Raw genomic sequence first — 288,358 nt, 5'->3', positions numbered from 1 at the left:
GACAGCTCTTTCAAACTTTCAAACTTTACTTAAAATGTTTTTTTGGGAATTGTTACAAATGTTGTATTATTATTATTTTATTATTATTTGTATGTGTGATGATGTTTAATGCCACAACCAGGGCTGCCAAGTCCTCATTTTTTGCACAGAACTGGGCTACTTTACTGTTGTTTACTGTATTGTTGAGCTGTTTTTTATGTCCGTGGGTTGAAGTGACCACAATAATGTGATACCCTGGAATGCGAAATTTAGCAGAATAACATTTCCATAAATGCAAGAATTTACACCCAGAATGCTGTTTTTTTTAAATCCATCTGTAGTCCCAACTAGCCAACTGTTAGCAGCTACTTTTCTCTTAACACATAAGCTTTAAAAAATCAAAAGTGAGATATTACTGATGTTACTCATGTAAAACGTAAAAAAATGTCGTGCTTGTGTTAACCACAGACCTTATTTTAGGCATTAAACCAAAACACATTCAAAACACCAATTGACTTCAGGATGAGGGAACTGGAAGTGCTAAAAATGCTAAGTTGTTTCCAAGTTTTGGTCTATAAAAGTACGTCATGTCTGTAGTACTTAATAGAAATCTATCTGTCTCTCTTTTTCTATTCTGTCTCTCACTTCTGTCTGTCACCCTGTTAACCCATTATTAGGTTAATTGATATGGGTTGGGTTAATTATTAAAGACAGGTGATGCATATTACCGAGAAGCTTTAAATCCCTTCAGTAAAGCACAAGCCAGTTTGCATGACTCTGAATTGTGTTGTGTGTGTGACTGTGTTGAAGGAATGAGTGTGTCAAATGTGAGCATGTGGTTTTCGAGAAAAGAGGGAAAGAAGAAAAATGGGGAACAAAAGGGGGGATACATCGTGCATGGAGAAAAAGCAAAAAAATCTGGTTGGGAAGAAAAATGAGAACGAAAAGAGAATAAAATGATACTGCTAAAATGAAAAGATTTTTTATCAATTTCTAGTTTTTCAAGAGTTAAAGAGGAAACCAACACCATCTTATAGTTTGTTCTTTTTATTTTGTTTTTGTATCTTTGTTCTCTTTAGTGTCTAAAGGGCTTTAACCTGAAGGAAAGTTATGTTTATCTTCAGGTCATTACGTAATGGAGATTTGAGCTTTTTGGCTCTCAAGCCTTGTTATTAAATCTTTTATTTATGATTCCCAAACTTCATTTAGTCCCTTAACACACACACACACATGCATGCACATTCTACCCAGCCAGTAACCTATATATCCATCTCATTCACTTTAAAATGTTGAATTTATAGCAAAATCGTTAAAAGCTACTTCTAATAAAAGGTCAGACATAATTTGTTACCAAACTTAACCTGGTTTGATATTTTGTCTAATGCAGTGGCATTTATATCTGTATGACTTATGTGTGATGTGTCTAAAAGTGTCTAGATCCGTTTTGGCGACACTGTTACTATGATGCACATAGTTTGGGGTACACAGTGTTCCTGCAATGCTATGTACCTGGAAACATCTCAATAAGTGGGTGAGATTCTTCTGGTATTTATGTTGAGAGGTTCTATTACCGTAAATATAACTATTTCGAGTGTCTGTTAAGGCCATCAGAGTTGGTGACTGAAGCCAGCTGTAGACCAGCTGTTCCAACACTTTACTCGGTGTTGTCAAACTATAAGCTCTGCATTGTACCACCCGACGACTCAGCCAATCCCGATCTGCCTCTGTCTCGGCACAGATGGATTTGAGATTTGTGATGTGTTTTGAAGAGTTTTAGCTCTTTGAGCCGTTCGAAAAGACTTTCCAAAACACCTTTCCAAGTGTCACCCCCAGTTAAAATAATACAAATAGTTATTTCTCCTACGTGGTAGTAAAGAAAAACCAGGAATTGATGCAGGATGTGTGATCATAAAACAGTGTGAGGTTGTATCATGCATTGCCTGTGAGCATCACAATGTGTTGTAATACCACTATACCACCAAGTAAAAAGCCCCAATGTTTAAATAAAGAAAAGAAAGGGTCTCTTATTCTCTTGAAAAACGATTGCGAAATTAAGAAACTGAAGATACAATGTTCATTGTTTAAACACAGTATTAACACTGTTTATCACTGGCTAGAATCCAGTTTAAGAGAATGTATCAACATAGGAATTATGGAACCAAAACATATCATGTTGTGTTGATACATCGAGACAAAACCGTTTTGTTATTTCTTCTCTTCTGCCGTTACTATAATATTCATCAAAAAACTTTATTTATTCTGGCAACTAAAGTTGGCATTGATCTTGTGCCAATGCCCTTCCAGTTTTAAGCAAACCCCAAACAGTTCTTCATATGCCAAAATGTTGCTCTCATTAAACCACAGAGGTTCCTCTTCACTTAAGATTCATTAGTTATTAATGGATTTCACTTCCTCCATTGTCTTTTTTCTTTTTTTCTTTGTCTGTTAACCATGTTACTTCTATGCTGACAAGCTTCAAACAAAACAACTTGAACTTTTTTTAATTATCGCTAACTGAAGACACAAAGTTCTTTGATATATAAAGTCCACATACAGCAATAATTTCAAGTGCCATTTCTTGTTTTATTTGTTTTCTTTCATCTTCAGCCACAAGGAAAACATTTGTGGTTGGTCTGTGAAACTTGGCCCATGGCTTTACTATGTAACGTCACTCAGTGGTGGTTTCCACCTCCTTGAAGATATTAAATCTGCAAAGGAAAAGCTGAGATTTTCAGATTGTTTAATCTTTTAAGAAAGGCTTTGTTGGGTCAACATAAATTCTGTAGTCAAGTTTTCTCACAGTTCGCTTTGTTATTCGCCATCGCAGCTTAGCAGTAAAGCAGATGCCCGGCTCTGTGTTTCTTCTGATTGTTTCAACAGCTGAACTTGAAGCCCCTTGAGTTACCAGCGGCGAAGAAGAAAGGGACACCAGGACCAAAGACCCACTATCACCCACCCCCAGAAACCTTCATCAGTATATTTCAGGGGGTTTTGAGTGAGGGGCCCATGATGTATTGTACTGAACCCCAGAATTTTTTTTGAAGATTCACACATTTTACTTTATACATGCTTTATGACGGTTCTCCCAGTAGCCCATCTGTCCGTCATGAAAAGCGACGTTTGTCGGCTGTGGTGGATTGCCGCTTGTATGTTCGTTCAGTTCGCTGCGGTTTTAAGCCTTATAGTTTTATGCGTTTGTCATTTGTAAAGGCAGCTGTTGGACAGTTCGGTACCTTCCGTGGGCTCTCAGAGGGCTCAAAAGTCTAAGTCCCCTTATCTCTTCTAAACCCTAGCAATGCCCCCAGTTGTGTCCGTGTTTGCAGAAGTTTATCCTATATATAGAAGATCAAATTGAAAGATGTTTACATTCTGCGTGAAATCTAAACAACATACAACCCCAAATCAGAAAAAGTTGGGACACTGTAGAAATTGTGAATAAAAAAAGAATTAAATAATTTACAAATCTCATAAACTTATATTTTATTCACCATAGAATATAGATAATAATTAAAATATTAAAAGTGATACATTTTGAAATGTCATTCCAAATATGGCTCATTTTGGATTTAATGGGAGCTACACATTCCAAAAAAAGTTGGGACAGATAGCAATAAGAGGCCAGAAAAGTTAAATGTACATATAAGGAACAGCTGGAGGAGGACCAATGTTTAGGAATAGGAATGTTGTCCCATTCTTGTATAAAACAGGCTTCTAGTTGCTCAACTGTCTTAGGTCTTCTTTGTCGCATCTTCCTCTTTATGGTGCACCAAATGTTTTCTATGGGTGAAAGATCTGGACTGCAGGCTGGCCATTTCTGTACTCAGATCCTTCTTCTACGCAGCCATGATGTTGTAATTAATGCAGTCTGTGGTCTGGCATTGTCATGTTGGGAAATGCAAGGTTTTCCCTGAAAGAGACGACGTCTAAATGGGATCATATGTATCTAGAACTTGGATAAACCTTTCAGCATTGATGGTGCCCTTCCAGATGTGTAAGCTGCCCATGACACACGTACTCATGCCAGCCTATATCATCAGATATGCAGGCTTCTGAACTGAGCTCTAATAACAACTTGGGTTGTCATTGTCCTCTTTAGTCCGGATGAAATGGCGTCCCAGTTTTCCAAAAAGAACTTCAAGTTTTGATTCGTCTGACCACAGAACAGTTTTTCACTTTGCCACAGTCCATTTTAAATGAGCCTTTCCCAGGAAAAATGCCTGTGCTTCTGGATCATGTTTAGATATGGCTTCTTTTTTGACCTATAGAGTTTTAGCTGGCAACACGGTGGATTGTTTTCACCGACAATGTTTTCTGGAAGTATTCCTGAGCCCAGGTTGTGATTTCCATTACAGTAGCATTCCTGTATGTGATGCAGTGCTGTCTTAGGGCCCGAAGATCACGGGCATCAAGTATGGTTTTCCGGTCTTGACCCTTACGCACAGAGATTGTTCCAGATTCTCTAAATCTTTGGATGATATTATGCACTGTAGATGATGATAACTTCAATCTCTTTGCAATTTGTCTCTGAGAAACTCAGAAAACTATTTTTTGCTGCAGCATTGGGGGAATTGGTGATTCTCTGCCCATCTTGACTTATGAGAGACACTGACACTCTGAGAGGCTCTTTTTATACCCAATCATGTTGCCAATTGAGTCTGCGCAGTAGCAATTTCGGGACCAGTCCTGCGCAGTAGTGAGCAGGAAGTAAAGCCGCGAAAGCAAGGCCCCGCTCCACTCTCGCAGAATGCGCATATTACAGCTGTCAATCATGACGTGACACCACCGTTTTTATAGCATTAAATAACTAACTAAAACAAACTTATTTTAAAAACAAACACTTGAATTTACATCAACATGATAAAAACTACAGTAAATGACAGAAACCAGCTTCGGAAAAAAGATAATTGAAGTGTAAATAAATTGTTTAGTTGGTCTCAAGTCCTATTGAATAACATGGGGAGGTGGGTTTATGACCTATACTGGGACCAGTACCTGGGGGAATCGAGACATTTTGCCTTCACTTTACAGGGCTTCTGCGGCACGCTTGATGTTAATGATATGTAAAAGGTACAAAACCTAAAATAAATGATGACGCAAGTTACGTCTCCAACTCAAATCTTGTTTCTTGGACTACAAAACACACGGATTGTAGGCAACAGTTTACTTCCTGGGATTGGTGACGTAGAGAAGACCAACATTATCATAATTCCTCCCGTTTGGACTCACAGCCTGTAAGTTAACTCCTGTTAGCATTGCATTGTGAGCAAATCTTTCAAACATGGTAAGGAGCGGCACATTTCCTGCTCATGTCAAAGGTATTCAGGCCAATCACAACGTACAAATTAGCTGGCCAATCACGGACACATAGCTTTTCAAATCCATGCGTTTCAGGAAAACAGCTACAAAAATGTACGGTATGTGGTAAATGTTTTTTAACCATAAACCACACAAACGTATTATACCAAACACACAAAATACCATTGTTTTTAGCAATGAAATAGGTGTTCTGTAAGTATGCTGTAAAAATCATATCAACATAAGTTTTTGTTTTACTTTAACTTGTTTATAAGTTATGAGGTTCAATAGACTAGCCTAACCAATTAGAATGCAATTTAAAGTTGGACTTAGCGCTGCAGTATTTTTACAGTGAGTTAAATAATAAATCTCAAACTAGGCAAAAAAAAATGTTTATGTCTAGAAACACTTTGTTTCCCCATCCTTGCCTCACAGTGTTTTGGTCCACTGCCTGCTTTCTCTCTTTACCTCATCCACACACACACACAACACTCCAATGTTCTTTTGCATGAGTCTGCTATGTTAGCGGTTATAAATCTAGCTAACAGTCATTGCGTTTAAAGTCCCCCTGTGGTGAAAATCAAGTTTTAATTGTTGTTTATATGTCTATGTGGTGTTTTCAATATGCTTTTAGACAAACCATATACAAATTCATCAAACCATTGCTGAGTATTTTTTCCATGAAATTTGAGTTTTCTACCTACTGTCTCCTGAACAGTTATCACCTCTAAAATTGCTTAAACTTCTCATATTTTTGCTCCAATAAGATTAAGAATTACTTTGCTTTGTTCACTGCATGCTTAAAAGGAATAGTCTACTCATTTTCAATATTAAAATATGTTATTACCTTACCTAAGAATTGTTAATATATCCCTCTATCATCTGTGTGCGTGCACGTAAGCGCTGGAGCGCGCTGCGACGCTTCGATAGCATTTAGCTTAGCCCCATTCATTCAATTGTACCATTTATAGATAAAGTTAGAAGTGACCAAACACATCAACGTTTTTCCTATTTAAGACGAGTAGTTATACGAGCAAGTTTGGTGGTACAAAATAAAACGTAGCACTTTCTAAGCGGATTTAAAAGAGGAACTATATTTTATGGCGTAATAGCACTTTTGGGAGTACTTCGACTCGGCGCAGTAACACCCTCCCTCTCCCATTATGAGAGTGAGAAGGGAAGCGGACTTTTTAGGCGAGTCGAAGTACCCCCAAAAGTGCCATTACGCCATAAAACATAGTTCCTCTTTTAAATCCGCTTAGAAAAGCGCTACGTTTTATTTTGTACCACCAAACTTGCTCGTATGTGTGTGTTTGGTCACTTCTAACTTTATCTCTAAATGGTACAATTGAATGAATGGGGCTAAGCTAAATGCTATCGAAGCGTCGCAGCGCGCTCCAGCGCTTACGTGCACGCACACAGATGATAGAGGGATGTATCAACAATTCTTAGTTAAGGTAATAACATATATATATGTACATAATAACAGATATACTGTATGGTAAGAGAGCCATATTTATATTTTTTGTGTAATCAAGCTTATAAAGTTATATAATTGGTTTGCTAAAATTTCAGCACAGAACCAACAGCATAATTTTTCCACAAGACATACAGGTACATCAACATATGAGACACCTTTAAATCTCTTTGTAAATAACTATCATAATCAATAAAATCTTCCTTGATGGGGCTGCAAATAGCTTCACAGGCACATATCCAACTACTTCATTGCTTCATTGAGGACTCGCCTCATTTAAAACGGGAAATCACCTAATTCATTCTGACATCACTTGTAGCTTTAGGCTCTTTTTCACTGATAGTTGAGTGCTTTGTTTGTTAAAATCTGTGTGATTACGAACAGTGATTCAATCATGCAAACATGTTCAGTTTGATTTGCCAAATGGCGTGTTATTTTGGACAAGCGTAATGTCATCTAGGATATTGTTTTGTTAAACCACCTCCACTCTACTGTAAGCTGTAGAAGAGTACATAAAGGATTAATGGATTATTGAAGAGTTATACAGAACATGTCTGTGGATCAGGGAGTGGTTGAGTTTGTGCCACGCTCTACTTGTTGTTTTTCATGAGTTTAAGAATGATTTACAAGACATTTGACTTTAGTGAATGTCTTGCCGACAGGCTTGATCTGATCGTCCCTGTCGTGTTTTAAAACCACTAAACTCACTGTCAACACATTATGAATTAATATTTACAGGAGCAAATTCAGTAATCAGCTGTTTAATATTTGTAACTAGAGATGCACTGATGAATTTACTTTGTATAAACCTATGCAATGACAATAAAGACTTAACAAACAAAATTTCTGGGACAATACCTTAACGCGTTTACAGGTACTTGGAATGACATCTTACACTGATTGTTTCGCTTTTACTCTTTGTTTCAAATTACGCAGTGAAATCCGAGCGTACTATTCTTTTGTTCCCATTTCATAATAATCATGCAGAATGAGTTTTTGTGTGTTTTCATCATTGGCTGTTTTTAAAGTGCACCTATTTCATTGCTAAAAACAACGTTATTTTGTGTATTTGGTATAATACAATGTGTTCACGTGGTTTATGGTTAAAAAAACATACCGTACATTTTTTGTAGCTCCAGATATACTGCTTTCCTCTAGGGCTGTCACTTTTGTGAAAAAATCATTTTCGATTTTTAATATATAAGTGTTCATTGAATCGATTGTAAAATCGATTTTCCATATCTAAAAAGACGTTTCCATTTTCAACGCCAAATAACGGACAAACGTGAACAGAGCGCTGGAAACGCACAAGTCAGCAATATTTCTTATTTTTGTCATTAAGCTTCGTGCAGAATAACAAACAGCAACAGTAGTGCAACATTCTCGAAAAAAATATGCAGAGTGGACTGATGCCATAACATAAATAAAAAACATTACTGCCGGCTGCATTTATGATTTAGGCAATTCAAAAATTATTTTAAATAATGATTCAATCCATTTCAAACAATTGTTCAAAAACGAAACTTTAAATAGACTTACTTGAAGTTGAGAACAGGCTGTGTGTTTTTTTATTAAACGTAACAGACACTTGGCGGCACTAGGCAGGCATAATGAAATGCGCAAAAAGGCTAGGGCCATTACAAATTATTGGTCAGGAAAACAAGTTGATCATGAACATTTTCGGGGTCCAGAGCGTTTTTTATTCATGTCCATCTGTTGAGAAGACGCGCTCCGACCGCACTGATGTCCCAGGGAAACTCGGGTACTTCGTTGCCAGCTGCGCAAGGTGGGGATATGTCGTACTGTCAATCTTCCACCACAAAAGCGGTTCGCTGTCAGCTGGCAATGGTGGCTCATGTAAGGTCTGTTTCGTTGCTCTCTCGTGTTGCGCAGGTTCATTGACGTTGTCCTCCATTTTCTTTGAAAAACACTAGATGCAGGGATTGAAAGCGTGAAACTATAGGTGCGTAAAATTGCTGGGTATTTTCTGTCTAGCTTTCGCAACGCCTACTGCACTTTCGGAATTCTTCATTTTATTTTTCTGCTTGTTTGTGAGTTTCATTACGTCTATATTTTTAATTGTTTAATTCTTTAAAAATTAATAGTGTACATATTTGGTAAAATCGATTACCTATTTTCGTTTTCGAAACTTTTTTTCGTTGGTCCGATCGATTGTGCAATCGATTTTCGAACGAAAAGTGACAGCCCTACTTTCCTCAAACACTTTTTTGTACAAAGCTCATTGATCTGAAAAGTGCTGTGTCCCTGATTGGCCAGCTAATCTGTGCGTTGTGATTGGCCTGAATTAGGGCTGTCACAATGATTAAATAATCATCTCATCGCAATTGTTTGACCTCATGGCGATGATTTCAGATCACCACAATGATTGCACATCTCTCTAAAAAACACAAGGGGGAGCTGCAGCATCTGTATAAACGAGACAGTATCGGTTTACTTTTAATGTTGTGTATTAATATTTACTGCCAGATAAACCTTGCAAAAGAGTTAATTTAAATAATCACAACAATGTGTGAAAATTATTTCATAAACAAACAAAAATTATGAGGATTAAATGTCATAGCAATAAAACAGACAATTAATCGTCATAATCATCAAAGCCCTAAAACAGGCAATTAATCGCCATAAACGTCACAATTTATAAGACAATCAACTGTCACCCAAATTTCATAATCGTGACAGCCCTAGCCTGAATACCTCTGACGTCAGCCGGAAATGTGATGCTCTTTACCAGGTTTCTGCCGATACCGATTATAGGCCGATGCATTGGTGTATCCCTATTTGTAACCCTCAGTCATTTGTGACCCTCTAAAATTTCCCTCAAAGTTAAGGCTATATTTTTACAGAATGTTATTTATTAATTTTATATTAAATTATAATTAGATTTCATATCTTCAAACATATTTACAACATGTTTACATTTACAACAGTAAATCCTAAAAATTACACAATTTTACATTAAAGTAAATTCAGCATGCATAAAAATGACATAAAATACATACAGAAGCTCTATGCAAAAATGAATACTTGCCGTTTAAATGGTCTGTGTGTGGTGTATGCTAAATAATGTTTTACTTTCCAAGTGTGTTCTCATTGTCATTTCATTGTATAGAGGTGACAGATAATCTGTCTTTGTCTCTGGGCTTGCAAATGTATTCATAAGGTTCCATTTAAATATTTCCCCAGAGATAATGACATCAGCCACGCAGCTTTCCTCCCTTAAGACTGAATATTTAGTGTTCAGAGAGCATATGAGTGCATATACAGTACTTACTTTGAATGCCAGCATAAAATCGTGTTCTTTTGCCACCCCTTTAATGATTTGATTACCTCATCAAAAATCTGACCACTGGATGGAGAAATGGACTATTGGTTAAACCGGTGGTTTTTAAACTTGTTTGTGAGCCAAACCCTCTTGACCTAAATTGTTTACTTGAAGTACCCACTGAGATCTTAAGTAAATATTTCAATGATCTCATAGCACATTTGCATGTTTAACTTTAAAAACGTTCATTTTAACCCCCCGCCAACCTAAACAATTCACTTTTTAATGTGTTTCTAGCAGAAAATGAGTCACCAGAAACATCCTGTTATTATACAAATCCATCTATTTTTCATTGTGTAATCTCTTTTAAACCACTACCCAGTCTCACGAAATTTCGTGTCACGTTAATGTTTTATTATTTTTTGTGATATTGTCACAAGTTTTTTTGTGATCGCATCACGAATTTCTGTTTACGTGTCATTGTCACATATTGGTTACTCAACTGCTTTTTCCTATTTTCAAACCATTGTCGCTTCGATTTAGGGTTAGATTTGGTGTTTGCATTAGGATGTCACTTTAAAGGAACAGTATGTAGGATTGTGGCCAAAACTGGTATTGCAATCACAAAACGTGTGGCTAAAACTGGTACTGCAATCACACAGCTGGTGGCCAATATACCAAACGACAACATAAACATCAGTTGAGGGCTGCAACTCCACTCTTTAAATGACAATATCCTGGCCGGACTGCTGTTGTCAGTGATATAAGTATTTTAAATTAAAATGATTTCTTAATGTCTAGTGACATTTCAGGGCCATTTAATGATTAATTTATATAAATTTCTTACATACTGTTCCTTTAAGTATTGATTTATTAAAAAATTCAGTTTTTCTATATTTTCTGATTTTTAAACCATTGTCGTCTGGCGTAAGGGTTAGAGTTTGGTTTGGGTAAGAATGTCATTATATGTAAATTTAACCCTAAACCGAAGCGATAATGGTAAGAAAATTGAACAAAACAGTTAAGTAACCAATACGTGACAATGACACTAAACAGAAATTCATGATATGATCACGTGGAAATTACAAAAAAAGAATTACAAATTTACGTGACTTTTTGTGTGAGCATGTCAGTGAACACCCCTTCAAGTCTTTGTAAACGAAAGTTTAATGCATTTTAGGAAGGATTGTTTCAGTGCACCTATGCAGTCATTGTAGAGGTGGGAGGTGAAACAACAAACACCCGAAAATTCTCGGGGCAGCCGCACATGTCGAAATTTCAGTCAAAACCGTTCTATTTCATCATAAACAATCTGAAAACAGGGCTTTAAGTGTAAAATACCGAACTTGTTCTTTAAAGTTGTATTTTCCATAGTTATTACCTGTTATTGGACCTGTATTTCCCGACGGTTAAACTATCAATAAACAACCATCAAACCATAAGACAGCTTTCTGCCAAAGTCATAAGTTTGAGAAGGTTTGTGTTAGCGGAGTAATTTATGAATGCAATTCTGTATTGTACCACATGTGTCAGTAAATCACTCACACCAGATTTAAAGTATCACTTCACTGCGAAATTACAGCACAAAAGACTTGCCATAAAGTTAACAACCTTTCGACTCAATCTACACAGGCAACATCGAGTACTTAATGAGTTCGAACGGATCTCATAAATTCCCAATTATAAACCTTTTCAAGGGGCGATAAGCTGCACTGTGCTCGGCTGTAAGGCATTTTTCCAATGCACAGAGAACCAGCATTGTGTGCTTGCCTTGCAGTAAACACTGTGGTGAAAAATGACTGACAGGGAGTTTTGGTTAAACCCATTTTCATGTGATTTTTAACTACTTTTTTGCTTTCAAGATCCTCTGTTCTCATGACTCTGCTGTGGTGAAAATAAATATTTCTTCCCCTGCACCAATCAGCATCTCTCTTTAAACAGTCACGTTTGCCGCACATGATTTGTGTGGCTCACCCCAACCTCTTATGTCGAGACATTCACGTTTCTGTGGGTACCAAAAACCTTACCAGGAACATGCTGAAAACATCCCATTTGCACTTGCGTGAGTTCAGTTGTTTAGTGTGCACACAGGCATGCATGCCATCCAAGCAAATGATTTATCAGCTGTTATTCTTCTCACTCGGAGATTAGGGTCCCCTCCTCCATTTTAGTTCATAGATAAGGCTGCCACACACAAGGCTCCAGCAGTAAATCATTACGGCCTGGTGGCGGATGGTGGTCTCACTGATGTTAAGAGATGAATCACTTCAAAAAGCAACACTCGGAGGGATCAATACAGTAGCATTGATCATTCTTAATGTTTGATTACATCAGTGTCAAAGTTGTTTTCATGACTGAAGCGTTAGAAAATGACTTCAAACACGTGTCTGAATTCCAAGCTACTTTCTTTAAGACAACAGTACACTTTACACATGCAGAATGAGATTATGATAATGATCAAATATTCTGTACGTATTATGTTTATCAAATACTTTAGCTTCAAATCTGTTTAATCCTGGCCTCAAGCCATTCAGAAATATTGCTTGGTTGGCAGAATCTGTTAAAGGAAAACACCACCATAATATTTAACTATGTTCTTACCTCAACTTAGACAAATTAATACATACCTATCTTTTTTCAATGCGTGCACTTTTAATCTTTGTACAGCGCCTTGTGAATGTGTTAGCATTTAGCCTAGCCCCATTCATTCCTATGGCTCCAAACAGGGATGAATTTAGAACCCACCAAACACTTCAATGTTTTCCCTATTTAAAGACTGTGCATGAGTAGCTACACGAGTAAGTATGGTGGCACAAAATAAAACTTTTGTTTGGAGCCATAGGAATGAATGGGGTTAGCTAAATGCTAACACTTTTAAAAAGCGCTGTACCAAGATCAAAAATGTATGCATTGAAAAAACATAGTTATGTATTAATTCATCTAAGTTGGGGTAAGAACATAGTAAAACATTGAAAAACAGTGGTGTTTTCCTTTAAATGCCACAATATTTTAGTAAAGTCCTCAAGTACAAAGGAGATGAATGTGAAACAACCGTGGGTCACATTCAAACTTGTTTCACTTTTGAGTACTTGGACTTGAATACAACCAGAAAGTGGCAGCCACATGCAACGCTGCACCCCCTAATGTGTTGTTTCGTTTCTTCATTATAACCTTTTAAATTTTGACTTTCATCATTTGCAATGTTTCTAGTGACATCTTTAGTGATTTTGCAACGGTTTACTGTCTTGTCCAAAGAACTGATTTTCTTTTTTTGTAGAAGTAGGAAGTTTTTGCCAAAACAGCCTATATGCACTTAGAGGGTTTTGCAGTAAAAGACAGTGACATTTGCTAAATACTGTACCAATGAAATGACTAAAGTGACATTGGCATTTCAATTACTGACCAATAACATTTTATTGCCATTAAATTACCGAACCTAAACATAAGAGCTTGATAAAAAATGCTCAGTTACAAGAAAACATGTCAGATGCACTTAGAGGGGTTTGTATCTGAAATCATTGAAATTGAATTTAAATGAATTAATTTCATTGTCTATGCAATTACTTTCCATCTTATAGACAAACATGGAAGAACACTGTGTTTTCCAGAATATTCCCAGGCTCATGAGCTGTTATCTGTTCTTGCCCATGTTATTGAATTGAAAGGGAGCCGCCTTAAATCTGTGTGACCCTGATAACCATGTTGATAAATTACTTTAATAACTGCAAGATTTTCTTTAAATAGTATGTTCAGGATCTGACCTAATAAAAAATGCCTGCCCTACTGAAAAATCCTGCTAAGACCAGCATAAGCTAGTAGCTGGTTTTTGCTGGTTTAAGGTGGCAGTAGCTGGTCTTAGCTTGATTTTTCAGGAGAGTGGTTATTACAATTTGCACACTAACGCCCATGATGCAGTCTTGCTACAACTTTAACAATGCAATGTGCAGTATTGACATTATGAATTGTACATGCATTCTGAAATCAAGCTTGTGTATTTCAATATAAGATTTCTCTATCTCCACCATCAGCAGGCCCTGTAATCATATCTTTGCTGTTTTTAGGATGGATAACATCTACTCCTCAATCTATGCAGTTGCTTTCATCCACTAATTACAGACTTACCCCTCATTCTGGATCTTGAGCCTGCCAGACCCCAAACCCAAGCAGCCGCATCTTCCACCCAAATCAAGTAGATGTTGTGGGCAAGCAGAGATGCTTGGGGGCCTAGTTTAATGCAGCCCACTACATCTCAGCTATGCTGTCTGGAATCTACTCTAGAAATGGGGTTCAACCACCAGCTCCATCATTTTATAAACTGCATCTAAAACAATGTGCCTCGTTCATAAAACCTTCATATGAGTAAATTCAGAGTAATTTCCGCATAAAACGGATCTTCCTGAAACCTTTTCTCTGGATTCACAAATACTTCGTAAACATTAGATTTGATAATGAAATGTGTGTATGTTAGTGAATTGCAATCATTCGTAAACGCATGCACACTCAATTAGCATAATCCCTGTGAATGCACTACATATAAGCAAATTACATATCTAGAAATGCTAGGAAGGTTGCCCCTCATTTTTTCCCAAAGTTAAGAGTAAAAATCGAGAGGCAACCTTACGATTTCTTAAATTAAGCCAATACGAAAGTGACTTAAATTCCTTGACAGGCCGCTATGGCTGGCTCCAAAAGGGAATAAATTCCCATAGACCTCCATGTCAAAATGCTCAACTTTACAGTAGAAAAAAATATGTTTACAGCCTGGAACAAAAAGTGTTTTTGGTCTATATAGCTAATTTTGCCCTTCATGACTACTGGGAGGGGTCCTCCGTTTAAATTATGTTAAGCCTTAAATTTCTGTATAATTAAGGGCGTGGCCACTTGAGTGACGGGTGAACTGACACTGCTGGCAATACCGTCGAGCTAGGCAGGGGTGATTTCTGTAACCAGTCAACTTAACCCACGTCCCGCCTCTTTACCTATTTTCGGTTATCCGCGAGTGGTGTACGGTGACGCGATGCCAACATGGCAACGCAAGCCCCACCAACTATTGGCTTCAAAAAAGCTCTTCACAAACTTATGGGTGACGTCACAGACACTACGTTCATATTTTTTACAGTCTATGGTAAACATTTTAAAAAGACAGGGCAAAAGAACTTATAGAATATTCATAGTGCATCAAAATGCATCAGTTTGTCTAAAAAATACAGAACGTTTGAAGGTTTTGCGCACCATTTTCACGTGGTAGGGAGCTGGTGTAAAAAAAGGTTATACCAACTAACATTTTGAAAATACAAACCATTTCATAAATCCAAAAATGTACGTCAGAATGACTTTACGAACCATCTAATCATTCTGCGTGTGTTTCATAAATGAGGCCCATTGTTTCCATGGATCTGAATTGGCTTTGCATCTACTGCAAGAGGAGCTATAAAACTGCAGTGTCCGAAACTTGACATTTTTTGCTTACATAGTTACCTAGAAATAATTTATTAATTATAAAAAAGTTAATAATAAAAAATTGAACAGTAACAAAAGTAAAATATTTGCATGTTTGTTGTAAAATATTTGCATGTTTTCACTAAAGGTCACTTAGGGATGATGTTTTGGTTCCATGAAAGTCTTTCCTTCAACAAACAAACATGCTTCCTTTTCTTACTAACTGGGCAGCAAGGTAGATACTGAAGATCTCATGTCCTATCTCTCTTAGGAAGTAGATACCGTATCTTCATACCCTCATCATGACAAAACGGTTCAGGTCTTGTGCAAATACTGTTTGAAAGTAAAAGTCAGAAGATGCAGGAATCCTTTTTAGCAGCAGAAGGTGGAGAGACCCTGCTTCCTGTTTTCCCATCAGCGACATTCCAAGCAGCATTCCAGGCCTCCAAAGTGCTTACTTTTTGAAAAAGCACTCTCCTGCCCGCAGCAGGGATCATAGAGGGGTGACAGCGTGTATGTAGAAGAGTGAAAAATAGGACAGGAAGAGGGCGAGAAAACAGTAAACCAGTAAGGGGAGAGTTTGGGGCTTAACAAACAAAACCACACACACACTCTTTCTCCTTGTGTATATTTCACGCAAGGAATCTTCTGACTTCTGGCCTCTGTGCTTGAGTTCACTGAAGACAATGGTTTGGATCTGGGAAGGCAGGGAAAATCTTTGTGATACCGCTGTGTGTGACAATTCATTTCCTTTTCCTCTTTCCCCATAAACTCTCCCACAATTCATCTGCATCTGACATATGACATGGTACTGCCACCTCTCCCTTTAACATATTACTATGTTCTGCCACTTTTCAAATTAGTGCTTTTGTTTCGTTGTGGTTATGTATAAAATTGTTGGTCAGGGGGGATGTAGTTATGGGGAGATGGGGGAGGAAACCCTTCAATAATCTAGCAATCATAAGCCTCCAATATTTATGATTAATGAAAACATGTGCAGTTGACTTGAACCTTCCAAATCTACGCCCTTGTTTTGACTTCCTGTATTTAGCAAGTGATTTTTAGCTTTTCATGTGGTTGCTAGTTTTATTTGTGAGTAACCGCTGGTTTATATTGTTAATTAGCCGTAAACCAGAAGCATTGTGTGAACAAGGATGCAGGGCTTTTGAAGTGGGTAGAAAAGGGAAAGTCAAAAGAAGATTTACATAAAATCATCCTACTGTAATATAAATAACATTCTGAAAATATAACTTTGATATCTTTAATATTGATTGGGTGAATTAATGTCAGAGATTTAAAGGGGAGATATCATGAAAATCTGACGTTTTCCATGTTTAAGTGCTATAATTGGGTCACCAGTGCTTCTGTCAACCTAGAAAATGTAAAAGGACAACCCAGTAACTTCGTTTTGGTAAGCCATTTTCTGCAAGCATGTGAAAAAATAAGTCAATGAAAATTGGCTCCCCTTGTGATGTCAGAAGGGGATAATCTGCACTATCCAGCGCCATTTAGTGCAGAGATCAGCTCATTTGCATTAAAAGGGCACACCCAAAACAGCAAATTTTTCATCAAACCTACATAAATTAACTATACGGTATTTTGAGCTAAAACTTCACATATGTACTCTGGGGACACCAAAGATTTATTTTGTATCTTAGAAACGTCTTGTGAAATGTCTCTTTAAATTAATGAGTAAAATCAAATTTGGATTCTCCAAATCTCAATAGATCCTGAGACTTTACCCTGCATTTCACAGACAAGGTCACATTTCACAATTCATACAGCGGGGAAAATAAGTATTTGACACATCAGCATTTTTATCAGTAAGGGGATTTCTAAGTGGGCTACAAAGTTTCCACCAGATGTAGCCATCAAGCCAAATATTGAATTCATACAAAGAAATCAGAACATTTAAAGGCGCTCTAAGCGAATCTGTGTGACGTCACTTTTTGTTGATGTTTGAACTGTTTTCAAACAAATGGAGCGTAGCTAACTCCTCCCCCTCCCTTCCGTGCTTTCATGAACGCGCCTAACCCCCACCCCCAAATCCTTCTTGTCGTTTATTGGCTGGAATACTTTGTTATCGTTTCTGATGGTAGGTTTGGCCACTTTGTTGTTATTGCAGTTTGTGGAGCCTAGGCTGTCTACAGAGATCGCATTTTTTTACAGTTTGATCAGCGGACAGGCAGCAAGCAGATAGTGAGGAGATGTTTGCTGTACGTAACAAAAAATGTTTTATGGTTTAAAACGTGTGAATTCGCTTAGAGCACCTTTAAGTGTACAAGTTGAGTCATAATAAATAAAATGAAATGACACAGGGAATAAGTATTAAACACATGAAGAGAACAAGGTGCAAAATGCATGGAAAGCCAGGAGATCACCTTTAAAATCTGTCAGTATTGAGAGAGAAACCCTGCCCCTATCAGTACTAATTGATATCAGCTGCGTTAGTCCTAATGATGGAGTATAAAGGCTTCTCATTACCCGTTGTAGCTGTCAATCCACACCACCCACTGTGAATGTGTTCTCCTGTAAATGTCCTTTGAACACTGATGCAATTCTTGAATAAAGACTTGAATAAAAATGTGTGGACTAACTGCAAAGGACTCATTTCTGATCAGATCAGATTTTGTCTGTAAGCATGTGTATGTGCATACACTGCACATTCATACACAAGCCCAAGCATGTTCATAACTGAAGTCATGTGAGTGATTAAATCAACAAATATGTCTTTTACTCAGTTCCATGTGTCGCTAGATGTAGGAAATGTCGTGTAACAGCTGGCAAATAGACAGAGTGGTCGCTCGGTCCCTTCTGAAAGGATTAAGACCACAGGAAATGCTTAGACACATTTAGCCCCGAAGCCATGGACTGACTCTACGCACTGACTCAGTGTAATTCACTCCAAACGGACTTCCCATAAGCTATTGAGGATTTCATCCAGGCCTTTGAAAGCTGTTGGGGTACCTTTCAGAAGTGATTTATGTTGGGTGACCAAGCAGAGAGTTTTGCTGCAAACGTTCTCGCTTGCCAATGGTGACTCACGTCCTGTTTTCATAAACATTATACATTGAGTTATTGTATCTTTGGAGCATGTTTAAACATGAAGGATTTAAAAGTGAGTGCTTGCCATGTGCATGACTTCGGTGCTTTATACTTGGTCGGTTTGTATATTGTACCGTGTGAACTGTATTTTAGTGCATTTTAGTTTGAGGCGTAAATATTCTCAGGGATCCGCCCTGTTAAAAGGTCATGCGTTGCTTGTCACCTTGAGTTTAGGCGGTATCTTGTTTGCTGGTATGTTAATGTCTTTAGGCTTTTAACTAGTTTAACTTGTTTCATCAGACGAATAATTCTTTTTAGTGTGTTTGTCCACCACTTACTGTAGACCAGCACTGAAGAAGCACCAGTCATCATTCTTTGTGGTTTAAACTAGTCTTTTCAGAATGGCTCTAATGTTGGCCATTGTGTGCTCCAAAACCACAAAAACGTTATCTAGAGACTTTCTAACAAATAATCTTATAAATCTCTATTTTATGATCTACTATGGTGTAAACACAGCTAGATTTGTCTGTAGTGTATTTAAAAGCTTGCTCAGACCCTCTTTCGATTGATTTTATTCTTTTCAAGCGCATTTGTGTACTAGTCTGCACATCCCTGCAAGCTCAAGGACAATGGCCTGATGTGCGAGGTATGACTTATGAGATTTGCTTGAAGCATTTTGCTGTGAGTCATTGGACATAGAGAGGTGTGGTGTTTAAAATCCTCTCAGAGGCCCAAAGAGGGAATGAATTCACTTCCAGTATTTTGACTTAATTTATTCCTTTTATGTTTTACAACATGTTGCCTTTTGTTATTTATTTAAATTGTACTTAATTTCTAACACAAAGTTGATTTCAAGTTTAAATCAATGCACATCTAACACAAGGAATGTTAAATGCTTTAGACCTCAGATAAACTATATAAAGAAAGATTTCAATAACACAAAGCCCTGTATCTTGCAAACTTGCACCCTTATGCAAGAAACCCTTTTATAGCATACAGTGCTGATCTGATTAAAATCAAGTTACACATATTGAAAGTTCTGTGGTGAGTTTAGCGGCTTACTCACTTCATCACATCAGCTTTCCTAGCCTCATTTAAATATCTTAAAGGGGTCATGACTTGTTTTTTTGTGTTATGTTCCCTGAAGTGTACTTATAATATTACTAAAGTTTTTTGCCAAAAAAACATATGCATTTAAGTAATATCAACGCTATCTTACAAGAATTCGCACATATTTTACGAGTTGGCTAATTCGTATCAATTTGTACCACCACATACATAAGTTGTGTTCAATAACACTAAATGTATCTTGCAACCTTGCACGCTTATGCAAGAAATCCTTTATAGCATACAAAACAGTGCTGATCTGATTAAAATCAAGTTACACATATTGAAAGTCATGTGGTCAGCTTTGCTCGCCTCATTTAAATATCTTAAAGGGGTCATGACGTGTTTTTTGTTATGTTCCCTGAAGTGAAGTTATAATATTACCAGTGGGGGCTTGTAACTGCTTATCAAAAGGGGTGCAAATTCAAAATATGTGTTTGTTGTGTCATGTGAACCATGTGCATCACGTGTTTTGTCAAAATAGGGCCTGCTGCAAACGCGTCAAAATCGTTTATGATAAAAGAGATGCTCACGTTCACAAAATAAAAGCAAGACACTCCCTTAACAGTAAACTCTGATTACGCATGAGATTGTGCGAGTATCTGGCAAACCCGAGCGTCTCTTTTATCATAAACCCTGCAGCAGGCACTTATTTTGACAAGACACGTGATGCACATAGGATCACTCAATGCGCAGAACACATATTTTGAAATTACGAACCACACACATGACGGGCTACATACATGTTGTGACGGACTTCACATCAAGCGCCCTCAAAAAAAGAAGTCACCGGCCACCACTGAATATCGCTAACGTTTTTTGCCGGAAAACATAAAATTTAAGTAATATCAATGCTTTCTCACGAGAATTCGTACATATTTTACGAGTTGGCTAATTCGTATCAATTCATACAGCCACATTCGTAAGTTTTGGTACTATTTGCTTTGACCCCTGTGACGTTGGGGTTAAGTGCGGGGTTAGGGGTTCAGTTTCGTTGTGTTTTTTTCATGAGAATCGTACGATTAACTTCGTATGAATTGATACGAATTAGCCAACTCGTAAAATATGTACGATTTCTCGTAAGATCAGGCTGGTAATATATGACCATTTCCCCCTTTTTTATCCTCTCATTGAAAAATTGTGATTTGTGTGCTTTCCCTTTATGAGCATTCGGCCTGGCTCGGTGTCCCGCCCACTTCTATGTTGACAGGCTGCATGCTATTGCTAAAACTGCAGTTTCACTACAGAAACAGCTTCTGAAAGTGTCTTTTTAAGCACATTGTGTGTTTATTCATGTCACAGACACTCAAACAATGTCACCAGCACACTTATCCAGCCATTTATATCTTTTTTTTCCTGGAGAATGATTACATAAATTATTTTGTCATTGAAAAGGAGTAAATTTTAAGCTATGAAATTAGCAGGATATATTAATGATACTAAGACATGTTACATGTCAAAAGATCAAGATACATTTGACTTCAAATGTCAAATTGCCATTCTGTCAACTTTATGCATAAGACCTACTATTGCATCCACAATATGGCATTTTCTTTAGTTTCCACAGAAAAATTGGTTCAGGTGACAGGGGAGTGGAGATACATAACATGTCTGTCATAGCACGCATGCCAGCAGAAACCCAACTCCTCTCAGCTTTTGTGTGCTCAGAATGAAGCCGACAAGACATGTGACACGCTTAAGTGCTTGGATATAAAAGATGAATCTACCACAGTAAAGTTTTGATTGTGTTTATGGCTTCGGGCATGCGGTGGAGTTGACTGTGTCAGAGCAGATGTTTCACCTGTTTTTGAGGAGGGCATTTAACCACACACCTGTCAACTGTGAAACGTTAGATTATTGCCATAGTGATGGATGATGCCAACAGGCCTGTGTGTAAAGCTCAAGGAAGTGTGGTGTATTTGTAAAAGTTTTGTGGATCTTGGAAGCTATCTGTACTTTCTGTTTAAAGTTCTTTAGGTGCACTTTTTTACCTCTAGTGTTTAGATGCAGAATTTTCCAAAATCTCCTAATGCAGGTATTTTTGTCACCCATTAGGGAGTTTTAATTGCATGTAAGTGCACATTTGTTAAAATGTTGCCTCCATAAGATGAATTGCTTATTGTTTTCCTTGCTTTTGTAAGTCCCTTTTGATAAATAGGACGATCATTGGTTCTTGTGACAAAACACGCAGAGCCAGGATATTATTTAATAACCCTAAATGTGTTTGGCTGTTAAGTCATATACACCTGGGATGGCATTAAGGTGAGTAAATTATGGGCTGATTTTTTTTTTTTTTGGGGGGGGTGAAATATTACTTTTAACGCTTAGTTCACCCCAAAATGAAAATTCTGTCATAATTTACTCACTGTCATGTTGTTACTAACCTGTATACATTTCTGTGTTTTGAAGAACACAAAGGAAGATATTTTGAGAAATGTTTGTAACCAAACGGTTCGAGACCCCCATTCACTTCCATAGTATTTTTTTCTATTATGGAAGTGAATAGGGCCCATTAAATACATCTAAATATCTTCTTCAAAATGTCTTTGTGTATAAAGAAATTTATACAAGTTTGTAACCAGTGTTGGGAGAAATTACTTTTAAAAGTAATGCTTTGCAATATTAAGTTACTCCCCAAAAAAGTAACAAATTGCATTACTTAGTTACTTTCCATGGAAAGTAATACTTACGTTACTTTTAAGTTACTTTTAAGTTACTTTTTCTTCCTTGGCTGAGGATTCATCTCTTTCAGGCCCTGCGCGTGTTTTTTATGACTGAGAAGTTCTGTATTCAGAAATTGCGTATTTCCATCGCAAAAATGTCGAGCTCTGGCCCCCCCTTTCGTTTCTGACTTAAACTGTTCCAGCTCAGGCACGCACGTGTAATTCTACATTAATATGTTCAGTTTAAATCCAGCTCAGTTTCACGACATTTCGTTATATAGTCACATAATTTTTTTATCTTTTTTCGTGATCGTTCATGAATTTCCGTGTTTTTTTGTGATCATATAACGAATTCCTGTTTTTGTGTGATTATCACATATTGGTTACTCAACTGTTTTGTCCTATTTTCTTACCATTGTCGGTTTGGTTTAGGGTTAGATTTACATAAAATGACATCCCTACCCAAACCCAACTCTAACCTTAAAGGCAGGTGACATATAAAAAAGAAATCAGAAAAAATAGTATAAACCAATATATAAAATGCAAGCAAAAATCTAATCCTAAAACGAAGCGACAATGGTTTAAAAATTGGAAAAAGCAGATGAGTGATAATATGTGATAATCACATGAAAACAGGAATTCGTTGTACGGTCGCGAAGAAGCATGGAAATTCGTTATAATATCACGAAAAATAATCAAAAAAATATCACGAAACCTCGTGAGACTGGGTAGTTTAAATCAGTATACTATTTTTATAAAACTAATTAATTAAGCTGAAAAGTAACTCACATTACTTTTAAAAAATTGTTTACATTTGTAATGCGTTACTTTACTCGTTACTTCAGAAACGTAATATTATTACGTAATGCATGTTACTTGTAATGTGTTACCCCCAACACTATTTGTAACAACGTGAGAGTCAGAAGATGGTGACAGAGTTTTCATTTTTGGGTGAACTATCTCCCAAAAATGTTTTCTCCCTCTCTTCTGTTACTCTCTTGTGCATTATCTATGGGCTCTCATCTGCATTTTGTAAGCCACACTTAAGCAACATGTCCATAATCTTTCATCACTCTTCCAACAGGATGTTCTGAATTCTGACCTCCTGAGATATTCATGATAACTCACCATGGGCTTTTTTTGGAGGGGGAGGATCTGACTCGTTCACATCCATGAGGTTTATATTCCGATTAAAATTTACTTTTTATGGAATCTGACTGATTTCACGTAGTTTTCTTCTCATTTGTGATGAATGGCATACAAAGTGTCCAGCTGTGCAAATATTTGCTGACAGTTTGCTTATTTAATGAACAGCAAATAGTGCCTAGTCAATGATTGAATGGGTTAGTAGTTGTTGTAGCTGATCCATTTGCATGAAAATGTAAATACAGAAATGCTTCAGCTGCTTATGTCCTCTTATTTAACACTGTAGTGAGATGGGCGTGGGGATTTATATGTAGTGTGAACAAAGACTCGTGCATGAAGGTCTAACTTTAGATGTGCAAAGTAAGAGAGGTGACAACATTGACGGAGCAGATAAAGTTTCCTGGTATGCAGGCGCTTAGTACTGTTATATAAATGTATGGAAGCATTTCAACGTGATCATATGGACACAGTAATCAATCACCTGCAGATGTTGGCATGCTGCGAATGTTATGTTAATGTACAGTACCACCACTCCCAGCATTATGTATGCTAGCTTTATGGTTTCATTCCAAGTAGATCTCTCCAGTTCTCCTCTAGTCTCAGCCTTGTACGTCACGCCCATGTTTTTTGGCCAGTTTAAAGAACCAGACCTTTTGCAGTCAACGCTCTTCACAGATTTCTATGTATCTGCTGGGGTAGGCTGTGAGCGTGTTCAAGCCTGTCTCTCTTCCCTGTCCAACAAACATGCCTCAGGTTTGCTTAACCAAAATAGAAAAGAAGACATCGCATTGTTCCATCTTTTATTAGCTGTCTCAATCATAAATAAAAACTTAAAGAGATAATTGTAGCAATTAGAGTTAGAGACAGCCTACTGTATGTATGTTTGAAATACATTCAGAGACAGCTGTGTTCTAACTTGGTAGGGTTTAAACTTGATGCCTGACAAGGCTAATGATCGCTTAGGTTATTCATCTACTGTATAAGCAGTGCTGTGGTATAATGATTACAGGGAAGCAACTGTTATGTAGAACAGAAGGCACAGAGGGCAAAACACTGATTTTTTTCTGTATTAGTGAGGACAACTTAGATTTCCTTTAATAGACTGAAGACATTGTCTGTTTTAGATTTAAAGTAGAACACGCTTTGGCTGATGACTGAGCATTTTTTGCGGGTGAAGAGAGGGAGGATGGTTTTTAAAATTTGGTAAACAAGTAAAGCTGAACCTGTAAAACAAAATGCAAGTAATGGTTATGTTGGGAACTGTACTGGTTTTAAAGGGACATTCCACTTTTTTTTGAAAATATGCTCCTTTTCCAGCTCCCCTAGAGTTAAACATTTGATTTTTACCGTTTTGGAATCCATTCAGCTGATCTCCGGGTCTGGCGCTACCACTTTTAGCATAGCTTAGCACAATCTATTGAATCTGATTAGACCATTAGCATCACGCTAAAAAATAACCAAAGAGTTCGCTATTTTTCCTATTTAAAACTCTTCTGTAGTTACATCGTGTACTAAGACCGACATAAAATTTAAAGTTCCTATTTTCTTAAAAGTTGCGATATGGTTAAGACTATACTCTCCTTCTGGCGTAATAATCAAGGACTTTGCTTGATGTAACATGGCTGCAGCAGGCGTAGTGATATTACGCACTGCCCGAAAATAGTCCCCTGCCATTGAAAGTAACCAAGTGGACTATTTTCAGGCAGTGCATAATATCACTAAAATCGCAGCTTTTAATTTTCTGTCGGTCTTAGTACACAATGTAACTAAAGAAGAGTCAAGTTTTAAATAGGAAAAATATCAAAACTCTTTGGTTGTTTTTAGCGCAATGCTAATGGTCTAATCAGATTCAATGGATTGTGCTAAGCTATGCTAAAAGTGCTAGGGCCACACCCGGAGATCAGCTGAATGGATTCCAAACCGGTAAAAATCAAATGTTTAACTCTAGGGGAGCTGGAAAATTAGCGCATTTTCCAAAAAAGTGGAATGTCACTTTAACGGAAACCGTAATTGTCTCTGTTGGTCTTTACTGGTAATGTGTTGGGATGTTGTCTGGTAGATAAACACCAATAACTCCTACTGGTATAAGGCCTGAAACACACTACATAAAGGAAGTGTATGTTTTAATAGTAAACAGCTAAAGGTAATTATGGTACTTGTAATTGAAATCCTTGGAATTTGTTTGAATTTCAGTTTTGTTGTCTCAAAATGGTACAGACTCTGTTTGGTTACACACCATAAACATCTCCTACTGACTTTTTTGCTCCTAAATGTTTCTATTATGACATTAGGTCCCCATTTTTAAGAGTGCCTTAAAATGCGCCACTGTGTTGATGTAATTTCCACTGAAACAGGAAGTTGGAGCAGGGCATAATAAGTGGCTCCTCCCCCTTTATAAAATAGCCAAAAGCATTAGTTTCTCTCACAGCCTGGAATCTGATGAGAAGCTCAAAGAATAGACTTGTTCGACTTCATATGTCACCGAAAGAACTGACAGGCAAATGACATCAAAGTATGGCCGAGTCGAAATTAAACTTGATTTCACGAATCTCTTCAAGAAATCTTCGATTTCGATTTCTCCACTTTGATGCCATCCGCCTGTCAGTTCTTTCGAACAAGTCTAATGTTGTCATACAATTTTCCTATGTATTGGCAGAAGTTAGAAAATGTAAGTTTTAAATGCTTATGCGAATTTTGTCAATATTTTGGGGCACACTAGTTCCTTAAAGGGATAGTTAATAATTATAATAATTAAAATTAAATGAATTAAAATTAAATAAAAATTCTGTCATAATTTACTCACTCTTATGTTGTTACAAACCTGTATACATTTCTTTGTTATGCTAAACGCAAAGTAAGATATTTTGAAAAATATTTGAAACCAAACCGATCATGAGCCCCATTCACTTCCAATGTGTCCTTGTTTCCTACGATGGAAGTCAATAGGGTTCAGGATCGGTTTTGGTTTTAAACATTTCTTAAAATATCTTACTTTGTGTTCAGCATAACAAAGAAATGTATATAGTTTTGTAACAACATGAGAGTGTGTAAATTGACACAATTTTCAATTTTGAGTAAACTATCCCTTTAAGTCTAACAGATTCCTTGCTGATAAAAACAATAAAACCATTACAGAAATGGTTAAAATATCTATAGGAACCATTAGCTTTTATCATTAAAATCACTACACTGTAGTGTGTTTTGGGCCATATTCCATTAGAACCAATACATATTCCATTAGAACCAATACAGAGAACCAATACATACCACTAGAGAAGAACAAAAACCAATACACTGCAGTGTGTTTTGGGCCATATTCCATTAGAACCAATAAAATTCAATGGTTTTATTGTTTTTTCAGCAGGGTTAACTTTATTGTGACTTTAAATATGCTATTTTGTTAAAAAGAACCTTACAGATGCTTACAGATAGGCAACAACTCATGAAACAAAGTACACTCACGGATATTTTCACATTAACCGCTTTAAAATTCAATAAGTAACCGCATCATAAGTGAGAGCGGGCTGAAAGCGTCTTTAAACGACACGAATCCCGTGATAACATTGTCAACGTGTCATTTAAAGTCTTATACAATAAAATTAGACGTGAAGGCATACATAATGACAGAGTGGAGTAAAACTGCGCTGTAAAAGAAACGTCCTGCCCTTTCTGCAAGACGTGAGGTGTGTTTGACTTCACGAGGCGAGCGCTGCGCAGACCGATCGGCGTGTGATGTCAGAGTACAACGATAACCATTCGAAAGCACGGCTCTCTCGCGGTACTGTGACGTAATACGCCGATCAGTTTGCGCAGCCCTGCATGAAGTTGAACATACCTTTCCTGTTTCACTAGAGCAGACTGTAGTGACTCAACGCCAGTGACTGACTGACTCTCGAGCAGCGACTGTTCACTTTACCAGCATGATATCTATGCGGATTACAGCCTAAATCTAATCAAACACATCACTTAATATTAACGCGGGGTTTAGGATCACGTTTGTAATGGAGCAACATCGACTTTACGTACTATGTTTAGGAACATTTGTCATTTTTACGGTGGTGATGGATCGATGCGGAGTCGGTAAGTTTCTTGACACATTCTTACACACTCCTCGAGCTGGCAGGTATCTGCACGTCTTCAGATCAGACAGCCATATATATCATATAACTTGTGCGAATGGAGGAAGATTTGTTGTTTTGCTTTTAAACGCTTGCAACAGGTGATCAACTTTAACGCAAATGTTGTCTTTCCTTTATCAGTTTTCAGCAGTTTTCGGTACTTTCGTAAGAGCGCGTTAAGAAAAAAAAATTTGCTCAGGTGTTTTAACGTAATAAAGTTTTATTGTGGCTTATCGACTTTGCACGTCTTGTTTATCGAGTGACTCGAAGGCGTAACAAACCGTTATTTTTACGTCTTACGTTACATAAACTATTTGATACAATGCGTTGCCATAAAAAAAATAACGTTACTTCAAATGTCGTAACGATGCTTTTTAACGTAATTGACAGTTAGTTACATTGTTTAACCATAATTTTTGTACGTTATAAAAATTTGTTATACAAATGGCAATAAATCCGCCCAAAGTAACTTCACTTTTACTATAATAAACCTCAGTTAACGTTACTTCCTTTTTACTATAATCAAACCATGCTTACTTTACTTTTTACTAAAATAATTGTCCTATGGGTTCTGAAGTGGCGTTTTACAGAAAGCAAACAAACAAACAAACAAAGTTTGCTTGAATTGCACGCCCACTTGTTTGTTTTCACAGGACCTGTAATAATCATTTTTATTGTGAATTTAAGTTGATACGCATTCGGCCTATAAGTTAGTTTAATACTGAACTCACATATTTGAAGTAATATGAAAAGTAATGGTTTTGTCATATTTTTTTCAATATCATGTTAAAGATGTAAATTTGTGTTTACTACGGTTTCACTACAAATACAAAAAACTACTACTATAGTTACTATAATATATAGTTATAGTTTATAAAAGTGCTATCAGCTGGTTACTTTATGGTACCAACAGCTGCATATCATAATATTAAATGATTATATGCAACTATGTTTTAGGTTTTCTATGTGATATCACAATACTTTGATAGTGCATGAGAAAAACTGTGGTGGTTATTTTGTTGTGATGTTTTTTGGCTCAGTAATCATTGGAATTTACATTGCATTAATTAAAAGTTACAATTTGTGTAATAATTTGCATGACTTTTTAGCCCTTTAGGCTCAAAATCTGTTATTCACCTAAATTTGTGCACAAGGATACGCCCCTATAGACTCATGAGTGCTAAAAAATCGAGTTTGTCTATTAATCTTCATTGGAAGTGTTTCATAGTGTTTTTTTGTTTTTTAACCCAACCCTGTATCTTCTATCCCACTGGTGTAAATAGTTTATCTCTGTCAGTCCTGTCATTAATTTCAGCCTCTTTGATTACAGGTTACTTTACACTAATTACCCTCACTGAACTCCTCCTATCCTCACGCCTGTGATTATCCAGCAGTCTGTACGCAGGATACGTTTATCACATAGAGCTGGCAGAACTAACACTTAGATATTTCTTGCAGAAATCATATTTTCCAGAGGTCAGGCTACATCTTTGCCACTTCCTGTTTCCAGCCTCACTTGGCTGCAAGCTGCATTGCACACTCCACTGCTGAAACACACTAGGGTTGTGTATGCAAAAGTTTAGTACACGTGCATGAGTTATGTCCTGCTACTTTGAGCATTACAAATAACATCAGATGCAAGTATTGCCCTCGCCTTCCTGTTTTTACTCATAATGTTGCTTTTTTATGCTCATCTGCCCACATAGGTCATTTTGAGTGGTGACATCCCCCACACACACTTAGTAATGAATACTGTCATCTATTCTTGCATCATACTTGCACACGCTTCTTTCTGTTTTTAGTGGATGCACTCCAATTTAAAACTGAAAGTTTTTATTTCCTGTATGAATTTGTATCGTGCCCGAGCATAGATATCAAAGTTTGCCAGAGAGGCGCAGATGGAGGCCAGCGTCCGTTCTGCTTATCTAGGGTTGCATGCTTCTTATCGTAAAGTACAGGGTCTTGAAAGACGTGTTTTCATGTTTGCAAAAGCCTTGTTTAAATCTGATACACTTCAAAGCCCCAAACTGCTGTAGGTAATTTCTCCTGGTCCAAAATGACCTCTTTAAGTAAAAAAATACCTCCACTAGCGATGTGAATACTGAAGTGTGCTTTAGCTGATTTGAACGCTGTTCAAAGAAAATGACTAGGGTAATGACTTTTCGGAATGTTGTCCAGTCAAGCCGGACTGTAGATAGGGAGCGAGCGAGCAGTGCTCAGGAGTGAAAAGCTTCTTTGTAAACCCTAAAGCTGTGTACGACCCAGGCTAATGGCAGGAGGTTGCGAATCTGCTCTTGTGTTTACCAAAGCCTCAGTGGGCCTCTGAGCCGAGAACTCAGAAATAGCCTTCTGGAGATGAGAAGAGGGGTTGCGTAACCTCAAAATGGCTGCATCTGATTTGACCATATTAGTCTTTCTATCCTCGTGGCAGACACAATCCCCTCTTGGCTCACTCCAGTGATTTAGAAACTCAGCTTGACTCCATTTTTCTTTAGCTTTAGTACACCCAATGCATTTGTTATTGCCACAATCTGGTGTATATACCAGCATTGATTATGGATATACTCATTTACATTTATGCATTTTAGATGCTTTTATTTAAAGTAAATGAAAATGAATTCACTATACACATTGTATACATATTTAGTAGTAGGTGTGCTCCCTAGGATTCAAACTCATGACCTTTGAAGAAAAGAACACATACTCAATTTTGTTGTTTTATGATGGTTTTCTGCTTTAGCGACACTTGTACAGATTCAGTCTATTTTATTAGAGGTGTCACAGTAGAAATATACTGGCTGTCTTTATTGCCATGGAGGGAAAGCCACACATCCTCCCTATCTGTGCTTCCTTCCTTAGCCGGGTCACCTGTTCCATATGAGGCGTGCAGATAGAGTCCCGTAAAGGGAAAGCTGGGGTCAGAGGTCTTGCCATAGCGTCTCCATAGTGTCTGCCATGCTTCACCGTCTTTGTGTCTCAGAAATGATTCTGCAGAATTCAGATTTATTTAAGACCTAAACATGATAGATTTGGGCTGCTGGACTGACTGTGGATTCAGTCTTAAATGCCGTTCACACTGACAATTATTTGTGCAATCATATTGACACAGATAAACATTGCCGTTAGTGAAGTTATTTATCCAGTGTTTGTAATATGCAAATAACACAATGTGCCAATAACCAATGGGAGTGCAGGCAGTGGAGTTTGCATGACTTGATTTGATTTGTACTTATTTGAGTTAAAAAGTGTATTGTGACCTTTGACAATTTAAACCAGTTCAGTGTGAACCAGAGGATTCTTCTGGTTAGGCATGGCCCACTTAGCATCTGCTGGTAGATGTCATAACTAGTCAACATTCTTCTCTGATGATGCAAATTAAAAGTTTCCGGGTATTCTGACGAACACATTTTTTTGGAGACAGCATTTATACAGAGTAGAGATTGCCAGTGGCTCTAAAAAGTGTTAAATAGATTTATTTTCGCCTGTCTGCAGTTTAAGATAGTTGTTAGTGATGGGGTATGGGACTTTGCTTGTCTTTGATGATCAGTCAGTCAGCATTATTACATTTTTCCTTTCTTCAGTTTGACATTTACAACTCTGGTTATTGGCTCAAAAACATGGCAGCTGTTGAGATTAATGTTAAATGCAGACAATTTTTCATTGAAAATCTGACAGTGGTTACCATTTACCAGGGCCCACAAGAAAGAGTAATGAATCCTTGTTGTCAAATAAACTTTAATTATTTAGTTTAGTTTAGTTTCGGGGCTCAACAACAATAAGGTAGCCCGATGGCCCAGGGCCAGTGTGGACGATGCTTGGGCCAGTTGACAGATCTATCACTATGCGGCACAACCACAAAGAATATAATTTGCACGTGTTTGGCGGCCTTGCCAATTTACATATTCAAGCATAGAAGAAGATAAAAGAGATTTCAATGCACTACACGCACACTGTTTAAGAAGTTTTGTGTGTGCGCACAATCAACAATAACAATATTTGAAATTTATATGAGGTAGGCTTGTAGTTTTTGGTGTCATAATCTTGTTTATTAAGGTTATATGGGTCAAAAATCAGGCTTTTTTATTTTATTGTTGTTGTTTTTTGTGGTGGGACTAGTGAAAATCTTGTCAGGGCAAGTAAACATCTGAACCACTGGCTTAACCAGGGGTGTCATTTCTAAAGCGTGCGCCAGTTTCCACGCAAAGGTTATGATCTATAAAAATACAAACTTGACAGGAGAATGGACTTGCAAGGTGGGATCTAAGAATGATTCATGTACGCACACTTGCGGTTACCTGTGATTTATAAAGGGAACATTGCTTTGTCTTATAAGTCTTAATATTTTTTGTCCTATGCCATTTTTGGCTTGCGTAGACTTTTAGTAAGGATCCTACGCACCGTTTTATAAATGAGACCCCAGGTCAGTAAAAAAAGTCCTTGGTATTTGGCCCTGGTTTTAGTTCTTGATTAGTTTGCTAGTGGGTTTATTATGTGTTTAAATATTACTCGTCCATATCCAACTTTCCAGTTCTCCATGGACAGACTTTGAATCTGGTCCAGCTGAAAGCTTTTTAGTTAGTTTAGTTTTAATTCTTTAGCCTTGGCTGTATATGGTTGCTCCAATGTTATGCACTGTCTGTGTTTGACGAATATCCCACTCGCTCCCAGAGAGCCATTGTGGCACTTTATCACAGGAAAGGGTTACTATAGAAGGTGTGTGGTACGCTAAAGGCCAGCTAAACTAACAAATTACGTAATGCAGTTTAATGACTTCATGTGGCTAAAACAGTCACTCACACATACGCACACGGCAATTGAGAAACCATACATGCATGACTTGCGTAACACCAAACTAATAACAAACGTGTAAACTTTTCTTGGTTTTTTACAGTTATAGTCTAAACTATTGGTAGAAAAATATAACTTCCTGTCACTAACCTGAAGCTATAAATTATATGCAAATGAAGTTGATGGCTTGTTTGGTCTCTTGGTTTGTGATCACATCAGCGCATTCAGGTCGGAGTCTCTGGAAACTGACGGATGCCGCAGACGAATGCACGTTTAAACAGGGCAGTGCACAATAGATAATAACAGATTCATATCGGAAGCAGCCAGCATTTAATCTTTGTCTTTTGTGATTCCTCAGAGTAGGGCTGCACGATTCGGAGAAAAAATCTAATTGCGATTTTTCTGATCAAAATTGCGATTCGCGATTTAAAGTGCGATTCATTAGTATATAATAAAAGAGGTACATCCAGGTTTGTTGTGGTGGTTTTAATAGCACCAAAGAAAGATGCTGTGCTACTGTTTATTTAAAACCTCTTAAACATTGTACCAAGTTGTCTGCAGGACTTTGCTATTCTGCAGACAAACTTTTTTTTAATCTAAGAACATTAAAAAAAATACAATTTAACAAAAATGTATTAAAAGTTTTATTTAAAATAACATATAGGCCAATGTATTTTGGCTGTCACTACAACAATGCTTCTGACAAGCAAATGTTTAGTTTTTTCTTTTAATCATAAGACTATACTCATCTTGTTTTACTTTTCAGGCATCTGTAATAAATGTAAATATATTAGTTATTAGAATCTATGATTTAACATAAGCAAAAAATACAAATAAAACACTGCACAGTCCTCACTGTAGGATTTTAAATGTGGAGCTGCAGAAGCTTGTTCAGTTAAGAGTAAGGAGTGATTTTAATTTTTGGTGTGTAATAAACATTTCTGACACAGAAAGCACCAGGTTACTGTCACTTTAAGACACAAGACAGCTAAACTGCTCTGCTTTAATACTGATAAACATCCAGCTGTTTATATTCACTTAGACAAGAAAGAAAACTTAAGTTTAGTGATCACGCGTGTGCTGACTGCTCTCTGTGTGCGCGCTTCATGAACCCTCATGCCTGTAAATATTCAAAGCGGTGCAGATGTGCCCGTGCAAGAAAGTATAATGTACCTGTTTCGTCTGCTGTGTTCCGGGCTTTAATGAAACCTGCTTATAGTCTGATGAGGCGCTTGTCATTGTTTGCGATGCATGACGAGAAACGGACACCTTTCTTTAAGTCCAACATTACACAAAAGGGAAATGTTTTCGCGCATTTCTGTCCTTTCATTTGCCGGTTAATGAGTTATAATGCGTTTTTAAAATGACTGAATCCAAAATCTGCCAACTTCATGACATTCCGCGTTGTGCAGTTAATTCCATTTGTATGCATTTCGCGATTCTGTCCGTGTTTTCCGCATCGCGGAAATCATATGGCCGTACACTTTGTTGAGGAGTTGAACTGCTGCTCGCGCTCATGTTTTCCAAATGGTGTGATGACGTGTAGTCAGCACCTCAGTGTTCATGCACTCTATTGGTCTAAACTGCATCAAACGTAAAATGCGCATGAAGCGAACTGTCAAAAACTGCGTACTAGATGATTGCTATATTTAATAGTTTTGAATCGAAATAATCGCATTTCTTGCGATTCGAAAATCGCATCCATTCACATCGCGATTTCGGTTCAAAAACGATTAATCGTGCAGCCCTACCTCAGAGTGATTCCCAAACCTTTGTTGAAGCAGTAAAACAATAGTTTTAAAATGTTTATGCATTTCCTGTATACAGGGAATGCAGAATTATTAGGCAAATTAGTATTTTGACCACATCATCCTCTTTATGCATGTTGTCTTACGCCAAGCTGTATAGGCTGGAAAGCCTATCTGTGTAATGAGAAGTGGTGTGGTCTAATGACATCAACATCCTATATCAGGTGTGCATAATTATTAGGCAACTTCCTTTCCTTTGGCAAAATGGGTCAAAAGAAGGACTTGACCGGTTCAGAAAAGTCAAAAATAGTGAGATATCTTGCAGAGGGATGCAGCAGTCTTAAAATTGCAAAGCTTCTGAAGCGTGATCATCGAACAATCAAGCGTTTCATTCAAAATAGTCAACAGGGTCGCAAGAAGCGCGTGGAAAAACCAAGGCGCAAAATAACTGCCCGTGAACTGAGAAAAGTCAAGCGTGCAGCTGCCAAGATGCCACTTGCCACCAGTTTGGCCGTATTTCAGAGCTGCAACATCACTGGAGTGCCCAAAAGCACAAGGTGTGCAATACTCAGAGACATGGCCAAGGTAAGAAAGGCAGAAAGTCGACCACCACTGAACAAGACACACAAGCTGAAACATCAAGACTGGGCCAAGAAATATCTCAAGACTGATTTTTCTAAGGTTTTATGGACTGATGAAATGAGAGTGAGTCTTGATGGGCCAGATGGATGAGCCAGTGGCTGGATTGGTAATGGGCAGAGAGCTCCAGTCCGACTCAGACGCCAGCAAGGTGGAGGTGGAGTACTGGTTTGGGCTGGTATCATCAAAGATGAGCTTGTGGGGCCTTTTCGGGTTGAGGATGGAGTCAAGCTCAACTCCCAGTCCTACTGCCAGTTTCTGGAAGACACCTTCTTCAAGCAGTGGTAAAGGAAGAAGTCTGCATCCTTCAAGAAAAACATGATTTTCATGCAGGACAATGCTCCATCACACGCGTCCAAGTACTCCACAGCGTGGCTGGCAAAAAAGGGTATAAAAGAAGAAAATCTAATGATATGGCCTCCTTGTTCACCTGATCTGAACCCCATTGAGAACCTGTGGTCCATCATCAAATGTGAGATTTACAAGGAGGGAAAGCAGTACACCTCTCTGAACAGTGTCTGGGAGGCTGTGGTTGCTGCTGCACGCAATGTTGATGGTGAACAGATCAAAACACTGACAGAATCCATGGATGGCAGGCTTTTGAGTGTCCTTGCAAAGAAAGGTGGCTATATTGGTCACTGATTTGTTTTTGTTTGGTTTTTGAATGTCAGAAATGTATATTTGTGAATGTTGAGATGTTATATTGGTTTCACTGCTAAAAATAAATAATTGAAATGGGTATATATTTGTTTTTTGTTAAGTTGCCTAATAATTACGCACAGTAATAGTCACCTGCACACACAGATATCCCCCTAAAATAGCTAAAACTAAAAACAACTTCCAAGAATATTCAGCTTTGATATTAATGAGTTTTTTTGGGTTCATTGAGAACATGGTTGTTGTTCAATAATAAAATTAATCCTCAAAAATACAACTTGCCTAATAATTCTGCACTCCCTGTATTGCATGCATTAACAAAATATTGCAGATTTGCACAGTGCAATATAGATATTTCTATAGTTTCAACTTTCAATTATTTAAATATTTCTGTTTTAATGTTTCTTATATGATTTTCAGTTTTTAAATATTTTAATAAAGATCAAATTTATTTTAACTTAAAGCATATTGCATATTTATTATTGCATTATTTTATTTAAGGTAAATCAATTTCATTTTCTGCTTTGTCTGTTTTGTCCTAGGTGCAATGCATTCTTTACATAACCCGTTTCGAATCAATCAGCTGTGTAAGTTTTGTGACGAGGAACCATCCACCTGCAATGGTACAGACATCTGTGAAAGCAAGTGCATCATCACGTCTATCTGTGATCAGCCGAATGAGATCTGTGTGGCTATCTGGTATGTCAATACTGAAACTTGGACTTCTCCAACCTCATATCAATTGAAACGTCTGCTATACACAACTGCTTGAAACAAGTGTGTTTTAAATGGCAAATCATCAAAAAATCCTCACAGATGTAGCAACAAACTTAATGTATTTTAAAGAGAATATGTGTTTATTTAGGGTTGCAACCTTGAGGCTGCTGGGATGATAGATAGTGTGTCTTACATATAGAATATGAAAAGAAAGTGTTTCTAATCCCTGTGTTGTTTGTTCTAATATCTGGAGGAAGCGAGAAGGCAATAACTCTATTGAAACAGTGTGTCATGACCCCTCTGAACCCCTGCATGGCATCATGTTGGAGGGCTACAACACCAGCAAGTGTGAGATGAAGAAGAAGATGTCAAACAGCGGCCCCATCCACATCTGCTCCTGCAGCGAGGAAGAGTGCAATGACGTCCTGGTGTTCACAACCCGTTAGTTTCCCTCTTCTACTTCTTCAACTATAGCTCACTTATGACTTACTGATGAAAACGGGTGGTTTAGTGGCTTCAGACCAGGGTTGGAACCAAAGGTTCTTTGCCTATAAGCAAGGCTCTTCTATGCTCTTATACTTAGCTAACACTGGTTGCAAGAGTAAAGTTATAAATGTATGTATTAATCAGTGTTGTTTTTGGCAGCCCTTTTAGTTTTAGTCTTAATCTTTTGGACGAAAATGCTTTTTAGTTTTAGTCACATTTTAGTCACTTATTAACTTGATAGTTTTAGTCAAGTTTTAGTCGACAAAAACACAAAAAGGTTTTAGTCAAGTTTTAGTCGATGAAAACACAAAAAGTTTGAAGTCAATTTTAGTAAAGTAGTCTGAAAAGTTTGCCCCCCTTCTCCCTCTCATAATGGGAGAGGGAGGGTGTTACTGCGCCGAGTCGAAGTACTCCCAAAAGTGCTATTACGCCATAAAATATAGTTCCTCTTTTAAATCCGCTTAGAAAAGCACTACGTTTTATTTCGTACCACCATACTTGCTCGTATAACTACTTGTCTTAAATAGGAAAAACGTTGATGTGTTTGGTCACTTTTAACTTTATCTCTGATTGGCACCACCGAACGAATGGGGCCAAGCCAAACGCCACCAAAGTGTCGCAGCGCGCCCCAGCGCCCACGCGCACGCACACAGATAATAGAGGGATGTATCAACTCTTCTTAGTTAAGGTAATAACATAGTTTAATATTGAAAATGAGTAGACTATTCCTTTAATAGTATTTTAAGGTTGGATGATAGAGATTTTATGTGCCACCCCAGAGTAACTGCTGGCCCTTCCTGGCCACCCCTATGAAAAATATGTTAAAAAAATATTAGCGTGATGAGCCTTCAGGTGCCTCTTGAGCTTGGTGGTATTCTTCCCACCTCGTTTGTGGCCACATTTACCGTCGTCCCCCAATATGCATTCCGTTTTTCTTTCTGATGGATTATACTGAAAGTATGTCCATAAATCATCTCGTCGTTTCCGTTTATTGGCGTCACTGCAACGGTCCTTCGAACTGGCCACAGCTGCAGGTGTGTTGTTGTTGTGTGAAATCTGGGGCGCAGCATGGTGGCAGCGGGCGTACCCAAAACAAGGAAAGGAAGCGGCAGCATTGCTGTTACTTTTTAGCTAAAAACAGACAGATTTCATGCAAAATAGGCAGAAATTACATGCATTGTGAACGTCAGACTTATAATCATTTTCGGTCCGTCTCGTCTCGTCAACGAAAAATTGAAAGCGTCTCGTCATGTTTTTGTCACTTTAGAGTCATTTTAAGCTAGTCATCATCACGTTAGCATCATAAAAAATAGGTGCATCAATGAAATCATTTCGTTATCATCATCGTTGACGAAAACAACACTGGTATTAATATACATATACATGACAAGCCAACCCCACAGGATAACAAACAACGACCACAACTGCAGTGATGACATTTTTCCTTATACCTATATATACCACTTTGTGGTTGTCAGGTTTTTATTGTTTTGCACATTTGTGTTATAATGAGAATAATGAGCATATCTACAGTATATGCTATGGGTGAAAGTATAGCGGTCTCGTAAAAGGGGCAACCAAAACCAGAACAGCTGTCTCCACCCTCCTATGCTTTCCACATGACTACATATCACCGCTCTGTGGTTTTCCATGGACCTATGGAAATATTGTTGTCTGACTGATTGAACAATGAATTGTGTTTGAAAGGCTTACATACTGCTACACAAAGCACTACACTAGATAAATAGCACTTCAATCCTGTTGAACACATGCTGGAACGCTCCTACTGGGCGACTGCATTAGCATACAATGCTAACTATTTATCACTGGCTCGTAGAGCATGCAGCACGCACTGGTATGTGAGCTAAGGTTGTGTAAAACTCAAAATGACATGTTGTCGTGAAGGTCTAAAGCAGCTGCGCTGTTGCCGTCCAGGCCATTCTGTCTAGGGCAGCGTTTCTACTGGCTTTGGTTGTGAGGACGGCTGTGGATTTCAGACATGTGGTTTCCTGTCTGTGTAACTTGAAGCAGAGACATCATACCCATATGGCAATACAGCTGTGTGCACTATGAACGCTCTGAAATAATCTTATTTAGCACTATTTGGACAGATTTTGAAAAGCCACATGTTCGTTTTTACAACAGGAATATGCAAAATATTCAACTTGGTACATTTGTTTAGTTTTATTAATCACAGGGATTTCTGAGGTGAGGGTACTTTCTTTTTTAGTTTAAAGCCATGTTTGTGGATACACTTGATGGAGGGCGTTGATGGCAAACGTTGCTGATATTTAATTGTTTATATACACATAGAGGCCGTCTTTCTGTGATGTATACATGTGAGCAGGTGTTGGGTACGTTGGAGCCGTTCAGCGAGGCTGTAATTCCATCTGGTGGAGGAGGCCTCATTCCCTGCCTGACTGAGGAAGTATTGCAGGAAGTTGATGTTTACTTGTTGGAACGACTCCAATGGCATATTTCTCCAGAAATGCCAGGCATTGTTTTCCCGGACTGTACCATTTTAATGACATTAACTGTGGCTGAAAGCTTGCGCATTTACAGTGATAAGCTTCTTGTTTTGTATTCGAGTCGAGTCACTGATATTTATTATGATTCTAATATGGCAGCTGCAGGGTGAACTCATAATTAAACACTGCACAGCAGGGCTTTGCCATACACACATTTTTGTTAAATCAAGAAGTTTCCCTTGAAATATTATGGGTTTTTGTGGGCTTTAAGATGGAAAGTACACAGCTAAAACACAGTTTCCCAAAAATATCCTCTACGGTAAATTTTAGTCTTTTTGTTTGGTTACTTGAACTCTACTCGAAAGTTCAGAAAAAACTTTACATTAGCTGTCACTGCTAAGGTACCCTTTAAAAAGGTCCTAATTTGTGACCCTGGACCACAAAATCAGTCAAAAGGGTAAATTTCTTGAAACTGAGATTTATATATCATCTTAAAGTGGAATAAAATCCAAATTAAGTCCTTAGCAGCACATTTAACTTATGATAAATAAATTTTTGATATATTTACGATAGGAAATTTACTAATTATCTTCATAGAACATGATCCATACTTAATATCGCAATGATTTTTGGCATAAAAATTGATAATTTGACAAGTACAATATATTGTTGGATATTGTTACAAATATACCCGTGCGACTTATGACTAGTTTTCTGGTCCAGAGTCACATTAAGGGACAGATATGTACCATATATATATACCATTTAGGTACAGCTATGTATACATTTGGTCATTGTTGGGGGTAACGCATTACAAGTAACATGCATTACGTAAAAATATTACTTTTCTGAAGTAACGAGTAAAGTAACGCATTACTTTTTAAAAGTACACATTAATATTTGAGTTACTTTTTAAAAAAAGGAATGCAAGTTACTTTTTTAGTTTAATTAATTCGATTAAAAAAAGATTATGTACTGAATTAAAATAAAACGTAGTCACATTATGCACTCTACGTGTACACGGCTGTGTGGGAACAGTTTGAGTCAGAAACTAAGATGGCAGGCCAGAGCTTGAAATTTTTGTGATGAAATATGCAATTTCTGAATGCAGAACTTTTCAGGTATAAAAAACACCTGCAAGGCATGAAAGAGATAAAGTCTCAGCCAAGAAAAAGTAACGCAAAAGTAACTAAAAAGTAACGTAAGCATTACTTTCCATGAAAAGTAACTAAGTAATGCAATTAGTTACTTTTTTGGGAGTAACTTAATATTGTAATGCATTACTTTTAAAAGTAACTTTCCCCAACACGGTACAAAGTTCTTGATTATTTAGTAAACTGCCTCTGAATGTTCTTTAAAAATTAACAGAAGCTCTTTCTTTCAAAGCATCTGAATGTCTTTCAGACAAATGTAGAGTAAACAAGAGAAACTTGAAATATGAACATGAAATATGGTGTTATACATCATCTGTAATTTATGTTTCTGCCCTGAAGAATATTTGTGCAGTTTATCAAAATGTGGTTTGAGCGGAAATTCCAGTAAGCATCCCCTCCACACAAGTGCAAACCAAAGAAAAGGTTAATATCTTCATTTGAACCCTTGTGTTGTGGACAGTAAATGTATTTTTAATTTGTGATGATTGCGAGATATGAAGACAAACTGTTGTCAGAGAAATGTGTTCAACTTTTCTGTGATAGCTGTTATTGAGTGTTCTTGCAAATGTACATTTGTTTCTAATAAGCAAACTCATAAAGCTTGTCAAGAGGAGCGTGTTGCACTTTTCAGTGTGGTTTGCACACATGGTTTTCTGTTGTTAGCTTGATTGGCCCAATAGGAAGGAACATGAATGTGGAATCTTGCAGTCTTGATTTAGATGTCTTGGAAACCTCTCGTGAATTTATCTAGGGATGGGCATTTTTCAGTAATATGATATTCGAATATTTGAGCTCATAAAAATGAAAATTCGAATATTTGTTTTTTTAAATTACGTTAATCAAGACATGCGTTTTTAAATGTTACATTTTTTTATTTTGTCACAATTTCAAAGAAGGCTTATAATTAGGAAATATCCTCATATTCTGTATATATATGTATTTTTTAAGTTAAAAACATTGTAAAAAAAAAGACACACGGAGCGAAGGCCGAGTTTAAATCCCTGGTGTTTCAAGTTGATAGTTGTTTGTACGAATTCAGTACTGGTCAACCTTACAGAAATTATATTTGATCAAATATTATACCCTAACTCCAACACCAAGTACCAAGTTTAAAGTTTGAGGACTTGATAAAATTAGAATTCAATATTATTTTACAAATAACATAAGCTGACTTTATACCTTATTGCTGATTGTGCAAAGTTACGATCTTAATTTAACAGCACTTTGCAAAGATGAAGCTATTGCTACTGTTTCTAGTTAATATCACGTTCATTTTCCACAGAGCACCGCATATAATACATGTTCTTCGTTTCGCTTTGTTCTCAGTGTTTGTCTTGTTTTGCTCTGTATTTTCAAAATAAATTAGGCTGCTATATAACAGGAATCTTTTGTGATGTGCTGATGTGGCGGAGCCGGTGGACAAAAACAAGGAGGTGTGCACACCAAAGCTTTTAAACGCCAGCTGCTGGCTTTTTTGAAAAACGCAGTGCTTCCATTGGAAACAAATGAAAACATATGCTGGCCACCGGTGCAAAAGCTTTGGTGTGAAAACTATTAATACTTAAATTAGTCTGCAATCTGCAATCATAAATACATTTTCTTGTATATTTTGTATATGGTATATCGTCGCTGCCCGATGAAACTCACGTATGTCCAAAACGGTTACTTTTCAGGAAGTGAAAAAAACACCGTATTTCAAAAGCAGTTAAATGTAGCGTTGTCATACTTGGTATGGCATCTTTAGATGTAACCATATTCTTGCCAGTGTAATGATATAATCCACATTTGACCAAAATTGAGTTTAAATGGACATACGTGCATATTTAAGAGTAACGGTGGTCGATACGCTTTCTTCCGATCATTAATTAGAATGGCCAAGTCACGTTTCATATTGACAGATGAATACGCTCAGTTTATTAAATAGCCCACGTCTTAGTTTATTAAATACGCTTAGTTTATTTAATATTAATTATAAATTTATTAAATGTCCCTATGAAGGGACAATGAATCAATACACTGACATGGTAATGCTAGACAGATACTTTGTTTGCACAGTCCTACCGTAATTTTGTCACTCCTAGACTCTGTAAACATTTACCTCGATGAAGGAAAGTCATTGTCTCACCAGGCTATGTTTATTCGGCTATCCAGTGGTGAGCTTCGATGAAACTTCACGAGACCTGCGAGATGCTTCCACAGGACGGGAGATACGCTGCGTGATTGACAGCTTTGACACCAAATGGATATATGTGAAAATCAGATGAAATGATTTCACAACTTTTCATTGGCCATTTAGATATGTGACGCATACTGTATACGGAAATGAACCTGAACATTCAATCCATCAAAAAAATCAGCAAAATGGACATACGTGGTTTTCATCGGACAGCAACGATATTTTACATTAAAGTCTTAACCCTGTGGTGGCGTATTAAAAGCAAACAAACATTCAAATAGCATTTTTTAAATTATTATTGCAGATCGAATATTCGGCCATTCGTGCACATCCCTAATTTTATCATGGCAGTACTGCACAAACTGACGGTCACATTAAACTACACTGTAAAAAATGCAGCATGAAGTTAAAACTACTTGGCTTCCAAGTCAAAAATGCTTTGTATTTTTACAGTGTAGTTGTTATTTGCTGTTGCTGTAGTTTCATTTTGTCTCATTTCCTGTTTATAGTTTGTGACACTTTGTATTTTTGCACATGTGGTTGCATGTGTTGGGGCAGTGTTAGTGTTAAAAAGTGTTACAATATTGCATCACTTATAAAAAAAGAAATAAATTCAATAAAGTATTGAGCCATAACTAAAAGCTTTGACATTATGATGGAGAATGGCTGCCTTCCTGGAAAGTAACCCGATAACCAACACTATTGCTTTATCTGTGTGCTATGAATATTTTGACAGAAGTCATTTACAGGCCTTTTATGAGGATGTCCTACTTGGTATATCAGTATCTTACTGTACTACCAACATGAAGTGATAGATCCTAAAATACTCTTTCTCTGATCTTGTGAATGACGGATCAAATGAGTGAAAGCATGTGTCCATCTCACTGGAGCATTTCCAGTCTGACAATATGTTTCTGCTCAGTTGATCTTTCATCATAGCTTATTTTGATGGAAAGAAGAACACAAGGAAGAACAATGAGTTTCTGTCTGTTTGGATTTTATTATTAACCCCCGACTGACCAGCTCATGAAGTTCTGATTATAACTTTAATTAATCTTATTTTTGTTAAGTTATCATTCTCATATAAGATCATCGGGGGTAAAACTAACAATCAAAATGTAAAATTTGATAAACCCTATTTATTTTCAAACCGTAAATATCTTGTACAGTGGATACATAAACTGATGAGCAGATCTGTATGTGCAAACACACCCACATTCACATACTGAAGAATCTTGGCCTCTGGTTATAGAGCTGATACTTAAAGAGGTCTGAGTCACAACGAGAAAATGAGCTAGAGACCGAGACGGTGCTAGTGGAAAAAAAGAAACGTAGACTTGTTTGCGGCATGAGCCGTGCTATAAAACAAAGTCGTAGCCATAACAAATAAACAGTAACGGGCCTGTCTTTCTCATGTAGAGCATGTTACAAATCTTAATCTGGCAGTAATCTTGGGTGCTCTGAACCCACATGGGTACATGGATCTAAAAGGCAGTAATTTTTACATCTGGGAATCGCCACTTTAAATTCTGACATTTCGAAATGGAAACACACAACATGTTCAGCCAGAAAATTAAAGCAGGCTGAAGCTGGTTCCCCATTGATCATTTGTACACGAGAGGGTGGAGAGAACTGGCTTGTCTACGATGTTAAAACCAGCGGGAAATGACAGTGCTCAGTCCCATGTGTTGCAGTTGTACTGTGGGAATCGAAATAAAGCAAGATCTACATTTCTTTTATATCACGTGTATTTCCGTTTTATGAGAAACTTAGCAAGTTGCCAAGGTGTTGCTATGCAATTGCTATGATGTTGCTAAAGGTCGATTTATACTTTTGACGTGCACCTCTCCAAAAATGTAACGACGTGTCAATTTTATGCGTACCGCAAGCACTGTGATTGGTTTGGTAAAACCCCTCCTTCAGGTCTGTGTTATATTTCCTTTTAAAGGGGACAGAGAATGAAAAACATTTTTACCTTGTCTCTGTTGAATAATGGTAGTCTACCCACATTCCTAAACATTCTAGACATGCTACAAGTGCTAGACATGCTAAACATCTCAGTCTCATAGAAATTCCTCTTTTAGAAATGTAAGCCAGAAAACAGCCCAATCTGAAAAACTGATGCTTATGACATCACAGGCATCTAACTGCCCCTCCACTTTAAAATAATTGGCTACATTTTTTGAGTGGCAGCAAAGTCAGCCAATCAGTAATAAGATTGCAAGTTAAGCCAGTAGGGGGAGCCAAATAGGTGCAAAACCACTTGTTTAAAATCCCCCACCCTAATAAAGCTATCTGAGAGAGGTTTTTAAGAAGCTTCTAAGGCATTACAGACCCAAACAAAAACTTTTTTGTCTACATGTCACATCACAGAACAAGGATAAATACTCCGTTCAATCATTCTATGTCACCTTTAAGCATTTCCGCTTGCGACTGGTAAAAAACAAAGAGCAATATTTAAAGGTGCAATATGTAACTTTTAGATCTTACAAAATTAGCTGTATTGTTTTTATAACCTTAAAATCAGCCGTTTTTATCTGCATACACCGTGGGTCTCCCGTCATGTTTCTACAGGAGCCCTAAATCAGGGGTCTCTTCTTGAAATCCTTGAAAGTTTGTAAATCTGGGGGAGAAATTCAAGGCCTGGGAAATTTTTGATACATAGATAAAGGTCATTGAAAGTGCTTGAATCTATTTTATGCAAGAAGTTTTCTGGAAAAAAATCCATATTATTCCCTGTGTAGTGTTAAACTGTTAAAATGCTTATATCTTCTGTATGCGAATGTTGATTCATACCAAAATGCTTTTTTGCATAGTTGTGTTTGACAAATGAAAACGTCTCGGGTTACGTATGTAACTGTTGTTCCCTAAGAAGGGACCGAGACGCTGCGTCTCCCTTGCCATACACTATTTCAGATAGTGATATACTTCCTGGCTCCCATGTCACCCTGTCTGTGTCAGTAAGCCTCACCAGTGGTTGAATTTGATATACATATTTAGACGCACTTACCCTTGGAGGCGTCCCCAAAGTGTCACCGCAGTGACGCAGCGCGAGTTCCTTTGAAAGGGAACTGTAACAATGTATCTTAAAAGGGAACACAATGTAACCTTGCTCTCACTTGAAATGTGTCCCCACATTTAGTCCTTGACTTTGAGGTTATTCGACCTGGAAAGTCCTTGAAAGGTCCTTGAATTTGAAGTTAACTAAGGTGTGGGAACCCTGCTAAAGGACAAACGATTCTACACATCTTACACATGTTTCTCCTTTGGCAGCTGACGTAGCTTCTCATTGCGTTTCGAAATTGAGGTTTACTGCAATTCCCAATCTCAATATTAGATGCCGCTAAAAACACACATATTACACCTTTAACAACTCAGGTTGCAACAAAAGCCTTCAGAGAGAGTCAGTTTTGGAGAAAAGATGTTTGGCATTGAAAATGTAAAGCAGCAGGTAATTTATATCCATTTTTGTGACTGCAAAACACTGCAGCACGTAAGTTTAGAAATAACATAACGTTATCATCCATTATGTGGATGCTAATATAGTTATTGTTATAATTATCATCATAGTGTGAATGCCCCATTACACACCAAAGTGTATTACTTTATGCTGTGGGGCTTGTACAACTCCATTAATTTTAAGTATGAACAAACACTACTAATAAAAAACCTGTCTACTGATTTATCCACCAACTTGAGAAGCAATTAAATTCACATCACACTAAAACCAAATATGTGAGGTTGATATATGAGAGGTTGATAATGTCATGGCTTGCGACGGTGTGGCTGGCACCCGGTTTTATGTGTCTGGAAACGGCAGGTGATTTCATGCATGTTTATATTGGTTGTTTGGCTCAAGTAGATGTTTCTGTCTCTTGAGTGTCTGTTAAAGCAGTTTAGTGTTCCCAGCAGCTACTCTATGCGTTTGCATGTGTTTACTGGTTGCTCAGTTTGCCATACAGTTTGGCAGTGTTGTGTATCCATTTCTGTCTGTCTCGATGATAAGGCGTGCCTGTGTGATGGAAAAATGCAGACGAGCTACACGCTGACTCCAGTCTCTGCCCACGTTGCTGGCAGGTCTCGGTTGTCTCCAGAATGAACCTGCTTTACTACGGTTTCCAAGCCAGTCCAAAGGTTGGCAAGCACGTACAGCAGCCGGGTAACTTTTCTTGGAAGGACAGAGTGAATAAACAGCCTCGCTGTCTGAGCTTTGCACACGCTCCCTTGTGTCAGACAACATGTCTCACACTTATATTATATATTGTAGTATGTATGCAGGCAGTTATTGGTGATATTTAACTCTTTCCCTGACAGCATTTTTTTTTTTTAAGTTGCCAGTGCCAGCATTTGCGTTTGCGATCCTCAAAACTTACATGGACATACAGCTGTTTGCCTTGGGGCGATACTTCCGGGTTTTATAACGGAAGCATTTTCTCTTAATTGAGAGTTAACTCGTCAATGCCAGGGAAAGAGTTAAAATGCTTTTTTTTTTTGCAGATTGTCCTTTAGCAGGTAATATAAAGTAATTTAGCTTAATAGAAACAACCTGAAGCAACCTAAGGGGAAATATTTTGCTCAATGCTGATACATCATGGCTCATTTTTGTGGAAACCAAGCCAGACATCTTTAGTTACCAGCCCTGAGCTTTAACCAATTAACCACATCATCCCTACATCTCTTAAAGGGACACTCCACTTTTTTTGAAATAATGCTCATTTTCCAGCACCCTTAGAGTTAAACATTTGAGTTTTGCCGTTTTGGGGTCCGTTCAGCCGATCTCCGGGTCTGCGGGTAAAATTTTGGCATGGCTTAGCGTGGTCCATTGAGTCTGATTGGACCATTAGCATCACGCTTAAAAATGACCAAAGAGTTTCGATGTTTTTCTTATTTAAAACTTGATTCTTCTGTAGTTACATCGTGTACTAAGACAGACGGAAAATTAAAAGTTGCGATTTTCTAGGCAGATATGGCTAGGAACTATACTCTCATTCTGGCATAATAATCAAGGACTTTGCTGCCGTGACATGGCTGCAGCAGGCGCAATGATATTACGCAGCGCCCGAAAATAGTCCCCTTGGTAACTTAAAATAGCTGGGAAATATTTTCGGGCACTGCGTAATATCATATAAAACGATGTAACTACAGAAGAGTCAACTTTTAAATTGAAAAATATCAACTATTTGGACATTTTTGAGCGCAATGCTAATGGTCTAATCAAATTCAATGGATTATGCTATGCTATGCTAAAAGTGGTACAGCCAGACCCGGAGATCGTCTGAATGGATTCCAAAACGGTTCAAATCAAGTGTTTAACTTAAGGGGAGCTGGAAAATAAGCCATTATTTTTTACAAAAAAGTGTGCCCTTTAAACCCCTTTCACACATCATGTTGATCCCAGAAAATTGCCATAAAAGTGCCTTTGGTGTTAATATTCAGTAGGGGCCTTTGACCCATATGAGGTACTTCTGCCATGATTGTTTGATTTTAAACAGATTTTTGTGGTTGTATGCTTTATTTAATACACATCTATGTACTCAAGTAGCCTGATTATATGTGACCATGCCTGTGAAAACCCAGCTAATGTATTTTTTGGTGATTTTTCTACACAATATCTTTCTACATAATACAAAATATATTGATATTTTTACTATTCACTGAGTATTGACTAAATGCCAAAAATTGAAATTAAAGTAAAACAATGATTGGAATCAAACTTTCATGCTTGTAATCTCATAAATGCATTTGCATTGTACTGTGTCTAGAAGCTGTAAATATCTCTATCCTTTTTTCTTTGTCTCCTGCAGTAGACCCCCCAGACCCCACAAATAACCAGGTTGTGTTGGTGATCCTCGTAAGCTTACTGCCTCTCCTGCTTCTGGCTGTGCTGGTCATCGCCTCCTTCTACTGCTATCGTATCTACCGCCGTCGCAAACTTGACCAGTGGGAGACCAAAAAGCCGTCTAAACGCAAGGGCCCGAAAAGCCCTCTAGACTGCAGCGAAGCTTGCGCCATCATGATGGACGACGACCGTTCGGACAGCAGCTCTACTCACGCTAACAACCTCAACCATAATACCGAACCTCTGCCCATTGAGTTGGACGTGCAGGTGGGCAAGGGCCGATTCGCTGAGGTCTACAAAGCCAAGCTCAGGCAGAATCCCTCTGAACAGTTTGAGACAGTAGCTGTAAAGATTTTCCCCTATGAAGAGTATGCGTCCTGGAAGAACGAAAAGGACATCTTCTCTGACATCGATCTGAAGCATGAGAACATTCTGCACTTCTTGACGGCCGAGGAGAGGAAAGTGGAGAAACAGTATTGGCTGATCACCGCCTATCACCCACGCGGGAACCTGCAGGAATACCTCACACACCATCTTGTCAGCTGGGAGGACCTGCGACTGCTTGGGGCCTCGCTGGCACAGGGCGTCGCTCACTTACACAGTGACCACACCCCTTGCGGGAGACCCAAAGTGCCCATCGTTCACAGAGATCTAAAGAGCTCCAACATCCTGGTGAAGAATGACCTCACTTGTTGTCTGTGTGACTTTGGGCTTGGTCTTCGCCTGGACAACTCGCTGTCTGTGGATGACTTGGCCAACAGTGGACAGGTGAGGCCTGTTTGAATATAAAACCAGGACATTCCTAGATGTCAGACAGACAGATGCATTGCACTATGGGAAATAATATCTTAAACAGACCTAATATGTCTGTAAATTGCAAATATTGGTTACACCAGTAGTAATGCTTTGGATTTGGTTGGTTAAACCTCAGGCTTGAAAACTTAAGTTAATTTCCCTTCTTAGTATTCCTTTATTTTAATAATGAAATTAATTAATTAACTCAAGTGCTTTAGTGAAATTGTATTAACCCCTTTGCGGCGTATTTGCCGTTTGCAAATTCCCACAGTTTCTTAGCTTTTTCAGTGTAAAGCACCCGTGGGTCCTATAGCTAAAGTGCATATTTAGAGCGGCAGGGGCATCGTGTCATAACTTGCAAGGAAAGTCCCCTCCAGCATCTCACCATGTACAGGTCTATGTATGCATGCCCTTTGTTCGGGCTGTCTGCTCAGATTTATGATTCACGGACTAAAAATGCAAAGACAAAAAGCTGGCGAGTGAATCAGTAATGAACTAGCAAACAGTCACCTGACTCTTTTACGTAGCCTCGAAGAGCGCCGAGTCTCCACACCCAACTCGCTTTTGATGTACGCCAATATTTGGTTGGTCCCAGACAGTGACTCTAAAAGCATTCAATGAGTTAAGACTTGAGCGTGGAGGTTGTGTTTGTTTTGTCGGTATGCCCTTTTGTGCTTTTTAACTGAGGTGAGGTAATGAGATAAGCTGTGTTTGTTTTACGATAAAGAGATAGACAAGTGGGAAAGTGCTCCACACTCTCATATCAGTCAAATTTATTGTTATTGATGGTAAGGAAGCCTTGAATAAACTGATCATTTAGGCAACTTTTGTAGAACAACCAAAAAAAAAGAACAGGAAACTTTTTACGCATTTTGGCTGTTCGTTTACACAACATTTGCGTTTTAGGGTCCTGAAAACGCAAACTTATGAAAACGATAACGACGCAGTTATCATTTCCTTGTAAATGACCAAAAAGTGTTTGTGCCACTTCTGCAACAAGTTTACAAAATGTTGTAGCTTTGTAGTCTAGGGAGAAGAAGACTGCGTATGTACATAGGTGCGTAGTATTTCTTTACAGTACAACTTTTTGGGGTGTACGCAAATGTTGTGGTGTGTGTACGCAAAGTTTTTTTTAAAGTGCAAAGGAAAACTTTTCTGGTTTTAGTACTAGGGATGCACCACATGTCGGCCAAAAATAGCAAAATAATTATTTTTATTTGGTTGTTCGGTATTCGGATTAAGTTTTTCATTTTATTCGGATTCGGCCAAGAATTTTCGTTTAGGTGCATCCCTATTTAGTACAGTGGTGTGTAATTGTACGCTTAACTTAATTCCCCACCAGCCTTTATTTTTTTAAAGTTGTCCGCCAGCATTTTTTTTCACAAAAGTTTCATAAAATGCCTTCCAGGAAAATGTTCTTCTAAAAATATCTAGACATACAAATATATCAAATGAAAGAACAGACCCTATGCTTTGAAACAAACAATAAACAAAGAAAACATTTAATCATATCTTTTTATTTTTTTCCTGCTTAGAAATTCTGAAATATGTTTTTTTTTTTCAAAAATATATATATTTTTGCATTTTTGTAAAGGAATTTTGTTAGAGATCAAATTCAGAACGATTATCAAAACATACACAGAGTATAAAATTAATAAATAATTTTTTGCTTCAGTTTTTTATAAATTGGGCCATCTAGGATAATCGCAGTATTACAGATAACCATAAAACCTCATCAGGAACACGTTTTTTCATGCAAATGTTTTCTCTTAATAGTTAAGCCTGGATTATAGTTAAATTTTTTACGTACTTGAATGTACGCGCACGGTCGAATGCAATGCCTTTCCTGGGCTACATACTCATGTACGCATATGCGACCTACGCATTCAAAGTATGCACGGTTACAAAATTCCAGGGCTGCGTGTACAGTGTGCTCGTACTATTCTGGTGACGAAATTTGCATCAAATGCACTGTACGCGGACCCTCGCGCATGCGTAAAAATTGAACTATACTTATAGCTTAAAGGGATAGTTCACCCAAAAATTTAAATTTTGTCATCATTTACTCACTCTCATGTCCTTACAAACCTGTATAAATTTCTTTGTTCTGATAAACATGAAGGAAGATATTTTGAGGAATGTTTGTAACCACAGCGATCATGAGCACCATTCACTTCCATAGTTGGAAAAAAGAATTCCTTCATGTTCATCAGAACAAAGACATTTATACAGGTTTGTAACAACATGAGAGTGAGTAAATAATGACACAAATTAAATTTTTGGATGAACTATCCCTTTAAGATCTATGTTATGTCCATGTTATAAAAGCATTGTATAATAAAGACTACCATGTGACATAAGATTATACATAGCATATTTTAATTGCATGTACGGTAATATATATTAAATATCTTCTTCTCAGGTGGGTACAGCCAGGTACATGGCCCCAGAAGTTCTGGAATCAAGGATCAACCTGGAGAACATCGAGTCCTTCAAGCAAACCGACGTCTACTCTATGGCCCTGGTACTGTGGGAGATAACCTCAAGGTGTAATGCCATCGGAGGTGAGTTCAAGAATCATCATGCACTCCGATCTCACTAAACCTGCCAAGAAATGACAGTACTCGGAAAGCTTTATTCACCGTCAATTGTGCTGGCAGAAACTCAGATCAATATGGTTGGTAAACTCGAGACAATGCCGTTCTTTACCATTCATCCCGTAATTGTCCAGCAAAGAGAACGCGGATGAAAATAGACTTGCTCTTTGACCGATTTTATGTGGCATTTTGTGTTTATTCTGCTGCTTTGTTTGGGGTATTGTTTCTGTGCATTGCATGGAAAGCCTACTGCGGCCCGCACTGTGTTTTGACCGATTTCCAGTTTCCTGTTATTTGTGGACCTGCTCCTTAACAGCAGAGATGGTACAGCGAGCAGCTCTCCTTATTCACTTCGGGGAATGTAAGGAATGTGTGAAGTGTGATGTGAATCCGTAAACTTTACCTTTTTTGGTTTGCTGGGATGAAATATATTAGCATTTTCTTGGCACACGCACATATTGATGTAACTGATGATGTCCGATGGTTACGTTCTTTTCAAGTGTATGCATATTATTGTCATTAAGTCGCTGTTATTTTTTATTCAGTATGTTAGAAAATACAAAACCAGAATTGGACATTTTTTTACATGGATGTTTAAAGTGATGTAATTGCTTAATGCTTCATTTCCTTAAGATTTTGAGCAGCTCTGAATTTTAGATGTAGTATAAGTACTAGTAACTTGTGCAAGTAATGGCATTTGTGGAGTATTAGGTGTGGTGTGTCAGTTTATTTTAATTGCTTTGGGTAATTCGAGCAACTGTGTGTTTGTATTTGCATGTGTATGTTGTTTCCAGCGCTGTCGCTGAGGACTTGTGTACCCACATGCCCCGGCATGCTCCTTCTATGGTTCATAGGGGTTGCAGGAGTCTCTCTATCACAGTGCTTCAAGCTTATCTGCAGAGCTGGAGTTGTTTTCATGCAGACAGACTGTCTCGTTCCACCTGAGCTTTAGTGTCGAGGGAGGATCGCAACAGACAAACTAGGATCTATGAGTCCAGCTGCAACAAGCAGAGTTCACCAAGTCCTTGCTGCTGTCTTATACACTGAAAAAAAATTTTTTAATTCAATTTACTCCATTTAAACTCCATTTAAACAAAAGTTTTTTGTTTTGTTTTTATTTCCAATTTTTTTTGTTTAAATGTAGCTTAAAAAAATTATTGCGACCACTTACCTTAAAAAAATTTAGTAAATTGAATGAATCATTTCTTTCAGAGTTTTAGGTCGTTTTGATGGCACTTTTGGTGAGCTAGCTGCCACAAAAGGTAATGTAATGTAAAGCGCCGGAAAAGCTAAAAGCAGCCGCTTTAGTTTTATCAATGTCTCAAAGGTCTAATAAAGTCTGCGGCATACAATGTGGGATTGTGCTAGAAGTCAGGATTGATGGAAAAACATTATGCTCGGTACATCACACATTAAGTCAGTAGTTGGAGAATTGGCTGTTTTTTGTGGCTTTGAATGCGTTTTCGATTATCGCTGGATGTGGTCGAAAGTGGACAAGCTTAAAACGGTTTACACTTGTATTTAGCATCGTCCATGACTTGTGATCCAAAACGCAGCCCTTAATGCTGGATTCACATGAAACGTGGTAGAGACGGCAATAACGCGCTATTCGCACGTAGTTGGATGCTTAAACATTTTGAGTTTACTCGCTTCAATCGCACGTAAAATTCTAGTCATTCGAGACATTCATACGGAAATTTGCGTCATGGGAGGGGCTTCTGCGACTCCGCTCGCTTCCAGTAATCACGTCACTACTAGAGCAAGCTCCTGATTGGTTAACGCAGCGCGATTTTCTGCCAAAGTTCAGATTTTTTAACTCGCGCGTTTCACGCATTAAGTCATTAGTCGGAGAATTGGCTGTTTTTTGTGACTTTGAATGCGTTTTCGATTATTGCTGGATGTGGTCGAAAGTGGACAAGCTTAAAACGGTTTACACTTGTATTTAGCATCATCCATGACTTGTGATCCAAAACGCAGCCCCTTATGCTGGATTCACACGAAACGTGGTAGAGACGGCAATAACGCGCTATTTGCACGTAGTTGGACGCTTAAACATTTTGAGTTTACTCGCTTCAATTGCACGTGAAATTCTAGTCATTCGAGACATTCATATGGAAATTTGCGTCATGGGAGGGGCTTCTGCGACTCCGCTCGCTTCCTGTAATCACGTCACTACTAGAGCAAGCTCCTGATTGGTTAACGCAGCGCGTTTTTCCGCCAAAGTTCAAATTTTTCAATTTGCGCGTTTCCCGCAGCAAAGCTCCATTTGCGTTGTTCGCGCATCAATTCGCGTCTACCGCGCCATGCTTAATGCCTCATTCGCGCCGTGAGACCTCCAGACGCGCATGAACACGTCTTTACATTGATTTCATATTAAAATCACTCGTGCTTGACTTTTCTAACGCGGCTGGTGTGAACGCAGCATTAGCTGTGACTTGTCACATATTTTGAACCTGGATCTCCTGCAAAAGACTGCAGATTTTTGTAACGAGAAGCTTTGAGAATGGATATGTGCAGAATTCACTCTTTGCTGTCTCAGTGTTTTGCTAGTGTGTCCAGAATTAGGGGCGTGGCCTGGGCTTAAGCAGTAAAACAGAGCGAAAACTTGAGATGCTGCCAGACGGAGGGTGAGGGGCTGCGGTTGGGGTGTATGTTGGGCGACAGCAGCTGGATAGCAGGTGGCCGGAGCCCATGCAGGGTGGCTATCCGTTAATTCGGGTCTCAGATTCACTGCCACCCAGTCTCACACAAACTTGAGCGTGTTGCAAAGAGTCTGTACAAGTTTTTATTCCTTATTTTTTCTGTGAAATCACCTAAACAAGCACGCCCCTACTCCAATAGAATCTGGACCTTCTTTTGATAGACCCGCCCCACACATACGCAGCCCAGGCAATGGTTAGTAGACACACCCCTTACTGCTGATTTGCTACAAGTGTGTTTTGGTAGTCGGCCCGAAGTGTTTTTCAAAAATCATGCACCCCGCCTTTAATATCTCTCTATAATATACTATATATCAATAAATAATTCAGTATTATTTTAGTTTGTTAGTAAGCGTAGTCATAAAAATTTTACACATTAGATATTTTGAATTAGTTTTCTTATGCATTTCCAAATATTTTATTTGTATAACTTTTATTTTAGTTTTCGCTGTTGACTGTTGTTTTGCAATATCAGTCCACTTGTCTGAAGCCTGTAAAATTCCTCATGCTTACTCCAGCCTCAGCCAGTAAATGGGTCATAGTGTTTAAGCAGGAATCCTACCTCAGAGTGCTTCACTCCCAGTCTTTTTAACCCCATGTATACTTTCCCAGACAGAAAGTCAGACAGGCCGGTCTGTGGAGGTATCAGATAGTTAATTTTCAAAAAGGAAACTGTAGTAAAAAAGCTCTTCCCTGGATAGCGCTGCCTCGGCCCAGGGTGGGAGGCCTCAGTCAGCAGGACATCTGTTCCCAAAACCACGGCATTCCACACATAACCAATGCATTTGTGGAGCCCAGGCAAGAACCCCTTGAGTAAAGCAAGCAACGGAGGAAAGACGTAAACAGAAGGGATGCTAGGTGACCATCATGTTGTAGACAGACAACAGCCATTTCTCCTTGACACATTTCCAAAATGCATCCTGATATGACCCTGCCTGTGAAAACTTAGCTAAAGTCATTTTTTGTTATTTGTACTTTAACCTTGATATCTTTAATATTGACTGAGTTAGTGTGAAATCAGACTTTGATGCTCCCAATCTCAGATTATGAGACTTTAGCATGGATTTGACAGACAGGTTCACATATATATTCTCATGCATGCAGCCATGACAGTGACGGAGATAAAGAATAATCACTGTCAGGTTAGACCCAATCATTGGGGGGCATTGAGGACAGCATAAATGGCACACCAGGGGCGGGGGTATTTTGTTTAAGAGCTGAAACAGGGGAAGTCCACTTGTCAAAAACAGGATGTGTCCGCTTGTGGAGTCAGCTTCTCTGTAGGAGCCCAATCACGGTCTTCCACTTCCTTTCCCGGGCCGCATGCTGGCCAAGCCCCTTCCCGTGAGCTTGGGCAGAACCACATAACACACACCCCAATCAAGAGCAAGCCGCTCCAGTGTAAACTTACTCATCTGATGTCATTTGTGGTATCTGATTTAATGTCTGCCTGCCTTGTAGAAGTCAGTATGCAATGTTTTATGCGAATCTCCGCTGCACTCCATGTGTGTTTCATCTATAGCTGGCTCCGGTCAAGCGTGCGTGTGTGCGTTTCTGACGTATTCGGCTGTGGGGGTTGAAGACAGATATATGTGTGGGTCTCTGCAGCTGCATAGAGCCGTTTCACAATCGGTGGAAAATAATACGGCAGATCTGTTTTCGGAGTTCCCTGGCACAGTCCAATGATTAGCCCCATATTTCACCAATTTGTTTTCATGAGCAAAACAAATGAGTCATAAACAGGGTCTCATTATTGCGTAGTGTTAGTATTCCGAGTTTCTGATTTCATCTTCTACGCCTGTCGCATTTACAATTTGCTTTTCGTACTCCCGACAGAATTACCGAAGCTTATGAAACATGTTTTTTCCAGTTATTTTCCAGCCAGGGCTCGATTCCAACTTTCCAGTTTTTCCAGCCTCAGGGAATCTCACTTCAGTTTATTGAGCTGTTACAGACCTCTCTTAAAACGCACTCTAATAATGATTTTTCATTTAGTCATAACTGGTTAGTCATACAAATGTTCCTGAATCAGCTAATTAATAATCTGATGTGTGTGTGTGTGTGTGTGTTTACAGAGGTGAAGGATTACGAACCTCCGTTCGGCTCTAAAGTCAGAGAGCACCCCTGTGTGGAGAGCATGAAGGACAACGTGTTGCGCGACAGGGGACGGCCGGAGATCCCCAATAGCTGGATGAAGCACCAGGTAAAAGAGTGCAAAATGTGGATGCATGTTTTTTTACATATAGATTTAATAAAATTCAGATAAAGTCAGTTTTATTCAGGGTATCAACGTCCTTAGCTGTTACTGGGGCGGTACCTTTTCAAAAAGTACACATTTGCACCTGATTGGTTCATATTAGCACCTTAAAGGTACGTTTTGGTACAAAATATAGACCGTTTCAGCAGTAACAACATAAACAAGCGGCTGTCGCGGTCCGCACGTAACTTCCGGTAAACTCCGCTAAGAATAAATAACAACAAAGTTTTTTAAACGTAGTTTATTTACATAACAAGCAAAAAAACAACACATACATTACCTAGGAAACCAAAACATTTGTTATTTTCAACGAGGCATTTGTTCAAGAAATCAGTTTAGCAACTAGTCAGACCATTAAAAAAACGAAACCGGAAGTAAGGTTGGGATCCAGACGTGTATCACGAGCGTCCGATGAAACCGTCTATATACATACTGTATCTGTACTTAAAGGAAAACACCACCGTTTTTCAATATATTACTATGTTTTTACCTCAACTTAGACAAATTAATACATACCTATCTTTTTTCAATGCGTGCACTTGGACTTTGTACAGCGCGTTGTGGATGTGTTGGCATTTAGCCTAGCGCCATTCATTCCTTAGGATCCAAACAGGGATGAATTTAGAAGCCACCAAACACTTCTATGTTTTTCTTATTTAAAGACTGTTACATGAGTAGTTACACGAGTAAGTATGGTGGCACAAAATAAAATGTGACGATGTTTTAAGCGTATAAAAATTAGAACTATATTGTATGGCGGAAGAGCACTTAGTTTGCAGCAATTTCGACCTTGGGCGCAGTAATATTGTCGGAAGTTTAAGCGAGAAGAGGAGTCAGCAGTGATGATGTTCAGTGTTGGAATTAACCCATTACAAGTAAACCAGCACTCTGTGCGCCTGAGCGGGAACAGTTTGAGTCAGAAATGGAGATGCCAGGCCAGAGCTTGACATTTTTGCAATCATAAAAAACACCTGCAAGGCCTGAAAGAGATCAAGCCTCAGCCAAGTAAGAAAAAGTAACGCAAAAATACTTTAACGTAAATTAACGTAAGCATTACTTTCCATGAAAAGTAACTAAGTAACACAATTAGTTACTTTTTTGGTGAGTAACTTAATATTGTATGCATTACTTTTAAAAGTAACTTTCCCCAACATTGATAACGTTACTGCGCGCCGAGGTCGGGGTGCTGCAAGCTAGGTGCTCTTCCGCCATACAGTGTAGTTCTAATTTTTTATCCGCTTACAGAGTTGCCACGTTTAATTTTGTGCCACCATACTTACTGGTGTAACCACTCATGCAACAGTCCTCAAATAGGGAAAAAATATGGAAGTGTTTGGTGGCTTCTAAATTCATCCCTGTTTGGATCCTAAGAATGAATGGGGCTAGGCTAAATGCTAACACATTCACGACGCGCTGTACAAAGATTAAGTGCACGCATTGAAAAAAAAGTTAAAATAAAAACATAGTAAAATGTTGAAAAACGGTGGTGTTTTCCTTTAAATGGCACATAACTGGTATGCAGATGCACATGCGCGATTAAAATCAAAAATGCGCACCAGACTCTGCTCTGCTCTACTCGGTTTGTCGTTGTGTAATTGCACAAATATGCATTGCGGAAAGGCTGTTGTGAAAACGAATGGGGAAATTCAAGAGAACCTGGAGGGCATTTGCCCGAGGTGCGAAAAGCTGTCAGTAAAACGCCCTTTTAAATTAACTTAAGCTTTGGGAAATGTTTTAGTTTGTTAACTGTCAGTTGTATAGCCGTTTTAGGTGTGGCGGATTAAAGTTGTAACTAAAACGTTCTTCAGCAATATTAAGCTGGAATCTATTAAATCAAATAATAATAATAAATAATAATTCAACACTTTCTCATCCCCAGGGAGTGGCTATGGTGTGCGCCACCATCAATGAGTGCTGGGACCACGACCCGGAAGCCCGACTCACTGCACACTGCGTGGCCGAGCGCTTCAACGAGATAGAGGACGACCTAGACAAGGTGTCCACCTGTAGCAGCTCAGAGGAGAAGATTCCCGAAGATTGTGCCGTGAGCGTGAGCGACGACAAATGAGAAAGAGAAGAGCATTTGGAGATTCCAGTAGTGGCCACCACCTGTCCACTGATTTATTTTCCTTTATCTTTTAAGAAGAACAGCTGAAAGTGAATGTGTGGATTATACAGTGAGGTGGAATATGATAAAGCTTTACGTTTCATAACCAAAGTCATGCACTTTATCAGAGTTCATATGCATAGCTCACACTGAGGAGGAAGGTCAGGCTGCCGAGCAAGAGGAGCTGGACAGACACTAGTGTTCTCCTCTTATGGCCGACCAGGAGCCAAATATAATCAAGGAAAGGTTTTGCCTCAACACTAACCATCCATAGGAGATTGTAAGATTGTATTTTTGCAGGAGTTTTATGGAAGAATGTGTGTTTTTGTGAAAAGAGTGTGCATAAATGAGTGTGAATGTGTGTGTGGTGTTGCTTTTACCAAAAAGTTTATTACACTTTGTAAGCCAAAGAGAATAATTGTATTGTAAATAATTTTATCGGAAATCAACCCACACTATTAAAAGAGCCAAAAAAGGGGAGAATTTCTAAGTATAACAAATGTGTAACAATCAGTATTTTGAAACTCACAAAGTGCCTCTATATGTGTACACATATCCTGAATATAAAAAGTATTGTGCCTCTTTTTTTTATACTACTTTGTGTAATATATTGTAAATCTTTAATGATTGAAATACATGTACAGTATTGACACTAACAATTGTTTTATATTTTGTATATCTTTCTATACATTACAGCATGCATGTTGTGTATTTTGAGTGTTTTATATGTAGATTATAAATTAGCACACTGTCAAACTGTGTTTTGGCATTGCTTGGGAAATCTGTGAAATTCCTTTATAAACAATATATAAAAAATGATTGACAACCGGATATTACCTGTTTGTTTCAATGATGGTTTCAGTTTAGCACATTCCAGTTGGCATTTGTCACACACACCCCAATATTTTAGCGTTCTGGGAAAATGCCTTGTCTCGTCTTCAGATATGCTGACACTTTTGCATTAGCCTCAGGGTTCGACAATGCAAAAAACCTTGATGTTGTCAAATCAAAAAAAAAAAAATGCTGCCTTTAAAGGTGCATTGTGTAACTTTTAAGAGGATCTCTTGACAGAAATGCAATGTAAAATATACATAACTACAATAAAGTATCAGTGGTGTATAAAGACCTTACATAATGAACTGTATTGTAATTATTACAGTACCTGAAAATAAGCCATTTTTATCAGGGTTCCCCTTGAAATACTTGAAGTTTGGGAATTTGGGGAAAAAATTTAAGGCCCCTGGGAAGTTTTTGAAAATATACATGAAAAGGTCATTAAAAGTGCTTGAATCTATTTTCTGGGGGGAAAATCCATATTATTCCCTGTGTAGTGTAGGATAATATTATAAAAATTCTAGACTTTTTAAGCACACGTGTTAAACTGTTCGCTTTAAATGCTTATATCTTCGTATGCGAATGTTGATTCATACCAAAATGCTTTTTTGCATAGTTGTGTTTGACACATGAAAACGTCTCGGGTTACGTAACTGTTGTTCCCTGAGAAGGGAACGAGACGCTGCGTCTCCCTTGCCATATTTCCTGTGTCCCTGTTGTCTTTGGCAATATTTTAGATAGCGATATACTTCCTGGCTCCTGCGTCACTCTGTCTTTGTCATTAAGCCTCACCATTGGTTGAATTTGATATACACATTCAGACGCACTTACCCCTAGAGGCGTCCCCAAAGTGTCACTGCAGTGACGCAGCGCGAGTTTCCTTGAAAGGGAACTGTAACAATGTATCTTAAAAGGTAACACGATGTAATCTTGCTCTTACTTGAAATGTGTCCCCACATTTAGTTCTTGAATTTGAGGGTACTGGACCTGGAAAGTCCTTGAAAGGTCCTTGAATTTGAAATTAACTTAGGTGTGGGAACCTGTGGACTGAACCGTTGGTTGTCTCGCTACTATAAATGCCACTAAAATCCACACACTGGACCTTTAATTCCTCTCTTTGTGTCCCAGTGGGTACTATTGTTAAAATAGGCTTACAGTAAGTCTTTTCATTTTATTTAAAGCATTGCTAAATGTGACCCTCCCTGTGCGCAAAAGTGGTTTTGGTGATTTAGTATTTTCTGCATGAAATCGTCCTATAAAAAGTAAAGAACATTCTGTAACGTTATGTAAAACTATAACCTTGTTATCTTTAATATTGAATATTGAGTAAGTTCATGTCAAAGATTCAAATTAAGGTGAAATCAAACTTTTACGCTCCTGATCTCATTATTGGATACGAGACTTCAGCCTGGATTTCACAGACAGGGTCACATATGGTTGCCCACCCCCCAAATCTGTAATATTCTAGTTTTTAAATTTGTCTTGGATCACTCTTTCATTTCCAACCCATTTTATAATCTTATCTAAAATCGCAAATCTGAGTGCTTGGAAAAGTTATAGTATACTTTTATGGGCATTATTCAACCAATTATGCAGAATAAGTTGTTTGATCATTTACTTTGAGCAATAAAAGAGATGCATGAGTGCTACTCACTATTTTAAAAATAAATGCCCACGAGCTAATTTTGGTCTGTAAAAACAGAGACATATACAGATTAAAGTCTTACTAAGCACTGAGCATGCTCAGTTTGAGTTGCGACAGAGATAAGTGGCTGACGGTTGTTTAATTGAGCATAATAATAGCCTTTGACTCGGTTATTCGTAGCGTGAGGCTGTTTGAATTGAGCTTTCACTTCGGAGTCTGTAGCAGGTCGTCTGGGAGTGAGAGTTTAGAAATTCCTGTCCAGGAATGGCTGTGACCATAATAACAGTGAAAAGTAAATCTGTGCCAGTCCCTGAGACCGGTCAGCAGTCACACACGCCTCTCTTCTTCTTTTACCCTGCTCTATTGTTTCTTTGCTATTTTAAATCGCAACCGCTGGAACGTCTGAGGGGAAATAAGTAGACAGGGGAACAAACTGGTATCTGGAGGGAAGAAGGTCTATAAATATGTCTCTGTTGCACCGATCTCAGAATAGGATTTATGGGCCCGCGCTGAACCTTGGCATTCGTCGTTGTTGTTGTGGGGTTCTCAAAAGAGCAAAACCGACCAGAGGAAATTGTAGTGCAGTTAGGTAAACGGTTTAGTCTATAGTCTCCATTTCAAGAGATGTCTGCAAATAGCGTAAGTGTACTAAAATGTATAAATATAATAGGATTTAAAAAATTGGAAGACCACAAATATGAGCCTTTGAAACAAATGTCCTTTCAATGTGCAAGGGATTTTTAGTTACACTTATATTATATTACAATATGATTCATAAATAAAGATAAATTCATTCTCAGTCCTAAAACAAGTTGACTACTTTTGGGTTTTCGGGTTAAAAACCTACACACTGAAAATTGCAACATATTCAACCAAATTCGCTTGCCACAAATATTACTGGCCACTAAAGTTAAAGCAATAAAAAAATAAATGTGCATGTTCTGTTGGTTATGGCAGCATTCGTAAATCATGATCGAGTAAAGAAGAGCATTATAATAGGCACATGTTATCCAGATGTCATGTGTAAAAGACAGCACTTATCACTTTAAATAGTTGAATCGGGTGACTGCAGTGCACTTTTAAAAATAAAGGTGTTACACGATGCCGTTGGCTTAATGGTTTAATTAAAAAAAACTTTAATGTCCGAAAAACATTTCTGTTTCAAAAAAGGTTCTTTGTAGTTAAAAGAGGTTCTTTGGACTATAAAAAGATATGAAAGAAATGGTTCTCCTAAAAACTTTTGACTAAATGGCTTCGACTTTTAGTGTTGGTCCAGGAACACTTTGTAAAAAGTCTTAAAGTGCATCTTTTTTATTGTGTATTTGGTATAATACAATGTGTTTGCGTGGTTTATGGTTAAAAACACATTATTTTCCACATACCGTACATTTTTGTAGCTCCAGATTCCACTCTCTTCCTGAAACGCACGAATTTGAAAAGCTCTGTCTCCGATTGGGCAGCTAATCTGTACGTTGTGATTGGCATGAACACCTCTAACGTAAACAGGAAATGTGATGCTCCTTACCATGTTTGAAAGATTCGTGCACAATGCAATGCTAACAGAAGTTAGTAATTTACTGGTAAGCGCTATGTGTGAACACAAAAATATAGATTACCGGCATTTACCGCGCTGACAGCTTCGGGCCAATCATAACATTTTAATAGAGATGACGCGTTTAGCCCCGCACTGTTTACAGACTTTTCCACACACGTGAGCACGCCTAAACTTTACGTCCACAATTCTTCACCAAAGTTGTTTAAAGCTTACCATCTACATGCCGAATTTCCGACGTCCATAGCACACCCTCTGTGAAGCCTAATGTGCAAACAGAACTGTTGTTTTCAGACGCATTTTCAGGTTGACGTAGCCTAATGCAATGTTGTTTGGTCACAAGCAACTTCGGGACTGTCAGCGTTTACCACAGACGTGAAAACAACAAAATACGGACCGTGGATATGAACAACGTTAATTGTTTACAAATAGAGCACTGAGCTCGCTGCGCGCCACAGGTAACTTCCGCTTTCTCACCGAATTTACCGGTATTTTGATACTGATGTGTGAATGATGTTTCACTGGTAAAAAGACGGAACGTCACTGCGTGTGTGAACAGCACATTTTTGTATTTACTGGTAAATTTATTCTGGTAAATTCATGGTAATTTACTGGAATTACTGTGTGAAAGGGGCTAATGTCAGTCTTGTCTACGTCACCAATCCCAGGAAGTAAACTGTTGCCTACAATCCGTGTGTTTGTTGTAGTCCAAGAAAAGAGATTTAAGTTGGAGACGATAACTCGCGTCAGCATTTACTTTGGGGTTTGTACCTTTTGCATATCGTTAACATAATACACACTTACACACTAGGGGTGGGAATCGCTTGGACCCTCATGAATCGATTTAGAATTGATTCTTAGGGTCACGATTCGATTCAGAATCGATTCTTGACGTATTAATTTGCGTATATGTGACGTCATTACGTCACATTTGCTCTCAAAGCCAGGTTAATGTTTACGCTTTTGCTACTAGTCTCTGAACTGTCCCATACTGTACTTTAATGCAACTAAGGGATAAATAATGTCATTCTTATATACATATCCTGTTTCTGTTGTATTAAAACCAGTAAAAATAGTAATTAAACGTAATTAATTCTATATGTTAACCGGCATTAACTTACACGAACTGACTAACGTTAAGCATCTAGCATCATCATTACACACAGTGATCAGCAGTATTACTGTATTTATATAATGCAGTGCACCCAGCGATTGAATAACAAACTATGTGCATATTTTTACAGAAGTATATTTATGTTATATCTAAACAGTCAGCAGATGGTTTTGGGAAACGCTATAGCACAGTCAGAAGAGTCATAAAAGGCAGAGAAAGACTATCCCAAAGTGTATCTTGTTTTCTTGCAGTTTAAAATGAGTCAAACAGGGCTGTTCTAGATATTATTTCTTTCTCTTCTGCTCTTGTAAGCTTCGCTATGCGCTTGTGCAGTCTCTTAAGTTGTCCGTGTGCAGCAACGCTCCCCCAGTTAAGTTCCGCCTTTTGGTTCTGATGAGGTATTTTGTAAACTAACACTTAAGAATCGATTCTTGACATTTGTGAATTGATTCAGAATCAGCCCACGTCCGAATCGCAATTCATCTAAGAATCGATTTTTTTGTCCCACCCCTATTACACACTAAAAGAAATGTAAAAACGTGACTCGGACAATAGGTGCTCTTTAATGCTAAGGGTCTTAGTTCTTTCTTAAAAATAAACTGCTGTCCATCCACCTTCACCTGGTTAGTAGATTATATCCATGAGTAAGTCAACATTGTGCTTGGCGACCTGAGAAGTGATAAGTATCAGTTTGATAAAGTTCACCTATCCCTGCAATGTCTGGTCGGCAGCCGCCATCAGGCCGCGCTTCATCACACGCTCTTTGATCCCGGCGCCACCCGAGGGCATGGAGATCAAACAACAGATAGACACTACGAGGGGAAGACTGTAGGCCTTGTCTCCAAGAAGATGCCGACTAGATGTAGACTTTCACACATATTTCCTAAAAACAAAGACACATGCAAAAAGCTAAAAAAAGACGACAAAACCAAACACCAAACCTTTATTAACAGTACATTTTGATGCTATTAGTAACTTCATTTTCCACCTGCAATATATACACATTATTTTTAGATTTATTAGATTTGACATCAGCCATATGTCTTACATTACTATTTAAAGATGTTTTCCCCTAAGTAAAATTAGTTCATATTAAGAAACTTTGGTTTTGCATTATGTTATAATGGGTTGATGTTGATGTTAATAAAACTATAATCACCCTGGCACTCGTGAGTTACCTGCAATGAAGGCAATTCATTTTACGGTAGGGCTTCATTTTAAACAGCTAAATTGCATTTAAGTCCCAAATCCCCAGTATTATATTTCTGTCATCTGTTGAAAACTTCACTCTTATCATTTGTTTGTTTACTAAACTCTTCAATTCCTAGACTAAACTATAAATCACTATATAAAAAGTCTTTTGTTGTAAGAGATCTAAGGATTTGGTTTTGTTTTATTCTGGTGAATGTGATGTGTGGGTGAAAATCACACAAAAAACAGGAAGGCCTTTTGTGACTTACACTGCCCTCTGTTGGTTGTTTTATTCATTCCAAGTATATGCCATTTATTTTTATAAAAACACAATCGTAATATTCCCTATAAATATTCCAGTAATAGTCCAGAAGCACTTCCTGTTTATTTATTTTTAACACTGAACAAAATATTAATATTAATATTAATATTAATTAATGTTAGAAAAAATACAACCAACAGAAAATTTAAAACTCAATCAAAATGTAAAATAAATGTGAAAAACAACAGGAAGTGCTTCTGGACCAGTGTTTTATCTTGCAAAATGAGTCCCAAATATAAGACCCTGTAAGACCCAAATATAGAAAAAAACGTATTTAACCTTTTATATGTTGTTGTATGAGTCCTCTAATGCAAAAATCATTGGGTTTTTACATTTTTGACATTTTGGTAAGTTTTTATGAAAATGTTGTAATATTGCAGCATTGGGCCTTTGGTGTAGCAGAATTGCTGTGATTTCACTCACTGTCTGAACAAATGTTAATAACATCTAAGAGTTACTCTGCAAGGTGTACTGCTTATGTACCCCAATAATAGTATCCTATATATCCATATACATAATCACACAATACTGTACATAATAACCAGACAAAACCATATTTTTATGAAAAATCATTTATTATAAAAAAAAAATGCTCAGTTTGTATTTACAAAACCAGATAAACTGAAAGAAAACTGTTATTTACTGTGTTTGGTGTTTAAAGACATGCTCAATGATAGTAATCCCATTTTGTTGTTTATGAAAACTTTTCTCTTTTGGAAACTGTACTCATTGGTGTTATCTGTCAGAGCCGTGATCATGTCTTCTGACATAAACCTTCGGAGGTACTCCAGTGGTATATGAAAGGAGGTGGCATCATTAGTCTTGAGAATAATAAAATCCTTTTTCAGACAGTAATACCTGTAATGGCGCAAGGTCTGTGTTCATGAATGGCTTGGTTTTGTTGGCGTCATGTCCACATTATCAGACAAAGTTTTTAATTTTTCTTTTATAGTTGAGAGGCATCTCCACATTCCTCCTCATCAGTTATATCAGAGTTCCATCTCAAAGTCACTTTTTTTAAATTTAGATGATATAAATGACATCATACCACATTGTAGATAAGACAGTCATGGCTGGTAGAATTCTGTAATAAAAAAACACACAGATTATTTTCATGCTTATTAATCTTGATGCAAATCATTTCCAATCACATTTCTTCATTTCAAAGGATTCAGCTATTCCACAGAATTTACCAATACTGTCTAGGAAGCTTTTTGTCCTCTATTTATAATGCTAATATCACCTATACCCCACATTCCAAAAAATTATCACCTGACCCTCATGCAGAAAACAGATATTCCAGCAAACAAAGCGCAGGCAAGATAACAGGACCAGCTAATAATATTTCATAAACAATAAGATACAAATAGTTTCAAATATTGGTGCATAAATACTTTCAAATTATCAAATAAATTATTAATTTCCTATAAACTTATTTAATAATCTTAAAACGTTGATTAAAACTCAAAATAGACATGTAACATCAATATTTTATTTTGTTGCTACCAAAAATCAATAAAAAAAGTAAATTTTTAACAGTTTAGAAGAACGGCAGATTCATGTAATGTGCAAGGTGCACAGGTACATTTTGTTACCCTTCAACCCAACGTTGTAAAACTACAACATTGACGTAACAAGCTTAAAATCTTATATAATCCAAACATTCAGCTGTATCTTAAAATCTGCATGATCTAAACACATAACTAATCACAGAAAAAAATAATTTAGGCATTTTACTTACATGATTGTTGATTTATTTAGTCCAATAAAAAAGGTTATGTTCCTCACGGCAGTTTTTCAGGTTTTGTAAGTTCACGGCAAACCTATTTACAAAGTCTACCATTCAAAATCATTGCAGGGTCAAACATTAGGACTTTTTAAGTTGTGTAAATGTGGTTTTAAAGAGAAAAAAAGCATGTACAGGTATACTTTATTAGATTTTAAACTGATGTTGTAATATTGCAACCAAGGGTTTTACAGGGTTAAGAAGTAGTCTAACTGTAGATGGATAATGTAACAAAACCTTTCAAATTATATCCAAAAATGTCCCTTTACCTTTAACTTTTTTGCTGCGTTACTAAACATGAATGGCCTAAAAGTTATATCCTAACATGTGTCACTAGAGGACGCTGTGCCATAAAAAGAGAGATTTGCAAAGGTTAAAAACTTAAATTTCCACATGTTTACTGGCTTTTATTCTGTTTTCTTAAACAGCCATCTTGGTCATGGGCCTAACATTGACACCTACTGTATATCTCCATGGATCCAGTACCATTCACTTTTTTACAGGCAGATTGTTGTATTTTGCAATGAAAAGTGCCTACTAGATTATAAAGAAACCAGTACTCAGAATAATGTTTGTAAGAAATCAAAAAGCATAACAAAAACGCAAAGCAGAAGTTAATTCCTCTTAAACTGAGCTTTTATAAGTCATCTGGTGAAGTCATTCAGTATTTATCATATCAGTATTTATCATAGTAGTAACAACATAAACAAACTGGGCTGCGTTCAGCCCCGACAAAACGTTGCACAACGTTTATTAAACAGAAACGGTGATGTGTTGAACACCCTGTTGTGATGATGCAAGAGTTGCAACTACCGTAGTTGAGAGGCCATTCTTTGTATTCTTTTTAAATGTTTCTGAAGCCTGATGAAATCGTTATAAATATGTGTTTAATACTGTAAAATACCCTTAATGTTACAGTCACTGACCTTGCCGTCCAGAATGAAAGACAACATTCCAACTTGAACCCATTAAGCGAGCTGTCTCTTTTGCCGCTGACCTCGTTAAATTTATCATTTCAAAAATAAAATGTGAAGTTCTCTGAATAACGGATTAGCCTTTTAAAACGAGTTACAGTATATTGCCATCTGCCTATATAATCAAGTTTTGACAGTTAACTACTGTATATTGTTGTAGTGTAAATGATGGAGATTTTCTCAAGCCGCTGTGAGACGCTGGCGGGGAGTTGTGAGAGCGCGGATGCAGCATTCGCAGTGTTTCCAGATGCCATTACTAAAATCCTTATTAGACGTTGTGTTTAGTGTTTATCAACTAACACGTTAGTGTTAACGATGTTTCTGAATTATTTTTGACAGACGAAGCTTGAACGTGTTTTGTTAATATGTACAAATTGTTGTTTTTTCGTTCAAATATCTGACAACACTGGATGAACTGACAGTAAGCACATCGGGCAGGTTATTGCTATTGGTACTTTAATGTTGATTGGCAGGCTTTACAGTCGAGACAATTAATAAACACTTTGTTATACATTTGGCTGGTGGTTAATAACACGCCATGCCATTTTTGCCATACAGATTTATTGTCAGCATTTTAATTGAAAGAGGTGGATGGAAGTGGGAGGTGGAGGGCCTTTAATACTGTACACATTTTTTCTTCAGGTAATAACTTGTTTGTCTATTATACTTTGTACCTTACGTAATTACTATAAATATTTTGTATTGGTTTAATTGAAACATTTAATGGAAAAATAAAAAAATGCTAAACAAAGAACTTTGTTTGTTTTTTCCATCCAGATTTATTGCCAGCATTTAAAGGGGACATTCCAGAAGACGTTTTTCAGATATTAAATAAATCTTTGATGTCCCCAGAGTACATATGTGAAGTTTTAGCTCAAAATACCCTATAGGTAATTTATTGTGGCATGTTAAAATAGGCACTTTATGGGTCTGAGCAAAAATGCACCGTTTTTGTGTGTATCCCTTTAAATCCAAATGAGCTGCTCAGGTAGGCGGAGTCTCAAGCGCTCGCGCTGTAGAGCTGACAGAGCATCAGGGAGATATTCTCATGAAAGAAGTTAGTGAGCGATGTTAAGCATTATATATTTGAACAAGTTTAAAAAGTCAATCAGCTGTTTTATACATACTAAATACATGTTTATCAGCAGATGGGGAACATTGTGGAATAAAAATAAAAACTTTTAGGTCTCATGCTGCCCGTGCTTTAAACAGGCACAATGATTTTCAGCATGTTACAATAAAATACACGTCCACAAACCACACGAGCACATTTAAATGATTTCAATTGGCTTTCGCTATTATTCCACATAGGTTGTGATGTTATTCTAGTGATTGTTATTATTGACTACGTCAAGATAAATCGTATAAATCCTCACAGATCTACAGCACCAATAACTGCAGATCGTCTGATATCTCTTCTAGAACCTCACGTGTCCTTTAGTCCATTACTGTGTTACTGGAAAGCCGATGAGAAATAGTCCAGCAGAAAGCAACCTAATGAAGACAAACAGACCCTGGGCACACTGCTAGAATGCTATTTTGTGCGAGTTCTCTGCAGATACAGAGATAGATCAATGCCTTGGGAGAAGTGTCAGAGTAGATTATAGAGAGTGTATTGCCATTTTGTACTGGAGCATTATGAGATAATACTGCAGTGCACAGCCTTCTCGAGGGGACAGTACTATACCACACAGCTGGTAATGAAAAAATAATAATAAACAGTTCATAAATGAATAAAGAATTGCTGCAATACTTTTTTTGACCCATATTGGTAGTTTTTTCATATTGTGCCATTCTGTTTTGACATTAATACATTTCAAATGTGTACATGAATGAATACACAAATATCTGTGCAAAACTGATAACCATGATTGTTTGCTTGTAAGTGAACGATGGTTTAATTGATGGCTCAAGTTGAATAGTTCATCCTTAAGGTTTCATTACTGTCCCCCGGTTTCACAGAAAAGTGAAAATAACTTGCACTGACAGATCTTAAAATATGTCAGTGCCAATGATTTGTTTTAAGATACACACCGCTAACGTCTTTTTCCAAGGCATGTTTATAAAAGATGCTTAAAGGCACTCTAATCGAATCTGTGCGACGTCACTTTTTGTTGATGTTTGAACTGTTTTTAAACAAACGGAGCATAGCTAACTCCTCCCTCTCCCTTCCGTGCTTTCATGAACGCGACCAACCCCCACCCCCAAATCCTTCTTGTCGTTTATTGACTGGAACACTTTGTTATGTTTCGTGGTGCTAGGTTTGGCCACTGTGTTGTTATTGCCGTTTGTGGAGCCTGGGCTGTCTACAGAGATCGTCTTTTTTTACAGTTTGATCAGCGGACAGGTAGCAAGCAGATAGTGAGGAGATGTTTACAGTATGTAACAAAAAAGGTTTTATGGTCTAAAACGCGTGAATTCGCTTAGGGCACCTTTAAACATCTTAATTTAACTGAGGCCTAATCCTGGCTTTAGCTAAGCCTTGTCTGTGAAACCATGAAACTTGAATGATACTGTATTCTGATGGCACTGCATTGTCTTTAAATATAGCATCTTCCCAGATCTCTTTAATATCTAAATTTTTTCTACTAAACATCAATTAGATTACATTGAGAGCAAATAAAAACATTTGTTTAAAGGTACTGTGTGTAGATTTTAGCGGCATCTAGCGGCGAGATTGCAAATTGCAGCCAACGGCTCAGTCCACAGCTCACCCCTCCTTTTCGAAACACAGAAAAGTTACGGCAGCCACCACAGGACAAACATGTCATTGTCTGAGACAACGGCACTGTCCCAAATGACACACTCCAGACTTGTGTACCTCCTCAGAGTCCACACTTTGATGACATCATGTAGTGCAGACCTTAGGGACCCTTGACGCGAGTCCAGGAGGGCACACCCATCTGTCGTCTGATTCGTCTGATTGCTCTTTCGCAAGGACTTCTGTGTTGGTAAAGTGCGCGAAGCCTGCTGCAGTGCGTGCTTTGAGAAAGACCGCATCAAGGGTGCAAAGGGGGTGCTGATGAGCACACTTCGAAGTGTAATGCTGCGTTCACATCAGCTGCGGTAGAGGCGTCAAGCACGAGTGATGTCAATGTTAAGTCAATGTAAAGACGCGTTGACGCGCATCTGGAGGTCTCGCGGCGCGAATGAGGCATTTAGCGCGGCACGGTAGACATGATTGTGCCTCATTCACGTGTCTAGTTCGCGCGAATTGAGCGCGAGTTGAAAAATTGGAACTTTGGCAGAAAAACGAACAGCGTTAACCAATCAGGAGCTTGCTCTAGTAGCGACTACAGGAAGTGAGCGGAGTTGTAGAAGCCCCTCCCATGACGAGAATTTCCGCGTGAATGTCTCAATGACTAGAATTTCACGCGCGACTTTCACGTGTGAATGAAGCCAGTAAACTCAAACTGTTCAAGCAGCAAACTAGGTGCGCTACATGCGAATGACGCCTCAAACGCAGCTGGTGTGAACCCCCGGTAAAAATGACAGATGGGACACCCTACGGACTCGTAGACTAAGCGAGCATGTGCAATTTAAGGCCACAATACCGAAAGTCCCCATGAAGTGCGCCATTTGGGACAGGACCAACAAAGTGACGTGCTCTGTAGAGCAGTTTGGTCCTGTCCCAAATGGTGCACTTCATGTGGACTTTCGGTCTCGTGGCCTTAAATTGCGCATGCTCGCTTAGTTTACAAGTCCGTAAGGTGTCTTATCTGTCATTTTTTATGCTCCGAAGTGTGCTGATCAGTTCCCCCCTTTGCACACTTCGGCGAAGCCCTCACTGCTGCAGACTCCACACACTTTACCAACCCAGAAGTCCTTGCAAAATAGCAATCAGATGTCAACAAGACCACTTCTCTTCCTAATTCCGGCGTGACGCTCGAGTATGTCCCAAAATGAGACTCCTGTGCGTCCTCGTGGACTCGCTTCAAGGGTCCCTAAGGTCTGCACTATATGATGTCATCAAAGTGTGCACTCTAAGGAAGTCCACAAGTCCGGTGTGTGCCATTTAGTACAGGGCCTTTGTCTGTTTAGGCTACTGTAGAAACAAAGCGAAGCGAAATGGTGACTTCTATGTCCCGCAGTGTATGTAGATTAAAACGACTTAAGGGGGTCGCACACCGGCCGCGCAGCTCAGCGTTGCGCCGCGTCGCGTCTAGGACAACTAGGAGGTATCGTAAACCGGAAGTGCACATTAACTAGCGCGAGCCTCGTCAGATAGAGTCTATTTCAAAATGCTAAATATACGTTAGCAGCCAATGTTAATCGTTAATGATTTGGGACAAATATGATGTTATTTAATGTTAAACTATATGAGTGGCGCAGTGTGGCATGACATGGATTTGAGCAACTTCCTGAGTCAAAGCTGGGCGGCGTGGAGAGGCGCCACCTGGCGGCGCCGGTGTGCATTATACTCATAGAAAGCAATGTGTTCGATTTTTCTAGAACGGCGCGCCGCTGAGCTGCGCAGCTGGTGTGCAATCCCCTTTAGAATTGTATGGTAATAAAAACATAACAGGTCATTATGTAAGGTCTTTATAAAGCACTGATAATCTAGTTGTTTATTATACTGCATTTCTGTCAGTGGCAGCCAGTGACTTCTTTTTCAAGGGCGCTCGATGCGAAGTTCGTCACAACATGTATGTAGCCCGTCATGTGTGTGGTTCGTACTTTCAAAATATGTGTTCTGCGCATTGAGAGATCCTGTGTGCATCACGTGTCTTGTCAAAATAAGTGCCTGCTGCAGATGCGTCTAAAGGGTTTATGATAAAAGAGACGTTCGCGTTTGCCAGATACTTGCATAATCTCATACGTAATCAAAGTTTACTGTTAAGAGAGTGTCTTGCGTGTATTTTGTGAACGTGAGTGTCTCTTTTATCATAAACGGTTTTGACGCGTGTGCAGCAGGCACTTATTTTGACAAAACATGTGATGCACATGGTTTACATGATGCAACAAATACATATTTTGAAAACGCAAGAAACACACATGACACTCCGAACACTTATTTTGAATTAGCGCCCCTCGGATGAGCAGTCACAAGCCGCCACTGATTTCTGTCAAGAGATCCTCCATAAAATAACACTTCAGTGTCTCAAACATTCAAAAAGACAGAAATCTCACATCGCCATTAGAGTTTCAGAAGAGACCTCAACACAATGTCGTAAACTGAGTTCAGATTTGCCAAGTCTGAAACCAAATGTCCTTATTTAATTGCTATGTGAGCTCAAACATTTCTAATTTTGATTATTTTACAATAATCAAAATTTATTTGATAGCTCAATACTCTTAATGCACTTTAACATTTATGTCATTTTTATTTCTCCTAAGCTTATTTTAGGAGAAACATCTCAGACAAAGTCGATACGTGAACACAACTGAGAACTCAAATAAAATCTCCAAAGCTATAAGAGCAACATCTGAGCAATAAAACCTTCCTCTGGGTTTTTGCTTGTTATTGTTAAATTATCGCAGACAGTATAAAAGTTATAAAATGGATAATAAAACAAAATAGCTTGAATTTATTTGATTGCTTTGGATTAAAGCATAATCTACTGTAAATGCATGAATGTAAATACAGATAGCACTTAATCCAAGACAAATCTGCCATTCAAATCACCTGTAGCTCCTTCCAAAGGTTTCTCGCCTACAAATATGCACTCTTTCTTTCCCAAACTTTCTGGAATCATTTTCCCATTCAGACGAAGATGCCACATAAGGAAAAAAGGTCAAGAAACAATACTGTTAGAGATGGACATTAATGTCAGACTGTGCTGGGTAATTGCCTTGACATTTAAATAAGAAGAGAACCATTGCAATTACCGAAATGTTCTTGAACAGAACTGGCCAACTGACCAATGCATATTATTTAGGATATATTTTCAACAAATAGCATAAAGCTGTGGGGGCTTGAATGGATGGTGACACTAAAGGGTTCATTTTTATATTCTGCACTAGTATATAGTTATTCATGGTTGCTTTGCACTGGCAACATAAAACCTGTGGGTGTCAGTAGATGCACACGATGGCTCTTTTAGAGCAAAACATACCATTTCACTTTTCTCGATTTTCATATTGCAATCTGGATTTTAAACTGGGCATGTTATGTTTAAATGTTCTCTACATAAGGGAATCATTACTAGCATCTGTTCAGAGTTCTGTGAACTGTGAGGGCTCTCTTTTGTAGATGTCCTGCAGAACATACAGAGACAAAAATCAATCTGCTTAAATGCATCTATTGATTTTTCAATGCAGCAATATTGGCACATGCTTAATGATGGTTTATATATTGTCTGCAGAGACTGAGCAGCTTTATCCCTTGCACTGTGGTTAAAGTCATGTTTAACTAAAACAAATGTTTATCTTCTGGTTTAGGTCAATGGCTGATGAACACTAAAACTGGCAACGTGACAGTGGATTACAGCGAAAACATTGAAGCGCCTCTGCTGATCAAATAAGTGTGCTTAAAAAGTGTGTTTTTATTCAATAAAACCTATGTATGTACATTGTACAGCTACAACAGAACATGGATCTGTCTGATGAGCAGATCAAGGTCAATATTGGCGTGCTTGTATAAACAGCGGCTTTGTCTTAAGAGCTATTGACCAACAAGCAAATAGTTAGGACAAATCAGTCTTACTTTTCAGATTCAATAGATCACATTTTATATAAATGCCTTTACCAAATTATGACCAGTTAGTATGACCAGAAAAATAGCCTTATAGACGACTAATTTGTCAGATTAGAGTCTAGCAGTTAGCCACAGGTCTGCACACAACCTTGCAGAGGTTGAATGATCTAAACTGCATGGTTTTGTTTGTTTTCAAGCAAAAAGCCAGACTAGTTTTAAAGTTTCACATAAGAGGCATCATGTTTACAGGAGAATACTACAGATGCTGATCAAGGTGAAGAATTCACTTTGTGAATTTGAGATCACTGCCCTTAATAGCACATGACAGCAGTGTCCACTATTTTTTCTGTAAAATCTTCATATACTTCTATAACAGTGTCCTTAAAGCCTAAATTAAGCATTTGCTGAAGTGTATACATAATTTATGCTTACTGTCTGTATTACAGCTAAGCTGGTTTTAAAGGAAATAGTGCTTGCCCTGCAGTATTGCAGGTGCTTAGGAATGCCCTTGTGAATGTGTACATTTCACACATTGCTAATTCTGCATTATTGTATTTGGAAAATGGTTTATTCTTGTAAACAGACGAGCAACCAAAATCTAAGAAATTCGGTGCATCGGCAATTTTCGCCAAAATAATTATCATTAATTTAGTTTACTTTATACAGTGATGTCAAATCGCTTTGACATCCGCATAAAATACCGTTACGTTGTTGCAAAACTAATTTATTTTATTGGTCCACCGCGCTACAAGGCGACAATGTCCCTGCATGCTAATTGGTTCAAAAGAGTGTCCGTTATGAAACATTTGGGCAGTGATTGGCCAATATACTGTGAGCGTTTTGCGTTGAGTGGCGTGTTTGATTGCATGTGGGCGCTGTGTACATTGATCGGCGTTTGATATCAAAGTATCGCGAGAGCAATTCAAATACTAAGTTTTTGAATTGATCTCGCGGTACTTTGTTATCATACGCCGATCGGTCTGCGCAAAGCAGTTTGAGGTTGAATACGCCTTGCGTTTGTCAATGATCAAGAGAGCGAGCGATTTCATTGGCCGATTATAACTTATGTCAGTTGCCTACTTGACGCTAATTGGCTGAATTCACCCAGCGAGTGACCCGCCTTGTTCTACCTGTCTCGCTGTGAGAGGCTGAAGATTCTTCCTGCTGTATCGCGCAGATCCGCCCTGTCTCCCCCCCCACTGGTGGATCTCGTGTGCTGAGTGGTACAAGCCGGTTAGCATGCCACTCATACGCAATATCTAATCAAAATTAATACGAGTCGTAATTATAAATTAAACAAATAACTGCACTTGGAGCAAAGTCGCTGAAATATTGGCGCCAAGGAGGGAGTGGGTTGGTGGACAGAGGGGCGCGTGGCGGTGGGAAGTGCTCTCCTAACCAGATCCTCCAGCACGGCTCGCTCAGAACATGGCGGAACACCACACCGCCTCCGATTGTAAGCACAAAGCGAGCTCCAACGCCGGGAGTTCGGTCTCTGGCAACGGGCGGCCTAACTCTCCTGCTGGATGTAGCGGGGGAGGCCTGTCCGGTGGACTGACGCAGCCGGCGGGATGGCAGTCGTTGCTGTCGTTCACCATTCTGTTTCTGGCCTGGTTGGCAGGATTCAGCTCTCGACTTTTCGCAGTTATTCGTTTCGAGAGTATCATTCACGAGTTTGACCCCTGGTAAGTAAAAGCGGGTGGGTTCGTGGTTTAACCGAATTCTACATGTGTAATATGATGCATTGTGAGAGTAAATTCGCAGTAAGTTAATCCTGCTTTTTATGAGCGCTCGCGAATGTGTCAGCAGTCGGGATGGTGCACAAAGGTTGCAGCGATCTTTCATTCATCTCAATGCAATTGTTTTAGGAAGCGTTGTGTCTCGTCCTTCCTTGACAATTTTTGACACACAACCGCATGGCAGTTGCCGTCATTCTTTTAGCTATGCACTGAAGGGTTACGAGATAGACATTTTAAATGAATGGAAAACATGAACACGCACATTTCATCAGAACTGTAGATTTACTTCCGTGTACCATTAAAGCATTGCATCATGCAACGCTTGACATCATTAAATTAATTTAAATATTTGTATGGTATGTTTTATAATGAATATCAAATTGTACACTAACCATTTGACGTACGACTTTGCACGAGTATTCAAAATATTGGCGCGAATTTCATTTAACTTTTGCTTGGTTGAATGATAGGGTTGATCCTGTCACGAGCTGTCAAACTGGAGTTTGAAACTTCTGCTCTTAAGTTGCTTGTATGTTTTATCAATAAAATATTAAATATATTTTAAAAAGTATAGGTTAAATTCCCTCAGTTAAAAGACAGGAAGAGATTATCTGATTGAAATGATGTGTTATTAACTAGTGAACACTTTGAAACGTAGGTCGAAAACCCAAGTCGCAATTTGGTAATGTTACATGAGGCTGGAGGGATTTATGTGCGTTTTTGCAATGTCTGTTTTTATAGGAATTAGATATATTATTACAAATTGTATATGCGTGTTGTGTAGTTTTACTAGTGGTTCAAGCTCAGCTTTGGGGAAATTTAAGAAAGCTTTGCAAAAAAATGACACACAACATATGCGCAAAGAGAATGAATTTTGTAGTAAAAAATGAGAGGATCAACAAGATATTAATAACTGATAAAATTGTTGTCAACTTCCTTTTGATTTTTTGTTTTTATGCAATACACACATTTTCTGATTATTTTGTCAAATAAATACCTCTGTCAAGTTTGTAACATACTCCTCATATCTTGGAGGTTTAATCTTACCCAATACTCCGGTTTCCTCCCACAAGCAAAAAAATAAAACCGATTACATAAATAAATCTAATCTGATTGGTCACAAAAAGCAAGAATTTTACAATTATGCCATACAGACATCACTTTTGGACACTTTTGTTTGTGCAAAACGTGAGTTGGTAGTCCTTTTTTTTTCTTGTTATGTTGGTGAAGCGTTTATGAAATAATAATGTAATTTGATTCAAGATCAATTATGCAATTATGGGAATTATGTTGTGGCTAAAAACATCCAAAATAAATAAAATCAAAATAAATCCCTGTAGTTTGCTCAATTTGAAATGTACTCTTGGCATTTTATCAAGCAGCTTTTTGAGGTCCCGCCCTTTAAAATGCTTGTCAATAAGTATTGAAAGAGTCTCCGTCTATACTGGGCTTTAATTGGCTGCTTTTTCTTTGTTACTTGGTCTAGGTGATCCAGATTAAAAACATTTTAATGACTCTAAACTTTTGTACGGTACTGTGTTATATGTATGCATGTACAGGATGTTTTTTTTTTAGTATTACACTGAAAAAAACGATCAAAACAAGTTTTGAGTTAAATAATCTGATCTGATATGTTTTTCTTAAGCTCGCAATATAGTCAGTTGTCAGATAACCAGTTTATTTCAGTAAGCAAAAGCCACAAAACACTTCCCCCAGTCGTTATAGTTCCTAGTAATTATTTTATCTATTTCCTGCTTCTCCCCTCCAACTAGTTGCAATGCCATTACCTCTGCTGACATTACGCAATACTTTTGTTGAAATATAACTAATTATAATCCGCAGCTACTTGCAGTAGTACATGTTAAAAATTAAATTGACATTTGTAGACGTGAGTGGTGCAAAATTTGATGCTGTGCTAGGAGGTGTTGCTATGCAGGCGAATATGCTCTCTGGGTGATTTTTAGTTTGTTGTTTTGTAGTAACTGGGGTCTTGTTGGAGCTTGCTTACTAGTCAAATAAACCAATTTATTTGTATGAAAATGGCTCCTTTAGTGTAGATCTTTATTGCACAAATGAAAAAAGATTATTTTATAATTACTGAAAACCCTAAAGCCAATAGTTTATTATAGTAATAACAAATCACTCCCTAACAATCTGTATGATTAATGGTGCCAATATGTTATACTTAAGGTTAGAATTTGAACAGACTTAACCTCAAGCATGCAACAATAGTGATGCTTGTTATTTGAAAGCACCACTAATTACCAAATGAACCTTTATTATCTGCTAATGGCTTTTGGAGTTTCCTTGAAATGGTTTTCTAAACCATTTATGTATAATGGCTTTTCCGATCATGCCCATGTCATTAGCCCATTTCCATTCAGGTCATCCGTACAGTACGCAGCATGTCCTGAAATGGCACGGTAATTTATTTGGCGTGATATTGTTTTGACAGTTCCTTGTGTTGCTACTACATCCTGGGAAAGTTCATTTGAATATGTTAATGAATTCACGTCTTGCTTTTATCAGAAAGATCACCGTTTAAATTTGCAAAAAGATGTGGGTAAGCTTTGTCTAGTCAGGCTGAGTATGAAAGACAGCTTTAAGCCTGTTGCATCATCGTTCTGATTATGTAATCTCAGTAACCATATTCTGAGGTTGGAAACCATTAAAACAATCTCTGAGTTGTCCTCACCGATTGAATTTGAGTATATAATTTGAATTGGAGTATGCGCTTACTTTTGTTTGCATGCACACATGGTCCTGTACTCCACTTGGGCTATTGTGTGCTTTTTCAGTAGTCTAGCAGGATGAGTTTTCCTTTTTACAGTCAGACATTCATTGGCTAAGATTGATTTTTCCAGCTCTGTTAGTCATACGAATGTTGAGAAGCTTTTAACTGGGTGCGAGCGCTCAAGTCCTTTTGGAGAGGTTGTCTCGCAGTTTTCTCTGTGAGTTGCTTTCCTGATCACAGATTGTGCCTGGTTTTGGATCCGAGCCCTTGACACTCACTGGTGATTCAGCATGGAAAAGTGTGTTTTTGTGCAGTTTACATGCAGAACTTCAACCTTGGAAGATTTGTGTTGTGCTAATCTGATAAACATTGACATGGAAATGTCTGGATTGGAGCTTTAGAAGCATTTCTAGTTTAAGTGTTTTGGCTTTGAGATCTGCATGTTAGTTGACTCCAAAAGGTTGACCAGAAATACTGTTGGCTTATTTGCATCTGTATGCAAATGAGATTTTTGGCCAGTAAATAAACTTTAAGTCTCCTCCACCCAAAATAATGAAGACTGTCTAGTAGTACACCATACGCCTTGTTCAGTCCACCGCCATGTTGATTCCAAATCGAGGGTGTGAGTGCTTATGGTTTGGTTTGTACAATTTCAGTTTGTTTTGTAATGCTTAAGCTTTTATTTCCTATCACAATCATCAGTCAGTTTTGGTGATGGATGGAGTTGACTGAGGTTTGTTTATTGTGAAAGTATCTTTATATTTCATTTTTTTTTTTCGTAGTACAGGCTGTCAGGAGGCTCTCACAACTAGGCAATTGGCTAGTTTAAAGAAAAAGTGGACAAACCTAGTATGTTGTGCTCCAGTTTTTTTTTTTAAGGTCACGTTCTTTCTGATCCCATTATTTAAACCATAGTTAGTGTGAAATGTTGCTATAATAGTATAAATGATACCTGTAAAATGATAAAGCTCAAAGTTCCCTGCCAGCGATATATTTTCTAGTGATGCACCGATGTATCGGCCGCCGATATTTATCGGCCGATTTTTGATGAATTTGAAACCATCGGCAATAGCACGAGAAAGGCCGATACCGATTGTTTATTAATTAACTGCATAAAGAAATCCATTATATGTAAAAAAATTTGTTGATGTTGTTAATAAAATAAATGCTGAATAGCAAAAACCACCTTTGAAGGTTGTCATGCTGTCTTATTATATTTGTTTTAGCTTAATATGTGCCTCTCTTATTATGTTGGTCAGTTGAATGTTAATTAGATCCAATCCATGTTCAGTAAAAATTATTTGATGCAGAAATAAACTAGCTAATAGACCAAATGTATAGTATTGTATACAAGTGTTTAATATCGGTATCGGCCAGAAGTTGTCTGTTTGTATCGGTATCGGCCCAAAAAAATCCTATCGGTGCATCCCTAATATTTTCTTAAACAGAATTGGCCTCTCAAAGCCTACAGCGAATGTCCAGTTAGGACTACAGCCCTCTACTTTCTGCTTTAATGATGTCACTAGAACAGTTTGTTGACTAAACTCCGCCCACAGGAATACATCAGTCGCCAGCTAAGCTAGCGGCAAGCTACACTGCTATCGAATAACAACACACTTAACAAGCTACTAGGAATGTCATGGTACCAAAAATCTAGGGGTGCTCAGATCGATCGGCCGATAATGCTTGCTATGTTTCTCAATGAATTACGGCGAAATGCTGCTACATCCAAAAGCCAGTGGGCGCTCTCGTGCAGAAACTCAAAATGTGCTGTAGACGAAGAACAATACACACGCAGCTATGATGACACGCAGCTCCAGGAAATGTCTTAAGGATATATTTATATTGCTGTTCTTCAAACCTTTTCAGGTATTTTCACGATAATAAAGAATATGTTTAAGAATTATGTTTGATGAGTGTTGCTTTTTCAAATGCATGTCATAAACGACTCAAACTAACAATGATTTTAGATCGATAAGGACTTACTGATTAAAAGCACATGAAATATATAGAAAAATAGTACATGAAATAGCTGTGAATAATATCGGCTGTCCGATACGTATTTTTAGTGGAGATCGGCATTGATCGGAGCATCACTACAAAAATCTAGTAGTCGGTACCAATACCACAAAAAGTATGGCGTACTCGTTACCTAAGTCGGTACCACAGTGTGTATAAAAGAACAATTATACTTAAACATTAATTTTTTTTAATTAAAACATTTCAACATTATAGAAAACTTTTAAGAGCTTCTGTTTAAGTTGTCTGTGTTAATGTTTCTTGACTTTCTTTCTGACTCTCTTGGTGTACATCCTCCTCGACGCTTGTGCTATTGCATTGAGATTGCGTTAGGCTTGCTGGATTACGAAGAACAAATACAACATTTTTATGTCTGTCTTTTTTTGGTGGAATCCAATGCCTTACCTGTAGTTTTCTATCACTTCAAACTAATATGTCAATGTAGATTTTTTTTCTAGATGTACACTTTTACCCAAAGCAACTTTCAGTGCATTCAGTCTATACATTTTTCCATAGCCCTTTTCACACACAGAGACTGCAATGAGTCCTTCACTTTCCAATGCGAGCTGTTCGACCAACATTGTACATTTTAAGCCAGGGGCTTTATCGATTTGAACGTAATTGTTTCATGTCCGGATCATTTCAAAATAACACACACCGATTCTTTGGTTTCTCATTTAGAAACAGCACACTGCCCCGAGCCGGCTCTGCCCTTTCTCATTTTAATTTTTTTGTATGTAGAGTGCAGTGTTTCCTGTTCTGTTTTTCTACTCTTCACATCTTTAGTGCATTCTCTCTCTCTTTCTCTCTTTCCCTTTGGCTTGTGTGCTTATTTCAACCTCTTCAAAACAAATAACAGTGCCCTCTATATTCTGATCGCACACGAAAACAAGGTGCATCAATGCAAATCTAACATTTCTGATTCTGCTTTTTCCAAATCCCTTCCTTATCTTCCTCTTGCATCTTTCTCTATCCGTTTGGTGTTATCCATCCACCCTTGTGTTAATTGAGCTTTCATCCTGTATCTCTGTGACCGGTGTTGTATTGTCTGCGACGGGCATTCTGATCTGGAGTGCCACTTATCTCTCTGCTGTTCTGCTGTCTCTCGAAGAACAAGATTGAGCTAATATTGGATGATATGAGGAGAATTATAATGTATCAGAGACCTGTACCTGCGGCTGGTCTCGAGTACAAGTCACCGTAGTAATTAATCTCAATAAGGAGGAGAGGCCAAGCACAGGTCTGCTTATTACCGGGCTTAGCATAACCTTCTCAGAGCATTGTTGAAAAACCATGCAAAGTCATGGGTGGTTGAAAACTGGTGTTGTGGTGTTGTACAGCAACCTGGTCTTTCACTCATCTAGGTCCATTATTTCATTATAGACAGTGTCAGCAGTAACAACATAAACAAACGCCTTTCGTGGAACACGCATAACTTCCGGTAAACTCTGCTAAGAATCAATAACAACAAAGTCCTTTTAGAGTAGTTTTATTTCTGATAACAAGCCAAATAAACAACAATTAGATTACCGTAGTTCATATTTCATAGCTAAAGTGCATAAAAAACTGCACTGAGCTAACATTGATGTATAAAATATGTACTATAATGTATACAGTATTAACTACAAACTGGCTGCCAAACCTCCTTTCACAAAGTGGTAATCCGTGATTGCCGTCTTCCCCTGTTTTTAGGAAACCAAAACATTTGTTATTTTTTATGAGGTATTTGTTCACTAGTTAATTTTAGCCACTAGTCAGACCATTAAACAAACAGAAACCGGAAGTAAAGTTCCGACCAGACGCGTAACTGCAACAACGCACATGCGTCCAATGAAACGTTACTCGTTGAATATACGTCCGTATATACGTCCTTTTAAACTGATGCATGAGGTCCCTAATCTTTTACTGTTTCACTGCAAATCCGGTTATTGTAAGTTGACCTTGACGTTATTGCAAGTGTAGGATTGCATATTCACATGTGATCTTAACAGAAGTGTAATGTAAGTGTTTTTATTATGTGCTGCTTGTTTAATTTTAGTCCAGCTTTTAAAAAATGTATTAAAGTTGCATTGTGTAACTTTTAGAAGGATCTCTTGACAGAAATTCAATATAATATACATAACTATATTATGTATATTATATGTATAGAATTTTTTCAGCTTACTGCCGCCATCTTGAGTACCTACAGAGAACCAGTAGGCTACTGACAAGCATTGGCTGGCTTGCTACGATTTACGGATTTTTTATCTTTTACTGTCTATAATTCTTACGGATACAGGAAAGGGCTACTAAAGACAACATTTCGCACCTCGACTGTCATGAAAAGAAACGCTACTTTAAAAAAAAATATCTTGGTTAGGGTGTGATGCCTACTCAATCCCTGATGTGTTCTTCCAGACGCTTTCCGCTGCTACCGAACTACCACTATTTTTACTACACTAAGAAGGCACGACACAACATGAAACTTTGTTCGAAGTATCACCTGGATCTCTACACATGAACGCGAGCATTGAGAACATTGTTTGTGTACACAGAGTTTACTAAAAAGAAAATTTTGAACAACTGACTTCTTGCTGTTTTGTTGTCTGCTCGCTATCTTTGCCAGACATAAAGAATCGATCTCCGAATGCGAATGAATGAATCTCATACAGTGGGGTAAAAAAGTATTTAGTCAACCACCAATTGTGCAAGTTCTCCCGCATGGAGGGATGGGAGAGGCCTGTGGTTTTCGTCGTGGGTGCACTTCAACTATGAGAGACAAAATGGGGAAGGGGGTCCAGAGGGTCACATTGTCTGATTTTTTGGGAATTTGTTTGCAATTTATGGTGGAAAATAAGTATTTGGTCAATAACAAAAAAGCAAGATTTCTTTCTCTCACAGACCTGTAACTTCTTCTTTAAGAGGATCCTCTGTCCTCCACTTGTTACCTGTATTAATGGCACCTGTTTGAACTTGTTAGCAGTATAAAAGACACCTGTCCACAACCTAAAACAGTCAGAATGCAAACTCAACTATGGCCAAGACCAAAGAGCTGTCAAAGGACACCAGAAACAAAATTGTAGACCTGCACCAGGCTGGGAAGACTGAATCTGCAATAGGTAAGCAGCTTGGTGTGAAGAAATCAACTGTGAGAGCAATTATTAGAAAATGAAAGACATACAAGAACACTGATAATGTCCCTCGATCTGGGGCTCCACGCAAGATCTCATCCCGTAGGGTAAAAATTATCACCAGAATGGTGAGCAAAAATCCCAGAACCACATGGGGGAACCTAGTGAATGACCTGCAGAGAGCTGGGACCAAAGTAACAAAGGCTACCATCAGTAACACACTATGCAGCCAGGGACTCAATTCCTGCAGTGCCAGATGTGTCCACCTGCTTAAGCCAGTACATGTTCGGACCCGTCTGAAGTTTGCTAGAGAGCATTTGGATGATCCAGAAGAAGAGTGGGAGAATGTCATATGGTCAGATGAAACCAAAACATAACTTTTAGGTAGAAACTCAACTTCTTGTGTTTGGAGGAGAAAGATGCTGAGTTGCATCCAAAGAACACCATACCTACTGTGAAGCATGGGGGTGGAAACCTCATGCTTTGGGTCTGTTTTTCTGCAAAGGGACCAGGACGACTGATCCGAGTTAAGGAAAGAATGAATGGGGCCATGTATCGTGAGATTTTGACTCAAAACCTCCTTTCGTCAGCAAGGGCATTGAAGATGAAACGTGGCTGGATCTTTCAGTATGGCAGTGATCCCAAACATACCGCCCGGGCAAAGAAGGAGTGGTTTCGTAAGAATAATTTCAAGGTCCTGGAGTGGCCTAGCCAGTCTCCAGATCTCAACCCCATAGAAAATCTTTGGAGGGAGTTGAAATTCCGTGTTGCCCAGCGACAGCCCCAAAACATCACTGCTCTAGAGGAGATCTGCATGGAGGAATGGGCCAAACTACCAGCAACAATATGTAAAAACCTTGTGGAGACTTACAGAAAACGTTTGATCTCTGTCATTGCCAACAAAGGGTATATAACAAAGTATTGACATAAACTTTTGTTATTGACCAAATACTTACTTTTCACCACAATCTACAAATAAATTCTTAAAAAATCAGACAATGTGATTTTCTAGATTTTTTTTCTCATCTTGTCTCTCATAGTTGACGTGCACCCCCGACAAAAACTACAGGCCTCTCTCATCCCTCCAAGTGTGAGAACCTGAACAATTGGTAGCTGACCAAATACTTCTTTGCCCCACTGTATGAGGCTCCTTTTTCAACTAGAAGGTCAATATTGTTTTTCACTTGCGACAGAACAACAAATTATCTGTGCGTTTATATGGAACTATGCTTTAGGAGCTATCCATCTTAACTCTCCCCCACCTTACGTCGCATTCGGAGATCGATACATCTTGACTGGCAAGATGGCGGCGAGCGGACACCAAAACAGCTAAAGTCAGTTGTTCAAAACCTTCTTTTTAGTAAACTCTGTGTACACAAACAATGTTGTTAATGCTCGAGTTCACATGTGGGTACACAGATGATTCTTCGAGCAAAGTATCATGTTGTGTCGAGCCTTCTTAGTGTTGTAAAAATAGCGATTTTGATGCGCACAACATATTGAAGGCATAGCTTCTAGTTCTTTTGCGACCACTTCAGGTACTTAAATTGGCGGAAGACAAGTTTGAGATGTGAGTGATGTCAGCTGATATTCATGAATAGGCCTGACGAAATGAATTCTATTGTTTTTATTTTACATTTTATCTATACACTGCAAGTAGAAATCGCCGTTTTGCGCCATGTTTCTACGGTAGCCATAGACGGACAAACCATTCTAAAGTGTGTTATGCACTACGTTGACTTAGACGATGACATGTTTGTCATGTTTTGGCAACCGTAACTTCTTTATGCGTTTCGAAAGGGAGGGATAGCGTTGGACTGAGCTGTTGATTGCAATTCACACACAGCACCTTTAAGTAAATTATATTCTTTATTCAAAAAGTTGTAATTTCCTGTATTAAAATTGAAAGCTACATTTAAAGACAAGTTTTTATAAATAGGGTGAGCATGTAGACTTTATCTTTAAGAACGCATTTCAATGCAGGTTGCTATGCGCATGTAACAATTGCTTTGTGCATTCAAGCATTAAAATGAGTCTTAAGTTCATTACCTAAGAGACTTCACACAGGTTTTACTCAAACGAAATATACTATGCCATTAGCCAAACTGCTGATTTTCACATTTCACACATTGTGTTATTCACGTCTTTTCGTTTAGATGCACATGAGAAATGTTAAGCTCTTTCTTATTTTTCTCCAAATGTAAAATGATTGCTGCGGGCATTCATTTTATAATAATAACAATGTTTTATTTTTATAGCAGCACCTTTCAGGAACCCAAGGACACAAGAAGATACACATTGTGTTTCGGTATTGGCATATCTCCCACCTCAAACAGTAGTAATGTTTAACAGTTTATTATTTGCTCATGCTGTTATATGCAGTAATATGTAGTATACGTTTCATTGAGACCAGTACACAGAAGCATTAGGATTTATTCGCCAGGTGTAACATCCGTCTTTGGTAATCCAATCACAAATGGTCGGTGTTTACATCAGGGGCACCCAAGACAGATGTTATTTCCAGATGTAAACTTAACCTTGGTACGTTTTTGTCAGTCAGCTTGATCGTAACTCATTGCCAACTAACATGACAATATCATTGTATACAAGCAACCAAGCCTTGGGATTTGTGCACCATAAGCTATTTTTCAAAGGGAAATCGGGACATGCATATTAGTTTGTGTGTCTAGTTCTTTATAATCAACAATATAAAGTAGCTATGATCATCTTATTATTACAAACGAAAGTTTTCTAATCTTTCCTCAAACAGATATGCTAAAAATTAATCGCTCTGGGCTTTCGCCTACACTTTGATAAAATTGTTTGTTCTGTGCGTGGTACACAATGAGTTGCGGGCGTCTTTGTGTGCTAAAATGAAATGCGTTTAATTAGGATGTGCTCGGTTTGTTCAGCTGCTTTGCATTCACGGCACACGCCTTTCTCTTGCCAATTACGGGCCCTCAAAGTTATTCCAAGAGCGTTTCTTTGATGTGCTTGTGTCAGGCGGGACATACTCCTTGTCCTCATTCGGAAAACCTTCCGGATTGTCCCTCAAGGTTAATAAGCTCTTTTATGTTGGATTTAATCTCTAGGAAATTAACGCACAGGAAGTGAGATGTAAGTTTGGCATTTGCTTTCTGTGCCTTCCCCTTTTGCGATTTAAAAAGATTAAAGGTTTTCTATACGTGGCTTGATCAATGCTTAAATCGGTCAAACTGATTGCTTTGACCAGACACGCTTGGTGCATGAATAGGCTTTCTTAAATCCGGTCAGGCGTTTCATGAGTTTCTGAAGCCCCAATTTCTCTCTTAAAAAGAACAGTCAGTGAATCCGTCACAGCTGACTGATCTGTTGGTCTAACCCAATTCGGTTATAAAATCTTTTTTGCCCGTATCTGTTGTGGTCTTTTATAGATATAGGGCTGCTAATTGTACCCTTTGATGCTATAGATATTTTGATCTTAAATTTAGAGTTGTTCCACCTGTTGGTTCTGCATCCTCATTGGTTGTTGGTTTCCTAATGATTATTTAATGCCCTTAAAATGATTACATTTGATTTCAGTCATTGTTGGCCTTACTCAATCAATATGTAAGATATTAAGGTTATATTTTCTCAGGATGTTCTTTACATTATGCAGGATGATTTTATGTAGAAATCAATAAAAATGGATTTTAAATTGGGTTTTCACAGGTAGGGTCACATTTATGCCCTTACTTGCAGGTGTTTTGTTTTTGGCTGTTGAATGCATCAATTTTTCTAATTTTTTATGTCTTCTAAACACTTGGACTGTGCTTTAGTGGGTAGCCATGTTGACTCACAGCAAGAAGGTCCCCGGTTCGACCTCCGGGATTACTCTGGGTAATCCAGTTTTCTCCCACAGTCCAAAAAGATGCAGGTTAGGTGAATTGCCAAATTGCCCTTTCCCAACATGTGTATAGATTACCGTGTGTGGATTATCTTGGGTATAGATTAACTTGTTCTCACTATGAATATAGCCATAGATTCTGGAATGGTGTTTTTTTTTGTATTATTATTAAACCCTGAATGAGGTCTAAGTAGACTACTTAATAGTTCAGTGCCATGGATAAGTTTATATCTCATGTATTGTGTTTTAATAGTTTCATGAAATTGCTTGGGGCTGTTGAGGCACCACTAGCTACAATTGCCCCTTAGCTGGGTGATCTAGGGAACAAACTGGCTTCCATCAGCTTCAGAGCCGAATGATCTGTTGTCTGCCTTTAATCTCAAAAGTGACTCGCTGTGTTTATTTTTGGGCTGGATATGTGGGTGGATAGTTTGTCCACCAACACAGTTCTCAAAATTGCATCACCTTCACCATGTTATAAATCACAAGTTATTTAAATGTATAATAAACCAAATGAATTGCCATTCAATAACTGCTATTTATGAATGATATTATCTGATTTCAGTTGGACAGGAAACAACGCTGCTGAAGTTAGCTGAGCAGCCCAACAAGAATAGCAACTGACTGTCCCTGTTGGACATTTCTAGAGTAGACAGCTGAAAGCGAATGTAATGGTACCAACTTTGTTGCATCAGTCTAGCCAGAATGAGTTGCTGTTTTGAAAACTTTACTGTATATGATAAAGCATCTACACCTTTCAGGACCTTACATTAATAACTCCTGATTTGAAACCAGTAGGTTTAAGGGGCTGTGGATGCAAGGTCACGTTGGGTAGATGTATTAAAATTGTGCTTTGAAGCTTTTCATCTCTAAGATTTTTTTTTCGTTCTTTTTAAGACTGTCAGGCAAATGCTTAAAAGTTAGTGGACCTCCTGAATTGCAATTCTTGTCGCTCAGAGGGATGAGTATTTCGAAGCACCATTCCTCGGCTTTATTCTGACGTATTTAATGCACACAGATACAGCAGATTTCATTTCATAAACTATAACTCCTCCATATATTATTCAGTTATCAGACCTCTTTCTGCTGAGTCGCTATGCCTCCGACAAGCTTGCTTGGACAGCCTCATTTTTAATAGAGCAGGTATAGAGCAAACTTGGCTTAAACCCCATCACTCTTTAGAAGTCCAGACAAAACCTCCAACTTGGCAGTAACCTCCAGTCATCACAGAAGGATTCATGAATTCGTGAAGCACCTCTATCTTTGAGACCTGGTCTTTGAGGGTGGGCTTTGATGCGTGGTACACGCTGGCTCTTTGAAGGACGCTGGAGTACGTCTTCTCTTCGTTGGTACTTGTAGTTGGTCTTTTCGTGCTTGTGTCTTGTCCGTAGAAGTGGAGGTATAGAAGTTGGCGTAAGCCTTCGGTGCCTTTGAACTTGATCCTTGCCATTGTGATGAAGCAGAGAGGTCTTTGTGGAAATAAGGATTAAGGTTAGATATCCTGTGGTCACGTACAAAGCAATTTGGCATTAGACTGGTTGGTTTCATTTATTTATATATATTATTTTATGTAGGGGTGAAAATAGTTTCCGGCTTAGACGTCACGCCCTCGGACCTTTGGCTAAATGTCTGACTGTGCGTTCATACCAGACGCGGAAGAGGCGGCAAAAACATGCTATTTGCACGTAGTTGGACGCTTGAACATTTTGAGTTTACTCGCTTCATTCGCCCGTGAAATTCTAGGCATTCGAGACATTCACACGTAAATTTGCGTCATGGGAGGGGCTTATATAGCTCAACAAACCAACAAGATCCTTTTATTCCTGTAAAAGTACAAAGATGTCTCATGTAGCGATGATGATCAGCCTCTGCTCGCTTCCTGTAATCACGTCACTTCGGGCGGGTGGCGGGCGGTTGAACCAATCAAATTAAAAATATGCGCCGATTGAAGACGAAGTTCACTGCTGATATTCTGAGAGCATTCTAGTCTCGCGTATGTCATCAGCAGCGCATTGCATCGCCCAATCAGCGGATGGTGGGCAGGTGCGGTTTTCAAAGTTGGTCAAAAACGTTGGTGCGGATGGATGGCGACGGATGAGGAGTTTTGTGATGCGGTTGCGGATGAAATAATAGCCCATCCGTGCATCTCTATCTTCCACGTCTGGTGTAAACGCACATTGATGCATATTCCTTTTCTGGGAACATTTCAGCAAATTTGTCCTCTGATTGGTTAAATTGCATAAACTGTAAAAATTCCTTAATTTTGTTTTATTTATAAAACAAAGTTGTAAGAACCTAAACCATTCACATTTTTATTCACACAAACTCCTCACAAGTCAAGAAAGTTTAAAAGCCTTGTCAATTCAAATTGCTTAAGTGTAGGATTTCCGGGAGAAGCGTGTCACGATCTTTAACGGTCCGTCTGGAAACAGCACAATCATCTGATTGAAGATGAAAGCTGTTGTGTTCACATCGGTGACAGTTGTACTGGCTGCCCTCTTTTGGATGGCATAAACTAATGATAAGTTATGTTTACAATTGCTTAAGCTTTTCTCTCGTCGTCCTCCTTGTCATATGTTTCCTTCTGCTTTTATATCATCTCATCGTTTTCCTCTCCTCCTCTTTTGGCTTGCATTCACTAACAGTTTGAGGCATACTTACTTTTCATTTCTGGGTTCAGATTAAATTGATGAAGGTGATACAATTATAATGTCAGCCAACAAATGTATTATGAAGAGCAGTCTGACTCCTCGCTCTAAATTGATTTATCATTTGATACACCAACTTAATCCATTGCTGATTTTTTGTCTCAAAATGTTAGCCTCTTAATTGTACACAGAGCATCGCCTAAGTAATTTGGGTTTGCCGAAACTAATGCAAACCAGCACCAAACTTGTGTTACTCTTATTCGCATATTGTGATGCATCTCACATTTAATAGTCTCGCTCTCTTGTTTTTCATGTTCGTTTCCTTTTGTCATATTACATGCTTCGTTCGGCTCTTTAGTAAAGTTTGTGCTGACATCTATTTGCAGTGACAAAGCATCCAGCAGTCGGTTATTTGAAAACACGTGAGCTCCAGAGACCGTTGGTGATGTGACAAAGCTGACCAGAGTATGCAAATACGTAGAGATACGGTGAATGTCAATAGAGACCGCATAGCACACCTGCCGCATAGTGCAGTTGGATGGCCATTTCTAGGATTCGACAGTTAGGGGTGGGTGATCTTGACTTCAACTGGGGTGTTGCACAGTGGCTCAGTGAGTAGCACTGTTGCCTCACAGCAAGAAGGTCCCTGGTTCGAGCCCCGGATAGGTCAGGTGTTTCTTTTGTGTGGAGTTCGCATGTTCGCTCTGTGTCAGTGTTGGTTTACTCCGAGTACTCCGGTTTCCTCCCACAGGCCAAATAAAGTCAAGTTAGGTGAATTGGAGATACCAAATTGCCCCTCCCCCAACCTGTGTACGGATTAACTTGTGTGGATCAACTTGTGGATGGATCAACCGGTTCTCGCCATGAATATAGCCATAGGTGTAGGAATAGCGTGAAGAATGAATAAATAAATAAAATCTATAACTGCACAACATGCGAGTTGGTTGGAAAGCTTACATCTGACCTCTGTGTACATTTCTGGCAGAGCTTCTGTCACAGCAAATGAAGATCATATCAAGCCATACCAATAAATGGGTGTTATTGTCTCATCCCGCTGGAAAATTACCAATATATTTCCAAAATTGTAGCATTGTAGCTGATTACCATTCATTTTAAGGCTGTAGTTATTCTATCTTCACTTATGTCTGCATTTTACCAAGACATTAATGATGAAAGGCCTTTTTGGGTGAACTATTTCTTCAACTCACTTGACCTCGCTTTAATGCAGTCCTCATTTGCACTTTAAAGTAAAGCGGATAACTTAATAATTGATTTTAAGCTTTAATTCATGCGCGTCTGTTAGCTCTTCACATTGAACTCTGGACTTGTCTAAGAAACTTCAGTTTTAACAACCCTTATGTCTTGCATATTTTCTTCTGCGTGTTACACACCAATTTCTGCTATACTCTCTACCATGACTGTTAATAAATGTTAGCTTGCTACGCACTATCGAATGAGACCTTTTCAGCGCTCTCTTTATACGTCCAAGCAGTGTGAAATTGAGTTTTATGAAGACCGGTGTGAAGTTCAGAGCTGGTGGGAGGGTTGAGCAGAGAGGTTAAACTATGGAGGAAGGACATCACCCTGTTTGCTGCGAACACAAAGGTGGTGTCTATATAACCAGTCAATGAAAGTCCTGCACATTCGTGAGCCGCATTTACAGTTTAGTGTCACCCCGGGGTCATTGACTAACATTTTGAGTGTATATACTGCCGATGTTTGTTCAAAAGGGGGGTAGCAGTGCGTACGCAATACTTTTATTAAAACTCCTTTTGATTTAACCTCAGTAGTGCGTAACCCAAACCTTAAGTCTTTGTGCGTGTTCTTAATGATTTTTTGCTGAAAGGACGTTGCAGTTACAGATCAATGGCTTGGTTCAGGTATCAGAATGTGGGAGTTTTTCCATGCCAGTAAACCTTCTTGTATCTTTAGCCTCTCTAGAGAGCAGGGCAGGTCAAAAAAGTAGTATCAAGAGGTAGCAGGTTACAGTGTCAGCTAGCATCCAGTATGAGTGATATTCTGTGTACGCATGTTCATGTTAAAGCCTCTTAAAACACGCATGATTCACAGTTCTGCTGTTCCTCCCACTCAAACTCTCGGTTGCCAGATCCTCGTCTGAACGGTAAACATCTCTTGCACTGAAATGACTATTATGAAATCGAGGACATTAATCTAATGGCAGCCTGTGTTCTGACACGTTCCATCTATCCCAAATCTGATTAAATAAACCCAAAAGAAATGCGTTTCTATCCCAGTGGACAGAAGCTACTTGCATTAACTATAGCAGCAATCAGGAATCCACAGGAATCAAGAGTAGATGCCTTATTTAATTGTATTTAAATATAAAATAAAAAAGAGACTGTGAGTAATACCCTTGCTGTCCATTCAGTTTATTATACTGTGGTATATCAGACTGTGTGTCTATCTGTAGATTTGTTTTCGTGCATTCAATTAAATATGCGGTCTACCATGACTAAGATCTATTGTGAATACTGATTTTGTTGAATGACTTTTATAATGCAGTGATAAATTGTCATTGGTCATCATTTATTGTTTGTTTCTCACTTGTGATGTTTGTCATAACTGTTAAAATCTATTTATTTATTTATTAATTTTCTTTAAATAGGCCTATGATGCGTAATTTAACTCTTTCCATGCCATTGACGAGTTATCTTATCAATTAAAGGATTAGTCTATTTTTATAAAAAAAAATCCAGATAATTTCCACCATGTCATCTAAAATGTTGATGAAGAAATTATGTTTTTTGAGGAAAACATTACAGAATTTTTCTCACTTTAATGGACCCCAACAGTTTTAATGCAGTTTAAAATTGCAGTTTCAACAGAGTTTCAAAGGACTCTAAACGATCCCAAACGAGGCACAAGGGTCCCATCCAGCGAAACGACTGTCAAGTTTTTTACCGTTTTGTTTGTTGGTTTTCTTATTGTTTGTTTGAAAGCATAGTGTCTATTCTTTTGTTTGATATTTGTATGTTTATATATTTATAGAAAAAACAATCCTGGAAGGAATTTTGTAAAACTTTTGTGAAAATCACAAAAAAAATAAGGCTGGCGGGGAATGACTTAGTAAACAAACGCATTCAATTAAGTGAAAGTTGTTGAACAAGAAACGCCTTTATCACAAGTCAATGTTTAATAAATGATTTCATATCTGGCTTTATTTGTTTTTTTACATAGAGGCATATATGCACACGTGTTGTGTTTACACACTCGCTTTCTAGAACTGATACATGATCTGTTATCAGCAAACAGTGTATATACTGAGAAAGCAGGAGAGTGTAAAATAAATTATATAAATATCTGCCTTACAAACACATACTTTTGTATGATTTAGAGCTCTAAAGTTAATCAGATAAACAGTCCAAATTATGGTTACAGCTGTTGTTTTTAATATGACAGGTTTTTTGCATTTAAATAAAAGTTGAAGTGGTGAAACAAAAAAATTTACATTTGGATGGATGGTGATCTTTGATTCAGAAGAGCTCATAAAGACATTAAAAGGATTACACTGTTTGCAGCTGTGCTTAGGCTAGATTGCATTAATTTGAGTTGTTGTTTTGAATCTCCCGTGCATTAAATGAATGGTTCTTATTCATTAAAGACCCTGAAATGGCATTACTTTGAGTGTTTCTGATTACAAATAAAACAAAATGCGTTCTTGAATACAAGAATTCAGTATTTTACTGTGTATTTATAGACGGTTTCAGCAGAAACAACATAAACAAGCGGCTTTCGTGGTCATCACGTAACTTCCGGTAAACTCTGAGAAGAATAAATAACAACAAAGTCCTTTTAAAGTAGTTTATTTATATAACAAGCAAAATAAACAACACATAGATTGCATAGGAACCCAAAACATTTGTTATTTTCGACGAGGTATTTGTTTAATAGTTCAGTTTCAGCAACTAGTCAGACCATTAAACAAACAGAAACCGTAAGTTAAGTTCAGACCAGAGGCTTATCGCGTCCCCGCACGTGCATCCAATGAATCGGTCTATACTTTGTTAAGCAGATAAATTAAGGATTTCTACACGTTTGTACTTTTTTGGTAAAAAAAAGTATGTAAAGCAGGGGTCTCCAACCTTTTTGGGAGCAAGGGCTACCACAATGGATGGGCTAATTTTTGATATAGTCTGCTCCAAAACCTTTTTGTTTCACATGTTGATTTTATTTTACTTGTTGTTGATATGTTTTAGTATTGTTTAAAATGTTAACATACATAAACCAAGCCAAGCTAATATAAAAAATATGCAATAAGTAATTATTACTATTAAGACTATTAATAGAATGTGCTTTGGTCAGCACCTCACAGATTTGAAGACTCCGGATGTAAAGCATTTCAGTGTTTCTTGTCAGATGGTCTTTTTATAGTCTGAGTTTTGGCACTGATGATGGCAGGCAGTTGAGTTTATGTAGATGAGAGAACCCATCATCGCTCATTCAGACACACCGCAGTGAGCGCTGGCGATCAGTGACGCGCCTCCTTTACCAGTGTAACACATACTGACATGTCAATTCTAATAAAACACTGCGATTTCCCCTTGAGAAATTACAACATGTTTGTTTCCCCTCTCTCTCTCTTTTTCTCTCTCTCTCTTTCCAGGTTTAACTACAGATCGACTCATCATCTCACCACCAACGGCTTTTATGAGTTCCTGAACTGGTTTGATGAGAGAGCATGGTACCCGCTGGGCAGAATAGTAGGGGGGACGGTAAGTAGCGTCTCATTTCAGGATGTCCATGATTTAGTTGGCTTAAAAAGTACACCCAAATCATATTTTCTGTTCCTATAGCTTAATTGGTAGAGCATTACATAAACAAACCCAAAGGTCATGGGTTCGATATTAGGAGAACACACTGTTAGTCGCTTTGGATAATAGCTCTGGCAAATGCATAAAAGTAAATGTAAATATTGCAGTAGAGCACCAACGAATGATAAATCCACTTATTATAACAATGAGAAACTGATTACATTAATATTCATTTGTGATGGCGTTTGTTGCTTGTTCGCGTTTAAGTCCTTGCTCTCTAACAGCATGATTTTAATACACAGATAACCTATTTTGCATGCTACACTGCATCTTAATAGAAAAGTAGCTTGTTGGTAGAAAAACTGCAATTTTGTGAAGACCGCTGAGCTATTGAAAAATCTATTTACATGAGCACCTTTGAATTTCTGCCCAACACTGATATTTTTGCACATAATGCAATGACCAGCTAAAGTCATTTTTGTGATTTACTGTTTCCTACATAATGTAAAGAACATTCTTTGAAAATATAACCTTGGTATTTATATTAACCAACTAAATAAGATTGAAATCAATAAGTGACGACTCAAAAAGAGACGTTCGCATGGATTTTACAGCTCAAATGCATGGACGGCAGATTTTTAGCATCCTGACCTCATATCCCAGAACAGTTTGTTCATACATAGCACTCGTGCAATGCTTTCCAGCGGTGTTTCAGTTCAGCAAATTGCTAGAGCTGCTTATATGAAATCCTGACAGTGGGGCTAGTTAACCCATGACCTCTTGAAAGAGAAATGGTGTTACAGCTATATGTGTGAAAGCGCCCTTCAGTCAGTGTAGGCGCTGGGAAGTCAGGGTTCTGCTTCAAAACTGCGTCTTTCGTTCCTAAATAGGGCCACCCCCTATAACGCTTCCTGTCACCGAGCGAGTCAGTGATGCTAAGCTAATGAGCTGTCTCTTTCAGGCTGGAGAAAGTTTGGCTAGCTTTTGGCATTGAGTGCTTTCACTCTGACAGCTCTGGTGTTGAAGCTGTGGGGAGGCTGCAGAAAGCAGGGAACAGCATCTGTTGTTGTGTACGGTTCGAGCAGCCGCTATAAGGCCTTCGGAGCAGACCGATCTGTTTCCAGTGCAGACTACAGCTTATTGCAAGAGACGGAGACCATGGGAATGCGGAGGTTTTTCTCTTATTTTGTGATGTCTGGATGATAAACCAGGGGTGAACTTGCCACGTCTTTGCATTTGGATCAGAGAGGTTGCAGAATGGAAATGTATTAGAGGTCTTCCTGAATTAAAAAGAATGCATTATACTTTTTAATAAAGGAATAGTTCACTCAAAAAATGAAAATTATACTACCATTTACCCCCCCCAAGCCATCCCTGCAAACGCCCGCCAGTTGTTATCGGTATCCGATAACATTTACATTTATGCGTTTGGCAGACAAATAAATCCAAAGGAATGTCCAGTGCATTCAATCCATACAAATTTACCACTATGCGTGTTCTCTGGGATTCGAACCCGTGACCTTTTTGCTAACACAATGCTCTAACAATTAAGCTTCAGGTACGATAATCCAATTGTTCAGGTTTGTATTCGCTCACAGATAACCAACCTATCCTTTTGGTCTATTTCAGGTGTATCCTGGTTTAATGGTGACTGCGGGTTTGATTCACTACATACTGAATCTGCTCCATGTGACGGTGCACATCCGTGATGTTTGCGTGTTCCTGGCGCCCGTTTTCAGCGGCCTGACCTCCATTTCCACATTTTTGTTAACGCGTGAGCTGTGGAATCAGGGTGCGGGGCTGCTGGCGGCATGTTTCATTGCCATCGTACCCGGCTACATCTCTCGCTCCGTGGCCGGCTCGTTCGACAATGAGGGTATTGCCATTTTCGCCTTGCAGTTCACCTACTACCTCTGGGTTAAGTTGTATCCTTCAGTCCTTCAGTGTCATATATTTTGATCATTTATTGAAATTTTAAAGGATTAGTCCATTTTCTTAAAATCCAGATTATTTACTCGCCACCACCAGGAAAACATTCCAGGATTTTTCGCATTTTAATGGACTTTAATGGACCCCAACACTTAACAGTTTTAATGCAGTTTAAAATTGCAGTTTTAAAGGACTCTAAACGATCTCAAACGATGCATAAGGGTTTTATCTAGTGAAACGATTGTCGTTTTTGGCAAGAAAAATAAAAAATATGCATTTTTAAGCCACAACTTGTCATCTTTCTCTGGTCGTGTAATACGTCATCACGTCAAGAGGTCACGGATGACGTATGCGAAACTACGCCCCAGTGTTTACAAGTGTGGAGAAAGAGGACCATTTCGACGTTGTTGTATGTCGAATGATACTAATTAATGTCTTTGTGTCCGTTTATTGTTTAAAATGCTCCGCAAATGTGCGTTTCATATGTGTAACACGTGACCTTTCGACGTCATTACGCAATTATGTAAGATCGCGCTGGTGCATCGCACGGCCGGAGGAAGAAGAGAGGTTGTTTTTTAAAAGTGCATATTTTTTATTTTTCTTGCCAATAATGACAATCTTTTGGCAGATAAGACCCTTATGCCTCATTTGGGATCATTTCTAGTCCTTTGAAACTGCAATTTTAAACTGCATTAAAACTGTTAAGTGTTGGGGTCCATTAAAGTCCATTAAAATGAGAAAAGTCCCGTAATGTTTTCCTCAAAAAACATAATTTCTTTTCGACTGAACATAGAAAGACATCAACATTTTGGATGACATGGTGGTGAGTAAATTATCTGGATTTTTTTTAAGAAAATGGACTAATCCTTTAATATTGTACATTGATAATCCCTCTCAGTGCCTTTCCGATAAGACATGTTTGTTTTAATCTGATTTTATGGGCAGGGCAGAATTATTTTCTATGGTAATCAATAGCACGAAGCCAAAACATTTCTGTAACTAATGATAGACATCAGTCACGTCTCTCATCCGATCACAGACAATAAGATAATGGGAAAAGATGCAGTGGCAGCAGGCATTGTTTTAGCTCTATGATTGTGTCCACTCATCCCTCCGGAGCCCGCTGTCAGCTGAGACAGCAAAGCTTTTGGCGTTAAGCTCAAATCAAACAAAATCAAAAAATTTCCTTGCTCAAGTTCTTATCTCTAAGTGTTTCTGGTCCTGGTTTTGTCTGATGTGATCCTATCAGGATTAGCCGAATGAACATAAGCATGTTCTTTTCACACAGGTTAAGTCGGTGAAAACTGGCTCAGTCTTCTGGACCATCGGATGCTGCCTCTCGTACTTTTACATGGTGAGTTTTCCTTCAGTTATTTATTACTCGGCATCAGATGCCATTTGGCGCATGGATCCATAGTGAGAAAAGACTAAATAAGAAATGTGCACAAATGTGATTTGTATGGGTAAAAGAAAATTACTGACATAGTGGGAAAATATAACTGGGGCAAAGCAACCCAATGTCACAGATATTTGTCATATAAATTCACAGCTGAAAGATTTGGTTGTAAGAAGTTGTTTAATGCTGCATAACATTGGACCAGTAGGTGCAAATACAAATGGATGTGCATGGTATCCCTGGAGCAGTGCATCCAAATTGTAACGTTATGGCCCAGTTTCACAGACAAGGCTGAATCTTAGTCCCATACCAAAATGCACTTGAACTGATGTGTCTTAAAGGAACAGTATGTAGGATTGTGGCCAAAACTGTTACTGCAATCACAAAACTTGTGGCTAAAACTGGTACTGCAGTCACACAACTGGTGGCCAATACATAACATGACAACATAAACATCAGTTGAGGGCTGCAACTCCACTTTTTAAATGACAATATCCTGGCCGGACCTGTTGTCAGTGATATAAGTATTTGAAATGAAAATGATTTCTTAATGTCTAATGACATATCAGGGCGATTTTATTATTAATTGATATAAATTTCTTCCATACTGTTCCTTTAAAAAATATATATTCGTGTGATTGTTTTGTCTCGGGATGTTGCCTTTAAGGCGCATTTTTAAAATCTACTTAAAGGTGCAACCAGGGACTTTTAGTGGCATCTACCAGTGAGACTGTGAATTGCAACCAATGGCATAGTCCAAAGGTCACCTGTACTTTTAGAAACGCATAGTAAAGCTATAGTAGCCGCCACGGGACAAACACGTCATCTAAATTTTACAAATTGTACCTTTAAAGGCCCAAGTATATTTCACTTTTTATGAGTACACGAGGAAAAACGACATAATGCACGTGACACAAATGTTGTCACTTAAATAGAATGTACAGATCGCACATGTGCATTTTAATTTCTTGCAGTAATTAGTTGATCCACAAGGTGGCAACCCCTTGGGGACATCAGTTCACAAAGGTAGTTGATAAAAAAACTGCATAAACGCAACTCGTGACATCACCCCTTTAGACCTACTTAACTGCTCCTTCTGGACCCCTGTAGGCAAGGTGATCCGTAGTCCAACGCCTATGCGTCCAACGCCTATGCGTCCAACGCCTATGCGTCCAACGCCTATGTTCAAGCCAAATAAAGTATGATTTGCGATGTTGTGCGTTCGACCCAAGTATGCATAAAAACTTCACTGCTCTTCCAACTTAAATTTGCTAATTTAACTAAGGGCGTTTCACATCTGTAATTCGGTTCATTTGGTCCGGACCAAAAGCAAAAAATGATACATTGTAACTTTTTTAGCAGATTTGGTTCCATTTCACACCACACTGATTGCTCTGATCCGCACCAATTCAAACGAACCAAAATTCTGTCATGTGATAAGATCAACATCACTCATTGGCCACATGTATTGGAACATATTTCCTAAACGGCTTCAAGATTGGTCAGAATCAACATGCGGCAAATTCCAACAGTACCCCCGGAATTAAACAAAAGAAGGATAATACAGCAGACACCATGGACAGACTGCTGCGCGCTGTAATTATGTCTCCGTGGTTGTTATACATAGTTTGTATACAGCACTCTAGACAAACTGTTTATTTTCAGAATGAATCGCGGATGCGGCTTGAAAACAACGGTTTAATGCGCTACAAACGGCGAAGACAAAAAATTTCCGAGGCTCCGCCCGCACCTTCTTGCAACTCCAGGTATGTCCGCGATTTGTCATTGTGCTAATATTGCTAATAGAAGTGGTCAACAAACACTTCCTCATCCGATAATGCACTGCGCAGTTGACTACGGCAGCTGGTTTCGTCCAAAATGCGCAATACTTTTGCAGTTAGGTCGGTTCGATCTCGGATCGTGTTCTCACCACAAACGAACCGCTCTAGAGTTCGTTTGAAAGCGTACCGAGACCACCTCTGCAAGCTGGTCTCGGTCCGCTTGTTTGGTTCACTTTTGGTGCGCACCAGAGTTCGATTGCTGCATTCTCACCTGCCCAAACGAACTGCACCAACTGAGCAATCGAACTCTGGTACGATTCAATCGAACTAAACAAGGCAGGTGTGAAAACCCCCTAAGGCCTGATCTTGGCTTAATTTAAATCCTTGTCTGTGAAACCACGCCTATGCATTAATATTTGAAAGAATCGGCAGAATTAATGATCTGGTGTCTTTGCTAATCAATATAAATTCACCAAAAATCCAGTAAGCGACTTATCCTACGTTATCTGTGCCATTTTTGGTAAGGATTAGACCAACACTCATACAGGTTGGATTTGGCTAAAATAACTGTACACTGTTTATTTCAAACACAACAGCAGCTCTGAGACAACTGGAGGGCAATCAAATAAAAAGTAAAAAAAAATACAAAAACACAAAAATCTAGCCAGGAGGAAATCAAAACCACCAAGCGCAAACACAATAGAAGCTTGGCCCCTTAAAAGTGCACGCCATATACTACTTGGGTGTTCGAGCACAGGATGCATATCTCTCTCTTCCCATTAATGCAGTATGCAAAATAAGTGAATAAGCAAACAGCACCATCCATCACAAGGCCCTAGTGGGGGCCGAGCGCCAGTTGCTTATGAATCTTGGCCATTTCTAAAACTTGAGATTCACCCTCTGGAGGAAGGCAGCGCTCATTAATAATGGAAGCCTCTGGCCCTGCCCAGCCAGTCTTCTTTTCTAATGTGTTTATAAACATAAATGTCACCAATGCAATCTGAGCCATCTGCTCAGTTGAGACTGTTGGGTCCAGTACAGTTTGATACAGCCACTTGGGGACACAAGTTCAAAGAGGATGTCTTAAATATGGGATGCCCCCCGTAACCTCCAACTCTTTTGTGAGGCAGCCATTTTGTATGAATTTGTTAGATGTAAAAGGTAAAATATACGATTATCGGAAAAAGATAAAACTGGTACCAAAGCAGATTGTACTAGTATGAGGTGGTACAAATTCATTCGAATTAGCCATCTTGTAAAATAGTTACGAATTGTTAATGTGGTTGTGTAGTAGATTTCCAATGGCCTTAGCTGCTAATAAATTATTCATAAATGTGTAAAAGTGTGCAAATCTGCCTATACAGTGTTGACACTATTGATCATGATATAATATTACGATTATTGCTGTTTAGCATATACACTCACCTAAAGGATTATTAGGAACACCATACTAATACTGTGTTTGACCCCCTTTCGCCTTCAAAACTGCCTTAATTCTATGTGGCATTGATTCAAGAAGGTGCTGAAAGCATTCTTTAGAAATGTTGGCCCATATTGATAGGATAGCATCTTGCAGTTGATGGAGATTTGTGGGATGCACATCCAGGGCACGAAGCTTCCCGTTCCACCACATCCCAAAGATGCTCTATTGGGTTGAGATCTGGTGACTGTGGGGGCCTTTTTAGTACAGTGAACTCATTGTCATGTTCAAGAAACTAATTTGAAATGATTCGAGCTTTGTGACATGATGCATTATCCTGCTGGAAGTTGCCATCAGAAAATGGGTACATGGTGGTCATAAAGGGATGGACATGGTCAGAAACAATGCTCAGGTAGGCTGTGGCATTTAAACGATGCCCAGTTGGCACTAAGTGGCCTTAAGTTTTCCAATAAAACATCCCCCACACCATTAGCCTGCACAGTGGTAACAAGGCATAATGGATCCATGTTCTCATTCTGTTTACGTCGAATTCTGACTCTACCATCTGAATGTCTCAACAAAAATCGAGTCTCATCAGAACAGGCAACATTTTTCCAGTCTTCAACTGTCCAATTTTGGTGAGCTTGTTCAAATTGTAGCGTCTTTTTCCTATTTGTAGTGGAGATGAGTGGTACCCGGCGGGGTCTTCTGCTGTTGTTGCCCATCCGCCTGAGGGTTGTGCGTGTTGTGGCTTCACGGGTGCTTTGCTGCATGCCTCGGTTGTAACGAGTGGTTATTTCAAGTTGCTCTTCGAATCAGTCGCTTGAATCAGTCAGACCATTCTCTTCTGATCTCTGGTATCAACAAGGCATTTTCACCCACAGGACTGCCGCATACTGGATGTTTTTCCCTTTTCACACCATTCTTTGTAAACCCTAGAAATGGTTGTGCGTGAAAATCCCAGTAACTGAGCACATTTTGAAATACTCAGACCGGCCCATCTGGCACCAACAACCATGCCACGCTCAAAATTGCTGACATTCAAGTTTCAGTTTGGAGTTCATGAGATTGTCTTGACCAGGACACACCCCTAAATGCATTGAAGCAAATGCTATGTGATTGGTTAATTAGAATTCATGAGAAATTGAATAGGTGTTCCTAATAATCCTTTAGGTGAGTGTAAGTATTTAAAGTTATATATTATGTTAAATCTGGTAGATTTTTTCAAATGAGAGTATTAGTTAGTTTTTTAATGCCTGTATGTATGTTTGTGTGTGCATTGCAGGTGTCTGCATGGGGAGGCTACGTCTTCATCATCAACCTGATTCCCCTCCACGTGTTTGCGCTTCTCCTTATGCAGCGTTTCAGCAGGAGGCTCTACATCGGTGAGTCACCTGTGTTGTGTGTACACTTGTGAAGGTGTCAGGTCCCTGTAATACACACATTACACATCACCCACACAGTGGCGCAAAGTAGTCTGGATCCTCTTGTACAGTAACGAAGTGTAAACGTCCCGTTTCCCCACTCGCCTTTTTCAGTTTAACGCACATTCACACGTGCATTGGGGTTTGTGACCACCAAGTGCTCAGCTGTGTCTTTCTCTCTCTTTCCACATTGACATTGCGTTCAAAGACATCGATGATTAATGACACATTTTTCACACCCACTTCCATCTCGCCTTTTACCGCCAATCATGCAAGTACCACCGTCTGATAATGCATATAATCCACATCTTACACGTTAAGTGCTTCTATTAGGTTTCTTTTTAGGACGAATAACAACCTTTCCACCTCTGAAAATGTTTCTTTTAAAAGTCTTTTTAGAATCCGTTTTTTTTTTTTTGTCTTCGACGTATTGTGCCATTTTTAGGTAAATTAATAATTGAAGGTGCAGTGTTTTGGCAGGGCCCCTGAGCGAGCTCTTTGATAAAAGAGCAGGGCCTTGTGCCATGTTGCTGATTCTATTTAAATCTTTATTAGCTCCTCCCTTCCTTGCAAAATGTGCGCACTGATGGATGCTGGGTATTAGCACAAACTGTCCTCGTTCTGGAAAGTTCTTGCACTTGCCGCAGGTCCTACTGTACAGTTGGGATGCCTTGACTCCATACGGAGCATCAGTAACACCTCTCCTAATAGACTGTGTTGATTAAATTTAAGTAGGGCTGTGTTGTCTGGGACTAGGGGCTATACAGCAGAAATCAGTCAGTGGAAATCCAGTGGGACGGGTATACTAACGTTAGTGCCTCTTTTTAGGATGGTGGTTTGTCATTGTGACTTTTAGTGTTATACACCATTGCCACAGACGACCAACAGTCCTGGACTATCGAATGTGTATAGCACAGATTTGTTCCAGTCTGTTATGTAACAGAATCATATTTACAAAGTACACGGTTACCACAAAAAGCGTGTTTTTGGCATAGAGCCGTTCACTGGGTTCAGATTCAGACATTAAGATATTCAAGTGTAGTTTGAAGCACTTGGTACCAAGCAAGCTAGACATTCACAAGCAGAACTTGTGTACCTGTGAAACTGTCTGTACTTCTTATTTTGTGGCAAAAATTCTGATCAAAGTCCAAACGCTAATTTCGCAAATGTTTATAGAGACTACCGCATGGTTATTTGAATAAGCTACTGATATTGCTCACTAGTCTGTTAGTTTGAAATTGTTATATTTTGATTTATCCATCTATAAATGTCATGTATAACAAATACGGTGGTTCTTGGACAACATAAGAAGTAGGCCTGTCGCGATAACGACTATATCGACTTATCGCGCGATAGGTGAACGTGAAGTCCTTAGTTTTTTTTTTAGAGGCGATAAATTAAAAAAAAGAATATCATTAGCATTTTAGACGATTGCAATTGTCTCTGTTATTTCTGCCTGCACATGTGGACTCTGAGCTCCGTGTGGTCACACACACAGAAAGAGAGAGAGTGGTGAATACATACAGTTTGAAATTATAAATCCGACTGGAATTGGATTTAAAGCTAAGTTACAATCCAAATCTCCGACGTGAGGAGAGGAAATTTACGGAAATAAGCCAGCATCTCTTCTCTGTTCAGTAACTAAAGCAATGAAAAGAGCTATACAAATTAAAAGTCATTTGAAACATAACCATAACATCCAGTGTTTAGATCTGAGGTGTAGATATTATAAATGTAACTGCGCGTAATGGCACGTACTCACAGATGCGATCAGAGTAAACACTCGTCTAAAGCAATTAACCCTGTGAAGCTGGGATTTACAATCTATTAGTGCTTTAAAATTAAAATGCTGCTTTTATCATATTTATTTATGTTTTAAATATTTCGAATATTATTTTTTTCTTACATTTGTATCTTAACTCTTTCACCGCCAGCATTTTTTAAAAAAGTTGCCAGCCAGCACCAGCGTTTTTCATGATTTTCACCAAAGTTTAATGCCTTCCAGAAAATGTTGTTCTTCAGATATATAAACTTACATATACCAAATGAAAGAACAGACCCTCTGCTTTCAAACAAAAAAAAACCGTTTCATCCTACCTTGAGTAGTTCTTTTGTAATCAGCTTTTGAATATGGGTAGGTTTCTGCAAAAACGCCACATTTTGAGCAAAAAGCAGAGATAATTCCATTATTGTGACGGACTTTTCATAGAGATCCCATTCAGAGCGATCTTTAAAACAGACACGGACATGCAGCAGCTTGTCAGAGGGCAATACTTCCGGGTTGTATAAGTTGCGGAAGTGCGGATAAAAGCGGTATTGCGGAAAGACGGAAAATCTCGTCATTGGCGGGGAAGCGTTTTCTCTTAATTGACGAGATATCTCGTCAATGGCGGGGAAAGAGTTAATATTCTTAAAGGGATAGTTCACTTAAAAATGAAAATTCTGTCATCATTTACTCATGTTGTTCTTAACATGTATAATTTTTTTTCTGATGAACACAAAGATATTTTGAGAAATGATGGTAAACACACTGCAGATAGTGACCATAGACTTCCATAGTAGGAATAAAAAATATGATGGAATTTAATGGGTATCGTCAACTGTGTGCTGTGTCAATTTTTTTTATCATTTATCACAATACTTCCAAAATATTTTTTCCCTAGTAGAAGTTACTATCTGTTGTGTGTTTACCATCATTTCTCAAAATTTCTTCTTTTGTGTTCATCAGAAAAAAGACATTCATACAGGTTTAGAACAACATGAGGATGAGTAAATGATGACACAATTTTCATTTTAAAGTGAACTATCCCTTTAAAAATCAAAGTTGTCTTCTTAGAAAGGATGTTCACATGCGGACTAAACAGTAAGTCACTTCGGAGTATAAGTCACATCAGTCAAAAAATGCGTCATTAAGAGAAAGAAACCAATATAAGTCGCACTGGACTATAAGTCTCATTTATTTCGAAAATTATTATTCTTTTTGGGGGCATTTAGTTTGTTACATTTTCTCCGTTGTCTTTAAGTTAATGTTTCAGTTGACAAGGTTTTTTTTCAGGAGTATGCTACAGGAGCAAAATATAGTGCCCTCTTGTGGCTGTAGACGGTAATGTTTTCTTTTGGTTCATGTTAGTCAGTATGAATTAATTTTGACATATAAATCGCACCTGACTATAGGTCGCAGGACCAGCCAAACTATGAAAAAATGCGACTTATATTCCGAAAAATACTGATCAGTCCGTAGCATACATGATGTCAAACGCAGTGCACTGACATTTGCAGTGTTTTTGTGCTGCACATATCAGACTTCGGGCATGCGTGCCCCGCCCCTGAATCAAAGCGAACCATGCCCGAGACAACCTCTGCCAAATCACACTAGCCAAACGAACCATACTTTCGGGTCAAACGTACTCTGATACGATACGGTTCACAAAATGTGAGTACACCCTTAGGTCCCTTTACTGAACCATTGCTCTCAGGCTGTTTCAATCAAGCCTTTTGAACTCTTATGGGGCTTATACATCAAAAGTAAATTCAACGATTTGCACAAGTAGATTACATTGACATATCGCGAGGCAATGCAAATGACACTTGAATTGGGTTGCGCGATTGCTGTAAAAATGTGCGAAAGTCCAAAAAATGCTACTCAGAAATTTGCATGACACAAAGTTAAATCCCTCGAGTAATCTAGAGCGAGGAATGCTATGGTTCGCACTTGTTGTGTACGCACCATTAAGATCTCATTGCTCCCTCTCTCCTTTTGAAAGCTTTTATGAAAAACAGGCTGTCATCAAAAGAGGAACTGTTATTGTGACATAAGACCATCTGTTTAAGACTGAAGATAGTCCTGTTTGGCCTTAATTGATGCCTCTGAAAACCTGACAGCTTTTACAGTCGATCGACTCACTCCGTCACAAGTGGCCGGCCTTGGTTTTCCATCATTTGCTTCGTCTTCTGCACAGCTGTATCTCCGTCTCCTCCACACACACACACACGCGCACACAGACATTTAAACAGCAGTGTGTTTTGGACTTCTCGTCTGGCGGGCTGTCGGCACCTGTCTCTCAGACAGGGGTCCGCTTCAATGAGCTGTCACTCAAGTGTCACACAGGTGACAGATTGTTCCGGCTCTCATCATTCTAGGGATGACTGCATTAGTGTCTTCCCTCTATTTTATTTTTATTGGGAAGAATTTTGCTAATGTGAAAGAACAGATAATAAACTATAGTGTCTGTTTCACTGGGTGAAAAATTACAAGCCATTTCTGACCTGGTCTCGGATTCAGACGGCGTGCCCACAGATGGGTCACAGCTGTCTGATAGACAATAGTGGCCAAAAGTGATGTCCGGGGGGACATTTGTACAGTATTGGACTGCATGATTATGACAAAAATCATAATTGTAGATTTTTCACCTTGATATTGCGATTATTATTGCCAAATAATAGATTTTACTAGTTTTTAAATGTTTTATAATATTAAATAATATTATGTAAATAACAAATAATTATGGGAGTTATGTTGTTAGTAAAAAAGAAAAACAAATGGCTAAAGGACACGTCAACTTATCAATTTTAAAATCTCTGATTCTGGTGCCCAAACACTCTGGCGAAACACAGAAATGAGCACATACTGACAGCTGTAATTGAGGCTTTAGGCGATTGGCAAATAATTGTGCAGACCTAGTAAAGGCCGTTCACATTATAACCAGTGTTGCCAGGTTTGCGGTTTTCCCGCACAATTGGGCTATTTTGAAAATACAGTTGCGGGAAAAAATTCGGAGCTGCGGGTTGCGGTTTTTTGGGCTAGTTTTATAATGTGCCGCGGCCACGAAAATGTTTATCTGTAGACTTATAAAATGAACGTTCTTTATTTTCCTAATGTGCATTAATGCCATAACCAATACATGTCAACCCAAGGACATCTGCAGCGTCAGGAAGTCAGTGGAAAAGTGAGTGGAGGGGCGCTTTTTGCACTTAATATCACGTCAGGAACAAGAAATTACCTTACGTGAGGAGATACGTCTATACTGAGAGGATATTTACAGACCACGTGAACCCATCTTTGTATGATCTTTTCAAGTTAAATAGAACATTTTAAATATGTAGATAGTATGTTAAAAGGGCAGAGTTCATACTGTCTCAATATAGCACGGTTGGGTACACTAAGATGTACTTAAGATAATCTTAAGAAGTACTAAAGTAGATTTTTTTTGTGAAAATAGAGCACCGTAAGTGCATTAAGAAAATTTTCTTCTGCATGTAAAGTACATTAAAAGCAATAGTAAGAGTTTATTTTAGAGCCTTTGTTGTTATCCCGGAGGTTTCAACTGTGATTGGACAAATGTAAAAATTGGGCTAGTTTTAATTTCTTTTGGTGGGTTTTAAGTTGTCATTGGGCTGGAAATTTTTCTTGGACCTGGCAACCCTGATTATAACACTAACTATATAACAATAACTATATTAGCGTCAACATTACCAGACTATAACGATCACTTTAATTCGCTCACGTGCGCAGTACTCGCGCAAATCACTTACCTAACTTCAATGGCATAAAAGGGGTCATATTATGAGATTTTTTTAAAGATGTAAAATAAGTCTTTGGTGTCCCCAGAGTGCTTATGTAAAGTTTTAGCTTAAAATACCCCACCGATAATTTATTATAGCATGTTAAAATTCCCAGTTTGTAGACCTGAGCAAAAATGTGCCGTTTTTTGGGTGTGTCCTTTAAAATTTTTGTTGAAATTGAAACTCGATTGTGTGGTAAATTTTTTTCTTTCTTTCTGCACTAAATGGCAGTGCCGTTGTTGGATAGTGCAGAGAAGGGGCGGTATTATTGTAATTGGCCTTGCTACCTACCTTACAAAACAGGCGAAATCTAATCGACCTAATTTTTCACATGCTTGCAAAAAACGGCTTACAAAAACTAAGTTCCTGGGTTGTTCTTTTTTATGTTTTCTAGGTTGATAGAAGCACTGCGGACCCAATTATAGCACTTAATCATGGAAAAAGTTAGATTTTCATAATAGGACTTTAACTAATACTGCATATTTCCTGTAATAAAAACTTTTGCAATTGTTTACATTTCATTGAATCTAGAAATATGCTCTTCTTGTTGCATTTACACAGCGGGTATAACCAGCAGTAACTCTAAACTGTGAATCTAGTAGTTGTGTAATCTAATATCTTACCGTTTGGCGTTGTCAATGTAGTAAAATAAAAAGGATTATGTAGTAAATTTCACAGCAACTGCATCAGCGCTGGACACCTAAGGTAATGTTATGTTTTAAACCTCAGCAATGAGCTTCTCCACAGTGTCATCTGTCATTTCAAACACACGTGCACTTGAAGTTCAAATAAATTTGATTGGCTGTCAATAGTTTATCGTTCATCAATTGGAAACATTATCGTTATAGTTGTGGTGCGAACGCAGCTATTCTCTTTAAAGCGTAATGAAACCCCTGTTCAGAGACTGACTCCACCCACTGGCAATATTTGAAAAATGCGAGAAAAGTGGGCAGATCCCAACGTAAATAAAGGGGACGAACTGAGCTCGTACCAAGGGTGTGGGGAGATCGTAACAAGTGCGTGGTGAGCTTCAAATTGCTTACGTAGGGTCGTACCACTTACATCACGCGGTACCGCAACATTCAATAAGTAAATTAAATTGCAGTAACCATCGTTCAACCTGAAGAGGGCAGCACTTAGACGTTTTTACACCATATATTGTAGCATTGAAACACTTTATACCCAAATGTCAAAAAAGTTACTCAAATCAATGAACTGCACTAATAAAACCGCATTCTTACAGGTCATTAACTATAAAAAGTTGGTTTAGAGTTTAGTTACTCTTTGATATAAAACGATTTTAAAACTATATATTTTTTTAAAGTTCTCGTTACAATGTGAACAGCCCTGTACAGCATTTTAGGGTCATTATTGGATGAAGTAATTGGCAAAAAGGCAAGCTACAGCATATTTTAGCGCTATATTTAAATATACTATATTTAGCGCTATATTTTAATATTTGTTGACCTTCTTTTGTGGCAATATTTGGTAGTCATTTTCCAGTCTTTATGAACTTAATACACGTGTTGTTGAGCTTTTTTGCCAGGCCTTAAATTTGTGCTTCAGTTTGGACTCGTTTCAACACGTCAGTGCAACATGCATACAAAATTCTTAATGCATCTTTAATAAAATATTTGAATAAAGAGCAAAGATGTCAGTTGTTTAAAGCTGGATATCATAGTGTATTGCACACTCAATTTGCCATCAGACATGACTTTAGTGGAGTTTTTTATTAGGTTGCTTCAGTGAATGCATATTTCTGGATTTGACAAAGTTTGCTAGGTTTTTTGAAAGATTTAGTAAGATCTAGTGGCATTATAAAGATCCTCTATCAACCCTTTTGAAGATTTTTGTCGGCAAAATAGTCTGTACTTATTACTTTTCAGACAATCTTCATTTTATAGTCAACACACATTTCTTATGAATTTGCCTATTATATTCCTATGAATATAACCTTTCAAGGAGACTGCTGTGCTTTTGATTTGCTTACCCGTTTGTTGCACATCTGACTTTTAATATCCTAACAATGAATTCTGATTTACTCACCCCTAAATGTAAAACCAGACCTAGACCATTTTTCCAAGTGTCATTTTCATGACTTGGTGACTGATTCTTGGACAGAGTAAGGTACGATGTGCACCAGACTTTATGCGGATGATTGACTGTCTGGCTTGTGAAACTGTCATTGACGCAGTACAGTGTTACAAGCCAGTATAACAGCTTGTGTTAAGCAGACATCTTGCCTATAGATTTTAAGAGTTGATTCACATATTGATTCTTGTACACCCAGTATATGATTATTTCTTTTGTCCTCAAGAGACTCTTTACGCACTTTGTATTCCCTCTCCAAGTGTACGCTTTGGTGACGCATAGAGTGCCAGGCACATCGAGAGTTCATTGTAGCCGCAATGGTTGTGAATCATACAATGACAATTGAGACTTCATAGACAAGCATAAGTGAAGTCCATTAGATGACAAGTGGGCCATTTGAGACAGGGCCAGATTTAAATGCTAGGCATATTACCTTCTATTTTCTCATCTTCTGTATAAATGAACAAAAGGTGACAATGCTGGCATGCACGGATGTCTGTTACCCGCAGTTATGGATTAGTGTGTGTCATTGTTTGGCTGTTTCTAAGAATTATATGGTTTTTTAACTCTTTAACCCAGATTGGTTCTTGTATAGGGACATCTTTCCCTGACTAGATCTCTGTTTCCCAGCAAAGCTGTCAAATGTAAAATTTAAGCCTTTAACTCGAATGAAATACACAGCATCACACCACTAAGCCTCTCTCTGAATACTGGGTATGTTAGTAGAGTCTGTAATCCAAAGCAATTGGATAAATTGACATAGGCTCCATTCCAAAACGCAAATGAGGCTTGTGATTTAAAGACCTCAAATTATAAAATTATTCACAGATGAGCAAATGAGGAAGTTTTATACGTTGCATATGCGATAAGTAATAATATGTTTTACTGGCCATGAAGCCATATTTTCCGTTTGGCTTTTAAAATTGTCAAAAAAAGGTCCCAGCTGTCACTGGGGCAGTACTTTTTACTAAGGGTCCTATAAGTGGCGGCTCGTGACTGCTCTTACAAGGGGCACACATTCAATATACATGTGTTCGAAGTGTCGTGTGTGCTTGCGTTTTCAAAACGTGTTTGTTGCGTCATGTAAACCTTGTGCATCACATGTTTTGTCAAAATAAGTGCCTGCTGCACACACGCGTCAAAACCGTGTGTGATAAAAGAGACGCTCATATTCACAAAATACACGCAAGACACTCACTTAACAGTAAACTCTGATTATGCGAGTATCTGGCAAACGCGAGCGTCTCTTTTATCATAAACCCTTTAGATGCGTCTGCAGCAGGCACTTATTTTGACAAGTCACGTGATGCACATAGGTTCACTAGACGCACCGAACACATTTTAAAGTTATGAACCACACTCATGAAGGGCTACATGCATGTTGTGACGAACTTCGCATCGTGCGCACTCAAAAAAAGAAATCACCGGCCGCTCCTGGGTCCTATGTGTACCATTAAGGTACAGATTAGTATACTTTTGGTACCAATGTGTACCTTTGGGGTACTAATATGCGCACTCTCGGGTACTAACATGTTCCTATGAGGTGCTAATATAAACTCTTTAGGCACAAAAGTGTATTTTGTAAAGGTACCTTGACACGCAGAACACATATTTTGAAATTACGAACCACACATGACGGCTACATACATGTTGTGATGAACTTCGCATCGTGCGCACTCGAAAAAAGAAATCCCCGGCCGTCCCTGGGTCCTACGTGTACCATTCAGGTACAGATTAGTATACTTTTGGTACGAATGTGTACCTTAGAGGTACTAAAATGCGCTCTCAGGTACTAACATGTTCCTCTGAGGTGCTAATATGAACTCTTTAGGCACAAAAGTGTGTTTTGTAAAGGTGCCGCCATAGTGACAGCTAGAGACCAAGTTTTTACGATTTTTATAATCTGTTTGATATCATTTTTACTTGGATAGCAGTTTAAACATTGTATTTGTTTCCTGTTGCCAAAACTTTTACTGAACTTGGCTGTGCTGCAATATAGCATTTTCCAAAAATTTACTAGCAGTGCACAAACCCAGGGCAGAGGTTTCATGGGGAGGACAGCAGCACAATATTATTGATTTCTTTTTAATATTATTGATGGACTCTGATGTACATGTTCAAGTAAATGTCTTCTTTATACCTCATTGTAATGGTTAATCACTCCCAAACACTTTCTTTCTCTTAGCCTACAGTACCTTTTATATAGTGGGCCTGGTGCTGTCCATGCAGATCCCATTTGTCGGCTTCCAGCCCATCAGGACAAGCGAGCACATGGCTGCTGCAGGTTAGACTGTTTTCCCTCCATTCTTCACTTTTGCTGCTTTATGAGAGCGATCACACAGCTGACCTCAGATCAGTGTGAAGTTCATGGGTTAATGATGTGTTTGCATGTTTGTTTTCAGGTGTATTCGCGTTGCTTCAGGCCTACGCCTTTTTGCAGTATCTAAAGGACAGGCTGACCAGGCAAGAGTTTCAGACGCTGTTCTTTCTGGGAGTCTCTCTGGCTGCAGGACTGGTTTTCCTCACTGTTATTTACCTGACTTACACAGGTAAGTGCATTTACTATCGTGCCAAATGTTGTACAAAGCATTGTGCTTTCTAAATAAAAGACGCAATCATTTTAAGATCGCTTTTTGAACTATTAAACTTAGCAGTCTAGACTTTGGGTGCTTTCACACCTGCTTTATTTAGTTCGGTTGAATTGTACCAGAGTTCGATGGCTCACTTGGTGCGGTTCGTTTGGGCAGGTGAGAATGCAGCAATCGAACTCGGGTGCACACCAAAAGACCCTTTATGGGATGAGAAAGTGTTGGTTGACAGTTTTTATTAGCAATATTATGCTGCGTTCCAGAGCCCATCCAAACAAGTGGGACTTATCCTTCCTGAAGTGTACTAGCTCCTACTTCAAAGCGTTCCAGGCAATTGAAGTGGAACGTAACCAGAAAACATGGACGACTGCCACGCTAAGCTGATACTCGCTTTGTTCTGGAGTCATTATGTAAAAGCGCTGCATATTGCTTAACGTTATAAGGTAACTGGGTAAACTTTTATCGTATCTTCATGCTAACAGATAATAATGACATAATTTCACGACATAATATAAAAAACAGGTTGTGTTAAAATAACAGCGTCAAAAATGACCCTACAAGCAGGGAAGTACAGTTTATAGCCTATTCATTAAGGCTTTACCTCTCACGACGCGAGACTCCATGGGCACCGCCATTATCTTCATGTCTGCTGTATTTTCCTTTTTTTTTTGTTCACTTCCTGGGTTCTGTTGGAATTTTTTGCATGTTGCTTTTGACCAATCGAGAAGCAGTTTAGGAAATGCGTACAAAGACATATGGCCAATGAGTGATGTGGACGTTACCACATGACTGCATTTTGGTTTGTTTCAACTGGTGCGGACCAGAGTTTTCAGTGTAGTGTGAAAAGGAACAGGGTTCCCACGGTCCTTGAAATCCTTGAAAGTTTGTTAACCTGGGTTTAAATATTTTAGGCCCTGGGAAGTTTTTGAAAATATACATACATAGATACAGGTCATTAAAAGAGCTTGAATCTATTTTATGCAAGAAAAAAATCCATATTATCCCTGTGTAGTGTAGAATAATATTATAAACATTTAAGACTTTATAAGCACACATGCTAAACTGTTCGCTTTAAATGATTATATATTCTGTATGCGAATGCTGATTCATACAAAAATGCTTTTTAGCATAGTTGTGTTTGACAAATGAATACGTCTCGAGTTACTTATGTAATTGTTGTTTCCTGAGAAGGGAATGAGACGCTGCATCTCCCTTGCCATACTTCTTGTGTCCCTGTAACGCCGTCTTTGGCCATATTTCAGATAGCGATATACTTCCTGGCTCCCGTGTCACCCTGTCTTTGTCGTTAAGCCTCACCATTGGTTGAATTTGATATACACGTTCAGACTCGCTTACCCTTGGAGGCGTCCCCAAAGTGTCACCGCAGTGACGCAGCGGGAGTTCCCTCGAAAGGGAACTGTAACAATGTATCTTAAAAGGTAACACAATGGAACCTTTCTCTTACTTGAAATGTGTCCCCACATTTAGTCCTTGAATTTGAGGGTATTGGACCTGGAAAGTCTTTAAAAGGTCCTTGAATTTGATGTTCACTAAAGGGTGTTAACCCTAAAGGAACCAAAACTGCTAAAAAGCTACAATGTATCTTTTTTGCTTTTGGTCGGACCAAATGAACCGAACTACAGATGTGAAAGCACCCTTAGTCTAAGCCAGTTGTCCTCAAACTTTTCGTCATTCCTATTGTGCTGAGATGCACCATCCCTTCGCAGCCCCCCAAAGAAGATTAAACAAAACGTAAAATTATACAATGTAGTTCTGTTGGCAGCTTTTTTTTAGGTTTAATTACACAGAATTTATGATAAATAATGTATTTTATAAAAGTTGGGGCCCCCTGGCACCATCTCGCACTTGCCAAAGGGGGCCTGCCACCTAGTTTGAGAACCACTGGTCTAAGCTGAACTTTGAGTTCCCATATTGGATTCAAAATCGGAGCCACCTGCAAGATGACTCGAGTACTTTGGGTCTGTTTTTTAACTTTGTGTCATATATCTGCAAAATATCAGGTTTTAACATTCTAGACATAAAGTACCACAAATTAGAAAGTCCCCGTTGTCTCGAAAGTAATTTGTTTGTCATTTTTATACACCTCTGTTTTGCAAAAGTCTCAGTAAATTGATTGCACCATAATAAACTGTCATCGTGACTTATTTGCAAAAAAGAAAACCTGCTTGCTTTTTATGTGTGTGATAATAAAAAGCTTTGGTGCTATTAACTTTCACGTAGACGACATGTGGCGATTTGTGATTTAACATTACAGTCTAGATGAACAGTTTATATTTTGCCCTTGATTTTAATTTTCAAAATTCAGAAATATTCCCCCTCACATCGCAATCTTTTCCATCTCACCCGAATACAGCGTGACTCTATGACCCTATTGTACCCCTGATAGTTGATATGGACTTGGGGTGATTTGCTTGCGTTCCCCCCGCACCCCGTCCTTTCATTAATCTTTCTGTCGTGGTTGCAGTCTCCAGTAGGCCTCTGAGATCTCATTAAGCACTTCCCTCAACTCGCCACGCTGCTTTTCAAACCGAGGGCAGCCTCTTGGTGTAGATTAATTGAAACCGTTGTCGGCTATATGTGTGGTATTAAAACTAACTGGATTGAGTCCAAGCTCGTCAGCTCCTCACAAGCGGCTTAAAAGTGCTTTTGAGGAGGTAATGGTCGGGTTGTTCGTGTGCCTGTGTGTTTGTGTTTAATCATACTCTTGTGCTAATGTGTTTTCAGGGTACATTGCTCCTTGGAGTGGGCGTTTTTACTCGCTGTGGGACACTGGGTAAGTTTGCCACACAGCCTACATTCGACAGACTTCTTTCTTGTGTGATCGAGTTGCTAATAGCTGATTAGCACACCGCTTTAATGGCTTAACAAGGAAAGATCGGATTTTGTCAGGGGATCATGTAGCATTATTTGTGTGTTAAAGCTAGGGTTAGTTGATATAGCTTTATTGATATCTCGGTATCTTTTACATTGATGGTGCACCATAAACATCAGAGAAGAAATTATGTTTTTTAGGAAAACATTTCAGGATTTTTCTCATTTTAATGGACCTTAATGGACCCCAACACTTAACAGTTTTAAAATTGTTTAAAATTGCAGTTTCAAAGGACTCTAAACGATCTCAAACGAGGCATAAGGGTCTTATCTAGCAAAACCATTGTCATTTTTGCAAAAAAAAAAAATGCACTTTTAAACCACAACTTCTCTTCTTCCTCCGGCTGTGTGCCGAGCCAGCGCTACCTCACGTAATTGCATAATGATGTGGAAAGGTCACGTGTTACATATATGAAACGCACATTTGCAGACCATTTTAAACCATAAACGGACACAAAGACATTGATTAGTATCATTCCACATACAACAACGTTGGAATTGTCCTCTTTCTCCACACTTGTACTGGGGTGTAGTTTCGATACGTCATCCGTGACCTCTTGACATGATGACGTATTGCATGAAGTCGCGCTGGCGCATCACAGGACCGGAGGAAGATGAGAAGTTGTGGTTTAAAAGTGCCTATAAAAGTGTAGGCTAGATAAGACCCTTATGCCTCGTTTGGGATTGTTTAGCGGCCTTTGAAACTGCAATTTTAAATTGCATTAAAAGTGTTAAGTGTTGGGGTCCATTAAAGTCCATTTAAAATAAGAAAAATCCTGGAATGTTTTCATAATTTCTTCTTGACTGAACAAAGAAATAGATGACATGGTGGTGAGTAAATTATCTGGATTTTTTTTTTTGCTAGAGGTGCACGAGAGATACTTTCTGCAGCCTCTGAGCCAGTGTGAGAGCCAGCCAGACTCTGGCCGTCATCAATTTGATACACAATGACAACTGAGATTATCCGTATAGTAAAAGTTTAAATAATGAAATGGCGCTCACATTAACATTAACATATTACCTTCGGCATTAATAACAGATGACGTCCCGTTAGCTCCGCTGGTGCTTGACTCGCTGTGTTGTTGTGTAATATTGTATCAAACACGTGATAGTCCTGCAACCTCCTGCAACACGATCGTATTGTCGTATTTTCGCGTGAAATATAAGTTATTGATTCAACTGTTTCAGTGTTTCACGAAGCCTCGCTCTGCCCACCACTAAATATAACCAAACTTTGGATCGTTCTGCCTCGATGCAATGTTTGCTGCATCTAAACCAAAACAACACAGCGTGTGTCTGACGTCATGACACATTTGCGACGAGTGGAACCAGTAAGCGGAATCGTTAAGCAGGCATGCTAACGGTTCAAAGGAATCGATTCACTGGGCACCAGTTCTCGATTCCCATCCCTATTGGCTGTGCTACCACTAGAGATGTAATAATTACAGCTTTAATGGTTAACTGCGATAAAAATGTCCAATGGTTAGTATTATTTTTAGATTTAACCGTGCCAGTGTCATTGCTCGAAAACCTCTGTGCAGTATCAAATCAACCAATTTAAGCAATACGCAAGACAAACACATTTATTCACTTCTGCTCCCATGTGCTTCACTGACTGAATTTATATCCCAAAAATGTTCACATTTAGGGAAATCTAGTGACACATAATATACTTAATATTTTTTTAGACAGATCCATCTTTTCTATTCATTTTCCATTAAATGATTTGGTTTGATGAGTTTAAAGCTCTTTTCTACTCTGTTTGTTTCTTCCGTGATTGCCACAAGCGCAGGTGTCGTGCTGCTTACTTCTGGGTCCTAAAGTACACCCAATTTCTCACAACATACGCAGACAGATGACTTGCTGCTTTTTCCTGTGTTTATATAAAAATCTGATTAATTTACTTGTGTTTTATCTGAACTAGATGAACATTTATCTCACGAGCCCAGATGTGCCATGATTAATGTTAATGTTATCTATTTGATCTTTATGCGAACATAAGTGCACTTACAAGTAAAATCAATTCTAAATTTGCTTTACATTAGTACTTTTTAACATTTCTGGGAATTGTTTATAAAACCACAATAATATTGATAACCGTGGGGTTTTTTTTGTCACTTTAACCATGATGTAAAATTTTCCAACCGTTTCATGTCTAGCTACCACCCTTAGTTGTAAATGTCATCTTGAACATTTTGCACGTCTTATATTGTCTGAAAACCAAACAATTACCATATTACAGATTACAGTGCATTCTTTTGGGCACAAATTCATCATCCACGCCTGCGTGTCTTTCCACATCTGTGCTGTGTTTTCTGCACTCGTAAGACATAAACGGAAAGCGACATTGCCTATTGGTCCTGTCTTTGGCACATTATTCTTGGTTTTCAGCAATATTCAATTACATCTGCTGAGTTCCTGTCTCTGGGTGAAAAAAGCACAAGGATATTACATCAATGTCAGGGTCACGATTTTGTACAATAATATTCCTTCTAATAATGTATAATTATGAAACGTAAGCTGAATTTTGGCAATAATGATTATTGTAAGTGAAAAACCCAAACTTCACTTTACCTCCTGCTCTCTTCAGTTGACGTTCGTTGACGCCAACAATGAAAGCAGGCAGCTAGTAGGTCACACACGCACCCCAGGGTTTCTGCAGCTCAGCCGTAAAACCTATATTTGTCTCTCTGCCAGCTTAAACGTGTTCTTTGCCCTCTGTGAAATGCCACCCATCATAAATTTATAAATGTGTAACTCCCACTATGCAGTTAGCCTCTGCAGGGAGACCCATAGCCCCATTGAGCTGTGCCTGTGCTCAGTCAGCCATCTGCTCTGCAGTCCTCACTACAGACACAGAAGGTCAAGTCACCAGATAATGATAACAACACTGATAGTCGCCAGCATCCAGCGCGATAATGCAGCAAAACCATAAGGAGGAACAACCGTCCAGAGGCGAATGGCTCTCGATATATGCCCACTTTTACACAACGAGGCTTTGGTTATCCAAAAACTTGAGATTTGTTTCACTGAGAGGGTTTTGCTTTATTTTTATGAAATAACCTTGCATTTTATCTTTTGTTTTTAGCACTTTTGGTCAGCTTATGTTTGCTTTTTTCGTTGTGTGAGAAGCGTGATAGATTATCTCTGTGACTGTTAAAATGCCTTTACTCTTCAAAGAGTTGTTTTGGTAAGGATTTGTGGATGCTTTGACCTCTAAACGGACAATCCAGCTGAACTTTAATCTTCTAAATTAAAGTACAAAAGTTTTCTTTATCCTGTTTCAGTGATGCTAGTTTAAAGTTGAGCTCAAATGTATTAATTTATATTTCAATACATTTATTAAATACATTGATTTAATAAAATAAATGCTAATAATTTGCAAGTTAACACTCCTCTTTTAAAAAATATGCTAATTTTCAGCTCCCCTTGAGTTAAACATTAGATTTTTACAGTTTTGGAATCTATTCAACTGATCTCCGTGTCTGTCTGTACCACTTTTAGCATAGCTTAGCATAATCCATTGAATCTGATTAGACCATTAGCATTGCGCTAAAAAATAACCAAAGAGTTTCGATATTTTTCCGTTTTTTTTCTGTAGTTACATTGTGTACTAAGACTGACAGCAAATTAATTTATTAGGCAGATATGGCTAGGAACTATACTCTCATTCTGGCGTAATAATCAAGGACTTTGCTGCTGTAACATGGCTGCAGGAGGCGTAATGATATTACGCAGCAGCCGTAAATAGTCGCCTTAGTAACTTTCAATAGCGGGGGACTATTTTCGGGCACTGCGTAATATGATTGTCACGTTTTGAACAGGAAAAATATCGAAACTCTTTGGTTATTTTTGAGCACGATGCTAAATGGTCTAATCAGATTCAATGGATTGTGCTAAGCTATGCTAAAAGTGGTACCACCAGACCTGGAGATCAGCTGAATTCATTCCAAAACGGTAAAAATCAAATGTTTAGGGGAGCTGGAAAATGAGAATATTTTCAAAAAAAGTGGAGTGTCCCTTTTAATCCTTGTCCTCATAAGAAAAACCTTCTCAGAAGTGGTTGCTGGTGGTTCAAGGAGGACTCATATTCATGTTTTTCTATGTAATTTAAGATTAATAAAATCCCAAAAATCTAAATTCTGTCGTCATTTTCTTACTCCTATGTTGTTACAAATCTCTGTAAATTTCTTCTAAGGAAGATATTTTGAGGAATGTTTACAACCAAAACCAATCAGAAGCACCATTGACTTCCATGAATAAAGTATACTATGGAAGTAAATGGACCTCATATCTTCATTTATGTTCATCAGAACAAAGAAATGTATACAGGTTTGTAACAACATGTGAGTAAGTAAATAATGACAGCATTTTCATTTTTGGGTGAACTATCCCTTTAAGTCACACAATATACATTCACATTGCTTATAATATCACGTTTCACTCAGAAACGCATTGCATTACAAAAGTAAAATGGCCTGCCGATGCAGTTTCACGCTGGACGTTAACACTCCCCTCCCTATTCCTTTCAGATACGCAAAGATCCACATTCCCATCATCGCCTCCGTCTCAGAGCACCAGCCCACCACGTGGGTCTCTTTCTTCTTTGATCTGCACATCCTGGTCTGTACCTTCCCAGCCGGGCTCTGGTTCTGCATCAAGAACATCAACGATGAAAGAGTTTTCGGTGAGCTTCAGTCTTAACTGCTGCACAGTGACCAGATGGCACGTCTAAAACATTTTAACGCTCAAATGCCTTTGCTTTTTTATTCTTTTTTTACTGTTTACTGCAAAATATGTATAATTTAATACCTAAACAAAGACACCCAAAGAAAAGTGTCCATCTGCTCAGCCAGTTATGTAAATCCAGTGGCTCCATAAATGACATCACACATACACCACCTATGAATTTGTGGTTACTCTGCTAGGCCAGTGGTTCTCTTTTTTTGGCATGTGGCCAAGCTTGTGTACAATGAATCTTTTTGTGCCCCCCAAAGAAAATTTACGAAATAAAACATTTTAAAATGTAAAAAGAATTATATAAAAAACATATAAACTTTCCCCCGCAAGCGTTTTAAAAAATATACAATGTTTTTATATTTGCGCTGCCTACTTCTGTAACATCATACAAGTTATAGTGTCTCTTTTGGCCAGCCAGCGGCAGCATTTAAAATACATTTGGCGAATAGAGCAATGAAAACCAACATAACGTAGTTTTATGTGGCGTGTTTATGCTCTTCCGTTTGGAATTCGCCATCCATCTGTGTGTGCACGCGCACATTTAAGTGCACTCAAAAGTGCACACACGGAGAGACGTGTTTCAAAAAGCTTGTGAACATAAAATCTTTGTGTTATTGACAGGGCAAATACAAACAAAATGATCTCCACAGTATTCTTTTTCTAATAAAAATTTGTTTATGTTTTAAGTTTATGTATAGAATAGAGTCAGTAACCAGTATGTGCTTATTTGGTCTTAAAGAGACGGTAACCTCAATTAACGTACTTAAAGGGATAGTTTGGCCAAAAATGATATTAAACCCATGATTTACTCAGCCCCAAGCTGTCCGAGTTGCATATGTAGCGCCGCCATCTTAGACTCCTCTGTATTCAGGAGAGAGTATTAGCGTAGTGTACGCACTTGTCTTACTTATGACAAATTCGGAGGGTGGGGGCACAGAGCAGCAGAAACCTCCATAAGCTGCGTAAGCTCTCATCCTGAATGCGGATGAGACTTAGATGGCGGAGCTACCGGAAGGTAGTTATTTGCGTTAATAAAGTTTTAAATATGGATATTTCTACAACAACACCGCGCGGATTACCCTCAGAAGACCTTTGTTAATCATCCTGGAGCCGTTTGGATTTATTTTGTGAAGGATGGACGCACTTTTTTTGGACTTGAAGGTCGTGAACCTCGTAACTTCACATTTAATCAAGTGAAAGATCTAAAACTTTTTCAAAAATATCCGAAATGTGTTTGTCTGAAAATCGATGGACATATGCAAACTTGGACAGCTTGGGGGTGAGCAAATCATGGGTTTAATATCATTTTTGGCCGAACTATCCCTTTAAGTCTGTGTCATTAATGTTAATCAAACAACCCAAGACAAAGAAAAATTTACTTCTGTAGCAATATAATAAAAAATATATTTAATTTATACAATAAAGACAGTGTTATATTCATTTGATTTGATTTCTGTACCTTATGCTAATTTTAGACCTTACTTAATGTGCAACTTTGTTCTTTTTATTATTCTATTTTTCCCACACTTTTTTTGCTGAACTAAAAAAATTATCCGTTCCGTGCCTCAAAAACCGTAAAGTGATCCGAACCGTGAGTTTTGAGACCTGTCACACCCCTAGAATTTATGATAAATTAATGTATTTTATGAAACGGGGGTGCCCCCCTGCACAATCCCCCCCAGTTTGAGAACCACTGTGCTAGGACACTTGTAAATGGGATCTCATAGATTTGCATGTGCTTTATAAAAATTGAGACTTTAACTCAAGATTCCTTCAAAGAAGCTTTGAAAGATAAGCATAAGCGAGTCCATCACATAAACAGATTTATATTTAATTAATACATTTTTAAAAATTTTCTTCTTCTCACTGACATTGGGATTTTTTTAACAGAATAAATGCAACAAATAAAAAATATCTAGTTAGATTGGCTGAATACCTAGATATTGGCGTCAGTTCATATGGATATTATCATTTTCTCGACAAGCGGAAGTGATGAGACCTGTTTTCTGGTTTGTTCATGTGACGTTCGCCAAAAAGCCTATTGTAATGAATGGAATAGTGAAATGAGTTCGGAGTAAAGATCTATTCTCATTCGTTTCTCATAAAATTTTGCATTTAATGCAAATACATTTACACATTTGGCTGCTGCTTGTTATGAGTATGTGTGACTGCTCGAACCCATGAACTTTGCACTGCTAACACAATGCCCTAACAATTGAGCTACAGAAACTTGCAGTCATATATTTTATGTTTATCTGTCGTCTGTCAAGGGGGTTTTGGTTTATTATACTTTTTATATGCTATAAGGCATACCACCCATCATCCTTCAAAGCATCATTTGCAATCTTTCCAAAGTACATCTTGTTTTCCTCTTCATTTTAAAGCTCAAGCAGTGCATCTAAACATCCTTGAGCTTGTTTCTGCCAGCAGGGTTTGTATTCTGAGCAAGTGATTGTACCGTGCTTGATGTCTCCTGTGAGCCTTTACATTCGTGTAGACACAAATGCATTAAAGTAATCCCATTCCCCAGAAAGACGGATCATTTTGTGTTTATTTAATGGCTGTCGTAGCGTTCCTAAAGTCGCATGGCGGAATAGACAAGGGAACGTGAATAGGTGACATGTTGCGGCACGTTTAAAGCCCAACCTGCCATTTGACGTCACCTCCATGTTTTTGGATCCCTGAGGAGTCATTATCAAGCACAGAAGTATAAAGGCTTCACAACAGTTAATTACCTTCATCCTGCACTGCAGTGTTACGTTTACTGTTTCTGATTGATGTTCTCTGTCGCCCTCTAGTGGCTCTGTACGCCATCAGCGCCGTGTACTTCGCCGGGGTAATGGTGCGTCTGATGTTGACTCTCACCCCGGTCGTGTGCATGCTCTCAGCCATCGCCTTCTCCAGCGTGTTCGAGCACTACCTGGGAGATGACATGAAGCGCGAAAACCCGCCGGCTGAGGACAGCAGTGATGAGGATGACAAGAGGAATCAGGGGAATCTTTATGATAAGGCAGGGGAAGGTCAAAGGGCATATGTGACCCTATCTGTCAAATCCTCTCTAAAGTCTAATGATGATAATTGGAGCATTACTAATGTAACTGTCATATTGAGTTTTTGGAGACTTGAGGGATAGTTAACCCAAAAATGTAAATTCTGTCATCCATTAATACTTCGATAAACATGAAGGAAGATATTTTGAGGAATGTTTATAACCAATCCTATCAGAAGTCCCATTGAGTTCCATAGTAGAAAACAAGAATACTATGGAAGTCAATGGGGACTCTGATCAGTTTAATGACTTTTTTTGGTGAACTATCCCTTTAGATGATATTGTAGTAATGCCAATAAATAGATTAAAGAAAGAAGTATAATTCTATAGTTTTAGTCAGAGCCATTTTCAGACCAAGGACCCCTTAATGGACAGAGAGGAGGAGCAGGGACCCCCCGCACATCTATCAAATCAAATTATGGATTTACATACTTGTTTTGACGGTTGCATTACAAAGACATTAAAATTATGATTTTGTACACATATACTTATCACACTACATAACATTTTACATTTACTGAATAGATTTTATTGGGGGAATTTTAATTTGAATAAAGTTTATCTATTTTATATGGGAACCTTCATTTCAATCAAGTTTTTTAAGATTCCTTTTATTAACCTAATGCATTGTTGTTGGATGCCTCATTTAATTTATTAAAAAAATAAATTGTGTCCTTACAGGCAGGCAAAGTACGAAAGCATGTGTCGGAGCAGGACCGACCGGAGGAGGGCTTGGGACCCAACATCAAAAGCATCGTGACCATGTTGATGCTGATGTTACTGATGATGTTTGCCGTGCACTGCACCTGGGTCACCAGCAATGCCTACTCCAGTCCTAGCGTTGTACTGGCGTCATACAACCATGACGGGTAGGAATCTGTATGGTAAATTAAAGGGGGGGTATTATCCGCTTCTGACATCACAAGGGGAGCCAGATGTCAATGACCTATTTTTTCACATTCTTGCAGAAAATCGTTTACCAAAACTAAGTTACTAGGTTGATCTTTTTCATATTTCCATAATTATAGCACTTAAACATGGAAAAAAGTCAGATATGTCCCCTTTAAAGGGATAGTTCACCCAAAAATGAAAATTCTGTCATTTACTCATCATCATGTTGTTCTAAATTTGTGTGAATTTCTTTTTTCTGATGAACACAAAAGAAGATATTTTGAGAAATGATGGTAAACACACAGCATATTGTTAACAGTGACTTCCTTAGTAGGGAAAAAATGATGGAATTTAATGGGTAGGCCTACGGTCAACTGTGTGCTTACCATCATTTATCAAAGCATCTTCATCATTTATCAAAATACTTCCAAAATGTTTTTTCATACTATGGAAGTCAATGGTTACAATCAGCTGTCAGAATTTTAATGTTAGGGTGAACTATCCCTTTAAAACGCTGTTTCTGTGATGCTTGAATACCTCTAAATAATTTTTTGGGTTTCTAATCGCATGCAGATCGAGGAACATTTTGGATGATTTCCGTGAAGCGTATTACTGGCTCAGACAGAACACAGATGAGCACGCTCGGGTCATGTCTTGGTGGGATTACGGCTATCAGATCGCAGGCATGGCCAACCGCACGACGCTGGTGGACAACAATACGTGGAATAATAGTCACATAGCACTGGTGAGGAATGGCTTTTATGATCACGATGGAGTCTGTACAGATAAACAAGAATAAACCTTTAATATTCTGGTTTGCTTGCAGGTTGGTAAAGCTATGTCCTCTAACGAAAGTGCAGCCTATGAGATTATGAAGTCCCTGGATGTGGATTACGTCCTGATTATTTTCGGAGGAGTGATCGGATATTCGGGCGACGATATTAACAAGTTCCTGTGGATGGTGCGCATTGCAGAGGGAGAGCACCCTAAAGATATTCGGGAAAGTGTGTGTGTTTGAATCCTTGTTGTACGTCTGTATGCAAATTGTGTGGTGATAGATTCGAGGTGGGCAAAGTTTGTTGACTGATCATCCAAACCAACCATAATGATTTGCACAGTCCAACCTGTCTGAGATGCCATATCTCTATATTCATCTTTTCAAAAGCACCACTAGTATACAACAATACATTACAGTTGGACTTCACATTGCCTGCTTTGACATTCCTGTTGTTTGGCATTATTAGACTTTTTGGCATGTTAGGTACTAAAAAAATTTTACCTTCTAGAAATGGCTTTTTGTGCAGTTTTAAAAAATGTGCACTTTTGCACATCAGCATTTCGGATAATCAAAGCAATCTCCTTTTGACTTTTTTACGACATATTATTGTACTAGAATAAGGCAGGCTCACATGTTTTCAGGGTTCCCACGGGTCATGGAATTTCTGGAATATTTTGAAAATTTTCAAAATATCAGCATTTTTTTTGTAATTTTCACAAAATGACTTCCAGGAAAATTTTCTTCAAAAAATATATAAACATACAAAAATATCACATGAATTAACAGAGCCTCTGTTTTCAAACAAACACACAAAATGAAGAAAAAAAAGTTTCATCCTCCTATTTATATTTTTTGCTCTGCTTATAAACTCTTAAATACAGGTATTTTTTATTTTTTTTAGCAAAACGCTGAAATTGCATTTTTGTGAAGGAATTTTAGAATGATTATCAAAACACACACAGTTTAAAATTAGTAAATAACGTTTTGGCTTCAGTTTTTTCATTCATTGGGTAAGTGGATTATCGCGGTATTGCAGATTAACATAAAAATTAATCAGGTACTTTTTTTATGCAAATGTTTCCTCTTAATTGACGGGATAACTCGTCAATGGCGGGGAAAGAGTAAAATGTCTTTTTCCAGACATTGAAAGTCAGGAAATTGTACATTTGTCATGGAAATTCTGCTTTATAGTCAGGGAACAGTCAGGGAATTTGACATTTGACATCGAGTGGGAACCCTGTGTTTTGGATGTACAGGTAAGATAAGTGTTTAACTAGTTTCATTTGTGCTTGGTCTTCTGCAGGAAAGTGATTATTTCACACCACAGGGCGAGTTTAGGGTGGATAAGGCCGGATCGCCCACCCTGCTCAACTGCTTGATGTATAAAATGTCTTACTATCGCTTTGGAGAAATGCAGGTGAGTGTCTCATCCCATTCAGTTATTTTCTCTGTTGTACGGTGTGAATGCTTAAAGGAATATTCCATTTTCTTAAAAAAAAAAATCCAGATAATTTACTCACCACCATGTCATCCAAGGTGTTGATGTATTTCTTTGTTCAGTCGAGAAGAAATTATGTTTTTTGATGATTTTTCTCATTTTAATGGACTTTAATAGAGCTCAACATTTGGTGCTTAACTCGACACTTGGCAGTTTTTTCAACGACGTTTCAAAGGACTATAAACAATCCCAAACGAGGCATAAGGGTCTTGTCTAGCGAGACGATTGTCATTTTTGACAAGAAAAATAAAAAATATCCACTTTTAAAGCACAACTTCTCGTCTAGATCCGGTCTTGATGCGCCAGCGTGACCCCACGCAATACTTCATGACGTCAAGAGGTGCAGAGGACGAACGCGAAACTCCGCCCCAGTGTTTACAAATGTGTTGAAAGAGGACCGTTCCTACGTTTTTGTATGTCAACTGATACTAATTAATGTCTTTGTGTCAGTTTATTGTTTAAAATGGTCCGCAAATTTGCGTTTTATATATGTAACACGTGACCTCCCTACGTCACTACGCATTTACGTTAGGTCACGCAGGAAAGGACCTAGACAAGAAGTTGTGGTTTGAAGGTGGATGTTTTTTATTTTTCTTGTCAAAAATGACGGTCGTTTCGCTGGATGGGACCCTTGTGCCTCGTTTGGGATTGTTTGTGGTCCTTTGAAACTCCGTTGAAAAAAGGCTGTTGGGTGTTGAGTTGGGTATTGAATGTTGGGCTCTATTGGAGTCCATTGGAGTGGGAAGAATCCTGCAGTGTTTTCCTCAGAGAGCATGGTTTCTTCTGGACTGAACGGGGAGGGACATCGGCATTTTGGATGACATGGTGGTGAGTAGATTGTCTGGATTTTTCTTTTAAGAAAATGGAATAATCCTTTAATGCTAAATGCTTTTTCTGCAGCTGGACTTCCGCACACCTCCCGGGTTCGACCGGACACGGAACGCCGAGATCGGCAACAAGGATATCCGTCTGAAGCACCTAGAGGAGGCGTTCACCTCCGAACACTGGCTGGTGCGCATCTACAGGGTGAAGAAGCAGGAGAACAGACAAGCTCTGGAACACAAGCTCCGTAACATCTCAGCCAAGCAGAAGTACACCTCAAAAAAGGTTCATAGAACGGAATTTTGAGAAACTCGTTTTTTTCCCAAAATGGTTTGCTCAGGATGCTAAAATGAAAATGTATCGTAATACCCTGTATAGAAACACAGTGTAAATTTGGCGTTTCTAGCAAAACAGCAGTTAAAAATTTGGATAACAACAAAGTACTTTAAACGTTGTTTATTTATATAACAAGCAAAGTAAACAACAAGTTTTGAATGCTGTTTTTTCTAAATGTAAATTGTTTTGATCATACTAGATTAAAGGTATACTTTAGGTTAACATATACTTAAAGCAAAAAAAAACTACAGTTTTGATTTGAACACTACATTTAGTTAACATTTTCAATTTTTTTGTGTGGTTTACAGACAGCCAAGAGGAAGCGGGGGCTCATCAAAAACAAATTGACGGTGAAAAAAGGCAAGAAACTGAACAAGAAGTCCGTTTAGATATTGAATAAAAAGTTGAGAATGGGGAAAAATAAGAAAACAAAAGACAAGGACAAATGCAACTAGTGAGTAATCCACCAATCGAGAACAACAACAAACATTTGTCGTCTGGCACCGCCCACCTGAGTATATTTGATTGGAGGCTTTCGGTCCTGTGATCGCCATGACGACACTGAGGTTCCATCATGTGTTCGAGGATGAAGCACGGATCGGGATCGACACCTGTTTTAATCTAACAACTCTGGACTTCATTTTGTTGTTTTGTTTTTGTTTTGTTTCTCGTTTTTTCTTTTGTACTTGAATGTGCTGGCGAAGCAAGAGACGTGGCCGTTTTTTAAAACGGCTTGGCAGTCGATATTTTCGTGGTAATGTAATATAACCGAATGCTAAAACGACCAACGGATATGAATTTAGTGAAGCTCAGTGAACCTTGGAGCACCAAAGAAAATATTTTTGTTTTGTCGACTCGGAGCCTGTATGAAATTGTTACCTTTTGATAAAGATGTAAAAATAAACGTTGTGGAATCTGAGGAATATGAATCTGTCTGCAGTCCTGACGCGCAGGGTAACTTGATAGTTCGCTTTTAATTCTCTGACGACGACCCGTTTTCCCAAGTAACAAAATGCAGTGGGGCTTTGCGGCTCCGAATTGTTTTTTCTTTGACTCGGTTATTAGTAACGTTTAACTATTGTGGTGATTTTTGATAAATAATTTTGTTCATTACATTTGAATGTCGTTTCTATTGGTTGTAAGATTTTAAAGTTTATGCAATAATTCGAAAATCAAAACGGTTGTTTGAAGAATCCACTTTTGTTCATTTATTTCTTGTGTTTTGTCCAGAGGTTTACTGCGCAGTTTGCAATGATTTTTGTTTATTTCCTTGTTTGACTAAAGTTTCAGGCCAATAAGGAATTTTCCGAACGGCTGTCTGCCAGGACAAAGTGTGAATTAGTTGTAGGTTTATAAAATGCTGCATTATTAGTCTGAATGCACTTTGTCTTAGTTCAAATTAATCTGGATCCACTACTGAGTAGCATGCAGGTGGAGAGTGCGTGTTTTTAGTGTGACTATTCCCATCTTTTTTTAACGTTGAAAGGACGCTTCCCGCGACAGCGAATAGGTTTGGGCTTTCCTCGGTTCTTATGTGCTGTCATTTAAACTTCCCCTATATCTTTTGTTTTCTGCCTTTCTGGTTTCCAACTTTATGTATTGCCTTTGCTTCATGTTTTGTTTTCCTGTAATATAATTGGATGGAAATTTTTGCTTTTCCCCTCTCTGCATAACATTATCCATATGTTGTTCTCAGAGGGCTCCGAATCTTAGGAAGGTATTTATTAACACGAATGAAATTTAAGAGGAGGAAGCCTTTCATCTTGAAATGCAAAAACTGTCATTTTTCTTTTTCACGTAAAAAGTTATTCCATAAATTGTAAGAAAAAGAAAAAAATTCAAAAACAGATTGGAAGCGGCAGAGATGCTGTTGTGAGTTGATGCCATTGTGATTAAAAGACTCGGATGAAAGAATCGGTTCTCATTCATTCAGATTGGATAATCTAGAGAAGGATTTGGTAGTTTATTCAAGCCACTACATTGATGTTTTTCCACATGTGTCCACTAGATAGCTCTAACGCATCACTAAAACAACGGTTTACACTTCATCTAGGCTCATGTACTGTCACGCATACATTGTACTTACATTAAGTTTAATCAATTTGAAATTCCAGTTAATTTCAACTTAATTGTCTGGTGAGGAGTTGGTATGACTTATAAAAATAAAGTTGAAATAACAATTCAATTGTATTTTTTGTCATTTAGACCAACTCCTCAGTATACAAAGAAGGTGAGATGAATTGTAAATTCAGCTTAAACCTAAAATTTTCTTTCCAGAGGGTGCGCATGGCCCAGCATCAGTTTTTAATGATGCTTATTAAATCACAAGACCTGCATTAAAAAGTTTGTTAAAAACAGCTGTAATTGCTTATTTTCAGATATACGTTTTTAAAGGGGATATTTCTTAAGACTCTTTTTAAGATGTCAAATAAAACTTTGGTGTCCCCAGAGTACGTATGTAGCTCAAAATACCCCATAGATAATTTATTTTAACATGCAAATGAGCTGATCTCTGCACTGAATGGCAGTGCTGTGGTTGGATAGTGCAGATTAAGGGGTGGTATTATCACAAGGGGAGCCAAATTTCAATGACCTATTTTCTTCACATGCTTGCAGAGAATTTTTTACCAAAACTAAGTTACTGGGTTGATCTTTTTCACATGTTCTAGGTACTGGAGACCCAATTATACCACTTAAACATGGAAAAAGTCAGATTTTCATGATATGTCCCCTTTAAGAGAAAGACGTGAACGTTTGTCTTTTGCAGCGAGATTTTTATTTAGTATCTAAGTACATACTGTGGGGACGCCATCTGTGGTCACATACAGACAGTACAACTACACAGCCAGTTCATTTCACTTTTTAAAGAGCACCTGTAGTTTTACACATCTACAGAATCGGACTCCTCACAGGCACACATGCAGGGAAGCTCCAATTATATATGACACTTAATTCCTATTACAGAATTTCAACAATGGACCAACTCATTTAAAGCGACACTCCACTTTTTCCTAATAAGGCTCATTTTCCAGCTCCCCTAGAGTTAAACATTGGATTCCAAAACGGTAAAAATCAATTCAGCCGATCCCCGGGTGTGGCGCCACCACCCCCAGCACAGCTTAGCATAATCCATTAAATCTTAGCAACACGCTCAAAAACGACCAAAGAATTTTGATATTTTTTCTATTTAAAACTTGACTCTTCTGTAGTTACATCATGTACTATAACAGACAGACAGAAAATTAAAAGTTGAGATTTTCTAGGCAGATATGTCTAGGAACTATACTCTCATTATGGCGTAATAATCAAGGACTTTTCTGCTGTAACATGGCTGCAGCAGGCGGAATGATATTACGCAGTGACCGAAAATAGTCCCCAGCTATTGAAAGTTACCAAGGGGACTATTTTCAGGCGCTGTGTAATATCCATTGTACGGCAGCAAAGTCCTTGATTATTACGCCAGAATGAGAGTGTAGTTCCTAGCCATATTTGCCTAGAAAATTGCAACTTGTAATTTTCTGTCAGTCTTGGTAAAATGGTAAATGAACTGCATTTATGTAGTGCTTTCATAGACCAATGGCCATCCAAAGCGCTTTACAATTTGCCTAACATTCACCCATTCACTCACTCATTCACCGACGGCGATGTCAGCCATGCTAGGCGCCATCAACCTACATGAGCCACTGCCGCCCGTTTAAATTTAGTACACAATTTAACTACAGAAGACACAAGTTTTACATAGGAAAAATATCAAAACTCTTTGGTTATTTTTGAGAGCGATGCTAATGGTCTAATCAGATTCAATGGATTATGCTAACTTACTCTAAAAGTGGTAGCGCCAGACCGGAGATCGACTGAATGGACTCCAAAACGGCAAAACTCAAATGTTCAACTCTAGGGAAGCTGAAAAATGAGCATATTTTCAAAAAAAAAGTGGAGTGTCCCTTTAACTGGACGTTGTTAAAAGTTATACAGCTCCTAAAAGTTAAGTCTTACAAAACTGTGAATATTGTACGTTGAATTATAGGTAGCACGGTGCCATAGAGATATGTGGTATTTTTAACCCAACTCCATTTAGTTTTAAATGTGAGAGAGGTTTATTTAAGAATGCCAACATCTCTACGAAATTGGCAGCATAAATCTGTTGTTCTCTTCCTGCTGGAAACAAAAGAAGATATTTTGATAAATGATGTTGATGGTACCCATTGACTTCCATAGTAGGAAAAACAAATACTATGGAAGTCAATAGGTACTGTCAGCTGTGTGCTTATCATAACTTATCAAAATCACCCTAAACCTGTATGAGTTTCTTTATTCGGTTGAACAAAAAAATAAGAAATTTTGATAAATGATTGTAAACACACAGTCGACGGTACCCATTGACTCATATCGTATTTGTTTTTCCTACTGTGGAAGTCAATATAAACCAAAATATCTTTTGTGTTAAAAAGAAGAAATTTAAACGGGTTTCGAACAACATGTGGGTGACTAAATGATGACAAAATTTAATTTCATATTATTTTGAGAGAACTATCCCTTTAATTAAAAAGCAGCTTTTATATAACTTATGTGAGGGGTGTACAAGCAGTCGCCCTGCGGTCACAAGGAATGATGATCGAAGTAGCACCAGGCATAAGAATAGCATTTAATCTTACACAAATATAGTGTTACAGGTTTTGCTGGGGTGTACAATGATCCTGGAGTAAAAGCAAGGGTTAATAATTCATGTTGATATACAGAATGATACAGCTAAAATAAGTGTAATGGGTAAAGAATAAAAAAATCCCAGTTCTGTCAAAAGGTCACATTTCTCATCTGCTTAAATGAACTCGCATTTAATAGAAGTTTAAATAAGCGACTGAAATGTGTCTGTAGATCAGTGACAATCCATATTCAATGAAGAAAACCCTTGTGGAAAATAACCAGGTTGGTAATCTCATCCAAACCCAAGATGAGTACAGGTGCACGTCCAGACAGATGTCCACACGCTGCAAATGCATTTCTGTTTTCTTTTTTGGCCTGGTGAACTGATCATACAAGGCCTTCAGAAATCACAGAAGGTAAAGATCTCAACAACTATTCAAATCATAAGAACATGAGAAGTGATGTAACTTTATAACACCTCAAATCTGTGCTCATTGATCTCTTTTACACAACATTGCTATCTGCAGGTATCTGCCTCTGTGTCCTAATACCATAAAACTCATTTCTAATTTGCTGATACAGACACTATGTCTTTCTCCCGTGTGAATAATCACTTAGTAATTGATTACCAGTATACTAGAAGTAATATACAAATATAAAGATATTGCACAATGTCAGTTTGGGCCTCCACATCCAATGTCCATCATCCAAAGTGGCTCTTGAGGTATTTTAACCACCCTCAAGTCCATGTATTGTTTTTGGCACCTGTCCACATTCCGTAACGTAATGGATCCCTTCCCAGCTCCTCAAGTCCCATAGGTAGGTCAGCCCGTCTCACATGGGCACTTTTATACGAAGGTCTGTGAGGGACCGACGTCATGTGTATCCAGTTTAGCTTATCACTTCGTCTTCCATAAAGGTTTGTGGTACACCCATCCCTCCCCCTGCAGGTCATTTAAAGACAAAAACAAATGTTAGACATGCCCAAGAATAAGAATGTATTGTATGATTAAGGTATGTCTTTGAATATTAATATTTATTTATCAGTTAACATTAAGAATATTTTTTAATAAGGGTCATTTTAAAATTATGCTGGATTTGAGGATGAAACATGTTGATGCTTTGCAAATACTGTATATTGTTTTGCACATGTATAATAAAATGACACATATTGTAGGAGTTCCCAGACATGCGACATCAAATCTACAACAATGCTTTCACTTGGATCAGAGCAATTAGTATCAACAATTTGTGTCGGTTCAACTTAAGGTCCGAGTAAAATAGACAAACCCAAATGCTGTGCTGGATGATTTTACCCCATGCTTGGGGTGTGTTTTGGAAATCGAACCTGCTACATTTTGGGTTGCTTACCCAATGCTCTACCAGTTGAGCTGGATTTTGTGTGTTAATTTCTCGCAAAATTAGACTTATGATGTGTCAAGAAACATTTTGATAAAAAAGGTGAATGCAAAGAGTATCAAAATAAGAAGCATACAGTTACAAACATCTCTTCATGTTCTATTTTGCACATGATTTCAAATGACATCATACAAACCAATTTAGTTTTTTCCCACATTTCAGGGGAAAATTTTCATTACCGCAACGTGTCCATGACTGGATTTTGGTTCTTTGACACGGAAATATTTATAATTAAAAAATCTAAAAAATAAAAAGCTTCAGTGCATGTTATACTATAAACATTTACAGTAAAGAAACATGTGGTATTTGGTGATCATTGGTAAATGTGACAATAATAAGGAATATAAATGTGTTCAAGACCAATTTTCTCATCCTCCGCAACAATTTTCAATCATTGTTTAAGCCCTTAATAAACTAACATTTTCAACAACAAAAAAAATTGTTGGAAGGGACATAATTGACTGTGACACTCAAGATGGCTACCAGGTAAGCAGTTCTTATTTTTTCTCTCCAGATAAAAGTTGAATTTTGTTTGTCATAGTACATAGACAACTTTTTAGTTCTCATTACCGAAACAGGAGTTTGTAAATGCATATATTTAATGTAATATCATGGTGCGGTAATGATAATTTTAATAATGATAATCTAAAAAAAAAGTAAATAATTCTATAGGAAATATTTTTAAATCCTCTAAAAATAATGGTTATAGTAAGTTCAGATCTTATGTGCTGGACACCTTTTAACTCTGGATTTCGTGAGAATCACCCAGTTGGGTTTGTCCATATTTTACCCAACCATGAGTTGACACAGCACAACATTTTCCAGAGTGTTCCTATGGGATAAGGACCTCTCACCTCTTTGATGAAGTACTTTGGTTTCCAGGGAACATTGCTGGCCGTTCTCTGCTTGCCTTCCCTCCTCTGTTTCTCCTCCAGCTGGTGTTTGTGTTCAGTGGCAGTATCCATGTCTCCCGCCTTCAGTGCTACAGTGACATGCTGCCAGAGCCGCCTGCCAATCATTGTCAGAGGGTGGGGTTAAGAAAGAAAATGCAATGTGATTGAACACACATTGCATGGCTGTAACTGCTCAGTGTTTTGCAAACTAATCTAATCTGATTGGCTGATTGACTTTGCACTATTTATGAAAGACCAAAGTATGGTCTATATTTAACGCATATGTGAGACTCTGCATGCATTGCGCATGATGCTATTTTCAAAGAGTGTGTGAGTACTGTACGTGCACCGCTGGATACATGTACCATCGGGCATGCACGTACAGGAGTATGTAGTATGTAGGTCACGAGAGTATTGCAAATTGTCGATTGCGCATGCGTCGAACGTCAGTGCACGTGTATGAGTCAAATGAACTATATTTTGTTTATTCGATGGACCCATTACTATCCTGTGAGCCCCGGTAAGAGGAGTTATCCACTGAAGAAGTTGTCTGAAATTGCATACTGTGACAGTAGGTACTGAACTAGATGAAGTACCTACTCATCGACTGTTTAAACAGTAGGTACTATATAGTATGAATATGGATAGTATCAATGAATTTGGACATACTACATCCGCTATGTTGATACATCAGGTGACATACGTTGTCATAACAAAAAGTTAAGAACAGCTGTTTAATATAATGTATTTGCATTTAAATATAGCCGGAATAACACATTTTTGAATAAAACAACGCACCTTCATCTTCGTTAAATAATTTCTCTCCCGGGGGCTCAAGAGATAAAGTGTCTATGGACTTTCGGTCTCGTGGCCTTAAATTGCGCATGCTCGCTTAGTCAATGAGTCCATAGGGTGTCCCATCTGTCATTTTTATGCTCCGAAGTGTGCTCATCAGCGCCCCCTTGGCGTCCTTGATGCAGTCTTCACGGCGAGCTTCGCACACTTTACCAACCCAGAAGTCCTTGCGAAAGACCAATCAGACGATGAAAGGGAGGAGTTCACACTGATGGGTGGGCAACTTCTCTTCCTATTTCCAGGGTGACGCTAGAGTATGTCCCAAAATATGACTCGGGTGCGCCCTCGTGGACTTGCGTCAAGGGTGCCTAAAGTCTGCACTACATGATGTCATCAAAGTGTGGACTCTGAGGAAGTCCTAAGTCCGGAGTGTGCCATTTGGGACAGGGCCATTCTCTTCGGGATCTTGCCGGAAGTAGATGGTCATCCGAGTACTTTTCACCTACTGTTTTTGGAATACTATGAATTCGGACATACCACTCACCTGGCTACTGCTTTTCGTCTGCTACATAGTATGAAAGTGTGCATGATTTCGGACGCAGCCAACGTCACTCCTGTCAACGACTTACTTCTTGTTAAGAACAACGACTTACTTCTTGTGATCTATGTCACATGATGTATCAACATGGTGGACGTAGTACGTTCTAATTCGTTCATACTTAGCAAGTTCAGATGTGTGCGTACACTTGCATATGTGTAAAAAACAGACTTTTAACGGCCAAAGGTTTTTATCTTGAAAAACTAATCACAGAATTGGCCAAAGTTTGTATTTTGTCTATTCAGAAAAGTTGAGAGTTTTGAAAACTTTTTTGACCAGACTATGCCAGAAAAGTCATCTGATGTTTTATAAAGGCCTGGTACATAAGGTTAAAAAGCAGGAATAATACAATTTCTAAAAATAAGGGCGTGTGACCCAAGAACAGTTGCGGAGTGTCTGGTCGTATCGATTGAGATATGAAGAGCAACTCAAGGTTGTGAATCAGCAGAAGCTCTTTCAAATTCAATCTCGGATCTCTCGGGGATCAAGCTATCTGCACTATCGTATGTGTGCGCTACAGTATCTGAAGCAGCTCTCTGCCCGTGTGTCTTTTTGATTGCATTACACAGCTTGGGAAAAGCCAGGCTGATAGCATTAAACTGCTGTGTCCTGTCTGGTTGCCGAACCATGGATCTCTTTCTACAATAAGCCAATAAGCAGCATTAGAGATTATTAAGTGAAGCCTCCAGCTCGCTCAGGGCTCAGCCAGTGAGGGTCATGAGTGTTTCATAAGAGAGCCAAATGTTCTGCTAAAATGCAAGGCACTCATACATCACTACCAAAGCTGAAATTCACACATCATCTCACCTTGACTCATACTGGCCCTGTTTCTCAAGTGGGCGTATCTTTTTCCTAATGACTGGCAGTTTGGATGTGTCAATCACTTTGGTGTCTCCGCTGCTATAGGTGAACTCTAAAGTTCCATTCCACTCCCCCTGCGCCTTGCATACGATGGTGCCGGTGGGGTTGTGCTTTACCTCGGCTGTAACCCTGTTGGAAGTCAAGAGAAAAGAAGACTATGCATCACTGTAGTCAGACAAATACGAACTGTTTCTCATTTTGACCCAAAAAAAGCACTTTTAATTTTGTGCAGGACAGGAAAAATGTGTTTCTGGGTCAAAGAGACCCAAAATGACAGAATGCAGGTTGCGAATGTTGCTGTGACAGACACTATGGGGCACTAAGCTTTATTTTTGTTTAAAAATATTTTGTCCTAGTTATTACACCAAGTGAACGATCCAGTTTTACCATAGACAAAAATAAGATCAATTCTTGGGCAGTATGGTTCCATGAAAAAACCTTTCTGTTTTACTAATGGTTATGTTATACAGTGTTCACTAAAAAAAGTTCTTTAGACCGGTTTTTCCCAACCAGGGGGTCAAGGCCCACAGGGGGACCTCAGCAGATTTTCAAGGGGGCCTCAAGATGACTTAAAATTATAAAAAGTTGGACAAATCAAACATTAAAATAAGCTAAACCAAGAAAAAAACAAGATGTTTTTATTGTTTTGGCCATTTTAGTAGCGTGGGCACCTCAGAAAGTGAAAAAGGTTGGGAACCACTGCTTTATACTATAAAAATGTTAGAAAGAAATATTGTTTTAAGAACTTTTGACTAAATGGTTCTTTGGAGAACCAAATATGACCACAAATCCAATCTAAAGTAGCATGGTTGTATTTGTAGCAAAAGCCAAAAATACATAGGCATGTCTGAATCCAATGTTAAGGTTTACTTCCTGACTCCTGAGATACCTCCATTGTTCTGTCCCACAATTCTATGCGTGTACAATGAGAATGTAATTGGTTGAACAGGGTCGAGTTCGAAAAAATAAAATGGCTGTCAAGGAAGCGACTGGAGCTCAAATTTAGTGTAAATAAATGTATATTTTCACTTTTTACACCTTTTACTTGCCTTTCTAGCGAGAAATTAGTATTGTAGTTTTCAAATATGTGATTAGTTGTCATAAAGGTGCTCTCTGTTAATATTTCAAAACACACTGCCTATGAAGTGTGTCTGAAAGCGTTTTATGTAGGGCTGTCACGATTATGAAATTTGGCGGACAGTTAATTGGCTAATAAATTGTGACGATTATAAGGATTAATAGTCTGATTTATTGCTTTGACATTTAATTCTCATCAATTTTTTTTATTATTATTTGAAATAAATCTTTTGCAAGGTTTACCTGCCAGTAAATATTAATATACATAACACATATTTAAAAGTAATTATTTAATGTATATATCTTTCAAAAACTGAAAATTCTTCATAAGAAATAAACACAATAAAATGGCAGAAAAATAACTGAAAATAAAAATGCAATCAAAATAAACTGACTATAAATGAACAGGCCTTAAATAAATAGTAGCCAATCCTAATAAAGTCAATTCCTTACAGATCCTTAAAGGGACAGTTCACCCAAAAATGAAACTTCTATCATCATTTACTTATCCTCATTTTGTTCTAAACCTGTATGCATTTCTTTTTACTGATGAATACAAAAGAAGAGAAATGATGGTAAACACACAGCAGATAGTGTCAATTGACTTCCATAGTAGGTAAAAAATATTTTGGAAATATTGTGATAAATGATAAAGAAAATATTTTGATAAATGATGGAAACCACACAGTTGACGGTACCCATTAAATTCCATCATTTTTATTCCTACTATGAAAGTCAATGGACACTATCTGCTGTGTGCTTACCATCGTTTCTCTTCTTTTGTATTCATCAGAAAAAAGAAATTCATTCAGGTTTAAAACAACATGAAGATGAGTAAATGATGACTGAACTATCCCTTTAAGAATAGCATCCTTCACTTCCCTAAATCCGGAATTGCTGTTTTGGAAATGTATGTTTTACCTGGCAGTTCATACTACTAATCAAAGTTTTGCAGCATTTCTATAAATGCATTTTTTTCCACTGTATTAAATGGCTTTGCAATGTACAGTATGTAAATGTCAGTTAAGGAGCGCCATCTGATACAGTCTCGTTTATACAGGCGCTGCAGCTCCCCTTGTGTTTTTTAAAGAGATGTGCAATCATTGCGGTGATCAGAAATCATCACGATGAGGTCGAGCAATCAAGATGAGATGATTATTTACTCATTGTGACAGCCCTAGTTTCATGCCTCCGAAGTCATTGCCTCATGAGGCAGCGAGGCAACAAGTCACTGCCTTAGTTTTCACACGCAGCCATTGTATGGGTCAAAATTATCGATTTTCTTTTATACCAAAAATAATTAAGACAGAGATCTCCAACATGTTGCCCGCATAGAGTCTGTGAGTTGCCCGCCAAAGCATATTATATTAATTGCCTAAATTTTAATATTCATTACACATTTTTTATATTAGCTTGGCTTCTTTAATGTATGTTAACATTTTAAACACTGATAAAACATATCAACAAGTAAAACAAAAAAGTTCTGAATATATAAAAAGCTCTCCAGATTCTATCCATTGGAGTAGCTCTTGCTCACAGAAAGGTTGGAGACCCCTGCATTAGGATATTAAGTAAAGATCATGTTCCATAAAAATATTTTCTGAATTTCCTACCGTAAATATATAAAAACTTTCTTTTTGGAAGTGGATGCAGTTGCTAGAGACTTCTTGGACACTTTAAAAGGCGATTTTCTCAATATTTAAATTTTTACTTACAAAACCACACAACAAAGAAAAGCTTATTTATTCACCCTTATTACTGGTTTTGTGGACCATGGTCAGAAATCTGGTTCTTCTATGACAACGTTGTGAAGAACAGCTTTATTTTTAAGATTGTAAACATTAGTATCCAAACAATAGCATCTGAATGCTTCACACTTTTCCTGATTTAAGACGTTGTAAATCTGAGACGAGCATCTCTTCTCTCACCTGTGAACTTTCCCTCCATAGAAGGGTTTAGTGTGGAATGTGACAGTGGCAGAGTATCCGCTTTTAGCGCAGGCGATGGAAACTTTTCCACCCAATTCCACCCAGGGCACTGTGAGGATGGAGCGGGCGTATGCGGAGGGCAGGGTGAACACGTACTCCTCATCGTGATCCAAGAGATGTAACACCCCTAACACACATAAATACACACACAGATCAGAGCTCGGCAAAACAGACTCACCAAGAATCAATGATACAGTATGCTTTACCTGCTGAGCTTATACAACCAATCAATAAAAGCCAAACAGAATATTGATAACAGGTTTGATGCACATTGCTCCCTGTGCTGCAAACGCTCTTGAATGCTTGCCCTTAATAGGAAATTCAACAAGAAGTGTTTTGCTGGATGTTTTGGAAATGACAAAAATAGTAGAAAGTTAACAGAGCAAAGAGATTGTAGTACAAATTCTCAATCAAGTCCAGACTAGTCGAATATCTTAAAGCAATGCCCATATGCCAGTATTGTATTGTTAACTGTATAGAGTTGTATAACTCAGATGGCAACTAACCAGCACATAGATGAGTATGTTCAGCTCTCTCAGTGGACCTGGCCCATTTTTCCAAGTTACATAATGGACAGCTGTCTAATGACTAAATCTCAGTGAGCATTCAGCCGGCATGACAACAGCACATCTGGTTGTCAGAGAAGAGAGTTAAGAAATTGGTTGAGGGGTATCTTTGCCCAGCCTTGGCCCTCTGCCCCATAAGGGTCAATGGGCCAAAAGCCGTTTGAGCAGTGTGTGGTGAGAATGCAGAGGTCAGCATTTTTCTAGAGGAGAGATGAATTAATTGAATCTGCACCACATGGACACATGAGGAAACAGAGCAGACACAGTTAATTCGGTGGCGGGGACATTCACTAAAGTTGCATTGAGGCTAGCAGCGAATAGCAGCAGCAGAGCAACGCGATCTCATTCATTTCAATGGAAGCATGGCGACAGGGACCGTTGGCGACCAGATGGGGCGTGTCCAGTTGTGAGACAAAGTTGAGAAAAGTTTAACTTTATGCAATTGATGATCATTTTAAACACTCACTTTAACATTTGCAGGAGAGAAACTGCAAAAATCGGTCTTAGTTTTTGCATTTTCCTTACTTTACTCTTAGGAGGCGTGCACCAATGCTTTAAAATGCCTGTTTTTCAGCCGACTGCCAGTTTTCTTCAGCTGAGCGCTTTGGTTGCAATGATACTTCTGCTTTGTTTATCAGTTGTTTTACTATGCGCCGGTTGGTTGTTGTGATGTTTATGCCACCCCTCCTCTACTGTGATTGGACAGCCGTGTGAGAATTGACATTGACGAGCTGAGCTTTTTACCCAAATATTTTTGAAAAAACAACATTGAAAACAATAGGCTTGATGCCCAGCTGCACCACCTCCCGAACTCCAGCCAGCCTCCTGCCCCCTGTCTGCCATTATTGGACAAACGGAGTAATCCACGTGTGTCTGATTATTGTTGTTGTGACTACTGAAGTCAAGCACACCTGGATTAATCAGTTTGTTTGTGACTAATGAGGTCAGGCACACATCGATTTATCAGTTTGTAAAATAATGGCAGACTGGAAACAAGGAGCTGGCCGAAGCCCAGGAAGCAGTGCAGCTGGGCATAAAGCCCATTCAAAACATACGCCAGCGTAAAAGCTTTGGTGTGCACGCCCCCTTACTCTGGAAGAGAAGCAAATGACCTCAACCAGGGCCCTTAACTTAGTTTTCGTGGGGATTGGGGAAAGCAATGACAAGTTTTTAATACATGATTAATGAACATGTGTACACTTGACACTTCAACCCTCAATGTTCAAATCCACTCTCTTTACCTCGTGTTTGTTTTAGTTTCAAAAGTCCAACCTGGATTCATAGCTGGTGTTTTATAGCCAGTGAAGATCTCTGAGCAAGATGGATGCTAAAATAAAGTTATCTTTACTTAACATAAGTGCATTTTCATTTTCAAACATTACTTTTACATCCACACGGCCCTCGAGACTACTCCAGGTAAAAATAAAGTACCTAATACTTGAATGTACTGAAAATATTCTTAACCTCCTTAGACCCGAGCTTTGGTTTGTCTTTTTTTCAGATTTCTTCCAGCTATTTGGAGTTAGGAAGGACCCATAAATATAATAACCAAATATTTTTCTTTGAACATGAAGCAGTGTAATTGTCCACATTTGTGTACAACAAGTTCCAGTTACACAGAATTAAATATTATAATGCAAACAACAAAAAAATGTGATGTCCATGTGAGTGGACACACCAGGTCTTAGGAGGTAAAACAACATCCAGTACATTTGTAGTACATTTCTATTTTTTGAGCAAAATGAAAGTGTTGCCGTTATAAACTACAAATATACGAATAAAAGTGCAGTTCTAATTCAGTGCAGTTGAAAAACTATACTACAGTGTTTCTCAAACTGGGGTCCGGGGCCCCCAGGGGGGCCACGAGATGGTGCCGGGGGGCCCCAGTTTTATGACATTTTTATAAAATACATTAATTTATCATGAATTCTGTGAAATTAAACCTAAAAAAATAAGGCACCACCACTACTTTGTATAATTTAATGTTTTGTTTAATTAAAATGTGAAGTTTTAGAACTGTTTTTTTTGTGATAAATTTTCTTTGGGGGGCCGCGAAGGAATGCACCGTACACAAAGGGGGGAAAAGTTTAAGAAACCACTGCTATACTAAATATTAGTAATTAGTAATAAAGTCCCCATGAAATCAAAACTGACAATTCTTATTTTTAAATCTACTATTGCAGTGCTTATTATAAACAATTTATCCATGTAAAAAAAACATGTGCACTCATAAACAATCTGAAAATGTACTTCTGCCCTCTTGATCATTTTCTGACGAGGTCGGCTAAATGGCTTAGGCGGGAGCATCAGTTAACTCCGCCCCCTCCAACTGTCCGTCTACTTCGAATTCCATTTCTGAATGAAACGCCTACTTCTCTATATCCAATCAAACAAGCAACACCCGCTATATTCCTAGTGTGATATTCCGTCACAATGAGTTCCGGTTATAATAGGGGACTTTAAATAAATTTTTAGTGTATTGAAATAAATGATGTGTCAAAGTTGAGTACACTTGCTACTAAGTACCAAATACAATTAATTTGTATTTTAAGTACAAAACTAGTGTGTGAAAATAGTACATTTTAAAAAAAAAAGTGTATTTTAGTGCACTTTTTTCACCTGCAACAAGGAAAAACTGATATACTCGCTTAATAGATGTTTCTGGTGTTATTATGAATGATTCAAATCTCATGTAAAAGTAATTATTTGTTTTGAAAAAAATTATTTCAGTTTATATTAGACTAGAAGGAATTAACATTTTGACCCATAATCCCTTAAATTACTCTAAACGTTCTCCTGTTCTTATTAATACCGAGCGCATTACTCGAGAGGATTACTGCAAGCCAATTTATAAGCAATTAAAAAGTCCCAGCTGACCATACAATACAATTGACTAGCACCACCCTGCATGATCATCCAATTAACAGAGCAGAATTAAGGAAATTACAACATAAATGTAAAGAAATGTAAAGAAACAAAAAAAGATTTGTTTTGTTTGAGAGAGACAAATAGAGTTAAAATAAAAGCACCAGTAAGTATCACAGGCCCTGAGGGGAACACAGGCCCATCTAACCACAATCAGCTGATCTGGAAACAGTGTTCTTTATACGGACAACTGAATGGTCTGGGGAAAAACAGTTTCAGCTAAATGAGCAACGAAAACAGTTATGAAGAAAACTAAGTCATCATAACCAACAAGTGATTGCATAAACAAAACAACTTTATGAAGCCATTTAAACTTTTAGTCTATCTAAAAAATAAACGTAACGTGATGAAAACGCTATAAGAAACATTACACTAAAGGGAAACAGGGGAAACAGACTTTGACAGAACACTGAATCCATAAAAATCACAGTTTAACGCTAAAACACTTCACACCGGTAGTGCAGAGCTGTCACTTTCTGCCACCAGTTAGGCTCCGCCCACAAAAAAATGTCATCTCTGTTTGCAAACACGCAAATAGTCTACAAGATACAGATTAAAAAGATTATGAATGGGCAACATTTTTTCCTTCAATCGGCTAAAGCCAAAATTTTACTGTCATTAAATGTGATAGAAATATTATTTCCTGTGGGATATAATAGTCCTGAAATTATGACAGAATTTAATTTTTTTGGGTAAACTATCACTTTAATCTGAGTTTTGTGACAGTTTTTTGTCATGCTACGTATCACATTGTTAAATTTCGTAACATAACACAAATTTGGAAAAGTACATTGATGTTAAAAATGTGGAGACACAACATCAAACTCACCTTCTCCCACCATTGACACTCCAATAGACATCCCCATAAACTTGCTTTTAGTCCAGACATGGGTGTTAACACATATCCGGCGTTCCTTACACTCACAGTAGAACCCAGAGACGGGAGGGTGGTGGGACACCTGCTCGGCCACAAAATGTAGCCGGTAAGATCCAACACCCTCTGTGGAGGAAGTTTGGACAGAGGGGGCGACCGCAGGGGCCGGGCTTGAGCCTGTAGTCCTGAGGGGTCGCACTTTGTCTCGCGGTACGTCCCATATGCAGTGGAAGTTCTCCCCCAGAATGGGATTGTAAGGCTTCTTGGCCACAGCACCCTTGCGACCTTCGTGAAAGGCGGTCAGGTAGTATTCCACAAATCGGATGATGCGCTCCTCGGCCGTGGTTCCGGATGTGATGGCCAAGAACATGTCCGGATGGGCCATGAAGTTGGCGTACATCTCCAAAAGCGAGCGCTTCTCTAAAATAAATGTTGGCAAAACCACCTGGAAAAAGAATAATAGAGGTCTAAACAACTGGTAATCCAATCACAAGTGTACTGCATTCAAATTTTGTATTGCTGGATTTCTTATACCGTATGATAAATGACTTGTAAATGTAGTACTACATTAAATCACCTGCGTGCATCCCTTCATTAATAAATTTCCATTAGTTTAACATCATCATGTAATGCCTTGAGACGGTTTAATGATATAGCTATTATCTTCTCTTTGCGATACAGGCTCTGTAGATCAATGCTCTGTTTATTCCCTGAGACCCTCACAGATATACACACATATTATAACAGACTGTAACATCTCAGTACGACAATCCATTTATCATATTAGAACAATAATATCACACTTCTAATATCATGTCACGCTTGAACTGGTCAATTAAAATCATAACCTAGAAAATGAACAGGAACACGTAATCAGATAATGTATCCTGTTAACATAAAGTATAATTTCACAGAGCTATAATAGTGTTAATAACATGTCTCTTATTACAATCATTTTAAAATCTCAACCTCTGGGCCAGACAGGACGATGTATTAGCATGCAAGACTTTACTTAGGTGTTGCATAGAAAGAAGTATGAGATCCACGCTTTTTTTGCATAAATCTGTTAATCAACCTCAGTACTCAAAACTACCAAATGTTAAGAAAAATTCTATGATTTTAATTCTTTAAGTGCCAAGTTCATAAGTGATGTTCAATTCAATTCAATTGAATTTTATTTATATAGCGCTTTTCACAATAGTTAATTGTTTCAAAGCAGCTTTACATTAATAGAAGCAGTGAAAAGCACAGAAAAATGACAGATAGCACAACATAATACACGATAGCATAAGCAGTCAATTTTGCTGCGGCTATGACTCGACATTATAAGCGAGCGTATTACTAATGTAACGTCTAAAAGAGGAAGCTAAAGTAAGCCCAAGAAGGATGCCTCCCCGGGGTAAAAAACCCCCTAGGAGAAAAAACCCGGGCTTTTTAGCCGAGGAAATAAAAAAAGTCCAAGGAGGGAAAAACCCTTGGGAGATATATACACACCAGGATGTCACTGATTTGGGGAAAAAACACAAAATGACAGATTTTCAATATAAAAAGTTATTGTGGACTCGACTGGATTTTTTTCACCTTTTTCACAGTCTTGGGTATGTCAACGATTAGTAAAAACATAGCTTAATTTCTGGCTTGTACATTGAGTTATATGGAGTATAACAGCATATTTGTGCGTGTGTGTGTGTAGGATTAGTATTAAGGAGCACCTCCCTCATGCACCAGTTGCTACTGCACTGGTGAGAGAGATTCAGAAGAGTTTCGTTTGATTTAGTGGCGTTTTTTGCCACGAAAAACCTGAAAGGGTAGTAAATTTCCCCACGGCATATTGTTTAGTTTTTGAAAAATTTCAAAAAAAATTCTCAAAATAGGTATCAATATAAGATTTGTCATCAAAATCATTTAAATTGCTGAAACACAGAGAAAGTTGTGGCCAAATTAAGACTTAAATAAAAATGGCCTCAACAGCCCATAAGGGTTAATAATAAGTATTTACTAGAAGTATTATTATTGGTACTATTAGTATTAAGTATTTAATATTACAGTATTATTTACTTTAGTAATGCACTATATTAATGTGCATATAGGTCAGTGGTAGAGCATTGTGTTAGCTACACAAAAGATTATGGGTTTGAACCCAGGGAACACAAATACTGATTAAAAAAATGTATAGGGCCTACTTCAATGCACTGTAAGTCACTTTAGATAAAAGTGTCTGCCAAATGCAAAAATGTAATTGTAAATACTTTAAATAATAACAAATACATTTTTACGAAATGAACATTTCCCTGAAGGTCCTGAAAGGAAGGTTTTGTTAAATGTCATCTGATAATAATTATGTATCCGAACTATAGCTAAATAACCCAAACACATACAATGTAGTGTTTGCCATCTGTGTGTATTGGTATGCGAAACAGTGAGTGTATGATAATGAAAATGTCTAAATGCAAAGACTGAGAAAAATGTTGTTCTTGTTTTTGGAGCTCTACTGCGGATATTTCTGTTGTGAAAATGTTGTTTATTCCTTGACCAACACATTACTGTTGAAAAGAGAAACAGATGCTTGCTGTCAGTGGGATAGGTAATATGTGTGAATACCCGTGTGAGGTCCATGCCGAGTTTAAGCTGAGATAACAGATGTAGTATGATGCTCCTCTGGTCATCCAATACTCCAAGGTCTTCCTCTTCATTGTCTTCTGAGTCTGTGACCTCCTCGCTGGAGTCCACTGAGTCTGGACTGGAGTTCTGCACACAAAGATTGTTTTATTAATACACGGCTCATTGAAATGCTTGATTCTGATTGGCCAGATTTGTTGTTCCCAGATAACAATCACTAAAAACACATGATAACCCGGTTGCAAATTATTTTGACAGGTACAGTTTAATATTACACAAAAATGTAATATAAATGTCTTTTTATAACATATATGACATATAATTACAAATTATTAAACCAAATGGTGTGTTCGTGACATTTGAATGTCTTGTCTTATCTCGCAAAATATCTGCATTTGTAAAAAAATGGCTAATAAAATATTTTAAATCAATGTGTCATGTTTCTTACTTTACTTACGAGGTAAATTAATAACCATGTAATAAGTAGGATAATGCAATGTAATGTAAAATTACAGGAAAAAAAAATATTTTTGTATCACATAAAATTTCTGTCATTTATTGTGCCCGTTATTTTACGGTATTTTTACGGCACCTCACGTGCCAGAATTTTTATTTCTGCGATAACAACCAACTGCCTATACATATACATATCACTTAAATCTGTGTATTATTTATTTATTTATTAATTAACGCCATTCCAGAATATATGGCTATATTAAGCCACTGTGGATAAAAGCGCTGCCAAATACATACAAGTAAATTGATATTATTATATAAAATATTGTATTTGTTTATATAATATTATTATCAACACTCCTGTATATAAAAATGGCTGATGCTTATTGGCTACATAGCAACTGCGTCCAGTTTTGAGTGGCAATGTAGTTGACTCCTGCAATCACTCATGCAAAAATGTTACATTGTTCCTTATGCATAATGTAAAGAAGTGATCCAGAAGTGCCTGCCCCAAAGCATCAGAAGAAGTGAATAAAAGCCTCCCTTCCACTTCTGTTGACAGACGAGTGAAGATCACGTGACCTTCCCTCACTGGATCGCTCTATTTCTTTTACAGTGCACACAAATGTAACACAGGGGGAACAGATGGGACATAAATAGGTAACAATATAATTGGACAGTTAAGTAAAACAGCCAGGTTTTGTAGCCTTGCGGTAATCCCCAAGGTAAAGCTTAAGACCAGGCACCTATTACTATTTCATTAGATTCTCTTGTGAACCACTAATCATATTCTTCCCTTCTTGCTTATTCCCTCTCAGTGATGAAAAGGGACTAATATGTTCCCGGAAAAGGTATAGCAGCTCAGCGAGCCGAACGGGACGTCCCCATTTCGAGCTTCAGCGATCCATCTGAATATTTCATTAAACAAGACCAGTGCATTTCTCCCTCGCTCCACGACACCACAGGCATCACGGTTTAAATAAACACATGCGAATGAGGTCACATTCAAGGTCATACATGGAGTGGGCAAAAATCAATAAAAATGCCCACGAATGCATAATCAATATGAAACACAATGTTCCACACTGTCATGTAATTCAGTCTGATGTACGCACAGTGAAAGGTTCAGGCCTCATGTGATATGCAAAGGATCAATTCAAAGTCACATGAAAAAATATTTAGAGCCCCAGTGGATGCTTATTTGCATTATTTTGTTTTTGTTGCTCCGTTGATGGGTGACTAACGTAATTAGCAAAGAATCGGATGGAAGACGGTTATGCAAATCAAAGCCAATTAAGCACACAGATTTTAAAAGGGTACATGTTGTGGCCAGTTTTACAAAATGTAATATATGTCTCAGGTGTGCATAGAAAGTGTCCCACAGATACCCCACAGATAATTTGTTATATCATGTCAAAATTTTGGTGTACCTTTACATGAAAATGAGCCGCCCTCACTCCTGTACCAATAGACAGTGAGCGCTTTGAGTTAAAATAAATCAGATTCCTGTGAATACAGTCTGGGACAATGGTATCTTTAGCCACATTAGCACTAAAACGTGCTAACAAACACATTTAGAAAACCTTTTAGGTAAAATTAACCAGTAAATCACTGGTCATGGGAGGGGCTTTGTTTGTGTGACATCACATTAACAAGAGAATCAAAACAGCTTGTGTAATGAGATTGCTTTGGTTTAAATTGAGGATTTGTTATTGTAGGGTTGTTCACATGGCCAACACACATTTATGTCCAAACACCTTGTAAAAGTGGATTTTGCATAATATGTGCCCTTTAAGGACGCAGTAAAATGGAAAGGCAGAAGACTACCTGACCTGCACTTGAAGTGTTTCTTCTTTACTTGACACTGCATGTTACACTTTGTGGAGAGCAGGAAATTTAAGATTCACACTGCATTTGCATTCATGCATCTGGCAGATACTTTTATCCAAAGTGACTTATAGTGCATTAAAGGAGTATTTTTTTATGTGTGTTGCCTTGAAAATTAACCTATGATCTAGCATCATGTACCAAATAAGCTACAGGAACATACCTAAACAAATAAATAAAACCATAGGTTGTCTCCTTCGGCTCAGTTTATACTAACATGGCTTATACATACTCTATCCAAAACTTACGAAAGAGCAAAATCTGGGAAATAAAATTTCCCTGTGAATACAGTCCCAAGTGGAAGCTGTTGAAAATGCTTCATAAACACTTCCACAAAAACATTTCCAGCATGAGCCAAGAAAAACATTCCAACAATAAATTAAGTTTCTAACTTTCCTCTCTCCCACCAGCATTCCAAAAAGTCACCCCTCCTCTCGGAACATCCTACCCCAAGATCAGGGGTTAACATGCGTCCCTTATAAGGAAGAAAGATCTCAAACTTACATTCATTTCGGGGTTGGTACAGAAATTGTCTTCTGAGTGTTCATCTCCAAGCTTAACTATGGTGGTATCCACAAAAGTCTACTTCACGATTTCGCACTAAAACTCTGACATACTTATCTCGCTGCCCAGCTGTCCCTGAACCGAGGAAAACCTGCCCCCTCCTACTCTGCCAGCCTCTCTCTCTCTCTCTCTCTCTCTCTCTCTCTCTCTCTCAGTCACACTGCTGCTGTCTGGACTTGCCACAGACTGCATGCAAAATTCCAAGTGGACTTCATAAGGTTTGTTGAGGGGAATCCATAAAAGATGCAAAGACTGACAGAAGGAGAGATGAGCAGATCACGACCATTGAGAAGATTAAATATAAGATCCTCAATTTGTCAAAGCTCCTCCCACCGCATTTACATTTACACTGATTTTGCTCACCCTTATGGTGATGAAAGCAACAGTGTGTGACCAATAAAATAGCATAGACGTTTCGGCGGTAACAACATAAACAAGCAGCTTTTGTGGACCAGACTTAATTTCCGGTAGATTTCCGCATAGAACCAACAACAATAGAGACCCTCTAGATTACTTCTGATAACAAGCAAAATAAATAACCAGTAAATTACCTTAGTTCAAACCACAGCTAAAGCTTATCAACCGTTACACTGAGCTTTTATTACTGTGTAATATTAATCTATACACTGTATCCTTAACAGTTGCCTGGTTGCCAAAGTGCTAAACCTCCTTTGCACAGCAGTGATATACACAAAATACTTCTTAAATATCTACATGCGTGCATATTTATTTATACATAATTATTATACTTTGGATAAAAGTATCTGCCAAATGCATGAAGGCAAATGCAGTGTGAACACAATTTAAATAGTTTTAGCATATTTGCACCGATAGGATTTTTTTTGGGCCGATACCGATTTAAACAGAGAACTTCTGGCCGAAGCCGATATTAAACACTTGTATACAGTTGGTCTATTTGCTAGTTTATTTTTGCATCAAATTATTTTTACTGAACATGGATTGGATCTAATTAACATTCAACTGACCATATAAATATTGCTACTTCAAAAAAAGTTGGACTTCTTTTCCCCCACTAAAGTGCAGTTTGTTTCTTTTATTGTCCAAGACATTTGAGCCAGCTAAACAAAGGTATTCTGTCAGTGCTTAAGTATAGTGGACACCAGAACATTAAATAATTTTAATTGAACAACATGCAACTCATTGCCTTTATGAGGTTAATTAATAAACAATCGGTATCGGCCTCTCGTGCTATTGCCGATATGCCGATGGTTTCAAATTCATCAAAAATCGGCCGATAAATATTGGCGGCTGATATATCGGTGCATCACTAATATATACTGTAAGTAATATATTTGTTTTTATCTATTTTACATAAATATTACTGTGACAGCTGCAGAGCTCTCTGTTGGAACATGGTAACTACATCAGCGTTCAAATTCACAGTGGACTATTTAGCAAATTGCTGTATAGGGAATAGGATGTCAATGAAGTGAGCGAATTCGGAAATTCGGTTCTATCATTTCTGAATGGTAACAAGTAATGCCAAATCAATGGAAGCTTATTTTGCAAATTTGGTCAAAATTATTATCTGTGGTAAGATAATTTTACCATAATATTTGAATTACTGTGTGAACTGCACTTTATTGTTATATTACTCAATGCTGCACACTGAAGGTTATGTAAAGCCATTCAGCTTTTCCAAGCTTTCATTCCTAGTCAAACATGCAATATTTGAGCCAAAAATAGAGATCCTCCTTCACACATCTCTATTACTCACTGGCAACTCAGTCTCTTATACCAAGCAACATACTGACACTAACCTGCATTGGAACCAAGAGCAGCTTGTGAAATAGATGCAAACACACCTTTTGGGCAAAATATGACATTATTGTATTTTGAATGGTAAAATGAAATGGATTGTATTTCAATAAAAAGAGTTTATGGTGTGTTCGACTAGGCTTTTATTTATTTTTAAGAATTTCAGTCAAATATAAAAACATTTATTGGTGACAAAACTGCTGTATGGATAGAATTTATTTAAACACATATAAATGCATTCAAGCAAAAAATCACATTAAGAAAATGAATCACACGTGATTCTGATGATGTATTTAATCCACATGTAATCATATGATCCACATGTGACTACAGCATAGAAATCTCTTAAATCCAATGTACGTACGGCATTGTTCCTATAATACAAGTGTACTGCTTACTTCATACTGCATATTATTTTTGAAAAGTTATATGCTAAACATTGTGCATTATGCAATACATGTTTTAAACAGCAGTATACTCCATTACTAAATGTCCTTATTGTGTGGCATCTGCTCTTGCGCATAATAGTGCTGCATATTTTGGCAACCAAACCAGGTTATTAGTATTTAGATACTGTAATATAGCTATTTTGCAGGCAGTAATGGCGAAAACCACGAGTGATGAGCCTACTATAGACTCCACAATCTCAGACCACTCTTTGCTCTAAAACAACATCATGTGCTTTATGTGTTGAACAGTGCTTCAGAAATAAACTTCAATTGCAGCTCAGGCTCCAGGCTATACCTCACAGATGCTTTTATACAGAATGCAATTACCTGCACTAGAAAAAAATCAAAGTGGGACATGCTTTGAGTTCACTCTCTTGAGTGTAACATGCACATACATGTACACTCCTGACAGATAATCCTGAGAAATGCTACAGGAATAAGATACTTGAAATAGTAACTTCTTCAAGTCAGCTGATGGTTCTTGGTCAGGTGCAGGCACGTGCACACATAGACATCAAAGGGGGCTTGAGCACCTGCCCTTTTTATTCCTAGAGAGAAAGTGCCCTTTTTTTCTGGGGTGTTTTAAAAAATAATAATAATATGATCTTTATTCATATAACAACTGATGTCTGTCTGTTTCTTGTGTTTTTTCTTGTTGCTTATTTAATTTAACATGAATTTATTCAGGAATCATTTAAATCTGATTTAAACTCTTATATAAAGAAAAATAGCGCTATTTTTTGCACACAAACGGTTAACAAATGAGTCCCGCCTCCAAAATTCACATCGCTAATATGATTGGCTTTACCTTTCCTTAGTCCCGCCTCTCTAACTCTCTAACGCTTTATGATTGGCTTGACTACACTCGTGCTGCATCATTCGCGCTTCAAGCGCCAAATCTCAGCCTGAACGAGACGCGATGTGCATGATTGCAGGCAGCTACCGGTAAGTGTGTGAGGAAGAAAGCATTCTTATATTAACAGTTTTATGCACAAAATATGGGACACGTTATTACACAAAACGATTCAGGGACATTGTTTTCCATGGCAATCCCATATTAAGCTGAAGGGTTACAAACTTGTAACAGTATAGTGTATGTAGTTTAAACAGACTGCTCATAAAATAATAAAAGCACAAACAATAAAATAATTGCTAACTGCAGTAGTAAGCTTTTTTGTTTGCGTTTTTTGCAATGTCTGTTAAATAAGTATAATGTGTTATACTGGAGTGCTGGAGTAGATTGGGAAGAAATCTGATGGTTCAGTATTTTACTTGCCCAGTCAGAATTTTCACTGACATCACAAAAAAGTAAAATATAAAATACAAATAAAATAGGCCTAATCTATATTTGTTGTTTTTGACATGTGTAACCCTAATAAATATGAAACCTAAGATTAAAGGTGCCATAGGAGGTGTTGCCATAATATGTTAAATTGTTCTTTGACAATTACATAGAAGGTATGTTGCTTTATTAAGTGCAAAAATTATACAGAAACGTTTTTACATGTCTATTTACAACCCTAGAATTTGTCATTTTAATTAAATGGTCTATTTTTGCCCTATTTGAAAGGGTCATGAATAATAATGTTGAGCTCTGCTCTGATTGCTCTGCTCTGAGGCTCATGCCAGAAGCTCACATTAGTAAACAGACCTTATACTGTATTTTGAGCCCTTATCAGACAAAAATATGTTTTGAGTAACAACTAATCAGCTAAACGCTAGCATATGATATAGCATTTATTGGCATGTAGCACTAACTCAGCAGTCACAACTCTGTTATTAGCATTTTAACAAATTTGTAATTAATGTGTAATTTAATGTTTTCAAAACATGCACATTGTGTAATGGCTTACTTTGCTGCTCTATAAACCTAGACTACTAAGGAGACCATGGTGTCTGTGTGAACTGATTATTTTGTAGACATCTTTTGAAAATTAAACAATTGCGTGAGTTTGAGGAAGATAAAATTAATTAACTTTTTAAATATTTTTTTAAAAGGAAGTCAGAATTGTGTTAATATATATACTTTTTGTTTAAAAAAAATATACATAATTATGAAAGGTGCCCTTTATTTCACTTGAGCCCCTGCCCCTCAAAATGTCTGTGCACGTCCCTGGTCAGGTGACCTGACGTCACACAGCAATGCAGTGTATTTTAAAAAGCATCACCTTCATGAATAATTAATCCATGTTAGCCGGTCTTCAGGGAGGAGTTTAATGGGAACGCTTTTATGCACTACGGATGGGATGAGTCAAAACCTTTAATGAACTATAACGTGATAATTTCCCTGAATGTTTACCTCAAGAACATAACAGTTCAAATGAATTTTAAAAATTACTATTTAGGAGCACATGAACTGAACAAAAACAAGATATGTGATAGTGCTCCTCTACACAACAATAAATCTGCCTCAGGTGTCACCAAACACAGTGTTTAGCTGACAACTATAAAGTGTCCTTTCCATTTTCAAACATTAATATTCAAAGCATCCCTGTTTTGATTGTGAAATTACATTTAGCACCCAAAAGTAACAGGGACAGATGTTTTCCTTCCAAGCACACAAACACTTCACTCCAGGGACAAAGTAACACACACAGAAACTCAACAAGCATCTACACCTCTGTCAAACCTCTGGGGTCTGTTTGCTTGATGGGTCCAATTTCACAGCTCAACTGTGAACTTCAGCAGCTGTCATACGAGACAGTATTGCCAAAAGATAGTACTGCATTAGCCCACAACAACAAAAAAAAAATATAAGTTGTCCATTCCCCATCTCTGTGTTTACAAAGAAAAGTAAGATGCAGGTAGTGCAAAACGAATAGCCCCCTTGAAATGCACATCTTTGTTTGATATTGATGTAATGTCCCACTGAAAGAGGAAGTTAGGTCGAGACATATCGAGTGGGAAACTTAAATGCAGAAAGATGTCATAAGAATGTGAATCTTTTAATATTTTTGTGTAATTTCTCATTTACCTCCCCCTGGCTTTATGTATGTTAACTGTTCATTGTATTGTTGTGTTATTTTGACTGTCTACCTTGGTCTTATGTAAATTGAATTCATTATAAAAAATAAAGAAATAATAAAAAAAAAGAATGATGTCATAAGAGACTTCGAGAGACTGCGCTTTGAATGCCTTTATATAAGAAAATAAAATTATTTCATAGGGAACTAAAGTTAAATAGTAAGATAAAAATGAAGGGAAAAAAACAGAACAGATATAATACTTATTTTAATAACGTAATAAAGAAGTTATATAAATTAAGATACATTAGGAACAAGACAGAAATCTCTCTCTATCACTCTACCTATCTGAAATGGGTCTATTGATAGTCTTATCATTTATATCCAGCTATTTCCTTTTTGTACATTCACACAAACTCCTACTACTGCCAGCTTTATAAAGTCGTGACCACTAGTCGTGACTGAATAACCCTCCATGAGCATTTTCACTGCTTTCCAGCGCCCTCTGCTGCCCATCACGACGTCATTCACACAGACGCTACAGTCAGCCTTGCACAGAAAAAGATAACAATCACACAATCACAGTCCGAATCTGTCATGCATTTAAACACATTTGCGAATGTTTTAATATCACATTCAGAAAGAGACTACAAACACTGCTTTGGCGCTTGGCCAGCTGTGATATGAGAGAAGTTTCCCCTCAAGCACAAAGACAGACTGGTCGCCGTATGACATCAAAGTACCGCGAGAACGAATCGAACTCTGATCGCTCTCGCGGTACTTTGATGTCAACGGTTTGCGCAGCATGAAGTCGAACACATGTTTACTAACTAGTCACACAGCGCAGCTGGTTTACATAATGTTTTACAGTTTGAGCACTTAAAGGAGAGGAGTGCTGAACAAATCGATGAACTGATCAGTTGTTAGCTCTCGCTAAAACATTTCCGTGGATTTTAAACTGTGCTTAACCACCGACCAGACGATTCTAGCTACGCCCCTGACCCATACGGTCCTGTCCTGGATAACGACATCTGAAGCTCATGAATAATATGGCAACTTGCACATTTTTACAAGGTGAGGATATAAAAAAAACGAAATTTAACTAACTGTGACACGTGACAGGTGAAGGTTAAAGTATATGTAATAAAGCTTATGCAACAGTTCCCTCTGGTCCACTAATGCAATTGGACACGTGGCTCTTCAGAAGTGCTGAATCTGATAATGTATAACAGCACCAGAAAGGTTTATTGCTCGTATCACTTCACTTGTAAAACAACAAATGTGCCTAAGACTCTGCAGAGTATTGCATGTTTACACATTTCATTTTTATATTGAGTCATTATATCTTGTGTTCATGTGGTTTAATTGGTAAAGCACTGGGTAAGCAACACAATGGTGGTGGGTTCGATTTCACATAAAGATGAAAGAGACTGAATGCACGGTGAGTCACTTTGTAAATGCATGGCATGCAATGATGTAGATTTGGTTTGAACATTGGGTGGTTGGACTGTCCACATGTTTTTAATCATCGCATGTACCTCCGCTCCGCCCCATCCCCTTCAGAAAGTCAAGCGATATGGATCTTGACAAATGTCAGAAGCACCATGCATACTTTTCTTGAGCCTTATCGTGTGCAAAAGCAAATGTATTCAACCCCTCACCATGTTCTAATTCTCCTTTTTGCAGAGATTGACATAATTTGGATTTGCACTCTTGTATTGTTTGTTATTGCTTCAGTTCACTGTAACCTTATTATGTAACACCGTAATAAAAATATGTCCGGGAAAAAGAAAATATAAGAAAACATAGACTGCACTTCCAGAAAAATGGATCAATCTTAGTGCTTGTAGCCAAGTTGCAGACACTGCGTTTATGATGGAAGTGATGGATGGGGCTCATATGAACTCATCAGAGAAACCGGCTCATGATACATCGGCACATCTCACTATCTGTGCTGGCACAGGTTCATGCAGTCGACACTGATGCCCCGTGTATGCTGCAGTCGATGCTTTATGCCTTTGCTATATTGCTGTCATCAAAGTGTGAACTGCACTTATAGATTTAATAATATGTTAATGTTAAATTAATTAGATATATTATACCGCAGAGTAAACAGCATAGATTCTGTCTGATGCATTCTGGGAAAGCCTCTGTTCATCCTCACGGGGAGTCGACGTAATGACACACGCAATGCAAAATGAATTAGCTCCCTTTAGGCACGCACGCACACACAAATTAACACGCATTTATAGCACACAAACAAACAAACAAACAGATACACTGTGTGGAAACAGCATCCATGGCCTCTCTCCAGAGACATGCAGGCGGATGAAACGGAGACTGGGGGAGAGAAGCTTTCCAAGGGGGGCAGACTGACTCATTCAAGCTCCAGAGGGATTTTGGGTATCCTCAGTCACCCGCCACAGACGCTAAAACTAGAACACGTCCAATTAGCCCTCCTCTTACCCTCCTTCGCTGTAGAAGCCCGGCAGGCGTGCTCACAATAGCGAAGACTCGTTTCGTTTTTAAGAAAGTTTTCAAAGACATGTCTCTACGGGAGACTTTTAAATGAGACAGAGATCGTTCGGATTTTTGGGCACTATCAGATCTCAGTGACAGTTTTACTCTTGGAAGATCATCTCGGTTTACGCATCCCTTGTTTAAAAGTAACAAGCAGGGCGTTACAAAGCTGATAGCTTTATAATGATAAAGATGGATTTAATGATGGCTACATGGCAGGGGTGTTTTTTTGTGAACACAATGTCACTCCTTCACCACTTCTTATATAGAAAATGACATAGGTCCACTATATGGTAAAGAGCTGAACAAAAAATGAGTGAATGAGTAAACACCATGCGTCAGAGAACTGTCGCAGAGATTCGATATAAACATTACACCTGGCTATATGTGGCTTTATGGATTTTACTGTGAAATGGTAAAGTTTACTTTCTTACTGTTTGTCACTTTTGTCATATTTATTGTATTAGTTGATAATAAAAAGAACAAAACAACTGCTTGTCATATTTATTTACTATTATGTAAGGAATAATTGAAGGCAGGCCATTGAATTATGAGAAAATAATGCACACCCAAGGTGGTAATGCGGCGTGACGCAAAGTGGACTGCTGTTACACCTTGGGTGTGCATTATTTTCAATTATACCACGTGGCAGTTGAATGCTGTATTCTGATTGGCTGAGAACTTCTCCATGGGTGTTGATTATTTTTCAGTAAACTGCACACCTAACTTTTTACAAATAGACACCAGAGCAATGTTTTGGTAATCGTGGTTTAAGAGGAATAATTGACTCTGGTCCTTTGAATTATGTAAGGAATAATTGACAACGGGCCGTTGAATTATTCGAAAATAATGCACACCCAAGGTGCAATGCGGCACGACGGGAAGCGGAGTGCCGTTACACCGCGGGTGTGCATTATTTTCAAATAATTCAAAGGACCGGAGTCAATTATTCCTCTTATACCACGGTTACCACAAACATTGCTCTGGTGCCTATTTTAAAGACATTTGACAAGTTAGGTGGGCGGTTTTCAGAAATTAATGCATACCCACGGAACATTTCTCGGCCAATCAAAATACAGCATTCAACAGACCCGTGGTATAATTGAAAATAATGCACACCCACGGTGCATTACCATCTTGGGTGTGCATTATTTTCTTATAATTCAACGGCCCGTTGTCAATTATTCCTTACATAATTTAAAAGTCAATTATTCCTTTTATACCACGGTTACAACAAACATTGCTCTGATGCCTATTTTTAAGACATTTGACAGGTTAGGTGTGCAGTTTACAGAAAAAGAATCAACACCAATGGAACGTTTCTCTGCCAATCAGAATACAGCATTCAACACATCCGTGGTATAAGTTTATTTATTATATTTCACAAAAATATGTATTGTACTTTTAAAAAGTATCACATTTATTTTTAATTTGTTTATTTTTAAAAAGTAGAAAATAACTGACAACACAAAATAAAAGTGTATACACTTTACGCATTCGTCTCCCATTGTATCATGGGAAATAGTGAGTGAGCAAGTATATATCGAATGCACCCTCAAAGTCAGAGTGCATTGTGGGTAAAACGAATGAATGTAGGGAATAAAGTTATTCACTTAGGTTTTGAACACCACTACAAAATGGCGGACGCCAAACATAGTGCACTATATAGGAGATAGGGAGCGAGTTCAGACACAGCCAATGCCTCTTGAAAGGGTTCTAGATGAGAGAATAATGGGTTGTGCAAATTAAACAAAAGTATCAAACAATTAAAGGCGGGGTGCGTGACTTTTGAAAAACACTTTGGAAAAGGGAGTCAGGCCGACTACCAAAACACACTTGTAGCCAATCAGCAGTAAGGGGTGTGTCTACTAACCGACATCGTTGCCTGGGTTGAGTATCAAAAGAAGGTCCAGATTCTATTGGGGAAGGGGTGTGTTTGTTTAGGTGATTTCAAATGTCAACATTGGCTTTCAGAGATCATGCACCCCACCTTTAAAGGTCAAATAAACCTCAACATGCGTCACTCATCGCTATACTGAAATGTAAAGGATGTGGGGAAAAAGCAGAATCTATGTGTACCTCAGTATCTTTAAATCGTTCTTTATTCCTGTGCACCGGGGAGTGTGGCTGATGTCTAGGAGAAGTGTTGTGACCTGTCAGTTCTCCGTTCTTCACATAATCATCTGAAGCAGATTTGGGCTTCGACCAACCGGAGATGTTATCTGCACACAGGATATTATTACATATTACATAGCACAATGAAGGATTCATAACACAGCAAAACCAACATTTATTAAAAATAGTGCTGCACAATTCACTATTAACAAAACTTAAGTAACCTATATGTTAAAAAAAGCTTTCAATACACTCTAAAAAAATAAAGATGTTTAAAAGGTTATTAGCAGCAATGCCAAAGAAGATCTATTTTTGGTTTCCCAAAGAACCTTTTAGTCAAAGGTTCTTAAAGAATCATTTCTTCGTCACCTTTTTATAGTCTAGGCTAGGGCAGTGTTCGAATTCAGTGGGGGCTGGGGTGGTCCCAGACCTTCTATAAGCATTAAAGGGGACATATCACAAGACTTTTTAAGATGTAAAATAAATCTTTGGAGTATGTATGTGAAGTTTTAGCTCAAAATACCCAACAGATAATATGTCGAATTTGCCACTTTGTAGGTGCGAGCAAAAATGTGCCATTTTTGGGTGTCCTTTTAAATGCAAATGAGTTGATCTCTTCACTAAATGGCAGTGCTGTGGTTGGATAGTGCAGATTAAGGGGCTGTATTATCCCCTTCTGACATCACAAGGGGAGCCAAATTTTCATGAGATATTTTTCACATGCTTGCAGAAAATGGTTTACCAAAACTAAGTTACTGGGTTGATCTTTTTCACATTTTCTAAAGCACTGGGGACCCAATTATAGCAAACATGGAAAAAGTCAGATTTTCATGATATGTCCCCTTTAAAAAAATGTTGATCCAGGATCACATCTTTTTTTGTGAAATCATGGTGACCCTGTAATAACAGGGAACTTGGTGGGGGGGTGGATGGATTCTTAGCAAGGGGACCATAATCCGCGTAATTCGAACACTGCTCTAGGGGTTCACACACTTTTAATTTTGCAACCCACTAATAGGTACAATCTTTCCTGGAACCCACCAACATATTTTTATTTAAGAAATATGGGGAAACACTTATAGTATTTTACAATTGAGTAGTTTTAATTTTCCTTCGCTCTAAAAATGGCTGGGTTATTTTTGACCCATGTTGGGTAAATATATTGACCCAATGCTCGGTTGTTGGAACCCATTGCTGGGTTATCATAACCCATAGTTGCATAACAGCAACCCAGCATTGGGTCATTTTTAACCCAGCATGTGTTTTTTCCAATATTTACCCAACACGTTGTCATTTTATTAATGGGATTTAATTGAAGTATCAAAATACCGTATTGTATATCACATCAAAATCATTGTCATTGCTAGTCACTAGTTGGATTAAACTGTTTTTCACTGTAACAGTGAACTTCTCCCCTTACTCTACCAGTTTTTGATGATGCTCGGTGGGTATCGATTTGTAGTGGTAAGCCCAATGGTCGGGGTGGGGGTGGGGGGGGACTCTGGTTCTTGTAAGGGATTCAGTGCGCCGACCTAACCTGCAAAGGTTCTGTGGATATTAAAGGTTCTTTATGGCAGCGGTTCTCAAACTGGGGGCCGCGAGATGGTGCCAGTGGGGGCCCAGTTTTATGAGATTTTATAAAATACATTAATTTATCATGAGTATAATTAAACCAAAAAATATATGGCTACTAACCAACAGCACTACTTTGAATAATTGTATATGTTTTGTTTAATTAAAATGTTACATTTTAGAACAAATTTGTCATTCATTTTCTTTGGGGGGGGGGGGCTGCGAAGAAATGCACTGTACACAAGGGGGGCCGCACGCTGAAAAAGTTTGAGAACCACTGCTTTATGGAACCAAACAATTTACCTAGCAGGAACCAATATTTTTAAGAGTGTATTAGAAATCAAATGCATTGAATCATGACTTCAAGTAGAGACAGATCATATTCTTGCCTGTATTAGATCCCTGTGTGTGGCCGTGTGTGATGTGCTGAGCAGCCTGGCACACATTGTGCTGAAGAATACTCAGGCATTCTCCCAAACAGCTGAGCGTAGCGGCGGACGTGGCCTTCAGCAGTAGCAGATCCTGGTCCAGCGAGGACAGCGGTCCGCGGCTCGGCAGGGACTCGATGGAGTTCACCAAGTTCTTCTGCTGACCCTCCGCCTGGGACATGACCTGCAGAGCCAGGTAGATAATCACTGATTCCATTTGGACTTCACTAAATCAATTTAACCAGCACAGTTTGGATTAAGAGCTACTTTAGTTGTTTTTCCATCTACAAATTAGTACATAAGTACATACTTAATAAAAATGCACTTAAAGATTGTCCAAAATTAAATGGGCTGTCTCTACATTAATTTAATTACCAGACACTTTTATCCAAAGTGACTCACAAATGAGGGAGCTTTCAACATTTTGCTTTAAAAGCCAGCCATAAACATAGCGCACGAAGCTTTGGAATAGTAATGAGTCTGTTTGTCTACTAAATTTAACAACAAAGAGTCAACATCCATAAGCCATATCCCTCTGGTAAATGTGTAACATGTTTGGTGACTGAGCACATGTGCTCATGATGCGAGTCATGATGAGGGAAAATTTTTGGTGTTTGTTGTCACGTCTGTCAGTTTGAGGGGAATGACTGTGAGCTTTCCGTCGATGCTGAACATCTCTAATGAAAAGCAGGCAGACAGCCGAAGATGAGAAGCAGAGGTCCGTACAAAGTGACTCATTAATGGAGGTCTCTCAGTACGCATCTCTCTCTCTCTCTTTCCTGTTCAAATCATTCAGTGATTGCAACACCATTACAGCACAGCTGTGGCTTTAATAGATGAAACTATATGCTCATGCACAAAGGAACATTAGCTAGTCTACACAAGCCCCCTCTGAAACCTTTCAGGTCTTACCTACATCTAGAAACCAAATGAATGAGATTATATCAAAAATATGCCACATATAAAACTATGTTGCCTGAAATCAAGCAATATCCCAGCCTAATATTATTAGTTCCCATAGCCAAACATTAGCAGAACAGTATGTACCAAGAAGCTCAGTAACATTCAATGTATCTCTTATTATAACATTTCTCCAGTAAAATGAGTTTTACCCAGTCTGCTTTGGCAGAATTAGACTTGCCTGAACAAGTCCCAAACACCAATTTATTTTTAGGTACCTGTGGTTTATCAGGTTATTGTTTTATATTCACCCATTGGCTCAGTTGGGATTTTCACAATAACTGTCTGTTAGCGCATGGCAAACTTTGAGCAGGGAAAAGATTTTGCCGCACACAGTTCCACCCAGTTCTCATGAAAAATTTATCCAGCGTTTTCTTTTTGAGTGGGTATTAAAAAAAGGAGACATGCATTACAGCTGTCATTTGATCCCAGCACAGAATTCCCAGGACAGGTTCTGCCCTGATCGTGATGCAACAGCTAAGAGATTGCACACGCAATCGCACACTTTTTTGTAATGAATCAAACGTAAGCACGTCACACTTTATTTTCTATATTATCTATATTATCTCCAGGTCTGATTTCCTTGCTTGCTTCCAATCAAGGAACATTTTCAAAGCATGCACGGATAACATGGATCAGGTTCTGCACACAACTGTGGAGTCTATGCCACCTCCAGTGCATAATGTCTGTCATTAAAGCAAAACCATTTTCTTTTGTAACTGTATCATGTAGGTTTGCTACAAACAGATCATTTTATATTGGTATCACTTGAAGGCTGCTTTGGTAAGAAAACGAGTTCTGAATAAATGCAAATGCACTTATGACGATAAAAAAATCTGTAACCTTGGATATAAAAATCGCACTTATGTTTCTTGTGGAGACAAACAAAACATCGACATGTTCCTATAAACACGATCATATCTAAAACTAGCTCATTATTTCTGTGTGTACAGTATGTGCAACCTTCACAGACTGTTGTTGGAGGAAGCTGCGTGACTAATTAGATATCAAACCGTGGATAAAAATAAAGATATGGAATAATTAAAATGCCAACAGTATATTCACAGTCACTTCAGGGTGCTTTAGAAAATCATACGTCCAAAAAATGCTGGGTTTTTAACAGGAAAAGGAACAACCCAACCACTGGTATAAATTAAAAGCCAAAAAATTCCTTGTTCCACCCACATTTCTTAAATCAAGTTTAATCAACTTGAAATTACAATTTATTTAAACTTTCTTGACTAGTGAGAAGTTGCTATAAATTATAAAATAAACTTTAATTAGCCTAGTTATTTCAACTTTATTTACATAATATTTATTTTATAAATTATAGCAACTCCTCAGTCTTCACTAGTCAAGAAAGTTGAAATTTATTGTAATTTTAAATTGATTAAAGGCGTGATCTCTGAAAGCCAATGTTGATATTTGAAATCACCTAACAAACACGCCCCTACCCCAATAGAATCTGGACCTTCTTTTGATAGACCCGCCCCACACATAAGCAACCCAGGCAACAAAGTCAGTTAGTAGACACGCCCCTTACTGCTGATTGGCTACAAGTGTGTTTAATACTCGGCCCGATTCCCTTTTCCAAAGTGTTTTTCAAAAATCATGCACCCCCTAGCTTGGGAAAACCCAGACAACTTCCGGCAAATTTAGATTTGCTCTGCAAGTAGTCTGGCAAAGAGGCCATTCAAGCCCATTTATAATTAAATAAAGAAATTGTGGCACCAATCAGAAACGTTGGGGCGGGCTTTACACGATGATGACAGCACAGCGACGGTGAAGCAGATTTTGTACATTACAAAGATGAATGCCGCCGTGGAACATCACTTGATCAAATCAGCTATCGCGTCTGTTTTAAGCGATTTCAACTTTATCTTTTCGTTAAAACCCGAGTAAAGAACAACACTCGAAGCCTTCATATCTATAAAAAGATCCGGCAACTGGATCCGGCAAAAGTCTGATATAGCTCTGCATACGTCACCTCCTTCATCGCTGTGATTGGTTTTAGGTCTATCCAATTGGACACTTGGTCCGTTGGTGAAGCCCCTTTGGAAATTATTGGTCTATGAAGCTTTGCCAGACCATACCTCAGTTACTACTGAGAGTGGTCTGGTTTTAACCAGGCTAGCACTTCGCCTTTTAACTTTAAAAATAACTTGCTACATTTACAATTTCATTTTTTACGGTACATTCACACGGGGCGAAAGCGTTGACACTTCTCATTTACTTTTAATGGGTGACGTCATGTGTTACTGAACTGAATTGTGGATCCGTCAACGTGGCGTCACTGCCGTTGCTCGTGGCAAAAGTTGAGCATTTCTTAAAGGACAAGTTCAGTATTTTACACTTAAAGCCCTGTTTTCAGATTGTTTATGATGATGAAATATTCAATTCAATTCAATTTTATTTATATAGCGCTTTTCACAATACTTAATTGTTTCAAAGCAGCTTTACATTAATAGAAGCAGTGAAAAGCACAGAAAAACGACAGATAGCACAACATAATACACGATAGCATAAGCAGTCAAATTTGCTGCGGCTATGACTCGACATTATAAGCAAGCGTATTACTAAAGTAACGTCTAGAAGAGGAAGCTAAGTTAAGCCCAAGAAGGCTGCCTCCCCGGGGTAAAAAAAACCCCTACGAGAAAAAAGAAAGAAAAAAAACCCAGGCTTTTTAGCCGAGGAAATAAAAAAAGTCCTAGGAGGGAAAAACCCTTGGGAGATATATATGTATATACACACATAAACGGATAAGGAGATTAAGCGGGTTCTGCCGGTGATCGTTGGTCAGGCGTCAGCTGGGCATCACGTTGAATGACCACCAGTAGATCAGAGGTGTGCCGACTTTAGAACGGTTTTGACTGAAATTTCGACATATCTGGCTGCCCCAAGAATTTTCGGGTGTCTGTTGTTTCACCTCCCACCTTTACAATGGGTTTATAGGTGCACCGGAACAATCCCTCCCAAAATGCATTAAACTTTCGTTTACAAAGACGTGAAACTCACCGAGTGGTCAGGGGTGTTCACTGATATGCTCACACAAAAATCGCTGCAAAAGACGCTTTCCAACAAGTTTTTAATCGTAGTTTTTGTCCAACTCCATTGAGTTGTATTAGATGTGCTGTGAGGTACGGTATTACTCCGCGTTGGGAACGTTGTTTGTATTCTTGCAATTGGCAAAGGCGGATTATCGCCACCAACTGGGCTGGAGTGTCTATTATTCAAAGTCTCAACGGAAGAATATACGGGTGTGAGGCGTTTGGAAAAATAGGTCTACAAGTTTACAACGAATTGTAAAACACATGTTGGAAAGCATCTTCTGCAGCGATCTTTTTGTGTGAGCACACCAGTGAACACCCCCGACCACTCGGTGAGTTTCACGTCTTTGTAAACGAAAGTTTAATGCATTTTGTTCCAGTTTGTTCCAGTGCACCTATTCAGCAATCGTAGAGGTCGAAGGTGAAACAACAAACACCCAAAAATTCTCGGGGCAGCCGCATATGTCGAAATTTCAGTCAAAACTGTTCTATTACATCATAAACAATCTGAAAACAGGTCTTTAAGTGTAAAATACCGAACTTGTCCTTTAACTTTTCAAGCGCCAATGCGTTTGTCAGCCAATCAGAATGCCTACTGCGAGCCAGCAAATAAAGTTTATGCAAGACCGGAGCGTGTGTATCAGTCACTGTGATTGGCTATTGGATCGCTTCAGACAAGCCTTCCGTCAAGCGTTAATATTTTCGCCCGTGAAAATGTACCGTAAGTGTACTTCTGACTAACAATAAAAAAGATGCGGGGGAAAACCGGGGCGAAAGTAACACGGGACAAAAGTAACAAATTGATTTTCTCAAAGCCCCGATAATTTTTGCATCCTAAACTATGACAGCATCTTTAGCACGCAAACCCTTGACAGAACTGACAAATATTGCGTTATTCGTCACCGTTTTGCGCATGTAGGTCCAGAAAGCTGTTTTCAACCATGACAAGTAAATCCCTAAAGTGGTTATTTTTTTCTTATAACGAGTTGTGTTTTTGGTTTCATGTGTTACAGTACTGATCAATCTACAGGTTATTTAGTGCTCTAACTACACATCCTTAAATTTGACTTCTTAGAGTTTTTCAAAATAAAAGCAAATTTGGTTTAAATGTCAGGAGTTCCTGTCAGGACAAAAGTAATTACTTGAAAATGTAATTTCATTATTTTTTGCAAAGATAAATGATCAAATATGTTTGCAGTTATATATTAACAAGGTCATAGTCATGCATATTTACTAAAAACAAGGCTAACACAAAAATCTATCTTGTAACAGTTCGCTAAAAGTAACTATTTATGTTCAAAGTGAAATTATCCTCAAGTACTTTTAAATTTGTTCAAAATTCCAACTGCTATTGATAGACCACACTTGTTAGTTATTGCCCACAGCAAAAATATAGACTCTGTCTAAAACATTATCTTTTAAAATGACGTTTTTCTGAAAAGAAATGGTACTTTCACCACTGCTCTCCCCTACATGGCTGTGGTATAACAAAAGGCCAGCAGATATGTGATGATTATTAAATTACCTATAAAACATCCTTTTTCAAAAGGAAATACATCAACACAGAAAACTGCCAGTTCGTGGGTACATACAGAATATGCAGTGCTGATGGTCTAGCCAAGCCTAAAAAAACAGACAGCATAAGAATCCCTGCTGCTGAATAAAATTACTGGAGATAAATATGAAGCTCCAGACGTACAGTAATGCGTCCCTGCCATCTCCAGTTTGTGATGAAAAGGGAGGTCTGTGTCTTTAACAAAAAGCACATCTTTGACTGACAGCCCACAGATTATTCTTTTGAGTCCCTTATCAGTATGTGTAAATGAGGCTGGATGACTTTAAATAGGTGTATAGGAGAGGGTTGGCTTCAGGGCTGGAGGTGATTTTGGGTCTTGACTGAAAATAGATGAATGAGTCTGGGATTGAATCCAGAGCTAAATTTGACTATTAAAAAGAATGTCATTAAACCAGTGCAATGAATTTAAATATTGAATACTCTTGCCTTCATTACACACAGAAAAATGATTCTGTCTAACACGCTGATAAAATAATTTCCATCTCATTGCTTAGACGCACACACATTCCAAAGCACTTTTTATGAGACTCAGCAGGTTTCCAATGACTTGCAGCATGTTTCCTTTAGACCGCAAGTGAAAGTGACAGTGTCATAAAATTTAAATACAAAAATATGCCCTAAGAGGCAGAGAAAACAGCTGGCTGTCAGGAAAATGTGACACCGGAGGGTCATACAAACTGTCGGTTTAAAAAACATCAAATATCTACGCTTTGGTATTTGAATGAAAGCATCTGCCAAATACATATGTAAATGGTGCTTGCCCATAAGAAACGTCTTGCCATGGCATCAAAATGGTTTTTGGAACATTGCTATGTGGTTTCTAGTGTCATTCTGGTTGTATTTATGATACCTAATATACGGCTTTTGAAAAAAAAATAAAGAGACCAATCCAAAATTATATTCAGTTTTTTTGAATGTAGCTACAATAGGTAGTATTTGGATACAATGAAAATTTTTGTTCCATTCTGTTAACTACCCACAACATTTCCAAATAAAAATTATAATGAAAAATATTGTTTTTTAATTTGCATTTATTTGCATAAAATAAAAACTGGACAAAGTGGTCAAATTAGACCACTATAACCCAATTTCATGTTTTCCTTTGTTTTAGAGTGGTAAATGATGTCTGTGCACATAAAAGATCTGTAGAGACTACTTTCTAAACACGGGGGAGTACAACGCTGGATACACAAAGGCTTCGTCTAAATAGTGGAGCAATACGATAGTATCTCCTGGCTGTCACTATTGCTTTGGGAGCTCATCTTTTAAACATGGTAAGAATTGTCAGATTTCCGTTCATATAATTCGGCCAATCACAACGCAATGGATAGCTGGCCAATTGGTTCACATCCATTGACACCTCGCTTTCTCACAACGATGAGTTTTGTACAAAACGACTTGTTGCAGATAGACAGGACTTAGAGGTGCAACAAAAATGTACAGGAAAATTATGAGTTTTTTTAACGATAAACCACGCAAACACATTGTATTACATCAAATACACAAAGTAATGTGCTTTTTAGCTATGAAATATGGGCCCTTTAATATAGTAATTTAATATTTAATACACTGTAAAAAATATTCTGTAGAAATTACAGTATTACTGGGTATTACTGGCAACTAGCTGCCAGTAATTTACTGTAGATTTTACATTTATGTTATTTACTGGCAACAGTTTGTTTTAAGTTAAAGGCGCAAAAGAGGATGTTTTCCGCCGACTGAGAATCCAAAGACCGTTACTGAGTTTTTTAAATAAGCGCATGCGCAAGAACAGCCTCCCTCCTTCACATCTCATATCTAGGAAACGCCTTCCATAACTCGTGCACGAGTATTTGAACACGAGTGTTTGTTTACCACTGGCATATGCTGTGTCGCGTCAGTGGATTCATTATGTGAAAAGATATGATAATAAACACATAAGACGTGAAGTTAGATCAGTCGACGCTACTCCCATTTCAACTAGCGTGTAGCAGCCTGGTCACTTACAACTACAGTACAAGAACAACGTCGATATACCTGAATAACAGTACAACAATAATTATTCCACAAAGAAAGAATAATCACTGTTACCCGTCGAAGAGAATTTTTGCGACCTGCGCGTCTGACACCTCTCTGTTCCTTCATTGCTCTCCAGTGTTGAAATGTTTCTCCAATAACGACTCTGGTTAGATAACATTCTTCTGACAAATTTCTCCTCTTCTCAGCGACTTAAAAACTCTTTCTTTTGCGTCCTCCTTCGGGTTTCTTCTCTTCCATGGTGCAGATTCGAGGAGGAAAGCAGGGGCGAAAATGAAAACAAACCGAAACTTAAGACAGAGTTTCATGCGCTATGCGCATGCGTCACTCGTGTAACGTTACTGGAGCGTGCACGTCTCTCCCAAGAAACGTAATAGCAGTGATTGACAAGCCAGAGGGCCAATGACGATTGCGATGATTGCATCAACGATTGGCTGATGTTTATAAGGCCCTACCTTATGCACAGATGACATATATTAATTTTATTACTTTCAGTGCGCCTAATAAATAGTCTTTTATCATTTAGTAAAGACAGTTTCAGGTAACATTGCAAAAATGTATTAAACAAACATCCTCTTTTCCACCTTTAAATGAACATGAAACATTTTCAGTCTTTAACTTCTACAGTACTGGCAACCAGCTGCATAATTACAGCAATTTTTTTTACAGTGTATATATTAAATATGAATATTAATCATTAGAGAAGCACCGATATATCGGCCAATAATCGACATAGTTTAAAAATAATTGACCGATTATTTCTGTTAATAAAAAGGGGGCAGGAAACGCATCAAATTGTGCTGTGTGTAAAAAAAGTGTTAAAAATCACTAGCTTGATGTTCAAGCATGAATCGTATTTGTATAAAAAATTTTAATATCAAGAAATTTTGTCAATCTAAGTTAAGAACGTTACTTTGAGTAACAGATTTGTTTACAACTTAATTTGTTTTTAATAAGAAAGAATTAAGTTTTTATTTGCATTTCTCACAAAATTGTGTCATTAATTATTATTAATTTAAAAGAAAGTATAACATTTAAAACCACCAAACTATAGGTATCGGTAATCAGCTATTGGTAGTGGTTATCGGTATTACCAGAAAACATTTAGCATCAGTGCATCCCTATTATTTTACATATATTTAAGAAGAGTTTCAAAATATATAAGCCTGATTTTAAATCACAGCTTTCTTTTGTTGGAATTTAACAAACAATGGGATAAAATGACTGCAATACATGTAGAAATTAATATTAAAGGATTAGTCCATTTTCTTAAAAAAAATCCAGACCATCTACTCACCACCATGTCAGCCAAAATGTTGATGTCTTTCTTTGTTCTGTCGAGGAGAAATTATGTTTTTTAAGGAAAACATTCCAGGATTTTTCTCATTTTAATGGACTTTAATGGACACCAACACGTAACAGTTTTAATGCAGTTTAAAATTGCAGTTTCAACCGAGTTTCAAAGGACTCTAAACGATCCCCAACGAGGCATAAGGGTCTTATCTAGTGAAACGATTGTCATGTTTGACAAGAAAAATAAAAAATATGCACTTTTAAACAACAACTTCTCGTCTATCTCCGGTCCGGTGTCGCGCCAGCGCGACCTCACGTAATTGCGTAATGCCGTGGAAAGGTCTCTTGTTACATATATGAAACACACATTTGGGGACCATTTTAAACAATAAACTGACACAAAGACATTAATTAGTATTATTCGACATACAACAACGTCGGAACGGCCCTCTTTCTCCAGTTTTTTTAAAATGGAAAATTAAATGTACATACAAAAACAGGCCTGCAATAGAAATAAACAGATTACAATTGTCAAAGGCAGACACATTGCACCATAAACAATGCAAACAGTGCAAATTTGAAAATGCAAAGAAGTGAAAGTGAAATTAAATAAATAAATAGTAAAAATAAATAAATAATAATACTTTTTAATAAAATGTTGATAATACAAGGGGTAACAAATAATTATTGCTTACAAAGATCTTTGAAAAAATTGGCAATTACATTAGATATTTCATTTGAAAGGGTATGAAGAGAGTTTGCAAACATTTCAAGTTCTCTGATAAAGTGAGGAAAAGATTCAGGAGTTTCTACAATTGTGAATGAAAAATTTAGCAAAATCAAAAAGGTTTTCTACACACTTGTAAACACTGGGGCATACTTTCACATACGTCATCCGTGACCTCTTGACGTGATGACGTATTGCGTGAGGTCGCGCTGCCGCATCACAGTACCGGAGGAAGAAGAGAAGTTGTGGTTTAAAAGTGAATATTTTTTATTTTTCTTGCCAAAAATGACAATTGTTTCGCTAGATAAGGGATCGTTTAGAGTCCTTTGAAATTGCCATTTTAAACTGCATTGAAACTGTTACGTGCTGGTGTCCATTAAAGTTCATTAAAATGAGAAAAAAAATCCTCAAAAAACTATTTCTTTTCACCTGAACTAAGAAAGACATCAACATTTTGAATGACATGGTGATGAGTAAATTATCTGGATTTTTTTAAAGAAAATGGACTAATCCTTTAAAAGGCAAATTTGCTCTTTATCCAGAGCTACAGGTTTATGCACCTTTTTGGAGGTGTCATTCATATCCAAAGCTCAAGTAATGCAGGACAAGCTACTACCGTCAGTTTAATAAAAAATTGTCAACAAAAAACTGTAATTACGGTAATGTCAGTCAACACAGACACTTTTATAGACAGGCTTCACTGCAACAATGTCAAAACAATGTGTTGGCATAAGCATCCTGCTGAACAGACATTTTCACCCGCTGACACAGCACTCACAGGCCAGCTGAGGTTCAGATGTTCATAAAGGAGCCTGTGCTGTCGACTGCATACAAATCCTCCTCTAGAGCTTATAGGAAAAGATTGTCTACGTATAACAGCAACCAACAAGTGACCCCCTAAAAACGTTTGGAGGGAACAGACAGGAGGTCACCATTTAATGCATGGCATCCACTAGAATGGACAGCTTTTTAAAAGCTATTTTAATCCTTTCTGTGTGCAGTTTTACATCTGGATCAACCTGAGTGGTTTTCTGTAATAAAATCAAGTTACCTAAAGTCACGCATCAAAAAGTTGACTAACTTCAGAAGTCAGTTTGTTTTAACATCTGGTTCTATCTAAAGCTGTCCCTACCTCTTTGACCTGATGCAGTCCTGCAGGGTGCTGACTACAAGCTCGGTGGCCGGCGGTGGGGGACTTGTGATGGGTGATGACAGTGGCAGGAGTCCCGTGCTGGGGGGTCTGTCTTTGAGCGGAGCACTGCGGGACGGGGTGCGGATGCAGGGAGAAGCTGTGGGTCCGGCCGGTGGAAGAGGAAGAGGAGGTGTTGTAGCAGGAGGAAGAGGATGAACAACCCTGAAAGAGAGAGCAGCAATGGGAGCAGCAGGAAAGGGAGCAGACGCCAGGACCTTTCTTCCCTTTGGGAAAAGACACCAGTCCGGCGCCGCCCGCGCTGTCCATCATAATGCAAAGGGGCATTGTCTGCCTGCCGCAACTGAGAGAGCAGCCACATATGCACAGCGGAGGGAGGGATGAAGCGAGAGCAGTGCATGATGGGATAGAGTGGAATATGAGAAGGGGAAAAGAGGAGGAGAGAGCATCTTCTGAAGTGCAGCATTGTTCTCACATCAGAGAGACATAAAAGATGACACTCGTATGAACTTTCATCTCTTAAAAGCTCTCCAGAACAATTTGAGTACTGTAATCTCATTCCCTCGCAGCTAAACGGAGGCAACGGTTTTTGTGGTTCACAAAAGCATTTACTGCATCTCTAGTGGATAAAAATATGCAGGTCCCTAAGGCACACTTTTACAGAACAAGCCACTAAATTGCAAGGCTGCTGGATTATTATATTTAAGAAAATTTGTGCAAAGTGTGGGTACCAAGGTGTGTTAAAGCTATATACCTAGCTGTCACTGCGGTACCCTTTTAAAAAGTACAACTTTGCATCTAACAAGTTCATATTAGTATTTCAGAGGAATATATGTACCAGAGTGCATATTAGCACATCAAAGGAAAATGTTACCTCAAATAAACATATTGGTACCATATACAGTACTGTGCACAAGTCTTAGGCCAACACCACCAGCTTTGGTGTTTTAGCAAAGTTTAAATGTCCATCCATATTTAGTTTCACTCTTTTTATTAATATACAAACAGAAAATATAGGAAATATGTACACAAAATTAAAAGCAAAACAATTTGCAGAACTAAATGTCTTCTTTAGGCATCAGTCAGTATTTAGGGTGACCTCTCTTGGCACGAAACACATATTGAGCTTTTTTGAGGAGATTGAAGTCCTGAAGTCATTCAATTAGAATTAGGATTTAATTTCATTTAGGTTTAAGAGATCCTGTAGCTGCCTGCTATTGCTCAAGTGGAAGAGGAGTTTACCCTAAAAACTCATCACTTCAGCTTGTACTTTTTTACTGTTTTTAATACTACATAAACATTTCCTGTATTTTCTGATTGTATTCTAATAAAGAGACTGAGAAATAATTATATATCACTACACAATTGCAAAAACAACACATGTTATGGTAGCACGGTGGCCCAAGACTCTCGCACAGTACTGTATGTATACATATCTATGCCTTTATGGCATACATAAAGACCTTTTTAAAGGGTACCAGTGACCATTTCTATCGTTTCTGATAGGGTGGATGCAAAGATGTTTGGGCTGTGTTTGGAAAGGTATTTCTAGGTGCTTGTTGGTCCAAGTTAAAATAGCCCACACATAACAATGACAAATCACTATTTTATGTCTCACTAATCATTTTAATGTCTCAATTGTTTATTATATACAGCAAGGATATTAGATGGAAAGCGTCTCATTACTCTGCTTCACAGATGTGTGCTCAAATGGACTCAGAAATTAAAACTCAAATGTCTCAGCAAATTCAAAGTATTTAATTTTATGAACAAGGTTGTATACAAAACATTAAAAACTGGTCTGATTATGCATATTTTTATTTATCCCAATTTTTACTGGAAAAGTCAAGTCAAATTGACTTCTAATAAGCACTCTAAGGGCTCTATCTTACACCTGGCGCAATGCGCTACGCAAGTGTCTTTTGCTAGTTTCCACCCTGCGCAATTATCATTTTCATGTTAGGGCCGCGTTGTTTAAATAGCAATTGCATTTGCGCCCCCTTTTGCACCCATGGGCGTTCTGGTCTGAAAACGAGGTGTGTTCAGGCGCATTGTTGGCGCTTTGCTATTTTGAGGCAACTTAAATAGACTACACCATTGACCATAAAAAACCTGGTCTAAAGTCTAAACTCTAAAGTCAATGGCGCAATATGTTTTTTTGTTATTTAAAGAGCGCATATACGCCTATAAACGGGACGACAACGTGGGTTTGCTTATCACATACATGAATGCGCGGCAGCACAAAAACACTTTTAAATATGAAAGATTAAAGGATTGAATGTAAAAGATTATTATTGAGTCTCTTGGACATAAATGAGGACTAATTCTGAGACGTTAGAAGGCACAAAGAGCTGCTTCACCTGTAGCCTGTTAAGTAAATAAATGCTTTGCTTTAAACAAATACATCTGTTTTTAAATGTTTTTTTAAATGCTACCTCATGGATTTATTGTATATGATGACTCTGTACCTGTGGATATGGTGAGATGAGAAACATTTTTAAGTACTGCTTAAAAAAAAATCGGATGCTGTCCAAGTGCTGAAACATGCGGAGAGTCGTTTGTAAATTCTTTATTTGTAACAAACAGGAGATAAAGTATTTTTAAAGTACAAACCTTTTCTTACATACTTGTAAATAATTTTTTAATGATATTGGATAGCCATAAATTTAAAGCAATTAAAACCCTGCTTTTTTACTTCCATGACTTAAAGAAAATGGGTTTTAAAGGTTTTAATAAAAAATATAAATTTCAACACAAGTGAAAAACAACACAATTATTTAACATTAAATTTAAACTGGGGATCTTCTTCCTCCACTTAGTTTTTCAGTTTACAAAGTCCGTCATCTAAATAAGTATTAGACATAGCGCCAGCGCAACTGGCTTTTAAAGGGGATGAGAGCTGAGACTCTCATTGGTTTATTGCACGTTACGCCCAAAATACTCCCATTACTCATTAAAAAAAACAGGACCACCAACCCTTTTTGACCATGCGCTCGGCGCACAAACCATTTTTCCCATTAAATTAGCAAAAGTGGATTCGGACACGCCCATTTAGATGTTGCGCTGTGTGCTTTAGACAATGCGCTTAGATCGTTAAAATAGGGCCCTAAAACTGGGTAGCCTAAATACAGTAAAAAAAAAATGCTGGGTTATTTTCAACCCAGCACTGGGTCAAAAAGGGATAAGCTCTGCAGCTGGGTTGAAATCAACCTAGAAAATGTTTATATTTGACCCAACAATAGGTTAAAAAAACAGCATTTTGGGTTGAAACAACCCAGCATGGGTTTAATTACAACCCAGCAAGCTGGGCTCGTCCCTTTTTGAGCAAAATCTTGGTTGAAAATAACCCTGGATTTTTTAGAGTATTTTGATATTCTGGGTTAAAAATTACCCAAATGTTGGGTTGTTGTTATGCAAACATGGCCCAGCACTTGGGTTAAAACAACCCAGCATTGGGTTAATTTTAACCTAGCGGTGTGTTCTGTCTAATATTTACCCAGCATGGTTTAAAAAAATACTTTTTAAAGGGAGGTGACATTTGCAAAAATACAAAGTTCACGGACACTGTAAAGCATGCGCACACAAAAAAATTGTGTACAATGATGGATATGTAAAACTGGAAATTATTTGGGAAAAAACAGGAGGTTGTATGCAGTTTGGACTTGATTCTGAAAAAATGGCTTCTTCAATACTTAAGCAGTCATTTTTGGGTAAACAAGCTTTTAGACTTTAGTATACCTTGTAAATGTTGATTTTGTATATGTTCCATGGACTGTAAAAAAATATAGACGTAATGTCTGTGACGTCACCCATTGTTTGTGAAGATCGTTTTTGAAGCTTAAATCTTGGCCGCGCATCACCGCAAATCACTCGCGGAAAACCCAAAAATGGGTAAAGAGGCGGGACATGGGTGAAGCTGAAGTGGCTGGTTGCTGAAACCACGCCTGCCTAGCTCGAATGTAGTGACAGTTGTGGCCGTTTACCCCTCACTCAAGTGGCCATGCAAAAAAATTCACCCCCCTCACAATTGTCATGAAGGGCCAAAACCACTTTTTGTACCAGGCTGTAAACATATTATTTTCTACTGTAAAGTTGGGCATTTTTAACATGGTGGTCTATGGGAATTGAATCCCTTTTGGAGCCAGCCTCAAGCTGCCAGTCGATGAATTGCAGTTTAAATCACTTCCGTATTGGCTTCATCAGAGAGATGGGAAGGTTGTCCCTCGATATGTTCTTATCAGTGATGTGTGTGTCAATGCATTAACAACCTACACCCGACCGATGTTTTCAACTAACCCGCCCGGTGCCCGCAACTCGGGCCGCAAATTTTTTTTTACCCGACCAGCATCCTGGGCCGTACTTTTTAAAAGTAGTAATGGTTTAAAATAGTTAATCGCCATCTTTATGTAAAACGACCCGACCGACCAGGACCTGAATATTATTAAAAACATTCTTGGATGACTCGTAACTGTGGGTAAACGCGGGGTGACCGCAGGCACCCGCTCATTCTGGATCAACCCGCGCATGATTTCTTATGGAAGAACAGAAACAATGTCTTTAATGAAGGCCAAATTTAAAGTATAACGGTTTTTATTTTTGCAAATATCACTTTTACGACTTACATGGAAATTGTATTTATTTAAATCCGCAGCGCTAAAATATTCCAAAAACTATTCCTAAAAAAAATTATCTCAATCAGTGCTTCTGAAAGCAAAATTCGGGGAACTTGGTAATGACACCTGTGCATTTTTGTGAAACTACAAAGAACATTGCTCCCCTGTGTATTTCTAAATGGACTCCTATGATTGGTGGAAAATCATACCATTCGAAAATGAGGCAGCATTATGTGGGTTTCTGTACATGCAGGAATAGCTATTTTATTCAGACCTGATGGAGCTCCCCAACCTCATGCAATTGCATTCTCGCAGTCTAATGGTAGTCCATTGTTCAGCCGTCTGACATTTCAGCACAGAATACAAGTTACATAAGTCTCAGATTATTCAGACCCTTAGACCACCACAGAGCAGAGCTGCGACCACATTTTCAGAATATAAAGCAGTGCATGTGAGTATTGGAGTATCTCAAACTATAATATGTATATAATCCAATATATTCCTAAACATCAATCTCAAAATTGATATTGACATATTTTGGCATGGGTGCAGCATTACGCAAAAACAGCTGTTTTAGTTTATGCCAATTTACGCCAATTATGCCATAATGATGCACAGAACTTACTACATAATATTAAGTACATAATGTGCCCCAACGTGAGCATTGATCACCCAGCAAGCAATTTTGCATTTAAAAACATTTAATAGCCATTCAAACAGCCCAGATGTCTAGGCTAAAACAAGGCAAAATTTGGGCTGTCAGTGAAAATTGTATAGATGTCTAACCATAACCTAAAAATAAATCAAATATTAAAGGGGCCATGGCACAAGACTTTTTTAAGATGTCAAATAAATATTTGGTGTCCCCGGAGCACATATGTGAAGTTTTGGCTCAAAATACCATATAAATAATTTATTATAGCATGTTAAAATTGCCACTTTGTAGATGTATGCAAAAATGTGCCGTTTTGGGTGTGTCCTTTAAAATGCAAATGAGCTGATGAAATTCAAACACTGATCACAATGATGGTGGTTTGTTGCAATTAAAACTCAATTGTGCTTTTCTCTGCACTAAATGGCAGTGCTGTAGTTGGATAGTATGCAGATTAAGGGGTGGCATTATTATAATAAGAGCTCCTTATGACATCATAAGGAGAGCCAAATTTCAACGACCTATTTTTTCCATGTGCTTGTAGAGAATGGTTTACCAAAACTAAGTTACTGTGTTGATCTTTTTCACATTTTTTAGGTTGATAGAAGCACTGGGGACCCAATCATAGCACTTTAACATGGAAAAAGTCAGATTTTCATGCAATAGCCCCTTTAAATAAATATATGAAGAATCGCTGTTGACTTTGCACAAACTAATAATGAGAATTTTTCCCCCATGTATTTTCTATATATTTTCTACAGTAAATATGCACATTGGATTAAAGTGTAGAAATCCTTTTAACATCTGTTGCAGGTATCCTGGATTACGTCATTAAATGAATAAATGCTACACGCTGATAATGTAACACCTTTGGCCACAAGCGGATGGTGAAGACCAGACTCAGATGTGTGTGGTTTTAAATTGCTCTGCTTATAATGTGATTAATCAAAGAGACTGCAGGGATTTTCCTTCCTTGAAACTACATTAACACTGAACACTGGGGTTTGGTATTAAACAGTAATTTGGTTGGTCGTTCATCGAAAACAAATAACAGAAGTCAAATGATTGTAATGATTTAGACTCAATTCTACATTTTAGCGTCTCTTTGAAATCAAGGGGATATTGCTGGTCTCTCTGAAATGTACACTTATTATCTAACTTAAGTTGATAATAAATTGCTACTTAATAAATAAATAAAAATACAAGCATACTGTACAAAAAGTATATTTCTCGATTAAACTGCCCATTTAAATCTATTCCATGCTACAAAACAAACCGTTTTATCTTGAGGCAATATGCAATGACCTGCTTAAAGTTTAACTCAGCAAAGGTTAAACACAAAAATCACCGGTCACAGCTCGCAGCCAAACAATAGTGGGAAATAAGAAGGAAGCTTAATGTGTTTTTGTCACATGGTACTAAACTGAATCTAAAAAAAACATTTCTTATCTTTAACCTGTCTAACTGTTTTTATCTTTGGTCAAAGATAAATCATGCCACATGGACGAAACACAAATGAAACACTTTCACAACCAGGTCAGGTGAACACCGTTGCAGCTCATTATACGCCTGCCTGCACATGTATTACTCACTAAATTATAACAACTTTAACAAAATCTGTGTATGTGGGTGATTATATCAAACTAGATTCAAATGTGATCACTTCTTACAAAGGTCAACTCAATGCTGTTCCAGTTACCCACCAAAAGTAAAAGTGATGCTTGCCTTGCCAGCTATACCTTAAAACCAGTTCTTAAAATCAACAGAACTGAGACTAATTCGGACAACAGGAAATCATAATTTTTTGCTATATAAGACCCGTAATACAGAAGATATATTTTTACAATCTTATGATCCATGAAAGTGAGTACCAAATTATACAAAATATAACCATTTGAAAACTGACTTTAAACATCAAATGTACCTGAAAAATTATACAATCATCCATATACTGTAAACTTGCCAGAACCCAGAAAGGGTCTTATATCTAATGTGATGAACCTCCTTGAAGAAATGTGTAGAAAGTAACCAGCAAGACTAGAAAGCCAGTTTGCCATCACAGTGCTTAGATAGGTCAGAGGAAAGGATGTGAGACACACAGACAGGCAAAGCCAGATACAGAAAGGGGCACTTACAGCAAAGAAAGCTGGTGTATAATTATAGTCAAGTGATCAAAATCATAAGAAAGTAATTGAGATGACAGATTGTCAAGTTGAAAGTAATTGGGTTACCTTGGCGCTGCTGTCTGAGTGGCGGCGGGCACAGAGCTGAAGCTGGGTCATCCACATCTGCTGCTCGCGGGCATCACAAGCTATAAGTAGACACACTAATGTAATTCAGTGAACCCAAAAAAATAGGGCAGAAGTATAACTGTATTAAAAAAAGAAGTGTGCTCGACTTTGTAATTGGTTAACACACTACAAAGTTCTATAACTGCTTTACTTGCCTGTAACATCCTTGCCCATTAATGTAGATTTAACCTTATTATTATGTCTTCATAATATAGTAAAAACGCTCTGACAGGGGTGTTTACATACTTTTTTTGAAAATAGGCTCATTTCCAGCTACCCTAGACTTAAACATTTGATTCTTACAGTTTTGGAATCCATTCAGCTGATCTCCGGGTCTGGCGCTACCACCTTTAGCATAGCTTAGCATAATCCATTGAATCTGATTAGACCATTAGCATCACGCTAAAATAACCAAAGAGTTTCGATATTTTTCCTATTTAAAACTTGACTCTTCTGTAGTTACATCGTGTACAAAGACCGACAGAAGATTAAAAGTTGCGATTTTCTAAGCAAATATGGGTAGGAACTGTACTCTTATTCCGGTGTAATAATCAAGGACTTTCCTGCCGTAACATGGCTGCAGGAGGAGCAATGATATTACGCAGCGCCTGAAAATAGTCCCCTGCTATTGAAAGTAACCAAGGGGACTATTTTCAGGCAGTGTGTAATATCAATACACCTGCTGCAGCCATGTTACATCAGCAAAGCCCTTGATTATTAAGCAAGAATTAGAGTATAGTTGTTCACTCTAAAAAAATTGGGTTTTTTAACCCAGGGTTGAGCAACTACAGGACAGAACACATTTCTGGGTTAAAATGACCCAAATAATGGGTTGTTTAAACCCAACTGCTGGGTTGTTTCAACATGGTTGATTAACAATAACCCAGCAGTTAGGTTAAAACAACCCGTTATTTGGGTCATTTTAACCCAGAAATGTTTTCTGTCCTATAGTTACCCAGCAATGGGTTAAAAACAACCCAATATTTTTTAGAGTGTTCCTAGCCATATTTAGTTCTTTGGTTATTTTTTTAGCGCAATGCTAATGGTCTAATCAGATTTAATGGATTGTGCTAAGCTATGCTAAAAGTTGTACCGCCAGACCCGGAGATCGGCTAAAATCGGAGATCGATAAAATACAATTGTTAACTCTAGGGGAGCTGGAAAATGAGCATATTTTCAAAAACCGTGGAGTGTCCCTTTAAGGGACACTTCACCCATTTGCATTAAGCTTTGTATAGGTAGAACCCCAGTCATGTTTTAAATGGTCGTGCATAATTTCTTCAGTTGCCGCTGAGACAGGAGAAATACAGATTTCAGTGTTGCACTTCCTTCTTTCAATGATGTAAAAATCATCATTTTGCATCATTGAAAGCAGGAAGTCCAATATCTTTGTTGAGGGGGTGAGACTACAAACACCCCTTTTCTCAGTCAAGTAGGCACCAAATTCGAAATGTATTTTCAATTTCGACTACAATTATGACGCACTTTCAATAAAGATTAATGTTTCTACAAGTGAAATGCTCCTTTAAGTGCTATAATTGGGTCTCTTAGAAAATGTGAAAAAGATCAACCCAGTAACTTAGTTTTGGTAAACCACTCTGTGCAAGCATGTGAAAAAATAGGTTATTTGAAATTTGGCTCCCCTTATGATGTCAGAAGGAAAATACTGCCCCATACTCTGCACTATCCAACCACGGCACTGCCATTTAGTGCAGAGATCAGCTCATTTGCATTTAAAAGGACACGGCACAAAAACGAGAAGAAACAGCACATTACAGCTACAAAGTGGCGATTTATAATAATTATCTATATAATATTTTGAGCTAAAACTTCACATATGTACTCTGGGGACACCAACGATTGATTTGACATCTTATAAAAGTCTTGTGAAATGTCCTCTTTAAAGTTTAGAGATGGCAGCTTTTCCACGAGTAGGCGTGGTTTCAGCACTGACAGCGGACACGCCCCCAGCATTTGAGAGCAGAGAATGCTGCTTATTTTTCCCACATTTATTTATTTACTTGCTGGTTTTTATCATTCACATCCGGCTGGGTCATTAATAACACATTTATCTGTAGTGTGACAAACTCAGAACACTTATTTAATATCACTTTACACAGACTTCAAAAGCACAGATGTAGAAAATGGTTGAATCAATCCAATAAAGATTTGATGTTTATGAAAAATGATTCTGAAACATTTAAAAATTATAAAGCATGGCTGTTTGTGGCACAAAAGGTGTTAAAAAACAACACAATAGAAAAATAATAATACTGATTTGACATCTTTAAAACAGGGTTTGTAAATTCAGAGTCTTGTATACATGTTATACACAAAACTCAATTTCTATCTTGCCTTTAAACACGGGTAAGACTGAAAAGGTGTGAAATGAGAAAAATAGCACCTTAAGATTATCATTTCAGAAAGCTGGAACATTGGAAGCAGACTAGCTCCGTGGTGAAGCTGTCAAACTGCTGGCCGTAATGCTGGAGGTGATGGCTTTTTTCCAGCAAAATTCATCCTATCGCAATCACTTCAAAATTGCCTTTGTTACAAATGACCGATTTGGCTGGTGGCATTTTGCCTGTAAACTCTTGACACAGTCTAAATGAGTTCTCAGAGCTGCCCTGGACCAAAAGAGAATTTTGATGTAAGGGTATTGTAAAAGATTGTGGCGTACAGTGAATGATAACCGTGAAAAGAGGAACAATGAAACAGAAAGGGTTGAGAGAGAGAGCACGGAGGATAGGGATCTAATCTGATGTGGAAGATGCTGCCGGAAACGAATGTGTGAACGGGGACAAGTAAAGCACAGATGAAAGGGGCCACATGGGGGGACGTCCAATATCAAAGAGAAACTACTAATAAAGGCACATTGTGAGACGTATAAGACAGTGCGTGCATAGTGTGAGAAGGAATCAGGACACTAAATTAGACACAAATATGGATGTTTTTAGAAAGCAGTGGATTAAAATAGAGGAAAGGTGCATCTGTATTTCTCACCTCTCAGTTTGAAATGATCTCCATTGGCAGCATAGACTGTGAACATGAAGGGAAATTCGTCGCTTGGGGCCACCGAGGAACCGATGAGGGGAAGGGACCCTCGTGGCTTTAGGTTCTTACTGTGTTCATTGATGAAATACTGCAGCTGGCCAAGCTCAGGGTCTAACACAAAGTACCTGCACAATACAAAACAGCGAGAACATAATGGTAACATATAGCTAACTAGACTACAAAATGTTGCTGCCAAAATCCTGTTGTATTGTGGGTGGTTGCCAAGGCACTGTCTAGTGATGAGGTGTTTTAAGCTAACATAATGATAGCTAACAAGGATGTTCCTGGGAGTGATTTACTATCTTGTGGTTGCTATATGACTTAGATAAGGTGTTTTAGTGCAATTGAATGCAGTTCTGAGTGGTTGCGTACTAACCCAAAATATAAATAAGTCTCTCTTAAAGGAAAACACCACCGTTTTTCAATATTTTACTGTTTTTAGCTGATCTTAGATGAATTAATACATACCAATCTTTTTTCAATGTGTGCACTTTTAATCTTTGTACAGCACTTTTTGAATGTATTAGCATTTAGCCTAGCCCCATTCATTCCTATGGCTCCAAACAAGTGTTTTATTTTGTGCCACCGTACTTACTCGTGTAACTACTCATGTAACAGTCTTTAAATAGGAAAAACATGAAAGTGTTTGTTGGCTTCTAAATTCATTCCTGTTGGAGCCATAGGAATTAAGGCTAGGCTAAATGCTAACACATTCACGAGGCGCTGTACAAAGATTAAGTGCACGCACTGAAAAAAAAATAATTAAGTTGAGGTAAGAACATAGTAAAAATTGAAAAACAGTGGTGTTTTCCTTTAAACCATATTGCAAATTTATGAGGAGCATGCCAAAAATGTAATAGCTAGGGTTAGGGCTTGTTGAAATCCAATAGTGACAGCAATATTGATGTTTGCCTAAGTAAAATAAGGCTGTTTTGACATAAACATACAGTGGGTAAATGGCCCAAAACAAAAGGTTTATGGTTGCACTTATTAATGTCTTCTCCTTTCCTCATTAACCATGATGCATTGCATCCCCACATCTAAAGCTAACTAGAGAGGTGCGTATACAACACCATAACTCTGCAGGGAATGGATTGTAATCACACAGTTTGGGTGTTTTAACACAACAGTGACACACAACAGGCTGTCCTGTCAATTTCACTTTTCTGCTATCTTTCTGACAGGATCTCTGAAAGCCAAAGGCAGATCATTATTTATAAAAAGCAGCTAAAAATGGCAAGATGAAAGCAGCGATGGATGCATTTGTTTTGATGGCAGAAGATGTGACCACTGCACACTTTTTTGCCAAATTTGTTGGTATTGAAGTAGTATCATCATCCGCAAGTATGATTACGAGCACAAATATGAACTGGTGATGTACTGTATGTCATAAAAGTTCCTTAACATTTTTACAAAAAAATCCAGTATATATACATAAGTATATAAATATATAAACATAAATAAATATATGAAGAGTTTGGTTCCAAAACGCGATAAACGCCATTTTTGAAAAAAATGAGTTACTGCCAAAATCAATATTATATCAGGTCAGTATTTAAAAGTAAATTCTTAATTTTATGCAAAATCCAATATCCGCAGTGTTATTCTGTCATCTTTTCTCCCTTTTTCCCAAAACGCGATATACGCGCCACTCCTCCTTTTCTACAGAACGCAATAAATCCATTCCAGAAATTACAGCGCACCATTCACGCAATGTAAACAAACAATGGCGGCACGTTGAGTACACGGAATCTTAGTTTTCCTCATCTACTTTGTACTTCGTGATCAACAAACAAACAAAAGCAAAATAATATTTTAATGGCATTGATAAATCGTGGATGTTTTCTGTGACGGGAAAGATTGTAAGTCATCAACATCCAATGCGAGATGCACTCGGGAGACGGGCGCTTGTTCTCCCGACAGCATCTGTGAAGTTTATGTGATTCTAACACATTGACCCCAGGGGATCTTATGAAAAACTTTCCATTATTTTACTCAAAGTCAACGAAAATCGCGCAGGACCATGCTTATGTTAAGCGACGGCGTCAATTATACCGCAGCAATGACAGTGTCATTAATATAACAAAGTAAGTGTTTTGATTAATGCCATTAATTTTTATTTTTTATCAGTGTATACCACTGTTCAACTAAATGAATATATCATGGCAAAGATGAATGCACATTTATACATTGATTGAATAGATTTCATTCTTTAGAAATATTGGCCCATATTGATAGGATAGCATCTTGCAATTGATGGAGATTTGTGGGATGCACATCCAGGGCACGAAACTCCTGTTCCACCACATCCCAAAGATGCTCTATTGGGTTGAGATCTGGTGACTGTGGGGGCCATTTTAGTACAGTGAACCCATTGTCATGTTCAAGTAACCAATATGAAATGATTTGAGCTTTGTGACATGGTGCATTATCCTGCTGGAAGTAGCCATCAGAGGATGGGTCCATGGTGGTCATAAAGGGATGGACATGGTCAGAAACAATGCTCAGGTAGGCTGTGGCATTTAAACAATGGGGGGCTTAAAGTGTGCCTAGAAAACATCCCCCACACCATTACACCACCACCACCAGCCTGCACAGTGGTAACAAGGCATGATTGATCCACGCCAAATTTTGACTCTACCATCTGAATTTCTCAACAGAAATCGAGACTCATCAGACCAGGCAACATTTTTTTCCAGTCTTCAACTGTCCAATTTTGGTGAGCTTGTGCAAATTGTAGATTCTTTTTCCTATTTGTAGTGGAGATGCGTGGTCCCCGGTGGGGTCTTCTGCTGTCCATCCGCCCATCCGGCTCAAGGTTGTGCGTGTTGTGGCTTCACAAATGCTTTGCTGCATACCTCGGTTGTAACGAGTGATTATTTCAGTCAAAGTTAGTCTTCTATCAGCTTGAATCAGTCGGCCCTCTGACCTCTAGCATCAACAAAGCATTTTCGCTCACAGGACTGCCGCATACTGGATGTTTTTCCCTTTTCAAACCATTCTTTGTAAACCCTAGAAATGGTTGTGCGTGAAAATCCCAGTACCTTAGCAGATTGTGAAATACTCAGACTGGCCCGTCTGGCACCAACAACCATGCCACGCTCAAAATTGCTTAAATAATTTTTCATTCCCATTCAATCCTGTTTTTTAATTCGGAAGCAAGGAAACCTTTGTAAAAGGTTATTTATATGGTCAATTTCATAAATAAGCTTATTTGATTAGTGACCTAGAAATTTCCACGTATATTATTTTAAACTTCTTTAAGGTTTTTCAGTGAATACTTTTTAACCTCACTGTATATACTGAATAATTGGCATATCTATATCATTGCATTTTCATATTACTCAAAAAATTCCACAGTATCATGCATGTCCCAAATTCCATGCATTGCCGAAGATTACCAACCATAATACTGTTTGTCAAACAACACTGATCACATACAGAAATAGATCTAATCTATAACAGACCATCATACTGCCTGCAGCACCAAAATTGAATGCCAATAATGTGACATAATTATTCCCGAAAGCTCTGTGTTAACACATTTCCACGGCCACGCATATCTGTTTGGCTGTTAATTCATTCAGTTTGTGACAGTGACTCTCGTAGTGGTTAAATCCCATTAATTATTTTCTCCCAGGTCGATCCACATCAGGTCAATGTATTGGGCGGCGGGCAAATCACTCTGTCTTTCTCATGCATTTTCACACCCGCAAATCATTAAGCAGTGAACAGGGACTAGTGCTGGGGTTAACATGAGGGCTATTTCAGCCACTGCAGAGGGTGAGTAACTCTGCTGTCCTGAGGCTGGTTATACGGTCGGCCTGTTCCCCTATCGATCGCTTGGCTAAGCAACAGAATGAGCACAACATTATGGATGTGAGGGATTTCCCATCACGGATGAGTCATAGTCTTACAGATGAAGGAGCTGTGGGCTGTACCACGCTCAACGCTGCAGCACGCACAAGCATGAAATTCTCAATGAGAAGCTTATGCTTTGGGGTGTTTTGCATAGCTCAGCTGTTGGAGGGCTCGTTCACATTCAGATTTTGTATCATAAACATCCTCATTTTCTTATTATGAGAAGATACATCTTACTAAAGGGCAATATCATAGTGATGATGACCTTTCAGACCACTAATGTCTGGTTTTAAGATGCAGGACAAACCATCCTCAACCATCTGTTATGCATTTTAAACTAGATTTTATTAAGATGTAACGTGCAATATGGCATATTAATGCAGTTTCTATACAAGCTGTTTTAGACAAAATGTTACATGCAGTCTCAATTGTAGGTTGCTATTGATAAAAGCTAAATGAATAAATGTGAATCTATAATAATATCAATAATATAATAACAGAACATCAAAGGGGGGCACTGAATTGAAGAAATGTGTGATCAGCATCATTTATCTTTATTTCTGTTTTCTATCTTCAGTATTTAAGACTCTACAACATGCAGAATGATTTCAAAGTGACGTCATGTTTGACCAAAACTTGACACGGGACAGCACTGTCCACGCATTCATGCATGACGTAGGAACTGATACACATTCGCATAATCCTATATATACTGAATTTTTATACTTGTCATACTTTACCAAAATTTGCTATAATACTTTTAAACATTCTGACAGCGCTGGATCGAATCTGCTCCAGATCAAAGGCGAAAATCGAATCAGATGTTACAATGATGAAACATATTGTTTACATTCATACATAATGGAGCGAAATAAAACGCGTTCCTTGTATTCTTGTATGATCTTCATTTCCTATCCAGATACTGGATGTAATATAATGAAATGAACAAAAACATCCAATATGTGAAAAATGTATATCATTCTGGACCATCTGTGTTTGATGATAAAAATGTAGTATTGGTTTAAAAGTTAGTGTAAAGTCTACTTTAAACTACAACTCTGTTACCTGTTCTGCCAGCCTTGTAGTAAATTGGTGTATTTGTTCAAAATCCCCTCCAAGTGTCTCCTCTGGGTTTGAGACTGGACACCGCTGTCCGACCCACTCCCTGATCCAGGACTGTACGATCCGCTTCTCGCCTGCCTCTGTGCGGGATTCCCGGACCACTTTCCTTTACTGCTCCCTGACTGCGACACGTTCAGTGAATGTTCCATGATTTCTCCAAACTCAAACAGGGATCATGCAGTGTGACGATTCAACATCGACAGCACGCCTCCAAAAATAAAGCAAAAATACTGTTGAATGTGATGACCGTATGGAGAGAAGAGGATTGGAGAGTAGTTTCATTTTTTCCGAGCTGTTTCGCCTTGGACTCTTTAATGGGCTTCTCTATTTTTCCATTGGAACCAGCGTGTGGTCACACCCCCTCCAGGTCTCCACCAACAGGAATCCAGAGCGAAGTGAATTTGATGCCACGCCCCCTCGCTATCGTACAGGCCATAAAAATTATAATAAATAAATAAATACATGAAGAATAAGTAATTACTAATCTAAATATACACAATATTTATGTATTTACAATAATATATAACACAATAAATTACACAATAACTGGATAAATAATGAAGTTAATGAAATACGAAAAAGACTACATTTCGTTAAAATTACGCTCGCACGCGTTTTCTAATGTATGCAGATTATGTCCTCCATACAAAAATCAGTATACCTTAAAAAACAAACAATCTTAACATTTCCATAAAAGCTAGAATAATTTTTAAATATTTTATTTCTGTAATTAAAAAATAATAATAGAATACACAATACGGTCAAATCTGAGTACTTCTGCCATGTGTGATCATTTTTGGCATGATATATGGGTGTGTGCTGTGTGTTATATATATATATATATAACGTTGATTAACATGTGTGTATATATTTATTACTTTTTTATATATTCAATATTATATATAAATGTAAAAAAATTATAAATCACATACAAAATAAAAGTGATTTTTGGCATGAGGTGGGGGTGTGCTGTGTGTTTTATATATATATATATATATATATATATATATATATATATATATATATATATATATATATATATATATATATATATATATATATATATATATATATATATATAACATTTAACATGTGTGTATATATTTATTACATTTTAAAAAATTATATATAAAAATATAATTAATTAATATATGTATGTGTGTGTGGTTAAATATACGTAATAATTACACACACATACATTCATTCACATTCATATATGAATATGTCCTTGTGAAGGCTCCAAGAATATTGTGTCGATATGATTTGAACAAACTGAATGAATTTATTCGCGTCATTCATGAAAATGATCAACTAAGGTTAAAAACTACAACTCCCAGACTTCATAGCGCTTGTGACGCAATCATAAGTAGCCGGGCACGTTTCCTCCCACCAGCTCTTCTCTGACAAACTGCATTATTGTACACTAACTACGTTTTACTTAAAGCATTCAGCGGGTTGTTAAAAGCATACGTGGTCATGGCTGCCCCATTGAAAGTTTGTATCGTTGGTTCAGGAAATTGGTGAGTGTGCATGTTTAATAAATTAGCTATGATCAATATGTAATGGGTAATGGGATTATTTACAGTCGAACATATGGCGTAAAGCAGTCTTAGAGCCCGAAGATATTCAGGTCCATATATTAATCATATGTGATATTCTGAACAAAATCACGTGGTTACTGTCCTAATTGTATTGATATAAAGTAATGCATGCTGCATAACCCTTACTGAATTTGGCTGCAGCTTGCAAAGCAACATCTTGGAGTTGTAAACATTTCATGAAATTACATAGTTAACTTCTGTTTAAGAGCATATTGGCATTTTGATTAAAGATACTTTTATGTTGTCTTGTGCCAAGGGGCTCTGCAATTGCAAGAATTATTGGCACCAATGCACAGAAACTGCAGCACTTTGCCACTACAGTTAAGATGTGGGTGTTTGAAGAAACGGTCAATGGCAAAAAGCTGTCTGAGATCATCAACACAGAGCATGAGAACGTCAAGTATCTTCCAGGTTACAAACTTCCAGAGAATGTGGTAAGCGTGTGTAATGGGATAATGTATAGTAAATGATAACATCCTCTGCGGTTTCAGTAAAATTAACTAGCTATCTGCAGATCAACTGGCCATACAATTAAATTATACAACTTCACAACTATACTTATTCAGAATAGCGCTGTGACTGTCAAATGTTGCAATAGCTTAGTCTTTGTTTAAAGAGCACCTATTGTCCGATTCACATTTTTTAATTTCCTTTGGTGTGTAAGTGTGTATAAGTATATGTTAACGATATCTAAAAGGTACAAACCCCAAAGTAAACGAAGATGCGAGTTATAGTCTCCAACTTAAATCTCTTTTCTTGGACTACAACAAACACACGGATTGTAAGCAACAGTTTACTTCCTGGAATTGGTGATGTAGTAAAGACCGACATTATCATAATTCCTCCTGCTTCGGACTCACAGCCTGAAAGTTAAAGCAGCACCAAAGAGTTTTTTTTACCTTAAAATAATGTTTTCAAAAAAGTTTCAGTGGTTCATCCACTCAAAACAGGGTGAATGGCACTTTCACATTCGCTTTGCAGCCCTCTATCGGCCAAAACCGCACTAAAGACCGTCGGGTAGTGGTCCTGTTGTTCGAGTGAAAACTACAAAAACTTGCTTTACGGCAGACCTACAATCCAATCAGAGCCAGCTATGCTGCAGTATTTACGACAGTGGTAATGAACAATTACGCTTCTAACCTGTAGGGGGAGCACAGAGAAAAAAGTCTTTAGTGTTGCTTTAACTCCTGTTAGCAACCGAATCTTTTAAACATGGTAAGGAGGATCTAATTTCCGGCTAATGTCAGAGGTGTTCAGCCGAATCACAACATACAGATTAGCTGGGCTGGCCAATCGAGGACACAGAGCTTTTCAAATCTGTGCGTTTCAGTGAAAATCTGGAGTGAAATCTGGAGCTACAAAAATGTACGGTATGTGGAGCACAATGTGTTTTTTAACCATAAACCAGGCGAACACATTGTATTATACCAAATACACAAAATAACGTTGTTTTTTAGCAATGAAATAGGTGATCTTTAAATGATTTTTAGTCTCTGAATTTTATCTGTCGACTGACACTTTTTTAATGTCAGACTGCACAAGATTATTAATGGCATGCATCAAATGTCAATAAAGTCTTAATGCAGCTTGATTTAAAGGTGCAGTGTGTAAATTTAAGCGGCATCTAGTGGTAATGTTGTGAATTGCAACCAACGGCTCAGTCCACTGCTCACCCCTCGCTTTTGAAACACACAGAGAAGCTATGGTAGCCATCACCGGAAAAACATGTCATCGTCGGAGACAACGTAGTAAAAAAAGTTTGTCCGTTAAGGGCTTCTGTAGAAACATGGCGGCACAAAATGCAGACTTCTATGTAAGGGGACCCTCGTGTATGTAGATAAAAACGTCTCATTCTAAGGTAATAAACACATAACGGTTCATTATGAAAGGTCATTATACACCCCTGATAATATAGTTTTGTATATAATTTTGCATTTCTGTCAAGAGATCCTTCTAAAAATTACACACTGCACCTTTAATGTAGAAATAATTGGCAGATTAATGCATTTCTTCCTGCAGGTTGCGGTGCCGCAGTTACGGGACGCTGCGGACGGTGCCGACTTACTGGTATTCGTAGTACCTCACCAGTTCATCAGAAAGCTGTGCGACGAGATGGTTGGCTGCGTCTCGGAGAAAGCAAGAGGGATTACATTAATCAAAGTAAGATCTCCTCGCAGTAACCCAAATTAATGTTGTGCTTTTAAGAGATTTGTTTGGTTACAACCTGATTGAGGATTCACAACACCTATGGTGCTTAAAGAAAGAGCTTGTTTTATTCCGGGAACTGCTGGCCGTAATGTTTGCTCTTTAAATTCTTTATGAACAAATTGCATTTGGCACTGTTCGGTTTTGGCTCCGTTTTCGCAATGAACCAACAAAACTCGAGTAATAACAATGTCACAATGTTACGATAATGCTTGATGATGCATGCCGAAGAATATTCTGGGAAGAAAGCCGAAACAAAAATGGACCAACAAATTATTTATCTGTACATTTCACAATGTAAGTGTTTTTTTTTCTCTAAACCCTAACCATAACTCTAAACTACGGTTGGATGATATTGACCAAAATTCATATCTTGATGATTTATGACAGATATCTCTTTGTTTTGGAATAAATGTTATCATGCAAGTCAACGCCTCATGTGACGTCACATTTTCCTTTATTAAAACACTGTATAATGAAATAAAAATTGATGTCAGGGTTTTCCTCAGCACCAACCTAAACATAACTAAGCCCTACAATTGGAGAAAAAATAAGGCTTGTTATACAAGCTTTTGGCAAACTCCTCAAATGTCATTTATCTCATGGTGCCTGTTTGTCTTCCTTGATACTGGCTGTGCCGCTAGGCACTTCATCTCTGTAGTTATCATTTTTATATTTATCTCCTCTGCTGCATTGTTTGAGTAGCAGCCTAATTGAATTTCTCACAGTGTCGTATATTCTGAAACATATTGACCGGTATGGGTCCTCTGTTCTGTTCTTTTAGATTTTTAACCAGTTCTGGTGTACTCGTTCACCTTTTTTATTATTTTTGTTCTGCTTTTGCGTTTCTCCTCATTTTTTGGGTCATTAGGCAGAAATGTTCCTCCAAAGGCCACCACGGGAACAACAGCGTAATGCTACATTAAAAGAGAAAATTATGTTGATGGGCTCCTCAATGTTTTCGTCCCGTGTGTCTGTAGGGTATTGATGAAGGACCTGAAGGATTAAGGCTCATCTCTGACATCATCAGGGAAAAAATGGGCTTCGATGTAAGTGTCCTAATGGGAGCAAATATTGCCAATGAAGTGGCAGCTGAGAAGTTCTGTGAGAGCACCATCGGTGAGTGAATTGCAACGGTTATGCATGCACTTTGTCGGGGTTTGTACAAGTTTCAGAAAATGAAACTGAATCTGTTACATAAGATGTGCAGGAAGTACAGTGGAAGTCCTTATATGGGCACTTCACCCGGAACAGCACACAAACACACCAACCAAGAGCTGACACAAAATCAATGTGAAAAAAAAGTGTAATGGAAATTTAAGCTTGTTAACAATGGATGTAGTTTGTTTATCCGGGGTAGAAGCGAAGTTGTGCATGTGTGTTTGTTTAACGTTGGATTTTGTTGAAATTGGGCTGTCCCAGTGATAAAACAATCATGAGTTGCAGACGGTTAGTAAAACAAATGTCTGTTTTGTTGGTAATTGTCACGTATGTGCTAGGGATGCTCCGATCGATCGGCCGGTCATGCTTGCTATGTTTCTCAATGAATTACGGTGAAATGCCGGTACATCCAAAAGCCAGGGGGCGCTCTCGTGCAGAAACTCAAAATGCGCTGTAGACGAAGAACAATACACACGCAGCTGTGATGACACGCAGCTCCATGAAATGGCTGAAGGATATATTTATATTTCTGTTCTTCAAACCTTTTCAGGTATTTTCATGATAATAAAGAATATGTTTAATAATTATGTTTGACGAGTGTTGCTTTTTCAAATGCATGTTATAAACGACTCAAACTAACAGTGATTTTAGATCGATAAGGACTTACTGATCAAAAGCCGTAGTACAAGAAATAGCTGTAATAAGATCGGCTGTCCGATTCAGAATAGTGATCTGCAACGTATTATTAGTGGAGATCGGCATTGATCGGAGCATCCCTAGTATGTTCATATAATGTAAACAACATGAACATGTAGTGAATCATAAGTTTTCCAGAGATAGTGGAATAATGTTTTGTGTGTGTTGCCTGCTCGTGACTCACTCCTCCCATCGTACGCCTCCAGGAGCTTGGCCTTTTTCAGAAAGTAGCTATACAGCTGATCTGTCTTTTATAAATCTGTTAAAGGGACACTCTAGCTCCCCTAGAGTTGAACATTTGATTTTTACCGTTTTGGAATCCATTCAGCCGAACTCCTGATCTGGCGGTACCACTTTTAGCTAGGGAAGCTCTGATTAAGATTTTTGCAGTTGATACCGATTACGGATTTGTTATCTTTGTGATCGGCCGATATACCGATTCCAATTTTTAAAAAAAGCTGATATGCAAGCTCTTTGATGACTGTAACTGTTAACATTTTTTCTAGATAAAAAAATATCACAGATGTTGCCTTTGTTATATCATTGCAGTAATTAGGTATATTTTTGTTTTAATAGAGAATCAAATAAATAAGCCCAGCAAATATTTCTTCTGCAAAGAGATATTTATTATCTCTTTAAAAAGGTTTATGTTGACCAAAGCGTCCTCCTAGAAAATACACACATCTCTGTAAAGGCAGAGAGAGAAATACAAATCTGCACGTCGCACATGAGCAACGGTTATAAAAATGCTCGCACTGCGTAAAAAAATTGTCTCTAATTGCAGCCGTAAACAGAAAGATCGGTTCACGAGATCTGCAAATTTAGCAAGTAGTCTAGGGCTGGGGAAAAAATCGATTTGATTTTAAAATCGAGTTGGTAGGTCAAATCGATTCATATTTTCAAAAAATCAATTTTTTTAAAGATTTTTTTCTCCTCCCCTGCAGTATAGCGCAGTACATACAATTTGCATTTGCCAAATCTTCCTTCAGGGTTTCCGTAGCACGCTCCCTTTGGCGCAGCCCTTTGCCCCTCCCCTCTCCCGAGTGCAGCACATGCATACACAAACAACATGACAAAAACAGCCGGCGAAAGAGAGCAGCTCCTTCCAAAAAAATGCTCTTCGACTTCAGTCGTGTGGAGTTCGTTTGGATTTACGGGAATTTTATGTTGATGCATTTTAATTAAATATAATAAATATATATATTTTTAAATATATGTACAGTTTGCAAGTATTTTCTTTTAAATGGGGGCGGGGGAAAATCTAATCGAATCGTAAATCGATTTTTTTTTAAAAAATCGCCCAGCCCTAGCAAGTACAGATCTAGTCATTTAATGCCATTATTTGCCGATACCGATCGGCGGCCGATCAATCGGAGCATCCCTACTTTTAGCATAGCTTAGCATAATCCATTGAATCCGATTAGACCATTAACATTGTGCTAAAAAAGAACCAAAGAGTTAACCAAATAATTTTTCCTATTTAAAACTTGACTCTTCTGTAGTTACATCGTGTACTAAGACAGACGGAAAGTTGAAAGTTGCGATTTTCTAGGCAGATGTGGCTCTCGTTCTGGCTTAATAATCAAGGACTTAGCTGCCGTAACATGGCTGCAGCAGGCACAATGATATTACGCAGCCGCCGAAAATAGTCCCCTTGGTTACTTTCAATAGCAGGGGACTAGTTTCAGGTGCTGCGTAATATCATGCCAGAATGAGAGTATAGTTCCTAGCCATATCTGCCTAGAAAATCGCAACTTTTACATTTCCGTCGGTCTTAGTACACGATGTAACTACAGAAGAGTCAAGTTTTAAATAAGAAAAATATCAAAACTCTTTGGTTATTTTTTAGCACGATGCTAATGGCTAATGTCCCTTTAAAACGAATGACTCTTCTGAGATATAAAGAGTATGCAATACTACTCTATAGGTACTCAAGATAAACATGAGATTAGCAGAAACAGTCTGTTATGTGGCCTTTAAAGTCACAATGAAATTAATATTAAAAACTTTTATTTTATTTATAAATATTTAATTTTATAATATTGTGGTATTTTTGGATACCACCTGGATATCTCTCTTTACTCTCTTCATGAGGAATGGCGAGAGGGCAAGGCCTAGAAAAAGATGAAATAGCAACATGACCCAACTTCCAATGATCTAATCAATTCGACAAATTTAAGTCATGCCCTACCTTTTTTCTCATTTCAGAAGTGAGAGTCCGTTTTACTCGGATAAACACCACAATGGTGAAAATAAGTTGTTTATTTCCGTGACTTTAATAACATGTATAAAACATGAACGCAGTGCCTGTGACGTCACCCACAGGTTTCGGAATAGCATTCTCAAGTGCCTCTTTTTACCTACAACACGTGATTTTAGCACAGGCAAGTACCATCAAATCTGGTTAGATTTTAAAGGTGGTGTGTATAAATTTTAGCGTCATCAATTAGTGAGATTGCGAACTGCAACCAACAGCTCACCCCTCAATTTCAAAACGCATACGGTAGCCGTTACAGGAAAAACATGCCGTCGTCTGAGACAACATAGGGACGAAACGCGCCCTGTAGAACAGTTTGTCCGTTAAGGGCTACTATAGAAACATGATGACGATTTTCGTGTAAGAACACCTGTAGTGTGTGGACATACAAAGGGCTCATTCAATACAGTTCATTTTTTAAGGTCTTTAAACACCACCAATAATATAGTTATGTATATTATATTGCATTTCTGTCAAGAGATCCTTTTAAAAAATGACACAAGGCACCTTTTTGTGATGTTTCACAGGCAGCAAGGTCTTGGAGAATGGCCTCCTATTCAAAGAGCTTCTACAAACACCTAACTTCAGAATCACTGTGGTGGATGACGCTGACACAGTGGAGCTCTGTGGAGCCCTCAAGGTAAATATCAGTCATGTCTAGATGCTCATCTCAGGGGAAATAACTCGATTCTGGCACCTGAGATGCAGGGCTGCAGGGGCACGATTCAGACCCCTGTGTGAAGAGATTAGATTCTGTAAGATGTTTCTTGTGAAATGAATAACGACAGCGTGAAATCTAAATTTATCTTATTAACTTTTCTAAACCACGTTCGTGGTGTAATTGTGTACGATTCATCAGCATGCATTCTGGTGAAGAAATTAAAGCGTTGGCTTTCATAATCTTTCATCGAAATTTAATAAAGCACTTCCTCTGCATTCCTGAAATGACTTTTGTGCTGATGTAACAAAGGTTACACAGATGGGGAAGAATAATAAAAAACAATACCATCATCACAGCCCACTTTTTACTATCTAATAAAACTCTAATGGATAAAATCTAGTCCTGCTCAACATTATTTTTCACTGACTGTTCAGTTTTATGCATTTAAACAATATGATGCGTCACATTATTCCAAGGTGCATGCATTCCTCTGCCAAGCATCTTTTTTTGGGAATGTAGGAAGAGGTTTTCAAACACAGATTTGTTGTTGTTGTTATTGATGAAATAACTTCATGCACAGTATAATACCTTTGCTCTCTTCAAGAACATTGTAGCAGTGGGTGCAGGGTTCTGTGATGGTTTGCAGTGCGGAGACAACACCAAAGCAGCCGTCATTCGACTGGGACTGATGGAGATGATCGCCTTCGCCAAACTTTTCAGCAAGGATGGCTCTGTATCATCAGCCACGTTCCTAGAGAGTTGCGGCGTTGCTGACCTCATCACCACTTGCTACGGAGGGCGTAACCGTCGCGTGGCCGAGGCTTTCGCCCGAACGGGAAAGGTAAATGAAATCGATCCGACCATTTCCTGTGTTTCACCACTTGCCTGATTGGGTAATAATGCATATTTTATGGATTGGAGTAAGTTGCATTTGGTACATTTGTGCTGATGCAGAAAATAGATTGAGAATGATTTTTCCTCTCTCAGAGCATCGAGGAATTGGAGAAGGAAATGTTAAATGGACAAAAGCTTCAGGGACCATTGACTTCTGCCGAGGTCTATCATATCCTTAAACAGAAGAACCTAGCAGACAAGTATGTGTAACTGTTATCTAAATGCATAACGAAAAGATGGCAAAACCCAATGTAAGGTTTGTGCCACAGCTGCACTAAACATTTATTATTGATTACCAAAATATTTTTATGTTTCTGTAATGATTCATCCAGCTATATGTGTAAGCTCTTTAGTCACAGTAGTATTTCTAATAATAATAATAATAATAATAATAATAATATATATACACACTTACCTAAAGGATTATTAGGAACACCTGTTCAATTTCTCATTAATGCAATTATCTAATCAACAAATCACATAGCAGTTGCTTCAATGCATTTAGGGGTGTGGCCCTGGTCAAGACCTCCTGAACTCCAAACTGAATGTCAGAATGGGAAAGAAAGGTGATTTAAGCAATTTTGAGCATGGCATGGTGCCAGACGGGCTGGTCAGAGTATTTCACAATCTGCTCAGTTACTGGGATTTTCACACACAACCATTTCTAGAATGGGCCGGCTGGTTCAAGCTGATAGAAGAGCAACTTTGACTAAAATAACCACTCGTTACAACCGAGGTATGCAGCAAAGCATTTGTGAAGCCACAACACACACAACCTTGAGGCGGATGGGCTCCACTACAAATAGGAAAAAGAGGCTACAATTTGCACAAGCTCACCAAAATTGGGCAGTTGAAGACTGGAAAAGTGTTGCCTGGTCTGATGAGTCTTGATTTCTGTTGAGACATTCAGATGGTATCTGAATTTGGCGTAAACAGAATAAGAACATGGATCCATCATGCCTTGTTACCACTGTGCAGGCTGGTGGTGGTGGTGTAATGGTGTGGGGGATGTTTTCTTGCCACACTTTAGGCCCCTTAGTGCCAATTGGGCATCGTTTAAATGCCACGGCATACCTGAGCATTGTTTCTGACCATGTCCATTCCTTTATGACCACCATGTACCCATCCTCTGATGGCTACTTCCAGCAGGATAATGCACCATGTCACAAAGCTCAAATCATTTCAAATTGGTTTCTTGAACATGACAATGAGTTCACTGTACCAAAATGGCCCCCACAGTCACCAGATCTCAACCCAATAGAGCATTTTTGGGATGTGGTGGAACGGGAGCTTCGTGCCCTGGATGTGCATCCCACAAATCTCCATCAACTGCAAGAGACTATCCTATCAATATGGGCTAACATTTCTAAAGAATGCTTTCAGCACCTTGTTGAATCAATGCCATGTAGAATTAAGGCAGTTCTGAAGCTCAGAGGGGGTCAAACACAGTATTAGTATGGTGTTCCTAATAATCCTTTAGGTGGGTGTATATACTGTTTTTATTTAAATTACTTAATCACAAAAACATTTATTTATTTATATGCCCAATTACAGTTATTTAGCTGCAGTCTTTAATGGAAATATAAGTTTTAATGGTTGAATTAAGCTTGATTTATATTTTTACTTCTGAGAGAAGCTGAATGTGCCGCTTTAAAAGTCCGCTTTAAAATGCTTTACAATTCTAGAATAATAAATTTATTAAGCGCTGTATGTGCACCTGACATGTTTATGTGTGACCCTGGACCACAAAATCAGTCATAAGGGGACACCACATTGTGACATACTTACGAGATACATTACACCATTCATCATTTAGCACACTGTCTCCTTGTGACTACAACAGTAAATTTTAACTTTTGTGGGTTGAGACACTGGCACAATGTTCTCGTCTAGATGAATTTTCAAAGTAGGTCATTTGTGATATTTTATCTATATTGTTCCTCAGGTTCCCCCTGTTCGTGGCTGTGTACCAGATCTGTTTTGAGGGAAAGCCGGTTCAGGAAATGATCACCTGCTTGCAGAGCCATCCAGAGCACCTGTGAGGGTCTGCAGGGACTGAAATCTCAAGATATCACCATTTCCGTCCTCTCTCCTCTGGGTGGTTCTACCTCTAACACTTCCCATTTTCTTCTAACGCTTCCCATTTTCTTTGGTTTTTCCTTTTATTCACACTAATACAATGTCATATTTTGTTACGTTTCTCTCTTGTCCCATGACCAGTTCTGGCCACATACACTAATGGTTTCGTGTTAAACTCAGGGGTTTGCTTTCGACCTACAATGATTTCTTGTTATCTGTGACTAAATGTAATCAACAGATTACTCAAAGAATTAAGGGATTTTTTTGTAAGTTAATGCAAAGCTGTGTGTTGTCTACCGGTTGGGCTGGTATTTTTAACTACAGTATATTCTCACTGTCTCACTGCCCTCTTGTGGATGTCCACAATATCACCTTACTGACAGATGGGTTTTAAGGTCTTAATAAAATTACAAGAGAATTGCTCTTAGATCATAACTATATAGTCTGACACATCTAGCACCAATGTTATAATCATGTGCCTGTAGTGTATTACAGCTTTGTTGCATTGCTTGATCATTGCAGCATATAGATGCTGTAACTGAGAATCCCTTGGTGCTTTGAGAACCAGCATTAATACCACCCTTTGTATTTGATCTTGTGTCACATGTAAAAGTATCTGGATTTGTTAAAAAAGAAGTAAGGACTTTTATGGACGTGTTAGATTAAAGTAAAACCAGATTATGATTTTCTTTGTAAATTTGCGTTTCACTTTTTACTAGTCTGGAGCATTTCTTATGAAGGTCAACGAATTTGAATCAACTCCATAGAAGCTTCTTGTTTGGCTGGTTTGTACATGACACAATGTTCAGTAAAAGCGGTCCAATTCTTGCATCTCACTTTGTAGTAACACCCTTTTAAAGTGCTTTGATAAGACACATTGGGACCATGTCAGTGGCGCTACTTTTTAATCGAGTTACATTTGAAATATTATATTGTTATATATCTAAGCTTGAAAATTTCACTGGAATCCAGGTAATATTTAAAGGGGACATATCATGAAACTCAGACTTTTTCCATGTTAAGGTGTTACAATTGGGTCCCCAGTGCTTCTGTCAACCTAGAAAATGTGAAAAAGATCAACCCTATAGTTTTGGTAAACCATTCTCTGCAAGCATGTGAAAAAATAGCTCATTGACATTTTGCTCCCCTTGTGATGTCAGAAGGGGACAATACCGCCTCTTAATCTGCACTGTCCAACCACGGCACTGCCATTTAGTGCAGAGCTCAGCTCATTTGCGTTTAAAAGGACACACCCAAAAATGGCACATTTTCCCTCACACCTACAAAGTGGCAATTTTAACATGCTGTAATACATTTTCTATATGGTACTCTGGGGCAGCAAAGATTTATTTGACATCTTAAAAAGTCTTGTGAAATGTCCTCTTTAAGTCTAGTTTAACCACCAAACATTGAATGATTGTTATTGTGCAAGTACCTTCTTCATAGCTCTATGAAGATGACGTTTAAATCTTATATGCGACTATGGACAACAAAACCAGTCATAAGGGTCAATTTCTTTATTTACATTTATGTGTCATCTTAAATAAGATATTCATTAATACAGGATTTGTAATGATAGGAAAATATTTGGCTGAGATACAATTATTTGAAAATCTGGAATCTGAGGTTGCAAAAAACAAAATCGCCTTTAAAGTTGTCCAAATGAAATGCTTAGCAACTGCATCCACTCACAAAACTTAAGTTTTTATATATTTACAGTAGGATATTACTAAATATGGAACATGATATTTACTTAATATTCTAATAATTTTTGGCATTTAAATATCAATAATTTTGACCCACACAATTTATTGTTGGCTATTGCTACAAATAAACCTGTGCACCTTAAGATTGGTTTTGTGGTCCAAGGTCACACATCTGTAGTTTTATCATTCAAAGGATAAAGGAATAATTGAGTAAAATCTATAGATGTTTTTTCCTTAAGAGAGCATTTTGTGAGAGCAGCTTTCATTTGGATCCATAATGGCCTTCTCTTATAGCACCATTATTTTTTTAGTGCTTCTAGATACGTTAAATCACAAAGGATTAGCTCTTACCATGTTTTTGTCTTTTTTCATAATGTAAGTGCTCTGTTATGAGCGAATAATAATACTAAAAGTATAGTGACAGTGTACACAATCCAACACTCCAATTGGGTGAAGACATTTTAAAATCATTTAAATGCACTGAATTTTGATGTATGAACTCATCCTGTATTCTTCTGAATGCGCTGACACTGTGGCATGTTGTATGATCTAACATTTGTCATTAAGGCTGACATTAAAAAAATGCTGCTTTTGTAAACATTAAAATCATTTCAGTGTAAAACATTAGGCTGCATGAACGTTCCATGTTTATATTTCACGTAATTAAATAAAAATCACTAACAACAGTTTTGAGATTTTAATGCAGATTTAGATGGGTAGATTGACAATGCAGAACTATGAAGAACAGAAAACTGCATTAAAAGAGAGTTATACGATTATCATCCAAGTCAATATTTGTCTTTGTTTTGTGTTTTAATCACTGATGGGTGTTATAAGCTATTTATCTTGAAGTCTTAATAGGTGAGTGACAGACAAACAAGAAAAAAAACTGTATTTAAGAATTTGAATAGCAGCACAAGTCAACAAAGGGGGTTAAGTATTTTTTATTTCAGAAAGCATATATCTTTCTTCCATAATGTGACACACCAATGTGTAATAAAATACAATTCCTCAAGTCCCAGTATCTGGGACTTAGAAGATAAAATACAAAAACCTAAAACACCATAGACAAAGAGGCGAAACATGAACAGCTCCTTCATAGAAGCCATATATGTACATCACATGGGCTCAAACAGGGAGTTTCATTTCATCATATTGCATCCCAAAACTTTTCTATAGTTATCCACTCGTTCATTATGTATTCTGTTCAAAGTCTCATGAGTAATAATCATGTTGCTTAGAACAGAAATTATATTTTATTCTTTTCCACTATCTGTGGTTGATGATGCTCCTGCAGAGACCCATAATAATGTTTTACAAAATTATTTAATAAATGAAGCTGTATGGATCACTCTTACAAAATATCTATACAACACATTTTAAAAGAGGAGGTCAGGAATTTAAAAGGTCCAGTCCTGGACAAAAACTGACCCCTGAATGATGTTTGACTCTAATCTAATCTTCCTCATCATCGTCATCACCACCAAAAGACAGTAAACTGTTGTTCTTCACTTTGACGCCTGACTCTTTCTTCTCTGCATCATCACTTTTCTTCTTCTTCTTGCTAGAGCTGGCAGTAATGCCTTCAAATTTATCAGAGGAACGTTTGACGGGTTTCCTAAAGACCACCTTTCCATCTGCAGGGGGCTCTTCATCCAGAGAAAATGACAGTGTAGTTTACATTGTTTAATGACTTTTTGCATTGATTATAGTCATAGAACATCACTTAAGGTTGATGATTCAACAAAAAAGGTAATCAGACTAAAACTGTTTGTTGATAGATGCATAATGAATAGTGAAAAATAGCCTTCAATCATCTATTCATTTATGGTCGACTGTAATTTAAACGTTACTGAGTGAGTTGGAATTGCATTATGTGTTTCGTTAGATTCTTCTCTAAATAAACAATGCATTGCGCTTATTACCTGTTTTTGAAGGTGACTCGTCTTTTTTGAGCTTTATAGCCTCCTCGGCAGTGAGATCTCCCTTTTTCAGCACCACAACCTGCGGCATCTCATCTTCTTTATCACTCTCGCCACTATCACCATCACACTGCGGCATCTCCTGCCTCTGCAATTAACAAATCCATACATTAACTTAAAGTAATACATACATACATTAATTCTTCTACAGCCATTTTCTCAAAACCTAGTAAACCGCATACCTAACAGCATTTCAGCTAATCACTGGTGCGTCTGAAGACAACTCCAAAATGCTCTCTAAGTAGGCAGCTTACTATATTTTAAGACGCATCCAATGTGAACATCAACGCTTACTTTAGTCTCCACCGTCGGGCCTTCTTTAAAACCAACATCTTTCTTGAACTTCTTCAGAAAAGACGGTTCCGCTGGCTTCACCCATGATACGTTACCTTTTTTACTCATTGCGTCTAAACGAAATTCAGTCTAGCAGTGTAAATACGCTTAAATGTTTTACAAACACGGGAAACACAAGAATTAGTCGTGTAAAATTGACGTCATCAGTACGCGTCTGTAATTGGCCAATCGGCGTGCACCATTGAGGCGCTGCGCAGACCGATCGGCACGTATGATATAAAAGTACCGCGAGAGCACAGCTTTCTAGCTGCTCTCGCGGTGCTTTGATGTCGTTGGCCGTTAGTTACGCGCAGCGTCGCATGAAGTCGAAAACACCTAGTAGGAAGTATCAATGTTTTCACACGCAAAAGAAGGCGTAAATGTAACGCATGTATTATAAATTCTCAGTCCGTCGGTTTGATCTGAAATTATGTTGCCTGGGGTGTTTTACGCGTCGCTGGCGGGGTTTCTGGCAGCTTTAGCATCATCTTCGGCAAAGTTATCGCTGGGTGCAGACTATCTGAAGGAGGTGTGCGAGACAGGGCTGAAGATATGGACAGAAAAACAGGGGAGCGCTTTGGATCAGGGGCTTGATACCACAATTTGTGACTGGGTAAGAACGTCATAGGTTTAAGTGCATTTAAAGTGAATGCTTTATTAAGATCATCCATTACAAAAATGAACCATAGTTTTACTATAGTAATCACACTTTAATTATGGTATTTGTAGTAAAAACCATGTTAACCAGAAATGTACTATAATACAGGAACCATATTGTAGTTACACCATGATATTTGTAGTAAAACTACGGTAATACAAATGTAATCAATGTGTCAAAAAACATTGTTAATATACTTTTAATGTATTAAATCCATGGTTGTTTTTTTATTATGCAGATATGACTTGTTGTGATATAACACTGGTTTATGTGTGTCATTGCTAAATACAGTTACATATACCCTTGCGGCTACTCTGTGGTGGTCTTCTGTTCACCTGCAACGCCGTGATGTGGACGTTCTTCGCCAAAGCCCTCCGGCACTCATCTTCCTCTGCTCGTGCCACTGTGACCACCACTGCCTCAAATTTTATATTCTCTGTGAGTTTATGTCAAACCTTCATCTAAGAAATTTGTTAGTCAATATTAACCATTCAGTATGCTTTATGTTTAAATGGTTATGCTTTCTGCTAGGCATTCCTCGGACACGTGATCTTTGGAGAAACACATGCCAATTTATGGTGGATTGGAATAATTTTGACCTTAACGGGGCTTCTTGTCTTGCATGGATCAACTCCTCAGGCTCCAATGGAAAATGTGTCTAAGAAAGATGAATAAGAGAACTCAAAGCAAAAATATAGACCAAATAACAAGACTATTGAAAACTGATACTTGAAATAAAAAGAACCAAGAAGGTCAATTATATAAAAAACACTTAAAGATGATATATTCATCTGATGATATATGCAGAACTGTATGTTGAAATTATTTGTGTTGAGAATTTTTTTCTCAGATTGTTGTTTTGGAAATGTTTGTAAAAGATTTTCATATTTTATCATTCCTGTGCATTATAATATATGATGTTTGTAAGAAACAAAAGCAAATAGATGCAAAGCATAGAATTTTTTTTTAGTTTTTACTTATAGCCATATATCATTTACTGTGCAATTGCATAACTCTGTTATTTGGAAGAGATAAACAGGATGTTTTTGGTATTAAATATCAAATAGGCAAAAATGAAGCCTAGCACTCAAAAGTTTGGACACACATTGAATTTATATTTTAATCTTAGTAATTTCTTCTAAGATACTTTTGTTTCAATCTCAGGTTATTTCAAAGTCACATCTTGAGTGAAATTATTGTACATAAAAATATTTAGTTGCAATGTATTTATGACCTATGGTTGGGTGAGATATGGGTGCTTTCTTGGTTAATTTAATTGTTTGTATTTTACTGTTTTCATATTTTAGCATCTTTTAGAATGTATAGACAATAGATGAACTGTATGAAATTGAAAACCACTCCCCGGTTACTAAATGAGTTTATAACTGTGTGTTTATTGATTCACCCATAATCAAAACTGTGAAATACCTCATAGAAAAAAGCACATTTATTAACTTTTATTAAAGTTGTGCAGCCATATGACACTTCAAACAATGAAAAAACATAGATAAAACAACATTAAAGGCATGCTATTGAAGAATAAGAAATAAAGAACAAGATCAAACAATAAAATCCTGGGATTGTAAATCTTAAAAACATTTCCCCAAAATACAGAATATATTTTTTACTAAAAAAATAATTGTTGTATGCATGCAAAGATGTATTTAATTTTGCAATAGTTTTTTCCATTGTATTTATGTAGTGTTTTAATGTAATGCAACCAAAGCAGCATTTCTGAAATGAAAGAACTTTTTAAATCATGATGTGTTGTTGTCTACATTGTTAGAAGAAAGGTACAAAAGCTGTCACTGTGATGGTTCCCTTTAAAAAGGCCCTAATAAGATATTTACCTTTGAGGTACTAATATGCACCCTTTAGGTACAATGGTGTACTTTTTGAAAGAGCACCACCCCAGTGATAGCATTTGTATAAGAATCAGATAAACAAGCCATCGTAAAAAAAAATGACTCTATGTTCAAGGTAAAATCAAATAAATGTGAATGTTTGAGTGAAATGTAGGAAAACCGAGATATTTTTAAGGCACATTGGTGCAGTACTTACAGTACACACTTCAGTTCCATAGCACCAGCTTAAATACAAATTGCAAGCTTTAAAACGGGATGTCTCATTTCAGTCTTCACGGTTTACTTCAGCAGCAAACACAATTGGACCTAATGAGATTCCAGAGGAATCTCTATCACATCCTCCTCAATGATTTCACCCTGTGGAAACACAGGAACATGATCCGAAGTGTCTTTCTGGCACGTACAGTCTGTAAAAGGGCTCAACCAGGACACAGACAGAGGACCCCCAAATGCTATCTTCATAGCCTCCCAGGACGAGATCTTTTGCCACGTAGGGTCTTCACGCTTTAACCTTTCAATCCCCTGCAACAAAACAACACTTCAATGAGACCTGCCAGATTCGAAATAATAATAGATGCAGACAACATCTACACTGGCACATTACCAACTTAAAATACATAGATGTGACTGTAAAAGAAAGCAAGTGGTTATTATGGTAAAAGGGTAAAGGAAAATGTCAGATTTTACTCATGCACCTGCATGATTCTGATGTGTATTATAACTGAAATGAATGTAACTTTATAGGACAAATTAAAAGTACATCTTGCATGCAGCATGCCTCGACTTCTCATGCCTAATACAATAAAGAGTATTTCAAATAACATGCATTCAGGCAGTAAGCACATTGTGTGATGCTGGAGCTGATGGATTGAACTGCTTTATACCAGCTTACCTCCATCTTACACCAATCAAATAGTGACATCAGGCTTAATTCAACACTAAATATGATTAGTTGATTTTTCATCCATTTTCATTCCCCAAATGTCTGTAGATTTCTGAGCAAGGAAACAATTCAAACAAGCACACAAGGGAGCATATACAAAATGGGGGGAAAGTAGGTTAGTGACCAAAAGAGGCAGGAAGTAGACAGACAGAAACCAAGCAGATTTTTTAAATATTTGGAGCTCTTGAAAGATTACAACACAGTCAGGAATTGTGCAATGTCAATGGCATCTCATCTGATGTTTTTCCTGTAATCTTATTTCACACTGTTAAAAGGCAAAGACAGTTTTGTATGTGGTTTGGAATTTAAGAAATCCAACATTAAAAACTATTAAAACAAAACGCTGGTCAGACCGTTTCAACACCCAAGGCTTTTCACGTTTTTAATTCACCCTTTGTCAAAAGAAAGAATGATTGTCTTTTTCACACACACCCATGCACACACACAAAAAAGTAAAGCACATTTCTTACATTCATATAAATATTTACATTAATAAAATGGAAAACATGAAACCAACCCAAACAATGGCAACAATGGTTTGGAACGGCATTCCAAAAACACTTTATATCTGTCATGTACTAAGCCAGATAATATATTACATATGTTTGTATACTGTATGTAGATGTAGTTATATATTAAAGTCAAATTCCTACATTCCCAAACTTTCCCATCATTCCTTCAAAACCAAGTGTACTAAAAAAAAGTAAACAAACCCTAAACATACAAAAAACAGTATCATAAACATTTTTTTAAATTGACAGCCATTTTTAAGTTATCACATAAAATGTTAACACTTTACAGTAAGGTTGTATTTGTTACCATTAGTTAATGCAATAGCTAACATGAACTAAGATTAAAAAATGCTATGGGTGATTCTCACGAAACCATTGAAACACCACGGCACTAATGATTTTAGCTTTAAAATGTGTAATATAGTAACATTTGTAACACACTCTCAATATAGATGTTACTCTGAGGGGATTCAACAGATAATCGAGCTGTACTGTTTAATAACCTTTACACAAAATCAATGATCTCCTTATTTTATTTATCCCACATATGCTCCCAAACATATTCAAAGAAAACAATATATACATAGAAACAACATCATGAGTCTTCATTACATTTAAGTTTAGATGACAATGTTAAAGTTCAAAGTCCAGAGCAATACTTGAATTTGATACAATTATTAAATCCCCAATTCCTCATTGGAAGACAAGGTAAACTGGAATTCTGTCCATAGGCCCGCTGTCCTCAACGCTGCCAAGAGGCCACAGCAATAAAAGCAACACTCAGTTCCAATGTTGACAGAAAACAGAATTAATCCACTGGTGAAGACCATAAATGAAGACACAAGGATTCCTTCAGAATATAGTTGCTACCAACAAGCTTCACTCAAAACAACGAGGTTTATCTTTTTTTCCATGTATAACAAAAAGTCCTTTCTAAAAGAAAACAAATAACCAACATCAATAGACCCATTTGCAAACACATCCATAATATGATCATCTCATACTCACAGTAGAGCTGAAACTCAAAGAGTTCTCCACAAAAGGACTTTAGATGCCATATATGAGAGGGAGCACAAACACATGGGCTGAATCCCAAACAAAGCTAACTTACTCTATGGTAACTGGGCATATATGCTAAATTCCCCATTAGTGCCCCCATGAGGTTCTCCATGGTATTACAGGTGAAAACCAAAAAGGGCAATATCTAAATAAAAATAACTAAATACATTATAAACAAGTAACGTTTCATGTACGTTACATACCCTTCCCTTTGGTATCAAAATTTGACACATGACAAATTTTCAGATTTTGTGTATGATAACTATCAACTTGTTTAGAATCAGACAACATTACCACTTTATAATTTACTGGACCCAACCTTTTGACTATTTTAGCTGGTCCTCTCCATTTTGGAGAAATCTTGGCCATAAAACCATCATCTGCACTAGAAAGAGGATGAGTACGCACCCAAACTAAGTCACCCTCTTGGAAGTCTTGGTTTCTTCTCTTGAGGTCGTAATACTTTTTCTGTTTGGCTTGTGCTTTATCCACATTTTTTCGTACAGATTCAAACAATAGTTCTTGTCGTTCAATGGTATCATAGCTTGGATGATCTGGGTCTGGCGGACTCTGCAGAGCTCTTTGTAGTGGTCCTTTTAGTTGACGTCCCAGGGCTATTTCTGCAGGTGAAAATCCTGTGCTTTCATGCCAAGCTGTGTTCAAAGCAAATCGGAATTCACAGATCCATTGATCCCAGGTATGATGGTTGTTCTCAACATATGTAGCAATCATAACTTTAAGATTACGATTGATGCGTTCGGTCAGGTTTGATTGTGGATGGTAAGCAGTTGTAAGTTTCTGAGTTACCTGCCACTGTTTGCATAATTGATGCAGGAGGTTTGAGGTAAACTGAGTGCCTCTATCTGAAACAATGTAAGCTGGGGTACCCCATCTTGTAAATATTTCTTCAATAAGAATTCTGGAAATAATGGTAGACTTAGCAGATCTCATAGGGAAAATTTCCACCCATTTTGAGAAATAATCTACGATGACTAAGAGATACTGATTTTGTCGAGAACTTCTAGGAAATGGACCCATGATGTCCATTCCAATCATATATCCAGGCTCTACAATGGGTACACTTTGGAGAGCTCCAGCTGGCTTCAGGTTAGTAGGTTTATGTTGCTGGCATTTCTCACACTGCTTACAGTATTGCCAGACATCTGTACGTATGGATGGCCAGTACACAAATTCCAGTAATCTCATCAATGTTTTGAATTTGCCTAAGTGACCACTTAGTGGATTGTCATGAGCATAATTTAAGAACACCTCCTTTAAGTTAGTAGGCACCAGCAACTGAAACCTCTGTCCTCCTTTGGCTACAGGTACACTCCTAAACAAAACATCATTCTTGACAACATATTGCGTTCTCATAATATCCTTAGAACTTTGATCTTCAGCTTTCAGAAAGAGCTCTTGACCTTCTGCATCGTTCTTTTGGTCATCAGCAACCTGAGACAAATCCACTGGTAGCTCACAAGTGACTGGATTGAAAGGTCGTTTTGCAGGTGTGTGCAAGAGGATGGCCGTTGACTCATCTACATGTCTTCTTGACAAAACATCGGGTACCACATTACACTGTCCTCTTCTGTAACGAACTGTGAAGTGATATCCTTGAAGTCTAATAGTCCATCTTTCCAGCCTAGATGAAGGTTTTGGGTGCTGGAAAAGCCAAACCAGGGAAGCATGATCTGTGACCACTTCAAAAGCATTGCCTTCAAGATAATGATGCCATTTTTCTACTGCCCAGACTACCGCTAAACATTCCTTCTCGGAAACAGAGTAGGACCTCTCAGCACCTCTCAGCAATCTGGATGCATATGCAATCACCTTTTCTTCTCCATCAACTTCTTGTGTTAACACAGCTCCTAATCCGATATCGCTTGCATCTGTTTGCACTGAAAAGGGCACATTGAAATTGGGTGTACCTAACACAGGGGCTTTGGTCAGTTCATCTTTAAGTAACTCAAATGCTTTCTGGCATTCATCAGTCCACATCCATTTACCTCCTTTTTTCTTTAGGGCATGTAGTGCTGCTGCCTTAGTAGAGAAATCTGAGATGAACCGGTGATACCATGCTGCAAGTCCCAAGAACCTCTGTAATTCCTTTAAAGAAGTTGGCGGGGGAAACATTTTCACTGCTTCGACCTTGTCAACATTCACTTTAACTCCTTCAGCAGTGATGGTGTGACCTAAGTAGTCCAATGATGAATGGATAAATTTGCATTTCTTGAGATTGAGAGTAAGACCAGCAGTGTGCAGACTATTGAATATTAGTTGGAGATGATGTAAGTGTGTTTGAATGTCTGGTGAGTACACAATGATGTCATCTATGTATACCATACAGAACTTGTTCTTATGTTCTCTGAGAACTTGCTCCATCAAACGCTGAAATGAAGCTGCAGAGTTTTTGAGTCCAAATGGTAAACACAAAAATTCATATAATCCTGATGCTGTTGTGAAGGCAGTCTTCTCCACACTATCAGGACTCATCTCCACTTGCCAGTAACCACTCTTCAAATCCAGTGTGCTAAATACCTTGGCTCCTTGCAAAGCATCTAAAATATCAGTAATGTGTGGCATTGGAAACGCATCAAGATGAGTTTTAGAGTTAAGCCCTCGATAATCCACACACATTCGAAGACCACCATCCTTTTTATCCACTACTACAACCGGAGAAGCCCAGGGTGAAGTGGAAGGTCTAATTATATTTTGTTGAAGTAACTCTTGGATTTGTTCTTCAATAAAATCATTTTTGGCTCTTGAAACTCTGTAAGGCTTCTTTCTCAAAGGAAGTTCATCATTAGTTTTAATTTCATGTTTGATGCAACTTGTGCGACCTATCTTATGAGTACAAACTGTTGGCCATTCACACAAAAGATGCTTCAGTTGACTTTTTACCTGTATTGGTACATGAGAATTTTCCACTGCTTGTTCAATAAGTTGGTGGTCTTCTTCTTTAGGGATCCACCCAACACTTTGAGCAGCATAGAACTTGACATTAGCTACCTCTTGAGGTTCGCTAAAACACATGGGGTGATTAGAACTGGCATCAGGTACATAAACACATGAAGAATTAAAATCAATGACTACTTTAGCTTCTTTCAGAAAATCCAATCCCAGGATGACAGGCACAGCCAGGTTTTCATTGTCCATTACGTAGAATGTGACATCACGTTTCACTCCATATATTTCACATTCCCAAACAATCTTACCCTGTGTTCTTTGACTTTGACCATTAGCAAGCATGAACGTTTGGGAACTTTTCGTAAGAAGCTCATCCTTCCTTTTCAACCTCTGCCAAACTCTGTGCTGCAGCAATGAAAAAGTGCTTCCGGTGTCAATTACAGCATTAAAGTAGCATTGGTTTAAAATGATTGAAGTTTGCAGTACACTAGAATTATGAGAGCTGGGAGTAGGATCCATCAGCATGAGGTGACTTTGTTGTCCTCTCCCACCAGCTGCATTCTTTCTCTGCTCCTCATCTTTACCTTGTTTCCATCTCCTCTTGTTCTCATCCCAGTCCTTCTCTATTTGAGTTCCGAGTCGAACCAGATCATCGACAGTCTTTACTGTACCTCTTAGCAATGAAGCAAGTCGAGGATTGCAATTTCGTAAAGTTGCCTGTACAATCTCTAGCTCAGTCATTTGAGAGTTGTTCTTCAGACACAGCGCTCTATAATTAAAAGCAAAGTCCCTGATATTCTCATTAACCCCTTGATGATAATTTGCTAACTTTTGAGCAGCAACTTCTTTGTGGTCTTCATTTAAAAAAGAAAAGAGAAACTTTTCCTTAAAAGAGGACCAGTCTCTAATACTTGGTTTTTCTGCTCTCCACCAACTCTTGGCAGTTCCTTTCAAACTCACCGCCAACGATGCTAACAGCTCTTCATCATACAAAGGTCTCAGCTCATTGTATTCTTCAAACCTATCAATAAATTCAACTGGATCTTCTGAATCAAGATTGCTAAATGTAGGCAATTCAATTTTAATTGGCGGATTTGAACATGGAAAAGGCGCATACGGTACTGGTCCCAAACTCTTCTGAGCAACTGAGTCAGGTGAGGTCTGGTACATTTTGTGTGTAGTTGTGGTACTAGTATGCAACGGTTTTGGGATAAATGATTCAACAGTTTTGAATTTTTGTTCTATTTGTTTATCTCTTCGTTTTAAACAATCCACAAAACTTCGGTTCAAATCTTCAAGTTTAGATTGAAACATCTGCTTAACACGGTCCAATTCTCTTTGTAAACCATAGTTGAATCTCTCTTCAAATTTTTGAAAATTTTCACTCACCATTTCAGAAGTAGCAAGGTTAACGATCCGATGCTCAATATCAGCCAGATGCTCTTCAATGCTAGACATGCGCTGGTTTTCATTATTTGATGGTAGCCCATCTTCATGAAACTCAAGGGGTGGAGGAGGTAATGGCAAATCAACTGGGTTAGCAATGGGGTCAATTACCTGCTCATTGGACATGGTTTCACTTTCTTGTTCTTCTTCAGAGTCTATATATAATTCATTAAAGGTATCTACAAGATTAGCTATTGGGTCTCTATGTTGTCTGAAAGCTCTATCTGAAAAATCAAATCTCTCCTCCATAGCAGATGATGATTTATGACAATCATTTGTGAAAAGGTAACAGTACAGACGAAATTTATATTTAAACGGGATATCTTATGAAGTCCGTGTTCGGGCGCCAATCTGTAACACACTCTCAATATAGATGTTACTCTGAGGGGATTCAACAGATAATCGAGCTGTACTGTTTAATAACCTTTACACAAAATCAATGATCTCCTTATTTTATTTATCCCACATATGCTCCCAAACATATTCAAAGAAAACAATATATACATAGAAACAACATCATGAGTCTTCATTACATTTAAGTTTAGATGACAATGTTAAAGTTCAAAGTCCAGAGCAATACTTGAATTTGATACAATTATTAAATCCCCAATTCCTCATTGGAAGACAAGGTAAACTGGAATTCTGTCCATAGGCCCGCTGTCCTCAACGCTGCCAAGAGGCCACAGCAATAAAAGCAACACTCAGTTCCAATGTTGACAGAAAACAGAATTAATCCACTGGTGAAGACCATAAATGAAGACACAAGGATTCCTTCAGAATATAGTTGCTACCAACAAGCTTCACTCAAAACAACGAGGTTTATCTTTTTTTCCATGTATAACAAAAAGTCCTTTCTAAAAGAAAACAAATAACCAACATCAATAGACCCATTTGCAAACACATCCATAATATGATCATCTCATACTCACAGTAGAGCTGAAACTCAAAGAGTTCTCCACAAAAGGACTTTAGATGCCATATATGAGAGGGAGCACAAACACATGGGCTGAATCCCAAACAAAGCTAACTTACTCTATGGTAACTGGGCATATATGCTAAATTCCCCATTAGTGCCCCCATGAGGTTCTCCATGGTATTACAGGTGAAAACCAAAAAGGGCAATATCTAAATAAAAATAACTAAATACATTATAAACAAGTAACGTTTCATGTACGTTACACATTAAAAAGCATCAGAATTAACACAATACTGTGTTCTTCCTTGCACAATGTGTGATTTCAACATAAGAATTTATAATTGTAAATTTTATCTCATTTTCTGCTGAAATTCTCATTACCGCAATGTGTCCGGCTGTGTTTGAACATGCGTTATGTTGTAATTTAATCAAATTAACACAAAAATATTAAGAAAACAAATAAATGGATGTTTTGCTAGACTACTTTAGATGACAGAAAAAATATTTACTGAATATTCATGTATTATAATAATAATGAAGAACAATTAGGAAAATGATGTGTCCATGCCTGATGTTCTCATCCTCCGCAACACTTTTTGAGAACAGTTTAAGCACACATACAGAATTTTAATAAAGTTTGATTTTGAGTGACCAAGCACATGGACCAGTTACTTCAAGATGGCTACCAGGTAAGATCATTTTTTTACAGTTAATTTGAAATACTGTCTTGTCAGAATGCTTACACGACATTTTGATTATCATTACCGCAACAGATGCTTATTAAATGTTAATTTAATTAATAGAAGCATAATACTTTGATTTTAAATGTGCAGAATCTCCAAATTATGTTCTTTCAGGTTTGTCATGTCATTTTGAAAATATGTCAGTGTTGATGTTTTCTGACTGTTGCGGTAATGAGATTTTTTAGGACTAATTTTTTAAATTATGTTACAAAAAGTGTTAAATGATAAGTAAAAGTTTTTAAATTAATGTTCCCATTTACTCCAGACTTTGTTTTTCAATGTCTGGTGGGAAAAAAAGTAAATTTAAGCAATTTTTACATTTTCATGCTTGACATTTTTAAAACCAAGTTTTCGTGAGAATCACCCGTATGTATTGTTCATTGTTAGTTAATTTCAGCATTTACTAATACATTTTTATAATTTAAAGTTGTCGCTGTTACTGCTCAATGATCTAACATTATTAATTGTCATTAAATAATATTAACAAATATTAATAAATGCTGAAAAACTATATTGTAAGTACATGTTAGCTAATGCATTTAGCAATGTGTTCCCCATAAAATTATTTGTATAGTTGCAAAGGCGCCCAAACTAATTTAAAGCACGTTTTTGTAAAATGTGTAATATACTGTAAAGCTTTAGGGGTGTAAAAATTTAATGCATTGATTACGCAATTTAATAATAGATTTAAATATTTTCCAAAATGCAATTCTTGTTTAAAGGGGACATTTCAGAAGACTTTTTTAAGATGTAAAATAAATCTTTGGTGTCTCCAGAGTACATATGTGAAGTTTTAGCTTAAAATACCATATAGATAATTTATTATAGCATGTTAAAATTGCCACATTGTAGGTGAAAATGTGTTTGAGCAAAATGTGTTGTTTTGGGTGTGTCCTTTAAAATGCAAATGAGCTGATCTCTGCACTAAATGGCAGTGACGTGATTGGACAGTGCAGATTAAGGGGCGGTATTATCCCCTTCTGATATCACAAGGGGAGCCAATTTTCAATGACCAATTTTTTTCATATGCTTGCACAGAGAATGGTTTACCAAAAGTACTGGGTTGTTCTTTTTCAGATTTTCTAGGTTTATAGAAGGTGGATCCAATTATAGCACTAACAACAGTCAGATTTTTATGATATGTCCCCTTTAAATAAAAACTGGTGTATCATTATGTGGATATTATAGAACATTTAGAAAATTATTAATCAACATTATCTAGTAAAACCGTATATATTATCAAGATCTTAACCATATTTTACCAAGTCAATATTGGTGTAAAGAATTACAATTGAATCCAAGCATTGTCAGCATAAACATTTACACCCCTATTAAGCTTGCTTTATTGTTTACACTGTTCTGCTGCACAGCCAAGAGATTTATGTTAAACATCTCTTTTAACTGTAAGCACAATGTGACCCTGGATAACAAAACCAATTCTAAATCGCAAGGGTATATAGCAATAGCCAAAATTGTATGGGTCAAAATTATAGATTTTTCTTTTATGCCAAAAATCATTAGGATATTGGGGCGATTTCCCGGACCAGGATTAGCTTAATCCAGGACTAGGCCTTAGTTTAATTAGGAAATATAACTAGTTTTAACAAACATGCCTTACTAAAAACATTACTTGTGTGCATTTTGAGGTAAAACAAAGGGCCCTGATGTAGTTTAAGATATTTCAGTGCAAATTGTTTTCAGTTTGGACAGCTCTTAAAAGTGTTTAAGCCTAGGACTACTCTAATCCCTGTCCGGGAAACCGCCCCATTAAGTAAATATGTTTTGTGAGAGGATGCAGTTGTTAAGGACTTCATTTGGACAACTTTTAAAGCAATTTTCTCAATACATATATTTTTTTGCACCCTTAGATTTTAAAATAGATGTGTCTCTGATAAATACTGTCCTATCCTAACAGACCATACATCAATGAAAAGCTCATTTATTCAGCTTTCAAAATTTTAAAATTGACACTTATGACTAGTTTTGTGGTCCAGGGTCACATACATCATTTTAGTGAACGGTTGTCAGTGCTCTTACATTAGTTACGGCAGCAAGTTATAGGGAGAAAAAAATTCAAAGAAAGTATCCAAGTACTTCAAAGAGAAGGTCATAACTTTTGACAGTTCTAAAGGATTACATCAATTGTGATTATATTAGCATAAATTTCTTCACCATCATTCTTCTTCATTTTAGTATAGCCAGGCAGAGATGCTGTGTTTACGACATGATAAATGTAAAGCCTCAATTTTCCTTTTTAATAAAGATGAATGCAGGCAAAAATGATTGGATGCGCGACCATTTGTTCCCCTAAAAATAGAATAATAAATTTGGTGATTCGGGTAAATGCTCCGCTCAGGTCTAGATTACAAACAAAGACGCAGAGGCTTTCGATTATGAGGGCGGTCCAAGTGCCATCCAGTTCCTAGCTTAAAGCTTCCTGAACTCAGACCACATACTGGTAGGGGTCAGCTTTCCCGTGGTCGGGCGTTGAAAATGGGCTAAACCATGCTATTGAGAAGGGGTGTCCGAAAACCGCCTTCATGTTCATCCATTTTGTTTTTTTAGCCCATCTTCTCTCTTCCTTTTTCAACTGCTCTATGCCCTAAAAACAAGAGATACACTTCAGAGTGTGTGATGTCACACCTGCCTCAGATATGTGTAACAGTGAATAATACAAAATTAAAGGAAGGAAAGAACAACTGACCCACAAAAAAAAGGAATCCTAACCACATTTTAAACACAAAAGGGTGCACAAGTTTTAATATCAAAACCACAATCTTTCCTAAGCCATAAAGTACACAAAAATGAAGGCCATTTCCTACAGAATGCACAAGAGTTCAGACTGCCTACAGCCATGTTGGCACCGCCATCTAGTGGACACAATACAGACCTCACTCTGGTCCAACAAATTAAACAAGGGTATAACAACATCAGGATAAGTTTCAAATGATCTACTTGCATCTACGGGATAAGTGTGGATTGTGCTTTCTAATTAATTGTAAGCAGTTCACAAGATCTTCTGTTTCAATCAAGTGTCACCTTGCACATTAATTGTTCACGTGCCAAATAACCTGTGTGGATGTAGTACAATCTAGTTACATTTCTTGCATACATCATATAACATACAACAATGAAGTGTTGTGAAACCACACACATTCACTGTTTAAAACAGAAATAGCAGATCAGATGTCAGCCACAACTTCCTTTATATATTAGGGCACTGCCGAAATAAAGTAATCTCTTACCGTCTCATCGGTGCAGATGGAATGGACTTGGGTGCCAAACATCACAGAGGTGAAGATGAGGAAGAGGAGGCCCTCAAAGCACAGGAGGATGAGGAGGATGACAGTGGCCGGGGGGGAGAAGCTACTGCACTCTGGGGTCAGGAAGGGAGAGGGAATACACACACGCTCTTAACACAAATACACAACTTAGTCCAGCTATGCAACAATAACTATAAATTCCAGTGGCGGCCGGTGACTTCTTTTTCGAGGGCGCTCGATGCGAAGTTCGTCACAACATGTATGTAGCCCTTCATGTGTGTGTTCTGCGCGTCGAGAAATCCTGTGTGCATCACGTGTCTTGTCAAAATAAGTGCCTGCTGCAGACGCGTCTAAAGGGTTTATGATAAAAGAGACGCTCGCGTTTGCCAGATACTCGCATAATCTCACGTGTAATAATCAAAAGTTTACTGTTAGGGGAGTGTCTTGCGTGTATTTTGTGAACGTGAGCATCTCTTTTATCATAAACGGTTTTGACGCATGTCAAATTTTGACAAAACACGTGATGCACTTGGTTCACAGGACGCAAAAAACACATATTTTGAATACACAAGCAACACACGACACGCCGAACACATATTTTGAATTTGCGCCCCTCGGATGAGCAGTCACGAGCCGCCACTAATAAATTCCCTGAATGCAGGGTAATATGATCAATGTTTAGTAATTTGTGACCCTGTCTCATGATCTAATTGTGAGATTAGGAGCATCATAGTTTGATATTAATCTTTGATATGACCTTATCCTGACGATATTAAAAATATTACGTTTAATTTTCACAGAATGTTCTTTACATTATGCTAGATAATTTTATGTAAAAAAACAGTAAATTATAAAAAATGACTTTGGGGCGGTTTCCCAGACAGGGATTAGCTTAAGCCAGGACTAGACCTGATTTTAATAGGGAAATATGACTAGTTTTAACAAACATACCTTACTAAAAACATTACTTATGTGCATTTTGAGGCAAAACAAAGGACACTGATGTATTTTAAGATACGTCAGTGCAAGTGGTTTTGAGTTTAGACAGCTCTTACATTTATTTTAGTCTAGGACTAGTTTAATCCCTGTCCGGGAAACCACCCCATTAACTGAGTTTTCACATACTGGGCCACATCTGCAACCAGAGAGATTTTTGCAAAAAAAAAAGGGGTTTAAAATAATATCTGGCAACACCGTATCTGCATGTGCAACTGGGAACATGACGTTTAAAAAGAATCTAGATTTAGCACCAACAAGAAGTGTATTGTTTTAACCAAGCTTGGTTAGCAATACACCAGTGATCTGTTTAATACCACCACACTTATTTTATTTAGGCCATACCACAGTTTTTTTTAAAAAGGACGTTATCCATCTTAACAACTTTACCAGTGGCGGCCGGTGACTTCTTTTTTCGAGGGCGCTCGATGCGAAGTTCGTCACAACATGTATGTAGCCCTTCATGTGTGTGTGGTTCGTAATTTCAAAATATGAGTTTGGCGTGTCAAGTTAACCTATGTGCGTCACGTGTTTTGTCAAAATAAGTGCCTGCTGCAGACAGGTCTTAAGGGTTTATGATAAAAGAGACGCTCGGGTTTGCCAGATACTCGCATAATCTCATGCGTAATCAGAGTTTACTGTTAAGGGAGTGTCTTTTGTGTGTATTTTGTGAACGTGAGCGTCTCTTTTATCATAAACGGTTTTGACGCGTGTACAGCAGGCGCTTATTTTGACAAAACACATGATGCACATTGTTCACATGACGCAACAAACACATATTTTGAAAACACGAGCAACACACATGACACTTATTTTAAATTTGCGCCACTCAGAAGAGCAGTCACGAGCCGCCACTGAACTTTACAATATGAGTATATTGTCCAACAGCACTGTCATTACTAAACAAAGACTGAACATTTAATACATAATAAGATGTAGATCTACATGGTCTTCTTATAATTGTGTACATTTATTAGCTATTTAGTCTGTAAAAATGCAATAAGAGACCAAGATAAATCACAGAAACCTTTGTGTTGACACTTGTGCCTAAACTATTAGGTTGTAATCCCAGCACATAACTATCTAAACTGCAAGGTTACCAACTGACCCCTGAGTCACTAGGGGTCAAAGGGGTCAGGTTTGGTCCTCCTACTTACTTGTCCAGTCATCTTCAAAGCAGTAGAGAAAATGAAGGACCACCATGACTAAGGCGTGCAGGGAGATGAGACAAATGTACATCTGGAAAACAGATCAGATTAAATCAGCAGTCAGTGTTTGTTTAAAATGACTGGAATGGAATAAATATCTAATAAATAGATACAAAATAAACAGTTGGCCAACACACAAGTACGTTAATGGAATTTTTAGTAGTCTGTGTGATGTTTTCAGTACTTACTGTGAAAAGCACAAAGTACTTCTGGTTACTTTCCCCGACGCAGTTGTTTACCCAAGGACAATGATGGTCCATCTTGCGTATACAGCGCTTGCAGACACTGCAGAAATGAAGAGTTTGGATAAAAAAAGGGTAGAGAATAAACATAGATATTTATATAAAGCTGTCAGAGCAACAGAAGGACAAATACTGCTTAAAGGATTAGTCCATTTTCTTAAAAAAAAAACCAGATAATTTACTCACCACCATGTCATCCAAACTGTGGATGTCTTTCTTTGTTCAGTAGAAAAAAAAATATGTTTTTTGAGGAAAACATTTCAGGATTTTTCTCATTTTAATGGACTTTAATGGACCCCAACACTTTACAGTTTTAATGCAGTTTAAAATGGCAGTTTCAAAGGACTCTAAATGATCCCAAACGAGGCATAAGGGTCTTATCTAGCGAAACGATCGTGATTTTGGCAAGAAAAATAAAAAATATGCACTTTTAAACCACAACTTTTCATCTTCCTCTGGTCGTCTGACGCGCCAGCACAACCTCACGCAATACGTCATCACGTCAAGATGTCACGGATGACGTATGCGAAACTACGCCCCAGTGTTTACAAGTGTGGAGAAAGAGGACCGTTCCGACGTTCTTGTATGTGGAATTATACTAATTAACATCTTTGTGTCAGTTTATTGTTTAAAATGGTCCGCAAATGTGCATTTCATATATCTAACACGTGACCTTTCCACGTCATTACGCAATTATGTGAGGTCATGCTGGCTCGTCACACAGCCGGAGGAAGAAGAGAAGTTGTGGTTTAAAAGTGCATATTTTTTATTTTTCTTGCCAAAAATGACAATTGTTTCGCTAGATAAGACCCTTATGCCTCGTTTGGGATCGTTTAGAGTCCTTTGAAACTGCAATTTTAAACTGCATTAAAACTGTTAAGTGTTGGGGTCCATTAAGGTCCATTAAAATGAAAAAAAAATCCTGGAATGTTTTCCTCAAAAAACATAATTTCTTCTCGACTGAACAAAGAAAGACATCAACATTTTGGATGAAATGGTGGTGAGTAAATTATCTGCATTTTTTTTTAAGAAAATGGACTAATCCTTTAAATAACAGATTTTTGAAGATATGGCTCTCAGAAATATTTATATAATAGACTATAATAATGTAAAAAATGCCAATCAAACTCAGAAAATGACCTTTTATTAAGGAGAGACATGCTTACCATGAACTGTGAAGAAATAAAGACTAAAGACACACTCACATTATCCAAACCAAACCATGCCCCAGCGCGATTGCCCCCTCCCCTTTCCTACTCCCCCAGTAGCACGTACTCACACTGTACTTTTATCGATCCGAGCCCGGGAGCACTTTTATCATTAGGATGCGATTGTTTTGAACAAAGCAGGAAGTAAATCGCTCTCTTAACACTGGAACCCATCGTAATGTTAAGTCTGTGTTTTTTTATTCCGAGTCGTTTGGTATTGCTTAGTTGATCGGTCACGTGTGCAGCTCGGATATTTATGTAACCCATCAAAAGGTTTTTCAGAAGGCGAGTGGTTGCGCAATTGCCGTCTCTCCTTTTGAATCTCGCTCCAGACCACCTCTGCAAGCCGCACCCGGGCGTGGTACAGAGAGATCACACTAGTCAAACAAACCTTTGGGGCTTTGGGGGTCAAACACGCCAGAGCGCAGTTTGGTTTGGATAATGTGAGTGTGCCCTTAGTAAATATTCTATATTTTTATTACCAAAGTAAGGACTTCATACACTCCCTTACCTGCAGTGGTGAGCTCTATCTGGCTTAATACTGCAGCACTTGGGACATTTGTACACCACCTGCCCTGGCTTCAGCTGTAAGCTCTCAATGTACTCTTTAGTGGCGTTTCCCTTTGGCACAGCTCCCTGAAAAGCATCAACATCAGCAACGTTTTAAACGACATTGAGATTTCAGTAGATCCAGGAGGCAACACATTGCTAATGTGGGTAAAACCTACCGGGTCTGTGCACATGGCCCTGAAATGAGACGCCAGGGCGAGGAATGCCAGGCTGTTGAACAGGGCACCGTTCAACATGCTGTAGATCAGGTTCTTCGATGGAATAAGCATGACAAACAGCACGACGAATTCGGCAAAGAAGACGAGGAACCAGGTGATGACTGCGCAAACAATGCCGCAGGCATCTTTAATGAACCACATGTTGTTTGGGCGCTCATGACAGGGTGGAAGACACTGAGCGGGCTGGAGGCTGTTGGCCTGCCTCTCGACGTCCCTGAAGCGTGATACCGGAGTTCTCATCCTACCACAGAATTCCCATTCTGTCGGGAGAGAATAGACAGAGATGGATTTTTAGAATAAATGTTGTAAAGATCACCTGGACACCCTGCACTCTTATAAAAAAAAGTTACTAAAGGAACTTTGTCAGGCTATATGGTTCCATAAAGGACCTTTAAAGGGCACATATAACACATTTTTGCAAGATGTTATATAAGTCTCGGGTGTGCCTAAAATGAGGGTCTGTAAAGTTTTAGCTCAAAATACCATAGCATATCCAAAATGTTCCTATTTGGTTGGGCGCAAAGAAGCACCGTTTTCATGTGTGTACCATTCAATTCAAATGAGCTACAGCTCCTCACTCCCTTACCAACAGAAAGTGATTGCTTCGATTAAAAATAAATCTGATTCCTGTAAATACAGTCTGAGACAATAGTATATTTAGCCACATTAGCGCTACAACGTGCTAACAAACAAACCAAGATTAGATTTTGGGTGAAACTAAAACAGTCAGTCAGTGGCTGTGGGCGGGCCTTTTTCAATTTGACATCACATTAACAAGAGGATAAAAAATGTTTTGGTTGAATGGGGATTAAAAAAAGAAGAAAATGGTGGATTTTTTCATTGTAGGGTTGTTGTTACGTTGTTACAGTCTGTGACACATTTATGTCATATTTATGTCCAAACACCTTGTAAAAGTGGATTTTGCATAATATTGGCCCTTTAACATCTACAGAACCTTTCTGGTGCACAAAAGGTTCTCTGTAGTGGATAAAAGTTCTGAAAGGTTCTTCTTGGGGAACCAAAATGGTATCAAATAACACTTTTAGCATCTTTATTTTTTAGTGCACTAAAACAATAGAAAACTTTATAATAATTCTAAAGGATTTAGTGGTTATATAATGGGAACATATTGGTTTAATAGAAAACTATAATGGTCTCTGTGGGTCTCTGCTGGTGATGTGTTGGGTTCTATTGGTGAGATGTTATCTGAACCCAATAAAACTTCATTAAATCCTACCGGAGGCCTAAAACACAATACATAATAGATCTTTGGTATGGTTTAATAGTGAACAGATAAAATTTCATAACAGTTTATAATGGAACTTATGGAAACCATTAGGATTTCTATCGTTTTCACAGCAGGACAGTCTACATTTAGTTCTTGAAAGCCCACTGATGGTGAGCAGAAATGTGGATATTTAGGAAACACAGAAGGTCATATTCAGTAAACGCAGCAGTATGGGTTCTGCAATCTGACACATATAATCACTTGGCAACAACCAACGATTTCAGTAGAGGACACACTGTAGTAACAGTCCTCTTCTCATTTCTGGATAACGAAATCAATACTACTTCCAACTTTTGTGCCCACCGATGAAATTCCGGTCCGTTTCGATCTATAAAGAGAGCTGCTTCAGCCAAGCATTGTTCAAGAGTGCCAAGCATTACTCAGCATTCAAAATAACAATAGGTGTTGCAAAATTGCAACTAATGACAATCTGGACAAACAGGTAACGTTAAAAGCAAAACGATGCGCAAATTACGCAGAACGCAGCCACTGTGCCAAGACATCAGCAAGACTAACCCACTGAAGTCCAAATGCATTGTTTACCATATCATAAAACCGCGTGTGATATGAATAAATGGTATAACATTACATATTAACGCGTTATTGATTTTTTTGTATGAATTTTATAAGCTAGCTGTTTACAGGAACCACGACTCTACCTGGTCACGGCGATACTCACATATCTAACGACATTGGTGCTCCTCGAGATCGTTCGCCAAACCCAGGCCGAGATATCAAAAGCATGGATCACACTAACATGGGAAATGTCCCAGGTTAGTATTTTAAAACAAATTCTAATGTGATTTACCCGATTTTCACAGTGGGAATGGTAAAATGCAGCATTTTGTTTTCCGTGCCAGCTCCTCCCTTCCCTGAGTGACACCGGAGAAACTGATAGCCACGCCTCCCTTTTGCTAGACGCAACCGGATCACGATACGAAATGATAATCAATCATTTGGGTGGCAAATATTACTAGATAATAATGTTTCTGAGAGAAAAATGTATTGTATTTCCAGTTAATCCCGATTCGATTATTATATGTTTTTGTAGTTTTATAATAACTGCATAACGTTACTTAAAATTATAAGCATTTGTATATATTTAAAACTAGGGATTAACGTTAGTTTCTGACTAAAATGGAAAATATGATCTAACGTTTTTAAGAAAAGTACTTCAACATCTAATGATTAGTTTATTATTCGCAGCGCTGTTAAAATGAACACATACCGCGTGACACGAATAAATTGTGATGTCATCTTGATTTTTAAATAATGAAAATAAAAATTAAATTCTCAGTTCAATTCGAATAACCTAAATTAATGTGCACATTTTATTATGTATATATTTTATTCATAATATCCATATGGCCGTATTTTTACCTCATTTAATTTATTATCCAAATTTTGATTCATTTATGATATATGAATAACTGCATGCATATAGTTAGTAACATTAAATCTTATTAATCGTATTTTTTTAGGGACGGACCTTTATTCTACCGTATGGTAGCAAAGCGTCGCTTGAAGTTTGCGCAAAACGCATTCATGAATTGCCAGATTGCATTAAAAACCTCCTACTATTTAAATACATAAAATTTTTACATTCCAATATATACTGTAAAAAAATTCTATATTGCGTTAAAAACATGTATTTTATAGTCAATATGGTAATTAACGTCATTTATTCATGTCTAAAAATATTATCGCAATCAGTTATAGGGTTCGCGTTAATTTACAATCTGGCAACCCACAGGCTCCAGTTCCCTGTTGGTGTTGGGTAGTACTAGTACAATGAAGGGACGATGGCTGCCTGCAGCAGAATAATATGGATAAGATTGACACCATTGACAGCATCTCTCAGTGATGGTTCTGCTTTCCTGATGTCTTTTTTGCCAAAACCCATTACTCTCTCCGTTTCTTTCCATCTGTAGGAGATTAAGTGTTATATTTGAATCGGTCTGCTAGCTCCGTGCTATGCTTGCACTAACATCAACTGTATTTAATTGACCTGACCGGTGAGTAAATTAATGCATCTGTCCAAATTCATGATTTTTTCACATACACGCTTTGTAAATGTTATCTAAAGCAAATTAACCTTGTTAGGTAATAAACATGTTCAATTAGCTTCGTAGCTAACATTAGCAATTGCTGTTACAGTTTCTTTCATTTTTGTTGCTAAAGGTCAGATAAGGATGTAGCAACGTGTTGATGTGTATCCTTTGTCCAATTTTTAGTAACTTATTTCTAAGTATCCTTTTAAACCCATAGATAGATAATACACTCACTCATTTTAACTAAAAACCATATGTCTGAATAGCTGTTACTAGTTGCCGTCTGTTATCGGTTATGATTTGTACATATATTTTGCAATTGTGAATCAATTTACCTTAATTTATCATTAAATTTACTAGTTGTCTAAAGTTACTCTCCATTTGCTTTCAGATCACTCATACCATGGCCATTGCTCAGTTTCGCCTTTTTAAAATATGCACCTGCTTAGCATCTCTCCTTTCATTCCTGAAAAGACTGATATGCAGGTAAGTGTACCAGTTTAATCAATGAGTTAAGCAAATAAACATCTATAAAAATTAAAAATTGTCAATAATCATATGTTCACAATAGACAGAAATATATGCATACCAACATAGACATAAGGTTAATACATACAACAATTATGTGAACAGGTTGTGTTTAATAAATATAATGTATTTTACATAATGTGTGATTTTTACTGCACATGTTTTGACTGTTGTCTTTTGTTTATGCAGGACTGGACGGTCACGCAAGCTGAGCGGAGATCAGATCACCCTTCCTACCACTGTTGATTATTCATCCGCACCAAAAAAGGTTTCAGAATCTTTTAGCGTCGTGTTAAAAACACGCGTCACATTTTGGATTTGCCACTGCCGATGTAAAATTATATCTTTATGTGGATTACAATATGATAATGTTGTGAATCTTTGTTGATTGTATATCAGTAGTATTCTTGTACACCTTAAAGGTGCCATACAGTAGAATGTAAAACTGTATTTACCTAGGCATAGATGAATAATAAGAGTTCTATACATGGTAATGACATATCGTGAACCTCAAACACAATTTTTTCCCCTTATGGAAACTAGTGTTGAGCGATGTGCCCCGTTTTGAGATCGTTCTATCGACCTTTGACTGATGTGGACTACAATAATAGGTCAATGTTTGTTGTATAATTCCCTGCAGCCTGAAGTTGAGGAGTGGAGCTCATGGGATGAAGACGGCCCCACGAGTATTAAAATTGAAGGTGGTAATGGGACGGTTCCTCCTCAGAATGAAGCCGAAGATGAAGAGCCAGACTACTTTAAAGACATGGCTCCCACCATCAGGAAAACACAAAAAGTAGGTTCATTACTAGGTGCTTTTACTGTAATTTCTATTTCTCTCATTGATTTATCATTCTGGTAATTCTCGCTTGCCGAGTTATTTTCAAGGGGCTGTATAAAGCTTTTTACAGTATAAAAAGCATTTAAAACAGCTTTTAAATGTGAAAAAATAAATAAACAAGGTTTTGCAAGTCTTTAAATTATTTATAATCTTCAAAATTATTTTATCTCATAATTGTTTTATGTTCCAAGTGTTTGGACCTCAATTTATCCAGTTTTAACAGTAATGTATGAAGGACATTATGGACCAATATCACATCTATTTCTCAATTTTTTAGATTGTGCTGAAGAAAAGGGAACCTCTGAATTTTTCCATGCCAGACAGTTCCTCTGGTTTCTCCAGTAGATTAGCTGCCTCTCAGGATATGTCCTTCATCCAGCCATCTGTGAGTATTAGTAACATCACATCAAATCACATAACTAATGCCCATTATCACACCAGTATAATACTATAAAGAGATTTGTAGTTTATAGAGACCAATGGTTTGAACACAATAGAGGTAAAAAGGTCTATCAAATTTTGTTTAACTATTTGAGAGTTAACACCAGATGTTACAAGGGCTTTGTCTCTATGAGCTGCAGGCGGAGCTGGGGGATCTTGACACCTGGCAGGAGGACACAAATGCTTGGGAGGATGAGGCAGATGCAGCCTGGGAGACAGAGGAAGTGATGAGGCAGGTATTTTTTTAGGGGCTGACTATGGGTTAGTGTTGTACAGTGTTATACAGTGTATCTGAAACTCAATCCGTTAAAGGGATAGTTCACCCAAAAAATTAAATTCTGTTATCATTTAAAGGTCCCGTTCTTTCGCTGTTTTTGAAGCTTTGATTTACAGTGCACAATATAACATGTGTTCATGTTTCACGTGTAAAAAACGCAGTATTTTTCACACAATTGATTTATCTGTAAACCGAGGTTTTCACTAGGGATGTCAAATTATGCATTTTCCCATATTCGATGATCATTTAAATTAACGATCAATCAATCGAATAATCGTTAACAGTAATAGTGCAATAAGCCATTACAGCAGTGGTATATAGCCAATGACATAGAAGTGTGCATAAAAACGCCAGCTTCCTCACGCGAATTAAAAGATTTTATTTTGTCTAAATAATATGCTAGTGGGATTGTAAAATGAGTCGGTGTAGTTGGTGTTTTGATAAAAATCATCAATTTAATCTCGTAACGAAATATAATGACTAATAGACACAGTAAACTCCGCCTCATAACGGGCACTCCGCACAGTCGCATGCATCCATAACAAAATAAAAGTTTCATTATCATCAAGTGTTATTTTTCTAGTTGTTCACCTCGCTTTCTGAGTCGTCGATACACCGCTTGTTGTAATTATATCCAAGAAGCACACGAAAGGGCACTTTTCCCGTCGTTACCTCAGCTTTTGACCTGCGGCGTACTTTCAGCAAAGATGCTTATATTATGAAGACTTCAACCTTCCATTAGAAAACCCGCAACAGTGTTTAGCGTGTAGCGCCTCAGCCAGTCATGATGATGATCAATGATATATGTTGCGGGAGTTCAGAGTGTAACGACAGTCTACATTTAACAGTTTCTTGCCAGAATTTAAGTTTTTCATTTTAATCTGTTTATTAAAAACGGCTTCGGGACGCCTTCCCTGTGTAAAGCAGTGTTAGCAGCGCTGCTATGCTAATCTTGCAGGCTTCCCTGAAGAGGGTCTTTGCTTTCAGTATCCTAACTGTGTTTAGATTTTCGGCATCTGACCCTCTCAGATCCTCTGCGGATGCAATTATGTTACGTTAGCAGCCAGCCTCGTCTCGAATGAGGACAAAAAGCCCAAATGTGTGTTTGGCATTGAGCATCATTGTGATCATGGCTAGTTTAACTTCTTCGCGCTTGGTTAGTTTTTTCACCAGCTGTGTATGTGCTTTGTGCAGGCGCCGGACACACGTGCTTGCTTTTTCGACAATCGTTAAGTTTTATCGATTTAATTCTTATCGACAACTAATCGAAGATCGATTAATTGTTAACATCCCTAGTTTTCACTGTCCTCAAAATGGGCTGATGTCTTCTTTGTTCTGTGGAGTCCCTCCTTCAGAAATACGTATCGAGTTCTGATTGTGTAGCTTGTTTAGTGTGTTGTGATTCGATAGCAGCTTAGCTTGCCGTTAGCTTAGCTGGCGACTGACATATTCTTGTGGGCGGAGTTTAGTCAACAAACTGTTCTAGTGACGTCATTAATGCAGGAAGTAGAAGGCTTTAGTCCAAACCGGCCGTTCGCTGTAGGCTTTGAAAGGCGAATTCTGTTAAAGAAAATATCACCTGGCAGTGAACTTTGAGCTTTATCATTTTACAGGTATTATTTATGCTATTATAGCAACATTACACACTAAGGTTTAAAAAATGGGATCAGAAAGAATGTGACCTTTAAGTTTACTCACCCTTGAGTTGTTCCAAACCTGTATACATTTCTGTGAAGAAAAATTAAGATATTTGTAATTAAGCAGGAAACAGGAGCACCTTGATTTTCATAGTATGAATGAAAATTACTATGGAAGTCAATGGTGCTCAAAAACAGTTTAGTTACAAACATTTCTCAAAATATTTTTCTCTGTGTTTATTTTTTATAAAGAAAGAGGTTCAGGGTGAGTAAATGATGACAGTATTTTAATTTTTTGTGTGAACTGTCTCTTTAAATATGCCCTCAAACAGGAGTTTTATGATCATTTATCATCATGGCTGTGATTGAAAGTTTTACTAAACTTGCATGTTTCCTCAAAATTGGAATGCTGCGCATTTACATTGTTGTATACAACCCTGCACACTGTATTTATTTAATACTTGGGCTGATTTATTTTCTTTAGCTACCACCAATACCAAGTGTTGTACTCTCGACTCTGTTAAACACATTTTACCATGTCTGAATCCAAAAACTGTTAATCAGCAAAAACAAAGTAAATTGTATAATGGCCTATTCAATATGATGGTTTTCCGTCTTTGTCCACTAGATGGCGGTAAAAAATCAAAGTTGTTTTCAACCTGCAATACACTGAGCATAACTTTGCTATAGCTTACTTGTTCAATGTGTCTTTAATCACCTCATTGAAATGTAGTGCTTATATCAAACTCTAACTTTTAGTAAATATAGTGAAATCTCTGTCTCGCTTGTACGCAGGCAGCAGAAGATGGCGGAGAGAGAAAGACGTGCCATGGAGCAACAAAGAAAGAAAATGGAGAAAGAGGCGCAAAGAATGATGAAAAAAGAGCAAAAGATCGCCGTCAAACTTTCGTAACATTTATACAGCACCGGACACTCTACACAACATCCAGTCAACTTACCACATGTTGAATACGATCTTGTTTCGTCCCAGCTACCACACTGCTGTCTTCAAGATATTTCTGGAGTCCATGCGTTGTCTGGAAGAATTTTATTTTTTTGTTTTTTGTACATTGGACAAAACACAGAACAAAGAACCCTTCCCTCGTACATGAGTTATTGTGAATATTCTTGCGGTGAAAATACTGGATGGGTTTTTTGTGTCAGTATTTATAAAACTTGAAAGAATCTATTCAGAATCATTTTAAATATTTCTGTTTATTCTGGGTTTGTGTTTTTGGCCTTTGTGTTTTTCACATCTGTTTTTATTTTCTTTATCTTTGTCCTCTTGTAACTGTCCTTTCAACAGTGGGCAAATTCAGTTTCTGCTCTCAAATATCTCTCTAGTAATCGTGGTCTTAACTGCTAATAATTGTTAAAGACCTTACATTTTTCCAAAATGGACATTTTGTTTTAAACCTAAACCTTGATCTGGTTAAATGCTAAATGAAATGGTTCTCTTTACTGGGAAAAGAGAGTTGAGATATGTAGCGAGGGGAAAATGCTTTAATCAGGAGTGGGTTGGTCATCATGGAAATGCTAGATTTTTAAAAATCCAGATTGGCAACCAACACATCTTCTATCCAATGTATGTTGCTAAGAAGTGTTGAAAGATAATGACATTCACCTTCAGTACAGCTTTAAGCCTGATATAATCTGCTGTATGTAGAAACAGTTCACCACATTGATCACAGGCATAAACATTTAAATTTAGATGTATCACAGGGATATCTGCATTCTATTAACGCAGTTTTACTGAATGAAAAGATAGTGATGCTACCAGGGGTAGCTCTCCGGTGTCTTTATTGAGAAATGGGCAAATTGTTCAAGTCTATAAATGGATCATGTCTATTGGTACAATACTGAGGATTGTCCTATTAAAATGACGATGGTGCTGATGATAATAACTTCTGCATGCTATGATTATTGAGGAAGATGAAGCCATGAGTTATACAAGCTGATCATTATGTAATACAGAATAAAATCACACCTTTTGTTATTGTTGATTTTCTTTTCTTTTTTTCACTCATGTATGTTCATACCTTCTTTCAAAGCTGTTTTATGCACAGTCCAGCCTCAAAAACAATTGGATAACTGTTGTTTTAATCTGGAGAATTCTACTATTATTTTTTTCAACATCTCTCTCTCTCTCAAAACCCATGCACCAGCTGACTTGTACAATATCTTCAGTGCTAAAGTAAAGATGATGTCCTTGGGTGTTTCAGAGCAACGGCAAGTCAAGTAATGTTGTATTTCATCTATAACCAAACTGTTCAATCATGAACCTGTTATATATTGCTATACAGTATGTGTGTCATTGGAGATGATGAGAGACTCAAGGTCAGATGCAATATCCCGACCGATGGAACGTTCCGGGTATGAGAATGTGATGTCATAATCCCCATCTGCCTCAGCAACGCTTCTGGTCCCACACGCTCTCACAGCCTGACCCACTTAAGCAAAAAGAGGAAAATAAACTGTGACTGAATTATACATAACACACTGTCTGCTGCAGTGTCAGCTATGCAGATCTCTGTTTCGCCTGATAGTGCATATATAAGCTTCTCTCTGTAATAAAGAATTGATCATTAAATAAACTGAATATACACACAACGAATGTAGGAATCTTTACAGCACATCTGCACCAGAACAGCACAAGGCTAATGTATTAAAGCCTCTTAAAATGAGGCGCATATGAAATATTGTACAACAGATTTCTTCCAAGTCCTTAACCCTGGAGAACCCAAGAACCCTTTTATTACCAGTAATTAACATTGGCCAAATTTGACCCGTGGGTTCTCCAGGGTAAAGGGGACATATCATGAAAATCTGACTTTTTCCATCTTTAAGTGCTATAATTGGGTCTCCAGTGCTTTTATTAACCCAGAAAACATGAAAAATAACAACCCAGTAACTTAATTTTGGTAAACCATTCTCTGCAAGCATGTGAAAAATATAGGTCATTGAAATTTGGCTCCCCTTGTGATGTCAGAAGGGGATAATACCACCCCTTAATCTGTACTATCCAACCACAGCACTTCTATTTAGTGCCGAGATCAGCTCATTTGCATTTTAAAGCACATCCCAAAATAGCACGTTTTTGTCACACCTACAAAGCGGCAATTTTAACATGCTGTAATAAATTATCTATTTGGTATTTTGAGCTAAAACTTCACATATGTACTCCAGTGACACCAACGATTTATTTTACATCTTTAAAAAGTCTTGAAAAAGTTGTGAAATGTCCACTTAAATATAAAACTATTCTATCAGATATCACATTCAAGCGCAGTGTCTAGCTGGACACAAAGTAAACAACAGCAAGCATTTGGTCTGTCTTGCTGTTTTATGCATGCAGGGTCGTGTTATGCAACAGACAAGTCTCAGCTGGTAAAAGACATACTGTGTGTTCTTCTGGTTACCCAGGGGTATACACTTGCTAAGTAATGGTTGTTTATTTAGTGCAGTTGCGTAAAAGTGCTGAGAAGCATGAACTAGTCCATATATTTCGTATTACATAAAAGTGTGCGTGCGTGCGTGCGTGCGTGTGAGTTTGCGTCTACAGCAGATCCATTAAGGATGCACTAATGTACTTTCCTGTAACCATCTTTCTCTTCAAACATTTTTATATAAGATTCTTAAAACATGATAACACAAATAAGACCTGAGAAAGGGAATATAGGGATATATTAAAAAAATGAATTTCAAGATTCTTAGTATTTTTGTCTTGTTTTCAGTAAAAATATCAAAAAATTCTTAAATTAAGATGCTTTTTCTTAATGAGGAAAACGACCCAAGTAAATAAGTCTATTTTAAATTTAAATTTCAAATTTAAGTGATTTTGTGCATAAAACAAATAAAAAAAAATCTGCCTATGGGGTAAGCAAAAAAATCTTGAAAATTTTTCTTAAACACTAAATTCAAGAAAAAAATCAAGAAAAATTAGCTTACGCCATTGGCAGATTTTTTGCTTGTTTTATGCACAACGTCACTTATCATTTGATATTTTTGGTCTAAAACTAGACATCGCTTGCACACAATTCAATTGTTAAAGACAAAAACATCATCAAAATGATCAAAATAATTTTTTGCAGTGTATGATTTGTTAAAATATTGCTTTATATACAATGCAAATAAACACATTAAATTCCATTAATGATAAAATAATCCTATAGACTTTGTGTTGAGTCTTTACTCACTTTATAAGACCTAAAGTATACCATAAAGGGGGATATGGTATAATGTATAGTTTGATAAAATGTTGCTTTATATACAAAGCATTAAAGGGATAGTTCACCCAAAAATGAAAATTCTGTCATTTTGTTACTGTCATGTTACAAACCTGTATACATTTTTTGTTCTGATGAACACGAAGGTAGATATTTTGAGCAATGTTTGGAACCAAACTGTTTTTGTTTTTCTACATTGTAAGAGAATGGGGCTCATAATCAGTTTGGTTCCAAACATTCCTCAAAATATTTTCCTGTGCTCATTAGAACAAAAAACGTTATACAGGTTTGTAACGTTTTTTTGTTGTTGGGTAAACTAGCCCTTTTAATTCCATTCAGAAAGGATAACCCTATAGATTTTGCTCACTTTACTAAAAAAAAAAATCTCTGGTTGCACATGATTGATTTTCTTAAAATGATTTTTCTTTAAAAAAAAAAATTGTTGGATCTACGTAATTTATGTACACCAGTTCAACATTATTAAATCAAGTTTTCTTAAAATTAAATTAATTTTAATTAATGTTAATTTCATTTTAAGAAAACCTAATTTAATTATGTGCGACCAAATTTTTGTATCTTGTTTAATGATGTTTGATTTTTTATGATTCTACATCTGATACAAGAAATGAGAGGTTGGTATATATTTATGGCAAAATATTAAAGGGGCAGTGAATTGATGGAACTGCACCCACAGAAACCTGATCCAAATGCCAATAAATACATTTTGTACTGTGCAAATTAATAACCACAAAATGATGTCCGAGCTTAAAGTGGTTTTCCATGCTTTAATAATAAATATATTCATACATCTCAAATAAACAAAAATATTGCACATAGCTCAGGCACGTAACAAGTGTTCGCATTACTGTGGTAGCGGTTGCTTTCAGGAAAGTGTTAGTAAACAGAGCAACATGTGAAAATCTCCAAGGAGAGGAATACATTTTCACCTAACACAAAACTGAACACATTTAAGCTTTGGCAGAAGGATTTAGTTCTTTTGGAACACAAGTGCCATTTTAACTACAACAAAACAATGGCTAACTGACCCCTATTTTTACTGTATTAAAAGCAGGGAATAGCACAGTCAGCAAAGAACAAGACTTTAGCAACATAACCACCTACCCAGATGATTACATTATGAAAAATATGAACATATACACACACAAAATATAAGGTAAATAAATAAATAAATAAATAAACAATAAAACACAAATCCCTTTAGATTCCCGAAATTCATGTGCTTAACTCAAGGCATTAATACACGGTGCAATGTAAGAATGTCACAACTAAAAGTAAACAATGTGTATGCCTTTTTAACAGGTGTACAAAACACAAGCTCTACGTTGAGATTTAGTTTAAGTGCTCTTGTTGACAGACAAGCTTTATATGTGACTAAGTGTCTGGCCCGTGCGAATGGCGGAGCGAGTGCAATCCCATAATGCAACATCCCCGAATCAAAGCTGCGATGTTGTACACAGGAGCCCCTCCAACCAAACCGTGCTGCGAATACAGCCACGCTACGGTGGGAAGCACAGGTGCTGCCACGGCAACCAGATCAAGCAGGAAGTTGTTGCTCCAGTGTTTTTTTCCAACCACTGCCATGCCACTGGTGTTTTTGGAATCCTTCAGGTCAAAATCCAACTCCTCCATGAAGTGGTGATTCATTTCAGGCTCGGAAAAACACAGACCGGAATCACTGGGATTTTCATGGGTATGGATCATTTTTGGGTCAGTTTCTTTGAGTTCTTGGCTTTCATGTTGTGCTTCAGACAACTCCTTCGAAGGATTCTGTGCTTCGGATAAGTCTTCATTTTTTGGAATCTGTGCTGAAGCCAATTTCTGGGATTGTTGGGGGGAAGGTATGAAGAGATCAGAAAGTCCACCTCCCTGGAGCTTCAGCAGCTGGAGAAGAAGGGCTTGGAGATCATGCGTGTAGATCATCTCATCTGTCTGGACACCTTTATCCTCTCTAGAGATATGCTCCTCTGTATTTTTTTCTGAGATGCTGTTCTCTAGGGTTGACAGTCCTGGTTGGGGAATGATCTTGGTGCCACCATCGTGACTAGAATCGACAGCAGTGGACATGAGAACCTGCTCCAGAATTTCTGCACTGTTGGCCATTTCATCGTTTATCAGCAGCTCACTGTCAGCCATCTCCTCCACTGCTTGTTCTTCAACCTGCAGCTCCAATTCCAGTTTCCTCGTGACGGATCTCTCCGGAGACTCGCAGATGAAGTCTAGAGTCGGCTCGTCTTGCAAGTTGCAGCCGTTCTGTGCCATTTCCATGCTGTGGAGCAAAGACTCCAGCTTCCTGTTTTGGATGTTTATATCAACGAAGTACTTTTGAATGCCTTTGTCCTTCTCCATCAAGCTGTTCTTCATGGTTTCCACCACCTGGCGTAGCTGCTTGATCTCTTTGCGTGCTTCTTTGAGAGCAAGCTGGGCCTCCACACGGTGACATTCCTCTTCGATCCAGTCTTCTCGCATTCGTCCCAGCTGGGTCTTCAGCTCGTCGATCACAGCCTCCCTGTAGGTGTTAAAAATACAAATTAATTTTGCATGCTTCATTCTAATAAGAATGTAGAAAAAAGGGCTAAAGTCTTACCGGTCACAAACGGTGTTCTCAGAGTCTCTGAGCTTGGACTTGAGGTGTCGTATGGCAACCTCTTTCTGCTGAAGTGGGGTAAGGTACTGCTCCGGGTTGGGCGGCTTGATGCCATGATTGTCTCCGCATGAATGGTAGCGCACAGGAGTGGTTCTTCTGTAAATAAAGACCATGTTGAGTTGGTGAGTTAGTGCTCCTGTATAGCTCAATGGGTCATAGGTTTGACTCTAGAGAACACTCTCTAGATAAAAGAGCAGTTATACTCCATATCTAAAAGGGGACATACCGTGAAAATTTTACTAATTTGCATTTAAAAGGAACACCATATACTTAAAAAAAAAAGACAAGACAAGACATCGCCTCCCTCCATTGTAATGAATTGAAGCCAAAAATGTCCGACCATGGTCGTCACCATGTTATGTAAAAACGTCAGTTTGGAGCCAAGGCATGCGCAGAAGCAATCGTCCGTGGAGCCAGAGCCGGAGCTGCGGTATCAAACTTCCGCCCAAACGCTTGCGCCCTATTCAACCACACCAATCATAACGACACGCCTCGTTACTATAGCATCAAATTACTAGCTAAAATAAAACGCATCACAAAAAAAACTTGAACATATTAGCATGATAAGCTCCTTATCCGTTTATGTGTGTGTGTATACATGTATATCTCCCAAGGGTTTTCCCTCCTAGGACTTTTTATTTTTATTTCCTCGGCTAAACAACCCAGGGTTTTTGTTTTTTTCTCCTAGGGGTTTTTTTTCTTCTCCTAGACGTTACATTAGTAATACGCTCGCTCATAATGTCGCGTCATAGCCGCAGCAAATTTGACTGCTTATGCTATTGTGTATTATGTTGTGCTATCTGTCGTTTTTCTGTGCTTTTACTGCTTCTATTAATGTAAAGCTGCTTTGAAACAATTGAGTATTTTGAACAGCGCTATATAAATAAAATTTAATTGAATTGAATGATATCAACTACCCGAAAGGACCAAAACCATCTTTCGGAAAATTAAATTGGAAGTGTAAATAATTTTTTTATTTAGAGCAGAGTCCCATTCGTTTGAATAGAGAGGGCGGGGTTTATGACTTGTACTGCAGCCAGCCACCAGGGGGCGATCAAAGAGCCAGACTTATGAGGCACACCCGAAGGACACCCAAAAAAGCAAATTTTTGCACACACCTACAAATGGCCAATTTTAACTTGTTATAATAAATTATCACTAAAACATCACATATGTACTCTGGGGACACCAAAGATTTATTTGGCATCTTAAAAAAAGTCTTGTGAAATGTCCGCTTTAAAAGAGATGATACCAAACAAACCCCCCAGTCAAATAAATTTATAAAGCAAAATACCACACTGGTTGAAAAAAAGAGACAGAGTCAAAACAACAGCTCCCTAGAAATCTGACAATTTGCTTTAAAGACAGCTTGGCATCTGTGCCAAAGATGCACAATGGGAGAACAAATAAGGACATTGAAGCAAGCTCAGGCAGGCATTACTGAACACACATTGAACACACACTGTTACACAAATCCTTGCAAAATGTGTTTATAGAAAGAAAAATTAACATCACGTATACCAAAATAAAAAAGCAGTACAAAGCTTCACACCAACTGAATGTGGGTGCCTGAAATATTAATCTCTCTTCACCCTTCCAACAAAATCTGGCACTGAGAAACACTTAACTTATCTCAACCTGTCAACAGATTTGTTCTGTGCAAAATTAGGGCATTTTTTTCTAAATTCCCCTCAAAGCTTGGCAGAGCCCAACCATGACCAATGTAATCCTTTTTCTGAGAAGAGGTAGAGGGCACAATAACACCTGCCATCTGGATGCAGTATAATCCTGCACAGAATAAATGTGTTCCTGTGTTCTCCATTGCCTTTAATCCATAACGTACCTCCTTGTGGAGCTGGAGTTGCTACTACTGTTGGCGCAAGAGGGGGCTTTGGGGGGCGTCCTGTAAGGAGCGTAAAGCTCTGCATCGCGAGTGGCAGAGGGGCTTCCTGCAGGTTTAAACAAAGGCAGGCTCCTGATGTGAGGCCCACGGCTGTGGGAGAGAATAACAATGCCCAACAGCAATTTATACACATGTGCTTCTACCATTGCACACAATGGTGAACAAAATAGCAACAGTAGCAAAATAAACATACAAATAAATATAAAATATCCATACCTACGAGAAGATGAAGTCTTTCCTGTGGAATTGGGCAGAATTCCATGCGTCATATAGCTTCCTGCGCTACTGGATGAGCTGAAATCGGTCTCGCTGCCTGCAATGCATAAAAAGTCTAAAGTTTCTTCAGAGATGTCTAAATCTTCAGCAAAACCTCTCCATGTAAAAGGCATCCATAAAACACACCCAAACACAAAGAGACAGCAGAGAGGCCGACTTCAAACCCCCCAAATGCACATCCCAAGCACGTTTTCACTTAGCATATTTCCAGTAGCCAGATCAAAAGGGCTTGTCAGGGGCTATAAGGTTACAGATGGCTATGATGAACACTTGTCTGCTTGCATTATGGAGAACTAAAGAAGGCAGAGAAGGATTTCACATTCTCTCTGCACTTACCTGATGCCACATTTCTGTAAGCTCATGTATTATCTTACCTGGTGCTTTATGCACTGCACAGAAATTGAAGGTTGTCAAGCTACAGTACAATATAATGCAAAAGTATTCAAAGTAAGAGGCTGAACAGAGGAAAACATGACTACATTAGGAACATAGTTTAAAAGTTTAACTTTAACTAAAACTAATAATATAATATACAAACCTGAGAAGCATCTCTTTCCTTTTGACAAAACCATGATACCATGTGAATTTCTTCAAAAAGTGTCAACTAACAACAACCTAACTAACTATCCAAATAAGTGACTAACTCTCTAACAACTATGAAACTGTGCACTTGCCAAGGTCAGGTTCAAATGCTGTGAATTCTCACAGCCAGTGGTGGGCGTGAACTACTTTTAATTGCACTGATTGGCCATCAGAGACTCTACAAGCCAACCAATCGGTGAAGAGTGATTAATCAGATGCCACCTGTTACTTCCTGGTTTGTGTTGTTTTCAATTTTTGCTGAGCCTCAAAGAAAAACTTTTTGGAAGAAAGTAGACGAGTAAACAGAGATTGTGACCAAAATCTGCCCAGCATTTTTTCAGGTTTGCAGAACTGCACGTATTCGTGTACCTTGAACCAATGTGGACGTGCACACTTGCACACAGTGATCGATACAACTGATCACAGCCCGTGCACGCAAACTTGTCTTGCCATGCGCATTATCTTTGGTTGTTTATGCGATTGAATTTTAAAATCCAATTATTTTTTCTAACACTTAAAATCGCTTTATTAGAATTTCATACATATATATACAATATATTTGTTTAAAACAATCTTAAATACCCCGTATATAAACAACATAATTTAATCTTTATATTCTCGCGATATCTGCATCTGTAGCCGTAAACCGGGACGTGACGTACGTTGAATGTCAAACCCTAAAACTGTGAGGGTTTATTTTGATATGGTAATTGCTTTATTTTACAGAAATGAAAGCAGCTCCGATGAAAATGATCGGAAAACATGGACTGGATTTAAAATCTCCGGATGACGCGTAAGTTAGTTCACACACAGGCTATGTTTACAGCTTAGAAACTTCATCTTAACAGCATGTGGTCGTCTTGGTATATTTTTATCTTTTCTATTTCCCCCTTGTTCTTCCTGTGCTGATATAATCTCTATTATTTTGTTATATGTTCAAATTCTTGGTAAAAAAGCAGTTACCGAAAATTGCAGATCTGCGCATGGTCGAAGTCAGTTTGGACGTCACGGTAAAATGTTAGTCATGGTTTTAGTACGCGTTTTTTACTGCACAGGTTTACAGATAACAGGTTTACTGTCAGTCGTATTCTGCTTTTGTGCCAACTTGTTCAACTGTGCAGTTATTTGATATAATAAACCACATAAATGGTAAACACAGCAGAATGTTAATTCTAGACTAGGAATATGTTTGTGAGATCACCTTTATGCATTATGGAACATTGTTTCTCTTCCCTCTTATGCTTCTGTGTAGGTGCACTCCATTGGGCCGCAATATTCATCCTGACTCTCTTCACTTTGATCTTGCGCTCTCCCAGAGAAGGTGAGCTCAACAGGCTGTTGTCTGAGCCTGATGGGGTCTTGACTGGCGATGCACACTGGCTGCTTGGACATCCAGTATCATCTAGAAATGTAAAACCAAATGAAACGGTCAACAAGTGACGTAACAGCAGTTTGTACAGATTGTAGCAGTGTACTTATCACAGAGGTCAGTGTTATTGTGACATGTCTTACAGTGTACACACACATACAAAAAAAAAACATAGACAAATAATTATAAGCATGCATAAAGGTGTTCAGTTCCAAGAAAGCAGACACATTATGTGTAAGTTGTGTGGATAGTAATTGTAGTCAAAATATTTGACATTCCAGATTTATTTCTTAATGTTACATTGTAAGGATGGTTTGTCATGTCATGACAACTAAGGTGGCCAACCTGAGGACAGGCTATTGGGACTGATGGTTCTTTTTGAGAGCTGGGAGCTTATGTCAAAATCCTTGCTCTCTTCTTCTGACAGTGGCACGGTGGAGACAGTTGATTCCTTTCTTTTAGGATGCGAGATGTGGAGGACAGGACGGGGGATGCGGCTGCGCATTCTTCTCTTTTCTGATGATTTAACCTGTAGGAAACATTTGAAAATCAATAATTGGAGAAACAAAAAGTCAACTAAAAACACCCTGAGGTAAGCTACTGGGGTAAGTTATTTATCCTATTTAAGATGATATTTGCTGAATTATGCCTGGGTCCCTAGTGGTAAAGTTTTTTTTAGAATGGAAATGGTTGGTATCATTTTGAAGTCCACATGCGTGGCACATGTCTTAGTAAAAGTGTGATTAGTCAAAATTTATATATAAATATATAGGTTTTAAGAATCAAGCACCTCAAAAGCCTGAAAGGGTCCCATTCTTCTGAAGTAAAACTGTAAAGAAAACATAAATATGAGGTTTTGTGAGAATGTCATAAATATATTCATCAAAAGCTGTATTAGGTTAAAATATTTTTTACAAAGTTAAATGATTGACCTTTCCTTGAATAATTTTTTTTACCCAAAATAATGAAATGTTTAGAGAGAAAGAAAATATAAATTCAGTTTTCCCCAGGATCATTTGTAATAAGACTTTAAAGGGGTGGTTCAATGGTATTCCATGCATTCTGACTTATTAACACTGTTTAAGAGTTGTTTCCTCATGCTAAACGTAGGCAAAGTGTCAAAAAATCAGTCAGACGTATTTCTGTGCCGAATGCACTTTGCCAGGGTTCGTACAAGTTTCGGAAAGTTTTTTACGGGTCCAGCTGACGTTTCAGGGGTTTCTATACGTATCACTTATTTTTATGGGCACTTCCGCCGGAAAACCCCGCCCACCCGTCAATCAGCGGGAGACACTAGAACTTACAAACATCACATCACGCGACAGCTTTGTTTGATTTCAAAACTCAACAATAGCATGAATGAAGAAGCGTGTTTTTGGATGTAAGGAGAAGAAAGCCAGCCTTATGAAAACAATGGATATAGTTTGTTCATCCAATGTAGCAGCAGAGTTTTGAGTGTGTGTTTCTGTTTGATGCGCTGGATTTCATTGAAAAGTCCCAACCGGGTCATGATTTTCATGTGATAAGTAAGACTTCTGTCTTATTTTGAAAATAGGCACGTGCATATTATATAAATGACACGAGCATGTAGTGAATCATGTTGTATAGTGTTGCATGACTCATACTTGCTCCACCCGCGGTAGTAACTCCTCCTTCATTTTTTCGTACGTTATCGGAAAGAATCGTAAAGCTAATCTTTCTTTTATAAATCTGATTAAACTAAAGACTCTTCTGAGATATAAAGGCTGTAATATTACTTTATAGGTACTCCAGATTAACATCATAAATGCAGAAACAGTATGTGTTATGTGAACTTTAAATTTAATGTAGGCTACTAGCTGGAATTTTAGCCACTAGTCTTAAATCTGATGCCTTGCAAACATATTTTTCTAGTCAGTGTATTAACCAAGTATTATGTAAAAGGCTTTTCACCTTAACAAGGATGTAATATGGTTGAATTAATCCATGCAGTATGGGATGATGAAACCCCACCCTTCATGGCTGTAACAAAGACTGCACTGCTGTGTGTGTATAATCTCTATAAACTGACCACCCAATCAAAGATAAGAAACAATAAGAGCTCAACCGCTGAATAATTCAACATAATGTATCTCACTCGCTTGATTGACTATGACGTCATTGGGCCATTTACAGTTTTTTTGGTATATGCCGAAGTTGTTATGTGTTCTTGTTTGTCAGCATCACTTTAAACTTGGTTATGTAAGAGTTAGGGTTGCTTTCACTGCGAATGACGCAAGTAACCTCTTAAGGTCCGTGTTCTTTGCTTCACTCATTCTTTGCCACTTTCTATTTTTGTCTGGATGGCATGTTTCATTACAAAACGTAATTATGTAGCAGGTCAGATTGTCCACTCATGGGAACTAGATTTTTTCTTTTAAAGCTCTGAATTCAGAGCCTTAGCAACAGAACCTTGCAACAAAGAGGACAGAACAGAGCCTTTAAAATAGACAGTTGTTGTGCAGTAGCCAGCCATTCAGTTGTTGATTGATGTCATGTGTCCAGACAAATGGATTTCAACCATTGGAAACAAATAACAACTCGCAACTGGCTAAAGGTGATAAGGCAGGAGCATATAGCCACATAGAGGTTACATAGACATTATGTAATGTACAGACCATATTTTATTATCTTACGTTTAGTTTAATGTATATATAAAGTATTTATGTTAAGTATGGGTATTATTTACTTAACAGTATGTGTCTGTGTCAAATGTGTTGTATTGTCTCCACATATGTGACGACAAATCTATAGCTCTCACTTGAAAATATATATATCTAAACAAATTGCAAGTACACTGAAAAAAAATGATTCATTGAATTTAATAATTTTTTTAAAGGTAAGTGGTTGCAATCAATTTATTTAAGCTACATTTAAACAAAAATTTTATATTTTATTTTACGTTACTAATCTTTTTTGTTTAAATGTAGCTTAAATAAATTGATTGCAACCACTTACCTTAAAAAATTGATTAAATTCAATGAATCATTTTTTTCAGTGTAACTGTCATTGTAGTTTTCTCCAAATATGTAAAAATTTAAGTTTTGTGTTTTGATGCTACTAAACAAAACTTAAGAGGCTGTGTTAACTAAACAACCTCTTCCATTGGCTACTGTAACTGTAGATACCAAGCCAACACAAAGCATCTGAAAAGGACACTTCAGCATTCGAGACGCTTTAAGTCAGTTGCCTAAGCAGCAGTGACTCTTTATTTTATCATCATTACTCTTTTAATGCATTGATGACTCACATTGCCAGTAAGTGAATAGAAAGAGAAAGTGCAGCTGGTGACTTTAAATTTGTTGCGATGTAAGCTGGTGTGTATACTTAGTGAATATCATTATTACAAATGTACTCTCTGTGGTAAGATCTTTAACACTTTATAGGTCCCAATTGGTTTCAATGATTGTTCTCATTACCATAATACAGTAAATTACAGTGAAATATATTTATTTATTTCAGCATGTACAGCATGAAAAAGTGTTTTACTTTGATTTTTGAGTGAGTTGGAGATGTTGACAAGTTTTTAAGTGTCCAACACTTTTCTTACACGCTGTAAAAGCCAGAAAATTACAATCAAATCAAATATTTCCTGACAAATGATCAGATGTTTGGATATCTCTAATCTTGGAATGCAAATAATGAATGTTAGTTTTAATACTCACGATTCACAGTTACCTGTTTGATAACCTTCAACTGCTGGGTAGTGTCACAAAAATGTAATATTTCCAAAGGTTTCTGTCTCACCTACACAGGTGATAGCCAAAAACAACACAAGTTAAAATAAATGTAATAATAATAATAATAATAATGAAATATATTATTAAATACATAAAATGAGACTTCTGTGATTTTCCCGATTATTATAGTATCAGAAGGAACAATATGCTATTGGGAATGTACGTGCGTAAAGACAAAACAATATACGCATCAAGTTTTGATTGAGCATTAAACACATTTTTAGACACGATTTACAATAAAATTAACACATTGAATGTAATATATGTAATATATCTCTGCGTTAGTAATTAAACAAATCCAAAACAAAACTGTGACGCAGCACGCAAATACACTTGCCTTGTGATGCGGGCTGAACTCCTGTGATGCTGGAGTGAGAGGATGCGCAGCTCTGTGTCCTGTCAAAACAAAACAATGAGTGCTGTCATTCCCAGCCCTTGTTTTGTTCTGATGTGATCGACACTTACCCCCGTCCGTCTGCGAAAGAAGCCAGATTATTCCCAATACATCTCTTGCTGCATCCGTATTAGCGCATGTGCTCGAGGAGAAGAGGCTGAAGCATCTGACATCGCCAGCACGACGTGAATCTGACTGTTTCAAGTGTGTTATGTAACGAGCAACAAGGATTAACCCTTACATGATCGACACAGATTTAAAAAGTCGGTTTTATTGATGCGTACGTGTCACTGTTTTAGCTACAGTCGCCTATTGGTTTAGTGTTTTGCACACAGTTGTGTTCTTTAACATTGCAGTTATCAGCCTGGATCTTTTGACAACGTCTCGATATAATTTCATATGTCTTCATCAGCACCACGCAGACAGTAAAGTCTGTGAGTGTTGGTGTCAGCTCTCCATGGTGCTGAAGTCAACAAGCGTAAAATAAGGCCAAGTGACTCTTATTGTCTAGATATGATTGGGCGTCTTAACTTATCCTTATTTTGTAACATACAATTATAATTCGGATGACTGGTTAAAATAATTTTAAAACATCTGTTTATTAAGTGATTTCAGTTTGTTTTAGTGCTTGTTTATGCGTTTCATTGCAAAATAATATTTATGGGTCAATGACGTGACATGCATATTTTTTGGGTTTTTAGCGATACATTTATGACATGTCACTTTATTCTATAAAACCTATTTAGTGTAAATACATTTTCAGTGTTTTTAATAATAAATACTCTTTTTTTTAAACTAGCTTTTTAAGACAACGGTTAAAATTGTTTAAACCGATACTTTATAATATGATTATTTTATGTTTGAAACCTTTCCTATAAACACATTTCACGAATATCAGTAGTTGGGATAGTTGAAAAACTTCTGTCCAACAGTTTGGGTGTCCTCATATGAAATGTCAGGTATAGTACAACCACATGGGCCTTTTATTAAGAAGTTAATAAGTATAAACAGTAAACATGATATCACATCGTTTAGTAAATCTCAGGTGCTCCTTACTGAATTAAAAGTTTGTAGATTTCCCTCAAATATTGAAAATAAAAATAGCCTCTTTAATGTAATGGGTAGGCTGGTACACTGTCTGTGTCAGTTGGTACAACAACCAATGTAAAACTAGAAAGCACATTTTACTTGTATTTAAAAAGCATATTTATGAATTTGATAACACAGGCAAAGGCTTAGATCAGCGAATTTAATAGTGTGGGGTTATATGCCCTCTGCTGGTAGAAAAGGAAATGACGAGTGAATCAATTTCTGTAAAAACAATTTACAAACCTTAAATATAAAACGCGCAACAATTAATTGGATAGCATGCAGTAAAGGGAAGTAAACACCTAAAGAAGTAAAGTAGTAAAAGGGGGCAAAAATGTTTTACGAAAACATTTATAAAAAAGACTAAAAGACTCTTCATTAGCCTACATTTGACATTTGCTTTAATTAAATCTAATCTGATGTGTTTACCTAATTTAAGTTGTTTACCCAGGAATTATACTAAAACATGCTGGAGAAAACAATTATTGCATTTGTTCTAAATAATTGTCACAAGAGCTGTAAGAGCTAACCTTAGTAACAAATGTTATAGTTAGAACGATGTATATAATGACATTGTTTTGAATTACATTTTACAGTAAATGCAAATAAGCTCTTATGTTTTGATTCTAGGTCAGCATGTAATATATTTAACTAGCCTACATACAGGGTAAATTCGAGTACTTGGACACTTTCTCACATTGAGATGACTGTCAAAAACTGTCCCATGCAGTTTACCTAAATTTCCCCTTCTATGCATAAATTTGTGGCAGATCTGAAAATGTTCATTTTAATGTCATAATGTATTTACATGTAACTTATACAACAATGTATTGTATAAAGTTCATTTTACTTGTACTCAACATGTCTAGGTTAGCCAGTATCTTCTCTTATGGACACACAACCATCCAGAACACACAATAAAATGTTTTATTGTGTTTGAGCGAGGTTTTCTTTTCTATAAATTATGTTAATTCACAGCAGGAAATTATCTCAGATGTTTGCCAAATACAGGGTGGACTGGCCTTCAAGATTGGCCTATCAAGGCTTTGTTTGAATATGTTCTTTACAGATTTAAGTATGACAACCATAATTACAGGTGAGACTCATCATGTTGCAGCTCTAATACCAATGAACAAATAACAGGTGCAGTGCCTAAAAGACATTACAGTTTGACAGTTAAAGGTAATTTAATAAACGCGTGGAGTCGTGAGATTATCTTACAACATTGAATTTAGCACAACATCCAACATATCATTTGTGTATCCGTTATTCGTTATCAAAATTGCAAGAGGCTTGCACATCCAATTCTGTGTGTTGAAAATGATGTAGGCCTAATTATAAACCACAAGGGGGCAGTGCAGCCCAAGATTACGTTGATGGGAATTAAAGCATCTGCGGTTACTTACTGAATAGCCTGCATTTAGAAGAATCATTGAATGGGATTGTTTACGTTACAGTTCATTTTTCGCCTGGCCATCATCACTGCAATCCAACTTATAAAGATTTAAAATTGTCTGGAAATAAATTTGGCCATGTTAGGCTAGTCATTTTGGGCTCGGTTGAAATGTCATGGCATACATTATAAGGGTTTTACAGAGGCCTGTGCTCTCTTCCTTTTAAAGTGACAGGTGAATTTTATTTTCGACCTTATAATTAGTTTTAATTTAATAAGCAAACATTTGCTCTGTACGAAACTGGTGCAGTCCTTTGCGCGACGGCCCCTAGTGAGGTGCTTCTCTCACCATCACTTAGGCAGTGAGATAGATCTGTGAATATTTTTGTCGACCTGTTAACCTCTGTCAACATGTTAGTCTACTTGTAAGGCTCGGCATCCTGTTGCGTTGCCTGGTGCAAAGACAGAACCCCCTCCCTCTTGTGTCTTTTTTTTTATTCCAACGGCTGACAGCCTCCTTAAACCAAGCAATTCATTTTTTTCACTTTAGTGGGCATGCAGATTTTTACATTCTTGGGATCATGCATGCCTCTTGTATGTTTTTTTTGTGTGATTTGCAAACATTTAGTATTTCCAATTGCATTTATTCGTTTATTTATTGATTTAGCAGACACTTCTATCCAAAGAGACTTACAGTGTATTCAGTCCATTTTATTTTATATTTAAGGATTTTATATTTTGTTAAATTTATTTTATCATTTATGTGCGTTCCTGCGATCGAACCAATTACCCTTAAGTCGCAATGGTCAATCAAACGAGTTACAGAAGCATATTGTGATTAGTTTGATAATAAATAATAATTTTAAATATTGTAAAATAAAAATGAGTATTTGAAAAATTAATAATGGTATCTAATTTTTCTTACGTTTACATGTATGCATTTGGAAGACAATTTTATCAAAACGACTTACATTTCACTAAAGCTTTACATTTTATTAGCATGCTCCCTCGGGACGACCCCATGACCTTTTCACTTCTAACGCAATGCTTTACCAATTAAGCTACATTACTGTTATTAATAACAATATAAAAATCTAAACTCTTAAAGTTTTTTGGCTGGGTCTCTTTAGGTTTACAAAGACTCTGGAGAAGTTCTCCAATAAATACATGAGCGTCTCTGAAGTGGGCGTGTCTCCGAGTGCGTCTGCAGCCTCCGCACTAGAGCGCACTTCACTAAAGAGTCGCACCACAGATCTCGCGCACTCCGCGCTCGTGAAACAAACAAACCAAAAACCCGGCTTCACTGAGGGACACAGCTCGCCTTCACTTTTTGAGGACAGTACCACCATGGATGCCTTGCGAGCAGTCGCTTTTTACACACTGTTCATTTTCCTGTGGAGTTTACCGTGTTGCCAGTCAGCTGCGCTTGTGTCGTCGAAAAGGAGCAAGGGTGGCAGGAGCGCATATGATGGACAAAGGTCACACAAATTTCTTAAAGAGATTTTCGCATCCTCCCCGGGCACAAGTCGTAGGGACGATTTAAAGGACCCGGTTGTGCCACACGACTACATGATATCTATATACAGGACTTATTCCGCCGCTGAAAAACTTGGACTGAATGCAAGTTTTTTCCGCTCTTCAAAGTCGGCAAATACTATAACGAGTTTTGTGGACAGGGGAAAAGGTTTGTTTTATATTTTTTTTACTCTTAAATTCATAGTTATCTACATTGTTGTCAAGAACACATTTTGCTGTGCGCGCTTTATTACCATTTTGGATAGGTGTTAAACGGAATATTTATTATTATTATTTTAATTATTTTGAATGTTTGGGTTATATTGTGAATGAGTGTTCGGCTGGTAGGCTACGTTATTTAAAAAAAAGTATTTTATCTAAAAAAGGAATGAATCGATCTAGGATTTCGTTGGAGGAAAAATTAGGATGTCCCCTCCTGAAATTGAACATTTTTGGAATCAACCCCAGTTATGACTAAAGGGATTTATTCATGTGTTTAGGGGTTCGTCAATCACTCGTCTTGTTTGGGAAACAATTTAATGGTCAGCTCGACCTCATATTTTGGGTAGTATAAAGTTATATTAGTTTTACATTGACCCCAAGGTAACACGCCAATAAAACACTAATTGGTGCGTTTTCTAAATGAAGGTAATAAATCATTCTTCTAACATCCTCGCTCGCGTGCAAGCAGTCCGAGCTGTTCTCACAAACCTCACAGTGGATTAACTTGGAGAAAAAGGGAGACGAAACTTTTTTTTTTTTACCGGAAAAGAAACTTTTGAGTATGTTCACACAATTTTTTACTTCTTTTTGATATATGCGTATCGACATTTTAAGCTTTGTGTGTGAATATTTTTGTTAAACTTGCTTTTTCTACATTTTGTACGGTTTGCGATTAAATTAGATTTATGTTTTGAGAGGAAGAGCAAGGAATGCAAACCTGCAAATAAAGAAACCAAAAATGTAAAATTATGTGGAAAAAGTTTTTAATTTTTAATTTGGCAGTTTGCACTTTTCTTTGCAGATAAACGCGCTCAAAAGCGCACTGATTTGATGAAAAAGCTTCACTTTCCTCACTGATTTTGATTTGATGTGTCATTGGCTGTGACCCTTCCCTGGACCCTCTGAGGGTTGCTTTGCATCAGACCGCTGATTGGTTTATTTGAACTCGGTGATCTAATTGAGTGTTCATGTCATAACATATCAAACACTGTCTATTCTCCCGTAATGAACTAGTTCAGCCAATGGCACATCCCCATAAAAGAGGAGCAAAACTGTAGAGGACATACCTCTGTGCGTGCCGTCTGTTTAGGTTTGGGATTTTTGCGGTTCTGTTGTTAGAAAATATGGATATTTTGTGCGCCTTATCAAGTAAACTTTTTTTCCGAGATCTCACATTCTCTTTTCAGCCATTGGTGTGTTACATTTGCCATCAATACTTTTCACGTCATACTAAAAACAGTAATGCAAAATTAATGAAAGACCGGCGACATTCTCAAAATATTTCATTTGCCTGGCTGCACTAAAGTTTTGGCTATATGCGCCATGCGCGTCATACGCTGTTAAAAATCATCAAAAATCATTTCCACCAAAGCGCCGTTCAATTATGATAAGGCAGTAATCTTTATGTGTAACAGGAAAGAATTTCCTCCAAAACAGATAAGACATTTCCCCAAATTTTAGATCGTTATGGTTGCAAGATCAGACAAGAACAAACGGAATGTATGAAAATTACTTTTGGCACTTGAAGTAACTCATTAAAACGCAGATGGTGCTTGCTGGCCCCGGTAGCCACACCAAGAGAAGTCTCCATCCTTATTTTTTCTGTCCGTCCCTCGTTATAAACCACATCGACTTATTGGACAAGAATGTGCATTGATTAAAATTGAGGAATTGTGTGACTGGAGTGATTAATGAATTTATTTTAGTATTATTCACTTGTCTTAGTTATCCGTTTAGGCCGCTATATAAACTCGTCCAACTCTTGCTGAATGCAATTGTAGTTGAAATAATTTATATGCGGAATAATCACTTTTGAACCGGGGATGTTGTTTTTGGCAGAGGGGATGAAATATAAGCGGTGGTGTTTTTTTAATGGGGTGGGAGGGAATATAAAACTGTTAATTATTTGGTGACCTTGTATTCGATTTGTTTGAGGTCTTATAAAAACGCTAATGTGGACCATACGGGCTTTGCAACTAAAGTAAACACAAGGTTTCAATCGGCATAAATTATTTGACATTTACGTTTACGCTTCCAAAAAGGAGGAAATCTAAATATCTAGACTATTTGGGGTTGTTTCATGATTTTTAAATATTAAAGTTGTTGTTGTAAATATTATATAAAAACCTTACACTGAATTAGATTAGACAAATAAATACAAATAAAATACACTGAAAGACAAATAAATACGGTTACAAGCAATTTTAGATTTTTTAACATTGAAAAAACAAAACAACTGTTTGACCTCACTGAACAAACAAATTAAAAGTAGTTTAAGTCTGTTATTCACAATTCTGCATGTATTTGTCTGGCATTTTGTATAGGTTAAATGATATCTGCGCCTAAGGCGCAGTTGGAACGATAATAGTCTTAACAGTTCAACTAAATTTCTTACGCAAGCCCTCTTGAATTCAGATTAATGCTTCTCGTTTGGTCCGTCAGAGAGATAAAAGGCGGTGATAAAGTGCGACTAGGCCTCTGGATTCCTGAAGGGGAAAGAATGTATTAATTGTGCATTGTTCAACACGTACAGTATGTCGTTTTGTGTCTGGCGCACTGTTTCTCTCTCTCTCTCTCTCTCTCTCTCTCTCTCTCCCAGAACTTTTATAGCGTTATCACCTGCACATATTTATAACATTATTTTCCAGACCAGACTTAAATTAGAAGTAACTAAAGTTTTTATGAAAAAATACAGATAGCATGCACTGTGTGCGAGCAATCAATCATCATTGTTTTTTTATGATAATCATTTTGTTGTAGTTAGATACTCCATTATTTTAAGAGTGTTCATTTTTGTGCATTTATCCAAATGAAGTTGCATTGCATTTTATAAGTATGTGTGTTCACTTGGAATCGAACCCAGGAACTTTGCGCAGCTAACGACGTGCTTTACTAACTTAGCTATGAATGTTTTGATGGAAATTAAGTGACTGTCTAATACAAATTTGAAAATTTCGACCTTTTTCAACTTAAAAGCCGAAAAAAGTTTGCTGATAAGAATGTGAGCCACCTCTCCCGTAACCAATGTACACTTTAAGTGAATCTGACTGTAATTATTTCTTTTTATCTCGCAGACGATCTCGTGCTCTCTCCTTTGCGAAGACAAACGTATCTGTTTGATGTCTCAACTCTCTCAGACAAAGAAGAGCTGGTCGGGGCTGAATTAAGGATATTTCGAAAAGCGCCTGGGGATTTCCTACTGTCCCAGTCAGGCGTCTACAACCTTCATTTACTCTCATGTCGATCAGAGAGGCCGCTGGGTTCCAGGTCCCTTGATCTCCAGAATTCCCGAAAACCAGAATGGGAGGTTCTGGACGTATGGGGGATTTTCAAGAACAGGCATCATTCAGCCCAAGGGAATCAGCTTTGTCTTCAGCTCAAGGCAACGCATGGCAAATCCGACGCGGAAATCGATTTAAAGCAACTGGGTTTCCACCGACACGGCCGATCACAGCAAGAAAAGGCGATATTGGTGGTGTACACGCGATCTAAAAAAAGGGAGAACCTGTTCAATGAGATGAAAGAGAAGATCAAGTCTCGGGGAGAAGAGGAGGAGGATGACGAGAGCGCGCTTCAGTTTAAAGCGAGGCGCAGACGGAGAACTGCGCTCAACAATCGCCACGGGAAAAGACACGGGAAAAAGTCAAAATCGAGATGTAGCAAAAAGGCGTTGCATGTCAATTTCAAAGAGCTGGGCTGGGACGACTGGATCATCGCGCCCCTCGATTACGAAGCATACCATTGCGAGGGCGTGTGCGATTTCCCCTTGAGGTCGCACCTGGAGCCGACCAACCACGCCATCATTCAAACGCTCATGAACTCCATGGACCCCAACAGCACGCCACCGAGCTGTTGCGTTCCCACAAAACTCAGCCCCATCAGTATACTGTACATAGACTCTGGAAACAATGTTGTTTATAAACAATACGAGGACATGGTGGTAGAGCAGTGTGGCTGCAGGTAGCGAATCACACAAACCAAGGCATGAAAACTTGAATAGAGGCGACGTGAACCCGAATCTGTCCAGAACGAAGCCAAGACGAGACATGAAGCATTGGAGACGATTAAATTTGCGCATTCTTACCTGTGCAAAAGGGATTCTTCATCCTACCCGGAGACATTCCATTTGACAATTAATCTGACCATTTAAAAATAGCAAAAAGTTTATTGTTGTGTCAAAATAGTATAATATTTGAAATAAATCCCCTTTAGGGTTTCTTTTTGTAATTACGCGTAAAACATTTCCAAAAAACGCAGACGTTTTAAGAAATATTCCTTCAATGAATCGTCTCAAGGCAGGTAGAAGAAAAGCCAGATTTAGTCCGTAACCGTCTGGACAGGATTCACTGAGGATTAGGTTACACCATTATCTCTGTGGACTCAGAAGAATGGGCAGACGGGCACCTGTTCAAACGGAAAGACTCTCACTCATGGTCTATAGTTATATGGATGATAATATGCTAGGCTATGTGGATAAAAACGCGGTGACCCTCGCCTCAGTCACCAATGTCCTGGAAACGCTTTATTACTACCAAACACTTAATATGGCATGGAAAACAAGCGTGCAGATGCGTTTCTAATTCATACCTGCAGAGAGAAATAGAAACCAACTGTTGCTTTCAAGGAGGACGAAATCGAACAATAAACTTTTCAAGTGCATGGACATTTGATTGTAAGTTACAAAGCCTTGAAAAACACATTTTGTATTTCACGTGGAATCGACAAATAAAGAGACTCGCAAGAGATGACAAAATGTAATTCCATCAATGCATATTTACAAATGCACTTCCACAGCAACTAACTGTCCAAGTCTGGAAGGATCGTTTTTTTCCTGACTTATAGACTTACAAGGAAAAAGAGACTCGCACGCGAGATTATATTTAAATGCACATTAGCTTTGAATGCACTGTTGTTCATTTTTTTTGAGCTGTAAATATTTGTAAAGTAAAACGTAAAAGTGCAACGTATGGAGAAATGAGAAAACATTTCTTTGTTAATGTACATTTATAAATGCACTCAAATCGCTATTTCTATTCTATAATTATTTTATTATTTGTGATGTACAGAGTTTCATGATAATCGTGTATTTCTTACGCTGATAAAACGAAATTAATTTAAAATGTATTCATTATTGCTGAGGGTGAAAATACCATTATCGATGTCTACCTCATAATTGCATAGAATCTGAGTTTTGAGGTGCATTCAACTAGAGTTTAAGGTTTTTCCCAATTATAAATATATATATACAGTATATCAATGGATAATTATCCACACTATTACTGTACAAATAAAATGAATAAATGCACTATTTGTGTGGTGCCAGTGACTCCTCAAATGCCTTTAAATTTATGAAACCATTTATTGTAAACTTTAGTATTCTTCTAAAATATGTTGGATTATTAGGTGAACAAAAAAGCAAAAATGTTTTTAAGTTTCGTTTTAACTGCATATTGATGAAGAAAATCAGTTCTCTTCTACTTTAGTATAAATGTTTTGTAACCTTTGCAATTCAGAACAGACATTAAATAAAACTGACATTTAGACACTTCACTCAGATGTTAGAAATGTTTGCAATCTCTGTGTGGAATATTTTTCCATTGAGTTTAGTTAAGGTGTCACACAGAATTAAAATTTCAGTTAATCTTGTGTAAAATCTAACAATTATATTCTTGATTTCAGTCAGCAGGTCTATCTTTCATTTCCACTGCACTGACAGATCCTCTTTTGAGATAATCCAGCTCCTCACCTGATCAGTTTCACATTTTTATTAGCTCTCAAATGGTTAAAAACCCATGGGATGTCTGGGTCTTGTATTTGCAGTGCATTATTAGCAGATCCCTTATCCTCAGATGCATTTCTGCTCCAAAAATGTAATGTGTCGCATGCTAATTGTGCCTTGCACAGTTTTTTTAAACTGTGTTAAAACATGTGGACCACAGAGATTTAAGGCTTTGCATCTCCAGCGTACAGGCTGTTTTCAAATGAATTTACCCGTCCACATGTTAAGTTTTCTTAACACTGTAATGTTTCCCAATCTTCAGATGAAAGGTTGAAGGCATGGACTGTTTCGCTGACCGTGGCCTGGAAGCAATTAGGAAATTGCTTTGAAATGGTATATGTTGTCCAGACTCCCTTACAGTATCATATCACTCTACACATGTTTGTTCAAAAAGGGGAAAAAGATGCTAATGTGCATTTAAGTTGTCCTTAAAAATGACAGTTGCAATGTTAATGTCTTTTAGAATGAAGATGGAGATGGCATGCTTTGTGTCAGGTGGTATTTTTGCTTCTCATCCGCCATTATAAGTGTGTTTCTTTAGAGCTGTCGGAATAGATGGATGCACACAGGAGCTAATTCAGATGGACAAACCATCATCTCCATTTAAGTAGAAATTCGACATTAAATCGCCAATTTGGGGTATACATTCTTTGTAGATCCCACTTGTTTCTTCATATGGAGCTGTATAAGATTAATGATTAGACTAATGCTATTATTAAAGAACTAAATCCAAATCCTTTCCAAATAACGTCAGGGAAGCAAAGACCGATTACAACAGACCCAAGACTTTTTCCATCTCATATATGATTATGATTTATGTATTAGTGGCTGGGTTCATAGAAAGAGTGGATGTAGATCGGAATGCCGGAGATGCAGTGTTTAGTAAAATGGAATGTGGAGTTTACCATTCCGGGTTCTTCAGCGCATTCCTGGGATGAGTAAATGAGTCTTCCTAGTTTTTGGAAACGGGAATGCCACTTGAGACATCACTGAATGTTATGTCTAATATGTGCGTGAGGGTTTTCTCTTTCATAAAATTGCACAGTGAAATGCCTGGCAGAGGGACAGATACTTCAGGAAACTTTTTATGGGAATGTTCTTCATAAAAAGCTTTGACACGGTGCATCTGTGCACAACGCTATCAGACGGGATTAACAAGGACGTTTTGGAGAAGAAAAAAGTTAAATGGGGTTAGTTACTGGTAAGGGGTTAGTAATAGCTGTTTGTACTTTATTAACCCTTAATATAAAAATAAACCACATGAAAACCCCATAATGTTAATTTACTACTTTTGTCAATCATATTAGGAGTCAAATTATACAATTTCAAATTGTTAAGTCATACAATGTTGCTTTTATTTGAAATTTTACCATTTGGATATCCCATATAAGAAACTACCATACAGGTAGAAGTAGGCTGGCAACTAAATGTGTTTTTTCAACCCAGTCACTGAAAATCTCTTTTCAAAACATGAATTTTATGACGACATCACTTTGATTTTGATGAGTAAGATCTAATGTTTAAGATGCACACGTGTCCTGAGTCTGTTCTTGTTTGTAACATTAGATGTGGGTAGAAAGAGAGGGACGGATCAAAAGACAGTAAGGAGGTTGTGTTTGTGGAGACAGAAGGGGAGCATCAGCGCTCACAGATGGGTGGATGGAGGGTGTTTGAGGGCCTGCTTGAAGGGTGGCAGATGCCTCGAATGACCCCCAATGCATTCATCCACTGGACACATAGACAAAAGCTTGAAACGTTACATGCATTTACCCATGCCTTGAGGTGAGAGGTCAGGTAATATTTTATCAAACCGTTGGAATTTTTCTTCCATTGCAACTTGTTTTATAAAGCAGCATTAATAAGGAGGCCAAAGCAATTAGCAGCTGTTCAGTTGCTGGAAAGCAGCGGAGACATAACAAAAGACCACCTCTAATGGGGGGCATCTGCTGTGTTTCCACAGTCACTATAACCCAAATCTAGGATGGCTTCGAACTAACACCTGGCTTTTGCTTACCTGCTAATCGTGTTATAACACAACCCAGGGGCCATTTGAAAACCGAGCCCATGCTTTTATTTCATTAGTGGCAGAAAAACATTTGAAATCTAATAGAAGAGTGTTCAAGAATTGTTGTTTTTGTTTGGTAAAGCGAGAATGGACAAATATTTGGAGGCGACTCGCAATGATTTATGTCATGTTTGAGCGCCTTTAGCACTTGTTTGACAAGATACTTTATTTTTCTGGAAATTCTCTTGAGGCGCTGTCACGTTTGGTCTTTGACACGACTCAATTGAGTGTTTAGAGACAATGGTCTGGTATTGGTTACTGTCGTTAAGTGTGTGTGCTTTTCTTGTGTCGGAGTGTGTGCTAAGTGCAGGGTAAATTTGCACAGCCGATCGGACAATAGCAGTGTTTAGTGGCAGGGTAGGGACGTGACCCCTCTGCCACCCTCCATCTGGTTGTACTGCTGGCCATGTGCCTTGAATGCTACTCCTAAGCTGGGTTTCGCCCTCACACGCTGTTTGAAGACATGCAGCAGGGTGAGCTGGAGACCTGCTTGATTTCATAAAAACAAGCTTGCGCTACTGGGAACAATGGAGCGTTTGGAGTTGTATAGTAAAGTGATCTGCTGAGAAGAAAACAAACAGTGGTCGTAAGCAGCTAGCAAGAACAGACCCACCGTGATGGCAGAAATTAAGGTGGTTGGTGGATTGATCTCGGGCGAGCGGGCCTTATGGACACATTCATGCTCTGTAGAGGCACGACTTTCACTCAGAGATGGTGCCTGGGGTGTTTCAAAAGGTCACAGCCCCTGCCGGCTCACACCATCCATTAGTCATGAGCCTTTGCAGCTTACCTGTCTAGCGTTTCAGCACGGCACAATACAGTTAACCTCAATTGCGCTTGATTAGAAGGTGAGGAGTACAAACGGCCTGGACCGTGGCCTCCCCAAAAAGATCAGATATTAATTATGTACACTGGAGATCGAGTACGGGTGTCATCTGCTTTGTGCGATGAACGAGGGTCCGGATGGTTCCAGGTGGTCGTTTATTTTTATATTTTTAAAAAGGTCCATAAGCTTTTTGGGTGTCGGGACGCCCAAGCCCTTTAGGTGTACATTCAGCAAGCTGTACAAAAGATGGGGGGCTATGGATGCTTTAGCATCATCCCGAAACCACCCCACATTACGTGTTAGTGGCGGATGGAACTGTTACAGATGTTTTATGGTGGGGGCTCTTTTCATTTTGTCTCCCTGATGAGGGACAGATTTATGGCGTAACTCGACGTTTCCATTCAAGAGTGCAATTGTGAAAGCACACACACACATACCCTCCCCCTCACACAGACACACAAACAACAAACAGATGAGTTGTTCCGGATGTGTTTCGTTTTTGTAGGCTCCCGTCTGGGAGACAGTCAGTCCGCGTGCATTCAATATGTGGTCAGACACTCTCCGCTCTGCGTTTCACGCATGCACTTTATTTTCACTCGGAGAACGAACCAAAAATATTATTTTTTGCCACTGTCAGCATCCTAGTAAAGATGGAGATATGGAGGTGGTTATCAACCAAATCACTTTCTTTTGTCTTAAGGCTATAAGAATTATTTAAGGTTGGCAACCAACACACGAACCACATTTAAGATGGATAGATTTGATAGATGGGTTTTCAAATAGTGAGTCCTTGCAGTTGTCATAAGCAATGAATGGTTCTGTTTTACTGTGGTTTGTTTTGTGACTTTTTTATAGTGTTCATATGAACATTCAAAAAAAGGATGGGAAGATTTTACCCCCTAAAAGGGGTTTGATGATATGCAAAATATTTCAGGCTGACTGCAGTGGTAAATCTCATAAAATGTGAATTAAAAAATATTCGCTTTAGGTATTTTGGACTATTTTGATTTTTCATGATGCATCTACACATTTTTGTAATTCCCGTAATGATTTCTCTTTAAAGATTAAAGAAATGTAAAGTATAAATTAACAAACTTCCAAATGTTTTCATGATGTATACTATAGATGTATTTTCTCTCATTATTTATTTATTTCATTTTTTTTAACTTTCATTATGTTAAAAAATCATTCAATTCACAAGAATCTCACATTTCCAACGATATGTGACATGTCCCGCTTTTTGTTTTTGATTCGTTGTATGTCATGAAGCTTTCTGTCACATAATGCAGTGTTCCTTCAACGGTACACTGAACTTTAAAGGGGACATATCATGAAAATTAGATTTTTCCATGTTTAAGTGCTATAATTGGGTCCCAAGTGCTTCTATCAACCTAGAAAATGTGTAAAAGAACAACCCAGTATCTTAGTTTTGGCAAACCACTCTCTGCAAGCATGTCAAAAAAATGGGTCACTGAAATTTGGCTCCCCTTGTGATGTCAGAAGTGGATATACCGCCCTTTAATCTGCACTGTCCAACCACGGCACTGCCATTAAGTGCAGAGCTCAGCTCATTTGCATTTAAAAGGACACCCAAAAAAATGACAAATTTTTGCTCACACCTACAAAGTGGCAATTTTAACATGATATATTAAATTATCTATATGGTATTTTGAGCTTAAACTTCACATACGTGCTCTGGAGACACCAAAGATTTATTTTACATTAAAAAAAAGTCTTGTGAAATGTCCCCTTAAATATGCTTTGTAACCTCTCTCAAAATATAATATACTATAAAATACCTTGTTACCAAAATATAACTTGTCATACCTTAATTTTATTTCATAGTGAAATTGGCTATATTATAGATAATTAATAAGATAATAAGATTAAGCATTTCTCACCTTACCTACACTCTCAGAAAAATGTACACAATTTGTACCGTTTAGTCACTGTGATGGTACCTTTTGAAAAATGTACTATTTAGGTACAGATATGTACCTTTAAAGGGATAGTTCACCCAAAAATGAAATAATGTCATTAATGACTCACCATCATGTCATTCCAAACTCGTAAGACCTTCATTCATCTTCGGAAACACAGTTTATATTTAGTCCGAGAGCTTGTTGACCCTTCATTAAAAATCTATGTATGGTATACTGTCCATGTCCAGAAAGTTAATAAAAACATCATCAAAGTAGTCCATGTGACATCAGTGGGTCAGTTAAAATGTGTTGAAGCATTGAAAATACATTTTGGTCCAAAAAGAACAAAAATTACGACTTTATTCAGCATTGTCTTCTCTTCCGGGTCAGTTGTGAAGCGCATGCGCGAGACTAAAGTCAAGTGATTGCAGCGATGACAAATTTTTTTCAAACTTACAGCGTGCTTCTCCCTCAGACTGTAAACGAAGCCCAGGCGCACAAAAACAAAACAAAACAACAACAACAAAAAAAAAAACAACAGCTGGGGTGCACCAGATAACACGTCAGCCGCGTCGTACGTCATCCGCGTCGTACGTCATCCGCGTGCGTCACTGCAGTCATGTGACTTTAGTCTCGTGCATGCGCTTTACAACAGACCCGGAAGAGAAGACAATACTGAATAAAGTCGTAATTTTTGTTATTTTTGGACCAAAATGTATTTTTGATGCTTCAACACATTCTAACTGATCCACTGATGTCACATGGACTACTTTGATGATGTTTTTATTACCTTTCTGGACATGGACAGGATACCGTACATAGATTTTCTATGGAGGGTCAGAAAGCTTCGGACTAAATATAAAACATCTTAAACTGTGTTCTGAAGATGAACAGAGGTCTTACAAATTTGGAACGACATGAGGGTGAGTCCTTAATGACATTATTTTCATTTTTGGGTGAACTATCCCTTTAAGGTACCAGCATGTTCCTTAAAGGTACCAGTAATTACATTTTAGGTATAAATGTGTACTTTCCACTGACAACTTTTCTGGGAGTGTACATATTAAATTATATTTAATATCAAAATGACTAAATTCACTTAATATCAAGCTGATTTATATATTAAAAATAAATCCTATAAAGAAGAATGTAGCAAATTCTGTGCCTAACCTATAATGTTTGTTTTGGAACAAGACACTTTCTCTGTGACTGAGGCACTCTTCCATCTAAGGGATTTGTCAGGTACAAGTTTTTTAACCAACAAGGTCAGAGAAGGAACAGTTGGCATTAATCATTTACCAGCTTGACACAATGGGGACCTGAGAGACCAGATAGCCCAGTGCAGCCAGGCCTCTGTGAGCCAAACACATGCTCATCCAGTCCTAGATAAAACAGACTAACAACACACCAGCTCTGATCAATCAGTTGATATCGGTTTATATTGGGTCACATAATAATAATATAATAATGTACCTATTAATATGAATCCATTTGCACTGATGAGATTCAGCTTGAGGCTTTTTTTTGGCAGAACAGCTTATTTTTCTATTAAACCCTTCTGTGCCCGCATAAGCAGGTGTAACATTTTTGCTCTTTCTTTTTTAACTCCTGTCCCTTAAGAATGAGGCAGCTAGTGAGTAAAAGAGCTTCATGCCAGCTTGCTATTTCCAAGTCTGACCTTTTTCTGAACTGTTCTTAAATGAAAGACAGTTTCAGCTGTGGAATCGGATGGCTGTAACCATATGCCCCTCGATAGATACAAAGGTGCAGAGAGAAGAAGGTTAGTGGATCTGCATGCCGTTGTGAAAAGGAAAGTGTCGTGCCACTTCTCTTTGTGGCTGTGATGGGTCTGTTCATGCATGTGTGTGTGGTGTTTGGTGTTTGGTGTTGGCTGGACGTGCTGTGAAACTGTATGCTGTGCTCTTGAGATGGTGCTTTTACACGGATGGGCGCCGTTAGCAAACAGAATTCTTCCCTTTGTTGACCACTTTGTATGAGAGAGTGTTTGCACGGGTGTGTGTATGTGTGTGTGTCCGTCTGTGTTTGCGAGAGCGTTCAACGGTGCGTGTAAGTGGGTGGGTCTGGTTTGTCTGCTGATGAGGGACTCGGAACCTCCCGGTCCGGTTGTAATAAACTCCTCTTGACCTTTGGGTTCAGTGAATTTGGGAGGTAGGCCTAATCCTGCTCCTCCCTGGTCATGTCAGGCCGCTGGCGGGGGGAGACGATGGCTGCCCCATTTGATTGACTGGAAGAGTGACAGAGATGGAGAGACCCTGGCCATCTGTGAGTAGTCAAATGCCACTAAAAGACACCGCTGTAATAAATTCTTTAGAAGACTCACAATGTAAAATAGCCAAGTAGGACATGCGCTTGGATTGGTCCTAGATAAACATTTTTATCACAAAGCAAAGTTTTAACCTTAAAGCTAACACTCTTAATTTATACCAAACCTGTATGACATGTAATACGCTTTTGATTGAGGCCAGTGACTGATTGAAATTGTTTTCCCAAACCAGCATTTAAACTGAAAATCTCAGACTACTTTGGAAGTTATTTTGTTTTTTTGCAGCATACATTATTTGTATATCTATCTTGTCTGTCTGTCTACTCTGTCTGTCTACTCTGCCCCGTCTTTCTTACTTTCTACTCTGTCTGTCTGTCTGTCTACTCTGTCTGTCTGTCCACTCTTTCTGTCTGTCTACTCAGTTTGTTTGTCTGTCTGTCTGTCTGTCTCTATGTCTTTCTACTTTGTTTGTCTGTCAATCTGTCTCTCTATCCTGTCTGTCTGTCTGTCTGTCTGTCTACTTGGTCTGTCTGTCTCTATCTCTTTCTACTCTGTCTGTCCACTCTGTTTGTCTGTCCACTCTTTCTGTCTGTCTCTATGTCTGTCTGTCTGTCTGTCTGTCTGTCTGTCTATCTACTCAGTTTCTCTGTCTGTCTTTCTCTGTTTTTCTACTCTCTCTATCCATCCTGTCTCTTTCCTCTCTCTCTCTCTCTCTCTCTACTCTGCCTGTCAGTCAGTCTATCCTGCCTGTCTGCCTGTCTATCTGTCCATCTATTCTCTACTTTGTTTGTCTGTCCACTGTTTCTGTCAGTCTCTATGTCTGTCTGTCTTTCTGTCTGTCTCTCTCTATGTCTTTCTACTCTGTCTATCCATCCTGTCTCTCTCTCTCTCTCTCTGCTCTGTCTGTCTGTCTGTCTATCCTGCCTGCCTGCCTGTCAATCTGTCCATCTATTCTGTCTGTCTGTCTGTCATCTATCCTGTCTGTCTGGCTCTATGTCTTCCTACACTGTCTATCTGTCTTGTCTGTCTACTCTGTCTGTTTTACTTTATTTATCTCTGATCCCTTGCTTTTGACCCACATACATACATGTCTCTGTCTTCTGTGTGTGTGTGTGTGTGTGTGTGTGTGTGTGTGTGTGTGTGTGTGTGTCTGTCTTTCTACTCTGTCTGTCTGTATGCCTGTCTATCTACTCCGTCTGCCTTAATCTATCATTTGCTTCTGACCCACAGACATACCTGTCTGCCTCTATGTCTTTCTACTCTGTTTGTCTATCCTGTCTGTCTGTCCATCTATCCTGTCTGTCTGTCTACTCTACTCTACTCTACTCTACTCTGCATGTCCGTCTGTCTCTATGTCTTTCTACACTTTCTGTCTGTCTGTCTACTCTGTCTCTCTGATCCATTGCTTCTGACCCACAGACATACATGTTTCTCTGTCATCTCTGTGTGTGTGTGTGTGTGTGTGTGTCTTCCCCTCTGTCTGTCTCTATGTTTTTACTCTGTCTGTTTGGATGTCTGTCTATATATTCTGTCTGTCTACCTTGTCTATCTTAATCTATCAATCACAGATCCCTTGCTTCTGACCCATCTATCTGTCTATTTGTCTGTCTTTCTACTCTCTGTCTGTCTGACTTCTCTATCTTTCTCTGATCGTCTGTTTCTGACCCACAGACATACATAACTGTCTGTCTGTTTGTCTTTCTTGTCTTTCTGTCTACTCTGTCTGTCTGTCTGTCTGCCTGTCTATCTATCCTGTCTGTCTGTTTACTCGGTCTTTATGTCTGTTTACTCTGTCTGTATACTCTGTCTGTCTATCTATCCTGTCTGTCTGTCTGTCTGTCTACTCTGTCTGTCCTACTCTATAGATATCTGATTACTTGCTTCTGACCCACAGACATACATGTCTGTCTGTCTGCCTACTCTGTCTGTCTGACTATCTATCCGTCTGTCCGTCTATCCAGTCTGTCTATCCAGTCTGTCTATCCAGTCTGTCTGTCTATCCAGTCTGTCTGTCTACTTTGTCTGTCTGTCTGTCTGTCTATCTATCTATCCAGTCTGTCTGTCTACTTTGTCTGTCTGTCTGTCTATCTATCCAGTATGTCTGTCTACTTTGTCTGTCTGACTATCTATCCTGTCTGTCCGTCCGTCCGTCCATCCAGTCTGTCTGTCTGTATGTCTGTCTGTCTATTCTGTCTGTCTGTCGACTCTGTCTGTCTGTCTACTTTGTCTGTCTGTCTGTCTATCTATCCTGTCTGTCTATCTATCCAGTCTGTCTGTCTACTCTGTCTGTCTGTCGTCTACTCTGTCCTACCCTATCTATCTCTGATCCCTTGCTTCTGACCCACAGACATACATGCTTCTCTGTCTGTCTGTCTTTTTACTCTGTCTGTCTGACTATCTATCCTGTCGGTCTGTCTGTCTGACTACTCTATCTATCTCCGATCACTTGTTTCTGACCCACAGACATACATCATTGTCTGTCTGTCTGTCTTTTTGTCTGTCTGTCTATCTATCCTGTCTGTCTGTTTACTCTGCCTGCCTGTCTGTCTGTCTACTCTGCCTGTCTGTCTGTCATCTACTCTGTCTGTCCTACCCTATCTATCTCTGATCCCTTGCCTCTGACCCACAGACATACCTATCTGTCTGTCTGTCTGTCTATCCACCCTCCATATGATCCCTTGCTTCTGACCCGCATACATACAGACACACTCCTATACACATACACTAACACAATCTGAATTATGGGTGGGGGAATTATGAGAGGAAGGATGTTACTTACAGCAGCAACATTAATTCATTCCTCCAGTTTCTCTTTGAAGAGCACATGCAGCTATGACAGGCTAAACGCTTCCAGAGATGTCACATTTCCAGCCAATCTTAAAGAGCTCAAGCCTGCTTTTGTCCTTTCATGTTCGATTCTGTTTTTAAGATTCTATGATAAACAGACGAGGACGGTCTGGGGGCGAGAGAGATGGAGAGACATAGGGCGACAGGGAGGAGAGCGAGCCTATGCTGTCAGGGAAACCAGATGCCTTTGCAAATTGGCCCTTTGTCTACATCATAAGGGTTGGGAAATGCAAGTCCAAATTAAGACCTGGAATTTGCCCTCAGCCTTCTAGGATTGCAAGGATAGTGCACTGAATCAAATTAATTTAAGTTTTTAAGCCACCAGACCACCTCTTCAAACATACAGTGGTCATGCTAAACTAAACTGCACAGATGCTGCCAAAACTGAAGGAAATTGAAATCCATTCTGATCATTACGAAGGAAAAGCAAGAATATGAAATGGTTTCTGGTTATAAAAGAGCGCTACCCTGACATGAAGGATTGTGGTTTTGAAGTGGTATTAGTGCTGCTGAACGATTGCTATATTCATGTTACTTGGCATTTCAGATACCACAGTATTATGTCTAAAAACAAATAATAAGAAAAGCAATAGTGTGACCATGGTACATGCAGGGTTATTGCTAAAATACCATAGGGGATCCAAGTATTTGCCCAAACACTATAGTAATACCGTGGTAGATTTTGTCAGTGGAGGAGAATTCTTCAGGACATTTCTTCTGTATAAAGGTACAAAAGTTGTCACTGGGACAGTACCCTTTCAAAAAGGTACACCTTTGTACCCAAAGAGTGCCTATTGGCAGTTCAAAGATACATATTTTTACCTAAATGGTACATGTTAGGACCTTTTTTAAAGGGTACTGCCCCAGTGACAGCTTTGTATCTTTATTTTTGACAGTGTGCTTATAGTTTGCTGATGTCACTTTACTCTCATCAGCACTAAGAGATTTTGGTTCAATTTAAGGGGTACAGTAAATGTGATCCAGAGAAAATAATGTGGTGACTTTAACCACATCCTTTTGACATCTCAACCCCCCTCATCTCTCTGTTTTGCTCTTTCTGAGGTCTGTGGAGTATTCTTTGTCCTAACACAGTGCTAGGGGGCAATAAAAGCCTTTGGGGAAACAGGGCTTTTCCAGCCAAACACCGGAAAAGAGGCAGTAAAGATGATGTTATCCCAGGCAAAGAAAGAGAGAGAAAAAAATGAGCACCCATATAAATACAATCATAAAAATGGCAGAACAGTAGTGAAACATCTTTTCATTATACATAATAAAAGTCCTAAACAAGCCCTCAATAATGGGTAAGGTTTATAGATCTCTGAATCTTGTTAAAAAATATTGGTGAATGGACCACATGTTTGTTGTGTTAGAAACATCCTCAAAGGCACAGTCCAAGATGTACCAGAGCCGAAGACCTTCAGATTTGGCATCGAAACCCACCGTCACCATCGCTAGGGTCTTTTCAAACCATGTGTTCTCAGAGGAACCAAGAGCAGGCCACTTGACAGCTTCAGTCTGAGGGAACTGAGACGGGTCTGGATGCTGGCAGAGGTGAGTGAGTTCCCACAGGCTGGTGCATGGTGCAGCCAATCTCAGGGTATTTGGCATGGGCTGGGGGGCGCCTGGTGGGTTTGGTATGAGGAGGGGGCATTCCAGAGTTCCAGCCAGGCTGATCGGTGATTGCGGCGACTCCTCTCTGCTCCAAGGCGATGCAGTGGCCCCGAGCAGCAGGATGCCCCCTGACTGGCATGTCTCATTAACGGAGGGGTCACATTTGAGAGTATTAGAGTGAATAGTGAGAAAAAGAGAGAGGGGTCCCAAAAAAGGGAATTCCTCGAAAAATCATAAAATCATGAGATCACTTTAATATCTCAGTTCAATTGTTTTTTTAAGACAACAGTGAAAATAAATTGGGCTTATGAAAATTAGACTTCTAAAAAAACTATTTTTAAAGAGTTTCAACTCATAAGATTGTAAGATTGTTTGCCAAGATTTGGATAAAAGTGTCTTGTAAATGAATGAATGTAAATTCCAAGATACCATAAAAATAATTTCAGTTGGCAAACCAAAGCTCCAAAAATATCAATAATGTATTAATTAAAATACTTTTGAATGGCGTGTAATGTTTCGAGCCCAAAGGCTCTTTATCAGACAAAAAAAAAACAACAACACTTAAAAATCTATTTTTCAATTTATTTGTGTGGAGCTTTGGTGTGCCAACATTAATTCTTGATTATAAATAAACATTTCTTATCATATTTGTCCTAAACAAGTTATCTGCATATGCTTTAATCGTTTTCATTCTCTTTACTGTTATTTCAATGATTGTTTAAATGGTTTATATTCTTTTTCTTTTAAAGAATTTTAGGGGAAGCACCTGAGGCAAAGTTGATACTTAAATCAAACATCTGAAATCAAATGTCTCCTGAAAGTTTAAACAATTATATCTTTTATCTCTGGCTTTGATTATCTCAGAGTGATTATTGAGTAAAATGCCAAGTTATACTAAGTTTTTTGAGCTATACCCATAAAGGTGAACGTTTTGGAAAGTTTTTAAATTAAACCTATTATTTTTTGTCATTTGTAAAAATTTTAATAAGACGTTATTACTTACAGGTAACATTGTTTTTGCTAAAAAGGTTTAAAAGCTGTACCCTTTGAAAAGGTCCTAATACGTAACAATTAGGTACAGATATCCATTATGTGCCTTTGAGGTACAAATATGCAATATTTAAAAAAGCTGTCGCCCCAGTGATGCTTTTGCACCTTTTTTCTGAGAGTGTAATATTTTATTCAAGCTTTTTTAATTTTTGTTTAGGAATAAACCTGGTCTGTAAACCCAGCTAAAGTCATTTTTTTTGTGATTTACTTTATTTTTTACACGAAATCATCCTACTTCGTAAAGAACATTCTGTAAAAATATAATCTTGCTAGCCTATTTTTAATATTGACTGAGTAAGACCATGTCAAAGATTAAAATCAATGTGAGATCGATGAGTGAAATCAAATTTCAATGCTACTAATCTCATAATTTGATTAGAAACTTCAACCTGAATTTCACAATTTTGAAAATTACTCTTCTTAAATGTCTCATTGAATTTGACTTTTATACGGGTTTACCGGTAGAAATATTTAATGGTAATGATCAAAACTCTTTTTTTGTGTAAAAGTGAGCATTTTAAAGGGATAGTTCACTTAAAAATGAAAATTCTGTCATCATCCTCATGTTGTTCTAAACCTGTATAATTTTTTTTTTTTTTGATGAACACAAAAGAAGATATTTTGAGAAATGATGGTAAACACAGAGCAGATAGTGACCACTGACTTCCATGGTAGGAAAAAAATAAAAGTATTGTGATAAAGGATGAAGAAAATATTTTGATAAATGATGGTAAGCACACAGTTGACGGTACCCATTACATTCCATCATATTTTTTATTCCTACTATGGCAGTCAATGGTCACTATCTGCTGTGTGTTTACCATCATTTCTCAAAATATCTTCTTTTGTGTTCATCAAAAAAAAAAAGAAAAAGAAATACAGGTTTAGAACAATGATGACATGAGTAAACGATGACAGATTTTTTTATTTTAAGGTGAACTATCCCTTTAATGGCTTCACAAATAATATTATTGCCAAATGCTGAATTATATCCATGTATAAGTCAAAAGTAATGTGTTTCAGTGAAAAAAAAAAATAGTCTTAGCATCTTACAGAATTATAGAAGATCATGTTTAGAGGTTTGATTGAAGCACACCTGTTGTAGGCTATGTCATAAAGTTGAGCAGCTTTAAAGGAGTAGTGTGCAGGTAAGAAAGAAAATGAGATTAAAAGGCAGCTCACTGGCTCCATCAACAGGTTGCTGATCTGAACAACGTGCCCTCGGGAAACTTACATTGCACAGCCATTAGCCAGTTTAGCTGTGAAACACCACTGACCTCTGAACACATCTTAGGAACATATGGCACGGTGTTGGATGTCTTTGTGGACGCTTAATTTAATGGTTGCGGTGCTGTTGTCAAATACGAAGACCCACAAGATTATTTATTTCTTTATTTTTACAGTTGCCCTCAGAGATTTACTGAAATGTTAATTATTGAAAGACTTTTGAACGCAGCCTTTATATCCAGACCAAAAATTCCAAAAGGCCAAATTCCAAATTAAGTTTATTTTGTGTCCAAAGAGACATCACTATGCAAAGGGTTTGCTTTTAAAACCCTGAAAATAACACTCTTAAAACAGACGAATAAAAGCTTTCAGTGCACAGAACAGTGTCAATAAAGGCCTGGATTTACAAACATGTCAATTTTATGAGTTTGAAGTCCCAGGACCAGAACTCCACTTTAACTGGATGCATAAAAAGGAATGCAGAAAGGTGTTTGTGTAGCCTGTGGCTCTTGACTGCATTATAAGCAGAACAGTTTGGATACATTTGTGTGGGATAACATTTAGCAAAGCAGTTACAATGTTTTTGTGAGTTTAAATTCTAAAGGGACAAAAATGAAGTAAAAATTCTTTGTTGTAGCAACTCATCCCTTATCAAGATAAATAAAGTTGACATGTCTTGGAAATTTGAGTTGATTCAACAAAAAAATTAAGGCAGCAAAGATTTTTTTTTAGTGTGGGATCTTATTAATGAGATTAAAGCAAAATTAGCCTTATATTGAATGGCATTTATTCGCCCCAAAAGTAAAAAAAATTATGTCATATTTACTCTTAAAGGATTAGTCCATTTTCTTAAAAAAAAAAAATCCAAAAAATTTACTCACCACCATGTCATCCAAAATGTTGATGTCTTTCTTTGTTTAGTTGAGAAGCAATTATATTTCATTCCAGGATTTTTCTCATTTTAATATACTTTAATGGACACCAACACGTAACAGTTTTAATGCAGTTTAAAATTGCAGTTTTAAAGGACTCCAAACGAGGCATAAGTGTCTTATCTAGTGAAACGATTGTCATTTTTGGCAAGAAAAATATGCACTTTTAAACCACAACTTGTCTTCTTCCTCCGGCTGTGTGACGAGCCAGCGCGACCTCACGTAATTGCGTAATGCCATGGAAAGGTCACGTTACAGATATGAAACGCACATTTGCGGACCATTTTAAACAATAAACTGACATAAAACACAAAACATGATTAGTATCATTCGACATACAACTACTTCGGAACGGTCCTCTTTCTTCACGCTTGTAAACACTGGGGTGTAGTTTCGCAAACGTCCTCCGTGACCTCTTGGCGTGATGATGTATTGCGTGAGGTCGTGCCGGCACGTCACGAGACCAGAGATAGACGAGACATTGTGGTTTAAAAGTGCATATTTTTATTTTTTTGTCAAAAATGACAATCGTTTTGCTAGATAAGACCCTTATGCCTCATTTGAGATCCTTTAGAGTGCTTTGAAACTGCAATTTTAAACTGCATTAAAACTGTTAAGTGTTGGGGTCTATTAAAGTCCATTCAAATGAGAAAAATCCTGGAATGTTTTCCTCAAAAAACATAATTTCTTCTCGACCGAACAAAGAAAGAAAGAATCAACATTTTGGATGACATGGTGGTGAGTAAATTATCTGGATTTATTTTTTTAAAGAAAATGGACTAACCCTTTAAGTCATTCTTAAGATATACATTTCCATACAATTAATGTAAAACAAAAATATTTGTCCATTTATGTTACATGACAGAATAAAAGTCATTTTCGAACTGAAATGAGTGTGAAGAATTATTTTATTAACAATAATTATTAGAAAATGTCTAGTCTTTTGATTATATTTATGTCTTAAAAAATTGGTCTCTAATCTCACAATGTGCATTCTTAGAGTTTTAAAGGTCTCACAAACTGCTTAAATAAACCGTCTGAAGTTCAACACATGATCGAGTACATTTCTCTTCAAATTCTTCCAATACCAAATGATATTAATTTAATCGCTTTTACTGTACAATAACAAATGTCTCATTTATTTATATTTCCCCAGAGCAAGTTTATGAGAAACATTTAAAGCCACGTTGAAACACAGCTGAGATCTACAGTACATTAAAACCCTAAAAGAGGAATAAAATGTTCCACCGGGATGGCAAACATGCAACTTCTGTACCATCTGGACCGCTTAATGCTCGCTCCGGTGATATGTTTTTACTCCTACCAGAAACACATTTGTATATAAAAGCATTACACACAACATTGCCATATACAGTATTTTCTAACTCTGGCCATGTACATGGAACAGTATGGTGGCAATCTGGCTTAAGTGATGTCATGTTGCCGCGGATGGGGTCTCCCACCCCTGCTCAGCGGGGAGATTTTACAAGGGACACTATGATCTCACATGCTGCCCTAGGATCAGTGGTCGGCCTGTGGGGGAGTTTTGCAGTGTGGTGTGTGTGTGTGTTTCTCTGCCAAGCACAACTCTAAGTAAATAAACATTGGAACATTAAAAGCCTGGCCCATTCACCTCTGTAGCGCTGCATTAGATTGTGCAAACATACATCCATCCACTGTTAGCACTGACACTGTGCTCTCGAGTATGGTGATGATCTTTCCCTGCAGTCCATACAAAACACTTTCGGTGTATGACAAAACTTATAGTTTAAGCCCCTTTTGTTTATCTTTGCATCCGAATCGCCACTTTAGGGCCATATTTGCTATCTGTGAGCTTAAATGGTTTATAAAACCAAAAACCTTGTTTTCCTGGATGGGGTCTTTCTGAATTAGAAGTTGTACCTGTGTGCGGACTGACCACATCATTAAATTAGATTGCGGCCAAAATGCCGCAAACATATTTTATGAGGGTGCACGCATGCGCTCGTCTGTTTGTGTGTGCGCATATGACCTGCATTACCACCCCCCCAAAAAAACTGGTTACAGTCTTTCGTTTCTTGACTCATGATTTGCGCCCCAAGGCAGACAGCGGGGGTTTCATTCTTAGCTTCCTGTAAAAAATACCTCCCTACTCCACGTCCTAATTAATCTGAAGGGCATGCCCAAGATCCCTATAAAATCATACGAGACTATACCAATTTCCTGGTAGCTTGTGCCCTACATGTGCTTCTTGTTCTTGAGTATAAGTTTTCTTTTCCGTGACTCTGCAAAGATTTATGCCTCTTCTCGTTTAATCTTTTATATATTTATTTACACAAAGAAACATTTTCCCCGGTGAGATTAAGGTGTTGTACTGTTATACGATAGTGAAATGTTCGATTTTCTAGTCCCTGAAAAAACTTCAAAAAGATGAAGATTACAAGCGCAAGGCTCATCCAAGTTTGTTATAAAAACATCAGAAACATGTGGCGCTCGCTGTTTTAGTGTATGATACGGTTAACCCAGGGATAACTCTCATGGTTGCAGAGAGGTGGGTTGTGTGTCTGTTTTGGTGTGTGTGTGTGCGCGCTTGAGAGTGAACATATATGCATATTGAGTTACACGAGGCCTAAAACAGTCAGAGTCTGACGTTTAAAGAAACATACATTGATTTCTGCAAGCGCTCCACCTCCAGACAAAACGACACAGCTTGTGAACCAAACGTCTGCGTGAAACACAACAGAACCGCAATGCACATGCTAGATCTGTGTGTCATGATTACAAAATCCCACCGCACACTCCAGAACCAACACAACACGGAGCTACGATCTGGATGATATTCGGTTATAGTCGTACTGTGAAAATGTTTTTGTTTGGTAATCTAAAATAATTGGGGCTATTACGTAGGAAATAATTGACGGCGGGCTGTTGAATTATTCTAAAATAATGCACACCCAGGGCGGTAATGCATTATTTTCAAATAATTCAAAGGATCGGAGTCATTCATTCCAGTGCTTATACCAATGTACCACAAACATTGCTCTGTTAAGTTATTTGCTGACTTTTATTATGTTTTAGGGCATTTTTTCTTTTCCAGCTTGAGAGCAGCAGAAAGTCAAACAGGTTCGAATGTCAACCAAATGCTTGTTTTTTTGGGAAGAACTATCTCTTTAAATTTACACCCTACTGAAAACAGCTTAAATCAGCCTAAGGGCCTGTTTACACAAGAACGCTCGAGGGTGAAAATGTAAAAATATTTTATCGGATGTGCCTTTTTTTTACCCGGTGACAGCGTTTTTGAGGCTTATATACGCAAAACAGTGAAACCACCTTTCAGAGTGGAAATCTTAAATATGATCTACCCTCGCGTTCCCGTCTAAAGGGTAAAAACGCAAAAGTCTGCTCACGTCGCGTACACGTTTACGTCACAAGTATGCACCAGTTTAGGAAAATAAAAACAAACATGTCGGATTATTTCCATACGTCAGACCTTTAAGTTGCCATAGCAGCTCTGATAAATATACAAGAGGCTTTCTAGCAGTTGTACGAAATATACACAGCTAGTATTTCTGATCAGAGAATGCGCATTAATTACTGTTGATGCGCCAATTTGTCGGAGGCAAACCAGACGGCTTTGGACGAGACCTGGGAGAACAAGGAAGAGGGTTGTACACAGGCACGTGGACTTGGTGGTGTTTTGTGTCAGTGCTTCACATTGCCACCTAGCCGCCTGGAGTGCATACTACATCAAATATCACACACTTTTGTGTCACCATACGCACGCAGATTTCCCCCTCAAAACGCTTGTGTAAATGCGGAAAAAAGTGATAACGCAACGGCACTTTTGCGCTTTCTTTTCAGATCGTTTCCGTGTAAACGTAGCCTAAGCTGGTTGGCTGGTTTTATCTGACCTCACAGCCTGGTTTTAGCCAATGCTGTCTCATGGCAATTCGTACGTATTTTACAATGTGGCTAATCGTCCGTATTATTCGTACGACCACATTCGTTGATTTTTATATGATTTGCCTTGACCCCTGTGACATTAGGGTTAGGGTTCGTTATTTTTTTGTGATAATCATACGTTTTTGCACTTTTCGTAGTTCGAATTCATCAACTCGTAAAAAATAATCAGGCTGTTTTAAAGGCAGGGTGCATGATCTCTGAAAGCCAATGTCGATATTTGAAATCACGTAAACAAACACGCTCCTACTCCAATAGAATCTGGACCTTCTTTTGATAGACCCGCCCCACACATAAACAACCCAGGCAATGATGTCGGTTAGTAGACACGCCCCTTACTGCTGATTGGTTACAAGTGTGTTTTGGTACTCGGCCCGACTCCCTTTTCGAAAGTGTTTTTCATAAATCATGCACCCGGCCTTTAACTGGTGTAGTAGGCTGGTTTTAGAGGTGTTTTTTAGACTTTTTAGATGGAAGACCTGACCCAACAGTTACAACCAGCTAAACCAGGCTGGGTAAAAAAGTGGCACAAACCCCTTTAAAACCAGCCTGCCACCCCAGCTAAATCCAACTCAAACCGGGCTTGGAGACCGCGCCAGCTGAAAAATCAGCAGGGCATTAAAGTGATTGTATCAACCTGACCACATTAAAGGCAGGATAGGCAGGAATTATCTAAAAAAAACTTTTTTGCAAATTTGTTTAGGCTGTCTTTACATAATACATAAGTAAATTGTAAGTACTCTGAAAAAGAGAGTATAAAAATCGAGTGTCTGCAGACTTCTCACGACTGTTTTAAACACAGCTCATTTTTCCATTCACTCCACCCCCTCCCTTCTGGGTTTCTCCTAAAGCCACGCCCCAAAAACACATGAACGCGCGACGCCGGCTCTGCTGGGAGAAGCATTTACCAGACGAGCGGAGAGGAAGGAGCGCGGTGCATATAGTAACATCATGTCACAATCACATGTGATAATACACCTAACTTTATCACTATGAATATAAACAAATATGATGGCCTTTAGTACTCACTATTAAGCCAGTGTTTTGCATGGAAGAGTTTCCGTGATGAAAGCATTGTTGACTCTGATGAGGACTACACTCCGGAGACAATACCGTTACCGCATCGTCGACTCGAGGAAAGCCACAAGATATTTACTCTCGTTTGATTGCTTCGTTTATTCCTTTGTTTGCCTTGTTTGCCTTCGCTGACTGGATATGCAGGTACTGTGAGTTCTGAATGCTCTTTCTCTGCTGTACTTTTGCTCTTCCTAGAGTGCCTCGTGCACGTTCAAATCAATCAGGTGTGCGCATGTCTGGGCAGATCCCATAGCAACAGGGGTGGTGCCATAGTCGCGAGAGAGAGTGATAGTCGTGCAAGCCAATAATTTGTTTCGTCCCGAATGTAAAAAAATTAACTGTGTTTAAAACAGTCGTGAAAGCTCTACAGATACTCGAGTTTTATACTCTCTTTTTCAGAGTACTAACATTTTAATTATGTATTTGTATATAAAGACAGTTTAAACAAATTTGTAAAAAAGTTTTTTAGATAATTCCTGCCTATCCTGCCTTTAAGTACTGATGTTAATGAAGCAAGTTTACTACTTCACCAAAGACTGCTGCCTATTTCTGGAAAACAAGAAATCTTTAGCAATTGACTCACTTTAGATTTTAAATGTTTGTTATGCTGTACAAGTGATTGAATGAAGGTGCAATAGTGAGATATGAAGGTGGCCTAAGTGCTGCTAAAACAAGAAACACTTTCCTTCCTCTGCCCTACAACATGTGACGCAGTCCAGATCCCGTTCCTGTGTGTGTGTAGACTTTAAGCTGGTTATGAACCAGCATCAGCGGCCGCTGCCCCTTATCTACACTATCCTGAAGAGGAGACCTGCAGCTAATCCATCATGACTAGACCTACAACCTCATTATGTGCTTTCTATTCCTCAAATTTTTTAATTAAATCTAATATTAAACATTCATTTTGTAAATAATCTATAATAGTTCTGTTTCACTCCCTTTAAGACGGCTTGCAAATAACTAGAAAGTTTTTATTGGCCTCGGACCAAGAAGCAGAAAGAATCTTGGCCCTAGCATCAGACTATAGGCTCAGTAAAATGACTATCGATGGGCGAGAGCTTTTTGATGACTGATGGCTGATGGAGGTGACGGTGCATTGATAAGCAACAGTTTTGAGCAACAACAGCAAAACGCTGAAGGAGAACAATGTGTGCATGCAGTCAAAGGGAGGAAACTGGGATGTGCAGTCGTAAAGTCACTAAAGCTGTTGTATTGTGACACATCTGATAGTCACACTGGGTATCTTTTCTGAGCAGTTAAGAGGTGTGCTAAAGAGAGATTGTGAATAGGAACAGGTGTGTAAAAGGAAGATTATTTCACAGGAAATTACAAAAGTATGATCTTTTTTTAGAAATGTTGACATTATTAACCTCATAATCAAATAATTGTTTTGAAATCATAGCCAGACAACAGTTTATGTTTAAGTAATAGTGACCTTTATGGTTTTTCAAGTCTGAAATGTTCCTCATTGTTCCACATGTTCTCACTCCCAACTTCACATATTGGTGCTTGGTCAGTGTTGCACTGTTGAACCATACTGTCTGAAAAAATGCCCCAAAAATTATCTCTAGTTGTCACTGGGGCGGTACCCTTTCAAAAAGTACATATATTTACCTTAAACATTCACAATAGTATATCAGAGGTATATTTTTGACAGTTTTTCTGACAGAGCTGGTACAACATTTCGATCAACCAATCAGATTTAAATTATACATTATATATGAAATTAAGCCAGAGAGTTGACTTTTCATTTCCTTCTGATTTTAAGGATAAGTTAAAGTTAGGGGTAGGGTTTTTCTATAGAAATGTTGTTCTGGGGTCAACAAACTCTGCTGACCCAGGGACATGTAGGCGAGAGCGGGGCACAACCTTTCGCTTTTTGGTTTTGGCTCAATCATTCATAAAATATTTTAGTTTGATTAATTATATTTTTACACAAGCAACACACACATCTCTGCCACAAACGAACATTTGAAGTTTGTTTCTAGTACTTACCATTCTTGGACAATTACACCAAACGTGACAGAAGTGCAAACGTTACAACTTACCCCATAGGTGGGGTTCATGTAACAGGCAGGGGGTTAGTTGTAACACTTGCTAAAAATTAAGTTTGCAGGCAAATATTTCAATACTATTTTGTCTATATGTGGATATTGTTTATATATCTGTCTATAATAGACAGGTATCCACACTGTATTCATTCATCCAGCCCTTTTCTAAAAATAGTTCAATTATAAATGGATACAAATGTCTAAATATGAGCACAATTATGACAAAACATTTTTTTATATGTGATCCAGTCTGTAATAACCATATTACAGTTTCAAAATCAAATTCTTTGATAATAAGCATCAAAGTCTGTTTTTAGCCATTTATTTCATTATGATTTCAATCTTTGACATGACCTTATTCAATCAAAATTAAATATTATGAACAAAAATAAATTTGACACATGATTTTTGTTTTGATAAGACAGGCACATTTATTTTGTTGGCAGCCAGCAATCATTTATGTTTAGCCTATTTAAAGGGACACAAGGCAGCATTTTTATGTTAATAAATCATCTTCGTAAGTCGGTATATGGTTATATGACTCATTACATGACGAATGAAGACCCTCTCGCCCGCCCCTACCGTCTGTAGGAAGAATACCCCACTTGCAAGTTCGCTGTATCCGACCCGGTGTCCTTCAGTCTCGTAAAGTCTCAGATATAGAAAGCATTTACTCCCAGACACTAGGGGGAGCTAGTAGAGAAATAATACTCAGACTTGCCTGGTGTGCCTTTAAAACAACGGCAAGAATTATGCAAACGTTAGCGGTGCTAAGGGGTTGGTTGTAACATAGCGTTACAATTAACCCTGCTGGGTCAAAATATTTTCAAGCCCACCAAAAAAGTTGCTAAGACCTGCAGACATATTTCAAAGCGATGCTATGTTTCAGTCAACAAGACATTGATTAATATGACATAAAATTGGATTTGGTATCTTACACACCCAACTTATGCCGAGTTCAGGTTCAGGGGTTCGGGTGAGAGACCGGAGTTCTAACGTGACACTGCGGATTATTATTAAAAATGGTAGCCACAAGAAGCTTGCCATAACTGCATGTGCGCTCATTTGTAGCGAAAATAAAAAGAAAAGAAGCCCTTTTCTTAACCAAATCCATGCTTGTCACGGCTAGTCCGTGACATGTTTTGTGTTTTGCACTTATCCGTTTCACCTGGACTCTCATGGACTAATTACGCCAACACACCACACCTGTTGTATGTTTGATTGTGTTTGTATTTATACGCCTTTGTTCCGTCAGCCTGTGCCGGATGATTGTCATTACTACCCTGTCTGTTCCCCGTGTCACATTTTTGATGTTCCTTTGTTTTGCTTACCTGTACTCCTCGTGTTTTGTTCCAGTTTTATTATTAAATGTTATTTTTTTGTCCGAACTCTGCGTTTGTGTCCTCCCTCCACTCCCACGGCGTGACAATGCTTGCTGATATTATGGGCTGTAACTTCATAGCTCCTCCCTGAACTTCCAGCTGCCCTGTATGTTGCTCTCTCATTGGCTGTAGGTCATCACCGATGTTATTTTCAGTCAAAACACATTTCACACTGCATGATTTTGAAACGCTGACAGGTCCAGATATTTAGCATGCCAAATATCTCACGGGTGTCGGCGACTCATCGTCGATTGTCTCAGATTGCGTTTTTGATAATTCACACTGTTTGATTGTCACTCGCGTGCACGAGCATTTGCCTGTGATTTCGGGCATTTGTCGGTGATTTCTTAAAACCTATCGGCGAGTCAAAATCAGCTCTAAAATCGTGCAGTAAAAAATGTACTTAGATGCCACCTAAACATTCGTTTATCAATAACTCTCTGGAAAAGCATTATACATTTCCAAAAATTTGTGGGAGATCATCTTTTGGCAGTGTGAAAAAATACCGGAAAAACAAAACGGTCAACCTTGTGCAACAAAAAAGTAAACAGTCCGTGTTACAACTAACCCCGCATTAGTTTTTGCCCCATGCACCCCATCATGTTGGGCAAATGCTAGCATACCAATTCTGTGATCAAATGCAAAACTCTTAAAATATAATCCAAAAGAAATCAAGTATTTTGTCTGTATATGTATACACTGGGCATCACACTTGAACAATTTACTACTATAATCATGCCATACCAATTAAGCTATATTAACATTTGTTTGACCATAATTTCAAAATGTCCTAAAGAAACTTTTATTTTTTTAAATAACATTCAAGGGCTTCATCTGTACATTTTTAAGCATTTAACTTCCGTATTCAATGCTCACATGCCCTTTAATGGAAAACACTTGCTAATGAAACTGTTCTTCACAAGGGCACAGTGTGAGCGCTGATGCAGGCAAGATGGGAAAACTGGAAATGGGAAACCATTTTCTCACTCATAGGTGTGCTAGACTTTTAAGGAAGTTTTGGTGCAGTCAAAGGTTAGATATTTCAGAGGGCACTAATCAAGCCATGTTCTCCATTTCCTCTCCGCCGTCTCTTCCTCCCACCTAGCAGCTGCATTCTGTAAGTTTAGCCTCGCACCGTAGCGCCGCTTCTCTTTCATCTCGCGTTCTCATTAGCATCGCAAAGACTCGCGCGTAGTTAAGGTTGCTCACTGAGCATTTGCTGGCCGGGCAAGGAGGGAATACTTGCATAACAGTCCAATAAATATCAGGGGTACGTTTATTGGTTCTGAAGCGTATTTGCTATTTGTTGGGAACTCTAAACCAAGGAAGGGTCCTGGCGAAGTGCTGGGGTGGTGCTCCTTTCTGGGTCAGCGAGAGCATTGAGGAAATCCACTGTGACATTAACAGGCTGCTATAGGAAGTGTTGTTGGATTAAACCAACGTAGCTTTGGCGGACGGCTGGAAAGGTCGGGGTTGGGAAATGATGGAGGCTGGTGTTGATGTCGGGGCTGGTGCTGAATTTTGGCATGGGTGCTAATGATGCGGATTTGGGAGTTTGGAGCCCTCTACCACGAGGGTCTCTGTTAGCAAGAGGTGACTCATAGGTGTGGCCCTGTTCCTGTTCCTCAATTATGCCCCAGGCACAGGGCGTGTCATCGAATGGAGATGACAGAACACAACATTGAATCACAGATGGCTTTGTGCCGAGGGTCTGTTTTTCTTGCTTTGCATTGCGTTACCTACAGGAAATACATAAATAATGAAATCTTTCTAATATCTTAATTGTTTTTGTAAGGCATTAGAAAATGGAGAGTAAATTGTTACTTCTTATGTCTAGCTTTGCTAATTTTGCTCCAGAGAAAAAGACCATGGTAACCTTGCATGGGCTGTCCAGAGTTTCTTCACCTCCAAAATATCCAAAAGTACAGTATGAACTCAAAAATTGCTTATCAATTTCCTCCATGTGTTTTGTGTTTAGGAGAAACATCTAAGACAAAGTTGATAACTGAGAGCTCAATAAAGTCTCCTGAGTTATGAGGTATGTATAAGGATCTTACAACCTCAATTTTTTTCCAAGGTACCATGAACCCGTTTTCCAGTGCAAGCGATGACAACATACTGCAGAATCATCTTCATGTGTGCCAGCCATTTCCTGTGACATCACCTGCTGGCGGGTCTTCTAGGGCAGAAGGATTTTGGGTTGATATTAAAAGTTAGACAGCAGAAGGAATATGTTTAACATCTTTTTAGATTTCAAAAGGATCCCATGGAATTCTTAAGTCACAGTTACAGTGCATTCAATCTATATCTGGGAATTGAACCCATGACCTTGTGCACTGCTAATGCGAAGCTCTACCAGCTGAGCTTCAGGAACATTTCTTGCATCTAATCAAAATTATGACAGCAAAATTGAAAGCCTCGTTCATAATGTTGCAATGCCATGTTCCTTTGCTTCCTTTCAAGTCAAACAAATAGAAACTGGAAATTAAATTGGAATGGGAATAATCATTATATATTAAACTGACATATGCAATAATTATATAACGCATAATCCATTTTTGTGGCTTTGCCCTCAGAAAGGCCCTTTCCCAAAGTTTTTGCCAGTTCTGAGGAAAGTCCACCTCTTTGTCCTTTCACTTAGGTCACAAATCTTCGGAATGTTCCGGAAAGAGCTCACGGAAGCGAGGCTATCAGCTCACGAGGCCCTCCACAGCCCGCTCGTACCCGGCCAGCCCACCGCCCAGCATCCAAGGTGATGATTACAGTTTGATAAGGCCCACGAGGGTCTGGAGCTCAGTTGAAAGCCCAGAGGGAAAGCGCGGGGCCCGCGGCTTGAGTAGCCGGCCCCTCATAGCTGTCTCTCATCACGCCATTGACCCCCCAGGAAGCTTTAGATGCCAGGACCGGTTTCATAATTCTCTTATCCCGACGAATCTGCGAGATAAGCTAGGAGGAGTTGAAAGTGTAAACGGAGCACCATGGTCTTGGAATCCAGTTGCAGGCTCATTTTTTTACCAGCCCCCCAGCATCGTTATAGCAGGTATCTTTCCCCGTTTCATGACTTAAAAGTACGGTTGTATGTTTTTCATTGTGTGTGTGTTTCTATTCTGGTATATGTGTGTGGTGGGTATGGAGGAAGGCCTTTGTCCTCTGTCAGAAAAATATTGGATTGCTCACAGTTTGCTCCAGAGATATTAAGTTCTTAGTTTTGTTGGATTTGAAAACGTAGTTCGCCCAAAAATGAATTTTCTTTCAACAGTTACTCAAATGTTTTTCCAAATCCAAATTAATTTTTATTTTTTTCTATGGAACAAAAGATGTGCTAGGTATAACGTTAGAGAATGACAGACTTAACTTTCATTGTGTGGAAAGCAAAGCGGCATCCAAATTGTTTAAAATGTATACGCTTGTGTTCCATATATAAAAAAAAAGGTTATTCGAACTCGGAAGTCCTGTAAAATTGGTTGTAAATAAATGGCTGTAAAATTTTCATTTTGGGGTAGAAGGACCTATTAAATACCCACTTTTTGCCAGATATTTCTTTAAAAATTCCTTATGACAAATTAAATAAACACATTTATATGCGGTAAGAGTAAAAAGAGCTATAAAACCAATGTGGATAGCATACCTATTATTAGAAGAAATAAATGTTACTCTTACAATAATGTTGTATTTGTTAACATAAGTTAATGAATTAGCTAACATGAATTAACAATAAACAATACATCTGCAGCATTTATTAATTTTAATTTATGTTAATTTAATTATGTACAAATGCATTTATTAATAAAAAGTAATTGCACAATTAACTAATATAACTATTTGTTTGAACAAAGATTTATAAATGCTCATAATCATGTTTGTTATGAAATATATTTTTATCTTTAATTGTAGCATCTTGGCAAATCTAAGTTGTTGAGGTCTCATCTGAAACTCCGAAAACTTTGTTAGGGTCTGGATAATTTTCCATTCCCTGTCTGTTTAATCAGATGACTGTCTGTGAGAAACAAATGAGATATTAAAGAGCTCTGCCTAATGATTTTTCTTTTCTGTGAGCTCAGTCGACCTTACAGCCCTCATCAGGAGCCTCCTCCCCCGGCCCCACGCACCCCACTCAGATAGTCGAAATTTGATTGATCTGCAAAGAAAGAAAAAACGAAGAAAAGAGAGAAAGGCTTTGGTCACATCCTGTGACCGGTGCTGATTTCCTTAGGCTGAATGCAGCCCTGGAGTATATCTCAAACTCAGTGTCACGTTTGTATATGTTTCCAAAGATCACTGAGAAAGTGAGTTGGGGTGGTGGTGGGGGGGTTAAGGAGTGGGGGGGTAGACCTGTGTGTGTTTAAAGCATGGCCTTTTCTTTGACATAAATCTGTGTCGTGGAGAGCGGATGTGGCTACTGGGGAATGCGTTAATTGATCCACAGATCACATGAATCGTACAAACAAAGGGTTAAACAAAACTGCGGCCCTTTAACCCCCCCACCCAAACAACCTGATCTAATGGGCTCCTCCATTGACCCATTGAACAAAAAATAACTAGGACATTTCAATTGACGTTCTTAGACAGCTAGGATATTACATTAATATTATGTCAGCCAAATATCAAAATTACCCCACGAGAATGAATATACACGTCCATTATCTTTCAGACGAACACATTCTGAGTTATTTTAGTAAATTTCCTTGCTCTTCCAAGCTTATAATTGTAGCAACCTGATCTCATGAATTTCCGTGGTATAGTCACGGAATATTTTGCTCATTTATCCGTGTCATTGTCACAGATCTCCGCAGTTTTCCATGGCCGTACCACGGACTTTCTTTTCTGTGTCATTGGTAACTCAACTGTTTTGTCCTATTTTCTTACCATTGTCATTTCGGGTTAGATTTACATAAAATGACATCCTTACCCAAACCCACCTCTAACCCTAACGGCAGGCGACAATGGTTTAAAAATCAGAAAATATTTAAAATATCTGAGAAAATAGTATAAACCAATACTTAAAGGGACATCCTAACGCAAACACTAAATCTAACCTTAAACCGAAGCAACAATGGTTTGAAAAGAGGAAAAAGCAGTTGAGTAACCAATCCGTGACAAAGACATGGAAAAGAAAGTCCGTGGTACAGCTACAGAAAAATGCGGAGATCTGTGACAATGACGGAAAATATTCCGTGATTGTACCACCGAACTTTGTAAGATCATGTTGCAACGTAGAAAATAGGGATCAGGAAACAACTTTTGACTTTGAAGCCCAAAAAAGTGCATCCATCCTTCACCAAAGTAATCCACACGGCTCCAAGGGGTTAATAAAGATCGGGTAGTTGATACGATATTGTACGAATAATATAAACTATAATAACTAGCTTCTGGTAACGACACCATCTTGGACTCACGTGATCTTTGGAAACTTGCATGAGTCCAAGATGGCTCCGTTATCGGAAGCTAGTTATTACAGTTTGAAATCTGTATATTTTTCTTACAAAATTGCAGAAGAACTTTAATAACCCATTGAGGCCATGTGGATTACCTCTGGGAAGGATGAATAGACTTTTTGGGGGTTTAAAGTCAAAAGTTGTTTCCTGATCCCTGTTTTCGACCATTATAAAATTTGAAAGAGCAAGGACATTAACTGAATTAACTACAAATGTGCGCGTTGGAAAGATAATGGACAAATTTATCTCAGATTGCCTCAGGGTGAGTAAATCATTGGGTAATTTTGATATTTGTTTGGAGTATGCCTTTAAAAAACAAATTTAGATATTTTATAAAATCTCATTCAATATTTTTTAATTTTTAAGAAAAGACTCACAAAATCTCAAAAGTGTCTGGAGAATATATAATATAAATTACGCAAGAATTTTCATATTTTGGTGAAAATAACTATTTTCTTTCACACATACTGATGCATTTTTTGGCAATTATTTCTCTTAATAATCATTTAAAATTCCTTAGGAGAAATACAAAGAAACATTTGAGACAAAACTCCAATGTAACTCCATTACCCCTGCTGAAAAAACAATAAAACCATTACAGAACATTCTAATGGTTTCCATTAAAATACCAATAGGAACCATTTGCTTTTACTACTACAATGTAGTGTGTTTTGGCCATATTCCATTAGAACCAATACATAGAACCAATACATACCATTAGAGGCCAACAAAAACCAATACACTGTAGTGTGTTTTGAGCCATGTTCCATTAGAACCAATAAAATTCCCAATAAAACCAATAAAACCATTAGAATTGTCTGTAATGGTTTTATTGGTTTTTCAGCAGGGACGTCTCTTGGTTATAATTTTCCTCTATGTGAACTTTTCACTTCTCATCAGCACCTGATGTGCTCATCGCAAAGTCCATCTGCGGATGATGCCGAGGGTAATTGTCAGTTCCTCATGTGGTAATTAGCATAATTTCGGATGTTGTAGCCTTTCAGCCTGTAATTAGCTTTTATATCACCTGAAGTAATGTGACTCACATCTTTAAAAGTCGCTGATGTGTTTGATAAGCCGGAAACTGATAGAATCATTAACTGATCCGTCATCTCTTGATCCGCCCCTAAAAAACGTCCTTGATTTGTAAACAATCACGCAGGATTTATTGTTTACAACTCTCACTAAAGAGGCCTAAATGATTCTGTGTTTGTTCGCAAAACATACTCATTCGCTTGCTTCACTCGTCTTGCCCCGCCCTGTTACTCTGCTCGTGCTTTACGCCGTGTTTTAGCAGGCCGTGATTATAGAGTGCCATAGCATTTCTTGGATATCACAGTAATACAGTAATGGCTTGGCATGAGAGGAGTCTCCCTTTAATTATGCTTTGTCAAATTCGCAGGGGATGTGTTTTTCCTCCTGTCCTTTCTTTCTATTCATCTTTCTTTCATCTCTGATCTCACCTGATTGAGGCCTGGTGTGAATTTAAGGGTACGGTACGCAACAGTGCTAAATAACATGCTTGTAGAGTAAGTCTCTACATGCTACTCTTAATGTAATGAGACTCCAAACTCTGTATCTCGCAGGATCACGCACAACGACTGTCCATCCATTTTGGGACTCGTCATTCATTTGGAACGTCACCTGTTTTGGCTGGGGGCTTATGACAAACAAACACAGTCTGGTTCATCCTTGTAAAAGGGTCTGTAAAGTGATTTATTGATTTTCTCACAATAATTAGTATGGTTGACTCACATATTTTATTGCGTGTTCTTTTTTATGTGGGTTTAGGGCAGATTTTGATGTCTAATGAACCTGTTATGGGGGTAATTGTGAGGTCATCTTGGTTTCTGTTGCATAAGAAGTTTTGGTTGTACTTGTAATGGCGCTTTTCCATTGCATAGTACCCCACGGTTTGGTTTGGGTTAGGTCGGGTTAGGTTTGGCTTGGTTAGCTTTTCCATCGAGTTTAGTAACACTTCAGAGTGGGAGGGATTATAGGCGTGTCGTTATATTAGCGCTGCCTCCTGCTGTGACATGATACATTCCCATACATTCATTTATTTCTCAGTCCGCCACAAAATTAAAATTGGTCACCACAAACAGATGTTTGCACATCGCGTTTATCACTACATCTGTCTAGGAATGTAACGATTAATTGTGTGTCCCATTAAAAATGCCTGTCTGAAATAGAGTCTGAATTGCAAGGCTGCTATTTCGTGTTTCATGCACAGCTTGTGCGTATTCTACGGCATTTGGTCAGTAGGAAGTCCTTATCAATATAAAATCATTACGAGTCAGAGTCGTTTATAACGCGCATTTAAAAAAGCAACACTCGTTAAACAAAATCATTCAAAATATTCTTTATTATCATGAAAATACCTGAAACAATCTGAAGAACAGCGATATAAATATTCCTGTAGACATTTCCTGAAATAGTGTTTGTAGTGCTACTTCTTCTGTGGCACAAAGGGAGTTTTTGCACGAGAACGCCCCCTGGCTTTTGGATGTGCCGGGATTTCACCATAATTCATTCAGATTTATTCATTGAGAAAACGCGCATTTGCACGATTAATCGTTACACCCCTACCTCTGTCTCACATGACAGTTTCTGTACAAACACCCGTGGCGTCAGTCGACGCTCTGCTGAGCCTCATTTAAGTTGCATTTAAGCATATATGCGGACGTGCGAGTCGCGAATGTGTTGCCACAAACTGCAAGTCTGGAAAAATTTTTAGAGTGTTCCTGATTCTCAACCTGTGGATGTTTTTCATCGCTAAAAGGAGTTTGGGAACTTACAGCAAAGCACAGATGACAACAGGTTTACTCGAGACAGTGCAAGCTAGCATGAAGGTAAAGCTAATCTTTTACCTGATAGCGATGATGCTGGAAGTGATGATTCTCTCAGACCAATCAGTAATCTACAGTGTTTTCGCATCACGTTTTGGTATCAGCTCAAGTCGCTTGGAACCCCAACAAAGGTGGTACTAAAAAAGTATCGGTACTACGAACTGAACCCAGTGGAAAAGCTCCCAAAAGTAAGCTGACCCAACCCAAACCAAACCGTGGGGTACTATGCAATGGAAAAGTGCCATAAGTGAAATGACTGGTATGCTTGTCATCTGAGGTAGTTTAAGGTAGTTCTGTGGGTATAACAATGTTTAAAAGGTTTTGGGCTTGACTGTCATGTTTCATTCTCCTGAGGTTGGGAGTCTGGAATGAGGAGAATTATTTTTTGGTGAAGGGGAATTCAATTACTTTATGACACATGACTCAAACTTGTGTCTCTAATACAAGGACCACATGCACTAACCATTGCATTGTTGCCTTGACAGTGTCATGTTTATAACCTATCTGCTCAAGAATTACTTATTTCAAGTATTGTTCTTTCCACAGTTGCTTAATCTAACATATAATGTGTGTTTAGCCATAAGAACACGAATTTCCCATGATCCTCAGCCAAGATCTACATTACATTTACAAAATTGGCAGACGGTTTTATCCACATTGATTTAAATTCACATTTTAACTATACTTTTTTTCAATATGTATGTTCCCTGGGAATCGAATCCTCAAACTTTGTGCTGCCAATGCAGTGCAAAGCTACAGGAACCGTGCTTCAAAACCATAAACAAAGTCCTGCCCCACAAACATGACCCCTTATTTAGAGAACAGACCCCCAGTTTAGAAGAAACACTTTAAGTTTAGAAAAACCCTTACATGTACATGTTATCTTAGGAGCTTTTTCAATCATGTTTTCGCAACTTAACTGACTAGTTTCGGTCTGATCTTTGCTCATAGATGATAAACCCTCAGAGAAGAGAGGAACCTGAAAGGCTTTGAGAACCTCTCGTTCTCCTTTCCAATTCCAAACACTATGTTGATGTGAGTTGTGTCCGGTTCTTACACCTAAAAACTGAGGCCTTGGCCTTTCATCTGAGAATGAACTGAATCGCTGGAACATCTGGGTGGGTGA

At 38.0% G+C, this 288,358-nt stretch overlaps 10 protein-coding genes across 22 annotated transcripts; 6 read left to right on the top strand and 4 right to left on the bottom strand.

Moving 5' to 3' along the window:
* The first annotated feature begins 27,286 nt into the window (after nucleotides 1–27,286).
* On the top strand, nucleotides 27,287–59,510 carry tgfbr2b (transforming growth factor beta receptor 2b). The gene is made up of 7 exons (XM_073872373.1): nucleotides 27,287–27,514; nucleotides 35,927–36,084; nucleotides 36,353–36,542; nucleotides 48,190–48,992; nucleotides 51,442–51,583; nucleotides 56,391–56,518; nucleotides 58,452–59,510. The coding sequence occupies exons 1-7, from the start codon at nucleotides 27,436–27,438 to the stop codon at nucleotides 58,638–58,640; spliced, it is 1,689 nt and encodes a 562-aa protein (XP_073728474.1). The 5' UTR covers nucleotides 27,287–27,435; the 3' UTR covers nucleotides 58,641–59,510.
* Nucleotides 59,511–75,887: 16,377 nt separating this feature from the next.
* Nucleotides 75,888–130,732, top strand: stt3b (STT3 oligosaccharyltransferase complex catalytic subunit B). 2 transcript variants are annotated; one of them, XM_073872372.1, is made up of 16 exons: nucleotides 75,888–76,419; nucleotides 95,474–95,582; nucleotides 97,251–97,538; nucleotides 98,839–98,904; nucleotides 103,433–103,532; nucleotides 113,410–113,508; nucleotides 113,627–113,773; nucleotides 116,558–116,606; nucleotides 121,237–121,391; nucleotides 124,243–124,464; nucleotides 125,185–125,362; nucleotides 125,958–126,129; nucleotides 126,211–126,391; nucleotides 127,473–127,579; nucleotides 128,561–128,767; nucleotides 129,127–130,732. In XM_073872372.1, the coding sequence occupies exons 1-16, from the start codon at nucleotides 76,163–76,165 to the stop codon at nucleotides 129,205–129,207; spliced, it is 2,418 nt and encodes an 805-aa protein (XP_073728473.1). In that variant the 5' UTR covers nucleotides 75,888–76,162; the 3' UTR covers nucleotides 129,208–130,732. The 2 variants fall into 2 exon arrangements, with proteins under 2 accessions (XP_073728473.1, XP_073728472.1); XM_073872371.1 differs by having other exon boundaries at nucleotides 75,889–76,419; nucleotides 124,243–124,454; nucleotides 125,175–125,362.
* A 2,707-nt stretch (nucleotides 130,733–133,439) lies between these two features.
* osbpl10b (oxysterol binding protein-like 10b) lies at nucleotides 133,440–189,537 on the bottom strand. 2 transcript variants are annotated; one of them, XM_055210862.2, is made up of 12 exons: nucleotides 189,116–189,537; nucleotides 184,139–184,314; nucleotides 181,076–181,155; nucleotides 173,562–173,783; nucleotides 162,772–162,994; nucleotides 160,775–160,917; nucleotides 148,060–148,206; nucleotides 145,414–145,903; nucleotides 141,034–141,220; nucleotides 137,975–138,157; nucleotides 135,736–135,889; nucleotides 133,440–134,406 (listed from the first exon to the last, which is right to left on the bottom strand). In XM_055210862.2, the coding sequence occupies exons 1-12, from the start codon at nucleotides 189,319–189,321 to the stop codon at nucleotides 134,362–134,364; spliced, it is 2,256 nt and encodes a 751-aa protein (XP_055066837.1). In that variant the 5' UTR covers nucleotides 189,322–189,537; the 3' UTR covers nucleotides 133,440–134,361. The 2 variants fall into 2 exon arrangements, with proteins under 2 accessions (XP_055066837.1, XP_055066838.1); XM_055210863.2 differs by lacking the exon at nucleotides 173,562–173,783.
* A 976-nt stretch (nucleotides 189,538–190,513) lies between these two features.
* Nucleotides 190,514–201,410, top strand: gpd1l (glycerol-3-phosphate dehydrogenase 1 like). Its single transcript, XM_055210860.2, has 8 exons — nucleotides 190,514–190,692; nucleotides 191,030–191,207; nucleotides 192,793–192,933; nucleotides 193,959–194,097; nucleotides 197,620–197,732; nucleotides 198,358–198,594; nucleotides 198,741–198,847; nucleotides 200,593–201,410. The coding sequence occupies exons 1-8, from the start codon at nucleotides 190,649–190,651 to the stop codon at nucleotides 200,687–200,689; spliced, it is 1,056 nt and encodes a 351-aa protein (XP_055066835.1). The 5' UTR covers nucleotides 190,514–190,648; the 3' UTR covers nucleotides 200,690–201,410.
* Nucleotides 201,411–203,357: 1,947 nt separating this feature from the next.
* kiaa1143 (KIAA1143 ortholog) lies at nucleotides 203,358–204,937 on the bottom strand. The gene is made up of 3 exons (XM_073872370.1): nucleotides 204,709–204,937; nucleotides 204,359–204,502; nucleotides 203,358–204,088 (listed from the first exon to the last, which is right to left on the bottom strand). The coding sequence occupies exons 1-3, from the start codon at nucleotides 204,814–204,816 to the stop codon at nucleotides 203,888–203,890; spliced, it is 453 nt and encodes a 150-aa protein (XP_073728471.1). The 5' UTR covers nucleotides 204,817–204,937; the 3' UTR covers nucleotides 203,358–203,887.
* A 99-nt stretch (nucleotides 204,938–205,036) lies between these two features.
* tmem42a (transmembrane protein 42a) lies at nucleotides 205,037–207,029 on the top strand. Its single transcript, XM_055210859.2, has 3 exons — nucleotides 205,037–205,360; nucleotides 205,697–205,843; nucleotides 205,937–207,029. Exons 1-3 carry the CDS (start codon nucleotides 205,178–205,180, stop codon nucleotides 206,078–206,080), a joined length of 474 nt encoding a protein of 157 aa, XP_055066834.2. The 5' UTR covers nucleotides 205,037–205,177; the 3' UTR covers nucleotides 206,081–207,029.
* Nucleotides 207,030–207,528: 499 nt separating this feature from the next.
* zdhhc3a (zDHHC palmitoyltransferase 3a) lies at nucleotides 207,529–225,755 on the bottom strand. 3 transcript variants are annotated; one of them, XM_055210856.2, is made up of 7 exons: nucleotides 225,598–225,755; nucleotides 223,442–223,761; nucleotides 223,225–223,349; nucleotides 221,452–221,548; nucleotides 221,213–221,294; nucleotides 219,042–219,172; nucleotides 207,529–207,792 (listed from the first exon to the last, which is right to left on the bottom strand). In XM_055210856.2, the coding sequence occupies exons 2-7, from the start codon at nucleotides 223,739–223,741 to the stop codon at nucleotides 207,577–207,579; spliced, it is 951 nt and encodes a 316-aa protein (XP_055066831.1). In that variant the 5' UTR covers nucleotides 223,742–223,761; nucleotides 225,598–225,755; the 3' UTR covers nucleotides 207,529–207,576. The 3 variants fall into 3 exon arrangements, with proteins under 3 accessions (XP_055066831.1, XP_055066830.1, XP_055066832.1); XM_055210855.2 differs by having other exon boundaries at nucleotides 225,469–225,702; XM_055210857.2 differs by lacking the exon at nucleotides 207,529–207,792 and adding an exon at nucleotides 218,025–218,398 and having other exon boundaries at nucleotides 225,469–225,704.
* A 778-nt stretch (nucleotides 225,756–226,533) lies between these two features.
* Nucleotides 226,534–232,565, top strand: ebag9 (estrogen receptor binding site associated antigen 9). Its single transcript, XM_073872368.1, has 7 exons — nucleotides 226,534–226,804; nucleotides 227,232–227,326; nucleotides 227,558–227,636; nucleotides 228,009–228,164; nucleotides 228,487–228,594; nucleotides 228,791–228,886; nucleotides 231,364–232,565. The coding sequence occupies exons 2-7, from the start codon at nucleotides 227,244–227,246 to the stop codon at nucleotides 231,475–231,477; spliced, it is 636 nt and encodes a 211-aa protein (XP_073728469.1). The 5' UTR covers nucleotides 226,534–226,804; nucleotides 227,232–227,243; the 3' UTR covers nucleotides 231,478–232,565.
* Nucleotides 232,566–235,555: 2,990 nt separating this feature from the next.
* On the bottom strand, nucleotides 235,556–245,949 carry sybu (syntabulin (syntaxin-interacting)). 4 transcript variants are annotated; one of them, XM_055210848.2, is made up of 10 exons: nucleotides 245,809–245,949; nucleotides 245,681–245,739; nucleotides 245,282–245,350; nucleotides 242,376–242,414; nucleotides 241,931–242,114; nucleotides 241,418–241,618; nucleotides 239,575–239,671; nucleotides 239,299–239,448; nucleotides 237,396–237,551; nucleotides 235,556–237,317 (listed from the first exon to the last, which is right to left on the bottom strand). In XM_055210848.2, exons 4-10 carry the CDS (start codon nucleotides 242,397–242,399, stop codon nucleotides 236,183–236,185), a joined length of 1,947 nt encoding a protein of 648 aa, XP_055066823.2. In that variant the 5' UTR covers nucleotides 242,400–242,414; nucleotides 245,282–245,350; nucleotides 245,681–245,739; nucleotides 245,809–245,949; the 3' UTR covers nucleotides 235,556–236,182. The 4 variants fall into 4 exon arrangements, with proteins under 4 accessions (XP_055066823.2, XP_055066825.2, XP_073728467.1 ...); XM_055210850.2 differs by lacking the exon at nucleotides 239,299–239,448 and having other exon boundaries at nucleotides 245,809–245,816; XM_073872366.1 differs by lacking the exons at nucleotides 245,282–245,350; nucleotides 245,809–245,949.
* Nucleotides 240,443–255,076, top strand: gdf6a (growth differentiation factor 6a). 6 transcript variants are annotated; one of them, XR_008645720.2, is made up of 4 exons: nucleotides 240,443–240,557; nucleotides 241,469–241,702; nucleotides 242,013–242,177; nucleotides 253,031–253,169. XR_008645720.2 is itself a non-coding variant. In XM_055210853.2 (2 exons), exons 1-2 carry the CDS (start codon nucleotides 249,387–249,389, stop codon nucleotides 253,918–253,920), a joined length of 1,407 nt encoding a protein of 468 aa, XP_055066828.2. In that variant the 5' UTR covers nucleotides 248,541–249,386; the 3' UTR covers nucleotides 253,921–255,076. The 6 variants fall into 6 exon arrangements, 1 of the variants encoding a protein (XP_055066828.2); XR_008645718.2 differs by lacking the exon at nucleotides 240,443–240,557 and adding an exon at nucleotides 240,739–241,009 and having other exon boundaries at nucleotides 242,048–242,177; XR_008645715.2 differs by lacking the exon at nucleotides 240,443–240,557 and adding an exon at nucleotides 240,739–241,009.
* The last annotated feature ends 33,282 nt before the right edge of the window (nucleotides 255,077–288,358 follow it).

Source organism: Misgurnus anguillicaudatus, chromosome 10 (assembly GCF_027580225.2).
Source record: "Misgurnus anguillicaudatus chromosome 10, ASM2758022v2, whole genome shotgun sequence".
In the NCBI taxonomy this organism is placed as follows: Eukaryota; Metazoa; Chordata; class Actinopteri; order Cypriniformes; family Cobitidae; genus Misgurnus; species Misgurnus anguillicaudatus.
Note: the sequence above shows the minus strand (reverse complement) of the source record. Positions and strands in the feature narration are given on the sequence as shown.

Bases quoted from the DNA above. Each gene is read 5' to 3' on its own strand.
- tgfbr2b (XM_073872373.1), top strand. From the start codon at position 27,436: ATGGAGCAACATCGACTTTACGTACTATGTTTAGGAACATTTGTCATT. The intron at 27,515-35,926 runs GTAAGTTTCTTG...GTTTTGTCCTAG, and splicing joins GATGGATCGATGCGGAGTCG to GTGCAATGCATTCTTTACAT. The intron at 36,085-36,352 runs TATGTCAATACT...TCTAATATCTGG, and splicing joins AGATCTGTGTGGCTATCTGG to AGGAAGCGAGAAGGCAATAA.
- stt3b (XM_073872372.1), top strand. From the start codon at position 76,163: ATGGCGGAACACCACACCGCCTCCGATTGTAAGCACAAAGCGAGCTCC. The intron at 103,533-113,409 runs GTGAGTCACCTG...TCTTTCTCTTAG, and splicing joins CAGCAGGAGGCTCTACATCG to CCTACAGTACCTTTTATATA. The intron at 127,580-128,560 runs GTGAGTGTCTCA...CTTTTTCTGCAG, and splicing joins ATCGCTTTGGAGAAATGCAG to CTGGACTTCCGCACACCTCC.
- osbpl10b (XM_055210862.2), bottom strand. From the start codon at position 189,321: ATGGAACATTCACTGAACGTGTCGCAGTCAGGGAGCAGTAAAGGAAAG. The intron at 184,315-189,115 runs GTAACAGAGTTG...TGTATTGTGCAG, and splicing joins CTACAAGGCTGGCAGAACAG to GTACTTTGTGTTAGACCCTG. The intron at 134,407-135,735 runs GTGAGAGGTCCT...AATGACCTGCAG, and splicing joins CAAAGTACTTCATCAAAGAG to GGGGAGGGATGGGTGTACCA.
- gpd1l (XM_055210860.2), top strand. From the start codon at position 190,649: ATGGCTGCCCCATTGAAAGTTTGTATCGTTGGTTCAGGAAATTG. The intron at 192,934-193,958 runs GTAAGATCTCCT...GTGTGTCTGTAG, and splicing joins GAGGGATTACATTAATCAAA to GGTATTGATGAAGGACCTGA. The intron at 198,595-198,740 runs GTAAATGAAATC...TTCCTCTCTCAG, and splicing joins CTTTCGCCCGAACGGGAAAG to AGCATCGAGGAATTGGAGAA.
- kiaa1143 (XM_073872370.1), bottom strand. From the start codon at position 204,816: ATGAGTAAAAAAGGTAACGTATCATGGGTGAAGCCAGCGGAACCGTCT. The intron at 204,503-204,708 runs GTAAGCGTTGAT...TGTTAATTGCAG, and splicing joins GCCCGACGGTGGAGACTAAA to AGGCAGGAGATGCCGCAGTG. The intron at 204,089-204,358 runs GGTAATAAGCGC...TCATTTTCTCTG, and splicing joins ACGAGTCACCTTCAAAAACA to GATGAAGAGCCCCCTGCAGA.
- tmem42a (XM_055210859.2), top strand. From the start codon at position 205,178: ATGTTGCCTGGGGTGTTTTACGCGTCGCTGGCGGGGTTTCTGGCAGCT. The intron at 205,361-205,696 runs GTAAGAACGTCA...TGCTAAATACAG, and splicing joins ATACCACAATTTGTGACTGG to TTACATATACCCTTGCGGCT. The intron at 205,844-205,936 runs GTGAGTTTATGT...GCTTTCTGCTAG, and splicing joins CCTCAAATTTTATATTCTCT to GCATTCCTCGGACACGTGAT.
- zdhhc3a (XM_055210856.2), bottom strand. From the start codon at position 223,741: ATGAGAACTCCGGTATCACGCTTCAGGGACGTCGAGAGGCAGGCCAAC. The intron at 221,549-223,224 runs GTAAGGGAGTGT...TCATTTCTGCAG, and splicing joins GATAGAGCTCACCACTGCAG to TGTCTGCAAGCGCTGTATAC. The intron at 207,793-219,041 runs GTAAGAGATTAC...GTTTTGTTGCAG, and splicing joins CCATCTGCACCGATGAGACG to GGGATTGAAAGGTTAAAGCG.
- ebag9 (XM_073872368.1), top strand. From the start codon at position 227,244: ATGGCCATTGCTCAGTTTCGCCTTTTTAAAATATGCACCTGCTTAGCA. The intron at 228,165-228,486 runs GTAGGTTCATTA...TCAATTTTTTAG, and splicing joins CCATCAGGAAAACACAAAAA to ATTGTGCTGAAGAAAAGGGA. The intron at 228,887-231,363 runs GTATTTTTTTAG...GTACGCAGGCAG, and splicing joins CAGAGGAAGTGATGAGGCAG to CAGAAGATGGCGGAGAGAGA.
- sybu (XM_055210848.2), bottom strand. From the start codon at position 242,399: ATGGGACCCTTTCAGGCTTTTGAG. The intron at 239,449-239,574 runs GTATGGATATTT...TCTCTCCCACAG, and splicing joins AAGACTTCATCTTCTCGTAG to CCGTGGGCCTCACATCAGGA. The intron at 237,318-237,395 runs GTAAGACTTTAG...TAACACCTACAG, and splicing joins GAGAACACCGTTTGTGACCG to GGAGGCTGTGATCGACGAGC.
- gdf6a (XM_055210853.2), top strand. From the start codon at position 249,387: ATGAGCGTCTCTGAAGTGGGCGTGTCTCCGAGTGCGTCTGCAGCCTCC. The intron at 249,904-253,030 runs GTTTGTTTTATA...TTTATCTCGCAG, and splicing joins TTTTGTGGACAGGGGAAAAG to ACGATCTCGTGCTCTCTCCT.